Source organism: Chelonoidis abingdonii, chromosome 22 (genome assembly GCF_003597395.2).
Source record: "Chelonoidis abingdonii isolate Lonesome George chromosome 22, CheloAbing_2.0, whole genome shotgun sequence".
NCBI classification, from domain to species: Eukaryota; Metazoa; Chordata; order Testudines; family Testudinidae; genus Chelonoidis; species Chelonoidis abingdonii.
In genome coordinates, this window is record NC_133790.1 from 18990088 (window position 1) to 19194916 (window position 204829).

The following is a 204829-nucleotide window of genomic DNA, read 5'->3' on the forward strand; positions in this document are numbered from 1 at the left end:
TCAACTACGTGACTGGAAGTGACCTTTTAAGCTAATCCACCTTCTACATGGCAGGACTGTACTCATTATTCCTGACTGAATTCCCAGCAGTTGTTTATTGTGTCTAGCTTTAAATCTCTCTAATAATAATTCCACTAGTTTAGAATAGCTTCTTCTATTGTCAAATTGTCTTCGGTCAGGGCTTTTTCTTCTTAATTAGCCTAAACTTTCCTTGCATTCTTTTAAAACAGTTGCTTCTTGGCTCATCTCCATTTACAGCTAACAGTAACGGCTCCTCCCTCTTTAGATCCTTGCTTGAGGCATTTTTATTTAGGCATTCAGCTTCTACAGTGCATTTCTTAATCGCCCGAGGTGCAGGAGAGGAAAATGCACACACACAAGCAATAAAAATAGAACCAAAATTAGCTCAATCCCAGAACTCCTTGATCCTCTAAAAAAAAAAAAAGGAACTCCAAGTCTTTCGCTTGTCATTCCGGCTCCTCAGAAAAAGCCGGAACAAACAGATCTTGCTGCAAATGTCAAACTCCTCCTAGTCAATCAGAGGAAACAAACTGTAGCGGCTAGGTCTGTCAGTGGGAATGCTGTGCCTCAGCTCCAGGGTATGCTGATCTAAGGCCTGTCATCACCCAGCTGAATTTACTGTTGAGCTAAGCCAGGTAGACGTGTGTATTTTAAAATACCTGTCCCACGTAGCCCGTTGCAGATTCAAGCCAGCACCTTAAATTGCAAGATGTAGAGCACAGGCTTAGTGCTTTCCCGTGACGTAGCCTCATTTTGCATGAACTACAGCTTCTACATGGTCTTCAGCGGCTGCTCCACAGGGATTGTGCTGCAGCAATTCACAATAGGTAGCAAAGGCAAAGGTCACTGTGTCAAAGTCTTCAGCAGCAAGCGTACTAGCCAAGTAGAGATGGAGGCAAATGAAATAAAAGTCGGGACAACAATTGCTATCTGAAGCTCCAGGATCCCCAAAGTAAGCAAGTGTGACTTCAGTCAAAGATCAGATACCTCCTCCTTTTTGCCTAGCTGGAATGACCATAGCATCTGTCTTGGCTCCCAACCAAGACTGGATTGTGGCCAAGCACCAGGAAAGCCAAGCAACCACACCCTGCAGATCAGAGCAATGGTGATGGACAGCTGGCATGTGAACAGAACTTTTACTCAACACCAACTAAACTAGTATTGCCTGTGCCACACCCAAGTCCAACATCTGACTGAAGGAGATCTTAGGACTGTTTGATCTTCCTTTCTTGAAGGAGAATGTGGCAGAGACAGGGCAGTAATTGGGCAGACTGTCCACATCAAGAGACAGCCTACCAGTCATCAGTGTGATGCTGGCCCCTAGCCCTCATCAAGGGAGGCAAAGGTCAGCTCTACCAACCAGTGCTTCCCCCTCTCCACCATAAGATTTTATTAGCCAGATTGTAGGTCCAATATCTAAGCTCCTTGGGCCCTACCAAAATATCAGCAAGCAGCACATTGCTCTTGTCCTTAAAAGGTGTGAGCACACACAGGGAGGGCAAGATGTTGCTCAATACTAACACCTGCATTGGCTCGGTCACAACTGCAGTTTTGAATCAGTCAGAAATCCTAGCCCCTGACAATCTTAGGGGTTCGCCTTAGAACTGTTACAGCATTCTTCTGCTGGAGTGGGTAGTACTGATCATTATGAGCAATGTCCCTAATATGTCTCCTTCAAGTGAGACAAGCACAACTCAGTTAACATAACTTGATCCTTAAGGACAGCATTAGCAAGCCAGAGCATGAGCCACCTCCACAAACCACCGGTGGCTGTATGCCACCATAGAGTTTAACCACAGCCCTTGGATCCTTCCTGACATAACAGAAAGTGAAGGCTCCCCAAGGGAAAATAAGCCAAAATGCTTGAAAAGGCAATGCCTCAAAAAGATAGATTAGAAAAAGTATCAAGTGCTGATCATCTTTAATAAAGTTCCCCTGCAAACTCTGAGGAGAGATGTATGAGGAAGTGAGTGCGAATCCTAAACTATGATGGCCAAATTTTGAGCCCTACTCCAGTGGTGCAAAGAGGCCATAAAGCAAGCAAATTTGGTCCCCTGAAGACTCCTGGGCTACTGTACCATCATCAATACCATTCGCAGTGAAGTGAGTGGCGGGGTGCCCCAGCCCACAGCAACCTCTGGCTGTCAGAACGAGGCTATGGGTAGTAACACATACATGAGAGCAGCATTCAGTTTGAACCGGGGTCTGGATCAGGGGAGCGGACAGATGGCTGAAAGCCAGCTGTGGCCTTCTGAGTGAGATGTGCTTGGCAGGACTAAAGGATTCGGCTCAGTATCTTCAGTGAAGTAGGATGACAGGTAAATAATTCTCTCTTCTCAATAGGTACCATTTGTGCAGGTTTCTCACTGCTGCAAAGCTGGTCAATTCCAGGATCTCCTCAGACAAAAAAAGAACAAAAATAAAACTGCAGCTAGTGGAAAGAACAAGGTCTATGCCAAAAATGTGAACATGCTTTTTTTGTTTTTAAACAGGGGAAAGATGAGAGCTCCACAAAACACCATGGGTACAAACATGGCTGCAGTCATGAGACCCAACAGATGCAGCATGGTTTCAGCTTTCACCTGTTGGCCCTTGCATCCTCTTTCTGTCAGACTAGTGATGACCTGCACCCTGACCTTGACGTTTTAATTGAGTTACATGTAGCTGGGCTCCTGTGTACTCTCGTTGTCTGTTGGGACTCTGGGTATATTACCACAAACTCTGGTAATGCCAACACTCTGGTAAGAAGGTGGATTGTGCTTCTGACACCCTGCAGAGCAATGTCCTTGATCAGCCAATCATTCACCTAGGGGAATGGAGGACCACCAGCACTGCCAGCTTCTGAAGGTAGGCCTTAACTACCACCCAGACCTGACTCGGAAGCAGGAAGGGACACAGGTTGATCAGCTACTCAAGGCAGGACTGACCCTGAGCAAGCTGAAATGGGAGCTGTTTTGCTGAACTCAAAGGGGAGGTGAAGAATGGACCTACTGGAAGTTTCCATGGTCACAGTTAAGTTCTGTGGTAGCCATAGAGGAAAAGGGGTGACTGGTGAACAGATACTGTCAGAATGAGGACTTGCTGCTGCAACTGCCCAGTCTCTGGGCAGCCCATGAGCACAGCTGAGCCACAGCAGGGCCACTTGATTGACCACTCTGCTTGACTGCTTGAGGAAGTCAGCAACCCTGCTTTTAAGTCCAACAGCAATAACTGACCTCTGGCTGCTCAATGCTCTTTCCTGAAGCTACAATCTCACCAGTGCCTGCCTGTTCCTAGTCTTGCTTCAGGCCTGATCAGGCCTTGTTCTCAGCCATGCTACCATCCTGGTCAGCTCCTGAATCTTGTTATGACCCTTGGTTCTGACTTTTGGTACCAGACTCTTGCTCTGACCTTCAGCATTGTTCCTGGCCTGACTGCTGCTTCTCTGACTACTAAGCCTGACTGCCCACATCCTCGATGGATCATTTGATGATTACCTGTTCTGTTCATTCACTCTGAAGCACTTGGCATTGGCCACTGTCGACAGACAGGCTACTGGGCTAGACGGACCTTTGGTCTGACCCAGTATAGTCGTTCTTATGTCCTGGTTCATGACACATACTACTGCTGCCCTCGAGGAACAAAAATCCTTAAGCATATAGGGAGCTCTGCTTATGTCATTTTAGGGAGCTGAATCCAGGTGCGAGAACCCTGCACAGAAAATATCTTCATAGAAATAATAATCTACCATTTAAAAGTGAATATGCCCAAGGCTGAAAAAGGATTGAGATTGTAGGTATGTGGGAAAACCCCCCCAAGGAACATGAACAGTAGTCACTGTGTGAACTTGCAGAATGATGTGCTAGACCAAACCCAAGCAGCTTACAACCCTTGGATGAAAGTAGATTTCAAAGGATTTGTAATACAGGCACAATTAAGTCTAAGATCTTTATTACATTTTATAGATTAAATATATCTTCAGTAGAGTTTTATTTTTTTTTAAAACACACAAAAGGGAAAAAAATACATTCTTCATGTACATATGAAATACTGACCATGTAGCAGGGACCATAGACAGTGCAAAGTCTTAACACAGATGCAGAGACATCACCACCTTGGATGATTATCATTACTTTTCTACAGTATAATTAGAGCAAATCAACAATTCTTCATTGCTCCAAAGAGAACTTCAAACCCTTCACTTTCAGGGGATTCTACTGGGTGGAGTGTTAAGGATTTTTAAACTCACTATAAAATCCTTGCATTGCACAAAAACTCCCGTACTTCTGAGCTTTACCTCTGAGGATTTACACATTCATAACCAGAAGGGGATGTTCATTTATGATTGCAGCCAACTCCAAGAAAACCACAGAAAAAGTGTATATCCCAGTAGAAAGAGAAACTAATTGGATTTGTTGATTGTTGCTGGGTCCAGTAAAATGTGTACATGCACACGAGACACTGGAGACAGTGAAGCGCGAATGAACAGTTCCTATTACTAGTCTGGAGAAAAGGCATTGGGATGTGACGAGTATCATTTTCCCCAGACTAATTCTCCTCGTCTCTCAGTACGGAATATCATTCTGGTAGTACTGGATCATGTCATATGTCCTACTCCTACAAAACAACAGAAGAATCATGGGTGAATGAGAGGCTATAGAAATGCATCAGGAGATCAACTGCAAACATGAAATCCCAAAGAAACTCAAGATACATGGACGATAACCTCTAATTAAACTTAGACCTCCACATTGAAGGCACTGTGAAAGCAGCATCATGATGAGTAACGCATAACAGTCTTCTCCAGTTCAGACTAGCAGAGCTCATTTGGCACTGATGCCAGTCAGCTGAGAGTACATAGAGAAATCATTCAATAATGTCATGATTAAATCAGCAGGTCCTTTGTTTAAAAAAAGAAAATACTACTTCCCTCTCCACTTAATCCTGAGCTGAATCCCATTAAGTGGAAACTATGCTACAGTACTACATTACAGCTGGGCATGTTAGTGACTACAAGGCTAACCTGAGAGACGCTTTGTCACTGACACTAGGACTGGTGCAGCAACATCAAAAGGAGAGACTGACTTATAACATAGTAAGAGTTACAGCCTCACTAACTGGACTGGCTACGCATAGCTCTGACTAGCCTTCCAACATTGCGAGGCCAAAGAGAAGAACTTCTTTGCACGTTACTAAGGCAAGAAAAAAGGGACAAAGTTGCAATTGTTTTACTAGTTTATGCAATACCAGCAAACAAACTTTCAGTGCTTAGACTTGCAAGAGGCACTTTAGGCAGATTAGATAGGGGAAAGAAATACATAATTCACTTAAGTAGTATTCAGAGTACTGCACAGGGGCAGGGTCACATAAAAATCCAAGTAACCTAAAACAGAATAGGAACAATAACAATGGAAATAGAAGTGATCAGAGTAGCAATAGTGGAAATATTAACAAGGAAACCTAAATATTACTTTTATGTTTGTGACAAAGATGAATCTGACATGATCTTGTATCTTATGCCAAAGTAGGAGTAGAGGCAGCCAACATCAGCTTTTACAATAGGAGCTAAACCTAATATTTAAAATATATGTTTTACATTTAATTTCATTTTCTCTTTAAATCTTTCATAGGATAGCGTAAAACTATTTATGTACCAGGAGGCATGCACACAGGTACCACTGGGTAATGAGTTAACGAGGTTTTGGGGGGTTTATTGTGAAGCCAATGCGGTGCTTGATTCTATTCAGTACAGTAAATACCATATCCCAAGAGAACAAAGTGCACCCAGACTGGCTTGGGTGAGCCAAGCTGCCAAACTGTTGTCTTTGCTCCCCAAGGTGCTGTTCTCTTTCTGAACCATTGTGCATTATTAAACGTCATGTCGAGTAGTCGGATGACTAATGCATCGATGTGATACACAGGTATGAAAAGAAGTTTGATTGGAAAAACAGGAACAGTTATTATCACAGAGAAGGGTAGGTTATACTTTTCTCCACAAATAATAATTTAGCACTTATATAGTGCTTTACATCTTCAAATTGCTGTACCGACAGCAGGTACTACTCTCCTTGTTTTACAGAGATTAAGTGACTGGGCAAGGCAACACAGCAAATTGGTTGCAAAAATTATTTTAAATCCCAGCATTCCTGTCTGTAGGCCTCATGCTCAGTCCAGTAGGCTGTACATGCTGCTTCCTCTGCATATAGACTCCCAGCTTTCTAAAAGGCAACGAGCACGCAGGTCACAATCTCTCTTCATACAGAAAAGCAGGTAAGAGATCCCTGTTGCCAGCCAATACCACTCTTTGGCAACGTTATCCCTGCAAAGATCAGAAAGGATTCCCAACCCTCAAACAGCATGGCACAATTAGCTAAGTGCAATATTAGGGCTGGGGTGCTTGGCTGCCTTGTGAAGCCATCAGGCATAAGTCACTGCTGGAGGCAAACTGCTGAACTTGATTAAGCTATTGTCTGCTATGGTACAGAAAATCCCATGTTCTTTAGACCAGCCAACAGAAACTGCTGCAGACCAGCCTCAGCTTAGCACTACTCTACTCTCACAATAGGGAATATATGGTAAGGTACAGTATGGTCACAAGCTAGGACCGCTATCTTGCATTACCATGAGGTCAACGATTACCGAGCTTTATGCCCCCTATGGTTCAGTAGTTCAACAAAATCTTTAACCCCCTCAGAGGCTAACCAACTAGTGTCCAGTCTAGGGAAGAGACCGGGAGAAGACAGACAGAAGATGCCAGACCTGTTACTGAGGAAGCAGCTCTGAATGATCTTAATGATGAAGTTTGCTGCCTCCCGCTCCGTCATGTTGGGGCTGAACCTATGCCTGTATGGGGGGGGAGGGGGGAAAAGAACGCATTAGCTGTGCTCCTCTGGTTCTTACAGGGGGAAAAAAACAAACAGTTGGGTATTAGTTCTGTACAGATTTTCTCCTGTAGTTATTATTAGCACCCAGTATATTCCACAGACACTGACACTTGAAGAATCACCTTAGTGTTGGTACTCATAAGAGAAGAGACCATTACTATAAAACTGTGGCTGGATTTCCAGAGAACTCTAAGAAAAGGAGAGATCTAACCAAACTCCTTCTCTCTCCCTCTTGCAGCTCCTGCCCTTCAAACATCTATACTTTGGAGACAGTGTAAGATGGGGCTCAGACGGTCTCCTCCCCACTACATGGAATGAACAAATAGCTGTAGGAAACGGTGACTGCAGAGCTAATGCTAGAGTCAGAAGGTTGTGGGTTTGATTTAAGTCCCACGCTAGGAGCTGGACGTACACCAAACTACTGATGTTGTAATGCCGTATTCGGGGAGTGCTGTACTCTAAGAATAACATTTAGATCCTTGGTGCCTGTCCTGGTAAACGTTAAAGATCTCAGCGGCATTTGAGAGAGTGCAGGGGATCATCTTAGATTCTGGACAACATCCCCCTTCTTCAAAGAGGTTCTCTCCTCTGTGGTTACGTGTTTGCTAATGCTGAGCAGTGGAAGCGTTGACTTTCTAACTTCCCCAGGGGTGCTCGACCCCAGCCTACCACCCGAGGCCCACCGCCACTCCACACCTTCTCCCACGAACCCATCCCCCAGCACATCCCACTCTTGCTTTGCCTCTTCCTGCCCCTTCCCCAGCCCCCCCAGCCTCATGCACACAGCTGAACAGCTGATCACCAGCAGGTGGGAGGTGCTAGAGGGGAGGGGAGTAGCTGATTGCTGGGGCCTGCCAGCAGGCAGGAAGCACTGCGGTAGGGGTGGGGGAGGTGCTGATCAGCAAGGCCACCAATGGCTGCTGAGCTCACACTATTTTTTTCCCCATGGGTGCTCCAGCCCAGGAGCACCCACAGAGTCGGCGCCTATGCTGAGCAGTTAAAAGCCACTCTATTTACCTGCACAACCACAGCACTAGTTGAATTTAACTCAGTTTGTGCACAGTGCTTTGAAATCCCTATTGCATGAGAGATGTTATAGAACCATCAAATTCTCCTTGAAAATGCTTATTAGGCCATGTTTGGCTAGGGTAAAACTACACCTGCTCCTACGTTAAGACAAACAGTAGAGGCAATGCTCCTATGGTGAAAAAATAATGAAAGGGTTAACAGACAGCTGCATGACTTACTTCAACAACTTGATCGTCTGCCCTCGGAAACAGGGGAGCCCTGTATCCAACATCAGGGTAACCAGAGAGACGACAGCATCCATGTACGGTCTAGAGAGAGACGGCAAAAAGCAATTAGAGTTCTCAAACTTTTCCTGCCTTTGCTGGGTACAGAGCATAAGCCGAGGAATTCAGCTGGGAACTGGATCACACCTTTTACTGTAATTAAATCTACACAGTTTAATCCTTTTATGTTTGCTGATGGAGCTGTACCGCTGTTCACAGTCTGTCACCCTAATTAAATTACTGCGACAAAGGCAATTTCGCTCCCCTGTGTTTGGCAGCCAGATAAGCAAAATGGTGCAAGATGGATAACAACCTCGGGGAGAATGGTACTAAACAGTATTTGGGTGAAGTAATATTCTTTCGGCAATAATAAAAATGTAATCAGCTGGATCCAACAGCGCACGGCTCTTAAGCCAACAGTGTGGGAAATCCATTAGCATGGTACTATTGCCTAACGCCTCTATCTAGCCCTGCATTACTTACCCCCCACCATTAGGTTTGCCAGTTTTGGTTGGATGTATTCCTGGAGGTTTCATCATACGACATAATCTTTAATTAAAGATTAATCTTTAATTCCTGGAGACTCCAGGACAATCCTGGAGGGCTGGCAACCCTACCCACCATCTACTATGTGAATACTCCCAACATTCAGATGATATTTTTGCCTCAATTCCCAGGCCTGCCAAAATTAACACACTGAACTCGGCTGACATGACAAGTGCTCCCAGACAGACCCAGGTTGGGCTACTAACTGAGGAAGCTTTGATTTTTTAAGTTAGCATCAATAATACTTAGCACTTACAGAGTACATCTTCACTGCACAGTTAACTTGGGCTATTTTACTTGGGTGTTGCCCCTAACCCTTCTCCTGTCCACACATGAAACACTCTCACCCAAGTGGGGTGGTGCTTTCAAACCAGGCTAGCTGGCTCCCCTGGGACTACCGACTAATGCTCGGGCTGGCTTTCACTTTGGCTGGTAACCTTCCCACTTTTCAGTTAGGACGCAGGTTAAATCACTCAAGTGCTGATGATCCTCCAGTTCCTTCCCCCAATTCCTCTAATGTGCCTAGAAGGCAGACAAGTTCTCTCACAATTCAAGGAATAAGAATTGGCTCCACTTAGTGCAGCACAGAAAACAACAGGATATGCTGTCAGAAATCCTAGCAACACACAGTGCCTGTGAGGACACTGACTTGGCAAGGGCTTTGCAGTGCAGCTGCTCAGACCTGGGATAGGCTAACCAGTGCCAATACCCAGAGTAAACTCAGCATCGAAGACATATCCACAGAGAGCTTCCCACAGAAGCATCTCAAACGCGTTCTACAAAAGGTGGGAAATATCAGCCACAGTTTAGACAGAAAAAAATCTGATAGAGAGAGAGATTAAAGGGTAAATTTTCATGAGGGTGGCCCTCAACCTGTCTGAAAATGTACCTTTAATGAATAACCCGAAAGATACACAGTGAGGGCTGGTCTATACTAAAGCTGTAAGTCAACCTAAGTTATGCTACTTCAGTTACCTACGTTACATAACTGAAGTCGACGTAACTTAGGAAACACTCTTCCACCGACTTCACCTCCCCAAGAAGTGGAAGGCGAGTACAGACATCAATGGGAGAGTGCTCTGCCATTGATGTAGCTTGTCTTCACCAGACCCATTAAATCGACACTGCTGCATCGACTGCAGGAGTGCCGATTTAGCTGTAAGTACAGACAAGCCCTGAGATAGTGGCAGAAGGGGGAACAGAATCTAGCTCTCTTAACCACCAATGCCCCATGCCCTATTCAGTAGGCAATATTGCCTCCCTTGCTCAAGTTAGATGGTGCTGGACTGGTGCTAGCACCGAAGTAAAGATTTAAGAAATCTTCATTGTGACTGGCTGGCTGCAAGTTGGACAGCTGGGCTCACCCAACTGTTAACGTGCTTTACAATGGACGTTCTGGCCCCACCTGATACACATCACATCAGCTGGAGCTAAATGTGGTTGTCCTATTAGTGCTGGTGGCAGAGGTTCCAAAGGAATTCAGATTTCTCCATACCCCAGATTATTAACACCATACACACTAAGTCCCACAAAGCAAGGAAAGGGCCACACTTAAAGATCAGCATGGCAGGAATTCCCCCATATGACGTACAAGTATGAAATGAACAAGAAACCAGGAAGCTCAATCAGAATGAGAAGTCAATGCAAACTTTGTAAGAAGCCACCTTGCCACACACTCTGGCATTGTTAGCGAAGAGGAATGCATGTTGGGACAGGCTCAAGCCCATGACAGAGTACTTCCTTTCCCAGATTTTAGATCATATCCATTATCTGCTGAATACAGGCTGATTCCTTACGGCAAGGGCAGAGTTTTCATAGTTCTTCATAGTTCAAAGCAAGGTCTCAGATTTTGGAGTCATGTCTATTATCTAAGGGAAGATTACCACTCTTTTGGGGAGCAATGATTCCATCTGCACAGGACGTGGCCTTCGGATAAGCATGAGATTCAAATGCACTAGGCAGTAAAGAAAGCTAATTGCTGCTTAGCCACTGAATTAGACGTGGAAGCACTCCTGGCTGTGAGCAAATGAGGAGAGATGCAAAGCCTTCTCACCTGACTGCTAGGTACCCCCTGACACACATCTCCATGAACCACTTGAAAGGGGTGGCCTCCATTTTTCCTCCCATTATCATGACCATCTCATCCGTCAGCTTGATGTCTGGTTCCCAGCCCAGATTTCCACCAGGTGAACTTTCAAACATGAAACCAAAATCTGCACACACACACACAAACACATATAATAAACCAGTGAATGTACTGTATAGGTTAATAGGGCACTGATCACTGTAGAAACTAAATGCTTAATTACATCCAAAGAGAACCAGGAATCCATGTGGAGACTTGACCGTAAAACGGAGTCAGCCTATCATGGCTCACCCCCTAAAGAAGGGCTGTCTGTCTTCTGTACAGGCTGGAGTTTCTTTGTGGTTTCAAGCCTTATGTGACAATAGCCTAGCCCGTGGTGACAGTTCGTGTCCCTTTCGTTAGCCATATTTGACCAGAGACTGTGACCATTCCTCTCCCATGCAGACCTCAAATCACTTCCATCCCTGTGTCAGCTCCAGGCTAGATGTAATGCACGCCTTTAAGGGCTACCTTCAAGATCTCCCAGAATCTCTAATTAGTGCAAAATTCCCCTCAATGTCCCACCTTTCCCAGAAATACTCTTTATCCTTCCTGGTACTGTCCCCAAAGTATGGCACAAAAGTCCATGGTTTCTCTGCACATGAGGATACCAGTCATGGAGCTGCTCCAATCTGGCTCCCCTAACAGTGGGGTTAACAGCTGAAAGAGATAATAGAGGTGGGCCCAAGACCTCACATTATGACTACATGTTGTACGCACTCCTATTGCCCTCCTCTGAAGTGTATCTGCAGATGAACTTGGAGTGCATGAATACAAAAGTAAAGATAAAACTTAATGTGAGGTGTTTCACAACTCAGTTCATAAGTAAGCTTCTCATTGACACATTAGTGGAGTTCCATAAACACAAATTCTGTGCAGAGGTTACATAGCCTTGGTTATGTAAACTTACCAGCTAAAGCACAAAATCTAAAAATTACCCATACAGTGATGAAAGAAATCAAATGATACTTCACTAGCATATCTAAAATTTAAAAGCCAACAAGTATTTGCTTAAGGCTGGTAGAAATTTGCAAGTCTGCATTACAAAGCAGCACATACTGTATAGAAATGCACACTTCTTTCAGACATCAGGAAATCTTCCCATCCTTTTGATAATCATGAAATCACTGAACAGAGAATGACTTCAAAAGAGGAGAATTCATTTTTTTAAACAATATCTTGCAGCAGAATGAAAAGGCAGAGACATACAGAGGGCCAAGAGGACACAACTGACCAATATGAATGATGTGCCCCTTTTTGTCCAGCATGATGTTGCCATTGTGTCTGTCTTTAATCTGTAGCAGAAACAGTAGGAGGCTATAGGCAGCCATACTGCGGATGAAATTATATCGAGCCTGTATAAATGAGAAATTAGAACAAATTCAGAAGGGGAGAGCTAGTGTGCTACACCATCCCAAGAGCAGATATAATCTGATAAAGAATTTCTTCCATTTATGGTTACACTATTTTAAATGAATGACATTCTCCAGTACTACAACAGCTTCTGTGCATAGCCTGCTCACAGTTGAGAAGCGGATTATCTGCATCTGACACCATGTACAGTATTATGGTAATAATTATACAATATAGCATCATGGTATTTCTTATAGCCAGAATGCTTCTCAAGTCAACATTTTGCTATGTCTGGCCAGTTGGTATGTTACCTTTTGGAAAGCAAGGGTTGATTCGTCTCCATATTGTCTTGTAAAGTAATCATACATTCCGAAGTCTGTCTGCCTGCCCAGCTGGTCACGGGAGGTGCAGTCAGGAATGCATTCAATAACACCACACTGAAGGGGAAGACAAACAAGGCTGCAAAGCACGTTCCCAACATACATTTCTCATGGCTGATGGCAGCTATACAGATCCCATGGGACACATGGGTAAAAATTTATAGAACACTGAATATACATTTCCCATTTATTCATAAAAAACAATGTCTTGAACTTTCCACCTTTCCTATAACCAACTGACGAGGAGATTCATGACTGCTTCCCAGAGGTACTTCTCTCTGGTGCTCATATAACATATTCTCAAGGGAGAGAGGGTAGGGGTGTCAGAGGCACCAGGAGCCCAGTTAGAAGCTTAGGAGAAGGTGATTTGGGGATAAAAATTCCCTGCTCTAGAGGAATATGGGCTGAAAGAGAGATGCCCCTTTTAACCATGCTTAATTCTGTTCACACTCTGAATAGTTAATCGTCCACTTACCCCTGGGGCTGTGGCCACCACTCTATAGGGGAAGACAAACAGGTCCAGGCCTACCAGCTGAAATATATTCTTGAAGAGATCAATGATTTGTAAAGCTAACATGTCCTGTTTAACAACAAAAGGAGGCATAAATATTAGAGAGGTCATGCAACAAGATCCAACTGGTTATGAAAGTGGTCTGAAGAACAACAGAGCAAAAAAACACTCCACAGAAAGCAAGCAGATGTGTAATTAGTGCTACACTCACTATATCTGTAGAGGAAAAAAGCAAGAGAGGAAAATGCAGTTTGGGTGGGCAGGAAGTCAATGTACACAGATGTCATTAAGGGCTGCTCTACACTACAGGGGAAAATCGATCTTAGATACGCAATTTTAGCTACGTGAATAATGTAGCTGAAGTCGAAGTATCTAAGATCGAATTACTCACCATCCTCATGGCGCGGGATCGATGTCCGCGGCTCCCCCTGTCGATTCCGCAACTCCGTTCGGGTTGGTGGAGTTCCGGAATCGATATAAGCGTGTTCGGGGATCGATATATCGTCTCTAGATGAGATGCGATATATCGATCCCCGAGCAATCGATTGCTACCCGCCACTACGGCGGGTAGTGAAGACGTAGCCTAAGATATGGTATTAACACTGGAGACTTATCTGCTTGCCTCAGATGGGTATTAAAATCCCTGGCATTCCTTGAGAAGAGGAGTAGGAGTAACTCCAACACAGTAGCCAATATTCCCCCTCTCAGTTAAAAAGAAACAGGTTTGAATACATAACACACATCACTTTGGAAGCCACTGCTGCACTACCATTATCTACACTTTTAAATCAAGTTTGCTGTTTGGAGTGTGAGGCTTTAATGGGCATTTTTGGCACCGGATAAAGCTGTATCTTGAACGTATGAGATTTTCTTTCCACCATTTTTCCAGGATGGGGTAATACAGTTCTCCCTCTTCACTATTATGTCTCTGTAATAAACTAAACATTGACTCTAAGAGCCCCAAGGAGAAGTGTACTCACCTGTGATTCTTACTCCCTTTTAAAACACAATTGCTGTCAATCAATTTTCGATTACTATAGAAGCTTTTTACCTGTCTGCAGTCATCGCCCACTTTAAAGATAGCTGCCTGCCAACAGATTTTCTTACTGTCAACCCCTTCTTCTCCACTTTCGTCTATGGAGTCAGAGCGACAACGCAGACCTGCAAACAGAGCACAAAGTAAAATCTGAACATGGAGCTTAATTAGCAGCCTTGAATCACAATAAATGACAGTACTGAAAGCTTAACACTTCACTTGTCTACAGGAGATTTTCTGCATTGCAGGGTGAATTGTACCGAGGAACACTGAATTCCTGAAGACGTTATGTATTCTGCAGTACAGGTGGAATTTATACATACAAATTATATTCCAAAATAGCCCTCATGGTCTGCCTGAAAAGTGCATGTACAAGTCAAGCCCAGGAGATAAAAATCCTTCTGAAATTTCCGATTTTAAAAGGATTGCACAGCCAAATTAACCTGAGTTTCCTTGTTTTCTAAACTACCCAAAGACACTTAATTTACATGCTGGACTTAAAGTCACTGGCAAAATTTCTTTAGTACACAAATATCTGCCCTGTTTTCACAAGATCTGGTTTGCCTCTTGAAACTCAAGCAACAAGCTTATTCCCCCCTGACAATTTACAGAATTCAGTTGAATTGAACCCAGTTTTACTGGAATGATACCATCCACCAAAAGCATGAAATTCCAATGAGTCACTGACTGTTAACTAGTAGTATAAATGGTTAAGAACTATATTACTGACCTTCTTTTTCAAGTTCACTGACTCCACACCATTTAACCTTGAACTTGGCCAAGTATGGTGCTTTTGCAGCACTGAAAGTACAAACACACACATAAGGAAGTTGAGTTCGATGTATCCAACCAACAAAATGTCCTAGAAAAGACCTAAATATTGTAACTAAGATTATCCGAGGGACAAAACATGATGTTGCCTCTGCACGTGAAAGAGACAAGGGAGGTGAGGTAGTATCTTTTATTGGACCAACTTCTGTTGGTGGTAGGTACAAGCATGAGCTACTCCTCTAACACACTGCTTCCTTTCCCAGACCAGAAAAAGAGCTGTGTGTAGCTTGAAAGCTGTACCCTCCACCAGCAAAAGAGTTGGTCCCGTAAAAGATATTACCTCACATACCTTGTCTCTTTCATATCTTGGGAACACTACAACACCACTACAAATTACCTCTGCATAGGAGTTCCGGACTTGTAGTCAATATCCAAAACAATCGCTTCAGGATTGCTGGGCAAGTAACAGCCTACAAAAGGGGAGAAGAGAAATTGATAGACATGAAGTAAATTCACCAGCTACCGTGACAGAGTAAAGTTATACAAGTTTGCTAATACATTGATTTCATGTAGTTTTAAAATCTATATTGAAGTTAGTAATGTATCCATTTCTATCTACCACCATAGGATAGTCTAGAGGCTGTAGCCTGCAGTCTTGTAAAGGACACAAGATACCTTTTAGATTGGTCATTAATTGACAGATAAAACTTATCCCTCAGAAAATCCCTCTTAAGTACTGATATGGTGAGGGCCCCGGTAATGGACACAGGGTACAGAAATAAGCATGGGTTAGAGAGGTTTCCTTCTAAAAGTTTTAAAGGTGAGATTCAGAGGGAAAAAATGTGTCTTGGAGCAGTAGAGACTTTCAAAGTATAGGATATGTATAGAAGGGATAGAGGGCAGGGAGAGGGAAGGGCAGTTAGATGGATGTTTCTCATCCCTGAAAACTTATTTCTTCACATGCATAGCCTGCCACCCATCATCTACTAGGGACACGTGACACAAAGCAAAAGGTTTTCTTAACCTCGCTCTTCAATTGCACTGCTCCCTTCATGTCTGTCCTTCATGCTCTTTGGGGCAGGGATCTTCATATCTGGATTGTGACATGCCATGCACACTGTTGGTACTATACAAATATTTGTGCTACCATGTTCATGCTTAGCTTGACAAGAAACAATAGAACAAGTCACTTCTTAGCCCCAGGCAGCAAAAATATTAAAAGAGGCAGAGAAGAGACCAATTGTTATGAAATTCTCATGAATCACTCCTATAAAACACAGTATTCATGCTAAATGCAAAAGGAACAGACAATACAATTAGACCACTTCTTACCAGGCTGCACTTTCACCTCAGACAGAGCACTCAAACAAGCTTTCTTTCTTTCATCTCCTTTAGGGAATGGCCTGGGAAGAGAGAGAATTTATTTTACTTGCTGAAGTCTGCTGTTATTCTAGGAAGAAACATTTGTTTTGTTTGTTTAAATGTGAAATAATCTCTTACTGCACTGCTGCAGCTTTATACACACTAATTCAGTATCAATTCTGAACCTTTTCCTATACTAATACTTTTAAAGCCTTTTCCTTTTAAAAAAAATTCTTCTTTTACCTCTGTGCAGAACACTGGCTAGGAAAGGTAGTAACATACTGTATAGTAGCTGGCAACAAGCCTTAGTAGTCTATTTCCCTTCTCTCCCCAGTTGAAAGGCCACCTGGGAGTATAATTTTAATTTTCCAAGTGTGTGTGGGTGGGTGAAGCTAGCACCCTAGCAATCTGGTGGCAAATGGGCTGCATGTTTTCCAAGCATAAGATATAAAACAGATCCTTAAATGGCTGAGCTACATGCCCACAATACATGATCACAGGAAGAGGAGTTTCTCATATGCGCAGGCTCCAAGTCCTTTTCAGAACTGGCCAGGAAATCCTTGGGTTCAAAGCCCTCTCAAAGGCCTGCAGCCCTTATCAGTGCTTGTAGTTTACAGAGTACCCAACTGTGTGCAATCATAAATGGCTTTTCCTTGGCAGTCATAGAAAAGCTCTACAGAACAACTTAACATGATTAACGTGAAGCTGCCCAGACAAAATAGGAAATCTGCCTGTATGCCACATAATGCACTCTAAACCACGGGTTCTCAAACTGGGGGTTGGGACCCTTCAGGGGGTCATGAGATTATTACATGGGGAGTCGTGAGCTGTCAGCCTCCACCCCAAACCCCGCTTTGCCTCCAGCATTTATAATAGTATTAAATATATAAAAAAGGGTTTTTAATTTATTGGGGGGGGGGGCGCACACAGAGTCTTGCTATGTGAAGGGGTCACCAATACAAAAGTTTCAGAACCACCGCTCTAAACCAAGATCCTTGAATTCTCAATCCGGGCTCCCATCCAGCACAAAGGGAAATGAGTGCTTTGCAACACTTAACAGCCACTCTGGTTGATTAAACAATTAATTTATAAGCTCCAGAGTTCTGTTCAGCCAAGGATGATCATGGTTGTGACCTGCCGGCAAAAGTCTCTGACTCAAGTGCACAGGGTGTAGATACACCTGCAGTGGAAGGCATGTGTGTGCAATCCCTTGAAGGAGAAAAGGGTGTTTTATTGGTATAGCTTACTCTATAAATGTACTAGAATAAGATATACCCAGCATAAGCACCTTCTTACCACTGCACTAGGGGACTGCAGTGCTTTATCTATATTGGTGTCTAAACCAGGATCAATAAAGTGATACAAAACCTGTGTGTTGACAGGTCGTAAGCCATGTAAATAGCAAAATAGCATCAAAGGCCTGAATTAAACAAGTTCAGGCTTGTCTATACAGGGAAATTTACCAGTATAATTATACCCCTTATAGTTCAACCACTATAACTCCCGTTATGGGCATTTATTCCTGAATAAGAGCATCTTTTTCTGGTTTAGTTTAGACCACTTTCAAAGCGACAGACAGGCAAAATGTCTGTGTAATTAGTTTTCTAATTTGTTCATGCACTTACCAACACTGCAGGTGAAAATTGGATAACTGGAAACATAAATTATAAATTAGCATGTAAATTTCCCAATTTGCACATGCAGTCATGGCAAATGTCTGTGGATATTAGGCACGCAATTGCACACTTACAATGATGTGCAAGTCAAGTATCTGAAAGGCGTTCTTTATGGTATGCAGCTAGGTGGTACAGTGGGTTACTGCACCACTTCTCCTTTCTGGAGACCAGAGTATAGCACTTAGGACATTCAATCATGCTAGGTCATATCTTCATTCACATTTGTGCCCTTTACAAACACCCCACATGATCCATCACATTATCTGAACTCTTTGCTTAAGAGGTGCCTGGAATGGAGTAGAAGATGGAAATGCCTGCAAAATGCCTACCTGGTTAAAGCCAGTGCTATTAAGCTATTTACTCATAACTTTAAAACAATAAAAATGAGTGGGACATTTACTCAGGCACCAATGCTTTCAGGAGCTAAGGCAGAAATGGCCCCTTTAAGCCCATCCTAACGTATCCAACCTTTCAACACACATAAAAAAGTCTCCTCATGTCTGGTGACTCCTGCGACAGTTGTACCACTTGGTCTGATCTTCCTGTATTAATAAATGTTAATGTTAATTAACAGTTAGCAAAATTTCAATTTAAAAAGTAAAACCAATTTGTTTTTACAGGGAAGATATTCTGCATTACTTTCAGCTACTTTCCATGTCAGAGAATGTTTTAAAATGTTTAACAAAAGCGCACACTTAGGTTATGAGCTTGTGTGCTAAGCCACTGCCATCCTCTGGCAAACTTTAAAAAAAGTTACATTATGTACTTTCACTGCACTTCCTTTCTATTATTACTGTTGGTTTCCAGAACCTCTGTGAACAGAAGCTTCATGTTCATTAAGTGATAACAAAATCCAGTGCGAGACATCACAATCTACCTCCATTAAAGCTGGTCTGCTGCTCCAGAAACAACATATAAACAGCACTTTATGAATAAGACAGAACACTGCTACGTATGCAGGATAAATCTTCTTTTACCGTACACACAGAAATGTCTTTGTGAAGAGGAGATTTTAGTAAAATATAACATGTATCATTTGCTGGAGCACATCTGTGGTTCTTTAAATCCAAAACAAAATGCTTCCAGCAAGCTGTAATTTGCAAAAATAATGGAAAACCCTGACATACCTACATACTTCAGTGCTGCTTTTCCTGCGTGAAGCAAGCTTTCCTAACTTTCCAGGAGAATGCCTCTAACCTAGCCAAATGCCCATTTTAATGAGGCAGATGACACTAACTAGGCCTGTGGGATTTGTTCTACTGGCGCAAAAGCATCAGTTGTTTTACCATTTTCATTCCTGCCTAGCTGTACTTTCCTACTCAACGTCATTCCACCAACACTGAACTCCCAATGCCTGCTTGCAAAACAAAGATAAATCAGATTAATTTAAAAACCAAAGTTCAATCTATCACCATTTCTTTATGGACCAAACTGCAATGCATATTTCAGATGGTGGGGCTATAAAAACAGTCACTGCTTACTTATAGTTTACCCAGGTCTGACCAGATACTAATCAATAGAAATATAAAGCAAAACAAGCTTTTGTATCTTACTAGCACAGATCCATAAGCTGCTGGGAAAATTTATTTAACTTTTGATACACCAGTATTTTTTTTTTTTTTCAAATCTTTCTGGGAATTCATGGTCTCAGATCCCACCCAAAGCAAAGCTTCCTATTCAGGACAACAGTTATTTGCAGAATAGGGAGCTATACAACAGCTCAATCTCCCAAACTCCCACACTTACTTGATGATGGCTGAAACATTGGTGATTTTATTAAAGAAATCAAATTCCCGTTGATAGAACTCCTTGGCCGGCCCAGATAATGAACTGGTTATCTCTTCTACTAGCTGCTCCAGCAGTTCCCCGATGTCAGCTGCATATGTAACCAAAAGAAGCAAGCCTGAGTAAAATCTGTGACACGTACCCAGAAAGACATAACTAATAGAGGGGAAAAAGGAGATTTTCCTTTGAATCACAAACACAAGCATGCATGCACCTACTTCATTGAATTCCACAAGAAAAAAAACCTTCAACAAAATGGGTCTTATCTGCACAAATAGAAGTTCATAACTCCCGAGAAAAAAAAGATGGGGGAGATTCAGTCCATGAAATAAGGAATAGGAGAGATTAGGCCCAAGCATACAGTACTCACGATCTTTCTGGTGTCCCTCTTCATCCAGGAAGATATTGGTTTTCATGTTCCAGATAAACTGGTGAGCCAAAAGCTGGGATTTGGCAGCCGCCCACAGGATGTATTCCCTAACATAGCCCATCTGCGACAGTACAAATTCACAGTCACCCAGAAAACTAGTGCCACAACTTAATCCCCTCAGCATCATCTAACCTTCACATCTGAATATATTTAAAGACTGGAAAGAGAAGACAATGGCGATGTCTTTGAGTGCTTTTCTAGGAACATGAAGGTGGCACTGTGATCCGGTGGACAGGGCACTGTACTAGGAGCCAGGAGGCCTAGATTCTATTCTCGGCTCTGTCACTGACCTGTTTTTTTTGGGAAGAGTCACTTCAATCTTTGTGCCTGTTTCCCTTCCTTCGTTCAAGAAAGGGGTTAACACGTTCAGGGCAACTAAGTCCTTTCTAAAGTGCTTTCTGTGGCTAAAGTCTTATGACTCCACGGGGCAAGATTTCCTGATATGATGCATTAATGCAATGCACAGCATAATCAACGACAGTAGGACATCTGGATCCACTGGCACTAAACTTAAAGAAAAACTACACATGGTCACCTACACTACTGGTTTAAGGACATTGCATGGACCAAAATATAAATACTTTGTGGGTGAATGGGAATGCTTGTATATCTGAGAACCAATTCCTGTGGGTCTACTATAGAGCCAGTTTTGCCCCAGGCTCCAACATGAACAGGATATAACCTGGTATCTATGTAGTACATCTGTGTAGGTATCACTTTGCATTTTTAAACCTCTAGCTCCTCTCTGTTGTTAGTAATAGCTATTGCCAACTACATGCCGGGGTACAGAAAGCTTGCTCATGCAGACTCCTCTGATTCTATGATGGGTTATCGATACAGGGAACTTCACTTCTATTGAAGGCTACTTATAAGTTTAATATACATGGGCTATGCAGATTAAACAGGTGCCTTTGAAACACACCTGTCTCTAAACACCATCACTTTTGTTACAGATACTGGATATGAAGCAGCATCATTCTAATCCTAAATTGTGGCTATTCTGCTTCTCTTAATTCAGAGCTATTAAAACGTCTTTTGAAAACGCTCTGAACAAAACGTCTGAATCATGCAGTATTTATATACTCTCACCTTATCGTAGCGAAGGGCTTGCACAATCTGTGGAATGTAGAATAAAATGGCATCCTAAAAAAAGAAAAAAAAAAACAGAAATCAGTTAGTTTTTTGCTACTGTCAAGGTAAAAATGTTTTTTTTAAAAAAAATGCATGGACATCAGGAATTTCATTCTTCATTCAACTGAAAGTGCATGCCCATTTCCTTCTGCCCACACAGCCCCAGCAGAAACGCTATTAACAGGGCTGATGAACACGTAGTATTTTACAGACCCTTGTAACTATTCTGACAAGTATTTAAAAACCCCAGCTTTCCACAGTTCCAGAGAGAACACCTTTCACTGAAGGAAAGCAACTTTACTCATAGGAACAGTTTGAGACACACGCAGTCTTTAAAGATACAGACCAAGTACTACAGCACAGAACAATGACTGACTGCAAACACACTACAAAACAACTGAACCAAGATTATATAGGACAATCAATGCTGATTCCCAAATGCAGCTTCATCTACTTTATCTTCCCACTATAATGAGTCAATTTAACAGATTTCTTTTATTTCTTCAGACTAATGAAATTATGCATAAAACCCAAAAGTCCTAATTGAACATGAACAGGTTCTCTCCAGATCTCTCCTGGAACATAGTCTCTTACCGGAGGGAAGGACCGCAGGACTTTAACTCCATACTGAGCTGTTAGAGGATGAGGTGGGTACATGCTTGAAAAATATGAAAGGCCAGTAGGTGGATCTGTTGGTGCCCAGCACAGAACATGGCTAAGCTCAGGGGCATCTGCATCAATTGTGTGCCATGTAACCAGGTACTGTAAGCAGAACAAGGAGCCGTATGAATTTACAGGCCCAAGATAATTTTTGGTGCAATACACACCAGGGATAAATTTGGCTCACAATGTCTAATTATAAAACTATAACCTATTCTGCTACGATAGAGAAAAAAGTGATGCATGAATCAATTTTTGCAAATTAAATGTTCTGCATCTTTAGGTGCAGTATTAAATAGTAAAAGGCATTTAATTTTCAAGCACAAACATGGTACCATTTAACCACTAACTGGTCTCAGGTTGAAAAATCACCAGGTACAGTAATTTACACATATTGAACTGGAGATCAGGTCAACAAAAACAGGGATACAGCTGTTGAATCAAATCTTCCTCCACCCCAGAGCTGGTCCACTGGCTATATTATTTATGAATGAATTTTAGTGTATTGTGGGAAGTTTCATATACTTTGGGGAACATACTTTGTAACAAGATGTGAGCACAACTCAGCAACCACATAACCTTGTTTGTGTAACCCTCATCTGCACATCTTATTTCCCTACCTATGGCTGCAGCTCTCACTTGCTGAGTCACATTTACAATTACAACGTGAGTTTTTCAGAGTAAGGATTGTGTGTTTCTGTATGTCTGTGCAGCTCTTAGCAGAATTTGGGCACTGTTATAATACAAATGACTGTTAAAATTAATTACCTTTATTGCTTCAGGTACATCACTAACAGCTCCTGGGTCCAACCGAACCAGGCGGGTCACTTCTGTTCCAATAGCTTCAGTGTTTTTAAATCTAAGCGTAACCAGGAATGTGTATGTGTTAGTAGGTCACGGTGAGCTAAAATTCTCACTTCTACTTTAGTGAAGAGAACAGTTAGAAACAGGAACACGCATACTTTAACAACAGAAATGCCCCATATAAAATCCATGTGCAATAAGGGACAAACATGCTGGCAAAACTTACAAGTTGGTCAGAAACATCTAACCTCCTTTTGCTCATGTTTATCTTCACACCACTAGTTGGCTCAGCCAGTCACAAACTTCCTGGCTGAAGAATTCTCTCTGGAACTCTATGGAAGCCTGTCTCCACAACTCTGCTTGTGTTGCAAGAGACAAAGTATTTCCTTTCCCTTCAGGGGTTAAGCAAGTTACTTCTGTTGTCTTACTTGTTTTAAGGCTCAAACCAATTTAAGGCTAAAAACACTCTGAAAAGAGATTTCTAATTCAGTTTCAACTCTGTGCCCACTGGTTGATGAAACAGTGTGAAGTTGGTTTAGCTGGAATGGTCTTCAAACATTACATCTGGGCTTTATGGTAAAAGAATTGAACTCAGGCTCCATTAAAGCCTCCTAATTACTATTGAAATGGGTTAGGATCTTCAGTAGACTAAATCTTATTGTTTAATGGTCTCAGCCAGGAGTGCAGGGATGTAAGAGGGGTAAGGAGGTGGTAAATGTGAATGCTTGCCTTGAGTATTTACTATGCAGCTGAGGGAATTATATTGTTTTGAGTTGCATCTCACCTGGTAGGCAGTTGCACAGCAAGATGAGGGGAAATGCTCCAAGCCAAATTCACATTATCCTTCCACTGTTTCTCAGTTAGAGTGATGTATTTAGATCTCCAGTTTGCCACGGTGTTCTCTGCAGTTTGATCCAACTCCAGTTCAGGGGAGGAGAGTGGGTTGTACCAGGTGATCAAACGCTCAATCTCAGTAGCCTGAGGACAACACAAAAACAAATTGCTTTCTGGATGTAGAGAAAACATTCCAGGTTTTTCTCAAATGCTAGTTTAGTCTATTTGTGCTACAACAACTACAAGAAGTTAGAAATCCATTTCACACCCATGCGCTTGTGAAACAAACCATCGCCTACCAGCAATGAGAGCAGCAGTGTCCTCCGTTTCATGTAGTATTTGTGGAGCTGGGTACCTCTGTTAGTCTTCTTAGACATCCCTTGAGAAAAGAGGGAGAAAATATATTGAGTCGCTTTTCTACAACTACATTAAATGCAGCTTTCAAATTGTCCCTTACTGGCAGTCTCAGCAGACAGGAGGAGGACTGAAATGGCATGGAACGCTCCTAAGCTGGGACTGAGTACACTGGCAGGGTGATAGGAAGAAGCCTGCACTGCAGCTGCATGTAGTGTTCTTGTTCTATGAATATGCCAAGTCTACAAGGCTATCAATCTGGCACCTTCACCAGCATTACGTCCACTTTAATAAACTTATAAAAATAATAACCAGCAGCTTGCAACTGTACAAATGTACATTCAGGCACCTGACAAGCTCACATCCACTTGGCTGTCCAAGGCCTCTGGCACACTGATGAACAATAAGCAATTTCCTCTCAGGAATTTAAGCTACCGTAGCCTCTGGTCTTAAATTATCTGCATTATACAACTGAATGGTCTGGAGAAAAAAAATTGCTAGTTTCAAAACTTTGGTCTTTGCTCTCAGTGAGGCACACCTTTCCTCAGCTTTTTGCAATAACAGTCAAGTCACTTGACTCAAGTGTAACATCAGTAAAACCTGAGCCAAAATGTTAAATGCAAATATTGGCCTTAAATGACATTGAATGGAAGTGTACTCTATGGTTAGATAAGTAGCTAGTGACAATTAAAGAGACCTGATTTTTTGGAGATGGTCGACATGCCACTGGACAATGGGTAAGTATTTATCCATCCCTGTGTGGCCTGCTGCCGAGATCCAACGGTGATATCCAGGTTACTCCGGTTGTCTTGATTATCTAAAATAAAACAAACTGTTTACACACAGAACCAAATAATCAAAGAAGCAAAAAGGGTTTGACACTGCACATAAGGAACTCACCAGGAGGCACCAGCTGGCTGGCTGTTAAATACTTCTTATCAGAGAACATGGCAGTCCAAAACTTGATCAATATGCTGATATCTTCACGTAGCCTCTTCTCCCCTTGTGTGGGGAACTTTGGGGGATAACTTAAAAATATATATAGATGTAAATGATTATAATGCAAGACACTAAAAAAAGCTTTATGTTTTTTCTTCAGACCGGGGGCAACGAGTGAGCACAGATTAAGTCTCATTGTGTTTTACTCTTACACCTTGAATCTATCGCACTGGGATGTGCAACCTTCCTATAAACTTCTGAAGGGTGAAAAAGCAGCCTCTTGAGCTCTATGAATAACATAGAATTAAAAACTTTGACATACTTCTTGCCATCCTACCACTGTCACATGCTGCTGTCACTTATATTATTTTAGATTGCACCCATGCCAGATACTAAAAAGGAACATTTGTCCACATATTGTATAGGGGTACATTTTCAAATGGGAGTATAAATTTCAGTAGCACGCTCTCAATGGCTTTCATGGGAATTCCATGTCTAAAATCCTTTGAAACCCTGAAAATGTATCCCAGTAGTGTCTGTAATCTTCAAAACTAAACAGATTAAAAGAAATTTGGATTTTCCCTAACCATTAATTACTTTATGACTTCTTGAGTATACATAATGAACAGTGTAGAAGCACAGGTGTCATGGAAAACGGCTTTTTTGTATTAATAGATAAATATAGAAAAGAGTTAAGTCAAATATCAGAATAAAAACAGCTCCTATTATGAAGTATTCTTAGAGGTTTTAAAAAAAACAACAAAAAAACTAATCACACCTTTCTTGCAGAATTGGTGAAAAGAAAATAAATAGTACCTGAAGTAATCAAAGGCAGTAGAATAAATCTTCTCTCTTAAGACATTGCGAATGGTTGCATTTGGAACGACATCAGCATGCAGCAGAAACAACCCGAGTGTCAGCAACCTAAAGTTCAATATATACAGAGCATGTGAAGACAACTCTTGCACTCTAAATTGCTAAGAACATAAGAACAGCCATACTGGGTCAGACCAAAGGTCCATCTAGCCCCGTATCCGGTCTTCTGATAGTGGCCAATGCTAGGTGCCCCAGAGGGAATGAACAGAACAGGTAATCATCAAGTGAGCCATCCAGTCGCCCATTCTCAGCTTCTGGCAAACAGAGACTAGGAACACCATCCCTGCCCATCCTGGCTAATAGGCTCCATGGACCCATCCCTCCATGAATTGATGTAGTTCTTTTTAAAATCCTGTTATAGCCTTGGCCTTCACAACATCCTCTGGCAAGGAGTTCCACAGGTTGACTATGTGGTGTGAAAAAAATACTTCCTTTTGTTTGTTTTAAATCTGCTGTCTATTAACTACATTTGGTGACCCATAGTTCTTGTGTTATGAGGAGGAGTAAAAACACTTCCTTATTTACTTTCTCCACACCGGTCATGATTTTATAGACCTCTATCATATCCCCTCTTAGTCGTCTCTTTTCCAAGCTGAAAAGTCCCAGTCTTATTAATCTCTCCTCATATGGCCGCCATTCCACACCTCCATTATTTTTGTTGCCCTTTTCTGAACCTTTTTCAGTTCCGATATATCTTTTTTGAGACGGGGCAACCAAATCTGCATGCTGTATTCAAGATGTGGGCGTACCATGGATTTATACAGAGGCAATAAGAGATTTTCTGTCTTATTATTTATCCCTTTCTTAATGATTCCCAATATTCTGTTTGCTTTTTTGACTGCCGCTGCACATTGAGTGGATGTCAGACCATACTAAGAACTATGGCACTGCCCAAGCGTGAACGGACTTCTTTAAGCAAAAGATGAACTATTTCAAGACAAAACGTAAAATAAAACTACATATCATGGACTGAACAGAAATCTGGTGTATGTGGGTGCAACTCAATTCTCTTCAGAGCTGAGTTCCTTCTACCAGGTCTAGGGACAGTTAAATATGTAATGTATGAATTTGGCTTTGTGTGTCGAGTACTTCAGAGTAATGCAAATGTGAACTAAAAGAGAGGGAAAAAATCCTTTTTTTAAAAAAAGCAGAAAACAAAATCATGAAACATTTTCACCCTGCTAAGTACCGCACTTCATGGCCAAGGCATGTGACATACATTTTACATAAAGGCTGCCCGTTTGTTTTGTTGGAATGAAGGCAGCACTAGTCAAAAATAGGACTTTACTGCGTCATCTTTTTATTGTGGTGATGCAGGATGAATTATCTGAAGAGATTCAATGGAGCCAGATCTCTCTCTCACAATCTGGGCAAACCGCATTTCCTTCACCATCAACCTGTTCCTGAAACTACGGCTGGAAGACAATTGGACATGAAAATATTCAAGCTAGTAATCCAGAAAAATGGATACAATAGTTCTGCCAAATGATCTCTGGGGTGATGCATGAATTACACCAGAGACTGATGCAAAACGCCCGGTATTTGGGGTTAAAAAAAAAAAAAACAAAACACTTTCAGAAGTGCCTAGAATGACTTAAGAAGCTAAGTCAAACTGACTTTTAATGGACTTAGCCTCCTGTGTGCCTGAGTCACTTCTGAAAATGGGACTTAGTCTACTATGTCATTCTAAGCACTTCAGAAAGTTTTATTCTTTGAAATAAAGGACAAGTCCTATACTCGGCATTTAGTTCTTCGTCATCGTACTCCACACTCCTTCTAAGAGAATAAACATCACTCACTTGAAACGGGGTCCAATAGCTGCCACGTGTCGGTTCAAACTGCTCTCTGCCCCTCCAATATTCAGAGATAGGGATCGCTGCAACAGGCTGGAGAAGATCTCAACCTGATCAGAACTGCAGTACTTGGCTATTTCAAATCTCTGCACCAGAAACTGAGGAAACAAAAAACAAACGAAAAATGTAGCTCAACAAAACCAGAACCCACCCTGCATTCCTCCCACTCTTATGCACCTCTGCAAACATGAAAATGTTGCCCCACACTAGGCACAAAAGTACTACAACCATGAACAGTGCTACTGGTCCAAAGGCACAGAGCAGCTCATTCTTGGTGCCTGGTGCCTGCATCCTCCCATCTCATCATTATCCGAAGTGTAACACTGCAGAAAGGGGGTACTTGCATCTATCCAGATGTAATGTGGTGTGACCTCTGGAGGGCAAGGCCGTGGCTGACTCTCTTCTGAAGCAGCTAATGGATCTGCTTCTTTCTGCTCAGCGGAAAACAGGCCAAATTTCTGCTCCACTGTCATTTGCCAGGCTCCTGCCATTTCTCGCATGAACTGTGAAAACAAAGATTAGTGTTTACTGCTCTGAGTGTGTTTACTTGTTTGCAGGACCTAACCTCCTTCTTTGCATTAGCATGGAGCACACTAGATCTGAACACCCCACAACATCTGAAACTTTGAAACTCATTAGAAAGGTATGGGGCTGATAATAGCTCCCTGCACATATTGGGAACTTCTTCCTAAATTACCTGAGAAAAATGCCGGTTCTCAGTCATTGTAGCTGTTTTGACATGCAGTGGTTTCAGCATTTCACTGGCTGCCACTACACTGAGGAGTTACCACACCATTACTGCTAGATTTAGTCACATTTCAAGAAGTACAGCTGTTTAGCCCGTTACAGGAAAATAATAGCTCTAAAAAACATATCCTGTCATTCAGGGTATTAATGCCAGAAACAAAATGGCATTGCTAGCCAAGTTCCTTTCACTCCTCAGAAGAGGTGTTAGGGCAAAGCAAGAGAAAGGAAAACTCAAGCCTGGTTTATGTACAAAAGTTGCATCAGTTTCTTAAATCGGTGCAAAACAGTTGTAGAGACGACACACTTATTTCAGTTTAAACCAGATTTATTTAAGATAAACTGAAATCAGATACTTTGAAACCAAAATAAGAGTGTTCATACTGGAGTTTGCAACAGTTTAATTACATTGGTTTAAAAACCTAATTAAGTTAAACTGGTGCAATTTCTGTGTGCAGATAAGACATGAGCCTGAAGGTACATATCTAGAGTCCGTAATTAATGCTATATTGCCAGCACATCAAGCTTAATCATCCACATATTCTGAAAGTGAAAAAGCTTCTCAGCTGAACTGGCTGAAAGTACAGCAAGTGATGTGTAAATAAAATCCACCTCCAGCAGTACATCCGGAGAGTGAGATTATCCACGATAACATCAACTCATTAGCACACTGGGAAATCTTGACTCAAGAAATCAGTTGTATTTAACATGCCTATTTTGCACAGATTTATTTTAAATGAGATTTTACTCCTCTCTTTTTTCTTGAAGAAAAACCTAAATCACTGAATGAAGTTCCCTACCGGTACTTCTATTCCATTCTTAGCAGCAAGTAGCCACTCCCAGCAAGCAATTGCTGTTTCCATGCCATGTTCAGTAAACATTCGCAGGGGGCCCCAGCACAAGTGATGCAGGAGCTGAGGGTCACAGTCTGAAAACAAACATTCATACAGATTTCTTTGACAGAGAAAATAGGAAATAGTTTTCAAGTCAGCAGGAAATTGGTCTGCACAATTTGTGACAATCAACTCCAAACAAATAAAGTCTAGCTGTGACTTCAAGAGGTTTTCCCTGAATTAAATTTACTGGATAGAACACTGTTCTGCTTCAGTTTATACTCATTGGGTTTGTGTACAGTAATCCTCACTTAAAGTCATTCCGCTTAACATTGTTTCGTTGTTACATTGCTGATCAATTAGGGAGCATACTCATTTAAAAAGTTGTGCAATAATCCACTCTTACATTGTTTGGCTGCCCACTTTCTCCACAGCTGGCTTGCAGAGTTTTGGAGGCAGAAGGGAGGGGGGATGAGCAACGACTTGGTGCGTAGGCTTCCTCTCCCTCCCCTGACTCCCGGCAGCAAGGCAGCTGATTGCCCTGGGCAGAAGGGAGGGAGAGAAGCGAGGAGGTGCGCCTTCCTCCTCCCTCCCCTACCGGGCAATCAGCTGGCTTGGCATTTAGAAGGGAGGAGAAGGAGAGGGGAGGAGCCAGGACACAGCGAACAAAGTAAAGGGGGAGGAGGTGTGGGAGGAGAAGAGGCGGGTCAAGGGTGGGGGCTTGGGGTAAGGAGTGGAGTGGGCAGGCTGAAGGTTGAACCCCCAGCCTCTGGAACCTAACCCCCCCATTTACATTAACTCTTATGGGGAAACTGGATTCGCTTACATCATTTCACTTAAAGTCGCATTTTTCAGGAACATAACTACAATATTAAGTGAGGAGTTACTGGATATTGTATCTATAATTGTAGTTTAGCGCTAAGAGGATCAGCACTCAGAAGTAGAAAATAAAGTTCCATTTGTTTTATTACCTTTGCTACTTATTAGCATTGCAGTCAACATAAACATGGCCTGAGTGTAGCGTTCAGGCTGGCTTGGTTCTAGTGCATCATTTAGCTGCTTGATCATCAGTTTATTCAGGTCAGATACCCGACCTGTAGCATTTGAGAAATGAATCATTCCAGCCACCTGTAAAACATATTGCTTTGGTCAATGGTGATGAGAAAAATCTCTACATGGCTGACGTTGTTTTTTACTGTTTGGTACATGCTGGAATCTAGGTATATTCACAACTCAGCATGGAGATCCAATGCAGGCCTTGATTTTACATTTTGCTAACATTACTGAGTACACACAAAGAGGAGCGAGGGCTTTATTTACAATTGAAATATCAAAAAATCTTTACAAAACCAGAAGTGAAATGATGTCCTCAATGAGCTATATGTATTATGCCCTAAACCTAGAAAAGATGATTTCATCACAGTCCTTGTTTAGACATACAAGATGAAGCTTTCAAATGGAAGATTAAGTAGAATACAGCTATAACAGCAAAGAGGCAAGTACATGTTAGAAAAGCAACATGCCCACTTGGGGAACTCCATGAGTTCAGGAAAAATTCTATAGTTACCTCTCCGGCATAGCGATTGCGCAAGTTAAGAGAAGACATAAAGTTGGAGTAATCTTTCTTCACACAGGCTGGTCTCTCAGTTAGCTGGGTTGCCTGTAAACAACAGTTGTAATTGGTATCAACTGTTAATATACAAAAACTGTGTTATCCATATACGCTGTCTGGACTTCTAAACAGATCATCCATTCAGTGTCAAAAACTGAGAACACTAACAACTGGAATATTACCATGGCTACCAGAACACTATCAAAGAGCATATAGGTTGATCTCCCTAATACTGCATTACGCTGGCGTTAATGAACAAATAAATGAATCAGTGGTGACAAAGCTCCTTCCCCAACATTTGTCGCCACACAGGGCTTTGCTGGATCAGGAGTTCAGGTATAGGCTCTACCAAATTCACAGCCATGAAAAAACACATCAGGGAACATGAAATCTGGTCTCCCCCCCATGAAGTCTGTTTTTTTGTATGCTTTTACCCTATACTATACAGATTTCATACCATGCCACCCTTCTTCTGCACTGCTGCCTTCAACGCTGTGCAGCCCTACAGTGGTGGCTGCTGACTGAGGGCCCAGCTATGCATGCAGCAGCTGCCACTCTCTATCCGCCCTGGTCTGAAGATAGCACCACAAGCTGCAGCAGCAGCGTAGAAGTAAGGGTAGCAGTACCACACACACACCCCCCCACACACACACAATAACCTTGTGACACCCCCCCCACAACTCCTTTTGGGGTCAGGACCCCTACAATTACAACACCGTGAAATTTCAGATTTTAACAGCTAAAATCATGAAATTTACGATTTTTAAAATCCTATGACCATGAAATAGACCAAAATGGACTGTGAATTTGGCAGGGCCGTAGGTATATGGAAGAGCAGCATCCATGACGCTGTGACTCCTCTTCTGATGAAGAGTGGAAGTGTGGGAAAGGGGCAAGGAGCATGCAGAACCGTGGCTCAGCCCTCCTCGTATGCCAGCTTGCAGAGCTGTGCAAAGGAGGGAGCATTCTGCCTCTGACAATAGAATGTCATGTACTTACCGTCCCCCTACCTCTTTGCATAACACAAGGGCTCCTGAGAAACACGACTGAGTCACTACTCTGTTTGGGATCTCCTGTGGGAGCTCATTTGAGCCTCAACTCAGGACAAGTCTTGATACAGCCAAAATTTCAGAACTACAGTACTTGGTATTGCAATTTCAAAACAAATAAGCAAAAATATAATTACATCTCTATATTCCCCTTCTCAAAAGGGCCAAAATTCCTATGGATTACAAATCAGTGGGATTAGCTAGATGAAATCAGGCAAGGATCATTTAATTTCTATTTTAAAATCACCATCCTGATATTGAGTCTTAACAGAAAATCCACATGGCTCAGCAAGAACACTGAAAATCCAGCATTCAGCTAATAACACTCTTCTGCTGTCCTGCCTCGTGGCTTGCTTGGTTCACTGACAGGTAGATTAACTTGTGACAACTATTACATGCTTCGAATGTCATGCCTGTGTAATAACCAAGCAGTGAACCAAGGTCCAAAGTAATAAAACAAGAGATGAGGAAAAGATCATAAGCCTCTCTGATTAACAATGAAGTGGTTTTATTTTTATTTTGATATACTTAGATCATCATTAAAGGAAGAATTTCATGTATTGATTTGAAAAAGTATACCGTCAGAGTATAAACATCTAATGCAGCTTAACAGTACACGTGAAGAAGTGTAATGTAACAAAGTCCACATACGTATACGCACATGGGCAGTACCTGTCATCAATGGAAAACACGCAGTAAAAAAACATGTTTTGGGGTGGAAATGTAACATTCATTCAATGGGACTTGGCCAACCTTGTGCTGTTATTCTGGGAAGCATCATCATTTGCCTTTTCAGACATACAACCACAAGTAATCATATTAATGGAAATACTCTATCATTTAAAAATGACATATGTAATACTAAACCCTTGCGAAAAGTACATCAAAGACTTTAATATAGAGTTTTGTACTTAAAAGACAAGATTTACAGTTTAACTTGTTGTATCTCTTACCTCCCAACCATTCAAAGGAGGAAGAATACGGTTAGAAGACACAATCCCCTTCATTTCAAATCAAGGGATGTTCCAGAGTTGGCACCTGGTATGTTATTTGTGATATGCATGACTTAACGGCATATAGGATTACTTCGTTGATGTCTGATACTCACCCCCAGGGTGGTGTTTTGTCTGTTGTAGCCTGCAAAGTGCAGAATGCTTTCTGTAGCCATAGCCAGCCCGGTGTGCTGAGACAAGCCTGACACCCAATTCTGATGTTTGTTTAGGTATTCCTAAGAGACAAGGAATTAGATTCTTCTGAAGAGGACTGTAATTTTCAAGAGCAGCTAGCTCATTTCAAGTGTTACACATATTGAATTACCAAAAGATTTATTATACACACATCTGACAATCTATTTAGTTAGGTTTAGCCCTTGTTTTCCTTTCCAAATATTGCTCCCTCAGCACCAGGAAAGCAGGACTTTTGTTCCTAAGACATTAGGCCTTTTGAAAAATCTCATCCCAGAAACCTAAAATAAAAAGAGATTTTTCTTTCTTTTGTACAGGGGATAACGCAAATCTAATAGGGATCTAAAGTTTGAAGAAAAGATCATAATTTTGAAAACCAAGCACAAATGTTCTGCAAGAAGATGAATTTTAGACTCCATGTAAGATGAAGTGAGGTGGAAACACTAACTGTCTTGATCTGCTAGAAATGAGTGGACACTATTTTTTCAATCTTCTTCTTTTACAGGAGGGAATACAAATGTCACAGGTAGATCTGGAGTACTATAGACTATTCTTGAGCCTCTCCAGAAACTGCCACATCAGTGCTGAGGGAGGAAGAGAGGTAGCAGGAAGCAGGTTACTCTAGAAACTCTAACTTGCACTAAAGATTAACCCCTACCTCCCAGCACAGGGTTAACAGACATGTTATTTGGCTCCCGTGCTACCATGACTTCTTTTTGATTTTATCAAATATACCACAGCACATTTACTGGTACCCTACAAATGATAAATAATTAAAACTAAACTGTAATTGAGTAAATAAAGTACATTTCGTGACACATTCTCTGATTTGTGCAAACACATTCTGCAGCGCTCAACAAAGTCCTTACTTGCTAAGTCACAAAATTCAGTAGTTTACCAGTCTTGTAAGTTAGTATGATTCTACTGTATTTGAAAGAGAATTAAAAATCTGAGAAAACCTTCTCTCTCTAATAGCAAAGCAACAAAGATCTTGTGTTCTGATCACCAGCTGAGAATTTTAAAATACATGAACTTTTATGCACATTAGTCAGAACTTATCACTCTCATAACACTGAATCAGAGAGTAATTAAACCTACACAACATTCTCCATTCTTAACATAGAATCAAAGGTGAACAGAATGGTTGACATACTGAACATTAATTTGAATAACTTAGCAAAGATATTGTTTCAAGATTACTTTAGAAACAAAATTAAAATGATACTGATTTTAATGATGCTTCCATTATTGGGGGAAGGGGAGGGAAATATGAATCAGAATAGCCAAAAAGTTACAAAATAAGTATAAATGCATTTAGTCGAATGATACTGTTATTTCAAGGTATGTGAACTTTGTATTTTTCTGAGGATCATAAATTATTTCTTCACAAATTCAAGTTAGTTACCTGAAGGTGGGATTTTGTGACAGAAGGAGCCCATTTCATTGCTTCTTGAAGAATCATCCCACAGCGTGCAGCAAAGTCCTTCACTATACTCTAGGAAAAGTGCATTGACACACCAGTCAGCCAGCCAAGAATTCACAAACAGCATTGTGCTTACTGGCATAGCAAGCAACATTAAGGGCACCAGCAAGAGACAGTTCAAGAGACTTTTAATAACATTATGATACTGAAGGCTATTTACAAAATGTGTTCTGGGAGGCAGAGAACTGTTATGCTTAGTAAGGTGCAATTCTGAAGTAAGGTGAATTCAGAATGAACTTCAAATGTCTGGTAGCTAAATTACAGCCCACGAGCCTTACCTTAGAAGGCACCTTCAAAACAAGACTGTTCTGAGTGGCTGACTGAGACAAGTCAATTAAACTACTTTTTGCCACCAAATCAAGAGACACCACTTACCTCTCTGGATTCATATGTATCAGGGACAGTGATTCTGTACGGGGTGTCTGGAATGTCATAGTATGGTTGGTCCTTGTGAATGTCCTAAAATAAAGTAAGTTAAAGTCTCAATAAAAAGCAATTCACCCATGTCTGATGGACTTGTTCACTACAGGCTACGCTTTTTGCTTTGTTAAGTCAGTTTGCTAATGACACTATGTGATGGAGTAGGGGCTGTGTGTGTGGGGAACGGGAAAGCAGGGGATGTCTGTAGGTGAGGGACAGGTAGTCAGGTTGTAATGTGAGCCGGCAGGGGGGAGGGGGAGCTGCTGGGCGGAGGAGAAGGAAACAAAAGGGTTTTTTTCGGCCGGAGGAGGAGAGGCAGGACAGTTTGGGTTTGGGCTATGGGGAGGAATTCAGGGGATCCTAGCTGGGATCCAAGCACCCTGAATCCCCAGAAGGACTCAGTGGAGGGGTCCAGACTGTGCCTGCAAGCTCTGCTGTAACCTGTGTTCCTGCTGTCCAATAAACCTTCTGTTTTACTGGCTGGATAAAAGTCACTGTGGGTCCCAGGAAGAGGGGTGCAGGGCCAGACTCCGTGACACACTATCCATCCCATAAAGCAGATTCTTGCATTTTGGGTTTGTTTTCAACATGACCATAACTATAAACTATGTTATGGTTTAAAAAGAAACATGAGAAAATAAATAAAATAATACTTCTATAGCACTTTTCCTTCTTCAAAACACTTTACATACAATAATGCATTAATCCTAAATTAAAATAATCAAACAAGACTGCACACTTCTCACCTCACATAGGAATTCTGAGTTTGATTAATAATGTTTGAATCATATTTATGATCTTTGGATTTAAGGTGATTTCAGAAATGTAAGTTATTATGAAAGGTGTTTTTTCTTGGATATTACTGAGCAACTTGAAACTCTAAATAAGCAGATCTTCAGGCAAAACCATTATTGTGAAATGAATAATTTAACTCAAAGAAAAAAAAAGGGAGAACACTACACCACTTAGCCACTTCATTGCTGAATGATGTATAAGATATGTTTTGCAAACATACACCTTCAGTTATATCTGGTATCTCTGTTCCACTGTTATGAAAACTTTGGTCGATATACATGCCCTTTCTATCAGCAATAAAAGGGTTAATTAGAAAGTACTCACCGCACTAAGAGAGAGTGACAGTGTCTGGAGGATATCTAACATGGTCTTCAGCACAGTTCCACTCCACAGTAAATGAGGGAACCTAAAATAAAAGAAGTTCACACTGAATAGACAGAGGTGAAAAAAATTATGCCTTCACCAAAAGGCGCAGAAGATACACAAAAAGCAACGTATCTACGTGTAAACCTATACCGAACATAAGGAATTAAGCTGATCACGGCTCACAGCACATTGGAGTTGTCCAAAGCTCTCTTTGAAGGCAGACTCTAAGAGGGGAGATTTCCAAGGGCCTAGAGGCAATCGGGTACAGAACTCCCACTGAAAGTCAAGGCAATAACGTCAGGCTAGACTACTTCAGCTCTGTATCACCCAAGTGTGCCAAGGAGGAAAGGAAAGGGAACTAAAGAGCAGATTGCCATTTTAACCTACATTTTGTTTAGTTCTTGATTTTCGGTATTTTCTGTCACCACACATACTAACAGGTTTCAGAGTAGCAGCCGTGTTAGTCTGTATCCACAAAAAGAACAGGAGTACTTGTGGCACCTTAGAGACTATGCTGAAATAAATGTGTTAGGGCTGGTCTACACTACGGGGTAAAATCGATTTTAGATACGCAATTTCAGCTATGTGAATAACGTAGCTGAAGTCGAATATCTAAAATCGATTTACTCACTCGTCCTTACCGCGCGGGATCAATGTCCGCGGCTCGCCATGTCGATTCCGGAACTCCGTTGGGGTTGGTGGAGTTCCGGAATCGATATAAGCGCGCTCAGGGATCGATATATCCAGTCTAGATTAGACGCGATATATCGATCCCTGAGCAATCGATTTTAACGTGCCGATACGGCGCGTAGTCTAGACGTGGCTTTAGTCTCTAAGGTGCCACAAGTACTCCTGTTCTTTTCACACATACTAAATGCACTATACACTACTGGCCAGCAGAGGGCACTGATGGCTTTGTAGAATTACAGTATGATAAAGCAGAGTATATTTTTGCATTTATTTAATTTCTGCGACATGATCATCTTGCATGGATACTAGAAAGAGGATTGCAATAGTAACTAAGCAAGGATTTCAGAACCAGGATAACATTTTCATAGCCCTCTAGACCTTTTTTATTCATCAGAAATTTTCATCTTTGCTATACACGAAATGACTGTTCAACAGAACTGGCAGTCATGACATCTAAATGAATGCCCTAGTCAATTGCTTTCTTCTTCTTCATAACCCAGTAGTCAGGGTGAAAAAGGTAATATTGCAGGGATGTCTATACTCACTTATCTACAAGACCAGATAAGTATTTGTCTGCAACCCTCCTGATTCTCTTGTGAATGTGGTTAAAATTCACTAGTAGAAAGTGAGCATGTCTCTCCAGCTCCTCTTCATTCTCTTTAGTTTTGGCCTAGATGTTCCAACGAGAAGCATGACACATTTGTGTTTTTAAAAAGATTTTCACAAAATGAACACACACTTTACACTGTCGTTCTCCTTCCCACATAGCTTACTTTATCAGCCATCATTGTAAGGAAAGCGTCAAACACCTTATCTGCAACAGCTATCACACACTGCATCATCCCTGGAGAAGAATCAAGAGAAATGTTGTGCTCTGTTATAAGAAATAAATTTTCCTTGGATACTGCACCATTAACAGTTAAACATGTTTATTTGGACTCAGCCAACACTGAATCAAGCTGCTTTACCATTCTAAATAGTATCAGCGGGTGGCCATGTTAGTCTGATTTCACAAAAACAACAAGGAGTCTAGTGGCACCTTAAAGACTAACAGATTTATTTGGGCATAAGCTTTTGTGGGTAAAAAACCACTTCTTCAGATGCATGGAGTGAAAATTACAGATGCAGGCATTATATAGTGACACATGAAGAGAAGGGAGTTACCTCACAAGTGGAGAGCCACTTATTCTAAACAGTGTTCATTCCAGCAAGAGCAAGGTTTTTTTTTTAAAGCTGAAAATAAGCCATCACCAGTTGAAAGTAGCATTTCAGTTCTTATATGCCATAGCTCTGCAGAATAGTCACTTTGTTTATCAATAGAATATCTCAAATTAAAACATGAATAGTTTAGCTATTTGGTAAAAGTGATTTCTACGGGTTATACTGTAATTTAATAGGGGGCATTTATACTCAAGGGACTCTTCCTACATATTTACTACCTTACACTTGCTGCAGTTCTATGTAATCCAGATGAAATGACAGGTACATTTCTCAGTGGGGGCTGGGGAGGAAGCGTAATTGCAATCACATTTGCATACTAAATTAGAGCTATTAATAATCCCACAACAAAGTGTTGATGGGACTAAGTATCAACTTCAGGAGTTTCTGAAAAAAGCACTTGGGCAGAGTTGCCGCAAAACCTCACTCTGAATACAAATGTTTGGCAATGGTTTTGATTCAATGGGCTACCTAAAACAAGCTGAGAACCAGAGAATAGTTCCATAAACTGCAATCAAACCTCTTTATGCATATAGTGACAAGTGACCATAATGCTGTTTCATCAGTGAAATGTTCATGGAGAAGACTGTCCTATCTGATTTAGTCCTCTTCCCCTCATGGTTTTCAGCTAGTATCAGCTGCTCGCATAAACTTTAAGCAAATAAAAAAATATCCAACACAATTTGTAGGAAATTTGACTGAAACACTGAGTATACCTACTCCATATGGCTATATTTACCAGGACGTATCCCCCTGAGTATGCACATACTGCACTGACTCAAGTAAAAACTTAATGACCAAACTACTCTAAACAAAGGTGACTAGAAATTCTCTAAGGCTTTGTCTATCCTGGCAACTGAACAATGATGCAGGTTCACTTAAAACTGACCTAATTCCGTTAATTTTGTTCTAAAAGATACTAGCCAAACAAATTTTACTTTCTCAGGTAGCATATAGCCTAGGTAAGCTTACCAGATTTGTCTTTTTGAATAGCTTTATCCTCAAAATAGCAAAACATCACTTGGAAGCGATCTTGGTCTGTTGAACGTAATACCCTAGGAGGATAATAATTTAACACATCTCACAAAACTAAACATGCCTCATCCCTACAATGCAGCAATTCTCAAACTTTACCAACCCAAGGACCCCCATTTTGATTTAAAATTTTTCAGGGACCCCCAAGCCTCCCTGCTCAGCCCTTGCCCTGCCCCCTTCCCCGAGTTCCCACTTGAGCCGCAACCTCTCTCTGAGGCCTCGTCCCCGCTCACCCCATTCTCCCTCCTTCCATTACTCACTCTCCCACGCCCTCATTCACTTTCACCAGGCTTGGGCAGGGAGTTTTGGTGCTGGAGGGGATGCAGGCTCTGGAGGGAGTTCGGGTGTGGGCTCTGAGAGGGAGTTTGGGTGGAAGAGGGAGTCTGATGTGGGCTCTGGGCTGGGATGTGGGGTGCTCCCGGCCAATAGGAGCTGTGGAGTTGGTGCTCAGGGTGAGGCAGCACACGGATACCCCCTGCCCCCACCCGTGGCTGCAGGGATGTGTCAGTGGCTTCCGGGCGTGGTGTGGAGCCATGGCAATTAGGAAGCCTGCCTTAGCCCTGCTGAGCCACCAGATTTTTAGTGTTCAGGAAGCACTGGGAGGAAGCGGGGAGGAATTGAGGGAGAGAGGGGGAGGAGTCAATCAGCAGGGCCCACAGACACCTTGGGATACCCTTGGGGACCCCAGTTTAAGAAACATTGCTATAATATATATCCACACATCAAGAAACTAAATTACAGTAAGATTTAACACCTGAGCATTTGGGTCTGTTTTCAGTTAACAAGGGTTTAGGGAAAACATTTTTTGCTACTAGGTAAAAAATTCGCATTGCTGTTAAAAGTGGAAAAACTTGCATAAAGTTCACCAATTTAGTGAGTTATTTCTGGTGTATTTCTACAAACAAACAGTGACCCCACTCTTCTTTACTTGCTGCATTTGCTCAATATGGCAATGCCTACCAGTATTTAAAAGACTACTTACAATACGTCTGAAAGGCTTTTGTGACTAAAAATATTTGTCTTTATTGTTTAATGCCAAACAGGCATACAACTTAGCGGTTGTTCCCACCTTCTCCAGTAAGAGCCCTCTTTAGCTCTCACCCACACTCATTCTTTGATAGCAGTCATTAGGAATTTTGTATCAATTTTGCCAGTGTCCATTCCTGTATATTTTTATTTGCAATGCCGAAATGCACCAGTCAAGAGCAACAATTGTATATTGCATCTACTGATTCCACAACCATGATAACTATGAAGCATCATGGATGAGATTCTGTGATATGCCTCCAAGAGGTTTAGCACAGGACTCATAGTTCAGCGAAGAGGGAGCTGAGGATGTTTCAAACTTGCAAGAGGTTCCTCGAAAAACAGCATTATGGCTGTCTTCATTGTTCCTGCACCAGGAGTTTGGGGCTTTGGGGATCGCTTTATGTCACTGCAGACCTTTGGCCTGCCATAAAGGGGCCTGGGCAGAGATAAAGATTACACTCCATGGGTGAAATCCTGGCCCCACTAAAGTCAATTACAAAACTCCCATTGACTCAAACAGAATCAGAATTTCACCCTATGTTGTCCAAGTCTGACTGAAGAGTTCATGAAATGCCAAAAACCAAAGATTACAAAACCAACCTGCAGTAATAAAAATATACCTCATGTACTCTAGACGGTAAACAGACAGTAGATAGGTAGACATGGCGAAGTCCAGCTTATTGATCAGAGCAGACACTTCTGGAGGAGGATCCAAGAGATTTATGATGGTGCTCCGTAACTCATTCAGTTCAGCCTAAATATAAGCAACTTTAGAATAAGAAGAGATAGCCAACGTGGTGGCACTGTCTTTATTTGCATTCTGAAAAGGTTTAATTTAGGTTACACTACGGATTATACCATGCCCTTAAAAAGAAAAAGCCTTCACACTGTCATTTGCATCCAAGTAAAGAAGAGAGAAAAAAGGCACATAACACTTATTTGTCGCACAGTGAAGTACTGGAATAGTGCATACGATGCATTAGTGTGGCAGCAAGAAACATCAGTGCTCTTACTCAGAAGAGGTCAAGTTCAAGAAATACAGCTCACAGTTCATTAAAAGTGAGGGATAAACTGTCTGCTGGAGTAACGAATTAAGTTATATCAGCAAAGAATTTGGCTCTCAGTTTTACATTTGTCATTCATCCTTGACTTTATCATCTTACATTGTAAACCTGGGGGCCCCGCTCAGCCTGTTGTCTGCCTGGATGGACGGAACCCTGGGCCGGCAGCAGGGCTGGTGGCCAGAACGCCAGACAGGCAGCAGGCTGAGTTGCTCAGCCCACTGCCAGTCTGGGGTTCCAGCCACCCATCTGCACATCCCGCTGCCAGTCTGGGGTTCCAGCCGCCGGCTCCTGTAAATGTAAAATGTATTACTGGCATGCGAAACCTTAAATTACCGCGAATAAATGAAGACTTGGCACACCACTTCTGAAAGGTTGCCAACCCCGGTTGTAAACAATAACACACGTTTTTCTGTTACAGTCTATCATGAAAATACAGGGAGAGAAAAGTGGACAAGTACCAAGCCATAGGAAATCGCAAAAGATGAAGGCTCAGCTGGGAGCCACTTTAATAGAGAGAACTACAGAATGTCATTTTATTCCAAAACCAAATTCATCCCATCATTGTTCTGCAGATTTCATCTGCCAGACACAAAAGGAGAAAACACAAAATTATCATTAGGTTTCCCTTCCCACAAAGACCTGATTTCTGTATTTAGCCAATAGAGGATTGTTGCTGCTAACAAAAACACACTTGTACTTCTTAATACTCTTGCTTTTTGTTCTGTTAAGTCATGCACAGCTTACAGGATGCAGCAGTGCATTTGAAGAGCTGTTATTTAATGAAGGGAGTCAGTGAAAACATTATATTGCTGTTCTAAACAGCATATACTGGTTACTATCCAATATATTATTTAAAGCCTGAAGGAGCATAATGGAAGAAACTGTTTCTTACAGAAGTCACAGTGTCATTTTTCATGGCAGAGTTGTACTGAAGGACAGATCGAAGAGGTTCTTTGCTGGGAAACGTAAGTAGTGGAGACTTAGTGGCTATCTCACATACCCCTTCATACCATTCTTCTGGCCAAAGACCTGTAGTAGAAATTTGGAGGGGCATGGAGGGAAGAGAAAGACAAACCATGTATAGGAGAAACATCCTAATATACTCCCATTATATTGTGTCAACTGATCTGGCTACTACAGAAACCTAACATTAGTTTAGTGATTTATCTACTGATCCTCAGCTGGTTATCGCCAACCTATATTAAGATTCAATCCGCGAAAATAAGTATCACCAAGTTTTGTGCTACCTCTTTAAACCATCTTCTCACACATTCAGGTATGTACATTCAAACTAATGGCCCACTTTCCAAGCACGTAACAAACCTGTTCAGACTGCTGCAGATGAAGCCTCTCAATGTATAAGCAGTTTCTACTTTGCCTGTGTGTCATCCCTGACCCTCCCATGCTAGATTACAGCCATCACACACTTATATTTTCACATAGAGTCCATTTGTGAACTGAGGATGTAAACAATAATAAATTGTACATTTCTGTAGTCTAGTACTCGGCAAAGTACAGCACTTTGGACACAATGCAATCTGTCATCAGAAGAGTGCCTGGTAAGACACCTGCCTTGTGGTCCATTCCCAGTTACCCCTGGTCCTTTCTAGATCTCTACAGTCTGTGCTAAACAGCTGATTTGCAAACTAAATAAACCTAAGTCTACCGGAACATCAATACATCTTTCCCACTGGACGTTTTACTACCTGATCCCTCTACAGCAAATCCCATAAGCACCGAATACAGCCAAAAGTCACGGAAGAGCTTCTGTAACCTGGGTTTGGCCTCCTTGATGGGCGGCAAACGTCTGGTGAGCTAACATGAGAAGGAGAAAATAATTAGGGGATTTCAATATTTAATCACTTATTAAGAATCACTCAATACAGCCTCATATTCTGATGTTATTTTAGCATTTCAGAATTTAGTTTCTCCATCTGTTTCAATATATTAATAAAAATCATGTAGTTACTGTTAAAAATACTGAGATTGTAAGAATAGTCATTTGATTGTGTTGCACTGCCTTAGCAATACTAATTTTCAAAGCTGATTAAATAACATCTCACTTTCTGCTACAGACGAAATACTGTAGCGCTATAGACTAACTATAAAACAAAATATAATTTGGAGTTGCAGAACATGTGACCTGAGGATTAAATGCAGATTCTGATCACCACCTCCTGTAAGCTGTAAGGTGAGGACAATGCTGTTCAACTTACTTTATTGCTGATTAACTTGAACAAGCAGCGATTTCTATTCATCTATCAAAGTATTACTAAAATTGTTTATCATTATTTGTTTTGTAGTAGTAGCTAGGAGACCCAATCAGGGATCAAGCACTACACACATTCCCACAGTCCCCCCAAAAATGGTCCTTGCCTCAGGGAACTTACAATCTAAGAAGAGACAAGACCAACAGGTGGATACAACAAACAGATAGAGAGAAGAAAGTCACCATGAAAATTATGACCAGTGTAATGAACAGCAGTCACTTTTGAGTGACTGACTTTGAAACCTTAATCATATTATTTTAACTTTGTTTTGTGTGTGTCATATGTATATATACAGTGCACAGCTACAGAAAGAACTACCTAGTTACATCATCCAAAAGTATACACATTCTTGCACACAATTTTTGAGGAAAATCTTTCACATCCTGCAAGCCCACCGACACAGAGCAAAAGCAAGAAAGCACTCCACAAAACCATAAAAACCTCAACAAATCACTTGGCAGAGACTACTAAGCAAGTAGAGGGGTTTTGGCTGACAAGACAAATTGAGCAGTGTTTGATTTAGAGCCTGTTTACTTTGGGAGATATACAATTTACTAGCATCAAAGTTCAGATTTAAACTCAGCAATTCGCTTTATTCTAGCTATTCAACGTATTCCTCTCTACACAGTGGCTTGGAGGTAAGGAACATTACTATCATTTCAGCTGGATTTGAAATTTTAAAAATATATATTTCAGTAGTGGGGGAGAATGCTTTGCCCATTATAAAATGAGGGTAAACAATACATTAGTCTATGGAAAAGGTGAGAATATAAAACTAGGAACCACAGACAGCATTGTCTTTCATTAGTGATTATTGCACAGAAGTGGTTTGCCAGAGAAGTACCTTAATCTCTAACAAGTACGGAACAAAAACGTAGCAGCCAGTCACTTTAAAAATAATGATAATAAAAAGGTGAGCGATTAGGACAACGATATTTCACTCACTATTTAGCACAGGTTTTGGTACTGTTCTGTTACAAGTCCTTAAGGATCAAATAATGTTCGGTTTCAATCTAGAATATTCATCTCAAATGGTTTTAAGGTTCCCAATGCAAAGATAATTAATTTTCATTCTTCATGTACATCAACAGACAGGAAAAGGAGAGACTGATATATTACCTGGATGCTACAAAAAATGTTAGAATATTTCTCTTCCCACCTCCCTCTTAGTTCTCTATTTCATTGTTTAAGAACAGCTTTACATTCTCTTAGAAAACTTCTTCCAAGGGTTCCCCCCACCCCCACTCCTTGTTTTGTTTTTTAAACATTTTGTCTGTTTTAGATAAGGGTCTTTGAAAGTCAAACTCAGGATTTCTAAACCAGTTTCCCATGGTTACACAAATTACCTCAGATTTTGTTAAAATTAATTCTCTCTCTTGTTCCAGTTAGGATTTCTTTTAGTTAAAGGTAAATGTTTAGAACCTGCAGTGTAGGACAGTACCATTGAATGCCACTATTTCAAACTGCTTTCACTCCTTACTGTCATAGAATAGCATATTATCAAATCCTTGCATTCCATCCTTAGTTGATATCACAGCAGTGAATTACAGCTTTTGCATGTATTTTAGATCACTAACCAAGACAATCAATATGATCATGTGCTTAAATATCTAGAGACTGTTTCTGGGAGCTGTGGGTACCCAGCATCTTCACAAGCCAGGTCTCTAGTCTCTTCACACAATATGTAAGCCCAGCTCTTGATTTTAAAGCCATAAGGCCAAATTCTACCCTTTGCGACATTCATGCTACTCAGTGGGATCAACAGGAGTTGCATGCGTATAACCGAGGAACAATCCTCCATAAGAAAAACAGGTTCTACAAAAGCACCTTCCCTGAGGAAGTAACTGAGGCTACTTTCATTTCAATTTGACCCTAAACCCTTCTTTCTAAGAAAAACACTGGCAATTCTAGTAATTACAAAAGCTATTGCTGCTCTAGTTTTAATTAGAGATCCCACCTTTGGAAAAGGAGCATCATATATTGTATAATCCTACACAAAAATCAAATAAATAATAGATACAATGCCCAGAAAACCAAAAATTAAAACCAAACAATTCCCTCAAAAATCTAGGCAAAAAAAAAAAAAAAAAAAAAAAAAAAAAAAAAAAAAAAAAAAAAAAAAAGGTAAATGATTAAGTAGACTGGAACCGAAAAGCCTACACAATTAAGGAACCAAGCACCTCAATATGGCCCTGACTGGGCAGAGTCACACGCATGTCCCAAGTATACGAATCTCAGTAAATAAAGTGCATGTGTCTTGTGGGATTGTGCTATATCCATAGATCTCCTTCATTCCAGCCTCATTCAATTTCATCCTTTCAAAGAAACTGCTCGTAAAAATTGCATTTGGTTTATGTTTAAAGTATGTTTTACAAATATAAAGCATTTGTCTGTCTGTCTTTTCTTTGCATCTCTCTGATGTGCTCTAAACTAATGATTTCCTACTAAATTCAAGCATTTGGAAACTTTTGTCCATCAGACTTCAGCCTTTTTAATGGTTTTTTAAATACACATACTCTTACAGCTTAAAGCTTTATAAAATACAAGAGACCTGGGCATTTTAGTAGATGGCTAAGTGTGTGTAAAACAAGTTGGAAAGCAATAACACTTTCTCCAGTGACAGAAATCAACTGCTGTTTAACTAAACTTGAAGGTCTCAGACCAGGATAGGTCCAGGCTTGAGATATTATATGAGCATGAATTCATTATACTAGGCATCACTAAAATGGAAAGGCTATCACACACCAAAAAAATCATTGTAGGAGCCAGCCAACTGTTCAATGTAGGACTCAACATTAAATTAAACAACCTACTGAAGAAAAGGGCAACCTCTTAAAAAACTCAGGTACTATATGGTTTCTCACTATGATATATTGTGTCTTCCAGCTTCTGACCTGTCACAATGAAGCTCCTATTTCATTTGTTTGTTCTCTCTTTCATCATAAGATCTGCATTTTGTGGGATCAAAGACTTTAATAAGCACTTTGAAAGTGTTAATCAAGCTGTAAATCCTCATGCGCCCCATGAAAATGAAACCCATGATATGCCTAATTTTCCACCAGAGTTCCATAAGGAAAATACTATAACCAATGACTTGATTGCTGAGGAAGAAGAGGAGGAAGACTATCTAGACTGGGAAAAGATACTTGATGAGGATTATTATGGTGACATAATTGATGCTTCTCCATATCCCTATACGGTTGCTGAAATTCCGCAAGGAAATATTCTTGAGCTATTCCATGGTAAAACCAGAATCCAGCGTCTCAACATCCTCAATGCAAACTTTGGCTTCAACCTTTATCGGAGTCTGAAGGACAGAGCCAATTCTTCAGATAACATTCTGATGGCTCCTGTTGGTATTTCCACTGCAATGGCTATGATTTCATTAGGGCTGAAGGGACAAACACACCAGGAAGTATTCTCTGTTCTAGGCTTCAGAGACTTCATTAACGCCAGTTCCAAGTATGAGATTATGACAATTCACAACCTCTTCCGTAAACTAACTCACCGGCTCTTCAGACGCAATTTTGGTTACACACTGCGATCGGTGAATGATCTTTATATTCGGAAGCAATTTTCTATTATGGACGATTTCAGAAACAACACGAAAAATTATTACTTTGCTGAGGCTCAGTCATCTGACTTCTCAGATCCTGCCTTCATCACTAAAACCAACGAGCACATCTCGAAACTGACCAAAGGATTAATAAAAGAAGCTCTGGTGAACATCAACCCCACAACACTGATGATGATTCTCAACTGTATTTACTTTAAAGGTAAAAAAAAATCATAATTTCACTTTTCAGCAATGGGTTAATTTATGTTTTACAGCACATATCAACCTGAGGAACCAAGAATGGTTCCTAGACCCTAGACCAGTGCTTCTCAAAGCTGATCTGCCGCTTGTTCAGGGAAAGCCCCTGGTGATCTGGGCCAGTTTGTTTAACTGCCGCGTCCGCAGGTTCAGCTGATCACGGCTCTCACTGGCCGCGGTTCGCCGTCCCAGGCCAATGGGGGCTATGGGAAGCGGCACAGGCCGAGGGACATGCTGGCCGCTCCTTCCCACAGACCCCACTGGCCTGGAACGGCGAACTGCAGCCAGTGGGAGCCGCGATCAGCTGAACCTGCGGATGCGGCAGGTAAACAAACTGGCCTGGACTGCCAGGGGCTTTCCCTGAACCAGCGGCGGACCAGCTTTGAGAAGCATTGCCCTAGACTACAACTTAGGCCACAATAATTGATTTTATTTCATAGTCCCACTGGGTACTAAGAATTTGTTACTACTACAATGGATCATGATCCCACTGCGTTAGGCACTTTACAAACACAGAACAAAAAGACGGTCCCTGCCCCAAGGAGCTTACAATCCAAATACAATACAAAGAGACAATCGATGGATACAAACAATAACCTCAGGAAAAACAGTCACAGCTGAGGGACTCTATGCAAAATTATTCTTGCAGGAAGGATCACTGCAGTGTGTGTTATAAGGAAACGGTCAAATTCATTCCTACTGTAAGAAGGTGCAATTCCACTAACTTCAGAGGAGATACAGCTGGGTTGAATTCAGTCCAACACATTTATAAAGAGGTTTAAAGTATTCAGAATCTAGAGAATCAGCCAAGGTCAAAGACTCTGAGCTTAACATATACACAGCGTGATCGGTACCCAGAGTCTATTCAAGGGCCTGACAACAGTTATTAGCTTAACAAAAGTGGTCTTCTAATAAAAAGGTAGAGCAGAACAGCATTCATAACAGCATTCGTTCGACTGGGATACTTTGGGTGAACAAGTGGGTGTGGTTTTGTAAGGTGGTCTCTTGTAAGGTTTTTAATTATGGGTAGAGCTGGTAGTGCTGCCTGGAGTTAAACTGCCTGAAACATCACATTATAAGACATTGTTTTCAGTTTCTGATAACTTTCAGCCCAAACAGTTAAAGTCTGGCAAATATGCCGATTTGCCCATGTTAAAAATACTGGGACTGATGCAGGGGAGGGGCAGAGAAGGAAGAGAATGGTATGAAGAACCTGGGAAGAGGGTCTGGGAATGGGTGGGAAAGACTAAGATTAGATGGGGAGGAGGGAAGGGAGGAAGAGACTGGGGTAAATGGCCAGCGGGGAAAGAGACAGGAATGAGGCAAGGAGTCAGTGGAGACAGACAGGACTTATCACTCCCATCCTACTCTCTTTACATGGGTGCCTATATAGTGGGAAACTGACTAAGTTGCTACACAGCTGGTTTTTAAACCCCTTTAGAAGGTGTAGCAGAAGTCTGGGGCTATTTCTGAGACCTCTTTCTTAAGCCCTATGCTGAAGTGTGTGCATTCACACTCCAGCCCTTTAGCGAACCCACCATCCTGTATTAGGTCAGCAAGTTATCAAGCCTTTGCTAGAATGAGTCTTAGGGTACGTCTACACTGCACGATTATTTCGAATTAGCTTAAACCGATATTACAAAACAGATCTAATAAAATCGGTTTAGCGCGTCCACAGTGGGATCCCGAAATCGATTGTTTGCGTCCATGGTCCAAAGCTACCATCGATTTCAGGAGCGGTGCACTGTGGGTAGCTGTTCCTCAGCTATCCCATAGTTCCCACTTCCGTGTTGAGAGCACAGTGCCTGATGGGGCAGAAAACACTGCCCCGGGTGGTGCTGGGTACAGCCTCACCCCTCCCTTTGTGAAGGCAGCAGACAACCCTTTGGCGCCTTTTTCGCGGAGTGCATTGAGCAAACGCCATAGCACAGCAATCTTTCCCTTTTTTTTTTCACGTGGTGGTGGGGGGAAATAAACTGAGGAGCTGTTCCCTGAACCACGCCAGACACTGTGTTTGAACCTACAGACATTGGGAGCTCAGCCAAGAATGCAAATAATTTTCAGAGACTGCTGTGGACTGTGGGATAGCTGGAGTCCTCAGTACCCCCTCCCTCCCTTCATGAGCGTCCATTTGAGTCTCTGGCTTCCCGTTACGCTTGTCACACAGCGCTGTGTATCCTGGAGTTTTTTATTCAAACGCTTTGGCATTTCGTGTTCTGTAACGGAGCTGGATACAACAGATTTGTCTCCCCATACAGCGATCAGACCTAGTATCTCCCGTACGGTCTATGCTGGAGCTCTTTTTCGATTTCAAACTGCATCGCCAGCCGTGCTGATCAGAGCTCCACGCTGGGCAAGCAGGAAATGTAATTCAAAAGTTCGCGGGGCTTTTCCTGTTTACCTGCCCGCTGCATCCGAGTTCAGATTGCTGTCCAGAGCGGTCAGTGCTGCACTCTGGGATGCCGCCCGGAGGCCAATAACGTCGATTTCCGTCCACATGAACCCTAATCCGAGTTATCACTATCGAATTTAGCGCTACTCCTCTCGTTTGGGAGGAGTTCCGAAATCGATTTAAGGAGCCGTTTAACTCGATATTAATGACGACGTCGTGTGAACGGATACAGCGTTAAATCGGTATATCGGCCATTAAACCGATTTAAAGTCGCAGTGTAGACCTGGCCTTAGGGTTAGCACACTACTTCCCTTTGACATCCCCTCATCCTTTAAAAAATAATCTGAAAAAAAATCTTCATCCTCCCAAAAGGTGATTTTTTATTTTAAATCTAACTCCTACTGGCTCAATACTTCCTGTTTCTTCCCCTCTGAGACCCATCCACCTCAAGGACATTTTTTTTTTTTAATTGAACTGTATTGCAGCTTCTTTCATACAATTTTTGTTGTCTTAAAATATTCCAAAACGTTAGACATTCTATAACTATGGTACAAACCCACACATGGGGAGGAGCTACAGAAAAAGGTTTTAGTATAAATATTAGAACACAAAACTTAAATAATGACGCCTGTTGCGCAATGCATTATTACTCTGCAGATAAAAATTAAGCATGCAGTCCTAGGTTCTCTCTGGCACATGACTACACACTTTGGGATGAAACGTGAGGCATCTGATCCTCTCCACATTACTAGCCAACCAAAAGCCATCACAATGGCAGATTTATCCAAGCCTTTCTAGGTGAAGATCAAAGGTGACAGACAGACTTTCTTAATCAAATGGGACGCATGTTATAGAAAATGTGTTTAGCGTGCAGAATTGCAGGAATGAAATTAAGATACCAAATTCCTAACGCTGCCCACAATTACAGGGTTATTAAAAAGGTTATACAGTCCTCCATGCACTTACTGTTGCGCTCTACACTCATTTGCTCACTTACATCTAATATCCCTGATTTTAAAAGGAAATGCCAACAGCCAAAATAAAATAAACATAATATATAAAATTCTAACTGTGCACGTCCATCTACAAAGAAATAAGGCTAACTCCTTCCAGAGCCATCATTATGAACACATTACATTAAAAAGGCAGATAATCAACTACATTCTTTTAATGTAGCATCTTCACTGGACTATTAATGCATACTTGACACCCTTAGAGTGTCTTCACGCAGCCCTGATCCAAATCCCATGAACCTCAATAGAAAGACTTCCTCTGACTTTAACGGGAGTTGGATCAGGTCCTTTGGGTCTGATCCTGCCAGTGCTGAACTTCCTCAGCTTCACTAGAGTCAAGAGTGAGCAGCACCTCACAGAACTGGGTAGTCTACTCCCAGCGATGGTCCGGGCAGTGGGAGATTTGTTTAAACGTTTTCAGTTGAATGAAGTCAAAGCTTTGATATACAAAACATAAATGTTTTGTTTCACATGGAAATTAAAATTTAGCTGTATTTAGTTACGCTGATGAGACAGCATAATATAAGATGAATTTTAAATTTGAGCAGAATTACACTGATCTGCAAACATCAACAGCAGATCTTTTAAATCTTGTAATCTGCACAACTCCTCAGAGAATTATGTTTTCTCACAGGTATCTTTGAAATGATTTCCACTTTATATTTTAGAGTGATTTATGAGACCAGCATGTGCATTAGAACTCCTTTAAATGTGTACAGCAAAGTCAGACAAACATCTAACTGGTCATGTACACACACTTGCAAATCATGTGCTTACATTTTTAAGTGTTTATGTTTTGAAAAACAGCCCTTTACATCTAAGTTGCCACAATGAATTCCCTCTTAATCCAGCCACAACTTAAAATGTTCGCCAGGCTACATTTTGCAATGATATTTGCAAACAAGTCTTCATCACTAAAATTATATTTTAACATCTTTCATTTACAAACTATAATTATCTATAGAAATAAGGATGAGGTCTTCTGCTATATTAACAGGAACTTGGGAAAACAAGTTTCCAGTGGAAATGACAAACAAACGGACCTTCCGACTGAATGAAAAAGAAACAATAAAGGTTCCTATGATGCAGACCAAAGGAAACTTCCTGGCTGCTGCAGACCATGAGCTAGACTGTGGTGTGCTCCGGCTGCCGTACGTGGGGAACATCAGCATGCTGATTGTGCTTCCAAACAAACTATCTGGCATGAAAGCACTGGAGAAGCAACTGACTCCTCAGGTGGTGGAGAAATGGCAAAACAGCATGACAAACAGGTAAAATAAATCTTGTCAAACAAGCTTGATATAGTTTCTTAAATTGACAAAAGTAACAGTGTTGACATAATAGATTTCCGGAAAATATTTAACTTAGTACTGCACTACATTTAGGTTTAAAAAACTTAGCACTATTCAAAATCAATGCCATCTATATTAAATAGATTAAAACCTGGTTAAATGTCAGATCTCAAAGAATAATTGTAAGGGGGAAAATCATCCAGGGGGAGAATTCCCAGTGGGATCCCACAAGGATCTGTTCTTGACCCAATGCTATTCAATCTCTTTATCAGTGATCCGGAAGAAAACAAAATAGTAGATGACAGAGTTTACAAATTACATAAGAATTGGTGTGTGATAAATAATACCGACAAATGTATTCTACAGAATTATCTGGTTCACACACTAAGCTGGGTTCACTTGAACAATATGCATTTTACTATAATTAAATGCAAGGTTATACATCTAGCAACCAACAATGTAGGTCATAGTTACAGGAAGGGGGGACTATTTTCGAAAGCAGTGACCTAGAAAATGACTTGGGAGTCATAACAGATAAGCCACTGAACATAAATTTGTAGTGCTTTGTGGTGGGTAAGAAAGCAAGTATGATACTTCGATGTATAAGCAGGGGAATGTAGAGTAGAGCTGAGCTTGTACAGTATGTTACCACCATATAAAACATTAGTGAGACCATTACCGGAACATTGTGTCCATTTTTGGTGTTGACGCTTCATAAAGATGTTGACAAAATGGAAAGCATTCGGAAGGGACACAAGAATGACCTGCCCTACAAGAAACTCAATCTGTTTAGCTTAAAGAGAAGGTCAAGAAGTGATCTGATTGCAGTCTATAGCTACCTATATGGAGAGGTTTCCGATTGCAGACAGCTCTTCAATCTAGTGGACAAAGGCATATATGAGATTCAGTGGTGGAGAGCTCAAACTGGACAAGTTCAGAGTAGAAAAGAGGCACATTTTTTCCACAATGAGGGTAATTAATCATTGGAACAACCTACCTAGAGATGTGGTGGATTCTACATCGCTTGATGTCTTTAAAGCAAGACTAGATGTCTTTCTAAAAGATACTGTCTAGCTCAGAGGTTCTCAAACTTCACCATGACCCTCTTCTGACAATAAAAATGACTACATGACCCCAAGAGGTGCGACTGAAGCCTGAGCCTGCCATAGCCTCACCACTCCAGGGAGGGGGGGGGAAGACCAAGACCCACTGCCCTCTAGCTTTGGCTTCAGCCTCAGGTGCAGGGGCTCGGGCTTTGGCCCTGCGCCCCAGCAAGTCTAAGCCAGTCCCCCGACCTTGGAGTCCCAACCCACAGTTTGGGAACCACTAGTCTAGCTCATCCATAAGTAACGGGCTTGATGCAGGAATAACTTGGCAAAACTCTATGTTCTGTGTTATGTGGGAGGTCAGACTAGATGATCACAATGTTTCCTTCTGGCCTTATAATCTATGAATAAACAATGAACTCTATCTTTTTTAAAAAACAAATACCTCTGTTGTATGTATTTGGCAAACCTCTAATCTATTGTGCCAGGCAGTTCCATAACAGATAGGTATTATAAGCATATGCAACTATGTCATCTGAACAGGACTATGTACTGTAGAAATACAATTGATGTTAAGCCTTTTAAGTATTATAAGCATGTAATACATTAATAGTTTTTTTTACCTTAGATTTAGAGAAAACTGTTTAAACAGACCTTTTAGAAAGTTAAGCCTGGGAGAACAGAGAGCAGGGCTCCTGTATATGTCAGTGTCATGCCTGCTTGATAAGAAGGGAATTGACATGCATATTTAAGGGATGGGATGTATATTTCTCTAAGACCTTTAATGTTTCTGCTTCTTACTAGAACAAGAGAGGTAGTTCTGCCTAAATTTAAGCTGGAGAAGAGCTATGACCTGACTGATTATTTGAAATCCATGGGAATAGAGACACTGTTTGACAACAATGGCGACTATTCTGGAATATCAGATGATAAAGTCATCATTGATATGGTAATTTTCCCCCTTGTACACTCATTTTTCCTACTTATTAATTCCTGTCACCTGAAGTGTGTCAACAAAGCACAACAATTCACAGCTTAGTCACGCAAGTATCAATATTCCTGCCTCTCCTGGAACATAGGGGGTCTGTTTTTCCATACATAGGGAAAGACCAGTGGCTCTCAATCTTCCCAGACTATTGTACCCCTTTCAGGAGTCAAATTTGCCTTGAATACACCCCAAGTTTCACCTCACTTAAAAACTACTTGCATACAAAATCAGACATAAGAATACAAAAGTGTCAGAGCACACTGTTACTGAAAAAATGCTTCCTTTCTCATTTTTACCATATTATTATAAAATGAATCAATTGGAATATAAATAGTGTACTTACATTTCAGTGTATAGTATATAGAGTAGTACAAACAAGTCAGTCTGTGTGAAATTTTAGTTTGTACTGACTTCGATAGTGCTTTTTACGTAGCCTATAGTAAAACTAGACAAAATACCTAGATGAGCTGAGGTAGCACCTGGAAGACTTGTGTGTACCCCTGCGGGTAAACATGCCCCTGGTTGAGAACCAGTGGTGGTAGACTATATACATTATGAAGGTTATGCCTTTAAATCTCTGGCAGGGGTTAAGTCATGACCAGTCAGGAAAGGGTATTTGCCAAAGTCAGGAGGACTGATGCAACATAGGAACTATCAGTGAAAACACAAGAAAGCCATGTGCAGGATAGAAAAGATGTGATGCTGTAATTAAAGTTCACCATTCTTTCAGCAAATTAATTCTAGTGCAATTCAGTTAAGACAAAATACTTTAAGATTTCAAAAAGTCTAACCAAAGGGATTCTGCATTTTCTGTCCCATTTTTTACAGTTCAATCACCAAGGCAAAATTACTGTGAACGAGGAAGGTACAGAAGCTGCAGCTGTGACCACGGTAGGGTTCATGCCCCTTTCCACCCAGATTCGTTTCGTCGTTGACCGCCCCTTTCTGTTTCTCATCTACGAGCATCGCACCAACTGCCTGCTGTTCATGGGCAGAGTAGCCAACCCCAGCAAGTTTTAAAAACAGAGGAGTGCTCTCATATCCAGGTTGTATGATTACATTTTAGTATAGCTATTTCTGAAAGGAAGTTTTTACTTATCACATTAGTCAGAGGTTACTGTCATTACACATGACTCACCATTTATCAGTGGAAAATGCAATATATACAAGACTATTCATGTATATATATATCTATATATATATGAATGGACTCACAGCAGTAGATGATTTGACTGCAATTTATAAAGATTAATGCCAGGCACTGATATATCTGTATTAAAATCTCATAAAGTAACCTACACAGTGTTATATTCAATGTATTGAACTTAACCAGCAAATAAAACATTAGACCAGGATTTTTAAAAGCGGATGTCTACAGTTAATTTCTTAAATCTGTATTTAGACACTTACAAACAGGCAGGCCTAAGAAAGTGCTGAACGCCTTGCAGTTCTGGTACCTAAACATAGAATTAGAGATCTAACTTGAGGTACCCGTTTTGAAAAACTTGCCCTCAGAGCCTGATTCTGCCCTCTGATATCTCATAGGCCAAATTCAGCCTAGAGAAAACTGGCACAATTCCCAGGGAAGTCCCAGTCAAACCCAGCAGCAATCTAAATGGAGGTATAAATAGTGAAGTAGAGAAACTTGTACTGATTTCACATTCAACAGGTTTATAAAACATGAAACTCACAAACCAAAGAGGCAGAAAAGAGGGACTGTAGGAAAAGTAAGGTACCATTAAGTCTGGTTTTGATTTCATACCAGTTCTACATTGGCAGGGCGCCAATGATTTCAATACAGTCACACCTGATTTCCAGTGTGAAGTCAGAGTCAGGCCAAATGGGTAATTTATACCACTGTAAACTGTCACCAAATTTAGCCAATTGTGTATAGACACACATCTGTGGGGGGTATAAGGTCCATAACACAGCTTATATACAAAAAGGCTTTTATATAAATAAGTAGACAGGGAAAAACTCCCTCCCCTACATACCCTCAATACCTGAAGTCTTACATTTTCTAACACATTTTATTTTCTCCATTTTTTTTTTATATAGAAAAGGTTTACATAAACAAAGCATTTAGGCAGAAAATAGGGGCTCTAAAGCTAACCTCATGCTCAGTCTAATGCACTTTAGTGTGAAAAACTTGATAAAAATAATTAACTACTGGTAACTTTTTCAGGTTTTACAGTAGGAACATAAACACTGTCTAATTATTCTCATCATCCACGTAGACACAATGTACTTCCATGCTAAAATGCTACTGTTTGACAGGAGGAACAAATTTACACTTTTTCTATGAACTGTCAAGATAAGTACACTGACAACACATGTATTCACATTTCAAACCTTCCCTTTTCTCTGTGCCTTCTAAAGAATTCATATTGCAGTCTCACAAGTTTACTGCATTATTTGGAATATCTAATATTATACAAAATCTAAATGTTTTCAATATTAAACTTGCCTTTGCATATTTTCTTTGGCAGCATAAGAGAAAAAACAAACAATAGTACTTTCATGGATTTACAAGTCTTTAATGAAGTCTTTAAAATGCAATTTGGAGTTGATCCTGTTTTGCTTTTATACAGTATGTGTCATTTTCAATTTTGTGCCCAACCATAAATGAAGCTGTTTAAACATTCAAGTAAATGAAACATACCTATTGTATAGGAAATAGCATGGTGAAGAGCTGATATCAAATAATTATTCAACTTAATAAATAGTTTTTCCTTTTTCAATATTCCTACTTCATATACAGCCCTTGTTGAAGAGGTTTTTTTGCACACCCATATTTTCTGAGTGTTAAAAAGCTTTGCCACAGAAAACCATCTTATTCTTCACAAATGTGGAACACATATTTAAGAAAATCAAATTAAGAAGCTAAAAGAAACCTTTGGCAATCAAGAATGAGTTTATCAAAGACTACGTTAGTTGGAAACAAAGTTCTAAACGTTATTTTTGAGGCCAAGACCAATTCCTGTAACCAGGGAAAGAGGACAAATAGAAAAGCAAATGTAGCTGCAGCTCAGAACTCATGATCTTTATGCATTGTGCAAGAAAATCAAATATTTGCTTCTGCACCCAAAATGTAACCATTAACTCTTGCTACAGCTTCTGACACTATTTATTTTACTCCATGTAAAGGTCACATTCGTTAAGAAAAATGCAGTATATATCAAGTACTCAAATCAAATGCATTTTATCAACCAACATGTGAAATAGAAAACAGCCCCTTGCAGTATGTCACAAATGAAAGAGACCATTTTCGTACTTTTTTAAAAGCCTGATCTTACTCCCTTTGAAGTCAATGCCAAAATTTCCATTGATTTCAAAAGGAGATGAAGCAGGACCTGAAAGGGCAAAGCAACACAGCAGTCACCACCGGATTACAGGCCTCAAATAGGACTACAATTAGTCCATTTAAAAGTTGCTCCGTTTCTGAGCAAGCTACCTTTTGTAGCAATAGCTTCCAAATTAGTAGGGGCCCAAAATATTTATGTAAATGTTCCAGTAACCTCCGGATCTAGCCTTTATAATTATGAATGAATTCAGTGCGAGCTGATGTTGGGTGCGCAGCACTTTTGAAAGGCAGGCAGGTGCTGAAAGACAGATTTAGGAGCCTAATTTTAGGCTCTTATTTTTGGAAATCTGAGCTAAGAAGTTTGTAAAGCCAGATAGGGTTGCCAGGCATCCAGTCTTCAACCAGAACGCTTGGTCGAAAAGGGACCGTGGAGGCTCCGGTCGGCGGTGCATGGGGGCCTGGGACTAAGGCAGGCTCCCTGCCTTCCCTGGCTCCGCGCTGCTCCCGGAAACGTCTGCCAGGTCCCTGCAGCCCCTCGGCACATTGGCGGCCAGGGAAGCTCCACTTGCTGTCTCCACCCCGAGTGTCTGCTCCACAGCTCCCATTGGCCAGGAACCGCAACCAACAGGAGCTGTCGGGCCAGCACCTGCAGGCGCAAGGGCGGTGCGTGGAGCCTCTGGGCCTGGTCTACACTACGCATTTAAACCGATTTTAGCAACGTTAAACCGATTTAATGCTGTACTCGTCCATACAACAAGGCTCTTTATATCGATAAAAAGGGCTCTTTAAACTGGTTTCTGTACTCTTCCCCAATGAGAGGAGTAGCGCTAAAATCGGTATTACCATATCGGATTAGGGTTAGTGTGGCCGCAAATCGACAGTATTGACCTCCGGGCGGTATACCACAGTGCACCATTGTGAAGAAGAGATCAATCGGTAGGTCAACCATTGCGCTGCAAGGGAATAGCTCGTCAAGGACCGGCCCTCCTCCCCCCGTGAAAGAAAAGGAAAAATCGTTTCTGACTTTCAATGTACCCTAGACGAATTCGCTGGTAGACGCATGCTTGCGGCAGTGAAGAGCATACCGCTCTTCTCCTCCCTGGGCAGATGGACAGATATGACCTGCACCGTCGTATCAATGGCAGCGCGCGAGCCCGGGATGCTCCTGCGCTCAGTGAGCCTGCCGGGCACTGGGTAAAAATAGAAGATCCATGCATTCCCATAATGGACAAAATGGCGGTAACCATCCCACATAGCAACGGGCTGAGCTCCATCACCCCTCCGTCATGTAAAGAAAAGATCACTGCCTGACATCATACAGGATGCGCTTGCTCTCCCCCACCGCTTAATGTTCCCGGACTACAAGCAGCTGAGCTGCCCTCCCCCTCATATTTCACACAAACAAGTCACTGTCTAGCCTGCACTTTATTACTTCATCACACAAAGGGGGGGGGGACACGCACGTAGCCCAGAAGTAAGGAGAGAACAACGGGTGGGTGTGCAGGACACTCCCTAGAATGCATCAGCCAAATTTCTGCGGGATCTGGACACGGAGCGCTTGCTCCGGTCCGATACGCTGTTCCTAGTACAACGCATATCTAGGCAACGACATAGATACATAAAAGAAGGGATGACTCAGAGTCATCCCTTTGTCTGCGCCCCATGGCCGACCCAGCAGGGGGACTCATACAGCACAGACGACGAATGACAGATAACCGTCATCTCATTCCAATTTACAATGGCGCCAGCCAAACGTACAGAACACTGAATAACCATCCTGCTCAGCAAAGGCAAAGAATGCTGCTGTGAGCGCTGGAGGATCGCCTCTGTCACGCATCCAGTACACATACGCAAACAGTGAAAAAAAAAAAAAAAAAGCGAATGGTCTCCATGGTGCCTCTAAGGCACGCCAGGCAATCAGGAAAAAGCCGCGAAATATTGTCGCCGTGATCCCGGAAGAGAGGAATGACTGACGACATTTACACAGAACAACCCGCAAACAGATTTTGCCCCATCAGCCACTGGGATCTCAACCCAGAATCTAAGGGGAGGGAGACGCGGGAACTATGGGATAGCTACCCACAGGCGGCACGCTCCAGAAATCCACACTAGCTCTCGGACCCATGAACGCACAACCACCAAAAATGTGCTAGGTGGCCGGGGCCGCGTGCACTCGACTTTATACAATCTGTTTTACAAAACCAGTTTATGTAAAATTGGAATAATCCCGTAGTGTAGACATACCCTCTCTGACCGCCCACGTGCCTAGGGCCGAAAGGACCTCATGGCTGCTTCCTGTGAGCCGTAGTAAATGCCACCGGGATCCCACACCCTGAACCCCCTCCCTCACCCGAACCCCTAGTCCCAGCCAAGTCCCCTCCTGCACTCCAAACCCCTCATCCCTGGCCTCATCCCTGAGCCCACACCCCGACCCCCTGCCGCAGCCAGGAGCCCTCTCCTGCATCCTGAACCCCTCATTTCTGGCTCCATCCGGAGCCTGCACCCCCCAGCCCAGAGACTTCACCACCCTGCACCCCAACCCCCTGCCGCAGCCCAGTGAAAATGAGTGAGGGTGGGAGAGAGTGAGCGACGGAGGGAGGGAAGATGGAGCAAGTGGGGTGGGGGCAGGACCTCAGGGGCATGGCAAGGGTGTTTGGTTTTGTGCAATTAGAAAGTTGGGAACCCTAATGCCAAGACAATAGCAAATGTGTCCTAATGTGTTAGAGCTGCAACAAATTAGTCGTAGCAGTACCATTCTCCAAATATTTGACACGGTTCCCCTTTTTTCTCACTAACTATATAAGCTTTCCACAGAGAATTCAACAACAGGAGAGTGGAAGGCAATCACAACCATTTCTGGTACTCCCTTGAATCTGCCCATTAGTGTATTAAGGCTCAGATTTTGAGTTAGGCACCCAACTCCTCCCACTGCTGTTCAATCCCAGCCTAGACTATTACATTTCATAGACTCATAGAATATCACGGCTGGAAGGGACCTCAGGAGGTCATCTAGTCCAACCCCCTGCTCAAAGAAGGACCTAATCCCCAACTAAACCAAATTTGCTGCTGTTCACCTAGAAAAGCCACAAATCAGTTCTGTCTTTGGATGGACTACTTGTTGGACTTGTTTAGAAGCTGCTCTGGCTCAGAAAATCCTCTCAGTCTAAGGGGGCAAACCGTATATACACACGCCTATTTTGCATTAGTTTAGTCTTTTGTTTAGAATTCTCTTCAAACCTCAGCACACTTGAACATTTCATAAAATGCATATATCACAAAAGCTAAATTAATATCCACAGAAGATATGGAGTCTTTCCTCTCTCCTTTATTATAATTAATCTGCTTTACAGACTCTGTTATGCTGCCTTCTGGAATTTATTTTTAACTCATTTTTCTAATAATCTTTGTTTTTCAGTCCTCTCCCCAGGCAATGTTTTTTTCCAGTTACATAGCTCTTACTACATTGGCTGCCAAGTATTAGTCAGTATAATATCCCCTGTGGTATTATTTGGATCACAAATCTTGTCCACTCATGACTAACAATAGAACCTCTCTCTGAATAAGAAAAGATTAGCTGCTTTAAGAGAGATGTCATTATCAAACAAATGCCCATTTGTTTTTAACTTCTAGCAAGTAAGACGTTTAACATTTATTTGTCTTTCATAGCTACTTACCAGTCCCATCTGCAGCCCCTCCCCTCCCCGCCCCCGCACAGATACTTGAGCTTTTGGGGAAATTATCATCATTCAGCTTGCAAATGCCCTGTCTATGAACACTCACCACAGCAATAACAGGAATAAGTACTCCCAGGTTCCCTGCACTACTGGAGGCCTGAAAAAGAAGAGAGGTTTTAAAAGATGTGAAAATGTCAAAGAAACGCAAAGCAATCTGAAGTAATATTTACTACAAAGCTCACTTCCACTGGCTTACGTTCTTTAGCTACTTGTATCCGTATTGATGCATATGTACATCGCAGACCACAGCCCTGAGCCTACAAAACCACCGTGTCACCCAGCCCGAGCATCACTGAAACCAGTGGGCTGTGCATAGGCACAGGACTCGGGTCTACATGAATCCCTTATGGGGTTCTAAACAGGGACAAAGTCTGCCCACATGGATCCAGCAGCAGGATCAGGCTCTAGAACTTACCGGTATGCACCACTTTTTCCCCTCCGGGTGTTAGTGTTATTAACAAACACACTATTTTTAATCAAACGGATGAGCTGAGGGGCCTTCTTCCATAGACACAGCACTGTTATAACTGCCAATCAAACATCACTCTTTCAGTTTGGGAAAACATACCTACATTAATCATCATCTCTATTCCAAAACATCCAGAAACTGAAAAGTCTCCTATTACTCTACACGCCCAAAGCTAGCTGGATAAAGAATTTAGGGGACTCACTCCAACAGAAAACACTGCCCAGCCAACTTAATCAAAACAAGTTAATTTCCTTTTCTAACACAAAACAAATTTTGCCTGGCTGCAAAATCTGCTGACAACTAGTTAATTTTGAAATTAAGCAAAAAGAATCAATTCAAAGTGGTTTAACAGACAGGTAAACAGATCTGGAATAATAACAGGCCTGTTAAGAAGCACAGTAGACTTGACAAACAACAAAACATTAAAGCCTTGTCAATGCTATTAAAAAAGTGAGACTTCTGCTTTTAAAACCACTGCTAAATATAGAATGGACAGGGACTAATTTAGTATAAATTACTTTTTAAAACATTCAAGGGTAAGAAGTTACAGTCTTAAGAATGATTTTCAGAATCATTTTAAGCAGATTATTCCCTGAACACTGGGGTCAAGATTGTACTAGAACCCAAACCATTTAATATTTTTAAAATAAAGGAACATTGTTTTCTAGCACAGATGAAGCTTAAAAGTGGATTTGCCAGGGGTGTGAATTCAGCTCAGACATTAGTTCCTGGGAGGTTTAACATGGGGGAGAGACAGAAATTGCTAGGTTATCACTGAGATGGGGATGATGAAATCCAGTATAAAGGTGTTGTTTTAGAACAGAGTTATATTTATAAGCATCACAGTCACTTATCTGTGAGACCAGAATCTAAAAATCCTGGACACAGGCAGGATTTTCCATGATGGCATTCACTGGGTTTGCTGAAACAATAAACAAACTGTGAATTCATCTTGTTTCCCTCATAAGAGCTGAGCTGGCACCCCAGATTAGAGACTCTTATCCTTATGAAACAAGTAACCCAGCAGCTTTACTGAGTTGGTCAGTGACATAAAAGGCATTTACTGGTTACAGATGCAGTTTATCTTCAAAGCAAACAGAGCTTCTATTCATTTCAAAGAGATTTGCCAAGAGAGTTCACCAATCCCATAAATGGATAAGAAAGGAACTTTGCACTATTAAAATTTGAAGCATGTGTGTGGGAGGTGGGTGGGTGTTGTGTTGGGGATGTTAAAAAGAGAAAAACAACTCTTACTGTAGTGCTAGCACAGCTTTAGGTATAATTTTAGTCACAAACATTGCACTAATTTAAATGGAATATAGACATACACACACCCAGTACTGAAAGAAATTCAACTTTTCACAGTAATTTTTCCTTTTTTTTATTACAAAACATCTAGGAGGTTTGAGTGTCTGGAATAGCCATATGAAATCACAAATGGTGAAGTGTTAGTTCATCCTCGATAAGCAAAATGTTTAATTAACTTCACTCTTCATTCTTGAGCCGTGAATGTGATTGCCTATAATCGAAAGCAGGATTTCTCCCTCCTTTCCCCCCCACCTCGAAAATAAAGGTGTTGCAGCCAAACCAAATTTACAACTTGTAATATATTTGTATATCCTTCCATTCATTTGAAGAGAAACACTGTTCTCATTTATTGTTCCTTGTTTTCACACTTAAAGGTATAAGTTACCATGGTAAATAGCACCTCGCTGTCATATCAATAAACTCTTAATATGTCAATAAGTGCCTGATCCTGAGTGGTGTCAGTTTGATTTCAGTGGAACTTACTGGAGAACAGCACTTTAGGAACAGGCTACAAGCGATGTAAATTGTATTCACCTCACCTTTGGAACTCGATCCTGTAAATACTAGATGAGATTGTAACACAATCAGGAAAGAAGTTTTGTTACAGTAGAGTATTCAAACAAAATTGAATTTATATATGTTTAAAAACATCTGTTTTAAGGTCTTTAGGAACTACTCCTAAATTAAAATATTGCAGCTATTTAATAAGAGTCAGCTGCTGAACTGACTTACAGTTTACAATCCTTTTGTATCATAACAGAGATTTAATACATGATAGGCCCAATCTTGTATTCTTTGCACTACCAGAACTCACTGAAGTAAATGAGAGTTCTGGAGCAATAAAACACAGACTATGGGCTGCTACAGCAGAAAAATGTCAAAGAAAACAGCAGGGAAAAGTAATTCAAATGGCTTATTGGGTTCCTCTTCTTTTTAGGAAAATGTACATTTTTCAGGGTGGAAAACCGTCCAGCTGGACTAAAAGGAAGCGAATCCACTAGAAATTGAAAATTAAGAAATTAGGGAATATTAATATTGAGAAGAACAGAATGAAAGGAAGGCCCACATTTCTAGTGCTTTAGGAACGAAAGCAAAATATGATTCCAAGGGATAAAACGGATTTAGACTGCACACAGGCCAAGGCTAACAACTTGTCTCTGGATGTTTTAGAGGAAGGGAGGGATTGGGGGAAAAGGTTTGTTGTTTTTAAAAAGAGTTTTAGTACAGCAAATACTGAAGACATTTATAAAGCCACAGGAAAAATACTAATATGAAAATAAAGCAAAAAAAAAGCACAATTATAAGAATAAACTGGAGAACTACAAAAGCACAACAGCTTATAGGGGGAAAAAATAGCCCAGCTCTACTGTGCAAGGGGCTCTACAACAACCATTCAGGCACATTTAAGTTAGCATCTATTTAAAGGGACTCCATTTCTAGACCTTTGCATGTATTTCTTTAAGGATTAGTTTACATTTTACAGGCAATTGATCACAAAAATCTGGAAGCAGTCTACATGCAGGCTTGCAGTAGTTTATTTAAGGTGTGATTTTAAACCAATTCAGTTAGATCAGTGCAAAAGTCTGTGTACACACTTTAATTTCAATTTAATCCAGGCTTATTTTGATTTAGCTACTCCTGAGGGCAGCCTGCACCAAAAAAATAAAAATTCTGTGCACAATATTTTAAAATTCTGCAAATTTTATTTGTCAAATAAATGTGGAGGTTCTGGCATGGCATTGGGGAGCACAGGCCACTGGCTGCACAGAGGTGGGAGATCACTGTGCAGCTTTCCCCCACCCACACCTCCCCGGGTCATGGACTCAGCAGTGAGGCTGCACCCAACCCTGACACAGTGCAAGGACCAGACCTGTCCCAGAAACACCCCAAGGCCCTGCCCCTTCTTGCCAGGTGCATCAAGTGTGGAGGGGCTTAGTGTGGGGGGAACCAGGTGTGGGTTGAGAGAGTTCTGTGTGGGGCAATCTGGGTGCGGGCGGCTGAGTGCAGGATCTGGGTGTGAGGGAGATCTGGATGCACAAGGGCTTGGGGGTAGGGGTCTGGGTGCAACAGTAATGGGACTCTGCAGGGAGGTCCAGGTGAAGGCGGTTGGGGCTCAGCAGGGGTGTGCGTGTCTGGGTTTCAGGGGAATAGAGCTGAGCAAGGGGGTCTGGGTGGCACAGTGCGGGGGTCAAATGCTGAGGGAGTGGGGTGGGGATCCAGGTACAGCTGGTTGGAGCTCAGTGGAGCGGGGATCCGGGTGCAGGTGGGTTTGTCAGGGTGATTAGGTGCAGGAGGAGTGGGGCTCACTGGGGCAGTTCTAGGTGTGGGGGGTGAGGTTCAGCAGGAGGGTCTGGGTATGAGGGGATCTGGATGCACAGTGGTTGGACAGATGGGGGAGCAGTTCCTTGTATGGGGATCCCCCCGCCCCCCGCAGCTGAGGAGGAGCAATGGGTGCATGAAAGTTGCATGAGAGCTCTTGTGGCTTCCCTATCAGAAAATCATTTTTCTGCAAGGAAGCAAAGAAATCAGCGGGAGACATAAATTCTGTGAATGCACAGTGGTGCAGAATTCTCCCAGGAGTAATTTAGCTTAAATCACTTAGCTTAAACTTGTGCCTATCCCTAAAAAAGAGGCTCTTAAACCAAAATAAAAGTGTGTCCACACACTGATTTGCACCAATTTAACTTAACCGGTTTGAGGATAACAGGTAGTTTGTGCATAGACAAGATCTTAAAATACAACAGAGCACTTACTTGAAAACTGGAGATCCGGATTCTAACATAAGCATTAAACCTCTCATTTTAATTTTACTAGCAATACAAGTAATGCCTCCTGGAAAACAGCTCACTGAACTTTTTCACATTCATTCTCAACACCAAAGAAAACTAGCACTCTCACTCTGCTTTTCTGTTAGAGATCACTGACACCGCCAGTCAATTAATATTTCTGATTTCCCAACAACATCCAACACTTCTTTTCCTGTGTCACCTTGCACTCTCAGAATGTAAATCAGGTGTGCTGATTTGCTACCTACCTCTTCCTCTATTCCCTCCCCCCCTCCCACACCAAGTCCCACACAGAGTAGGGTAACATACTAGTGTAATTCCCATAACAGAGAGAACGCAGTGATCACAAGGATTTGTAGATATGAACACATACAGCTGGAGATTACATTTAACAAGGTAAGAATTTGTATTGCACATGTCAGAACTGCTCAGTTTTGCTTTGCAGTTCTTACACTTGCAATGCATACAAGATTGCACTTCTAAACAGCAAAACATTATGGTTTCTCTATCATTCATGTGAGAACATCCCTGTAAGTTTCTCTTTAACAACCAATTCCAATTAATGCTTATTCAGTCAGGGTAACCTGAACTGATCTCACTACATCTATAATTCACACCATGCTATTCCATTCTATGTAGTCTATTGTAAATTTAGTTATGTAGGCCTCTATCAACTCTAATATTGAAAAATCCATGTGTGTAATCACAACAGTAGTTATTCAGGATAAGTCAATATATGAGGTAGCTGAGATTAAAACTGCAAGTTTATAACACTTCACTATTTCTTAGGAAGTGGTAATAGCAGGAGCTCAGAAGTCAGAACTTCCTGTTTCTGTTTCCAGCTCTGTCACCAGCTTGCTGTGTACCTTAGATAATTCACTTAATATCTACCATGTCTGTGGGTACGTCTTCACTACCTGCTGGATCAGCGGGCAGCGATCGATCCAGCGGCGAGTGATTTAACGCCTCTAGTCTAGCGACCCCCAAGCGCTCTGTCGACTCCTGTATTCCAGCTTGGCAAGAGGTGCAGGCAGAGTCAACAGGGGAGCGGCAGCAATCAACTGATTGTGGTGAAGACACCACAGTACGTCGAGCTAAGTACGTTATTTGCATAGCTGAAGTTGCATAACTTAGATCGATTCCCCCCCCCCACCCAGTGTAGACCAGAGTTCAATTAACCTATCTGAAAAATGGGTATACTGCTACTAATTACCTAAGCTTAAGATATTATGTGAGGTTTAATTGATACTGAAAGGTTATGTAGGCTCTATATTAATAGGCACCAAAACACACGTCCATTTCTGATTTGTTTCAGTAGTTAAACATGCAATTTTTAAGTATATACATTTGGTTCAAAGGAGATCAGAATAAGTAGTTTCCATTAGCCATATCAATGCAAAGAGGTACTGAATTAAACACCATACATTTTATACCATTCCTTACCTTTAGTGCTGGCCCCTTTTCACTTGCTCTCTCACTGGCTCTCTTTCCTTCCAGTCCAAGCTGTACAAACAGTTCCAGCAAATTCATTAGTAATTCATCCACAAGGTGTTCTCCCTGAATGTTAGCAGCTATGTTAGCCAAGGCATTAATGACAGCTAAGGAACAGTGTCTGACAAGAAAGAGAGAGAGAAGTTAGAAACAATCAACTCTTTGATTAAAAGGTTTGTATTTATTTTATAACTGTTTCTCACTAACGCTGTTCAACAGCAAATCTGCGTAATATTGACAGTGACAGGCACATTTTGTACATCGAGGATTTAGTGAGAATGGATGGCACACTGGGTTAATGCATTAGCGTTCCAATTCAAAAAGCCAATTAAATATTGCTTAATCATAATTAAAATGCATTTAGTGGTCTCAACAACAGAGAGCAGATGGAAGCAGTACCAAAGACAAAGGAATGAAGTAAGCTAGTTGCCACCCTGTGCACCAACATTGGTGTGTAAAAATGAAATGTAATGTAATTAGTGGTCTCAATTTCATCTCTAGGAATGTTTTGTCTGTGCTGCTACTATCACCAATTCACCAGGACTGACCATTTTTGGTATGGAAAACTTAAACCAAAACAAGATATTGTATTTCTGGACTGGAAAAATTGTAGGGAGGCAGAGAAATTCAAACTAAGAGCTGCAATTAATTACTGGCATGCACTGGGCAGGACAGCATGTGTAAGCCTGTATAATTAACATGTGACAATAAGCTCGTTTGTAGTTATTGTCAATCCCTCACCCTCAGTAGAATTGAAATCAAGTATTTTTTTTTAAAGATTAAAATTATAATGCAACGTAACTCTGATACAAATGACCATTTCACATTCCTGAATACTTCAAAAAAAAAAATTAACTCCTCATATGACATGATGAATACAGCAGGAATTCTGTGCTATGCAGTTTTATACTTCAATTTCTCATTCAAATAGGGCCTGATCCAACTCCCAGTGAAGTCATTGGAATATTTTTTATTAGTTGTAACAGAAATTGGATGGAGTGCCTAGTTATTAAGCATTCTTTGATAAATTATTCTTAAGGAATTCAGTACTTCTTGAGTACTGGGCCCAATCCAAAACCTAATTAAGCAAATGAAAATTTTTACTTCATTGGTCTGTGGATCAGGTCTATTAACAGGATAGCTTGCAACTACAGCTAATGCATTAGAAGTTTTTGACATCAACTAGAATTTACCAATCAATCAATCTTTCAGAGAAACAAGGGAGAGGGGTAACATCTTTTACAAGCTTACGGAGAGCTCGTCTTCAGTCTGGGATGTTTACTGAGAGTGTCAGAGCTAAATACAAAATGGTACAGATTGCTTAGCACAAGCAATTAACATGTATTTAAAGGAACTATTCAAGGTGAAATGGCCCCTTCTCACCTATTCAGTTATAGGGAAGAAAGGACGGGGAAATGGGGAGGAAGCTGCTGTGGGAGGTTTGTTAGTGGATTACAGATTCTTGTAATAAATGATAAATTTAGGTTTCAGAGTAGCAGCCGTGTTAGTCTGTATACGCCAAAAAGAACAAGAGTACTTGTGGCACCTTAGAGACTAACACATTTATTTCAGCATGAGCTTTCGTGAGCTTCAGCTCACTTCTTCAGATGCACAGAGTGGAACACACAGACAGGAGATATTTATACATACAGAGAACATGAAAAGGTGGAAGTATGCATACCAACAGAAAGAGTCTAATCAATTGAGATGAGCTATCATCAGCAGAAGAAAAAAAACTTTTGAAGTGATAAGTAAGATGACCCATAGAATTCCCTATGTTAAGTTCTCCTCACACCTTCTATGGGTCATCTTAATTATCATTTCAAAAGTTTTTTTTTCTCCTGCTGATGATAGCTCATCTCAATTGATTAGACTCTTCCTGTTGGTATGCATACTTCCACCTTTTCATGTTCTCTGTATGTATAAAATATCTCCTGTCTGTGTGTTCTACTCTGTGCATCCGAAGAAGTGAGCTGTAGCTCACAAAAGCTAATGCTGAAATAAATGTGTTAGTCTCTAAGGTGCCACAAGTACTCCTGTTCTTTTTGCGGATAAATTTAGGATCTCTGTTCAGTCCATGATTTTTAGTGTTTAAAAAAGTGTTATGATGTTACGCTCCCAGGCTCATCTTTTCAAAGTGTTTGATAGGTCATATATAGAATGATCACTTTGTGAAAAGTGTTCCCCCACAGGTGATGTGATGTTTTGTCTTATCAGTTTCCTGTGAGAGTTCATTCGGGAGCATAGTGATTGACTGGTTGCACGCACATAGTTGCGATTGTAGCGTTTAGCGCACAGGAGGAGGTATACCACATGTTGTGGTATGCATGTGTAGGACCCATGGATCTTGAAAGGTGTGTTGATCATTGTAGCAGTGGAGATATAGCTAAAGGTTTTGCATCTGTTTTTCTGGCAAGGTCTGGGGCTGTTTTGAGTTGGTGTCCTGGTCTGTGGGGGGCTTGCTTCTAAAGATGAGTGTGGTGAGGTTGGAGCATTGTTTGAAGGCCAGAAAAGGGGATTCAGAAAAGATTTATTTCAGGATGGGGTCCCCATCAAGTATGGAATGGTAGGTGACAAATAGGGATTTGCAGTGTGTGCGCACAGGTGTGGGTAGGGTGGTTGGGGTTATTTCTGTATTGAAACAGGTTTTCTCAGGGTATCTCGCTGGCTGTTCCATGATGTGATCCATTTTTCTGGTGGAATGTCCTTGTTTGTTGAAGGAGATTTTGAGTGTGTTAAGGTATATTATCCTGACTTTTTCCTTGGAATGGTCCCTTGATATATGCATTAGCTAGTCATGCTAAACAATTTGTTCCATCTTGGATTTAGCTGTGACGCTCATTAAATCTCACATCTGAAGAAGAGCTGTGTTTAAGCATAAAAGCTTGTCTCAGTCACCAACAGAAGCTGGTCCAATAAAAGATATTACCTAACTCACCTTGTCTCTAATATCCTGGGACTGATAAGGCTACAAATGTTTTGTGACAGAAGTTGGTACTGCCTGATGCTAACAGTTTCTGAAAGAAATATAGGTGTTTCCACTATCATTCAGTGCCAACATGTCTTTGGGCTAAGACATCATTGCATCACTGTGAATAAATAATTGCCAGCTGCTCATCAAGAGAAAAATAAAATCACAAGTACATTGTTCATTCTTAAATCCAACTAATGGAAGTGAGAGACACACACACCAGTTGCTTTTAAATATTAAAAATGTTACTTTAAACAATACAGGAATAGGAGACTGAGATCTGCATATATTCAAAACACCCACCCTCTCAGAAATGGACAATTAACATTAACAAACCTCTGGAATACAACAAAGATTGAAAGAAATAAAGCTGTAATGTCTGTTGAAAAAAAGTGAAAGTACATAACAATGCATAAAGGAAGATGTTTGATTTAAATCGTCATGAATTCTAAGGAGGCAGTTATATCTATGTTACCTGTATCCATGATCCTTATGATCTTTAGTGGCAGAGTAAACAACTGAGCTTGCTTTTACACTGATTTGCTGGAATAGATTCCATACCTCCTGGTAAATATATTGCTGTAAGAAAAACAAACAAAGTGGAGTATGTTGAATACAATACCTGTTAAAGGAATAAACCCGTAAAAATAAAATTCTATCCAACCAAATAAACAGCTTATATTGTATGCTTAAGTATCTTTTAAAATCTGGGCCTAAGTGACTTCGGAGCCTAAATCCCATTTTTAAAAAGGATTTAGGTTCCTCAGGCCTAATTAGGACCTGGATATCCTAAGTCACTTAGGAGCTTTTGAAAGTGTTACCTTCATATTTTTCCTCTATATTAATTGTTTTAGTATATATCTGTGGGAACTAAGATTTGCCGGAGAGGCTTGGCTTTGCTAGTTACTAATGACGCTGTACAAAAAGGTACATGCAAACAAACGATTGTATAAGTGTGTGTATGTTATGAAGACAGGATAAATGCTGCATTTAAGGAAACACTTTTCGGGCTTAAACAAAGTTGACAGCACTACTTTAACTGAAGGAAATAAATAGACAACTGTAATTTAGGGGTCTTTATAGTCTGGTTTGTTCTCTTGGACAGCTCTTCTCTCCTTACGTTTCCAGTGATAACTAAGCAGCCCAGCTGGTCAATGATGAGTACGTCAAGTGGAGATGGTGGTTGGCAGAACTTCTGCTGCAGGATCTGCAGGATCGGTTCCATCACTTTGGGAGTGTCCCTAAGTGCCACTGCAATGTGCCCCAGAGCTCGAATTGTATGGTCAGGAATCAAATGGGCTTCCCTAACAAAAACCAACCAAACAAGCCACATTCATATAAACATCTAGAAACAATTACACACCTAGCTCTACAAGTCAAACTACAATTTGCCTGAGAAACAATGTACACTGATGCACCCAGTAAACTGTAATATCACTTAATTTCATTTTAACCCTTTAATTCTGTTTTTCCCTTCTATTATAATCAAAAGCATACTTACTACAGGAAGCAAAACAATTGCTTTTGTAGTACCAACACTGATCTGTTAACCATTCACTATAGTAGAAATCAGTAGAAAAAGATAAAAGGCTTGTCTGGAATGACTATCAATTTTTTTTTAAAAGAACAGTCATGGTACAGTGGGTTAAATGTAGTTGGAGTTTCCCTTGGAGATGCCTTGTCAATTATCTTAGCTTTGACTTGGCAGATGAACCTCTCAGTAGGAGAGGGGCAATTCAGAGTCTACAAGCAGGAATCAATTGTGCCAAACATTAAGCGACTGGCTTGTACGGCCCACTGAAGACTTAGCAGCGACAACCTCATTTCACTCAGTACTTCAAATAGACTAATACTCACTGTAGACATGAAAACAGTATTTTTATCCTGTTAAGTACATAGGCCCGTCACTATTAAAATAAAGGCCCAATCCCACAAAGAAAGCTACACGAACTGATCCATATTCCCACATGTAATCTTACTGATGTCCGTGGCATTTCACACAGGAGAAAAGTTCCTCATGCTTGGATGTCTTAACAGGAGTGGGTCTTAAGTTAAACTGACTGAAGACAGAAAAAGATTGGCATTATGCCTAACAACTGACTTGTCACTCTCCTGTGAGATGTACAGACGGTTAGACAAACTGGCTAGGAAAGCCTCAACGATCACCGGGTCTATAGTCAGGCCAGCTTTCAAGCACCTACAGAACATTAAACACAAAAACTTGTCAGGACAGCCAAACAGCAAGAGTTATATTTTCACAGCTCACTTTAGGTGAGAGTAAGAATCCAATATCAAAACCACTACACATAAAACGGATACAATCTGAATGGTGTTCAGTCAGAAAATTATTCTTATGAAAGAATATATTCACATTAACACATTCGACATCTCTTAAAACATTCATGAGACCCTGACATTCAGCAGATGCTGTTCAATTATTTCATGAGTTCAGGATTCTTTATATGTTCATGCTTATTTACATATGAAATACAAGCAGGGTGATTTTTTATTTAAATTAAATACATTTTTATTTTCAAAATAAACCTATTTAAAATTAAAATTGAAATTATGACAAGCTACATTAAAGCCTAAATTTAATATAATCTATTCAAAACATTTAAATAAAAAATAATATTTAACCAGTACATTTGCTGCCAAAGTTTTAAAGAAAATCAAATGGCTGGACTGGTGGCTAAGCACCTGGAACCTCAGTCGGTTGAAATGCTAAAGCAGTTTTTGACGGCAGTAGCCTCTTTGGCAGGTACAAAGAAAATATTTTCAGTTTATTCAGCTAGTTCAGTTCAATGACTAGTTCATTCAAAGTTAAGAAACCAACTGGAAGTTGAAAAAGCAAGAAAGCAAGTTTTCCTGTTCGAAGCTATATCTAAAAAAAAAACCACAAGGCGAAGAGGGTGAGATCTACTAATATTAAAATCTGGAAGGACATGGTGACCAGAAACAATTAGCTCAATTCACTAATTACAGATAACACTTCCTTTGTCAATTAGTTTTACAAGTAAAACAAGTTTTGATAAACTAAATCTTTTTCCTATGTATCCAGCATGTCTACAGTTGTTTTATTCAACTAATAAAAAACAACTTTAAAATGGTGTTTTTGTTCATTTTGTGCAATTTCCATCCAAACACAACTTAATACAAATCATGAGTAAAAACTAATCATCTTCTAGTAAATAAAGTGTCATTCATCATTTTCTAACAAAATAAAAAATGTAAACACTAAGAGCTGAATAAATGTATGTTAAGATACATAATTGCTTAAATAAATTTGAATAGACATTGTGCACCAAAGTAAGCGTAAATGTTCTATTTATTTAAAATATGTTGATCTGCAATGGTTACCTACCAATGAGAATCAATTTATTTTTAAAAAGAAAAGAAAAAAGTACAAATGCAGAACAAAATTGAAATCAGTTATTTCAATCAAGCTTTCCTACTTGCCAATTTAAATCATGTTTAAAATACAAGTGACAACGAACACTTCTCTGACACTCCTGTAGTTTGCAGCTAATTCCCTGCCCCTCCAGTGTTTGTATCTGCAGAGCTGGAATTACCTCAACCCTGTTTCTTCTAGATAGAGGCAAAAAGGACTGAGGAAGGTTGTGTGCTGTGTACCTTCATGGCATTTTAAATATCCTTGACAGGTTGGCCCAGCTCACTGTCCTCCCAAGCACCAGATGGTGGTTGGGGAGGGAGGTAAACAAGCTCTTTTATAAACACCCAACAGGGTTCAGGATAAATATCTTTTAGAAAGAGAATAGGATTAGGCTGTCCTGCTCCTGCTGAAGCCTTCCTCTCTCCCTCCATCCAAACAGCAGCTACTCCAGACTGCAGGGGCAGATGATCTAGTGTGGTTTAGAAAAATGGGAAGGTGGTGACTTTCCATTGCCTGAGGTTACAAGCATTCACCAGTGCATCTGCTCCAAGAGAGCTTACTGTGCCAACCTCAGGAGGCAACAGAAGCCTACTGAGCACTCTGGAGGTCACTAGGTGGAGTTAAAAGGTATGTAAAGTGGCCCAGTGACTAGACAAATACTTTCCAGCTGTACAAAAGGAAGCAGGGACCATCTAACACACTCTGTGTACACAGCTTCTCTGTTTAATTGATCATAATGTTTGTCCACTTCAGTGAAAGAAGTGCCCGTGTCTTCAAACTGATATAAGTTAGTCCTTCAGTGTTTCTAAGCACAATTCTTACCTGCAGATGTTGTCTATGGCAATGTCTCGAAGCTGTTCATACATGGATGGTTGACTTTTCTTGCCAGGCATGACATTTAGAGTGGACTCTGAATGCTCATTTGTTACGCTGATTTTGATGTCATTGCCACCTACTAAGAACAGAGATGGAGCATAAGAGACAGTGTCTTTTGCTATATCTTTCCTTGAGTTATGTATACGTAAGTAGAGAAATACCTGGCAAGTGAATGCAAAACAGACTTGGACACAGGTGAGAGAGAGTGGTGCTCTGAAGATCTTTGGTACCATGTGAAGCATGGATACCAACATGAGCTATAAATTTATTTCATTATTCAATTCACTTTCAGAAATCTCCACCCTTCTCACTTTCCATGGTGTTGAATATTGCTTTAGTATTAGCTAAAATCATTTAACTGGCAGTCTCAAAGCAGAATACTCAAACTTAACATCAGGATTTTTCAAATCAAATCTGCTGGATATGAATAATCAGTAAACAATTTATTAAACCGATTTTACATTGCCTTACTTTTAATATTTGCATCTACCTTAGTATCTCTAACACTCTGAAATACCTTGAGCCAGATTCATTCCTGGTGCACCTCTGAAGTAAACAAAGCTTTAGGAGGGATTAATTTCCCTTTGTGTGTTTTAAAGCATGGTTATAACCTAAAAGAACTATTGGGTAAAAATGAAGTCTCCTACTCAACATATCGGCTCCCTGTTCGCCTTGAAGTCCATGTTACTTATTTTTCTTGACAAAACAAGTTTTCACTCCTGTGAATACTGCATAGACAATAAGGCTATGGAAAAGCAAGCTATTTTACCTTGGGCATGATTAACAAAATAGCCATCTAAATTTTAGCTGCAGACTCTTTACTAGTTGTGGCACTGTAAGAGGCAGAAGGAGCACAGATTCATATTCAGATGCAGCGATATTCTGCAGAACTGGCAGTTAGGAAAAAAAATCAACATTCAATTTGTAACTGAAAACTTCAGTATGAAAATCCTGAAGAACAAATAAAAATGGAACTCCATGTCGTCAGTGAGTCACTTTTCAGAAAGTAATCATAGTAATATCCAATATGTTAAAAAAAAAAAAAAATTATGATTAAATTTTTGGTGGTCAGGGGACTTATAAGTCATAACACTGGCTCACTCGTCCATACGCCAAATGGTCAAAGTGTGTCTTTAAATACACTAGCATGCAGCAATGAGCATACACTTCTGCTTTCCAACTAAACTATCTGATTTGTGGTTTTCATCCTCCCAAACCAACTTACTCATCTGTTTCATCCACCTAACAAAGACTGAAAGCAGCCTAAGGCTGCTGGCTGGCAACTCATGCTGCACACATATTGCATATAAGCAGTGGTGGGATTTGCTGGGCGGAGCGGGGGGGAGGGCGGGGAGGAGGCGACCATCAGTCTTCCTGGGTATGAAACAGAGGATGGATGGATGAACACAATTCTTTAGTTACACTTCAAACTATGGACTAACAGATGAAATTTGTAACCAAGATGTCACAGTAATTTTCAAGAACAGGCTTAACATCTTTAGATATGACACAAAAATTAGACCATTTAGAATAACCAACCAAAAAAATTAGAGAAACTAGGTTATTTGACCAATATGAACACACATTTGTTGTGCCTTCTATTACAATCTTGCTAGTTTCAAAAGTCATACTTTTCTGCCGATATATTTGTTCATAGATATACAGTAACTTCTCACTTAATGTTGTAGTTATGTTCCTGAAAAATGTGACTTTAAGCGAAACAATGTTAAGTGAATCCAATTTCCCCATAAGAATTAATGTAAATGGGGGGGAAGGGTTAGGTTCCACGGAAATATTTTTCACCAGACCAAAAAAACCCATATACATACACATATACATACATACATACACACACTATACGTTTTAAACAAACGGTTTAATACTGTTCACAGCTATGATGATTGTGAAGCTTGGTTGAGGTGGTGAAGTTAGAGGGTAGGATATTTCCCAGGGAAAGCCTTGCTGCTAAATTAGTGGTTCTCAAACTTTTGTACTGGTGACCCCTTTCACATAGCAAGCCTCTGAGTATGACCCCCCCATATAAATTAAAAACACTTTTATATATTTAATACCATTGTAAATGTTGGAGGCAAATCAGGGTTTGGGATGGAGGCTGACAACTCACGACCCCACCTCCCACAGGTAATAACCTGGTGACCCCCTAAGGGGTCCCGACCTCCAGTTTGAGAACTCCTTGTGCTAAATGATGAACTAGCACTAGCTGAGCCCTCAAGGGTTAACACGTTGTTGTTAATGTAGCCTCTACAAGGCAGCAGGAACGGAGAGGAGGGTAGATAGCATAGCAGACAGAGACAGACACACCCCTTGTGTGTGGGAGAGAGAGAGAAATGCACACAGCCCCTTTAAGTAAGCTGACCCACGCTTAAATGCTTTGTCTTTTTAAGTGGATTAGGAAGTTGAGACAACAGCTGCTGCCCCAGGCTCTCTCTGTCTCTCTCCACCCCTGTCCCCACCCTGCTCTATATGGAGAAGAAGGGGTAAGCGGGGTGTAAGAGCAGAGGGGAGGGGGACACCCTGACATTAGCACCCCCTACACACACACACACACACACCCCCAAACAGGAGGCTTGGGGAGGAGCTCCAAGGCAGAGGGCAGGAGCAGCACATGGCAGTGGGACGAGGGATAGCTACAATTGCTAGCCTGATGGCAGCTGCTGCACAGAGAACTTAGGGGAGTGGGGAGCTGATGGAGGGCTGTCGGTCCACCCTGGTTCCAAGCCCCCACCAGCTGGCTGCAACAGGCTGCTCTTCCTGCAAGCAGTGGACAAAGCCAGCAGCTGCCCACGTTAGAAGGGAGCATTGCACAACTTTAAACAAGCACGTTCCCTAATTGATCAGCAAGGTAACAATGAAACAACTTTAACTGAGACACTTTAAGTGAGGATTTACTGTATATACTCACCCACACACACGCTACAAATTTAACACCTTGATACCACTGTGGGTCAGAGGGGACACTAACTGTTTTAAGAGAATGAAAGTTACTGAAATTATGACAGAATTAAGCAAAACTGACTTTGCAGGGTTGAGAGAGTAGGATGCAACAGACTTGGTTATTTCTGTATGGTTATTGCTAGCTCTATGACATCAGGGTGTATTTTTGCATGATTTGATTTTTTTTTTTTTTTTTTGCATTCCCTCTCTTCCTCCAAGAGGAAACAAATAAACCCAACCCACAAATAAATAACTTGGTAGAAAATGAAAAAACCTTTAAGTAAGTTGTAATAATAAAAGGAAATTTAAGAGCAAATTAGTGTTGTTTGTGGACCACCACATGACTGGACCATAGACGGAGTTAATATTGCTTTCATTTACCTGTGTGATACTGGCTGTGGTACTTGTAAAGTTTCACTAGCACTGGGGAAGGAATAACGAGGAAGTCCCTCAAAGACGGAGTGACAGAATGAACCACAACAGGGAACCTCTCACACAAACGACCTAGACCCTAGAAGAAAAGAATTCACGCATTAGAACTTCTAACTTTCTTGCTGTATAATTTAAACTGTGCGCTCACGGCTTTTCTTAAAAAAAAAATCACTGCTGAGGGACTTGTACTCCAGTGAAAGAAGGTTCCAAACTTCTGATCTAAAGGATCACTCTGACAGCATGACAAGTAAGCAATTTCTTGCTCTTTTCTTCCCAGGGGTTTTGCAGAAGATAGCATCTAGTATAGCAAATGAACAGGCTTCCCTGGAAGCGGAGTTATGGGATAAACGCATTTTAAAGAGCCCTGAAGAGTAACATGTCTTTCCTATTCTGGTTCTGATTACAGAAAGACAACTGTGGACTGGTTTTGCAAAGTGGGTAAGCTTCCAACTAGAATGAGGCTGGTAACACCATATTCCTTTTTCCCTTTTAAAAATGATTTTTCTACTCCAGGATAATACCACATTGATAATCCTAAAGGATCATGTACATTTATCAACAGATCATGTGCAAGTTTCTGCACACTAACCTGCCAATATAAATCAACCCTGACCTGAAAAGAGATCACCACAGCAATGAGAAGGCAGATCAATCTCCAGGACTTTTTCCATAGTGCCCTCTGCACAGACTGCCAACAAAGAGGTTAATTAGTTCCAAATGCGGCAGGGCCTTTGTGAATGGGACACCTCACCTTCTAGGCTGGTTTGCATCCTATTTAATTAATTCCACACAGGATACTGAAGCATCATCAGATGGTCTCAGGTTTTGACCATTACCAACCTGTGTTGGATTTCAACTGGTAAACAAGAGGTGAAAGGTTTCGTATCTTAACTAATCCCAGGAAACACCCAATCCCACTACATTTTTTTTAATTGGTCAGGTAAAGCAAAGTATGAACCCAGGGTTGACAGAAATAAATGGCTGGTACAATAACCTGTTGACTGCACCTCACAAAGAAAATCTGAGCTAAGTAGATTCTGGGAAGCACCACTTCACTGTGGTTTCAAGCCCCTAAAATGAAGGTGTAGAGGACACTGGAAGTAGTAATATAACCAGATGATGAGAAAACTGTTAAATTAGTCTGTAAACCCCCAAGCAATTTTACTAAATGATTGCTGAAAACAAAATACTCCTTTTCAATCCTTTAAAGACAGACCTGCAAGCAGCAGATCAGCAGTGGCAAGTGAGCAATGATGACTTTGCTGGAGGTCTTGGACTGCAGCTTTTCCGACAGCTTGATGCACAGGTTTTCTGCACCTTTGTTCCAAAAGAAGGAAATCAATAACAGATCTGAAGAATGTATGTGAATTTATTAGCCTAGCTAGTATCATGGGCTTACTGAAGACCATAGAACAGGTAGGGAATTTGCTGGATCCACCTATTCCAGAGTGCAGAGATGCCAAATAATTTGAGTTTTACAGAATGTTATCCATGGTGTTTCAATTTGGTTGGCTTGAATGGTTTAGGAGTCTTTAAAACTTGGTTGGTAACATTTTGGTGAAAAGTCTGGGAATCTTATTAATATCTGCAATAGACAGTTCTTTCAGATATTCTGAACTAAGATAGCTACAGGTCTCAGACAGCTTGAGTTTTGTTTGTTTTTTTATTTGATAGCCACCTACAGGTATTTAAAATATTTAAACATTTAATAGATCAGTGAGTAGAAGTTTAAATTTAAAAAAAGGAGGAAAATGTAGGTAAATATCAGGACAAGCTTCCCGACAACGATATCTACGAAAAAGCGGAAGCATCTTTTTGAGACATTCGTGGACTGGATGAACTAATGGGCCTTTTCCACATGATTACTATCAGTAATTTTGCAAGATTTTTAGACGATCTTGCATGTCCATGCCTATATTTCTGATACTGTAAAGTTATATTTAAAGCAATATATGCAGGATGTATGAGATTTAATGCAAATATCACTTTTAGGGGGATCTTTTCACTCAAGTCAGAGTATCTCACTTAACATAAACATAGTATGACCTTAGTCAGGAAAACATCCCTATTCAGGAAAACACTTTCCTACTTTAAAAGCACATGGTTAGGTGGTTTCCTGAACAAGGTCTATATTAAAGAGATATTCAGAATGATTTATAGCAACTACAATTAACAGATTCTGCATTATGGAGATGTCAAAGCCTCTCTGTAGGCAAGGATGAATTTAGATTTGCACTTCATGGTGCAACAACATAGTGCATTCTCCCCAAATTTACAGAACTTATTCTCCTAATTCAGAAATTTCTCAGAAAATCCTTTAAGTCAGTTAACCAGCTTATGAGTTACAAGCATTTTAAAATGACCCTTGCATTTTTCTGGCAAGGTTGAATTTCTTTGGCTTTCTCTAGCAAAAAAAATTCCTGAAGATTATCATTAAATGTATTTTATGGCAAGCATCATGTAATAGAAATTATCCTTCACCAAATATTGATAATGGAGAATGAGTTGTACAAAACACTTCTGCAAGACAAAAGACATTCTGACAAGACAGAAGCATGTATTTTTCACCTTGCTCATCTTTCACAGCCCACACCATGAGATCCACACAGGCTGCACTAGCCTGGCAACGCAATTTCAGAGGGCTCAGTTCATTGTGTAGCCGATCTACATCATGCAGGATTTTCTGAAGCTCTAACTGGCTGCTGTTGAACTGTTCCAGCACAAAATCATGGATTTCCTTAACAAATGAGTTTGGAAGATCTGCAGGAATAAGAGGGAAAATATATTCTAGCAGAAAGAAAGTAACTGTGCATATACATGAGATCAATCCATTTTTATATTAAATATAAAACGTTCATAAAAGAGTTCTTTCCAAATGAGAAGTAAAATAATTTCATAGCAAAGACCACTGGGAAATTAACAAGTTGCATGCTGATGGTCCCCTCCTCTGGCAGATGTCTACAACAGATTAAATAATTACATTTTATAGGGCAACTTTTATACCAAAGTGCTTCACAAACTGTATAGCATACATTCAGCACCCATGAAACACGGCACCCTTCCCAGCCATTTGGAGCACAGCATTCAATGCACACAGTGCTTTATATTCTCCCCCATCATATTACTTAGTAGAAAGTTATATTAATATAAGTACCGTACCTTTCATGTAGTATAACGTGTCTCTTAACATTTTAAACTGGGCAAGGTAAAGAGGGTCACTGAATGTTTTATAATAGGGATCTGCATTAGGACTTATCTGTAAAGATAAAAAACAGCTGTAAGTTTCAAAAGGAAACGAAACAATGTTTTCCTGTGAAATAGTAACCTCAAGAACAAATAAAACCTCTTATTCAGATCAGGTAACTGTCAGGGCTGGTCTACACTGGGGGGGGAAATCGATCTAAGATACACAGCTTCAGCTACGTGAATAGCGTAGCTGAAGTCGAAGTATCTTAGATCGAGTGAGTTACCTACCGTCCTCACGGCGCAGGATCAACGTCCGCAGCTCCCCCTGTTGACTCCGCTACTGCCATTCGCGTTGGAGGAGTTCCGGAGTCGACAGGAGCTCGTTTGGGGATCGATATATCACGTCTAGATGAGACGCGATATATCGATCCCCAAGAAATCGATTGCTACCCGCCGATATGGGCGGTAGTGAAGACGTACCCTAATTTTCTATATTAGAGATGTAACTGTGATAACTGGTACTGTTTATATTATAATCACACACCACACGGAAAGGGTTTTGGTTTTTTTGGCTTCACAGTGAATCAGGATGCCAGCTATACCTGTTCAATGCATTAAATAGTACTTAGCTATCCCATCTATTTAAACACCACATACTGTAACAAAATTCTCCATCTAATGAGAGAATCCAAAATCATTTTTAATTGGAAAAGCAGGAACGGAGACCATAGTTGTTTCCATCAAAACCTACGTTTTGCACTAGCAAGAAAGGCTGTTGACAAGAGCATAGTTCTTTTCCACAGATGAAAAAATACGAGTCTGCTATAGCTCTGAATATACACTCAGCTCAGAACAGCTCTATGTCTAAAATTTCTGAGACCACTAGAGGTGATGTTGATAGAGGATGTTGGGCAATTGTAAACAGTGTGGGCAATCATCTAGCCCCATAAAGACTTGTATTCCATGCAAAATATGTTCATTGAAAGTAGTCATTCACTGGGTCAGAAGCAGCTAAACTTGAAGGAGGACATCTTGAAAAACACAATAATCAAAAACTTCCAAGCCGAAAACAGTGAAGAGCAAACGAAGGGCAACACATTTTTGTTTTGTTTGGGAACTGAGAATGAAATACTCAATGGGAATTAAATTAAAGGCCTTTACCTAAATTATACCTTAAAAAAAAAAAAAAAAAAGAAGCTTTTAATTTACTCTATTTAGGAAGCATTAACAGGCTTACACATCCTTTCCATGTAAACAAAGCAGAAACAAAGCAATAATTACAATGGTGAAGTTTTTTTTTTAAAGAGACATTATAAAGTATTATAATCGGCAGCTCTCTCTATTTAACAGGGTATTACTATATTATAGGATGAGCGTGATTACTGCAACTATGACATAATTTCTAGTGATTTTATTAAACTTGAATGACATAACTGATTATGTATAATCTGACATCCGCCAAATGTTAATAAAACAAAAAAATGGACAGGTGTGCTGGAATTTCCTCCCCCGCCCTCAGATGAAAATACTTTGCCTGGGTACTGAATAAATGATATCCAAATATCTAAGTATCTTAGTCTGTTTTGCTGGGTACATAATTGTTGCATTAATTATTCCATTACTATCATCTCCCATATTTGTTAACCATTCTTCTACAGGTGGACTACTTTTCTTTTTCAAGTGAGAAGCTATGAGCAGCCTAGCAGCTACTAGCAGATGGGAGATTAATAATTTGTTTTCTTTTGTGTGACCACTTCAACTGCAAAGCCCCAGGAGGATTAACAAGGGATCATTTGGTAATACATATCCAACAATTTGTGATATGTGGTTACAAAATGCATCTCAATACTCTCTAATGACTGGACAAGTCCACCACATATGCATAAAATCTCTTTCCAAAGAATTTTAATAACTAGCTTCATATTCTCCATGCTGAAGTACTTAGGATGCCAATGCTGCAGGGGAATGTGTGTTTAAAAACAAATATATCCACAGATTTCTCATAAGTTAAGGGAAATATTTCTACTGGTCTTAGGCTCTGAAAAAACTAAATTCTTATCAATCAAAAGCAGAAACCAAATATTAGCTGAGTGTCCCATATCACGTCCCTTATTTTTATTCATTTTATTTTTAGTCATCTCTTACCTTTGATTTCACAATAGTTAGGACTTTAAAAACCACGTGGGATTCTTTCTAAACATTTCAAATGGTAAATTAAATTAAGACATACCTCTGCAACTTCATCTACAACTGCATCTAAATTTTTGAGAACAGAATCCCCAACAATCTGTTTCACCTACACAGAAAATAGGAGTTTGGTGTTATCATTGGCATTATCTTGGTAGAGAGTTTGTTTTACAGTAACAATTTAGGCTGGCCAAAGAAAGCACTCAATCATTTGAATATTAAACATCAGACTAAATTAAAGCAGCAAAAAGTTATATAGTAATTTCTATTATCATCCTCTGTATTATCATGGTGCACAAAGGCCCTGAGCAATTACACAGGATGTGCCCAGAAGAGCCACCAGTTTCTGTCATCAGATGTAGTCCCAATAAACCATCCCCACTAGAAAATGGCACTGTTCTCAAGTTACATCAGATTCATTTGCCTGTGAGGTGCAAACAAGATGGCTTTGCCAATTCCAAACATTTCAATACTAACTTTATTACTTTAAATTACTAACATTCATGAGCAATATTAATCAACAATATTAATCATTAAGCCCTGATGTTAATAATAGCATAGAAAAAATATCCTTCTATTTATATGCTAAGGTAAACACAACATGGACACAACTTGTATATATACACATTTTTTATATTATATATATATACACACACACACACACCTTACATTGCCTAATTACACAAGGCACCTCCTCTTATACACCCGAAAGCTGCTCACTCTGCAGCTTACACAAAATACCCTCAACTGCTGTGTCTAAAATGAGCACATAGAACCCAGACCTTAATGTAATCTTTAAATCAGCTCATACTGTACCATGAGCAGCAGCTGGCGGAGCATTTCCAGTGGAATATCAAATTCCTTGTTACTAATACCATTAAAGAGAGGAGAAACTGAGAAGCTAGAGCTGATTGTAGAGAAGTAATAATCAGGGTCCAATGCACTCCCATCAGGTAGGTAGGACCCTGCAGACAAGAACACAACAACATTCAGTGATTCAAAATGTTGATTGTGTTCTTTGTTAAATGTGAAGGAAGACTTTGGGGCAAACTATGAAAAAAAAAAGGGTATTTTGATCTTAACTTTCAATACGATAACGGTCTATCCCTGATAAACCAAGAAGGGCTTAATCCAGTTCCCACTGAAGATGGATATCAATTATTATAGTTGTTATAGATTACATTACATTATAGATGAATCAAACTAGACCAACAGATTCAGACATTTGATACATACAAGGTTAGAGAAGAAATTCTGTTAAAAATATTTGCATTCATTTTGTAAATAGCATTGAGTAGGACTTTTGCTCAACTTCTGCAGTATGTTTACTTCAAAAAACCCTCTGTGCACATGATTTTGGAAGGAAATGTAGAAATACTGGCTAACAAATTAATGAGAAAATCTTGCAAAGCTACTTAAGTTTAAAGTTACACTATACCTTCCATCTTACATAGAAACCAAGATACTGTTACAATTTGAAGGTACAAGAGAAATCAATATATAGTTTTAATACTAGAGTACGTTGGTCATCAAGAAGCCACGTATGAACTTTTGGCACTCCATTTCCTTTCTGGCATCACAATCTTGCTTTTTGTAACTCCTCAGCTGTGTGAGTTAATAGAGTGCTTTTCTTGTGATTAACAGACCTTCAAAATGTATTATTTACTGATGAACTAAAAGTAATTTTTGTCCAACTCCTGTGTCTTGGATAGAATAAAAACAAAGGCTATCAATTCTCTTGCATCAGAAAGTAAGACTATTACAAACTCGGGTCAGAAAAAACACAAGCAAGTGTGTAATTGTCCAGGTGCATTATGGGGGATAATGTAAGGTTTATCTGCCTTTGAAGCATTTGACAGAAGCTAGTGCTGAAAGCAAAATACCTAAGTAGAGGGATTATTGGTCTGTTCCAGTATTTTAGTTCCTGTGGTTCAGAAAGGGAGCCCCTAAGAAATTCCACATACATATAGCCCAAACCACAGTGTGCCCCATTCATCTACATTTTTCATTAACAGCATAAGAGAAGAATTCTCTTACTCCCCCTTTCTTTTTTTTTTTTTTTTTTCAGTCCAAACGTGAATACCTGAGCTGAAGAGGTGTAGGTGGGTATGATGGGTTGTACAGCCTGACCTAAGACAGGAAGGAAATAAATGAACTGCCCCGTGACCAGGTAATTAGACCAGCCTTCCCCTGAAACCCCTGTCTAAACTACTGATCCTGAAGGGAGAGTCCTCCAGAAATAATTAATAGGAAGGATAGATAGGAAATAAAAGGGAGAAGACAAACTTAAGCCCCAGTTGCCCAGGAAAGGGAGATCATCATTCAGTCAAAGGCTGGGAACAGCCCAAGCAATAAGGTCCCCAAAAGGGCTAAACAAAGACAAAAGACAAAGACAGACCCAATAAGTACAGAGCTCACTCTCCTCCTGCTTCATCAAGGGTATCAATTTCTTTTTCAGCTCTCCAAGTGGCCCACTCACCTCATTCACAGCTGGAATTTTACCACTTGATTTCAGTATCCATAGCAATGAGTACATACATGAGTCAATGAGTCAGTATAGACTTTCAAGATCTCCCTTTTGTGAGTTTTAACTTTGACTTTTCCATGACAGTTCACAATTTTGGCACACCAAAAGTAAGACTTCCTATAACCTACACATACTACATTTATTTCAAGTATGGTGCGTTACTTTGGGCTTAGACAACTTGCCATCAAGCAGGATTCAAGATTCCAATCCTCAGTCTGCCATTTTAGCTGTACAGTGAAGTACAATATAAAACATTTGTTATGTAAAGTTATTCTGCCTAATCTTCTAAACTATGTTTTGCCCCAGTGTGATTAAGCTCTCTAGGACTAGGCATAGACTGCTTAGCAGTCAGAAAATGTGTCTCTTGGAAGCTAGACAAAAAAAAATTGTTGTTGGAAACCACTATTGCTGGAAATAAAGATTATCCAATAACTTGTTAATGCAAAATGTATCAGAACTCTACCACATACATGCCAAAGAATTACTACCAGCAACCCTGAAGACAGAGAATGCACAGATGTTTGAGTTCCCTAGCCTTCCTATTGGTAAAAAGAGTGACAAAAAACACACTGCTCTTTGGCAAAATAGTAAAGACTGGAAGCTGAAGGTTTACCTTCAAAGTAATGAATGGCAGATCCTCCAGGGGAGCTGGGAGGGGGAATTCCACGTTCAGGACTGACCTGAAAAAACAAGACAATAGTTGCATTTTATTATTAAAGGCCAGTGAAGCCTTGAGAAATTAAGATTATATGGACTCAAATATATTTTCTCTTTTAAAAAATGCATATTATCATTAACATAACCAGAAAGACGCTGATGAGCTCCAAACTCTTACTGAAGTCAATGGGAGTTTTGAGTGTTTAGTAATTCTCAAGATCAGGCTTGAGTCAGGCCACAACTTCAGATACAAAGGGGCACTGATGAAGAAGAGAGTGAGTGTCCTGGTTAATGGAATGCAGTAGTTATCAAATTCCTGGGGTATATGCCCAACTCTGCTAATACCTCATTCTGTGATTCTGGGCAGGTCATCCGGAGGGGGTGCACACTTACAACTCCTACTGAAGCCAAAGGGCATTGTCAATGCTCATCACCTCTAAAAACTCAAGCTGTTAACTTCTCTGCCTAACTTTCCCATCTGTTAAACAGGTATGCATTATACCTGCTGCACAGAGATAGTGTGAGGCTTAATGATTGCAAGTTCTTTGAGATCTTTTAAGTAAAAACTATTAATATGGAGATAGCTAGCTTAACTGTCATCAATTATTCTGTATATCAGGGAGAGCTGAACAACTGAAAAAGAGAGAAAGCTTTGAATCTGTTCAAGCACAGCACTGAATGACTGTCAGTGGACATAATTTTGAGCATCTTTTAATTCCACCAAAGAACAGAAAAGGGCTTAAGCACTGTCTTCATTGTAAAGGTGGCCACACAAACCTGTGAGATGCTGGACACACTGCTGGTCTTTCTCTTTAAGGATCCTTCTTGACAGACAGTGAGCAGAGAGCTGGGAAGAATTGATCTAAAATCATTAAAAGAACGTCTGCGAATTCCTTCAAGTTCTTCCGGGACTCTCAGGGAATGTGGAGGAGCTTTAGGGAAAAGCTTTGAGAGGAGAGACTCTTCTGAATTGCTGTAGCGACCAAATGCTCGTGAAATTCCAATCAGGCACGGGACTGCATATTTGCACAAGTATTCTGGAAAACAAAATTAGGTCATGTATCTTTCTTACTACAGTATACTACTAGCAGCTTATGACTTCCTCTTGCCACCTTTGCTACAAGCTCACTAAAAGCACTGCAGCACAATATACATCACAAAGCCAGACTTGCATTATTAGAGGAAGAAAAGCAAATTTATATCATAAGTCAACATGTATTTTCAGCTTAGCTCAAAATTTACCAAACAGCATACAAACAAAAGACAGAATGCTCTCACCAATTATGGACATTCTGTCATCAATTACAGGATAAATGATGAATGCTAGTTATATAATACACCTTTTAAAAAGAATGGTGGTGAAGGTTAGAGAGCAAGTGAAGTTCAGATGATGCTAAAATAAAGATGCAACATCAATTAAAAAAACTGTTCCAATACCTTTCTCCTGGTTTTGTGGGGACTGGCACATTCCCAGCAGGAACTGCATCACCTGCAGAATTGCCTCTAAAACCTACAACAACCAAGGAAGACAAAAACATTCTTCAGTGAACACTTTAAAATCAGCACATGCCAGATCATTACAGTAAGTCAAATGAAACTTTCAAACATTAATTTTGAACATCACATATTTTAAATTGAATGGGTTTTTGATACTGTATGAAACAAAGATATGTTTCTAACTCATTTAACGAAAGAAGCCTCCTTAACTAAAGTAATATCCTAAATAAACTCGTAAGCATTAGCATTTTGAGAAAGCAATATTTCCAACTCTGGGATAAACACATTAATTGTAAGCCACGTGACATTGTTATGGGCAATGTTTTTGGGCTCAAACCTCAAAAGATATGTGTGAGTAACTTTTGAGCACCAAAGGACTATTCACAGAAGTAAAATTACTCAGCTGCAGTGCTTATGTGATCGCATCCTTTGTGAAGAAAAGCAGCCATGGTATTCTTTATTTTAAACCCTTTTTGAGATAGTTACTTAAGCAACAGACATCTAAGAGTGCACATTGAAAAATTTCAGTGAACTCTACCTGTTCTCTAAGAGTGGCATCCCTATAGGCAACATCTGACAACAAAGTCACCAAGCAGAAGCTGAAGTTTTCTGCAACTGGAAGCATGCCTACAGAAGCGGGGAGGGAAAGGATGGAGAGAGGAGAGATAACATTACAATAGTACATGGGTCAGCCATTTGAAAATAAGAAGTCATATTTTATTATTGTCACAAGAAGTCATAAGGCATCCTTTCAGCAATGCCCATGGCACAGCTAAATCAAGCAAGTCAATGGATGACATACAATTGACATACAAATGAAGATTTAAATCATACCCTTTAGCCAGTAATTAGTGAAAAACAAGAGAAAAATGTTGCTTTAGAGGGAATAATAAATATTCCTTGTTTCATATACAAGCCATGGTAGAAGACAAAGACTGAAAATAAAGTAATCATTTGGCATCAACATTCAGACAATGAACAAATTCCAGTGTTGAAAGAAAGCGAGAAAGAAAGGCATACTGATTCCAAGTCTGAGAACTAATGAGAGATGCAATAAAGAAAAAGGAGTAAGCGCAACAGAAGCAGAAAGATTTGCTAATATGGAATAGTCACTACTGCAGCAACCTATAAAGCTAGCATATCTGTTTCAGAAAAACCAGTGTCTTCCCAACATGCGGGAGAAACCCTATTGTTTAATAACCATAAGGGCTGCAGGATCAAGCCCTAGGACAGGACTGACATAGGCTGCAAGGAAGGATATGCTGATGAGTAACAACTTAACTACCACATTATACCCTGACAGGTTATCCACTGGTGACAGTAATGGACTGGAGCGCAGACAAGACAACAGCATCATTGTCCAGGAGAGCTGGCTGTATTTTAAAGAATCCTTATTGAGGTTGCAGGAACAAACCATCCAGATGTGTAGAAAGAATAGTAAATATGGCAGGCGACCACCTTGGCTTAAAAGTGAAATTCTTCTGATCTTAAACACAAAAAAGCAGCTTATAAGAAGTGGAAGCTTGGACAAATGACCAGGGAGGAGTATAAAAATATTGTTCAGGCATGCAGGAATGAAATCAGGAAGGTCAAATCACAACTGGATGTTAAGAGTAACAAGAAGGGTTTCTACAGGTATGTTAGCAACGAAGTGGTGGTCAGGGAAAGTGTGGGCGCCTTACTGAATGGGGGAGGCAACCAAGTGACAAAGGATGTGGAAAAAGCTAATGTACTCAATGCTTTTTTGGCCCCTTCTTCACGAACAAGGTCAGCTCCCAGACTGCTGCACTGGGCAGCACAGCATGAGGAGGAGGTGACCAGCCCTCTGTGGAGAAAGAAGTGGTTCACGACTATTTAGAAAAGCTGGATGAGCACAAGTCCATGGGGCCGGATGCACTGCATCCAAGAGTGGTAAAGGAGTTGGCGGATGTGACTGCAGAGCCACTGGCCATTATCTCTGAAAACTCATGGCGATCAGGGGAGGTCCCGGATGACTGGAAAAAGGCTAATGTAGAGCCCATCTTTAAAAAAGGGAAGAAGGAGGATCCAGGGAACTACAGGCCAGTCAGCCTCACTTCAGTCCCTTGAAAAATCAAGGAATCAAATTCTGAAGCACTTTTGAGGAGAGGAAAGTGATCAGGAACAGTCAGCATGGATTCACCAAGGGCAAGTCATGCCTGACTAACTGCCTTCTATGATGAGATATCTGGCTCTGCAGATGAAAGGAAAGCAGTGGATGTGTTATTCCTTGACTTTAGCAAAGCTTTTGATATGGTCTCCCACAGTATTCTTGCCAGCAAGTTAAACTAGTATAGGCTGGATGAAGGGACTATAAGGTGGATAGAAAGCTGGCTAGATTGTCAGGCTCAACGGGCAGTGATCAATGGCTCCATGTCTAGTTGGCAGCTGGTATCAAGTGGAGTGCCCCAAGGGTCAGTTTTGTTCAATATCTTCATTAATGATCTGCAAGATGGTGTGCATTGTACCCTCAGCAAGTTTGCACATGACACTAAACTTGGAGGAGCGGTAGATACGCTGGAGGGTGGGGACAGGATACAGAGAGACCTAGACAAATCAGAGGACTGGGCCAAAAGAAATCTGATGAGGTTCAACAAGGACAAGTGCAGAGTCCTGCACTTAGGACGAAAGAATCCCATGCACTGCTACAGACTAGGGACTAAGTAACTAGGCAGCAGTTCTGCAGAAAAGGACCTAGGGGTTACAGTGGACGAGAAGCTGGATATGAGTAGACAACATGCCCTTGTTGCCAAGAAGGTTAACAGCATTTTGGGCTGTACAAGTAGGAGCATTGCCAGCAGTTCGAGGGACATGATCATTCCCCTCTATTTGGCATTGGTGAGGCCTCATCTGGAGTACTGTGTCCAGTTTTGGGCCCCACATTGCAAGAAAGATGTGGAAAAATTGGAGAGTCTAGCGGAGGGCAACAAAAATGATTGGGGGCTGGAGCACATGGTTCACGAGGAGAGGCTGAGGGAACTGGGGTTATTTAGTCTGCAGAAGAGAAGAATGGGAGTGGGGAGGTTTATAGCTGCTTTCAACTACCCAAAAGGGAGTTCCAAAGAGGATGGATCTAGACTGTTCTCAGTGGTACCTGATGACAGAATAAGAAGTAAGGGTCTCAAGTTGCAGTGGGGAGGTTTAGATTAGATATTAGGAAAAACTTTTTCACTACGAGGGTGGTGAAGCACTGGAATGGGTTACCTAGGGAGGTGGTGGAATCTCCTTCCTTAGAGGCTTTTAAGGTCTGGCTTGACAAACCTCTGGCTGGGATGATTTAGTTGGAGATTGGTCCTGCTTTGAGCAGGAGGTTGGACTAGACCACCTCCTGAGGTCCCTTCCAACTCTGATATTCCATGATCATTTGAATCTCTTGGACAAAAAAAAAAAACTAACAGCGTTTGAGTAAATGTGACTTTCAGGTGGCAAAGATTTTAATAAAGCACCCCTACCAATCCTTGCTGAAACTAAGTCGAATCTGAAAAGAACCTGAGTAACTCATTCTAAGAGGATTTAAACAGAGAAGGCTAGACATTCTCAGTAGGAGAGGAAAGTACAAAAAGCAGCTGATGTCAGAAAGTTGCAAACTATGAAGTTCAGAGTTGTTCCCTGGTAGGAAAGTGAGATTTGAGAGGAGAGAGAAATCCCTTAAGAAGAACATATCAGACAGGTGGGCTTAGTCTTTCCAGAAGAATGGAAAAATAGGAGTTTCCAGTTTCTATAGCTTTGCTGTGAAAAGGGAAAATCCTAAATATGTCAAGCATAATTTAATACAAACACACAAACACACAAAACAGCTTGCACTCTAATTAGGAGCTTTTTGGAATTTTAAAATACTTTTACAAACATTAGCAAACTAAACCTTACATACCCCCCTACATGGTAGAAAAGTAGTCTCTCTACCATTTTAAAGATAGGTAAGTTAAGACTCCAAGAAGTTAAGTCTTTTACCCAAGTTTGAACAACAAGCCAGTGGCAAAGCTGGGAATAGCACCCAATAATCTTGACCATCACTCTCCGCTCTAGTCATTATACTGTCTCCTAACAACTTAGCCCTGAAGATGTGACTGACTGGTATCAAATTATCTGGAAAGCAGCTAAGCTAACATCAGGAAAGGTGTGAGCAATTCAACTTCCTTTCTGGCCTCTCAAGAAGAATCAATTTTACTGCTGTATCTTTCCAGTACAGGCAGTTATATCAACAGCTAAAAGCACAAGGGAGCTGATCACTTCCCTTCAAACTAAGTTCTGGACTGTGTACAATTTCCCAAGCACATACTCTGAAGAGTAAAACTTAAAACCACCTCTGCCTTTTCGTGCAGTGCTTTCTTCTATCCATTGTACTTTGGGAAGACCTCTCAGAAGCCGGAGAAGATAAGGAACCACACTATCTTTGTGCTGAAAGAGAAAATATTTGTTTGAAATGGAGGATAAAAATTGAGTAACAGTTTCAATGCACATTAGTCATGCAGAGGAAGGGTAAAGTGACTATATATAGAGAACTCAAGCCATCTAACGATTACTTACAGGCTGCCTAAATATCGCATAACGGACTTAATACAGATCAAGTAAATCATGTAACTAGTCCAATGCTATAGATAAAATTGTTCCATCCTTTCAATTACTAAATGAGACAGGTCTATCATGCAATTTGGGGCTGATTATGTGTCTTGATTTTTTGTCTCTAGTATGTTGATTTGAGTCTAACAAGATGCAGAAAATCATTTTTCTAGATTGCTAAAACAGTGGAAACTCCCAAATTCTAATGCCAGCCCTGCCTCTGTTGCATTCCATAGCCTTGAGCAAATCACTTAACCTCTCAGTACAGGTGCTCAGTTTCTTCATGTATAAATTGGGGACAGTACTAACTTCCCTCACAAGGGTGGATTAACACTTGTTTCAATGCTTTGAATACATAAAGCATCATATAAATGCCAAGTTCCATTACAAGTGATGCGGTTTGCCCAATTCTTAGTATTGAGTTCACATCACAAAATTAAAAAACAAAAAAAAAACAGCAAAGCTGTTAATAATATCACATTCATCTAGATCAACCAAGGGGGAGACTAAAACAGAAGTGGCTTATGGCCTGATCCAAAACCCACTGAAGTCAATGAAAAGATTCACATTGAGTTCAATGGATTTTGGATCAGGCACTTAAGGCATCACATCTCCCTCCCTCTAGAGATGACACCACCTTTAGGGCAGACCAAAGCCTTCGCATCAGCTCTCAGAAACATCACGGTTGCCCGTCTCAGAGAGGCCAGACATTTAAGATGAATTTTAGTGAACAACATAAACAGCGTTATATATATAGGTTTTCATCCTAATCCCTCTCATGCATAAAAAGGAAATTATGGGCCTGATTTTCAGGTGTAGATACATGTTCAAACATAATGTGTGTGAAAATTTAAGCAAGCAATTGCACATTACATTTTTGTGCGAACTCTTCTAAATATCAAGTCTAGATAGAGACTATGTCTTATTTCAAGCAAGTAACTGTCATACCTACATTTCATTCACCAACCAACCCCATTTAGAGATTTATTCAAAAGTATTTCAGCTAAAGAAAGTTAAAATGAGGGAGAAAGTTGTACCTGAAGGTCAGACTCAATGAGAAAAATTCCCAAAGCAATCACAGCATCTCTGCGGCGCTCATCTAGTTGGAAAATCCCATGGAAATCCACTGGACACATACATAGTAGCTTCTGTACCTGCAAAAAGAGGGGGGGAAAAAAGGAACATTAGAACACCACATTGAGGAACACATAACGCACACATTAAAACTACGACTGCCAATACTCACAAGTGATCCTATGGCTATCTACACTATGAACTAGCTCACATACACAGACTCGCACTAGTTCAATGAGAAAGCAGAGCCATGGTAGTATGGGCAGCAACAGCAGAGGCATAGCTGAGACGTGCAAAGTACAAACTCACCTGAAACTGCTTCCATTGCCACTGCCCATGCTACCGAAGCTACACTACTATTTATACTTCTGCAAGCTCTCACTGAACTACTTTGAGTATGCAGTGGCCACCACAGGAATGAGACCCCTCGTTTATAATGTAGATATAGCCTAAGAAAACCAAATTAAAAGCCCTGAGTTTTCATTCTTAGAAATCAGAGATGCAAGAGACCTAAAAGGTCATTGTGCCATTCCCCTGCCAAAGTAGCATTCTTCCATACAGTACATTCTCTCATTTTTTAAACATACCAGGCAATGGGGCTTCCACAATTTCCTCTGGGTAACCCCCAGTGCCATCACTAATGTTTTTCAGGGCAGAACACTGTAGTTTACTGCATTAAGTCAATTCAAAGAGTCAATTCCACACCAAATGCCCTTTATTATTCAGCCTTTTAATGAAAATAACCAGGTTCCAGTGGAAGTGAAGAATGATGTTTAGTAAGAAAGGAAAGAATGGATACCAACTGTTCATTTTTACACTTAGTGTAAATTAACAATTTTCTTCTACAAGTGTATAGTCTTTAGGTCTCCAAGAAGTCTTTCCGGAAATCTTGAAACTTTGCATAAACATCATAAAGTATATGAGAGGTCCCAATCCTGCATTCTTTGTGCACTGAAAACTCCGTTCCACTGAATTCACTGGGTTTCTGGATGTACAAGAAATGCACAATAGGTCTATATATTATTATATTTGCTCACCTCCCTTGAATACAGAAATCTTTTCTTAACCATGGGTGGAAGCAGATGTTGTCATTGCTACGGCGATGCTTTCTTCACACACAGTATTTTTAAAGCAAGCAGTATTGTCTAGCTGGGTGGGACAGATTGTTCAAACCCTTGTAACCACGTAACAGAACAAGCTGCCAGAGCTAAGTATTATTCTACCATTACTTTGCCTACTACTGTAGAATCTGCTTTCATATCTACTGAATACACAAGCACAGAATACATCAAATCTCACAGATGTCTGCTTTACACACCGAAAATGGACATTATTTAAAAGGAGAAACATATAAAGGTAAGTCATCATAATGGCCTGACTTTCAAAGGTGCTGAGCACCCACAGATCCTACTGAGGTCAACAGATGCTAGCGAAAAGGGGTGCTCAGTACCTTTGTCTGTCAGGTCACTTCTTACTTAAGTGCCTAACTTTAGGCAGTCAGGTTGAAAAAATGTTGACCAAGTATTTTAATATCCGAAAAGGGGTATTTTCTACTGTAAAAACAGAAAGGAAAGAAGTTATTTTTATTATGAACTATTATATAAGAGTACTCAATATGTCTTACTGGATAAGTGTCTTTGCATTTGCAATTCAGATTTTCAAATCACTGTATCTCATGGTTCTCTGATCCAAACTTCTCTAACACAGAACAGTTTTTAAAAAGGTTCCCAAACAATATGCATTAATTTATAATACAGAAGCATAAAAGCAGTGTCCCCCCAGAATCTTGTGTTGTTCAACATATTGATAAAAAATCTAAAAAAAAAAAAAAAAAAAAAAGGGTGAACAGTGAGGTGGCAAATTTGCAGACGATACAAAATTACTCAAGATCGCAGTCCACTTTGGATTTAGGTAAGACTTACAAAGGGATCTCACAAAACTGGTTGACTGGGTGACAAAATAGCAAATGAAATTCAGTGTTGATAAGTGCAAAGTAATGCACACTGGAAAACACAATCCCAACTATACATATAAAATGATGGGGTCTAAATTTGCCGTTATCAATCCAGAAATATATTGGAGTCATCGTCGATAGTTCTCCGGTAAAATCTGCTCAATGTGCAGTGGCCACCATAAAAGCTTTCTCCACAGCACTCAGGTGTGATGGTTAAGGCTGAGCATTGCTTACTGTTAAAATATTTTACCATATCACATAAATGACATCGTTTTGACTGATGTTATTGAAAGAACACCATAGGTTATTATGTGAAATAAAAAAAAATCCAGTTTATTTTTATGCTCTTTGTTTACTTTTTGCATTTCCCACAATTTAAGGACAACAGAAAATAAATCATTTTCACACACACCCCCCGCCACACACACTGAATTTCACTTTAAGGTTCTTTAGTTGTTATAGTTCTGTTCTCAAGCACTTTGGGGAAATATTTATTTTTATGAAATTTATTTTGGGTCAAAATCGAAGGTGACATTGTCCGGTAAGCACCATCAGTGTAAAGAAAACTGGGGAGGCATGGAATTTACTCCACTGGGCTTGCCGTCTAAGAGCCTGTTCCTGCCAACAGTTAATACCAAGCATATTGCTTAATATTCTGAGTAGTTTACTTAAATGAGAAGTAAGCATTCACATTAGTAAGCTCTGTGCCTGGTAGTCTCAGTATGTTTGGTCTTCTGCATAGAACTATATTGTATGCCGGGGCTCCGATTTATCTTAAGACTTCATAATCACTGATAGGGCCATAGTTTCCGCATGCGCGTGTCAGAAGTGGACAGTTGTATAGAAAGTAGGTATAAATGTAAATTTTTGTTATATTAACAAAGTGCCTGCATTTTAAATAGTATTTTTAAAAGAAGTTAGGCATTGTGTCTTATGACTTCCACCTGGGACTTGTTGTTCATTGTAACAAAATAAGAACGGCCATACTGGGTCAGGCTAATGAATGATTCATTTACCCGTCTCCTGTCTTCCAACAGTGGCCAATGACAAATTCTTCAGAGGGAATGAACAGAACTTGGCAATTTTCCAGTGATCCATCCCCTATCATCCAGTCCCAGTTTCTGGAAGTCAGAAGTTTAGGGAAACTCAAAGCATGAGGTTGCATCCCTGACCATCTTGTCTAATAGCCATTAATGGATCTAATTCCGGGAACCTTAACCATCACAGTACTGCCGATGATCCTACGAACACATCCTATCTACTAACTACATTATTCATAGCATACTGACAATTAATCTTCTGCATCGCATAAAATTGTTCAAACAGTAAAAAAAAGTCGTTATTTTCCTTTATTTTTAGTAATCTTGGGTAGTTAACAACACAACAAATTTATTTACTGATAAATAATCTGACAGCATCTCTTAAAATCAAATAATAATCCTAACCCAGGTTCCCATAAAACACTCTAAATACTGGTGAATCTGCAATGAGAGAACTTTATTTTTAGTTGACTACCACATCAGAGATAGACGTCTTGGTGGTCCGTCAAACAAAATTAATTCTAAAAATGTACAAGAATTGGCTAAGGACAAGTCAGATACTGTTGTTTACATTAATGCAGAATTTTCATTTTGGAAAACTCAACTACCCATTAATTTATGTTTTAGTTCAAACGATTTTATATGCAATAATAATCCAGTAAATTATAACTTCTCATTTTATCATTGTTATGTAGTACAAAACAAAGAGAGCTCCTACGAGCCAACTGTTCTTTGTGAGCAATAAACACCTGCGTTAATGACCTATTCCAGGCCTAACATTCATATATTTAGGCTTTGCTCTCATAGGCTTGCTTTCACTAGACCTTTTTAAACTGATTGCCAATTAACTCAAGGTAAGAAGCCTAACTCAGGCTACGTCTTCACTACCCGCCATATCGGCGGGTAGCAACTGATTACTCGGGGATCGATATATCGCATCTCATCTAGACACGATATATCGATCCCTGAACGCGCTTATATCGATTCCGGAACTCCACCAAGCCCAACGGAGTTGCGGAATCGACAGAGGGAGCCGCGGACATCGATCCCGCGCCGTGAGGATGGTGAGTAATTCGATCTTAGATACTTCGACTTCAGCTATGTTATTCACGTAGCTGAAGTTGCGTATCTAAGATCGATTTTCCCCTGTAGTGTAGACCAGCCCAAAGACATATCCATAGGTCTAAAGTCCTAGACCAAACTGATGCTCCACAGGTACCATGTCCTACTCAGTACCCTTGGGAGACTTCCTATGCCTAGTCTAACTATGCTAAAAAAACCTTTTGCAACAGCACACTTGCCATCAACCTAGCCTTATACATTCCTAGTTCCGCTACATACCAATACCAGGCATTAAAGACACTTTTTTTATAAATTTGACACCATTATAAATGCTGGAAGGAAAGCATGGTTTCGACTGGAGGCTGACAGCTTGTGACCCCTCCCATGTCAGAACCTCATGACGCCCTGTGGGGTTCCGACCCCCAGTTTGAGAACCCCTGTGCTAATTCCCCTTAAAAAACTACGTTCCTTGGGTATCTGGGGAAAACTCTCTCTCAACAAGTCCTCTTCAAAAACAAAACCACTGGGATATTTTGAAAATCTTACTGAACATTCATCAACGTTCATAACCTGCAACCAATTTCTGTCAAGCTCTTCTTAGCTTGGTTTCCCTATAGGTGAGCCACATGAATATTATGCATAGATTCAGCATCCACATAGAAACCCTGATACACTGCCCTTCACCACACACTGACTACATCCCCAAGCATGACACCCAGCTCGTCGCAGAAGAGACACATGCTGCCTCACATGACATACATCCCCCCACCATCCCAACATGTATGACACACGCAGCACCCCCAGACATAAAACCCTATTCTCTCCATGCATGACATCTACCACAGGACGCGCACCGACCGCCATGCATGACACGTCCCCGCCCCCCGCGGGACACACGTTGCCCCACATACATGACATACAACTCACATACGTGACACTCCCTGGCGCCCCACATACATGACACCTGCCACCCCAAGAGGGGTGGGAGGAGCAAAGGGAGGAGCCGACCCTCCAGTTACCTTCTCCAGGGGAGCGGGTCTCTGCACGGCCAGCGAGCGGGACAGCGACAGCACCGTGTTGAAATAAAAGCCCCGTGAAGAGCCAGAACCAGAGCTGGAGCCGGGGCCGCTTCCCCTACATGCAAACCCGGCAGCAGCCGCCACCGCCAGGGCCGACATATTGCGGGCCAGCCGCAGGGCGGAGCGCACCCTACGATGTTATCCGCTCCCTCGCCACTCCTCTCGCGAGCATCCCCCACTTCCCGCGGGAGCTGCGGGCTCCAATCAGGTAACACATATGGCGGCGCCTACGTTGACTTCACTTCCGGACTGGAAACCCATCCACTCACGGGCAATGGATTATCCCAACTCTCAAACCACACCCCCCACTCCAGTGCTAGAAATGGATTATCCTAGTCCCAGCCGGAAGGTTCCCGCTGCCCCAGGCTGGAAGGGTTTCACACACACCCCCACCCGCGGGTAGCGATAGTTTGTTCCAGCCGCTTCCCCTACGCAGGGCAGCGATGGTTTAAGCCAGGAGTCACGGGGTGGAGGAGACCAGCAGGTGCTGGCGCCGCCCGGGCGGGAGTCGGGGTCGCTGGCGGTGGCGGTAGCAGCGGGTGCGTGAGGGCCGGTGTAGAGAACTGACGGCCCGGCTCGGCCCGGCCCCTCACCACGGGAGCGAGGCCAGGAGGTGATCTCGGTCACAGGCCTTTCGGGGGAAGCGGCTCCCTGGCCCCTGCGAGGGGCGGTGTCTCGGCTCCGAGGGGTTGGGGCCCGGAGCGCCGGGAGTGGGGGCGTCTCGCAGACGGAAGGGGCGTGGGGCTCCCCGATGGGCGGCGTGGGGGCGGTATAAGACGGGGGCTGGGGGGAAGGGACCGCGCTGCCGCTTCTGTCTGGGGTTCCCCAGCTGTGTGGGGCGATGATACACGCCACGTACCCCGGGGTGGTGCTGGCGGGGGGGTCCGTGCGTTAGGCTTCCCCCCCCCCCTCCGGCCGGGTCCCCAGGTGTGTGGGGCGATGATACACGCCACGTACCCTAGGGTGGTGCTGGCGGGGGGGGGGTCCGTGCGTTAGGATTCCCGCACACACACACCCCAGCCGGGTCCCCAGCTGTGTGGGGCGATGATACACTCCACGTACCCCGGGGTGATGCTGGCCGGGTGGTCCGTGCATTAGGATCGCGCCCTCCGGCCACAACTGCAGAGTAATCCCTGAGAGCTTCCCAGGCAGCGGCCTACAGCGGGGCAGAGCTGGGGATCTGAGCCGAGACAGGGAAAAGCCCCGTCCCTGGAGGAGCTGCCGAGGCTCTCCCATCTGCCGTGTGACAGGTCCGGGAGGAGAAGGCAAGAGCTAGCTAGCAGGAGGCTCCATGAGAGAGAGGGTTTAGCTGTCCCGTGGTATCTGTTAAAACAGGGTGAATGCCAGTGCAACTGCAGTAGTTTTGTGTCTGGAATTACTTTAATGATTGTCAAAGGGTAATGCTAGGTTTCAGAGTAGCAGCCATGTTAGGCTGTGTCCGCAAAAAGAACAGGAGTACTTGTGGCACCTTAGGGGATGAGAGTTGTGTTTAAGCACAAACTAAAATCTACTGCAAGCTGAACTCCTTTCCTAGCTTTCATAGAAAATGCTTTACACTGTCCGCTGCTAAAGAACATAAACGTTAACAATGTGAAGAGAGCAGTGCTGTGTTTTGTAATACAGTGATGAAACTCTTGCTGACTAACAAATTTATTTGAGCATAAGCTTTTGTGGGCTACAGCCCACTTCTTCGGATGCATAGAATGGAACATATAGTAAAAAGATATATATCTATACATACAGAGAACATGAAAAGGTGAGAGTAGATACATCTACTGTGACTTGTTTAGTCTATTCCTCTTCCCCATTTTACATCGCAAAGGAGAGAGAAGTCTACTGTGATTTGTTTAGTTTGTTCTCTACAGGTTTTTCTACTGCCTCCTCAGCATAGTATCTGAGCACCTTCTAGTAGCGAACTGAGCAACGTGACTAATATCTGTCGTGTGACTAATATCTGTCGTGTGGCTCGTTCTTTCTCTCATCCTCTTCCCCAGGGGAAAATTTAACGTGCAGTGTAATGTTTTGTTTCATAAATTATATGTACACTATGCTATGAGTAAGTATTAGCAAAAGCAATGTTAGATAAGTATCTGTTATGCTTGAAACAGAAGGTCGCACAATCTATGATGGCTTGTAGATCCTGTGGGAATCTGTTCTGCAGTCTTGAACCAGCCCCTGAGAATTTGCAGTTTCCTGCACAGATTAGTTTTACCTTGCAATGGAGAGATCCATTGTGCCCCAGAAGCGGAGTTTGTTATACTGGGGGAAGGAACTGAAATACCAAGATACATTATATATCTAGGTGGGAAATTGCATTTGCTCCTCTTTCCCTTACGTATCTTCCGTGGCTCATATCACAACTTATATTTTTATACTTTTGTGGACGCTTTTTCTTAACTCAGTCTTCTAAAGATAAATAACTGTTTCCTTTACAGATAAAGATTTTTCATCCCATTGAGGTTCAATCCCTCTGAAACAAAGCAGTTGCTGTATGCCCTGGGAATGCCAGAGTGACTTCAACCTCACTTATCTCTAGTTTCACTCAAACTATAGCAAAGGGAGAGAACAAGAACTGTCATTATGTCATCTTACACAAAAAACTATAATCCCTTTGATGATGATGATGAAGATGAAGATTCGAAGCCAGTGAAGTGGAACAATGGAAATGACATCTTTGATGACCCTACTGAAAGGCAAGGTAGGGAGGCTACAAATAAACAGAGGTATCTTCAGCAGGAAGTTCTGAGGCGGGCTCAGGCCACAGAGGACAGCACTAATAGATCTCTTTCCCTCATTTATGAATCTGAGCAAATTGGAGTAGTCACATCAGAGGTGAGTTCTTAATGACAGTAATGTTGATTTTATACATGATGTAAATAAAAACTTTATGTAAGTTCTCTTCTGGTTTATTTAGTCACATATATTAGACCCATTCAGCAATATTAACACTAAAGATAAAGAGACCAGTCAGGCCCACTTCTTTGTAAACATTTAAGCATGTGTGTGACTTTCCTCAGTAGAGTAGCATGGGGCTAAATGAGTGCAGGATCAGGAGACAAGTTTGATTGTGACAATATATTCATGCTGAGGGCTTCAGCTTTTAACTAACCATATCAAAAAGGTCCGTATTGGCCTACTGGTCTTATTAAATGTCTGTTACTCTACACAAACTTCAAAAACACCTGAAACCAGGGGGAAAAAAAAAACTAGTTCAATACCTTAAAAAGCCTTAACTGCGAATATTTTGCTTGCTGTCATGGTGAACTGCTTTATGAACTGTATTTAAAGTGAAAACTTTATAGGTCTTTTATCAAATACTCATTAGTATCTCTTGGTAATCTGTAGAGATTGTTCATTGTTGCCAGGGCTGGGAGGTGATGATAATGGCAATGAAACTGTTAGTTAGATATATCTCCATATATATCTCTCTCACAGAGCTGGAAAGGACCCTGAAAGTCATCAAGTCCAGCCCCCTGCCTTCACCAGCAGCACCAAGTACTGATTTTGCCCTAGATCCCTAAGTGGCCCACTCAAGGATTGAACTTGCAGTCTTGGGTTTAGCAGGCCATTGTTCAAACCACTGAGTTTGTTTGTTTGTTTGTATCCAAGTTGCAGGTTCCTTGGCTTCTTTAAAGTCTTAAGGAGAGCGAACCTGAGTTCTGTCAATGAAGCTTTCCTTTATAGGGTCTGATTAAGACTCTGATAAGATTAGTCTGATGTGTAACTGTATTTTGATAAAAATGCCAATTAAAAATTAGCAAAACCTGTATAGGTATTCTGTTACCCCAATTGTTTGTTGAAAATGATTGTTCTACCTGTGTAAAGTCTGATAGACCTTCTTTTTCCTGTTAAGTTGTGACCTGTAAACTAATATAGCACACAATGCAATGTGCTTAGACTCATCCCTGTTAATTATTTCCCTTAGTCTGATGGGGATGTTTCAGAATAAGTGATGATGATGATACCTATTCCAAGTATTTTGAGTCACTAATTTTGGTCTTCTGGGCTGCATCATCTGTTGAGCGAGGATGTTTGCTCACATGGTAGCAATGTTTGCATATACTAGTCTGAGGGAATACATATATTCAAATCATATAATTGTTTATAATAACTTGCATGAGTAACTTGATTAAAGATAGTGAACTCTCCAATATGCACACTTTGAGAAAAATTCTCTAAGAGTGGAAGGAAAAATCCAACCCTTATCACAAAACAGTTTGCTCTGTTACTGAAAATCTGAAAGAAATTTGCAATGTAAGCCTGATTTAGTGTTAATGGTAGAGTCTGAATGGCACAGAAGTGATTGCTGGAGTGGGGAAACATAAAGTAAAAAGACACTATAAAACTGCTCATCTAAAATTTGGTAAATCTAGGAGAGAATATGGACAGCAGTTCTGTTTTTCATTAAAGCAACTGCAAGCAGATGGATTCTGGGCTGCATATCGTTAAGCCATTGAAATATCAAACTGAATACCTGTGTGCTTTAGAATTTTAAAAGCATAGGCTGTAGGAATCAGTTAATGCGGAAAAAACTCATAGAAAAATGTTAGTGTTGTTTTCTTACATCAATGGATCCTTTCTGAATGACCTAGTGCAGACTATTAGTGTGAAAATGGTTCCCTTTGTTAGTGAAAATATCAACCAGGAATTGAAATAATTCTAACAGCATTACTTGCCTCACTAGCGTAGATTCTGCATTAGTAATCTCTTTTCTGCTCTGTACTTCCATGGTCCAATGTAACATACCTAAGCAAGGGCAGATAAAGGTGTTAGGACCTGATAAAAATTGTGACTATAACAAGTTTCTAGATCTTGTTCACAGTAGGTGGCAGGAAGTTGGCATTTCTTAAGAGCTGTAGAGCTAATGAAGGCTACAGTTACCTTGAGCCGGAGTTGGCAGTTCTTGATTTTAGTGCCACAGGGCTAGACGCCTTAGAAATACGTCAGGGAGAAAGAGGTGCTTTTTTGTTCAAGCATGTCTGTTTTCTTCTGTCTACATTTTTTGGTTTCTCTTTTATTGGTTATCCTCCTCTTCTTGGAAGCTTTTAGTCATCATTTTTCACAATTGTCACCACCCTGAAATGTAATTGTCAAGTTTTTGTCACTTTTGTTTGCATGCATCTAATGCTGAAGACAGAATTAAATTAATAAGGAATCTTGTTGTTTCCACTTTTCTACTGAGCTTGTACGAAGGAATAGGAAAGTGAAACTAATTCTGCTGCTTCACTTTCGTGTAAGCAGTAAGAAGCAGTCCCTTTGGGTGGCAGGCCAGAGAGCTTAGCAAGATGCTGGTTTGTTTCCTGATCATAGCCTGCCTACAACTGCAGAGTAAAGATTTACAAACATTTGTACTAGCAGGCAGAGTGGTTCAGATCTGGACCATTTCTATTTGTCACTTTCATCATCCACATTAGGAATTGCTGCATGCATAATTAAATATGAAATGAGGCAGTATGGTCTAGTGCAGTGGTCCCCAGCCTTTTTGTGGCCAGTAGCACATTCATGTTTTCAGAAGAGTGTGGCGGGTGGCAACAATTTTTCAAGGCTTATTTTGTATTTGTACATTAAATAATATGAAAAATATCATATTTAATATACATAATATGTGAATCTATAAGATAAAAAGGGTAATTTTTACATGTAAAAGGTGGTATTTTAATTATCTGGCAATTACTGTTTCACCTTACCATGTGAATTTGCTCTTTTTTATCTACCTGTAAGAAAAATTAAGGAGTTTTTACAAAATAAATATCATAAACAGTTTTCATCTTACTTACTTTAAAAAAGTTAAACATTGTTGAACTGCTGGTCCAAATATATTTATTATTCTTACTTTAACATAGGATGAAGCCTGCTGACCCAGAGTTCTCTGTCCCGTGGTTGGTGCGGGGCCACGGCTTCTCTCTGGCTTCGAAGCCGGAGAGAAGCCGCAGCCCAACGCCTGCCACGAACAGAGAACACCGGTACCTGCAGCCCTGGAGAAGCAGGAGAGAAGCCACAGCCCCACACCTGCCAGGGACAGAGAACGACGGTGCCCGCAGACTGCAGCCCCAGAGTTCTCTGTCCCCGGCAGGCGTGGGGCCGCGGTTTCTCTCCAGCTTAAGCCGTGTCCCCGTGCCTGCCAGGGACCGAGAACACTAGCGCCCGCAGCCTACAGCCCCAGAGTTCTCTGTCCCCAGCAGAGGCCGGCCATGGCTTCAAAGCAGGAGAGAAGCCGTGGCCCGGCGCCTGCCGGGGACAGAGAACGCTGGCGCCTGCAGCTCCAGAGAAGCCGCAGCCCTGTGTCTGCCAGGGACAGAGAATACCAGCACCTGCAGCCCTGGAGTTCTCTGTCCCTGGCAGGCGTGGAGCCGCAGCTTCTCTTCCCTGCTGGGCACTAGGCGGGTGCACATAAATGCCCCGGTGGGCGCCATGGCGCCTGCAGGCATCGCGTTGGGGACCACTGGTCTAGTGGCTGTAGCACTAGGCTGGGACCTAGGAGAGCCCTGTTCTGTTCTTGGCTCTGCCAGTGACCTGCTGTATGACCTTGCCCAAGTCACTTCTTTCTGTGCCACTGTTCCCCATCCACCCTTTGTCTGTCTCTTTAGACTGTAAACTCTTCAGGGACTTCAAACAGCGCCTCGTGCAGTGGGTCCCAAGGTCAGCTGAGGCCTCTAGGCACCAGCATAATACAAATAATAAATAACAATCACATAGGGGAAAGTTAGAGCCTGGAGAACAGTGGGTTTAAAATGTAAGAAAACTTGCACTATATTTATCTTTTTGATTCTTGTGAGAATCTCCCATTGACATTAATGAAAATTCTGCAGGTAGAATGAGAATAGAATAGCTTCTTAAATCTACATGTACACCTCTACCTCGATATAACGCTGTCCTCAGGAGCCAAAAAATCTTACTGCTTTATAGGTGAAACTGCATTTTATCAAACTTGCTTTGATCCACCAGAGTGTGCAGCGCTTCCCCTCCCTCGCCCTGCCCCGGAGCGCTGCTTTACTGCGTTACATCCAAATTCGTTTGTATCGGGTTGCGTTATATCGGGGTAGCGGTGTATTTCACAAAGCTGTGGTATATAGGGTGTTTAGGGTTATTGATGGGCCAGGAGATTGAAATTTTATAGATGATTTCCACATATATAATTAGAGGAGGAAAAAAGATAAGGTTACAAAATATTGGAAGTAGCATTTCATGGATGGGGATGAATATAACTTGTCGAGTAGTCTAGACATATGTAAGCAAGGAGGGCTTAACGCAAATTTCAGGAAGGATTCAGTATTCTGGCTTCCTGTTTCCATCTAACTGGCTCTCCTGAGTAAGAACAGTATCTTAAAGCTGTGACACTTTAAATGCATGTATGATAAACGAAGAGGATCTCTTACATGCTAAGGAGATGTACAGCAATTCTATATAATTATCCATAAAAGCCTGGTAGACTGAAAAGGGGAAATGCAGTTCTTGAAAGCTTATTCTTAAATGTTAAATCATTGACATCACAATCTATCCCTTGACTTAACTAACTTCCGTTTTTCTATTTCCCTTTAGGAACTTGTACGTCAGGGTGAGGCACTAAAGCGCACTGAACGAATGGTGGATAAAATGGAGCAGGATTTAAAGATTAGTCAGAGACACATAAACAGCATTAAGAGTGTCTTTGGTGGTTTTGTAAACTACTTCAAATCGAAACCTCCAGAGACCAAGCCTGAGCAGAATGGAGCCCCTGAGTACCAAGGAAACAGCAGGTGAGTAGAATGAGAATTTTAAGTATGGTAGTGGTCAGCTGGAGTTGGCAGTAGAGGCGACACATAGGTGGGGCATGTGGGGTTTTATTCATCCTTTTTCACAGTTGCCATTGCCCTAGATTGGCCTGCGGAGGAGGGAGAAGGGCTCTCTTCTCCCACTGCACCTGCCCCCCAGCATGCTTGGGTCTCTGTCCCCAGCAGCTCCCACATGTAATATGGGGTGGGGAGAGCACCCAGGCTGGGGGAGGGGGCTGTCACTGGGCAAAGGAGACATGCAAGGTAGTAATGTGTCCTCCTCTTTAGATTGTGCCCACCTCCCCCTCAGTATGGGGATGCATGAGTCATCTATAGTTGGCAGGGAGTCCTGCCTCTTAGTAGAGAAGTCTTAAACTGATTCTGTGCACTGCAGTATGTAGACTAAAAGAACACTACTCCATCATGTCACCCCTATGGCTGGAATAGATTTCTTGAGATGGTCTGCAGGGTCACTATCCCCTTCTCTATTCGGATCCCTTCTTAAAATCTACTTCTTGCACAATTTAGAAGTAGCCAACACATTTTAGTTTAAATAACATAACCTCCATTCTCCTTTATTCCATGCTGCGTACTAGCCTGAGTAATAGTCATCTTACTCTGTTGTGCTGTGTCTGATATTGAACCCCAGTTCTGCGCTAGAGTATGCATAGGCATCAGTCAGCACAGACCAAACTGCAGTATTGAGGCTTTACTTTGTAAGCTCTTTAGGTCAATGACCAAGTTTTTCATCTGTATTGTGATCTCCTAGCACATACGTCGGTACTCTATACTAATAAATATAAGCCTCTGGAATTTTGGTCAAACCAGCATGCTTTTCTGCCCACTAAACATGAAAAGTCTTTGATACTTAAATGGTCAATCAAATATTGCAAAAAATATTCGTTATATGTTAACGACAGCTAAATCTGTAATTTTCTAACTTGATTTCAAAATTTGGAAGAAAAAAGAATGTTTTTAAGCCTTAGTTGTGGAAATTATATTGCTGTGAGTTTGTAGTGGTACATGCAGATATATTTCATGGGGTAATAAGAAAGTTGACTATTTAAAGCATTTGAAGACAAAAGCGCTGTATGGGTGCTAAGTGTTTTTCATGATCTCTAGAGAAAATCAGTATCATCACAGAATAGTAAGAAACTATATTAAATATGGCTGATCCAAAATTGAATAATTTTTATTTTAGTTACAGAATTTGCCTTACAGTAGTTCTGAAATGTTCCAATTTTCCAGTGACTAGTAATGTGGATCAGGTTCTTTCAATTGTATGTTGTAAATTAGCAAGATGGTGACTGTTTTCTTCTCTGATGCTTTTGCTAAAAAGGTTTTTTTGGTACTTGTGGTAAGAATAATTTCATATTATCTAGAAAGTTCCTTTAATGGGAACTCTGTAGAGGTTTGTGGTTGTTCAGCCTTGTAAACTTGCGTACCAGTTTAAAAAGGAAAAAAAAGTAGGAAATCCAGAGCTGGACCCCTGCCATAATCAAGCATACTGAAAAACTCCATCTTAAATATCATGTGGTCTTGTACTATTTCTCTTTCCAGTTTACTAACAACTCCTGAATAAAAACAAACAAAAAAGTTAAGCTAACTGACTTCTTAGAGCAGAAGCATGGGATATTCACCTTCAGTGCAGCAGCAATGTGTGAATAACACAGCAACATTGTACCTGTATTGTTGTTTCAGGGGCGGGGGGCAGGTTAGTGTATGGTCTTTGGCTATATGTCTTGGCGAGTGCATCCACTGGTAAAGACTGATGGCTTGATTCTGTTCCCACAGAAGTTTATAGGAATTTTTCTGTTGTCTTCAGTGGGGGCATGATTGAGCCACGTAAGATTAAAAATGAATGTCAAGAGAAGGGGAACTGGTTCTAAGTAAGAAGCAGTTGGCTATTCTTAAAGGAATTTGGAGCCTAATTCTATTCAGTTGGTACAAAATTCAACCAGAGGGCACCAAGAATATTTCATCTTTATTTTTTCTCTCACCAGATTAAAAGAAGCCATGGTCTTTAGTAAAGAACAGGAGTCAAAGTACCAGGAGAGTCATCCAAATTTAAGGAAGCTGCGTAATTCTGGTTTGTTAAATTATTTGATGTTGCCTGTCACTTTGGGTGTACTTTACATAGCTTAGAGCTGGGTCTATTTAGCCTTCCTGGAAAGAGTATCATCACATATAGACGCTAACAATAAAGAGGATTAGAAGCTTGCAAGATTCAGCACTGTTCCTTCCTCCTGCAGATGCAACCTAAGCGGTGTACAAGAACCTACCTAGTCTGTTCAAGTATAGCCATATCCTGTCCATCAAATGGTTAAAAAATGGTTCAGAAGGAGCATATTTCAACCATGTGTTACCACAGCTTTCAAATGTGGCTGACTCCTTTATCAGTACGGATGTAGCTAACCCTAGTCCAGGAGACACGTCTTATTCATACAAAATAGCATGTAGGCTTTTGTTCTGTTCCTTGCTCTTGTACTAAGCAAACTTCAGCTAATGTCTGGTGCTGAATGGCCATAGCCTGCTTTAAATAAGGGCCCATGTTGTAGCTAGTTTTCTGTATTTGTGAGGGTTAGAAAATACTGAAGTCTTTGAAATAGATCTAAAAATAAAGCAACACTGTACCTTACTGATCTAATGCACACTGAAAATGTAACAATTGTGTGAACTTGGTCTTTAGCACTAATTTCACCACTTAGCATTAACCCTGTTATGACACTTCTGGCTCTATATTGTTTGTCTGCCAACGTATAGAGAGCTTCGCTCTGAAGATAGCAAAGCATTAATTTACAACAGAAGGCTAGAAGCCTTTCAATTAATTAAAAAACAAACACACAACTTGGGATTTCTTGTGTTTAAAACATGTAAATAGATCTCCAACATATGAAAGCTGACTACAAGAGTTTCCTAGTGACTTGCCCTTGAAGGGTACTGTTTGGCTTTTGTGGCTTTGGTCCAGTTTTTTTCCCAGCTAAGTAACAGAACTGCAGAAAGCAACACAGAGGACTTTAGTTACTGCTTTAATTTACAACCGGGAAATCCACTTGCAAACTTGTATCTCTGCATATCATAAAGCTAGACCTACTGATAGTGATGTTGCGTTGAATCTATTAGGTCTCACTGAGAAAGTCAGATGACAAAAAGCCAGCTGTCAGTCAGCTAGAGCAATTCTTAATAGTTCTGAACCATTTCTTTGTTTATGTGGACTAGAAATGTCTTGTGTTGTTAATAGAGTATGATTTCAGTGGAACCAATTCAGAACCTTCTGTCCAATCTGATGTTTATCCAAAGAATCAACATCTCCGAGCTTACCACCAGAAAATTGACAGCAACTTAGGTGAGTTACTAATGCAAGCTCTGTGACTTGACTTGATTTCCATATCTTGCTATTTAAAGCCTGAGAGAATTCAGAGCAGTCTATTCCCAGCTAGCTCTGTCCTTAAAACTTTGTGTTTAGTTTACACACAGACCTTGATCATACAAGATCCTCTGTGTATGCAGTTTCAATTTCAAAAGCTTCTGCCTGATAGATCTGCTACATGCTTTAGGCCAGTCTTCACAATTAAGTCCCATCATGTTTCGCACATACTATGAATTTAGTGGTCTGCTTCTTGTCCAAAATGGATTTTGACCAGATGGCAGACTGTTGTAGGACAGATGGCACAGGTTAGTAATAGATCTGAGTTAAAAATGCTTTTAACGTAAAACCAGTTATAGATTGAAACTGGCTAGGATTATTGCAATAATAGAAATATGTATGGCAACTAACATCTGTAATGGGGTATCCCTGCTGGGGTCTCAGGATTTTCTGTTTTCTGTGCGCCTATGGCTTTTATTTCAGTATTGGACTTCACTCAGACAAAAACAATTATTCAAAGATGGTTTGGTTACTGAACTGCTGAACAATAATCCAGTCCCACATGCATCTTCCCCATGGACCCGTCAGGATTCGGTATGTGGAAACACACACACCCCTAACTGGTCCAAATGCTTGAAAGCCACACTAGTCATCCCAAAACTTTTTAACCTGATACCAATTGCTACTTTGCGTAATTTAAAAATATCTTCCCTTTGACTACGTCAAAATAATATCTGCTGTATGTTTAACCAGTCGCTGTGCAGACATTCCTATGCAACATCTCTTCAAATGAATGGAACAGGGCCAAGCAGGTTCATCTGGCTATGCTGAAAAAGCACATTAGCTGGGTATTACTGATAAGAATACCAGTAAGGAAATACTCATGTTAGCATTTAAATACCAAAAATATGAATACCATAGTCTCCTGTAATATAGAATGTACCATTTATTTTGCATAGTATGTTTGAGTTTATATGAATGTCAGTGACACATCAGTTTGGATTCTGAAGCCTTCATAAGCAAATGCTTAAAACTTTCTTTTAATGAGCTTAAAATTCTGGAGAAAATGGAAAAAATTGGAAGGAATTAAATTCTTAATGTGTGGATTTGATTATCTTTCTGCATATATTAGTATCTCTGAAGAAAGTACAATCGTAAATGTTTTATTCTGTATAAAATGTCTCTGTAGTTGTCTGCTCTGGAAAGAGTGATATGGAAGAAAACAAATATATGAAAAATCAGGATGCTGAGCCATAAGCGTTAGGATAGATATTTCTGTTCTACTCTCACCCTGGTTTGAATTCGTTAGTTTCCAAAACATTTATGCCAGCCAATTGTGCAGGAGATGTCTTTTCTGTAGCTGAGTACTTCAGAGAACACATTCTAGGGTATGGGAACAAGTAAACCTGCTCATTCACATTAAACAAACTTGTACTTTATGGAAGGAAATGCTCTAAAAATCAGTGTACAGGAAGTGGGTGTTCTGCAAGGATTGGGGCTTTATAGAATTAACCATTTTTATGCCTGTGTATTTTGATCTTTTTTTTACAATAAATACCAGTTTAAAGAACTAACTGTGAGAGACTGCTCATGTTAGGGTGTCAGATGTACAGAGGAAAGGGGAAAAAATCTATCCTTAAAGTAAAGGGAGAAAGTTTACTTTTAAATATACACCTCTACCTCGATATAACGCTGCCTTCGGGAGCCAAAAAATCTTGCCACGTTATAGGTGAAACCGTGTTATATCGAACTTGCTTTGATCCACCAGAGTGTGCAGCCCTGCCCCTCCGGAGCACTGCTTTACTGTGTTATATCGAGTTGCATTATATTGGGATAGGGGTGTATTTTAGACACAACAAATACCTTAGTTTATAAAGATCAAAATTAGTTTTCACCATTTGTGTCTTTTAGTTTACATCGTACTTACTTTGAGTAATGAAAATAGATTAGTCACTTTTCTGGTACTAATGTGCTACCAGTGTTGTAACATTTGTGTTGCAAATATTGTAGGGGAATAGTTAAGCAGCTTTCACTGACACTTGGTTTAATTTAAGGTTTTGGGGGAAATGTGAATTTTGACTGCACCCATTTAAATGGCACCCTATATCATGTAATTCCTGTTGTTTGAACCTTCATACTCCCTCTCTCCATTGGCAGATGACATGTCCTCTGGGCTGGGTCGTCTGAAAAACCTGGCTCTGGGTCTGCAGACAGAAATTGATGAGCAGGATGACATTCTTGACCGTCTAACTGGAAAAGTAGACAAAATGGATGTCAATATTGCAAGCACTGAAAGAAAAATCCGACAACTTTAAAGACTTCTCAGAAATTCTTTCCTTCAGTGTAAGATCATCTTGGATGTTTATCTTGCTGGGGGGTTTCTTTGTTTTTGTTTGTTTGTTTTTTTTGCTTTAAATCTTGGGCAATATCCCTTTCTTACTTTGTCAGTGGCTTAGCTATCATTAAAATTGCAGAATCTTGAATGCAACATAAGATCTTAAAATACTTCTTAATATATACATATGTGTACATTAGACTGCACATCTTTCTGCATCGGGTTACAATCCTTCACTCTGGATACCTGCTCACTTGTCTTATGATGTGCCATGTGCATATAGGAATTTTCAGTCTACATGTTTCAGTGCCCTTACTCTTAGAACTGTGGCAAAGAAAATAACTACATTTTGCACCTGTTCTGCAAGGAATTAAGAATTTAAAAATAGCTATATGTAAACATACAGATTACCAGCTGTAAAAATAATTCTGAATGATGTCCCCTAGCATTTCTGTGTTTGATCCTAAGGCATCTCAGAGGTCTCCAAATAGCTGGAATAGTTGTCAAATGTGGCATGCAATGATGCTGATACTAACACTGTGCCTAGGGGGAATTGATTCTGCACGCTCAAAAATCCTCCACTGATGGTGGTAGTTGTCCTTTATGTGCTGCTTTCCGCCAGCCTACTGAGTAGGTGGCTATTTGAACAGCAGCATCTCTCTTGAAAATGGAGATTTGGACTAGTACTTCAATTTTAAACATTTTAATTTTTTCAAATAGGAAAAGTGGAGTGGGGGGAGTTCATGCCATAGTCTTATGTGATGACTGTTTCTTCCACCGCCATTACCACTGTTCAGAGATTAAACTTGCACATATACCTACATGCTCTCCAGCTCTCTGGCACTGCAATTTTTAGTTCCTGCAGATGACAAATGTTTTAATTACTTCTAGTTTTCAAAATCCAAAATGGAATCCACCTGCTGGGTTTATTTTCCCCTTATGCCTTTGTAAATAACACCTGTTAAACAAAAATCATTTTAATTCTACAGCTGTGGGAAAGTAACAACCAAGTGATCATCATCTACCTACCTGATTGGTGATGTCCCTAAAATGAGCAGATAATATCGATTCAGATCTTATTGGACAAGTGTCCATATTGCAAAATTCACCACCACATTTGACAGTAAGAACCTGGTTGGCAGTCCCAGCAGAGAGGCCAGCAAATTAAAACGCTGTTCACTGCACCTCGTCCCTCCAGGTTGTCATGGCACATCGATTGACACTGTGGAGAAACTTGCATTGTATACAGTTGCCTGTGCTTCATGTTGTGTTGATAAATGGAAATCTTTGGTATCTAGGTCTATTGATTCAGTACCTTTCATAATCACTAAATTAACACATTTTTCCCGTTTAAAAAAAGACTTGTTCAAATCCCATCTTCTGCCTTGGTGTGAACATACTCCCTCTAGCGCATAAAGGACTTAGAGAATTTTCAACCCTCTTGTTCTATACAGTCTGTGTAGGAAAGTAAAGCATTAAACCATCTGAACTTCCTTGCGATTGGGGGGCAATGGTACTGGAAAATAACTCCTCTAGTGCTCCTGATAATTACATTTCTCTGATGTGAAACCATTTGAAAACTAGTTTATGCTGCACTCTGCCCTGCTGGTGTCACAAATATCACTTTGCAAAGGAAGTGGCTGCCACCAGCCGGAAACACACAGGTGCCAGTTATAAGAGTATTCTGCTATATATCTTTCATCACCTTTTTTTAATTTTCTTTTCATCTCCCATTTGGAAGTTTTGAGAGAGCCTGTTACTACCTACTCATCTTCTGTCCTTGTGTATACATACCACTACTAGTGCTTCCCCCATTGCCAGGATATTCACGAGTGATTAGCTGTCTCCTCTTAATGTTAAGCGATTTATTTAGGAAGTAACAGATATCATTAACTTGTAAAAAGCTGAAAGCATGTGAGGGGAAGGAAGATTCAAATGTTTGTCCTGCCTACCTTTGATGGCTTATTTAAGTACTCGTCAGAAAAAATTGTGTGTATGGGGTGGGGGGGGAGGGGAGGTTGTGTTTTCTTGCTATAGAACTTCCAGAACACAGTGCTGATTGACAGAGGCATCATTCTTTCTTTTATGCGTCCAAGCTGTGTGTATATGTATTCTATCCCGAGTTTAAATTTGTGGAAAATTCCACTATTAGTTAATAACACTGTTACCTTATTTGAAATCTGCCTTCACGTGTATATGTTTACCCCAAAACTAGACTTTTCCTAAAGCAAGACCTTGGTAATCAGTGTGCAGGCTGAATAGTTTTCTCCTTTGAGTTCCAGCTACATTTCTTCTCCATTAGCTACAAGATCCAGCTACGTGTTCGTGTATAATGAAAAATGAGAGGAAGATGGGGCTTGGATATGAATAGTAATGGCATTAGATTTGTTAGTTTAACAGGGATGCCTTTCTGACATAATTTATTTTAAGAAGAAATATAATTTATTGACAAAACAGGACTTTTTTTTAATAATGTAGTTTTATCAACCTTACTAAAAGCTGCTTGTGTCCTTGGGGGAAGACCTTTGCTATACGAAATCTACTTTGGCTTTTAGAACATTTTGATCATTACACATTTCAAACTGGAACTCAGAATTACGCGGGATTTCTGCAAAGGCCTAATTTCTCATCTCTTTACTCAACCCCATTCACCCTTGCCAGTTGGTGACATCTGCTATTTCCTTATTGTTTACGGTCTTCCTGCTCTACTAACGTCTATGGTCCCATTTTAAAGGGTTGCTTTCCACATTAGGGCTCTTTTGTGGGGATGAGAGTTATGTTTAAGCATAAACTAAGATCTACTGCAAGCTGAACTCCTTTCCTAGCTTTCATAGAAAATGCTTTACACTGTCTGCTGCTAAAGAACATAAACGTTAACAATGTGAAGAGAGCAGTGCTGTGTTTTGTAATACAGTGATGAAACTCTTGCTGACTAAAAACTATTTTTCAAAAAGAGGAAATAACTGAAAAGCTGACTTTTTTTTCTTTCCTAGAAATTTCTGCCTTCCCATGCTGCTGAAGGCTTAATTTCTATAACTAGTCTTTTAGATCCTAAAATACCATTTCATCTTTCTGTCAGATACCATTGAGAAACTTTCCCTCTTATGTTGGCCTAAGCTTTTTAAAAATGATTCTGCAAGCTTACCCTTGAGTGCCAGTTCAACCAACTATTCTGCTTAAGTGTGCCTGTTAGCAGGGTAGCTCCCTTTTTTTTACAGCAGAACTTCAAAACAGACTCCAATGAGAAACTGCTGAATTGGAATTATTTGCAAACTGGGCATCATTAAATTAGGCTTGAATAAAGGCTGGGAGTGGAGGTGTCATTACACAAAGTAAAACTATTTTCCCATGCTAATTTTTTTCCTCTACTGTTGTCACACCTTCTTGTCAACTGTTGGAAATGGGCCATCCTGATTATTACTACAAAAGTTTTTTGTTTTTTTTTTCCTTTCCTGCTGATAATAGCCCACCTTAATTGATTAGTCTCTTTATAGCTGGTATGGCAATACCAATTTTTTCATGTTCTCTGTATATATATCTTCCTACTGTATTTCCCACTGCATGCATCTGATGAAGTGGGTTTTAGCCCACAAAAGCTTATGCCCAAATAAATGTGATAGTTTCTAAGGTGCCACAAGTACTTTTTCTTTTTACTAGTAATACTATAGACTAGGCAACGTTTATTGGCTTGAGTGGCAGTGTTAAATATCAAAATAAGGTTGCAAAAACTTCTGTGCGGGTATCTTTATAAAGTGAGACTGGCTCCCTTGTAGGAAGATTTATTTCTTTAAATGAGGTTAGGGATATTACAATTTATTCAGAATTTTTATCTATCTGAGCATAGATTTGACAATAAGCAGTCCTCTTTTCAGAAATTAAATCTGGCCATTGGTTTGTAATAAATTGTATCTATAAAACTGTTCTTGAGCATTGAACCAAAACTGCACTAAATCTAGAGTAGCCAAGATGTAGGCTCTAAGGCCCTGTTCTTGCACTGGGAACTGCACAAGCTGAGTCTGAAATCATTGGGGCACTGCCTGGGCACACGGGTCTGCCTGCATGGTACTCAGTGCAGGATCATGGCCTATGACTTTGTGTGTGCATACAAAATGTCTAGAAGAAACGCTTTCTTTTGCTGTATTGAGGCTACTGTAATTAGATTGTATGCAAACAATACTCTGAAAATATAGCTTGTTTATGTCTAAAATTTCAGTTTTTTACATGATTGAAATGTAAAATATTTTGCTGCCTAATAGCTTTTGTGAATGTTCAGCTTATGTAAAACTAGGAAATAGAAAATACTTTTTCTAGCTGTTCAGCCTTCAGAACAAACTGACTTTTGTTGTTCCTTTTACATGAATAAGTCCATAGAAAAGAGAATGTTTTGGGCTTTGAAATGTGTGTGACATCAGTATTACAGGTAGTGATTATTTGACTACAGCCCTGGCCTTTATTTTAATAGTAACATAATTATACACCACACAGATTTAATTTTTTATGCAAGCAAAATCGAAGTCTTTCTCTTTCTTTCTTAATGAAAGATTTAAAATGGATTATAATTCAGCAATTTTAAGATGTCAAATGGAATCTATATGGAATGGTGAGATGCTCAATAAAGGTGCTTATTGTACATGAAGACTTGTTGCATTTTATTTCCAGGATGAACATATTGTTTCCAGATGCTGGACACCATCAGAGTATATTGATTGAATTTTTTTCCATAAAAGGATATTCTTTGAGGATATTTCCATTATAAATAACATTCTGTCCACTCCCAAAAGCTGCTCTAGTGTGGTGTCATTCTTAGGAACTATAACTCTGGAAGGAGATGCTTTAGCAAATCTTGTAATTTCACCAGTCATTTCCTGCTGAACGACAACCCTTAATACTATATAGGAAAACTAGGATTTCCAATGCATGGGCCTATTGGGATTGCTGTGCTTGGTAGCAGATGCTTTTGAGAGTGGGGTGAATTTCTGCCTGACTCTGTGGTGATCACTCTAGTACCTGAATCTTGGGGTTTGGCATGCCCTCAATTAACATTCATACCTTTCAATTGTTGGTAATAAAATGTAGACTTTATTTAAAAACATCAAAATCCTGCCACAGTATTTGAGTCTAGCAGTGAATATCACAGGTTGGCTACATTCTGTGTAAGGGGCAGCCCTTAGGGAATAAGGCAATCAAATTATATAGTGTGTTGCAAGCAGGAATGTAGTTTTGGGCATGGTCCCGAGTCTGGTCATACCAGTGTTTTCAAAGGTGCCTGTAACAATGGTGATGATGGTACTTGTATTTGGGGAGTGTAGTGTGGATTTTGGAAACCTCTGTATGGTAGGGATTTAAATTCCTCAGCGTCAGTTAGTGCCACAGGAAAGAGCCTTTGAAGATCTTATTGCAAGAAATTCTCAGTAGAAATGAGGAGCTAGTTCTTAAACGAATCAGAATGGTCCTTAGAATTGAAGTATCTACTACAATTCTAGTGCCACTTGTGTCCCTCAGCATGGATCTCCTACAAATAGGAGTTGAGAACCCCTCTGTCCTCCTACCTTGCAAATGTGGCAGACAAATCCTAGAGTACAGCAGAGATGTTGGAGAGAAGTTAGAACTGTGTACACTAGTCTCTTCTGGGTCTCAGCTCACCGTACTTATGTGCAGACTTAATTCTAGCAGTTGTGGAAGAAATCTGTCTGGCTTCATGTGAAGATATGGGGGTGTTTTATTTATGGCTGGCCAGGTATTTTCTCCCTTTTATGCTCTCTTAATGGGTTTCCTTGACCATAACTGAATCCTTGGCTTTCTTGGAAGTGAGAAAATGAAAGGGAGGTGAAGGAGAGATGCTCATGCAGTTATGTAGGCAAAAAATGGAACGATTGTCCTTTTGGAAGAAACGGATACCCTAACCTCAGCTGTGTTTCTTTTCCTCCCCCAGCTCCTTCTTCTTTCTCATCATCATCCTCAACTCCCCTCCCTTCCTCCACCACACAAATCTCCAGGAAAGAGAGAATTCTCCCATTTTTCATTTCCTTCAGTGTGCCTTTTCCCCAGGGGAACATAAGATTTATAGAATCCTGGGGCTGAAAGAAAGGTGGAGTTGACCCCAGAATAAGATGGCTGCCAAACTGTCATTAGGAAGCTGTCTGGGATGTCTTACTAGGGGTAGGGGTTTGTAAATACAATAACTTGGTAGCTCTGCAGCAGCTATAAACGGCCTAGTTGGAAAACTATCAGGCTGTGACTACACTGTAGACAGAGTGGAGGTCCCTAACAAACAGATTCCCATTGCTGTGCATTGATGCCTTGTGGGAGAACGGACCTCCTTGACATCCTAATTCTGTTTTTCTTGGTTTGTATAGCTTTCTTAATTAGTTTGTTGGTAAATATGATTTTCCTGTTTATGGAAAATCAGTTCTATCCAAAGATGAGCCCAACACTCTATAAGCAGGTTACATGCTGCCTCCAACAGTGTTTGGTCTTGTCAGTACACCTGACATCCTTCTGTTTTTCACAGCATTTGGAGCAACAGAGATGTGAAATGTGCTACTGAGACACTCTGGGTTTCTTTTTCCTTCATCATGGCAAGGAAGGGAGAGGAGAGGGGTTGGCATTTATAAATAATGTAACCAAAATGTTCGTTGTCCCTAGAATGTGCTGGACATTGCCCTTAAGAGTTTATAATCTAAATAGACAACATGCATGCACATAGCAGTGGGTGAAAGAGAGGATGTTGTATGAGATGTTTTTAATCTCTCATTTTTAAAATGTTTATCATTTTGCCTTTATTTATGTAAAGCTGTAACCAGACTTATCAGATGTGTTTAAAGTAAAACAGACAAGGATTAATCTTTATGTATTTTGTTTTTATGTTTGTTTCACAAATACCAGTCTATTTACTCATTGGTTTTAATCCTTTCTTATGGTCATTTTAATTCTGCTTTCTGCTCCTCTAACTTAACCCTGTCCCTATACCTCAGTTTCCTTTCCCCTGTATCTCTGCACTGTGACCCTTAGCATTCCCCCCAGCTTCCTCTCTATTCCTCCATCCCACTATTTATCTCCTTCCCTTCATTAGACCTACTCCTCTTACCCCAATGGAAAGGAAAGGGGTTCTGCTGATGTTGATAAGTAGACCTCTTTTCCCTTTGTCCCTCCATTGAGTCCAAATTCTTCTCAGCCCAGGTAACGGGGGAATTCAGGAGACATGGGGTTCAGATCCTGGTTCTGTCAGTTTCCTTGTGTAACCTTGGGCAAATCCTTCTGTGCCTTAATTCCCTGTCTGTAAAATGGGGATTGTAATATTCCCCTATTTCACCAGGGTAGTGTCAAGTTAAATTAACCCATGATCAGGAGCTGCTTGCATGCTATTGTGATGGGGGCCATAGTTAACTAGCTAGAAGGCTGTCCGTGCTAGATGCTGATCTGTTATTGGCTGGATCCCTTCTAGATGAGGCCTGTACTGTTTTAGCTCATTGAACAGTTAGTTAGTGGTTGGGTTGTGATGTCTGGGGGGAAAAGTTCTTCAGCCACAATCACGGCCTAGCTCATCTTTTGAGGAGACCAATACTGTAGTTGGGCTTTCATCACAGAAGCTGAAAGCAAAGGAGATGAAGATGATTCACAGGTGCATAGTACATTGGCCAAACCAGAAAGTCTCTACGCAAAAGAATAAATGGGCACAAATCAGACGTCAAGAATTGTAACATTCAAAAACCAGTTGGAGAACACTTCATCCTCCCTGGACACTCAATAACAGACTTAAAAGTGGCAATTTTTCAACAAAAACTTCAAAAACAGACTCCGAGAAACTGCAGAACTGGAATTAATTTGCAAACGGGACACTGTCAAATTAGGTCTGAATAAAGACTGGGAGTGGATGGGTCATTACTAAGCTAAAAGCTAATTTCCCCATGCTAATTTTTCCCACTAGTGTTACTCACCCCTTCTTGTCAACTATTTGAAACGGGCCACCCTGATTGCCACTACAAAAATGATTTTTATTTTTTTTTTCCTCCTGCTGATAATAGCCCACTTTAATTGAATTGTCTCAAGAACTCCTCATTGTTCTGGCTACACTGGCTTTCTTAGCATTTCTAGGTTAGAATTTCTGGAAAGGCATTTTCTTTCAACAATCTCTGTAAGCTAAATAAACAATTTTTTTTTTAAATGTTTGTTTTACTGATCTGCATCTGGACTGTACTATTTCCCACTCCAGCTACTGTGCTCCAGTGCTGGATTTACATTGGCAAGCTCTCAGGAGCCTGAAGGCTTCATATGTGTGCGAGGGAGGTGAGCATAACCCCTCCCCATGTGTATCACATGGTTTCAGCTAAATCTTTTGGCTTTTACCAGGCAGTAACAAAGGTCATTCTGGTTAAGATGGAATAATGCTATTTTCTGGACTGTGCCCTGTTAACAGAGATGAAGGAGGCAGCAACCTGTCACCATAATTCAGCAAGGCATGTGCCTAACTTTCACCATGTGGATAGTACAATACACATCAGTGGGGGTTATTCGCATCCTTAGTCAGACACATGGTTACATACTTGCTGAGTCACTCAGGGCCTGTTATTTGGTATCTTGGAGCATCTTCAATAATCTCTAAGGAAACTTCTTTCGCCCCCAGGCTTGGTGAGTGTCAGTACTGTGGGGACAGTTCTCATGAGAACATTTTTGTTGTTTTTTGACCTTTTGTGGTTCTCTTTCAACTTTTACTCCTGGGAGTAATGGCATATAATAGAATTTGAACAGTTCAAAGATTTGGACTGAAATTTGGTAAGCTTTGTGAAGTTGAGGATGTATATAAAATGAGATGTCTTAGCAAAGAAAAGAAATTCATTGAGATATTTTCTTACCCTTTTTGCAATGATTTTTAAACTATTCAGTTAGCCATTGGCCATGTACTATAACAGCCCTACCTGACTTTTATTTTGAATTTCATCAACTGCTTTCCCATTTTGATACCTCTTTCTGCAGTATATCATGACTGGAGTGTTGTCAAATAATGAAGGAGCTGGGAGAAAACAGCCAGGAGGGATAACTTGAAAATCTGCTGACAAGAAGCAATTAAAGGCAATGTTGGGATATAGTAAAAGATGGAAAATATTGAAACTCGCCAGAAATATCAAAATAAACATCAGCAACGATCATGTCTCTGAAGTGAATTTCTCTGGTGCTTTGCACAGCTATCATCAAAAGAAAACAGATGGACTGTGAAATGTGTGAGCAGACTGACAAATTGGAGTCTGATCTTCAGGAGCTTGGCCATATTGATGTTCATAATATTATTTCCCTAAAATAAGGCGATAAATAGCTTCTATGCACTATCATATTTTTATAATACAGAGAATAGCTGGAAAGTTAATCTCAATGTAGGTCAAATGTAACTGAAAGCAATTTTGCTTGTATTTTGTGAGGGTGAGTAGATATGAGCAGACAATCACTTCAGTACATACGAGCTTATTTCTTCTTAACCCGGTAAGTGAAAGCATAACATTCCCATGAGGTTAGTCAACTGAGGGCCACATTGGCAATTTGTCAGGATCATGAGGGCCCAGCAAGCTGTGCAGAATAGATCATACTGCATCTGCCTCATTTTTAAGACGTTGTTTATGGTTGGTCAGGATGGAGCAGAGCATTCTGGGATTTGTAGCCTTGATTGACCACCCTCATTTGTAATACAAGGATACATTCAGGCTCTGTTGTAAGTCTGTGGGCTATATTTGGCCATCCCTGTTTTAATCCAAGGGTATAATGGGTTTAAAAGCGCAATAAACTTCTCCTCCCCAATTCCTAGAGAATTACCTATGTTCTTTCTCTTTGTGAATGAGTATGGTCAATCACAGCCCAGGCTTTGCTCACTTCATTATATAATCAAGGCTTACCAATATGTAGTAACTAAAAGTAGCAATCAAACTGTCAGGAGCCACATCTTAAGCTGGGCCATTCATGTTCAGAGTTGCTAGAAGATGATCTGTATGTTATTGAGGCATCTTTGGGAGGACCCATGAAAATAATTTATTTTAAAAATAACTATTCATGTCAAAATTAATTTCCTTCTTTCACTCACCCCTTCTCCTCTTCAAAGGCAACCAAAAATCAGTTTAAGGACTGAAGCTCCCTATTAGAATAGGAAGAATTGTTTATTACTAACAGTTAAATTTCAGCCTTCATAAAATGAAAATAGGCAGAGCCTGACACAAAAGGAGTGATTCATTTCTGACACTGGCTACACAATTTCGCTTGATGCAGGGTTTTTTAATATGCTCACTTTAGGATATTGTTGAATCAGAGAGTGATGTGTGGATGGTCACAAAAGAACAGATGGAATTCTGAAAGGTCAAAGTAGGACTCAAGAACATTTTCTCCCCATGTTCCTTTTCCTCTTGAGTATGGTACTGCTCAATGCTGGCAGATGGTGGCTCAGCTGCAAGCCGCTTCACCAGAGGACCTTACTAAAATCTTTAGGGCTGTCGATTAATCTCATTTAGCTCTTGCGATTAACTCAAAAATTATTTGTAGTTAAAAGTTAATTGCAATTAATTGCAGTTTTAATTGTACTGTTAAACAGTTGAAATATATTAAATATTTTGGATGGTTTTTCTACATTTCCAGTGTTCACTTTATATTATTATTTTTTGATTAATATTTGTACTCTGAAAATGATAAAAGAAATAGTATTTCTCACTGCACTACAGTACATGTATGAGGTGAAATCTTTCTTGTGAAAGTGCAACTTACAAATGTAGATTTTTTTTGTTACATAACTGCGCTTCAGAACAAAACAATGTAAAACTTTAGAGCCTACAAGTCCACTCAGTCCTACTTCTCATTCAGACAGTCACTAAGATTAACAAGTTTGTTTACATTTATGGACATAATGCTGTCTGCTTATTATTTGCAATGTCACCTGAAAGGGAGAACAGGTTTGCATGGCACTTTTGTAGCTGGCATTGGAAGGTATTTATTTGCCAGATATGCTAAATATTCATATGCACCTTCATGTTTTGGCCACCATTCCAGACACATGCTTCTATGCTAATGATGCTTGTTTTAAAAAAAAAAAGTTAGTTAAATTTGTGAACTCTTTGGGAGAGAATTGTATGTCTCCTGCTCTGTTTTACCTGCATTCTAGAATATATTTCATGTTATAGCAATCTTGGATGATGACCTAGCACGTTTGTTTTTAAGAACACTTTCACTGCAGATCTGACAAAATGCAAGGAAGGTACCAATGTGAGATTTCTAAAGATAGCTATGGCACTTGATTCAAGGTTTAAGGATCTGATTAGCCTTCTAAAATCAGAAGGATGAGGTGTGGAGCATGCTTTCAGAAGTCTTAAGAGCAACACTTCAATACAGACACTACAGAACCTGAACCACCAAAAAAGGAAAACTGCCTACTGGGTGGCATCTGACTCAGATGATGAAAATGAACATGCATTGGTCTGCACTGCTTTGGATTGTTATTGAGCAGAACAGATACATGTCCTTTGGCATGGTGGTTGAACCATAAAGGGACACTTTTTTTATTTATATGGAGATATACCTATCTCATAGAGCTAGTAGGTCATTGAGTCCAGCCCCTTGCTTTCACTAGCAGGACTGAGTACTGATTTTTGCCCTAGATCCCTAAGTGGCCCCTTCAAGGCTTGAGCTCACAACCCTGGGTTTAGCAGGCCAATGATCAAACCACTGAGCTATCCTTCCCCCCTGTGAATCTTTAGTGCAGCTGGCATGTAAATATCTTGTAACACCAGCTACACTAGCGCCATGTGAGTGCCTATTCTCTTTCAGGTGACATTGTAAACAAGAAGCCGCCAGCATTATCTCCTGCAAATGTAAACAAACTTCTTAACAAGAAGTAGGACTGAGTGGACTTGGCAGCTCTAAAGTTTTACATTGTGTTATTTTTGAATGCAGGTTTTTTTAACATAATTCTACATTTGTAATTTCAACTTTAATGATAGAGATTGCACTATAGTACTTGTTAAGTGAATTGAAAAATACTGTTTTGTTTTATACAGTGCAAATATTTGTAATAAAAAACAAATATAAACTGAGCACTGTACACTTTGTATTGTGTTGTAAATAATATCAACGTATTTGAAAAAGGTAGAAAACATCCAAAAATCTTTAAATGGTATTCTATTATTAACAGTGAAATTCATCTCAATTAATTTTTTTTTAATCGCTTGACAGCCCTAAAAATCTTTTGAAACAAATAATTCTCAGATCCATCTTCCATGAGGGAGAGTAGAAATAAGCATGAAACCCTGGCCTTGTAGCCACCTACCTGGACATCTTGAGTGGGAGAGTTGGAAAAGTAAGGATGAGCTAGCTCATGCAACAGCCAAACCCACATCCTTAAAGGTGAACTATAAAACAAAAATGAAGACTCACGTAAGTACAGATTTCTGTACAGCTCCATTCACCAGGTTTTGGAACATATTCATCAAATAAATGTTTTAACTAGCCTTTTAAAAATGTTTTCCCCTTTCTGAAATTAGCATTCCACATCCTCGCTTGCTGAAGCCCTGCCCATTCTGAAACATGCCAGATACCGAGGTTTTCAATAAGACTTCTTGCATGTCTGATGTCACAGAATGATACCTTCTGTGATTTCTTCAAAAAGCAGGAACTGCCAAGAACTCTTTTAGAAGGGAAAAATATTTTTAAAGAGATTTCTGTAGCAAATTGCCCCAATAGCTGGGTTAGGCTGTGTCTGCACTAAATATTTTCTTTGTGCCACTGCTACCAGCAATGTTAATAATACTGAAAACACTAGCATCAATAGGGACAGTTTAATCACAGTCATCTATATGGGCTCAAAGCAGCTCTAGATGCACAGTAGCTAAAACACTTATGCCTTGTCCACTGTACCTCTATCAGTGGTGTGAGAATCACTGGGGCTCTTTTTTAAAGAGTGCATAGGCCAGACCTGTGTGTGGAGGTTTATCACACATCTGTGCGTAACTCAATTTTGTTCTTGCTTGGCAGTTTGGCTTGAAACTTCTTCAAAATCAAAACTCAGTAACAGTTTCCTAGCTGCTGAGTCTCCTTGAGAATAATCTGCGTGAGAGGTACTTGTCCTGAGAATCCCAGCTCGGAGCTAAGATCTAGAAAAGAGATTCCGTATTATAGACAGTGTGTTTCATTAAGATGCATGGTATGGAGGAGGTATAGTGAGAAGTGACACTGAATGCTATTCCACAAATGAAGAAAGGGAAAATAAATGTGGACTCCAGTTATGGTAAGGTCTTGTTTCATCCAATTAGCTTGGAGGGTTCCATCCTGTTTGGAGACATGGCAAAATGTAGAAGTCACCCAGGTTTTTTTACCCATCACAGTTTTCTATGTATCTTATAATGGAAGATAGAAGATGTACTTGTGACCTTCCAGAGTGCAATCCAGAACAGTGAGGTGCTGTCACCATGTGCCCTGCAACGCGGGGTACCTTACGATGCCTTGCTGTTTGCAGCTCTCCCCTGAATTGCTCTCAAACAGCCTGCTGGCACGTAATTCACTCCTCGAGAGTCTGTGTGCAGCCACTGCCCTGGTCCAGAACCTCTGATCCCAACATCCTGTTACCAAACACCAGCCATGCTCAGGCTCCCACGACCCGAACTCCTAATATATATTATTTCACAAATCATCTATTTATCAATAGTAGAAAACAGTGACTCCCTCAATGCACACTTCCCCTTTTTTTCCTGAACTGTATTTAACTGTTCAGCCTTTTGCTGGCTCTTCACCAAGTCTGTTATAACTGTAGCTGGCATTCTGTCATTCCAGATCTAGAAGAATTAGCTAGAGATGCATGCTTGAGATATATTAGTTACTTCATATTTTTTCATTAGTTATATTTTCAAAGGCCAGGTTTAACATCTATCCTTTACTCTGGAGGAATCCAGTTTCTAAAAGGATTGACGTAGTGAGCGGCCATGACCCATCTGTTGTGATTTTGAACACAGACGTTGACTCCCATGCGTGCCCTTCACTGTTTTGCATCACTGTTCAGTAGACCTCTGTTTTATAAGGCCAGGACAGAGAAGCTGCAATTTCAGCAGCCTAATATGCAGTCATGCAAGTAATTCAGGATCTGTACTGCAAGCCCTCGAGAATGTAAATAGTTTAGTGTCTAGTGACAAATTACCAAACTATAGTGCAAATACTATAGAGGGCCTGCATTTCAGTGAATTGTACAAAGCAGGACGACGATGTGCTCATTAAGTGGTAATGCTTCTGGGAGAAAAGTCAGGGATATTGCTTGCAAGTCATGAGTGAATTACATACCATCATGGAGCCAGCTCTGTGGGGGATGCTTGCATAGCTGCTGCCTGCTTTGTGACTGACTCTAGAGATATGGCTATTTGCTTAGACTTTAAATGCCATCAAAGTTTGTCAAATAGGACAGTGATAGTTATGAACATTTTTGAGCTGGAGCTTTGCCTGACTGACCAAAGAGTGCACCTGAAAAAATGTAATAGTATCAATTCATAAAGTGAGCGGTATCAATTTATTATGTTTGGAATTAAATTTAAAGAGCAAGCATACTAGCATATGTTTGTAATTTATTTCTTTAAACGTGTGTGTGTATATGTATGACAGAGAGAGAGAGAGAATGCATGTCTGTTTTTATCCTATCAGAGTATCTTTAATTCCCAAATTGTTTTTAGAGCATTAAACTAACAGTTAGTTATCACGATTGTGCACAAAGCTTTCTAGAAACCTCAGAAGAGACCCTCACAGGCTCCTGAAATCCCTTACAGGTCTCCAGAGCCATGGCTTGAGTATTACTACCTTCAAGGGTAAGACAAAATTATAGCACTCAATAATAGTAACAAATGAGAGCAGAGAAGGAGAGAAGTAGAAACAAGGGAGAAAAATAAGTTTCCAGTGGAGGTTTGCAATTAATTGGAGAGCCAATAAGGGGAAAAAATAGGCAAGAAGTTTCTAGATAGCAGGAGATATACAGAGGAGAAAGTTCTTGAACCAGCAATAATGAGTTTCTGGAGAACGAGTGAGAAGAGGCAAATGCTAGACAAGCGGATTAAAATGGGAGGGCTGCCAAGTCTCTAGGACATAGGCTGGAAATAAGTCTCTGCAGAGAGGGGGGTGATTTTAAGAACAAGCAAGGCAATTTTGAACTGGATCCTGAAAGCAATGGTGGACCTCTTTAAGTGGGACAGGGTATCATGTTTCTTGCCTGTGAATTGGAACTTTGGCACTATTATGATGTTATTGAGTCTTGCTGCATCATAACCTGTGAGTACCATTGAAGCAGTGGCACACTTACTTTCCTGAGATTTTGATGTTTCTGTTTGTTAAAATCCTGACAATCATATCAACTCCAAAAGGTCAGTTATAATGTGAATGGAAACAGATCCATAGTCACCAAAGATTCATTAGTCCTCACTGTACCGCATGCTGCAGTTTCCTAGAACTTTGTGCTCATAAGCAGAGAGAGTATGTAGGATCCTCAGCTTCTGAAGTGTAGTCTCCTACCACTTGAGTCAGTATTAGGACTTCACACTCAAGGAAGTCTAACATTCTGTCCAGTAGAAGGCACTGATGATCATACACTACCTAGGACATTTATGAGTGCTATATATGTCATTAAACTAGCAAAGGGGACTAGAGATCTGCAGATTAAACAGTTTCTAGCTACAAAGCGACCCTAAAGAGTTATGGTAAAGTGGGGACTCAGGAAGGAGCACTTTAAAGGGGTATATGAATCTTCTGAAGAGAGACTTAGATGGCTTATTTTTTGGGAAGGAGAGCGAGGTGTTTTGTAGTGCTATTAGCTTCTCCATTTAAATAAAAGCTCTTCCAGGGCATAAATGCTGTTCTTCTAAGGGCTGTGAAAGATTGGCACCAACAGGCCAAAGAACAAGCAGCATCTGAAGGAGAGAAGATGTCCCAAAACTGAGGGGGAAGCAGTTTGGTGAATGATAGGCAAGACCACCCCATTGCATTGTAGTAAATGGAAAGTCTCCCACAAACTTCAGTAGACTTTGGATCATGCCAATAATGCCTTTCTCCTAAATTACATACACACAAGTATCGCTGTCCCTATCTCTGAAATGCCACCATCTCTGGAGTGGAAGGGCACTAGGCAGACCACCACCACAGCAGCATAATCCACAGGGGTTGGAAGGACGGGAAATTCTAGCCAGAGACACCAGGGTAAATCCTTACCATTATAAAAAGTAGCACAGGATCTCTAATGTCCACAAAGAGCAGATCGGACCTCAATTTGCAAAGTCTTATCTAAAATGCCCATATACAGTAGACTGTGTGGAACTCAATATATCTACCTGAGAAAAGTCCAGGAAGTTGAAAAATTTGGGGAAAAAATCACAAAGAGTCAAGATTATTTTTTGTTTAGTTTTGTTAAAATTTCAGAAACTTTCAAACAGTTCTACCTGGAAGGAAGAAGAGCTGGGTTAGTTCTGTCAAGGATCAAATCCCTGTAGCTAGAGTGTCTATGTATTTAAAAAATCAGATGCTTAGACTATTACATACCCCCAACAAAGCAGTAACCCAGTAGGAAAAGTAGTAGACTCACAGAGAGATGTGCAACAGAGACCACATGAAGAAAGATGTTTTTTCTCTTCACTATTAAACACTGAGCACAATGTTTTGGGTGGTGTCCATTTAACAAGAAAAATAATGGAATGTTGGAATCAGGAGGACTTGGCTAATTAGGCAAGACCATCACTATTGGGCATTAGGTAATTGCTGGATTGGAGAGCAGAAAGAGACTAAAAGAGCCCATTTATTTTAAGAGTCTTTGTCATTAAACATGTAAATATTTGTTTATTTGTAATCTTTGCTAATAAAGTTATTTCTGCCTGTAAAGTTTGAGATTCTGTATCCTTCCAGTACTTTGAGCTTCCCCAAATTTTTGAGCCCCTGATCTCCATTCCCTATATCAGTCCTCAGGAGTCATAGCTTCATAATCAGGGTTGGGTATAGTATGCAGTTTTAAAAGTAGACTCTAGAAAAAAATTATATTAATGCATATTTTGGACTTGTTTGCATTTTGGAGAGTATTTATAAAGCTTCCAAAGACAAACTTCATCAAGTTTGTCTTTGTTACTAGTTTCTTTAAAATGTAACATTTAAAATGGCTGATTTTGCAAGCCTATGATTCCACCCCGGAAGATTTCAAATATTGTTCTCTGTAAATGATAAATCATAGACCCCTTGATTCCATTAAGATTTGCGGTACATTCAGGGAGTCCAAAAGAAATCAAACTTGCTGATCATGCAGCAGCCATGACTGTGCCACACTTTAGTGAACTAAAGAATTCCTATTTAAAAAAAACATTTTTTACCAGAGCTGGCTAGCTTCAAATTTAGTGGACAGGAGTGGGTACCCTCCAAAATTGCCATGCAGGAGGTGGGAGCACAAGCTCTTAGATTTTGGCAATCACCATCATCAGTTTGAATGTGCAGGACCTGGTCAGACAGATACAAGTAGGAATATATGATTTATGTGACTCAATAGACTATGTCCTGCATGTGGATTTGTCTACACACAGTTTTTGGATCAATTTAACTGCATCAGTTTAGAACCCTTAAGTGATCAGCGTTCATCCCAAAGCATAATAGATTATTGCAATTGACATGAATACTACAACTATCAACATTATTATTCACCTCTCTACCCAGTAATGATAATCCACCAACTAAGGGAGAGAGGGAAAGAAAAAGGAAATACTTATGCACCCAGTGCTTAACATAAATAACAATTGGTCATAAAACTATTGAGCCACATTTTTAATGCAGTATCATTATTTGGCATAGCATGTTACAAATATAATTACTCTGCCCCAAGATAGGTTGGGGTCACCAGGGATTCCAACTATGACTCAACCTCTAATTTTAATAGCCAAAGCCACTACTAGCTCTGTTAGCTAATGCTGTGCCAAGCTCGTAAAACATTGTTCGTGGCCTAGCAACCACAAAAAGGGAACACTGTGCCACACTGAATGGGATACACCCAGTTTTTGGCATGATTTTCACAGACATTAAGAGCCATTAGGACACATTGACTTCAATCAGAGTTGGGGTCAGCATCTTTGAAAAACAAGCTGTTTGCTTGAATTCTGAAACAAATAGGGCCTGGTAGAAACTAACAGTTTGCTGGCAGGGATTTTTGTTTTGGCCTTGTAATGCACAGAATGTAGATATTGTGAGAAAGATTTATGGGGTAGCGGAGGGAATTCTGCTTATGAACAATTTAATCACCCACTCCATAGAATTTGATTGGGATGGGGGCACGTTTTGCCAACCCCAAGCTTTTCCTTTCTTTTTGGCAGTGGGGGTATGTGTGAAATTAATTGCCTTAGTATTAAATCACAAGGGAAACCCTCTTGCTGCTGCTGACAGATCAGCTTTGACAATAAAGGAGATTTAAAGAGAAAGGTGCCAGTAAGATTTTAAAGGTCTCCATGAAATACACAGGGATGGAGTGGGACAGGGAGAGGGGCAGCTTCTGAAAACTGCCTTACAATAAAGGCAAATGCTATCTGAGCTCTCCCATAGAGGTAATCAGTGGGAAAGAAGGGAGCCTCTCTACCCCCGAAACGACGGAGCCTTGGCAGCTCTGCTAGAGTGAGAGCTCTGCCCCGGCCAGCATCCCTGAGCCTGGTCCCACTGCAGGGATCCTGGACCAGCTAGGTGGAGGACGAACGGGTGGGGGGTCAAGTCACGTGATACCTTGGGGCAGGACCGGAGCCAGGCTCTTGCGGAAGGATACCTAGGTCTTGTCAAGTGACTCTGTCTCTCTTCTGGGTTGTGCATCTCTTTAGAGGATGAAGCCCCTCGAGAGTCCCGTTATGAACGCGGTGATGCCTTCTCCCCCCTCCAGTGGGAATGGGAGATGGAGGGAGAAAGATGGCGGAGGTGTGAGGCTAGTGAAGGGACTATTTGTTTGGAGACCCCGGCAGGCTGAGGAGCGGAGTGATTCTGAATAGGGTGAGTGGGCCCGAGGTCTGAGCTAGAAAAGGAGGTGAGGGAGCTGCGGACAGGATCCTTCACCGCCGTTCTGCGCCTGCGCTGCCCCTCTTCGCCTCCTCCCTGTCTGTGTGCGTGCGGGATACAGCAGCGCCTGCCCCTCTGCCTACCGCGGCCAGGTCCTGCGCATCTGCCCGGGGCACCCTGCACGGGCTGCGCGCAGCCATGGCCCAGATCCTGCCCATTCGCTTCCAGGAGCACTTCCAGGTGAGCGGCGGGGCCTGCGGGGCTTGGGTTGGGAGCGCCCGAGCTGCCTCTGCCCGGCGCCCCGGGTGGGGGCTGCGGGCCGCGGGCCGGAGAGGTGGGGTGGCGGCCGAGGCTGCTCTCGGGGGTCAGGGCTGTGCGAAGCCTGTATCGGGGAGCAAATACGGCTGGGGCTGTGTGTGTGTGTGGGGGGAGGAATGGGGAGCGGAGACTGCCCTTCATGGAGGGGCCAGTGTAGGAGGGGGAAGAAATGGGGAGCGGAGCCCCCCCCCCGTGGAGGGGCCAGTGTAGCGGGGGAGTGGGGAGCGGAGCCCCCCTCCGGTGGAGGGGCCGGGGGGGGAGGAAATGGGGAGCAGCGATCCCCCGGAGGGGCCCGCAGCTGTTAGGGTGTGCGTGGGGTGGCCTCTCTGCCATTCTCTCAGGCTCCCCCTCTGCAGGAGGGACCATGTGGAGGATACACACAGAATGTGCTTGCCTCTTGGCTTGAGTTTCCCACGTCGTTGCACAAATATCCCTGCTTTAGACTAATGCAGGGGAGGGCTTGGGTTGGAGCTCGCTTGTGGGGAGTGGGAATCGAGTCAGCTTCAGGTGCAGAGTCTAGAACTGGCCCCCTCATTCATTGCTAGTTCTCTTTTTGTTGCAGCCTGTGCTATTTGTGCAGAGTCACTCCCTGCCTGAGTGACTCTCTTTTTAGGGCTGAAGGGGGAGGTCTCAGAGCTGCTTGTCGGGCTTTACTCCAGCAATGGAGAGTATGGGAAACAGGGATTGGCATTATTTGTTTCTGGGGCTGTGGGTGGGAGCTTTAGTTTAGGTGAGCTCCCTAATTTTACACTGCTGTGTTTCATAAATACCTGTCAGTCTCCAGATTGCAGGGATTCCTGGGGGACCTTGCAGCCTGTGCTGCGAATTGGGAGGGATTTTGCAAGACAAAAAATCTGGACTTGGAAGCTGCCCACCTTCCTACAAAGAACATTAAAACCCTCCCTAAAAATGATCTGTAGCTATTCTACATTTTCCTGTGTAAGGAATAATGGGAGCATTGGAAAATATCCATGAATAACAAGGCAAACATGCTTGAATGATGGAAATAAACTACAGCAGTGATGTATAGACTAACATTTTTCTATGATTTGGTGATTGGGGAGGATGGTGTTTGTAAACTAAAAGTGAGGGGAAATAGCTGCTTCTGAACAGGCAATTCAAGGCAGGAATTAAATGAATTCACTAAATGAATGAGAGAGCAGGAAATGGACTTGGCAAGTGCTCTTGTTTTTGCACTGTCTCTGTCAAATTAGCATCAATTTCAAAATGTCAGTTGTCTGTCACAGTGCAGGTTTATTTACTTTAAATGTTCTCTGTGGCATCTTTTGACTTTATTACATGCCACTCAGTGTCTACTTGCGTTGAAACTTGCATTTTGTTTCCCCTTACTGAGCTCTAGAAGCTCTATTTATTTACTATTAATATTGTGCCTTCTTTTGAGATGGTGTTTGTTAAAATGGGAAGGATGGGTCAGAAACTGACAAACTTCATTCAGATGCTTTCTCTTTTCCTTCCTGTTTAACATTAAGGGAGCAAACATCTTCTATCCTGATCAGCTCCTCAAGGTTTATGTTCATGAACACTTGAACATAATACTGAGGCAAGAAGTGGGAACAGGCTGGTATGGACAAAAATTATGATTAAACATGACTTTCCCTAAATTAGGGACATTAATAAGTGTCCCTCTATATGTAGCATCTTGTCTGCTGCTAACTACTTGTGAGCAAGCTAAACTAGAAGGTCCCCCTGAATGGCTTACTTTTTTTAGTTCAGGAGGAAAGTGTTTAAAATTTGTGTGCAAGCACGCTTGTCTCAAATTACCTCTCCTTCCTGTCTGACTCTGGCTCCCTTTCTATTACCAGCCCTTTTTAGATAACCTATGGTTCCTGTGGGATAGGATTGAGTGCAAACAATATTAAACTGTTTCTGAATATTCAATCATTTAAACTTTGAAGTACATTGTAGGTGTAACTTCATATATGGTTTATAAAGGGGAAGGGGTTGTTAAAGAGATGTTAGTTTGAAAGTCAGAGCTTACTGAGTAGCATTTTAAATATTTGAAGTAAAATTGGCTATTAATAAAAGGGTCAGTTTCACTGGAGAAAATGAAGCCTCTGCTCCTATTTTGTTACCTGGACTCCAAAACTGGATTTAAATCCTTTTGTCAAGTTTGATCCTGACCATGCATAAATTTACAAATTCTGGAGAAAAGTGAGGGGAGTTAGTCAATTCACTAACTGTCCCCTAATGCCAAAACAAAATGTGTGAAAGACTTGTGGCAGTGGATATTATGACATTGAATTTGTTTTAATTATAGAGGGTTGTTGTATAGTACTGAACTTTCTTCCAGTCTATCATAAAAAAACCCGCTATCTGTAATTATACATTTTACTTTGCATTATTGCTAGGTGTTTCTGACTTCTTATACTTGGCCATTTAAATGATTAATATAGCACTTCAGGCATGAGTGATTCTAAAAGATGACTAAACCATACTTAATGTTAGCAAAACATAGCTTTAACTTGCCTCAGTGCATTTCTAATACTGTATGGGGTTAGTCTATATAACTGTAATCCTGCTTAAAGAGAACCTTTTTCTTGAGCAGTGATGAAATATAGGTGAAAAGATCTCTTTAGAGAAACTTAAAATATTACCAGCTGTAAGAGGTAGTGTAAACTAGCTAATCAAAATTAATGAAAACATTGAAAAGGGAATTGTATGCAGCTAGAAATGGGTAAATAGGCCAAGTCAAAAATAATTCAACAATATGTCTGCTGCGTTAGGAGGGTGAGGGAGAAAGACAGACTGACCAGAAGACCACCTAGACTTTTGAACATGTGCAGCAGCAGATTCAAATGGCTGTGATGTAGCCATGGTGATGTCTTGAGTGGACTTCTATATTGAACAGTACCTTGCATGTCATCTTCCTTCAAGAATTGGTGGGGAAGGCTTCATAAATCCCTCAAAATAACATCTTCCAACCTCATTTGTGATATGCCTCCTGAACTGCTTTCTTCAACTTAGGCCTATAAAACTTTCTGTAAAAGCATATCTACTACCTTTTGCACATGGGACATGACCTCACCATGGTGATTGTCTTGTTCTCAACTGGTGTAAAACTGCAACTTGTTGGATTGTTGAAGTATCTTCTCACTTGCAATTGAAATCAAATTTATCAGATTTCTGTAACTTTTGACACTGAACTGTTCAGTTTCTTCTCCTGAGCTGTTAAATTGCCATGTTTCTGCTCCATGTAAGTTGTCATCACTACTGCATTGAACATTCAAATCTTAGTTGTCACATAGATATCCTACTGCCCAAACAGGCTTCTGAAGATGCGAAAATGCCTTTGATCCAATAATCTGCTGTGTGACATCTTTGACAGCAGGAGGTTAGGTATCCCATTACCCATATGCATCGTATACATATAATAGATACACCTAAATCAATCTAATGGAGGATTCTAGTGATCATTCAGACAATAGTTAATATTACTTGACAGCCTACATTAGTCTAAAACCCCATGCGAATGCTGAACTACCAACACAATGCAAACTAAATGTGAAAGATATCTATAGTTCACAAGTTTAGTTCCCACAATGTAGTATAAACTGACACGGAATCATGAGGGAGTGAATGCAATGAAGAAAATAATCAATATTTAGTGAATTAATGGTAGGATCAGTGCTGTAAAAAAAAACAGACTTGAGCTCTGTTTCAAGGCATTAACTGTCTGAACAAATTAACTGATCATCCTATAAACTTGTTTTGAATGTAAAGTCATTTTTAATAGATAGTGAAAACTGGCGAAGGTTGTCGCATAACAACCTTCTAAGCAAATCGGCAGCACTTCAGAGTTTGCTCCCCATGATCATCTGGTTTAGCCCTCTGTTATTCTGCAGCAGAATACTGTGCTCCATTCTGGCTTCGTTATCACGTCAAGTTTGGCACACAACTGTTCTTAACCATATGCGTTGTAACTGGGGTGATTCAACCCACACCAGTACATGGCTCCATGTGTTAAGCGGCATCACTCCTCCACACATCTGTTGTGAGGCTGCTACAGCCAGAATGGTTGAGAAGATCAGGCCCCAAGCTTACTACTGTACACAGACCTCTTTGCCCTACCCAGTTCTCTGTGCAACATAGATGTGCCATGAAGAATGGTTTGCAGCTGGTGTCAGAAACCTCCTTTTATAGCTGACCCAGCCATGCATATACCCATCTTTGATTTGCCATGCTGCTCCTGGACCCTTCAGTTTTGAAGGGGGCAGGGTCAATGTGCAGCAGGCCTTCACACCTGAGGCCAGTGAGAGGATCCCATATGTAAGTGTGGACAAAGATCTCAGAGGGTGGTTGTCAGTGTGCAAATTTGATGGTGGTGTGAGAGCTCTGTATTTAGGTGATGAGGCTGCCGCAAATTGGCTTGGCAAGCTGAGTGTCTGCTAAGGAAGGAGTAGATAGTAGCTTAAGTTTAACTTTAGATCTGTCAACCTATTGACTAGTAACAAATCTTTCTACTAGAGAATTGAACCTAATCTTATACAGCTTTGTGGGACTCTTATGCTGTAGCATCTTGACACATACCATTATAAGAGTCTGAAGTTCCCCTGTTCTCATTATAAAACAGAATAGTGCACCAACATGCCTGCACACTTTTCTAAACAAATAGGCTGAAAATTACAATTTTATATTGTCTGACCAGAGCCTCTGTCTGCAAGCTCTCTGCAGGAATTACTGTCAGTTGTGCAACAGGCCTGTGACTCAAGATGAACAGTAGTGGCACTAGACTGAGCAAGGGTTTCATGAATCTACTGCAGCTAAATATTTGACCTCTGAGGAAAGTATTCATAGAATATTTGCAAGTTGTAAATCAATGTTTCTTGAAAACATGACAACTTAACTAAATGTTACTGTATCCTAAACTTTTGTAAATGTAGTTCTGACTTTCATACTTGTGATCTTAAGCACTTTGAGCTGTCCAGGAGGTCATGATTGCTCTGAGTGACTTTTTCTGTAGTGGATAGAAAAGTATGAAGCATAATAAAGAGAACTTATCTTTCAAGTAAACAGATTCATTTTTCTGACATAAACATTGGGTTTCAGTTCAGTCTCCTCTCCTATGCAATTGTCACTTAACACTGAGCAATGATAAATGTACAAAGATTTTGATTCAGAAATCAGGAGGCAGCATTCTTAACTATTTGGTGATGGTTCATAGGGCTGTTGCCTTAAGCTGTCAGAGCACAGCATGATGGAGTCTGACAGTTTTGTATAGCTTCTGTTTTTGAGGCTAGAGGGTGGGGATGGACTTAAGCTTCTATTGTAATTAGTCTCATGTTGTATGCAAACAGTAGTAAACATTTACAGTGTCTACATCTCTGTAGAACTGCTGTTTAGAGCTAGCTACCATCATTGTCCAAATACTTAAGGGTTTTAGAATCTTGAATCACCATACTGTAAGTTTTATGCCTACAGAGGAGGTACTTTACTGTATTCAAAATTTCTTGGACCAGTCTCACCTAAAACTCCAATATTTATGGATTTAGGGGGAGGGGAGGAAATAAGCAAGTATATAGAGTGCAGCCTGTCAAACTAAACTGGTCACTTTGTACCCCTTCACTATATCTAAAGGCTATAATTGAAATGTTTGTAGGCTCTTAGGTTAGTATCACCACTGCACCACGGTATTGTTTTCTGACCCTCCACTCAAGTAGACCATTTGGCAATAACCTGATAAAACTTTAAGGCTGTAGACATTCAGATTTAGCTGACTATTAGTTTCTTGGGGAAAGTATTAGTCCTATCATTTCCCCAGACAATGTTTAAATCTAAATTGAAGTGTCCTGATCAGGACGAGCCAACAGAATAGGAAGTAGTGTCCAGTAATTTTTCTGCACTTCATACTGACTGCTTTGGTTCTATGGCATACAATAACTTTATAATGAAATGGAATGAAGTTAACAAAATGGGTTTGTCAATGCTAAGGACTGAAAGTTTTTTGAATACTGCTTACAAAAGAGTGCACTCATACTGTGCCTTCACCCAACTCTGTAACAACATACACCTCTCACATTAAAGTGTAGTGCAAAAGATGTGGAAGTAGAACTAAATAGTTCATGGCACTTGCATAGTCCTCCAAGTAACCCACAAGTTTGCAAGACTTTCCTTTTGGGACCTAACACAGTTGCATTTTTGTCTCTAGTTGACAGACTAATCTGATCTACATATAGTGCTATTGTGTGGTTGGTCTCAGCTTTGCCAATAAGGGACCTCAATCCACATTATCAAACTCAATGACTATTAAAAGTAATGTTTGGCAGAACACATAATGACCTAGGTGTGAAATTACAGGTGTTTCGCAAGTCAGATGCAATATTAACTAGGTATTGGGTAAACTTGATAAATATTTTTGACACCATGATGAGACTATTTAAACAGATAAGGATGGGAAAAGCATAGTCAAGCACTCCAGTGTAACGTTGTTGCTTTTAGGAACTAATTCTTATTTTTTGCCTACAGTGAAGGTAATATACTAGCTAGTTTAGCTCAAATATCTTACATATATCAAATTAAGCAAGAATAGACTCAACAGATCTAGTCGAAGATGGAGTTTTCCCCTGTCTCTATACTTCATAGCTAAATATCATGTAAGACATCATGTCGTGCTGTGTCATGAAGTTAGGTTATGACTTTTTTTTGGGATAAATGTGATTTGTTACTAAACTGTCCATCCTGTTTTAGCATAATAGAGGGGAAGTAATATTGAATAAAGGTACTTAGATGATACAAAAACAACTTTCAGGGCTGTCACTGTAAGAGGCAGTGAAAAGCTGAAGTAATAACTTAGCAGGTGAGTTCTTCAAACTTAACATCTCACTACACAAAACAAACTGCATAATTTCTCAAATTATTCAGTTTACAATGAAACTCTAGCCATTCGTCTGTAGTTATATCACATACTAAGACCTAATAGCTGTCTACAGAAACTTAGTGCAGGGTATAGACTTAACCCAGAATTTGACTCTCAACCCCAGGTAACTTGGTTCACAATTGGCAAGATGGACCATTAAGAGCCTAATCTAGGGTCTGGATTACTTTATGGCATTTATGAAGTCTACCAAGTGGTGCCTTTTGTGGCCTTTTAGCCATGTCAGTTCTGAGTAATTTTTTTAATGCATGCTGCCTTATTTTGTAAATGGAATTGTCATTGGGGAAGCAAGTATTAGAGGAAGCTTACCAGGTGGAGGAGTAGTGCAAATCACTCTCGAGAGGAGGGGAGCTAACTTTGTAACTTAAATGCAGAAACTGCCACTATTTGACTGGTATGTAATCAGCCTTTTCTTGTCTATATTAATGTACTTTTCTACAAAATAGGAAACTGTGTTCTTTACATATAGCAGCTAAACATCTTCTGATGGTCATTACCTCACTAACTTCACCTGAAACTAAAAATGCTATGATCAACTTGAGAGGTACACTATAAAAGATACTCTGTATCTATGCTGGGGATGGAGATGGAAGGCTTACATTTAAAAAGCTGTAGAATGTAACTGACTCCAGCATGAGCTGATCTTAAGGCTTGTTGCATGTTGACTATCACTTCTGAAGATGCTGAATTTTGCTGTTCTAAAAGAAAGCAATGGAGAATAATCCTAGTGTTATCTAGAATAATAATTCTGTCCTGCAAGAACTCCTGCAAAAAAGACATGCTCTTCGTTAATCAGAGGACCAGTTCTGTTCTGACTACTTCAGTATCCCTGAAATGTACATCTGAGTTTGTTTGCTGGTGAAATAAGATTTGTTAGATCAAAATATTGATATTTAGAGAATTAGATTTGGGTGTCCCATGGAAGAACTGGGCTCTGCTGAATAAAGCTTACCCTTGCTTCTTGCAGCATTATATGGCAAAAGATCCCACTTGACCCAAGTGAAGTAAAGCAGCAAACTTGGTACTAGCAGGTAGAAGTTCTTGCATCAATTTATAACAAGTATTGCATTTCAGTAGACTAGTTGTTTTACAGAAGAGGTTTGGGATTGAATATATAGTGGATTGGAGCCAATGGCAGAATAATGTAGGCTGGCTTGCATTGGGTTTGTTGGCACTATGTAAAGGCTGCTCAAATATTCCCAAGCCTATTTTAAAAAAACTCCTTTTCCTTCTGCAAAATAGCTTCAGGTTAGGAGTTTCCTTCCAATTTGAATAGATATGGAAGCTCTTCTAATTTCAGAATTGAGATGATTATACCAATCATAACTTGTGTATTTGTCTCATAACAAGTTTGTTAAGAGATTACTGTCATCACTCCAAAACCAGAACTTCATATAAAAGTTTCACTGCTAATTTTCGACCAGAATACTGTCCAAAAGGATAAAGACAACTTCAGGAAATAGCACACAAGTGTAACTTTTTGTGGAGAGTTGACCTGTGCTTCAGTGTAGCATAATTCTGCATTCAAACTAGCAATTAATGGTAATGGTGTCTACTTTTTCCAGAGGTGCGTGCTCAAACAGATATTGATGTACTTTAATACATCACCTTGTCAAGATGTGACATACAAACATAATCTGTTGCTCTTTTTTTTTTTTTTTTTTCAGTGGGCCTTGCTGTCCACTGAGGGCTAATCCTAATTTTAAAATAGGATATGTTAGGACTGCTGTCAAGACTTAACAATCATAACAATGTATTAAAGTCCTAATATTAAATACCTCAAATCTCTGGCCATTCCTATTTGGGTCAATTATGTGCAATTGCAGACTTGATTAGCTGATGCTTGCTCCTAGGCTACAATGAGAACAATGTACTTCATCTCTGAGGAGCCAAATGAGCCTACTGTGCTATCTTGCCTCTTAGTTAATGTAGTAATTGTTTAATCCATGCTTTATCTTGGGACTCCAGATTTACTTCCGATGGCAGGTAAAAGTGAACTGCAAAGGCTGAACTCTTCTTTACAAATCCAAAAAAGGATTGCTTATTAACTGCGACTTGTACAGTATTTACCACTGGAGGCACTTGCCACTGCCACCACCATCACCACAAGATCTTAGAAAACTGAACTGCAAATTTGTGAAGTTATTCTAGCAGAGGAGCCAACAAATAGTATAAACAAAGAGGGTAAAGGGTTTCTATGTGGGGACAGTTCAGCAGTTTAATGATACTGGTATAATCCCTGTGTAAACACACTTATTCTAGTACAATAATTGAGTGTAGTTTAAATCCAAACCCTTTTTATACTGAAATAAGGGCCTCTACAGAGAGAGAATGGCTTAAATTCACACCTTTTTAGGTTAGACTTTTTTCTCCTGTGAAGACAAGACCTGAGAATAGAAATGTAGAACAGAATGGTAGTTTTGATAGCTCTCTGAACTGTAGGTTCTTGCTGGCTTCTCTCCCAAACTTACCCAGCTCTGAAGGAGGCAACATTAAAATGCTAGTGTTCTAAAAATAACTACTTATACTCTGCATGTTACATACAAATTTTAACTGTTCAATTGGCATTGTGGACAGCACATAGGGTCAGTTACGACAGGTAGCTTTTGGTGAGTTAGCTGTTCTTCCCATGGGATATAGTTTAGCTAGCTAGAGAACAATGTGGTAGTCTTGCGTGGGTGGGATGCTAGTGAAGAGTCCTAACAGAACGTAGTCTCTGCTCTAAGCTTTTTGTATCAGCTCTTAGGTATAGTAGAACCTCAGTTATTACCACCTCAGGAATGGAGGTTTAACATTGAAAAAAAGATTCTGTTTGGTCAAAAGTTGACAAAGTAACATTTCAAAGCTTTATTACACAGAAGAAGAATGCTGCTTATAACACTTGAATTTAAATGAAACAAGCAGTTTCCTTACCTTGTCCAATTTTTTTAAGCTTTCTTTTTTTAGTATTTTAACACAGTATTGTACTTGCTTTTTTGTTTCTACTGTCTAATTGCATATTTCCGGTACCAAATGAGGGGTGTGGTTGACCAGTCAGTTTGTACCTAAGATTCTACTGTAGTACTGCAGGTGTTAGAGAGATGCAGCTGCCCCATTAGGCTCTCACACTACACTGGATGAAGGAGGAAAAGGCTGTAGAAGTACCAAGGTCATACTCTAGAACAAGGGTCGGCAACCTTTCAGAAGCAGTGTGCCGAGTCTTCATTTATTCACTCTAATTTAAGGTTTCACATGCCGGTAATACATTTTAATGTTTTTTTAGAAGGTCTCTCTACAAGTCTGTATATAATATAACAAACTAGTGTTGTGTTGTGTTGTATTGTAAAATAAAGTTTTCAAGATGTTTAAGAAGCTTCATTTTAAAATTTTAAATGGGGTGTGTGGGGGTGCAGGACTCAGGGCAGAGGGCTGGGTGACTGCCCCCCAGAATCCCCAACCCCCCACTGCTCCTTGTCCCAACTACCCCCTCCTGGGACCCCACCCGCTATCTAAGCCTCCCTGCCCCTTGTCCCCTGACTACCCCAACCCTTATCCACACCCCTGCACCCAGACAAACCCCCTTTACTCCCATGCCTATCTAACCACTCCCTGCCCCCGACAGGACCCCCAGAAATCTGGACCCATCCAACCCCTCTCCACAACCCTGCCTCCCGACAGCCCCCCCAGGACTCCTGACTCATCCAGCCCCCCCAGCTCCTTGTCCCCTGACCCCATTCCACCCCCCAAACAGACCCTGGGACTCCCATGGCCCATCCAACCCCCTGCCTGCTCCCTGACTGCCCCCCTCAAGAGACCCCGGCCCCTAACCACCCCTCTCCCTGGGATTCCCCCACCCCATCCAACCCACCCTGCTCCCTGTCTCTTGACTGCCTCTGTCCCCGGCCCCCCTCTCCATGAGGCTCCCCACTCATCTGGAGCTGTGCCGCCACCGCACGCGCAGCCCAGTCCCGCCCCACCCCTCGGAACGATGTGTGCACAACAGCAGGGCTCTGGATGAGCAGGGAGCGTCTTTACCTCTTCACAGAGCCAAATGCTGCCCCGCGGGAGCACGCAACCCCAGCCCCCAGAGCGCTGCGCGCGTGGCGGCAGGGCTCTGGGGGAAGGCAGGAGAGGGGCCAGTGGTTTGCTGCGCTCGGCCGGTGCTCTGGCCCAAGAGGATTTTTAATGGCATGCGAAGTCCCAGCAGGCAGCCGTGTGCTATTAAAAATTGGCTTGCGTGCCATAGGTTGCCGACCCCTACTTAGAAAATACTTTGACAGCTGTCTAGCATACCTAAAGAAACAGCTTTCCACTCTACCTTGGATAATGGAAGATTACTTCCACAGTTCTTCCTATGGGTGGGTTGGGGACATGAGGGTTATGTTCCTAAATGTAATCCTCAGAAGAATGGTTTAGACTCCCTTGGGCAGCTAAAGCGAGAAAATATATGGAAGAGTATTCAAATGAGAACCTTTGGGAAAAGTTCTGGCTTAAACAACTTTATTTATGTTGTGCTTAAAATGATAGACTGGTCAGGGTCACTACAAGGCTCCTTAGCATTAAGAAGGTTTGTCTAAGTTTTTTGATTTCCAGAGGATTTTAACTGTCTTGATCAGTATGGCAGGGGGCAGAAGCTGAAACAAACTTCCGAAAACTGTTTCTAGAGTTGGATGCAGAATAACTTGACTTTATAGGTCAACTAAACAATACTTTATAAAATGGGAAAACTGAGTTGGACAGTCCCAAGCAACCTAATAGCAGAGTGAGCATCAGTTAATCTGACCATGAAACTATTGAAATAATGGGACACCAGCACATGGAACAGGGAGAACATGCCTCTGAGTTTCAAATGAAAAGTGATATGGTGTTGGGGGGAGATCTGGACATCAGAAAGCTGACTTTGAAAAAGTAAGCAAAGTTTTCAGGAGTCTTTATCCTATATCTGAAACAACACTAATGAGTGATTGAGAAGCTATGTAAATGACATCATTGAAGTCTAATCGGGGAGAAGGGTGACATGCTAAAGAAACGTAAGTCAGGAGGGACTCGCCCTCTTCTAGCGTATAAGTGGAGTAAATAGCTTTTGGGTTTTTTCTCTACTTCTAATTGAATAGTCTCTCAACAAATTCTTGGTAAGACTAAAATGAAAACTGGCCTGCTAAAATACCTAGGAAGTAGACTATCCTGGGTAAATAAAGGGACAGATCTAGCTGTAGTTCACTGCTATCCCTACTGTAAAGGGGATGCTGGTCAGAAGAGGCTGTTCCTTATTGCTCAGTAGTAAGTGTGTATATATAAAGAGTAGATATACAATGGACAGAATACCAGATAAGGGCCACCTGGCCTCTTTTGAGAAGAGTAGACATCTTATATTTAAGTTCTAAAACCTCAATTGGATTCCTGAGCACTGTAAAATATCAATGACTTGATGTATAAGTGAACAGTAATTTCACAGGCTGCAAAGCAAAGCAAATATCAAGAGGATGGGAAGAAGGGGATTATAGGGGACATGAAGTTCAGTGCTGGTTTACTACTACAGTGAACATTGTAGAACTAAGAAATGAAGTCCAAGCAAAACAGGTTCTTCCCCTCCTTTTTAAAGCTGACACCTGGCTTGGCCTAAACCCTTCTGGTATGGCTCACTATGGAGGCTTGAGGTAGAATGCCCAGGAGAATATACACTATTTCTTCCAAATAAGCATGTGTCTTGGAGATTCTCTGTATGAAACTATTTGTACATAATCTATATGATGGCTAAACTATAAATGAGGGAAGTGTTTAACTGGATATTTATGTAGAATGACAAAATGATTCCTTCCCTCCTACTCCTTATACACTAGGAGAGCACAGCCCCAAGTCAGAGCATGTGACTAGGAGCAGAACTCCTGAGTCCGAATCCCTGCCTTGTGTTCACTTGTGGCCTTAGGTACGTTATGTAACTTCACTGTTTGTTAAAGGATGGTAATACTTTACACTCCATGTACTTCAAACACCAATAACCCTTTGAAGTATTATGTGAATTGGAAATATAAAATTCAGATAGTTAATGCTATAAATATCTACTACAGGTAGCAAATGGCCTTGACATATTACACTGGAGGCTTATTGTAAATGGCAGTCTTGTACTTGGCAAAGTATACTGACTGCATACACAGTTAGAACTCTTATCAAAACTTATCATTCAGAATCCTGAAATCTGACTTTAATGAATACATAAATTTTATGCTAAAGTATCTACTTTCACAGCTCTTAACTTCCAAAACACCATAGTGAAGAGGCTTCCAGTGCTTAAACACGGCATGAACACCTTTTTGAATGAATGACCCACAGTGCACATGTTAGCTTGTTACCTGGACATATTTAGATATTATGCTTTCATGTACAGCATGGGATGTGGGAGGGTCCTCCCTTGAATTGCCACTAGTACCATTTTGTCTCAGTGACTTCCCAGATGTCTTCACACCTGTTTGCTTTCTGCTTTACATTTTCAGTCTTTTTTTTGAAGCAAACATGGGTCTGTCAGGACTAGCCCAGAATTACAGCAGTGCATTTCAGCATTGCATTAGTAACAATTTGATAATAGGGAGTACAGAAGTACCACAACTTTGAGGACTTCAATAATTCAGTCATGGGTTAGGAGTTGTTATAAAAGTGGATGGGTAGGGTTCTGTGGCCTGCTTTGTGCAGGAGGTCAGACTAGATGATCATATTGGTCCCTTCTGACCGATGAGTCTATGATCCCTGAGGCGTCTTTAGAGATCTCAGCTAAGAGGACTGGACCATCAATAACAAATGTAATATGTTATCAATTACATACCTAATGTAGGCTTAGCGAGTCTCATTTCAGTTGTAGCCAGCTCTGATCAACCTGATAAAAACATATTTAGTAGCATGTGCATGACACCAATAGTATGACCTGTTCTTTGCCTTGGTGACTTTAGTCTTACCTTTATTCCAATCCATTCTATCAGTGCTTTTAATGTCAGTTGTGATGTCCCTGGTGTTTTGGCTCTAGGGGAGTTTTTATTCGCTTCTTGTACAATCAGAATGGGGTGTTAGTGTCACTCTCAGTCAGAAAGGGAATCGTTGCTAATCTCTTAAAAGCATCAACTAAACTACTATAAGATTCAAAAACTCCATAAGCGAAGCTACTAGTTGAGACAGTGAGGCTTGCAGTTCGCTACACATGGAAGCCTTTGGCTCTGTATCTGAATTTGATTATTTACTTATTTATGAAAATTAGAATATCCTTAAGGCTACCTCTCCCAAAAAATGGCCTCTGAAGTTTAAAAACAAACAAACAAAAAAAAAAAAACCCCAAAAGGAATCAAATTCTAAACTAATCCTAAAGGGCTAAAATCTACAGGAGATGTTTCAAGTTTATAGTAATCAGAGTCATTAGACTGAACCATAAAAAGAATATTAAATATAGTATCAAAATGGCTCTTTTCCACCATGACTGGTGAACATTATTTCTAGGTGGTGCTTTCTGCTCTGCTTGGACAACTGCTGAAATTAGAATTTCTTTAACCAAGCCATCACTAGTTCTTGGCTCCCAGCCTCTAGGTTCAACTTTTTAAGTAGAAGATAGGTTGTCTATCTAGAGATGACAGAAGATCTTAAGTTATGTACTTTACTTGAGTGATAGGAGACTAAGTAGCATGGTGACCAATTAGTATGTAAATTGAGTAATTGACCAGAATGACTGACTGCAGTTTTTGCTTTTCTGGATTTGATTCTTTCCCCAGTGGAGGTTTTTATGGATGTTCTCAAACTAAACCAGAGCTGGGCATAACTGAATTTCAGTGACACAAGCAGTTGTCACTTGTGTTTAGCAACTTTGCTTCAGAGCCTGGCTAATATTTGCCTAAAAATTAATGCGGGGGGGGGGAGGGAGTGCAGCGGGAGTGAGCAGCTGTTCCTTTCTTCAGACTTAGGGTATGTCTACACTACACTACCTGGTGGGCAGTGATTGATCCTGCGGGGGTTGATTTATCGCATCTAGTCTAGATGCGATAAATCCAATACACACACACACACACACACCCCGCACTCTCCTGTCGACTCCTGTACTCCTCCACTGCGAGAGGTGCAGGCAGAGTCAACAGGGAAGGGCAGCAGTCGATTCACCACAGTGAAGACACGGCAGTGCATAGGTCTTAGTACGTCGACTTCAGCTATGTTGTTCGTGTAGCTAAAGTTGCATAACTTAAATCAGTTCCCCCCTGCAGTGTAGACCAGGCCTTAGACTAGGATTTTCCTGAAGCACACAGGTCTTGCCTCAGACACAGTCCATTGATTGACAGTTATTCAGTCTTGGCCAGATACAGTGCAGTTCCAAGTGCATTATTCAGTCTAGGTTGAAATAGAAGTGCTGAGACTTCTAATTCCCTTAGATTCATCAGTGATGGGGCAGAAATTTGAGTGATCTCTGACTCCAGTTGAAACTTCCCTTTGGCTTTATCCTGTTCTTGTACTACCTTGTGTCTTTACCACTCTAAAGTTCCACTTTGAATATTCAGTACTTTGTATTATCTCCTTTGCTTGTTGAGAAGTCTCTCTCTCTCTCTGTCTCTCCCTCCCTCCCCCTCCAATTCATCTTCTGTTGCTCTTCTCAGCACCTTCATATTTGTCATTCTGGTAACAAGGAGCCTAGTACCAAAGCTACATGACGGCTCTCTGCTAGTAGAAACTTTACTTGTCATACTAATGTTACTTCCTCGATATGGGCCAGTCCCCAAAATCTAGTCAAGAATGAACCTTCTGTACACAAGAGTATTGCACTAGTAGCTCTGTTATCAAGCTGCTAGTAGACGGTCTCCATTAACTAGGCTGTGTCCTACTTTAATGCCTATAGCTTATAAGTGAGACTGCATCATCTTAACTAGCATTTTATCCCAGTTTCTAAATCATGAACTAAGATCATGCAACTTGACACCCAATGTAGCTGCTTTTGTTGGAGTTGCTCTGTTTTGGATTTTGATAGGTATATAATACTGTATAAATAAGAGAATGAGACAAGGTAGGTGGAGTTATCTTTTATTGGGCCAGCTTCTGTTGGTGGAATTACAAGCTTTTGAGCTAAACAGAGCTCTTTAGGTCTAGGGAAGGAAGTAGTGTGTCTGAGTATTGTATTGGAGAATGTCAGACATGATACACTGACATTACCTATTGCACAATCATAGTCCAATTAAAAATACTGAGCTATTACTACCAAACATCTGGTGCCTTGGTTCATATTATCCAATAGAACTGTTCATAAAACAATGTCTCAGAAAATCCCAGCATCTCAATCTTTTTATCTCAAGTTGGGATGGAAAAAATCAAAATAGCAAAAACAGAAACAAATTTAGACTGCTCATATTTTAAAAAATCCTTTTGAAGTGGGGTTTGATCAATCTTTTTTTCCAGTGGAAGACTAACAAAACCACACTTTGTACTGGGGATGCTCTTCAACCTGCTATATCCAGTGTTCTGTTTAGTTTGTGCTTGCATTCAGATTCTTTGAGTAAGGAGAAATGCCTCACTTCCAGAGAAGCTTATACAAGCCATCAACTTATTAAACAAGGACTTGTCAAAGCATAAACAACTTTCTTTTTGTTTAGCTCCAAAACCTGGGAATTAACCCAGCGAACATTGGATTCAGCACCCTAACAATGGAATCTGATAAATTCATCTGCATCAGAGAGAAAGTAGGGGAACAAGCACAGGTTGTGATAATTGACATGAGTGATCCAACTACACCTATCAGACGTCCAATTTCTGCAGAAAGTGCAATAATGAATCCTGCTTCTAAAGTCATTGCTCTGAAAGGTGAGTTGATGCCTGTTTTCAGTAATATCTAACATGCAACCAAACATATATGGCAACATTCAGCCAAAAGGCAGCTCTGAGTCTGTAGTGAAACTTACTTTTACGCAGGACTTGAGTTTCCCGTAAGTTTCTTGACTGTATGGTCTTGGTTATAGTATCCACTCTTTCTTTTGGATTTAAGAGGTTGAGCTAAGCTTGTGTACAGAGTGGTAGTAAGCCAAACCCCTATAGAAATGCATGACTGCATTCCATCCTGAAACTGGGAGGGCATTGGACATGGGGAGTCCATAAACTTTAGACTCTCCTATTTAAACAAATTTGCTGAAAAGGTCTTTGAAAAGACTTCAGTGCTAAGATCAGCGTGCTGAGTGAACTTCTCAGAACATGTGTAGAGAACACATCAGACTACAGTTGCAGGGTAATAAATGCGAGAATGAAGGCCACTGTACAGCTTCTTAAAATGTAATGTAAGTCTAAATAGAAGATACTTAAAATGTGTCTGGAAAGATGTTAATGTTAAAGTCACATAAGGACAGCCATTAGCTTATTGTAAGCTGAAATATTTGTCTAAATAGACATTTTATACTTAAGTTGACAGAAGTCACAAGACTTAAAGTGGAAATTGTCTCTGGTGCTAAAACTTTTTTTTGAAAGCAGCATATAATAAACACTTGGAAAAGGGGGTGGTTTGTGGTAACTTTTTTAAGCTAGTTAAGTTGCTTTTGGCTTTCTGGGTACCATTTCATGAGCTACCTGAGCACCATGGAATAAAGGCTTCCCAGCATTTCAGAAAAGCGGAATAACTTGCAAGCTAGTTGGTGTTTAATCTTGAAAGAAATGCTTCACGCTTACTGACTGTGTACTTTTCTTCCTGCATTCTTGTCTTAAACAGATGGTGAGTTAACTTGTCCTGACATTTCATGTTTTAGTGGTACAAAATGGTCTAATCTCATAAAAAGTACTGAAATGTTTACAAATAGCCATTTGCTATCCTTTTTTACTTTACAGCTAATTGGGAATTTGAATCCTGAACTTAGTAACTGTCGTGGGAAGAAAACCTTCTCCCTTAAATGATATGTCATTGACCATTTGGTTGCTTTTGACTATTGACTGTACCAACTAATAATGATATTAATATGTAATTATAGTACAGTTGATAGGCAAAACTGAGTTGCAATACTTTTATGAGAGACCTTTGCTAGCATGATGTCTTGTGTGCCAGTCATTTCTGCCTAAATGTGCTATTTAGTCTGAAAAGTCATGGTAATATTATCTAGGGGTCCAAGAAATCTGTCTAAAATCCAGTTTAGAAAACATAGAACCTATTCCAGTTTTCAGTCAGCCTAGACTTGAGGTCAAGGCTTTTTTAGTAAATAGTCAATGTTTTGATTCCAACTCAAATTGTATTTCAGCTGTTGCATGCATTTCCTTCTGACTACTATGAACAGCCTCCATGTATGAGAGGTGGGCAGAGGTGCTGAACAGTACACTTAATCTCTTAATTGGTATTCCCTTGAGGTTCAGTACCACAGTGATTGGCATCCACTCTCCTTAATCTTAGTCTTGGACCCCCTGTAAAGCAACCTGTTGGCAAGGAAAGTGCATCCTGTGTACTAGTAAAACTTCATCCAGCACTTAAATGGAAAACTGTTAGTCTGCCCTGATCTGAAACTAACCTACTAACTAGAAAATGGGTTTAGTGTCATCCAGCTTCTGACAATCTAGCTTTATTTTTACCAACATTAGATTTAGTCAAAAGCAATATTGTCCTGCTACTGCAGTGTGAATGAGCTAATGTAGTCTTCCCAGAGATGTCATGTCAGTGTACTAAATAAAAATGTTTGTCAAGGTCCCACAAACCTGTGGGGTGACACAGGAGATGCAGTATCTCCAGAATGGATGTGAGTAAAAGAGGAGACAAGGGATGTTTAAAGACGAGGGACACTGTCACTTGATTAGCTGTCCTTGGACAATGGTACATAAATTATGGATACAACTATGACTTTTTCATAAAAATCCAGTTTCCCAAAAATGTTGACTAGATCAGACTCTCTAGCATTTAATACTTGGCTGCCTGGCTAAAGGGTGGAGCAAGCCAAACTTTCCCTGCTGATGGATTGTGAAGACAGCAGTGTAAGCTGTTACATACTGTGCCTTTTTTATAAAAGTATGCACCATGACTGAGTTGCTCACTAATGCTCAAATTATGAGCAACAGAATGTACAATCTCAATCTCCAGTGGGAAATATTTCTAAGATTAACTATTATGGGGTGTGGTATACATGCATAAAAATTGCATTTCTGGATTGCATGTAGCATTCCCCTAGTCTCCCAGGTATGACACTGTTTTTGTCCTTGTACCCATGTATTTATTTCTCTTGCTATGTTCTGTACCACAAAAGCACAAAGCAAGTGAGGAATGCAGTGTGTTCAGACCACATTTCCGTACATTAATCATGGGAATGTAAAAATGCAATTTCATACTCTAGTCTTAAAGAAATTTTACGTTCTTCCACCTCTAGTAGAGAGCACTTTTCCTATAAGTAGACTAAGGAAATTCAGACTTGCATTGAAAGTGCAACTGAATTCCAGTGTGGTGGTGGCTTTTTTGTTTTTTAAATTGCTTAATGTTTAAAACTTGAGTTTGGGCCTAATCCTTTTGAAGATACTGTCCATTGCAAGTCTTAGAAAAGTAAGCTAATGGGATATTGAGGTAGAAGATCAAAAATCTTGTGATGACACTTGCCTCTACCCTAACTCCTTATAGCAGAACATTAACCATTCCAATAAATGTTACTTGGCTAATAGATGAAAACTATAATACCATACTACAACCTGCCGCTTAATGCAGTGCTAGACGTGAGAGAAGGCTCTCCTAAACAAGTTTGTTACCCGGTAATTAGGGTCTGTGAAAGAACTATATACTGTAGGTCTGAATTTTATTTTAAGAAATACCATGCTTGCCACTGCTCATTTTGTCCATCAGAGCCAGGGATCAATTAGCTGAGTAGTCTGCACTTCTAAAACAAGTACTGTTCCAAATGTTAGAGCACAGTAGTTAGAATTGCTTCTAGAAGTAGACATTAAATATACACTTTAGGCATAGCTGATCTAGATCCTCCATTCTGAAATAGTGATGCCAGGATGACTTGAGCTGGAAACTTAAAAGCCCGGATGGCAGTCTGGGTGTCTTTCCTTTATACACATGATACATAAAGACTCTATGATCAAAAGTAGCTTGCCTTAATCCTGCTAATAGCTTCAGTTGAGGCTATGGCTACAGAGGTTTGAGTTACACTCCTAAATGTGAAACTAAAATTTCCAGAGGGGGCTGGTAAGAGTAGGATGCTTTCATAATCACTTAGCAGCTTCTGCCGGGGAGGTTTCTAACATACATATACAGAAGATAATGTAGCAGTGTCCTGCTTCTTGAAGTCTGTAATCGTATGGCTTCTGATATCTTCAGTGATATAGTTACTTAAGCTAACTCCATCTTAGTGTCATGTGTAGGGCTTTTAGTATGTAGCTATGCAGAAGACTTTGAAACAAATCTTCAAGCTTTGTAGTGTAAAATTGGGGCAAGTATTTCTGGGTAATGCCTTGTTTGACAATATTCTTTCAAATTCCTTCCCTTCTAGATGGTTGGGGTGCTTTGTCAATTATAAGCTGCCATTTGTTTAATGTGTTTTCTGCAATCTTCTGTTGAGTATCTGCTTCATTAAAGGGAAGTCCACTTTACCCTTTTTGGGAAAAATAACTCAACCAGTTATAGTTTTAAATAACTGTTAGTTTCTGGATAGTCCTACCTGATATTCTGTTCCCAAGAGACCCACACTCATGCAGTAGTCATATCTTAGACAATGCTGTCTTGGCTCCAGGATGCAGTTGACTTTTTCCCAACCCACACATAAAAGGAAAATCTCTACTTAAGTGACTGTTTAATTGCTGCCTACTAGCTAATATCATAGTTAAATATTACTAACCCACTTATTGGAATGGGATTCAGCTTGCAGCTCCATAATCTTATCTAACCACTTCAAGTCAGGCTAGGCCACTAGGAATTAAAACAAGGTGAAAATTCTCATCTGGCTATCCTTGGATGAAAGGAATAAAGTTAAAACTAAGCTTACAGGGCTTCTGCATGGAAGGTAGCAAGGCATTTTCATAAAAATCAAAGCCCCTCACCATCTATTCAGCATGGTAGATTTATATCTGGAAATGTTGTTGTCCCCTAAACTGGCAATTTTATTTTTTTTTGTTCTTGCTTGGTGGAAGCTAAAATATTTGCACTCTAAACTGCTAATTGCAGCCCATCCAACTATTGTGCTCTCTAAGGCCTAGTCTACACTGGGGGATCGATCTAAGTTACTCAACTTCAGCTACATGAATAACATAGCTGAAGCCGATGTACTTATATCTACTTACCAGTGTCTTCACTGTGGTAGGTCTCTCCCTTATGCTCCCCTGTTTACTCCACCTATGCGCTTCTCCCCCCCCCCCCCCCCACTCCAGTGGAGTACTGGAGGCGAGGGGAGAGTGCTCAGTGGTCAGTTTATCGCATCTTCACTAGACGTGGTAAATTGACCCCTGGAGTGATCAGTTGCTTCAGAGGTAGATGTAGACATGCCCTTATAAACAACAGATACTTTTGCAGAGGCAGCTCTGCTCCGTAAACAAGGGATGGTGTAAGTGACTACAGAACCTGTAACTTCTCCTTTTAAGTGGGAATATGGACAGACACTAGTGTAGTATCTAAATTAGACCATTTAAACAGCACGTGGAGAGCCAGTCTAGCTTGTCTTAAAGTAAGAGTCCTTTGAAGCAGATGTTGGGTTCTGACACTACTGTAAACTTTGAACTTCCAAAGGTCAGCTAACAAATACCAAAATAAGCAGAGGCATGCTGATTAGAATGCTGTACATACTTTCACTAGAGATTATGAAGTATGACCTATATCTTTTGATCTGTAATTTTACTACTGAACCACTTATCAAGATAGTCAGTTTGATATGCCAGTGCTACTTGCTCACTGATTATACTACACTCAAAAGGAAATATGCACACACAAAGGGGTGTAACTTAATCTGTGTAGCTGTAGGCGCTTGACTATAGTTTAATCTTGATGAGGCAGTTACTTGTGACTTGGAGTAAAGTGTTATCTGATCAGCCCAGTCTTACCTCATAAGTCAGGACTTGTCTCTCTCCATTGACTCCCTTTTCTAGGACCCAATAAAGAAGAAACTTTTATATTTAATGCATGTTACATAGTGCAAAACATGTTGCCATAAAGTGTTTGTTATCTGTGCAGAAATTAATGTTAAATCGGTGTGGTACAGCATCTGTTTTACAAGGTCATTGAATTGGCCTAAACTATAGCTGAAGTCATTCTGTTAAGTTGCTGTAGTTTTGCCCTGTCTTTGTTCTACTCATCTTTATTGGAATGTTTAAACTGGAAAACTATCTTATTGCAGCTAAACATTCTAAGCATGCCTCCCAATACATGCAAATTATAGGACCGAGTATAATTTAATGTCCAGAGGTCTGTGATTCTTCTGTATCTCCCACACCAGCAGGGAAGACACTTCAGATCTTTAACATTGAGATGAAAAGCAAAATGAAAGCCCATACTATGGCAGAGGAAGTGATCTTCTGGAAGTGGATATCGGTAAACACAGTTGCCTTGGTGACAGAGACAGCAGTCTTTCATTGGAGCATGGAGGGAGAATCTCAGCCTCAAAAGATGTTTGACAGGCATGCTAGTCTTGCAGGCTGCCAAATCATCAACTACAGGACAGATGAACACCAAAAGTGGCTACTCCTAATAGGAATTTCAGCCCAGGTAAGGGACTCTTCAGAATAGTATACAGGAGAAGTGCATTCATAATGCAGGTATAAATCTGAGGACAGTGCAGGAAAATAGGACAAAGCACTTGTTGGAACAAGCACTTGTTTTCATTTCATACTAACTGTAGTTCCTTCTGTTTAACAAAACTTAACCCTTATTTCAAGAGTGTTCTGCAGTAGCTGGGAGACTTTTTTTTTTTCCTAAGAATGTTTGTTTTTTCTACCCTTTCAGAAGGATGTACAGCATAGTAAATATTGATTTTGCTTCTCTGTTCTGAAAGTTAGTGGTTCAGTTCCTATGCTTGTGATGCATATGCAACTCTTAAATACTTGGAGAAGTCAGCTTAAACTTTTTTTTTCTCCCTCTTCCCCTCTGCCCATATCACTAGCAAAATCGTGTGGTTGGTGCAATGCAATTGTACTCAGTTGATAGGAAGGTTTCCCAACCTATAGAAGGTCATGCAGCAGCCTTTGCAGAATTCAAAATTGAAGGGAACTCCAAGCCTTCCACGCTCTTCTGTTTCGCTGTACGGAGCCCTGCAGGAGGCAAGGTAAAATCTATAAACCATACTGACCACTTTGAAGCTAATGTAAATTATCAGTAACCTTAAATCTTTTTGTTAACACTAGAAGCTTTACAAATTAAGACCAGTTATTAAATACTTCTTCTTGTCTCAATTTAATGCAATTGACTTCAGTAGGGTTGCACTGATGGGGTCAACTTTGTTTGATTTCTTGTTTTTTGAGGAATGGTGGCTTTAAAAAAGTGGGTGCTGTTTTGTTCAGTCAAGGCTTTGTTTTACTGTGAAGTAATCTTCCGCCTTTTCTAAGGAACTTCATAAAATTAATGTAAATAAATATTGAAGGCAGTGAAATACCTGAGTCTAAAGGTGCCTTGACTCTCAATCTGAATAAAGCTCTATTACGTCTTGTAGCATGGTTCTCACTGAACAAGCTCACTCTGCCTCTTGTAGGCCTTAAATTGATGGCAATTATAATATAGCAGCCTTGTGGAAAAGTTAAAGCCTAACTGAGTCTTAAGTATTGACTCTGAAGAAGTTATATTCTTGTACCTTAAATTTTAAAAGTTGATGGAGTTCTGAACTAAAAGATCACAAAATACAATAGATGTGCCACACTTGCTAAGCTGCCCTGTAGTGTAGAGAATAACTACTTGGTTTTAATGGGTTGAATAATATTTCAATAGCTTCTTACAAGATGCAACATCCTTGGAAAGACAAATTGTTTGGACTAAAATCTTGACAACTTGTCCATGGCAAACCTTTTTGCTCTTATGTTGAACTGTTCAAGATTGACTACATCTGGAAACTGCCTAATCCAAGAGATAGCAGCGATGTTGTTTTAGAACAAGGCTAGTGCACTAAAAAAAAAAAATGTCTGGGCAGTGCTTTATGACTAATGATTTGGAAAGTAAGATTGTTTTATCAAAAGCAGAGGTTCTCTCCCTCTTTAAAAGCTTTCATTAAAACAAGCATCTTGGGCAACTCTAGAGTTCTAGAATCATGAATATTGGCTGAAAATCTTCATGGTTAAGTTGCATAAAAGGTGTTGAAACAGTTAATTGCCTGGTCTGTAGCCTTTTTGGGAAGCATTGGTTGGATAGGGGATCAACTTGTTTCTTAACAGAATTTTGCTTACAAACTTTATCTTGGTGACATGCAATTCCTTCTTCCCAGCTTCATATAATAGAAGTAGGTCAACCTGCTACTGGAAACCAGCCCTTTGTAAAGAAAGCTGTTGATGTGTTTTTCCCTCCGGAGGCTCAGACAGACTTCCCTGTGGCAATGCAGGTAAGGTATACAAGAGTGCAACTAAACCCATGTCAAGCTGCTCATGAACTGGCCAATGTAGGCATGTATAATATTTCACATACTCTATGTGGTGGAGGATATGTGGATATAATATGTATATGGCACATCTCTGAATAGAATCCTAGAATAAGTGACCTCTGTTCTTATTCCTGGTCCAAGAAGGGGCATTCACTTCAGGCCATGTTTTCAGTGGTGATAGCCACTTTTTTATGTAGACTTGCACATAGAGACAGTTGACTAAAAATACCAACACTCTGAATTTCCCATGGAGCTGGGGGAGGAAGAGTTTGGGGCATTTGAAAGTCAGAACTGTCTCCTGAAAACAGGAGAATTTTTGGACCAAAATGAGAACTGACTTTGACCAAACACTCTTATCAAGATTTTTTTTGGCTGAAATTTCAGTGTAGAAAATCTAATTCTCCATTTTATGAACTGAGTTCTTTAGGAATCACAAACCTCACTTAACTGAGTTAAATAGTATCAGTCGGAGCCTTCCCTGTAAAGAGTGACTTCACCATTGCTTCGTAGATGTTGCTGTCAAATCAGCCATGTATTTTCTTCTTCCATAACTCAGCCCATGCTGGAAGCATAGCTCACTGTAAAGGCAGAGATGTCCAAAGTGCAGCACAGGGAAGACCACCCCATATAGGTCATACTACTCAAATTTAGTACTCCAAAACTGCTTCCAACCCACTTCTGTAAAAATTGAACTAGCAATAAAAAGTATCTCACTGGATACAAAAACTCAAGTTGCTGTTACACATGAGCATTCTATTTCAGAAATTCTCCTATCTGCCCAAATACAAACATACTATTAAAGTCTGTTGAAATGAGCTGTAGTTTTGTGACTTAGGGATAGAGCTGGGAATAAGAGCTGCAGAAGCCTAATTCTGGCTCTGACAGACTTTCTCCTTGGTCAAGCCATGTCTCCCCATGTTGATTTGAGAACTTGCATAAGAAGAGTCAGTCATCTTGTAACTGATCAGATTTGCAAAGTGTAGTGGAAAACTACTGTGTTCAGAGGCAAAAGTGCTAAAATAACATCTTTGGCTGTCCATAGATGTGAAATTGCTAGCTAGTATAGTAGTCCAATTTTAGCAGAAGAAGGTGCCTGTTTAATTTGAGGTGATGAGCAATTTTGGCTCTATGACCTTGGGTAACAATAGACAGCTGCCTCTTGACCTAATAGTATCAGTGGATTGAAAAATTTCACGAGCAGTTGTATACTGGTGACTTTACTTCCAGTTGAGGCTTCTGTCATAAAGCCATCTCTCAACACCCCTGCTTAACATGTTTCAGTTGAATTTATGTCTAAAAGTGAGACTTGCATAATTTTACAACTACATTGACACTTTTAGGTTAGTTGATGGACTTCTCTAGCTATTCAAATCTGGCTGGCTTTCCTAGAAAAGAACAGTGGGAGTGTACCACTAGTTTTCACACTAACAGCTTCAGTTAATGCAGGTATTATAGCTTGTATAATCAACATCCTAGCTTAGCCATGCATGGGATATGTTAACTTTTCTACTCTGGAGACCAATATCTTCTACCTGCCACTAGTATGGAATTGCAGCTCTGTAAGTGACCAACAGGATTGTTGCACTCCTTGCAACCTGAGAGCTTACAGCTGCATCATCACCTCTTTGCCAACTAAATAGTGTAGTGAGAATATTCTCCTGCTACACAGCGCTGCCTTAAGTTTCTAGTAGCCTGTATTTTGACAGCTCACTTAAACTATACTGAAATATTCCTAATTGTCTTTCCCTTTTGGCAGATTGGAACTAAGCATGGTGTTATCTACCTGATCACGAAGTATGGGTACATTCATATGTATGACTTGGAATCTGGAGTGTGTATTTACATGAACCGTATTAGTGCTGACACAATCTTTGTAACTGCTCCTCATGAACCTTCCTCCGGCATTATTGGAGTGAATAAAAAAGGACAGGTAAATTGAGTCCTGTCTGCTCTTGAGCCTCTGACTGAGCATAGGAATACCCTAGTGACTTCTGTGCAGAACAACTAAAGGCATAGTCAGTACCATTATCTAATCAAGAGTACTATACTACTTTAGATAACAATATGCCAAAGATTAGTTAAGATCTCAGACCATTGATTTACACTTCCACAACTGTACAGGGAAAAGTGTGCAGTGATGTCTTTTAGTGTAAGGAGGAACACGCAGGAGAACATTCTGTTCCCACAATTCCTTACTGAACTTGGGTAAACTGCCCTCCTAGTTTTGAGCAAAAGTGTTTTTAAAAGGCAACTATAGTGCATGTGGCAGGCAGCTCAGAGTTGTCGTGGTTTGTTCATTGTTTAGTGAATGCAATGACTGTCTTCCCTGTATTCGGCCACTTATTTCTTGTAGTGGTGTGACAATAACTACTCAGCCTTCCTCTCCTTTTAGTCTGATGGGGAAATGGCAAGGAAACTTGCCGTGACTTCAGTTGACTGTATTTAGACCATGTGTAATGCATGTAGAAAATCGTTATCACAATCCAAGACACTTAGCTGGCAAGACGCAAGACTAGCATCTACTTGGAATGGAAAAGTTCCTTTGTGCAAAAGGTGTGCCATGAATAGCGCTTAGAGAACATGCATCTCCAGATTTAAGATGTAAACTTTTTTTTTAATTAAATCTTATTGGAAATCTAGCACCTGAAATGGTTTTAACACTTATTTGCCACTATAATGTTGCTGATTGCTGGCATATCTTAATATATCCAATATTTTAATACCTCAAAGTGAGCCATTAGGCACTCAGCAAACTTCAGATTAGCATTACATACTGCAGTGTGTAATACTAGAGGCCTCAGCCCAGTTGTGATGGGCACTGTACAAACAACAAAGATGGCCCTTTCCTCAGAGAGCTTATATAGCCTTAAAAGGCATACAAAGCTTTAGAATAGTAGGGAGAAACAATGTGATGTGATTGTCCTCATAGGTTTCACTGGCTAAACAGTGGGTAGACTGACAAGCTGAGTTCTAAGACCCAAAACAACAGCAATAGAAGAACTATAGCTTTATCTACTTTATTGATGAGCTTCTTGGACTCTTAATTTCTTTGCTCTAATTCTTTGAGCACTGTTTTCAGCAGGATGCTCCTGTTAAGGCTTTTTTATCCTTTTTCAGGTGCTTTCGGTTTGTGTTGAAGAAGATAACATTGTGAACTATGCTACAAACGTTCTCCAGAATCCAGACCTGGGTCTGCGTATGGCTGTCCGCAGTAACCTGGCTGGGGCAGAGGAGCTGTTTGCCAGAAAGTTCAATACACTCTTTGCACAAGGAAGCTATGCAGAAGCTGCTAAAGTGGCAGCATCTGCACCAAAGGTGAGTGCTTTCAAAGATGAGGACTAAGGATTAAAGGGGTTGCTTATTCTAACACCCTAAATACACAACTAACTCTGCCACTTGGCAGTTACTGCACTTTCAGTCAAATGTCTTTATCTTAACTCAAAGATGATGATTTGGTTAAACTTGATGTACAAAGAATAAACTGGTAAAGATAAGTTTCTGGTAGAAGAATCTAGCTTGTTGTGGAGCCTGCAAAAGAGAAATAGCTTTTCACTAACAGTTGCATTCTAGGTTGGGCATAGTATACAGAGAGGGGCATAATTAAAAGCTGCTCTTGTTGTGTATTTTTAATTTGCAATCAGTTTTGATCCAACAAGACATCAGCATGTTTTGAGTTGGCTACTACATGAATAGTTCAGGTACAGAAAAAAGCAAGGATTATTCAAATGGATGTAACTGAAACCCTTTTTTAAATCTTGGGTCTCTTCCCCTTCCTGGTATCTTTCAGGGAATCCTGCGTACCAGTGATACTATCAGGAAGTTCCAGAGTGTACCAGCCCAGCCTGGGCAGGCCTCTCCCTTGCTGCAGTATTTTGGTATCTTGCTTGATCAAGGACAGCTTAACAAATTTGAGTCTTTAGAACTCTGTCGTCCTGTCTTGCAACAAGGACGCAAGCAGCTCCTGGAGAAATGGCTGAAGGAAGATAAGGTAGGCAAATGTTTTGGTTAAACTTAATGCTGTAGTATGTCTTGTGCCAGTAGATTGCTACACATTTATGTACTTAGTGGAGATGAACCAACTATCTATCTCTTCTCTGTTCTGCCTGATCATCAAATGCTACTTCTGCTTTCAGCTGGAGTGCTCTGAGGAGCTAGGAGACCTGGTGAAGACAGCTGATCCAACCCTTGCACTCAGCGTTTACCTTCGTGCTAATGTGCCAAACAAAGTCATTCAGTGCTTTGCAGAAACGGGTCAATTCCAGAAAATAGTGCTCTATGCCAAAAAGGTAAATGTTTTTGTTAAAGGTGTAAGATGGTGTAATACCTCTCTACTAGGAGTCCAGCAGTACACATCTGTGTGCAGTACTCTAACCTGTACATACTCTGGATATCTTCCATGAGATAAGACAAGGCCTTAAATTCCAGAGTCTGTAAAGCTGGTAATCAGTTGAAAGCTGGCTTGCTCAATTTTTCATGTCATGACACTCATTTCTAAATGAACCATGATGCAGTTTTGTCCTGTAGCAGAACTAAGCCTCAGCTTAGCCCATAAAGAATCTGAACTCGCAAAACTCTCAATTTTGGAACACTGGAGAACATGGTCTTAGACCAGCCATGTAATGGAGACTGAACTCGAAAGATAATATCTGCAGTTTCATTTGTGTGATCACAAATACAGTAACTTGCTTGTCCTTTGTCTCCTCACCTTAAACTTTGGACAGCAGTTGGTCTAAAGCATTCCCCATAAACTAGTCTTCAAGTGTAGACACAGATACTTAGTTTCTTCCCTGGCTGGAAAAATAACCGTGTAGAATAGCCCTAGATCTTAAACTATCAGTGTGTACGGATGCTTTTTTTTTTTAAACTCACCATTTTCACAGCTTGGGATGGGATAGTCTTGTGTGAGTAGGTTGCATTGTGCTGGGAATAAACGCGTCTGCAGCAGGTTTCACTGAACTACAGTATGAACTTGTGAGCAAAATTCTTGTAAATTCCTAAGCATTTCCAGGGAGCTTTGACTGCTAAGATTGTGTAATTGTTCTAGGTTGGCTATACACCAGACTGGATCTTCTTATTGAGAAGCGTGATGAGAGTCAGCCCAGAACAGGGACTACAGTTCTCTCAGATGTTGGTGCAGGATGAGGAGCCCCTGGCTAATATTAACCAGGTAAAAACTTGCAACTGGTAAGGACATGGTTTAATGGACATGTAGTCCCAGCTGAAACTAATGTTGTGTTTTGTAAAATAAAGTCCAATCCAGTGAACTTTGCTATACTCCTAGTATTTGAATTACCTTGATTGGGCTGTCCCATGGCCATACAGTGTCTCAGTAATACTTCCTGTAATCTGGTATGCTGTTGATCTGCTAACCCAACTACCAATTCTGAAGTTAGAGTTCTGCAGATCTTCTTGACTTTCACAAGGAGAACAGCACCACCTACATAGTAAGTTTGCGGCTTGGCAGTCTCCGTCAGCATAACAGAGTCAGGAAGGCTGCTGCTGTTAGCCCTAATTGTGGGGGAGAACAGGGAAAGACTTCCATTCAGTGGGTAAACTAGTCCCCAAAGACTGATCTAGATTATAACTTTAGGTTTTTATTGTAAAACAAATGGGCACTTGATATTGAAATCCTTTTTCTCTAGGGAAATAGATTTACGTACAAGTTAGTCTGTTTATGAAGTAGAATACTATCAGTCTTGCTTCACTTACTGGTTACTAAATAGTTGTCTGACACATGAGCCAAAATGACCTCTGTCATCAAATTCAGACACTAAAAGTAAAAGTCTGAAATCTCCCTGATACCTTAATGTGTTTATTCACTATAAGTCAGTTTGAGAACACACTCTCAAAAGGTAAAATGTAAGTAGAAACACTCGTACTGTAGTACGATGCTGGAAGCTTTAATATAACTTAACAAGGGGGTTACAAAGAGGCGCTGCATATGTTGTGAAATGGCTCCCTTGAGGATTGGCTGCAATACTCCTGATTTTATACTGAAAATTGTGTAAGAATTTGTGGGTTAGTGACCGATTTGATTACTGTCCACTTCAGATCGTAGATGTATTCATGGAGAACAGTCTCATTCAGCAGTGCACTTCCTTCTTGTTGGATGCTTTGAAGAACAATCGCCCTACTGAAGGACACCTTCAGACACGTCTGTTGGAAATGAATCTGATTCATGCACCACAAGTAAGATTCCTCAATCTAGTCTCCTTAAAATAGTCTCATTAACCATTTCCTTCATCTCTTCTTGAAAAAACAAGCAAACTTTTAGAACTCCAGCCATTTAGAAAACAATACTTCTGATGGTAGCAGTCTCCAGTTACAGGCACAGTTGAGACAAAGCATTACTGTGGAGAGTGAAAGGGTGGATGTGCAGATACCTATTGTAGGGGTGTTGGAAAGTGATATTTTTAGAATAAATCTCTGTAGAAGTGCAGTGTAACTGACTTTAATTGTAACACAATGTGGTCTGTGTTCCCAGAAACTCTCCTTTTATATGTAGTTTCCTTGCATGATAAAGGTACATCTTGACTGTGGGTGGAAACTGGAAGCTTGAAGCTTAAAGTTCAACAACAAATTGTATCCTCTTAGGTTGCAGATGCCATCCTTGGAAACCAGATGTTTACGCTCTATGATCGTGCTCACATTGCTCAGTTATGTGAAAAGGCAGGCTTGCTGCAGAGAGCATTGGAGCACTACACTGATCTCTATGATATAAAACGAGCTGTAGTTCACACTCACCTCTTAAACCCTGAGGTAAGACTAGTTTCAGCTGAATTTTACTTTGTGGGTTAAGCGACAGCAGGAGAAATTTAGTTACATTTACTTATCCATAAACTAATTCCCTTTTCAGGGGAAAAGCTTAAAGTAATACACTAAGCATTGCAGGCAAGTGTAACAAAATCCTCTAGCCCCATAGTTCTATCTCCAGGGATACATGTACCCCTGGTTGAGGTCTTCCACAAGGTACAGCAACTCACCTAGATATTTGCCTAGTATTATAACAGACTACACAAAATAATAGCTATGTCAGTACAAATTAAAATTTCATACAGACAATGGCTTGTTTATACTGCTCTATATACTACAAACTGAAATGTAAGTACAATATTTATATTCCAATCAATTTTATAATTACATGGTAAAATGATTCAGCAATTTTTCAGTAATAGTGTGTGATACTTTTTATCTTTTTTTTTTTTTTTTTTTTTTTTTTTTTTTTGGTAAGCAAGTAGCTTTAAAGTGAGGTGAAACTTGAGGTGTGCAAGACAAATCAGACTCCTGAAAGGGGCACAGTAGTCTGGAAAGGTTGAGAGCTGCTGCCCTAGACCAGCTCACAGAGTATTTAACTTAATGAACTCTGAGGTCATATGTAGCAAAGTCCTTAATTTTTTAAACAGATAGCACTATTGTCATTCTCAAATTCTTCCAAGTACACATTCCTTCCTGTTGCACTTCTGGGACATGTACATATGTTTCCACCTGCCAACCATGCAGAATGTAATTTACTGCTTCCCCTGCTGAACTTCAGCGAGGTGTATACAACTACTAAAACCATTTTAACTTCTTTTTTAGTGGCTTGTAAACTTCTTTGGCTCTCTGTCTGTTGAGGACTCTGTGGAATGTCTGCGTGCTATGCTATCAGCCAACATCCGACAAAACCTACAGCTCTGTGTGCAAGTAGCTTCTAAATACCATGAGCAGCTTGGCACCCAGTCTCTTGTGGAGCTTTTTGAATCTTTTAAAAGTTACGAAGGTGAGGTGCCCTTTATGTTCTGAGGGAGGTACTTGCTTTCAATCTGTTTTTTGAGATGGTAGGAGAGTTGAGTGGCGTACTAGTGCTCAGCCTTTCAGTTTGAACCGAGCATTAGATTTACTGTAGTCTGGTGCTTGCAACTCTTTTTTATAGAAGACACCTAGTTACTATGTGTGTCACCAGGAGAGCATCCTATCTGGGTGGAAGAAGGCAACCATATGTGTCTGAGTGTTCCTGTTGGCAGCTTTCCTTGGAGACTATATTGTGGGGCTACTTAAACTCACCTGTCCTGTCTCTCCACTTATCAGTGACTTCCTTCCTTATTTATGCTAAATTATCAAAGCATATAACTCCTTATCTAGATGATGAACTCTAAATGTTCATAGCTATAAGTAGGTAACCTCTGCTTCTTTCTAGGATTGTTTTATTTTCTGGGTTCTATTGTGAACTTCAGCCAGGATCCAGATGTCCACTTCAAATATATCCAGGCAGCTTGTAAGACGGGTCAAATTAAGGAGGTAGAAAGGATCTGCCGTGAAAGTAACTGCTATAACCCTGAACGAGTGAAGAATTTTCTCAAGGTAACTTTACTCACTGTTGGCTAAAACAGGTAATAGTAGAAAAGTAACCTTTCCTCATAAGTCCAGGTTTTCTAGACCTACTGACTATATAGTTTTGCTTTCCCCTGTACTCTCTCTGATTTGTCCACCTTTCCTAAAGTTCAGTGTCCAATTTTGGGCACTGTCCTCCAGCCTAGGCTTCACCAGTGCCAAATACAGCAGGACAAATATCTCCATGTCTTACATGCCACTCTCCTGTCATTACACCCAAGAATGGCATTGCATCAAGTTAACTCATATTCAATTTGTGATTCCACTATAACCCACAGATCCTTTTTAGCAGAACTCGAGGATGTTTGCTATGTTATGCTTGCCCAAGTTTCAGGGGAAACTTACCCAACTCTGGGTGTGGGGAGGCAAGCATTCCTTCCAGTGACTCACCTTATTAATCAAATCAGGCTTTTTACTGGTCATTCTACAAGGTGGGGGGAGGGGGGATTATTCAGCTGGGCCAAGGTGCATGTTCGTTCTTGCGTGAACTTTTTTGGCTTCCAGATTCTTAACCCTGGTTTAAGTGATTCTGGGTGTCCAACCTGAGACTCCTTTTAAGGGGCCTGAGTCTCAAAGTGCTGAGCATCCACTCTCAGCCAAGACCTCTAAAGGTAGATATCTAAGTGCATCCAGGATTTGCTAGTCACTACTTCAAACAAAAAAAACAAAACCTTGCCCTTTTAAAGTAAAGTGCACCTCATTTGGCTGTCTATGATGGGCTTTTTAATATTTGTATCAAAGAATCAGACTGCAGTCAATTTAGAGTCAGCATTTTTCTGAATGGTAACCTTTTGCCAGTCCTAAACTAGGAAAACAGTTAAGGCTCTCTGCTCACATCCTGGCATAATTTGTAAAGTGATTTTTTTTTTTTCTGTTTTTTGTCTTACTTTTCAACTCCTTTCCATTTCCCTCCCCCAAACATACAGGAGGCCAAGCTCACAGACCAGCTTCCTCTGATCATTGTTTGTGACAGATTTGACTTTGTTCATGACTTGGTTCTCTACTTATACCGCAACAACCTGCAGAAGTACATAGAGATCTATGTTCAGAAGGTAAAGTACAATCTCTTCTAAAGAATAAACTCGGAGAGAGGCTCCAGCCTGTATACTGGGAGCTTTGGTTTACCTGAGGCTCTGTAGTTCAGAAGTAGTTCAGCCCCATAAGGCTTAAACCTTCTTATTGGCTAATAGAGCAGAATGAAACACCAAGTTTTCAATGAAGTGTTGCTTAAATGAGCTCCCCTGCCCTCCCCCCTCCACTTCTGTATTGCTATAGCAATTTAGGCTTATTGATCACTCTGTATGAAACCAAGGAATGCTACTTCCCCAGCATGTAAGCTGGGGAAGCTTGTCACTAAAGTATGTTCCTGATTAGATTTTGCGGGGAGAAGGGGTCAGTCTCAAGGAACTATGACTATTTTGGTGGCCTTTGTAGAATATTGCTGGTTAATGCTACTTTAGTGATTAACTTGTACTTGCTAAGTCTCACTTCGGGCAACTAATTAAAGTAGTCCTGTTTCCTACATTTCTAAACACTAAAGAATTCTTTTTAAGTCCCTCCAGTTATGGCACAGTCCAGAAACCATTCTTATGGTGGTTTATTCTAGGTGAATCCAAGCCGTATACCAGCAGTAATTGGAGGGCTTCTTGATGTAGATTGTTCTGAAGATGTTATTAAGAACTTGATCATGGTGGTTCGAGGCCAGTTCTCAACTGATGAGCTGGTGGCTGAAGTGGAAAAAAGAAATAGGTAAGAATAGAATATAAAAGTACTTAGTATAAACAGTCATTCCATTTTGCTCCAGTAAAAGGTTTCCCCCTTGGTATACAGGAGTTGCATCCGTTGCTCTAAGTCAACCCCATTTTGAAAGATAGAAGTAAAAATCATGAAAGGAATTAATATGGAGCTTGCTAATGTGAGGCAGTTCTCTTGAGTAAGAAAAGGAATTCTGTATGTGGCATTTCAAAGACGCATGAGTAGAGCATGTACGAGGCTGTCACAGCATCACATTCATTGATAATGCAGACCCTGTATGGTAGTCTTCAAAACTGAGAATAGCTCACTTTTTTTTTTTGTCCCATTCATGAATATGGGAACAGGAAGATCACTCAGCCTTGTGTAATGGGAGAAAAGAAACAGCCCTATGTCTAGACTTGAGTTTTGAGACAGTGCTTGACTAGAACAAACAGTAGCTATTATATGGAAGTATACATCAGGAGAATGCATGAGGTAAAAATACACAATGACTCTGATCAGCTTAGTAGAACAGGAATGGAGAAGGGGCAAGATGTTGAAAATGTTGGAACAATGTGGTTCCTCTGTGCCACTTTCTCAAATTCAGGGAAGAAAAGAAATAAAACTTTCTAACAGAAAAGCCTAAAAAGCCATCACAGAGCATTCTGTCAGCTGAAGGACTTGGTTTTGCTGCATTTTTTTCCTGTAAGTAGTGGGATCAGAAAACTAATGTCATACAGGGTGCACTAGCTATAAAAAAGTGTCCACTGGGCTCAAATCCTAATCACAAGCAAGAATTTGCTAAATCATCTGCTGAAAACTTCCATACTTCTAGTATTGTAGAAATCCATGAAGTATCCTTTTACTGTATCATTTAAACTTAAAGCCTAAATCACTCTCTTCTCTCCTAATAAACCTTGCCATTCTTAACACTTGCAAAATTCATTTTGTTACCCTACTGAAAATATCTGTGGTCTGGCTAAATCTGTCCTTAACCTAAGCAGAAGTCATTAACCCAAAAGTCAGTTACTAAAGCTCTTTTCCTACTGCTCTTAATTTTTTTTCCTACCGCCAAGTTTTTGCTCTCGCTTCCCTTAGTTTAAACTTTGGGTTTAAACTATTGTGATGTACTTGTGTTCATCTACCCTTGCTGCTTCCTGCATTATCAATCCTTTCCTGACTGTGTCTTCTCACAGTACAGCTGCTTTAACATTAAACTTTGCTTGCAACAGTTTCCCAGTTGATGTATAGCATGTTCATATGCCCTACTCTGAACTTGTTAAATGAGTACTGTATTTTTAAAGTGAACTCTCCTCCTGAGGGACTTAATGTCCACAGATCACCTGTCTACTGACACTGCTTTAATTAGTTAGACCTTACTTTAAACAAGCATTTTTGAAGCACCTATGGCTTCAGGAGAACTATCTTTATTTGAACTATGACTAGGTTTCTTCCAATCTCTCCCCTGTCCTGCCTATCAAGATTTTTTTCCTTTAAAAGGATCAGAAACTCCAAAGAGTCTATATGCATGTCCTTCAACAATGAAAAGCTTAGGGGCATTTTGAATCTTAAATGGGTTGTTTTGTAGATCAGTCAAGGTTAAAATGATTTGATCCAGAAAACCAATATACTGGGACCATAGCCTTTCTGGGGAAGAACCTTGACCTTGAAGTTTGCTGGCACTCCTCTCAAGTTAAGGAATAGAATTGAAAACTTTTTAATAGTACTTTTGGTCTGCAAACTTAAACTTTATTTTCCCCAAAAGGCTCAAGTTGCTGCTGCCATGGCTGGAATCTAGAATTCATGAAGGCTGTGAAGAACCTGCCACCCACAATGCTCTGGCTAAAATTTACATTGACAGTAACAATAATCCTGAGCGGTTTCTCCGGGAGAACCCATACTATGACAGCTGTGTTGTTGGCAAATACTGTGAAAAAAGGGACCCTCATTTGGCCTGTGTTGCTTATGAGAGAGGACAGTGTGACCTTGAACTCATCAAGGTTAGCAAAACTTGCTTTTGTATTTAAAAATATGCTGTAGTCTAATGTTAAGAGGTTTTGAGTGGTGATGGGTTTTCAAATGTCAATATTGATGTAACCAATGTTCTGATTAGATTAACCATGAGTCTTTCTAACGCTGGCCAAGTCCTATGTATCTTAGCTAAATCTTACTAGTTTCAATGGGATTTTAAGTTGTGTAATGTTAACTCCCACCTCAGCCATTCCTTAACTTACGTTTAAGTAGCCCTAAATAAAAACCCTATTACAGTAGTCTTAGGGTCCACAGTAGAAAGAAGGTACCAGGTGCAATTGGAAAAGGGTCCCTGAACACCATTAATTCTAGTATTAGTAGTCTTGGTTTCCAGAGTCCCAGGTGGGAATGGACTCCCTCTACCATGCATCTCTTGCCAGCTCTTCCCATTGCTTCTTCCAACTAGTCAATATAAGCCTCAACAAACTCAACTTCATCAACAGTTGATCACTTGTTCCAGTGCACAAGCCAAGTCTGTGGTGGAAACAGCTGAGTAGTATCAGCATATGGAGCACCCTCTAGTCCACACTTTTATAACGTGCTAGCCTGGAATCACTGCCTGCCGGAATGTGGTGTGGTTCCTTAAGGGATTTCTCTTCCTTTAGGTGTTACACTGCACTAATTTAATGATTCAATATGAAAAGCTTGGCTGTGTCCACTATGCAGCAGTTGAGTCCAGTTTTTATATGCTGTCTTATGGAAGTGTGAAAGGGAGAATATAGCCACAAGTGGTGGTCTTAATAGATTAATTCAATATCTGAACCAGGAGTAGTTTACTGTGAAGTTTTTATTTAGAAACAGTTTTCCACATTCAGCTCTTGAAAGTGGACAGACATGGATTGTGACTGTTCCATGCTCCCTTCTTGGGCTGTGAATTCTCTGGTACACTTGCTTTCTCCTAACCAAGGTACTCTGCAAAGGGTGTTTTTTGTCTTCCAGCAGCCAAATTTTCTACTACAGAAACTGATTCTCTCTTCACTCCCCTGCCCCCCACCCCAAAAAGAGAGAATCAAAGGCTCTCCTCTGAGCATAGGCCCTTTCCTAGGGTGAACTGGGAATCTCTTTGGCCACCTGTTACCTGTGCAGCTCATTGCTATGAGAACTGTATAGAAATGAAATATAACCTCTAACTTCTGTGTGCATATCCTCTTGATCAGAGGGGAGTTTACCAGGCTCTATCTGCACTTACATGACTTGAGACCAGCTCTGGTCAGACTTCAGTCACAGAACCATTTTAATTACCACATAAAGTCAGGAAGTGCTAACCTTGGTACCCAGCCTAATCTTAAGCAGTAATGGAAGGAAGGATTGGACTCTAGGCTCCTATTAAAATGGCTTGAAAAACAAAACATACCTTGCTGTCCATTGAAGCCGGTGCTGATAAAATGTAACCAAATTACATTGAGTCACAGGATACAAACACTGCAATTAGAATCAGTAGAAAAATACAAAACCATTGTGAGAATTTACTTCCTCTGCTGTATCATTGATATACTTCTGCACATTGTTTCCATTAGGTAAAACTGTAGCCCACAAACAGTTACTTAGAAGCTTAGTTGTGAAAACATTCTGTGAAATTCAAAAGATTTTACAAAATAGAAACATTCTGGTGCTGCTTGACGATGAAGCTGAGTGAAGGCTTCAGATAAAATAAAACTGACCTAAACTTCCTCCACTCCAAAATAAATCCCTTCTAGGTCTGAAATTTGTCAGAAGCCTGTGTAGTTCATGGCTTCAGACAGCAGTTGAAATATTACCATGAGAAGTTGTCCAATAGAAATTGGACAAAAGCAAGAAAAGCTCATAACTTTGCAAGAGATCTTGTCTGTTGAGAGCCTTTTAGATGAGAGGCTAGTTAAGAATCCAAACTTGAGTCTGTGTGACACTTAGTGATTCTGAATACAACTAGTTGTTGGCAAACTATGGCCCGTTGAGTGTGGCTCATTATTAATGTCAAAAAGCCAAACTTTTGTGTTTTGGGTGGGATCTCATTGTAAGTGTTCCCTTAACTATACATATGTTCATGATTTTTCTCTTTCAGGTTTGCAATGAGAACTCCTTGTTCAAAAGTGAGGCTCGCTATTTGGTACGCAGAAAGGATCCAGAACTTTGGGCAAATGTCCTTGAAGAAAACAGTCCATTCAGACGACAGCTCATCGATCAGGTACAGTAAAGTAACTGGTTCTACAATTAGAAATGAAAGCTGTTATCCAGTATCTTCTGACTTCAGAATGACTCCAGAATCCCTTGCTCACATCCCTCCTCCAATACTTGTGCTAATCCTATCAGCCTGTCTACTTCAGTGTTGACTTTATCTTCTATCCAAGTGGTGGGCAATAACTTTTTCACTAGGCCGGGGGGGGCTGTTGTGGGAGCAGCAGTGATCTGTATGCTCTGTAGAACCTGTATGTTCAAAAGGTCTTACATCTCCCTTAACCCTCCCCCATCCAAACCTGTGAAGTGGCTTTCCCCCTTGCTTGTGGAATTGATGGGCTGCTTGAACAGCTGGGAGACCAGAAGAGCTCCCAGGTAGACAAGTTGTCTGTGACTTGAGTGACCCTCTTTCCCTTCTTTTGAGCTTACCTATCGGTACAATAAATGTGTTTGCTTTCTGCCAAACTCTGGTGGGTCATTAGTCCTCCCTAAGCTTACTAGCTGGCCCAATTTCAGGTGAGTTATCACAGGTCACACATTTCTACTATATTAATGGAGGGGGTGCAGGTTCTGAGAGGGAGTGTGGGTGCAGGAGGGGGTTCTGACCTGGGGCAGGGGATTGGGGTGCAAAGTACAGGCTCTGGCCAGGAGTGCTTACCTCTCGCAGCTCAGTGAGGCACTCAGGCAGGCTACCTGCCATCACCCCACACGTCTCCTGGAAGCAGCTGGCTGCTGGCACCATAGCACATCTCTACATACCCCTTGTGGGGAGGGGGGCAATGGGTCTCCATGTGCTGCCTGCACCTGCAAGCACCACCCCCACTGTGAGAACAGTGCTGGGGGCAGGCAGCACATGGAGTGGTCTTCCCTTTCTCCTCCCCCCTGCCAGGGGTGTGCAGAGACATGCTGGCAGCAGCCAGCCAGGAGCACCTTGCCGTGCTGCAGGACTTGGGCTGCTATCTGTGGACCAGACAAATGTTAGGCAGGCCATATTTTGCCCACCCTGTTCTATTCAGTGTCCAAATTGTTTCATCACGGACAGGGGCCAGTATAACTAGCACTTGTCTGGTGTCTTTAATGTAATACTATCTGTAAAAGTAATTGAATCTCATCTGGGATAGTTAAAACTAACGGACACTGCTCATACTGTAAGGCTAGTGCAGTGGTATGATTTATCAAATCACTGTGAAATGCCCAGTATCATTCACTAATACTGGTGAATCAATATTTGAAAGCCATCTACATGACAAATTGAAAGGAATCTTTGATAGCCAGAATCTTCTGACAAGAAGTTGCAGTGTTTGTTCAGCTTGATGTTTCAGAACCTTGTGAGGTTCCTGACTTAATGTGTCCTACTTCAGTGGGCTGATAATTTAGGTTCATAAACAGGGTTAAGACTAGGAAAAGCCCTCTCAACTACTCCTTGCAAATGTGTGGTTTTTGGTTTTTTGTTTTTGTTTTCAAAATTAGGTTGTCCAGACAGCCTTATCTGAAACACAGGATCCTGAAGAGGTTTCTGTTACCGTGAAAGCTTTCATGACTGCTGATCTGCCCAATGAACTAATTGAACTTCTTGAGAAGATTGTCTTGGACAACTCTGTGTTCAGCGAGCATAGGTAGGTGGAAGGTGATATCCCTTCTGTTGGAAGAAATGTGTTTTGTGGTGATCTAGGTTGTACCCTAAACTTTTGAAATTCCTGACTGCTCTGCACTCTATATGATCTTTAAATGGATATCCTCTTTTTGGCTGCGCAAAATTTGATCTAGCGGCATTAGGTGATGTATGCTACTAGAGAAGGTGAGCAGCCACTGAAGTGATTAGATGGTGGTATTTTAACTTTTTTTTTTTTAATACAACTGAAGTAGTGCAGCCAGTGTACCAATACAAAGGAATGCTGACTCTTCTTTTCTTTATTAGAAAGTGAATTGATAATGTAACAGATAACTAAATCTTATTGTACTTCTCTCCATTTTTGTTAGCAAACTGACTAGCCCATTTTTATATTGCAGGAGGAACAGTGTCTAAAGCCATTTAATCTACTAGACTTCTGTAAAACTCATTTTAAAACCTTAATTTTGGACTTCACTGCCTCACAGTGGCATTTTTAGGCCAAATAATGGGTAGCACCTAATGCCTCCTTTTTATAGACCATTTTCGTCCTGCTTATCCCATTTACAGGAACCTGCAGAATCTTCTGATCCTGACTGCCATTAAAGCTGATCGCACTCGCGTAATGGAGTATATCAATCGTCTAGATAACTATGATGCCCCAGATATTGCAAACATAGCCATCAGTAATGAGCTATATGAAGAAGCCTTTGCTATCTTCAGGAAATTTGATGTTAATACTTCTGCAATACAGGTGAGGTGCAGTTATGGCTACCAGTTCATGTTTCCTACTAAGGATATACAGTTCATAGGAACAGGTAGAAAAAGCAAGTAAATAACTCTAGAGTGGCCAATAAACTTTTCTGGGAAAGTCATACTGTACATGTAGATAAAACTACAGTCAACATACCACCAGTACAATGTTATAAATATTCTGTGGAAAAAGCTGCTTCTCGAGCACTCGAAAGTTGAGAATGGGGCAGGGGGTAAGACAAATCATGAATCTGAATGTAGGTAACATAATTACTTCATTTGGATGCTGAACAATTCAGACACCAGTCTCTTGGAAGTTTACATGAGTTTAAATTTAACTAGTCAGTGTCTTTTTTTTCCCCAAGGAGATTCTTCCTCTTACTAAGAGGAAGACATTCCAACCCTGAAACAACCATTTATAGATGAACTTGAAAGGGTTGCTTTAAATCCAGAATGTGGTTTGCATGCTTTCATATCACTTATGGGATACTTTTGCTGCTTATCCTCTGGTATGGGGAAGAGCTCTTTAGTTTCAAATGCTTAAGACTAGAATGTCACACTTGAAAACTTATCTTTTTAATATCATAGGTGCTGATAGAGCACATTGGCAACCTGGACCGTGCCTATGAATTTGCAGAGAGGTGTAATGAACCAGCTGTATGGAGCCAACTGGCCAGAGCACAGCTTCAAAAGGACTTGGTGAAGGAAGCCATTGACTCCTATATCAAGGCTGATGATCCCTCTGCTTACATGGAAGTTGTTCAAGCAGCTAGTAGAAACAGTAAGCTAAGTCCTTATCGGTTCTCATTTAACAAGCCATGCTTAACTACAGAACATAATCTGGCTCAGTCCTCCTAACAAAGGAGTTCAAAGTGAATACATATAACAGTACTGATTAGTGTCCCCAATGACTAATATGAAGTCTTCAGATCCAGCATTTCAGCATGGGATCTATTTTAAAGTGCTTCTACTGACTTAAATTCTCAAATCTCTACATAAAATGAGAACTATAAATGCTAACGGCACACAACTCCTTCTCGAGTAATCATGATCCAGAAGAGATGTATGGATGTTAAGAGTCGATCAGCTCAAGGAATGGTACCTAGTGCATTTTGTTTGGATGTGGGGTCAGCTAGTTCCAGCTGGGCAGTATGGCTCTTCTGTGTGTCAGTTTTTGCAGAGTAGCTCATTCCTTAACTGACTGGTCTCTTGAACATAGTTTAGAAAATGGGAAATAATGCAGAATGAAAGGAGTGGAATAGGAAACTGTCTTTTTCTCTATTTAAGGTAACTGGGAGGATCTGGTTAAATTCTTGCAAATGGCCAGAAAAAAGGCCAGAGAGTCCTATATAGAGACAGAACTTATCTTTGCTTTGGCAAAAACCAACCGCCTCTCAGAGCTGGAAGAGTTTGTGAGTGGCCCTAACAATGCCCACATTCAGCAGGTATGTATTTATGTTCCTAATAAAAAGCCTTGTCCGGTTGGAAATTTCCTGACACTCTCAAAGAACACAGGACAAGCTTTGAAAGTTTGCTCATTACCCTTTCCTGCCCCCATCAGTTTATCCTGGTTTTTTTCTAGGTTGGAGATCGCTGCTATGAGGAGAGAATGTATGATGCAGCAAAGCTGCTCTACAACAATGTATCTAACTTTGCCCGCCTGGCATCTACCTTGGTGCATCTTGGAGAGTACCAGGCAGCAGTAGACAGTGGCCGCAAAGCCAACAGCACCAGGACCTGGAAGGAGGTAGTTCATCTTGCCTTATCTTTAACACTGTCTGTAGAATCCCTTTTAGTATGTGCTGCTGCTTATAGAAAATGTGCTCCTTCTCCCAGGTGTCACATTCATATTAGCTTGAAATGGTATCTTATTCCTAAACAAATCTATGGGCTACTAGTCTTCAGAGCACTTGCGGGTCATGTAATGTTGGCTTGCCATGCTTCCAGCTGCTAGATCAGAGATTCTCAGACTAGGGGTCAGGACCCCTCAGGGGGTTGCAAGGTTATTCCCCAGGGTAGGGGTCGCAAGCTGTCAGTCTCCACCCCAACCTCACCTTGCCTCCAGCATTTATAATGGTGTTATAAAATGGCCATTGAGGCTCTGACTTCCAAAGTGTGGACCATGTCTTGTACATATTGCTCTTGTGAAACCTCATCTCCTGCTCGTGACTGCATAACATAGCAACTAAGAAATTGCTCATATGGAAGAGTAATATTAAAGAAACCATGATTAGTTGCTATGTTATGCAGTCACGAGCAGGAGATGAGGTTTCACAAGAGCAATATGTACAAGATATGGTCCACACTTTGGAAGTCAGAGCCTCAATGGCCATTTTAGAACCTTTGTCTTAAGTGGGATAATTTTTACTCCTAATGGAGCATGAGGAATTCTAATTGATACTGCTTCCAGTCTATACTTCCAAGCACCTTGATTATCAGATGTACGACAAATAGTGTCTTTGATCTAGTGTATAGAAGAAACTCTCTTTTTAGTCTTGCAGTTATCCAATTCATTTTGGGTAATGTGGTGTACTAGCCTGGGTGTCTAACATCAGTTTGACTAAAGTCTTTTGTTACAGGTGTGCTTTGCCTGTGTGGATGGGAAGGAGTTCCGCCTAGCACAGATCTGCGGCTTGCACATAGTAATACATGCGGATGAACTTGAAGAGCTAATTAGCTATTATCAGGTTAGATTGTTTTAATGATCTAAGGGAATAATTGTCTGCTCCCTATCTGCAGGATTTGTTAATAGTGATCTTTAAAATCTGAGATGGCAGCAACTAGGCTACCCGTCAGTGCCATGGTAACAGTTGGCATTCCCAGAACTTTTAATACCTCTCTTTTTGAGGATTTTTAAACCACTAGTGAAACAAGCTCATTTTAAACAAGGAACTGTTCTTAAACTGGAAAGCATCTTCACTGTGCAATGGAATAAATAAAAGGGCCAGTACTCAAACCTCAACCTCGAAACCCCTGTCTCAGACTTAACACTTCAAATCTGTGTTACTGCTATTTTGTCCCCTACTGTGCTGATAAGGGAACTTAAAACATAATCCCTTTTCAGTCAGTAACCTTGGCCATCTTCATCTTAGGATCGTGGCTACTTTGAAGAACTGATTGCCCTTTTAGAAGCTGCTTTGGGCCTGGAGCGTGCTCACATGGGAATGTTCACGGAACTTGCCATCTTGTACTCCAAATTCAAACCTCAGAAGATGAGGGAACATCTGGAACTCTTCTGGTCCAGAGTCAACATTCCAAAGGTAGGTATCTTGCTGCATTAAACTGTTACACAGCTAGGCAAGTGATGAGCAACATGCAGCTCCTGATATTTATCCTTTTTCCTATCCCTAGGTGCTCAGAGCTGCAGAACAAGCTCACCTCTGGGGAGAGCTGGTCTTCCTTTATGACAAGTATGAAGAGTATGACAATGCAATAATTACAATGATGAATCATCCTACTGATGCCTGGAAAGAAGGGCAGTTCAAAGACATAATTGCAAAGGTAAATAGCTGTGATCTAATTACTGGACCCAGCTAGCTTTGTGAAAATTGTTACTAAGCAAAAATTGAAGTTATTGAGCTTTATCTTACAGCTACAAAGTTCAAGTACCTGTTCAAACTTCTGAAATAAACAGGAAGCTACTGGAATTTTTTTCCTCTCCCTCCTCTGGGCTTCCTGTGCCTAGCTTCCCTTCCTTCCTTCCCCCTCATCCCCTCCCCACTAACTCAAGGCTGTAGCAGTGCTAGTAAAATTTTGTACAGTCAGGTTGGGATCTGAATCTTGTACAGATTCCTGGAATCAGGCAGAGCAGGAAGCTGACAAGTACTAGCCATCTATTTGAGAAGTTGAATTTCAAATTGCAGCTGTGTACATAGGAAGCACTCAAACAGAAATCTGACATGTAGACTTTTTTTTTAAAAAAAGTCAACTCTGCAAAAATCTGGTGGTATACTTCACTTTCCCAGCAATATATAAACTTTCAGATGCAAAGGCAGCGTTTGATCTAATCAGTGTTTCCTGTGTTCAGGTGGCCAATGTGGAGCTGTATTACAAAGCCCTGCAGTTCTATTTGGACTACAAACCTCTGTTGATCAATGATCTTCTGCTGGTATTGTCTCTACGGCTAGATCATACCAGGACAGTCAGCTTTTTCTCAAAGGTGAGCAATAGTCAGTATAAATGAATCGGGTATAGAAACTGAACTCTGTTCCTCAGGATTTTTAGTGCATTCTTGGCCTTGCCCTCTGAGATGAAGTCTTTGGGGTCTAGAAGATCTCTGCCTCTTGCAGTAGCAAGCATGCTGGTAGTGCTCATCACATGGTGATGGGAAATAGGTCCAAATATCATCTTCTATAAATTTAAATCCTGATGGTCTATCCTTTAATTGCTGGCATAAGAGCTAATTTTTTCCTAAATATCTGAGCTGCTGGTGGCTATAATAGACATTTTGGGGCTGGTTTAAAAATGACTAAGTCTATAGTGCTAAACTGGAGAGCCTGCTTCTCTAGATGCTTTAATTTCTTTCAAAGCCATACTCTTAATCTAACATCCTTATTGCTATTCTGCTTCCAGGTTAATCAGCTGCCTCTAGTTAAGCCTTACCTGCGTTCAGTCCAGAACCACAACAACAAAGGAGTCAATGAGGCTCTAAACAATCTCCTGACAGAGGAGGAGGATTATCAGGTGAGTCTCCCATACAGTTGCATTACAGCATGCCTACAAAATCTGAGTAGAGCAGACACACTTGCCCTGGCACACTGGTGTGCCAATGTACTCTCCCTTCGCTTCACATGCCTGCTATTTGTTAATCAGCCACACTCATGCATTGTAAGAATTATTCACTTGGTCTCAAATTGACTGAAAAGTATTGGCTGGAACGTAAAGGTGGGGTGGAGATAAATCTACCTCTTCTAGAGGAATAGCAGCTATGACTAAAGACTTCAAAGGTCAGGATAAAGTAATGATAGGTATGTGTGATATTTAGAAATACCCTAAAGCACCCTGCACATAAATTGCAGATTCCTTCTAAAGTTGTTTTTCTAGACAGCATTAGAATACAGAGTAGTTATATCTTGGCACACTGTGTGCTGCTGTATGGGAGTCTCTTTAAAAATAAAATGCCTTGTATATGTAAGAAGTTGCAGGCTTCTGTGTCAAGTGGATTAAGGATGCAAACAGACCAGTTACTTCAAGTTTGCATAACTTGTCCACTGCTAATGGGACAGTTAGTGCTTGTATCAATGTTTCTGTGCTTCAGTAATTCCTCTAGGCAAAGCCAGCATCATGGCTTTCTTTAAGTGTAGGGGACTGGCTCCTTCAGAGCAAACACCTTTCTTCTGAATTTTCTAATTGGAGCAGCTAGAAAGCAGCCACATCCATACTGCAGTAGCCTAGAACTGGCAGCCCCATAAACCAAAGTTAATTCATGCTAGCCATACTTCTCTATAGCCTTGTTTCTCCAGTGGTGTTTAGAAACTTACTTGCTGTCCTGATAGCTAACAGAATTTTTCCTAAATAGGGCTTGAGAGCATCTATTGATGCCTATGATAACTTTGATAACATCACACTAGCTCAGCGATTGGAGAAACATGAATTGATTGAATTTAGGCGTATCGCAGCCTACTTGTACAAAGGCAATAATCGCTGGAAACAGAGTGTGGAGCTCTGCAAGAAGGATCGTCTCTACAAGGTCAGTTTAATGTTGAACTTTTACCTTTTTTGGTATGGAAGAGGCAATTCTAAAGGCCTCTCCAGAACAAACTGCAATGAGCTTTCTGCTCTGTCACTGCAGTGTGGATTGCACTTGCCTTCACACAACCGCTACAAATTTAGGATTAGAACTAATCTAAGAGGCAGTGTCATTAAAAGTAAATTTCTTTTTCACATGTATCCCTTTTTTCCCCATAGGTTGTCTTATGGTCACTTGACAGGAGTCTCTCTCTTTCTGTGCGGTTTTTAAAAAAAACAAAAATACTTGTAAAATTAAGGCACATTCCATCATACTTCAGATGGGGAGCCCTGATGCAGCCAAATCAGTGTGCCACTACTGAGGCTCTAGCACTTCATTAAAACTGAAGTGCAAAACAGTACATGATGTGGATAGCTATATATTTAGTGGCGGTACAACACAAGCACTATATATAACTTAAGCAAAAAACACTACTTTGTCTCATACACAAGTCTAAACACAGCTTTGTCTTGAGACTTGAACCAAAGATGCAACTAATGGTTACACCTTCGCCAATTTCTTTGGGGCAGAACATTCTAGAAGGAGGCACTTGAAGGCCCTGTAAATCTACCAACCTTAATGATAGACTAGCCTAAGCCCCTTCTGGTTTTGTGTTGAAGACTCTCGATATTAGTGACTCTGCATATTGGAGTCATACCTGTTTTTTAAAATGTGAGTACAGAGGCTGCAGTGAGATGCTAGAAACTAAAGCTTACTGCTTTTTTTTTTTTTCTTTAAAACACCTTACTCATGCCCAAATACAATCTGTTCTGGACAGAGACTTCATTTGTAGTTCTTGGATGAAGTCTTTTAATATCATCTGACTGGCTTCCTTTAATGCCAGCAACTGGTATTGCTTATAAATCCCATTAACTGAATGGTCAAGTTGACAAACCAAATCCAATTTTAAAATTGACACTGATTAGCTAGAGTTATTGTCTATAAATGCATTCTATGATCCTATGCTAGGTAGAATGGAGCATCTCCATGACACGCTAATGCTTTTGTATAGTTATGGGACGTGCAGAAGCTGTGCTGGCCATCCTTGGCTTTTCCTGTAAATGCTTTAGTTCCCTGATTCTCAACCGGGGTACATGTAACCATGGGGGTATGCAGCAGTCTTCTGGGGTACATCAACTCATCTGGATATTTCTGCCTTATTTTGCAACAGGCTACATAAAAAGCACTAGACAAGTCAGTACAAACTAAAATTTCATACAGGAAATGGCTTGTTTATGCTGCTTTATATACTATACTCTGAAAAGTAAGTTCAGTATATAGTCCAATCATTTTTATCATAAAAATGAGTGAGCAATTTTTCAGTAAGTGTGCTGTGACACTTGTATTTGTGGGTGCGGTGGTTTTTTAGCAAGTACTTAAGTGAAGTCTTGCATACCCTCATGTTTCACAAAATAGCCTCCTGAAAGGAGTACAGTAGTCTGGAAAGGTGGAGCCACTGCTTTAGTTTAACTGACATTATCTGATGATAGATACTTACTGCAGGTGTTATGACCACTAGTGCACAGAACCAATGGCCTCAATTTAAAGATACGCACTTGGAAACCAATTACATTTGGCTTTGCAGCATTTGGTGGTGTTACCTTAGGATCAGCCAAACTACCTCACGAGGGGGAGACCTGTCTGCAGAACTTGCTAAGGGGGAAAAATAAATAGTTTGAAGGTGGTAATGCTTAAAGTATGTGGCATTTCACTTGTAGGATGCCATGCAGTATGCTGCAGAATCCAAAGATGCAGAGCTGGCAGAGAAACTACTCCAGTGGTTCCTGGAGGAAGGCAAACAGGAGTGTTTTGCAGCATCTCTCTTTGCGTGCTATGACTTGCTGCATCCAGATGTCGTCCTTGAGCTGGCATGGAGGCATAACATCATGGACTTTGCAATGCCTTATTTCATCCAGGTGATGAGGGAGTACCTTACCAAAGTGAGTATTGCTTCTGTTAAAAGACTTGCTACTTTGTACTAGATTCTTGCACGTGTTTAGCATTGTCCACACTGAGCTAGGTAAGACAGTGCTCATGGATTGTTGAGATACTGAACCTCAGTTCCAGAAACACGAGTTTGAGGTGGAGGTACATAAACTTCAGCACATCTCAGTGATCATGTTATATAGTACATAACAATGAACCAATCACAGTTAAACCTGATGCTTTGAGGCTATAACTGTTAATTGATGAAAAGACTGAACTGAACTGTTTCTCTAACTATCTGTTCTTCTGAGAACTGTGAATCTAGACTCCAAGCAAAAAGGGCTAATACTGTGCATTCTGCTTTCTTGAATACAAGGGTGGTCTATTCCTCTATAGTATTCTAACCATTTGAGTCCTTCAGTAACTCAGTCATGTTTTTGTCTTCCAGTTTATACATTAAAAAAAAAAAAGCACTTCTCCCCTCCCCCAAAACTTGGGCTCATGAGTTTTCAGAATGTGGTGTTTCTTACCATTCCTCTGCCTTTTTACAATTTAATTTTAGGAGACCACAGTCATCTTGCCTGAGACATAAGTAGCTCTCTTCATGGGACTAGCAGGGGTAGTACTTTGTGAAGCAGCTAGCTGCTGATGTGGAAGGACTTCAGAAGGCTATGGGAATACACAGGAGTAGACTCCATAGCTGTAGATCTGTGGGACTACAGAACCTTTGTCAGGCTAATATATACAGTGAATTCATATTTTAAATGTTTCATTGCCAATCTTTTTTTAAGCTTTCTGTATTTTGCTGAAACTTTAGCATTGGTGTTACTGAGACATTCAGTAGTTCAGGTCATGTTTGTGTGACCAATGTCAGGAGGGGGAATGTTAACATGAATGCAACTTCAGGCTTTATCTCCTTAGGGCAAGATCCTCAGCTGATGTAAATCATAGTTTCACCACTTCAATAGAACTATTCTGACTTACACAAGCTTGGGGGGTGGGGGGTTCTTGTCCATAGTTGTCTTAACCATCTGTCCGCAAATCTGGAGCTGCCAGATCCCACAGTATCAAACCAAACTGACTTATCACAAATGTAAAGCTAGAAGAAAAGTGCTACTTTCCTGTAGATACAAAGGAGATGCATGCCTCCAGATCAGTCACAACAAGGTGGAAGTCACTTTTTTCTACCTCCTTTAACTTGGGTAACTATTTACTTTACAGTGCACAAATATGCAAATACTGTCCATGCATAGAAATTCATGATTTAAATACATGGCGAATACTGTGTACTGGTGGAGGGGTTGCATTTATCATGTAAATGGCATGTCTTAAACCATAGCAGCTTATATATGGTACATCTGTATATGCTGTTTAATTACCACGTAATCTGCCAAAATTAGCGTCTACAATTCTAAGCTGTAATGTCTAATCACGTACATAACTTGTGCACCGTAAAATAGTGACCAAATCATTTGATCTTAGCACTAAATCTACAAAAATCTCTTGCCTTTATTGTCCCAATGTTTTGATGTGGTTTTCTGCTTCAGATTTGTTTTTTGAATAGTCACTTGAGTATTCCCTTCTGAACTTTCTTGCAGGTTGATGGGCTGTTTAATAAGGTGACAGTCTCTGATTTTAAACTTTTGTGTTCATTTGTGTCCCTTAATATATCCTAGGATTCAGTTACTAGAACCTAGTTGTAGCTGCCACCAGAAGAGCAGTATAACCTAGCTTTTTGTCTAACTCGGTTTCCTATTAACGTCTAATGCTGTAGAAAGACAGCTTCTCACACACAACTTGAGAATCCAGCCAGACTTTGCTCACTTCCAGCTGGGGAAAACTGTTCACTGAACATTGGCAACAAGCATTTGGACTAATGATTCAAAAAAGAGATGCAGTTTTATCATCCGTAATTCCTGTCTGATATACTACATGCTCCCCTTTTTTTGCATGGTACCAGATAACCCATTATCAGAACCTTGAAGCATAGTAAATCACAGGATCAGTTGTGAAGAGGGAGGAAATCTCTAGATAACTGATATTCCAAGTGTTCTGCCTTACCCACTGTCTACATGTAAACAAGTCTAGCAGCTTACATACAAAGTAGTATGATGTCTTTAGAGATATGAGGACCCCTGACCTGTCAGGATAAAGTTGCCCAGCAGAGACTTGCCTGCATGCTCAGAAGCTGCTTTGGACTGATCTTGTATGCAGAATCTTCAGAATTTCAGCACAATAGCTTCAAATAAATCTAAGTCTAAGCCACTTGCATATAAAGTGGGGCAGTGGATTTCTCAAATAAAAAATGAGGTTTAGATAGTAACTTTAAACTGCTGGCTGGATTTACAGGTTACAATTATCTACTAAATACTAGACATTTTCCTAAAGTGAAATATGCATGATGAGTCTGATGTGCAGTGAAACTACTTTAGTCTGTGGAATTAGAAAATGGGCTTCCTTTACTTTAAATTTATGTTCTGTACATCCTGTCATGTAGGCAGAATACTGTTGTTGCTTCCCTGTAGAGGGAGTAGTATCCCCTGTTTCTGAATAGATGTTGGTTATGCTATGGACTACACTAAAGCTGTAACCATCTATCTTTTTTAACAAAGGTCCTTTTTCAGTCCAGAGAGTTGGAAACTCTGAAGGTGTGATACTTCAGTAGGGGGGGCATGGGTGCTAACTGATCATGCCATTTCAGACATGCTTCCTGTGTCATAGATTCATTTACATGCACTATCAGGTAAAAAGGAGTTCCAGAGCAAAGGAACTCCTCTTTCTGCGTGCCACTCCCCCCATCTCCAGAATTCATAGCTAGGGATTTTAGTGCTAGCAGTTGTATTGTGGTGATAAGTAGTGGCTGTCTAAGATATCAAAGACTAAACTAGGTATGTATAGAGCAAAATAAACACTTCGTACTGTACCCTTAGCTTCAGCCAGTTCCCCCATAGGACCACGTCAAACTGTCTTCCCATTGAAGTCCCAGGAACTTGTGTTGCTATCTAGTAGAAAATAAACTTGTATTACTTCTAAAGTGGAAAATATTTTAAAGCAATATACCTATAGTACTGGCTCTGTAGCGTATTCCTAAAAGTTAGCTGACCTTATCTGGTGTGCCAGTGAGAGTGAACAGAGCTACTATTTGCTGTACTAGAGCCATTCATTTTTACATAGGATACAACATTGATTTAGTCAAACCACGTTTCATGCTGTCTGGTATGCATGGTTTCCAGAGTCCAACATACTGTAGGCATGTGTTTTCAGAATTTCTTATTGAAGATGTGATTAGGTAGTAGCTGTCTGCCAAACAGTTCTTCATGCAGACTTGACCCTGAAGCTCTGAAATGGAAATTGGCAGCTTGTGTTGCAGGACATAATGTTTCCAATGGATGGAGAGCAAGTATTACACTTGTACTTCAGGGAGTGGACCTCTTTGTATCCTGCTAAGCAGAAATTGATTCTTATTTCAGAATTAGTCTCCCCTCTCCTTTTGGGTTTTGGATAACTTGGAACATACTTGTGTGTTCTGTAGCTTAAAAACCAGACTTGCAAGGGCAACACTTCAATACTTGAAGCATTTGGTATGAGACATACCACTAAGAGGACAAGACTTAGGCAAGGCCTTCATATGCTTCTCCTGTTCGCTTTATAACATAGGTGGATAAACTTGATGCTTCTGAAAGCCTAAGGAAAGAAGAGGAACAAGTAGCTGAACCCACTCCAATAGTATTTGGTAGGTGAAAGACTTTGGTGTATTTTTTTTTTTTTTTTTTATTGCTAGCAAGATGTTCTTACCAGTTAAGGCTCACCATGTTCAGGCACAGAAAGTAACTATTTAAAGCCCATCTGTAGTATGGATATCCTTCACCTCCAGTCACTTGAAGCAGTTTGTCTTCTCCCAGCTAGTGATCAGTACTTAGACTTATCCAGGATAAGGGCTCCCATTTATACTTATTAATATGCTTGAAAGTTTTTTTTGTGCAACACTTAAATTTTAAACATTTGAATGTGTAGCAGTACTTTAGCTGAAACAATCCAACTTGGCTTATTCCTCCCTTTACTGTACCACTCCCTTAGGAAAAAGCATAAATCCCAAGTCTTTCAGGGGGAGGGAAGGGGAGGAGAATGAGCGATTTTGGGTGAATGCAAATGCACATGGCTTTTGGGTTCCCAGAGTCCCAGATGAAACACATTCCTCCTTGTACTTCCTGTCTGATACCTTGCTACCTTTCAAAGATTGGAAGTCTGTCTTTCCACTTAACAAATCAAGCAGAATGGATTTTTTTTTTAGTGGCCTGTCCTAGAAAGACCTTGTATTGAGCAGGTAAATTGAAGGTCTCTTTCACAATGGACTCTGCAGGAGGCTGCTTCACAGATTTTTGTGACAAGGCAGATTCTGCTCACTAGCATGTCTTCCAGCAGCTCTGAGGCAGAGAAATACATGACTCTGTGGTCCACTCTCTAACGAAAAGGTTATCCCTAAGTTGATTGTTTGTCTGTCCTGTCTGAGGCATGTTTGCTATTGGTGTTCAAAAGATGCATTTGCAATCTGGAGTTGTTACATGTATGCAAGCTGCTGAAAATTCAATAGCTTGAATTGCTTTGGTCAAAATTGTGACCATGTATGCGTCCTAACCATATCAATTGTTTAACACTGATTCCTTGAAACCAAACAATCTGTATTATTTGGAGGCTGTGTAGCTGTCTCAAGCTCAATGAATCCTTTTTTTCATCCACACTTTCTACCTCGTCTTGGCAGATAGTGGATTCTTTTTCATTATGTTGGCAGTTTCAAAAACCCAAAATTCTTTTCAGGTCTAACACTTTGACCCAAAACAAGATGCTTTATTCTGATTTTGAGCACTTTTTTATTTCATTTTAAAAAGCAAATTTTGAAACTTGGTTTTTCTGTTTTTAAACATTTCCTTAAATGTTGAAACAACTTGTGTTTTTTGGAATTCTTGTAGACTTTTTTTCTAAATGAACAAATGGACACATTCATGAAATGTTTTAGTGTCATTAAGGTTTTTTGGGGGTGGGGGGGGTGGGTGTGTGTGTGTGGTGGCGGGGAAGTTTTGATTAAAATTTCACTCGGCTCTCCATACTTTGAGTTGCTCTTAAATCTGTCTGGCAACAAAAGCTAGATGGCCTGTTTTGTTCGCATCATTGTGTCCTCTCTCCTCAGTGGAGGAGGTGGACTGAAAGGTATAGTTTAGGTTCTCCCATCTGTTTATGTTAAAATACAAACATGCTTGTTAACCAGCTAGATAGCCGTTCTAAATGCTGGCAGTTTAACACTGCCTCATCACTTTATTTCAGGCATTTGCGAAGCTTTGTTTAAACAAACTCCTTCTTCCCTTTCCAGGCCAGCAGCTAATGTTAACAGCAGGCCCCAGCGCAGTACCTCCCCAGGCCAACTTCCCGTATGGATACACAGCTCCAGGATTCACCCAGCCGCCTGTTTATGGTTTCAATATGTAACTAGCTCTTTGACAGATCTACAATCTGATTTTTTTTTTTTTTTTTTTTTTTTTTCCCCTCCCTTCCTGTCCTGCAACTTCTTGGAGAAGTTTACAATGGTCCTAAAGGCACAGATGACCCCTCAGTTGGTTGAATACTTGCTGTCCCACTCAGTGAGGAGATTTCCAGAGGATACCTGTTACCATTATTTATTGCTATTGTCTGGTTACATTTCAACCTCAAAGGCAGCTTTTGTTAATTATATTGCAAGACTCTTGACTAAGGTTGAGGCACTATTTATCTAAAACTCAGAATATAGCAATAACTGCTTGAGGCCAGGAGGAAGAGGGAGCGCATATTCCTTGCCGCAAACCCATTGCCGGCAGTGGTTGTGCTGGGGGGAATCACCTGGCACCAAGTCGTTAAAGCTTTAAAGTACTGTAGCTGAGGCTACTAAGTAGGTAGCATGGATGCTCAGAATTGAGTTCAGTATCTTCTTATTGGTGGACTGTTAGAAGTTTGCTTAAATCTGACTACCCCATTTTATTTGCAACTTTGTATGCAAAAAGGAGGATGGTCTTTCAAATTTTTCTTCAATTTGCAGAGTCCTTTGAGAACTATTGGGGAAATTTTTTGCAGAAAGATATTGGAGCAGATTGAGCCTGTGCTGTGCCTTCTGGAGTAGGTTTGAGACTTGATTACTGAACAAATAAATCTGATCAGACCAGAAAGCAAGAGAACTTCCCAGATGCCTTTTTGTTTAACAAGAGGGGAGAGCATGTTACTCACTGACATGAAATGGTACAAAAGGAAATCTCAGCTATGTGTATGGCAAGTCGAACATAGCAGGAATGTGTGTGCGTGGGCTGCCAAAGTACTATGAGCATATGCTAAGGTAACAATGATTCAGAGTGCAGTGGCAGGATTGGGGAGGGATATATTGCTGAAATATTTGAGGTAGTGGAGAGGGATACAATCCTGGTTTTGCACCTTTATTAATTCTGATGCTGGAGTGAAGGTTTTCTGCTCCACCATGTTGGACTGACTCAGATTCTTGACCCTGACTAGCAACTAGAGGCAGTGTCGTCTGATCTGACAGGGTTCAGTGACTCTTGGTTTTGCTGTGCTGTAGTAGTTTAAATGGCGCATCCACCGCACACCTTTTTCTTTGAGAATGCCAACAGGGCTGTATTACTTCGTGCCACTCTTCAAATACATATATCATTAACGTTTTATGTACTGAAATTAGATAACAATGTATAATTTATGGTTATGAACTTTGTGCTAATCATGAATATTATAAGTCCAAATATAAATGTAAAACTGGTGTACACTGTGGTTGTAGTCTTGAAATTTTTTGGCAGGGGGAGTTGTATCTACCAACAGTGATGATACCAAACTAGCAACTGTCAAAGCTAGACTAGGCATTTGATCACTGCCCTCCCCTCTACATTGCCTGCACTGTAGTAGGAATACTTACACTGTACCTTCCGACTATAGATGTGCTGAGGGATGAATGAGGAAAATACAGGTATCTGACAGTTCTTCCACCCCTTGCAGAATGTGTCTTGCAAGTCCCAGGTGACACTAACTTATGGTATGAACACAGTGCCTTAAACTTATTCCTCCGGTCTCTGCTATACAAATTTTAGATGCATTTGTTTGTCCATTCTCATCTTGGGAACAAACTTAGTCACAGGCTTCATGAAGTGCCCAGCCTAGGCTTGCGTCCTTTACTGTACTTCAGTTGTACTGTAAGAGGCAGCCTAGCTTAATACTGTGGTGTAGGCCTTGGCTACACTGGAATTGCAGTGCTGGTGGTGGGTTTACAGCGCTGCAGCTTACTCACCGTCCACACTTGCAAGGCACATACAGCGCTGCATCTCCCTGATTGCAGCGTCAGCTGTACTCCTGCTCTGCTTGGGGTATAAGGATTGCAGCGCTGGTGATGCAGCGCTGCTCCACAAGTGTGGCCACCAAAAGCGCTGTAATTGGCCTCCAAGGAATTCAGAGAGATCCCATAATGCCTGTTCAGCCACTCTGCTTATCAGTTCACACTCTACTGCCCTAGCCTCAGGTGATGTGCCCTTTAAATGCCCCAGGAATTTTAAAAATCCCCTTCCTGTTTGCTCAGCCAGGTGTAGAGTGCAATCAATGAATTGTTCCAGGTGACTATGCCTCCATGTGCCAAATGAGCCCCAGCATGGAGCAATGGTGAGTTGCTGGACCTCATCAGTGTTTGGGGTGAGGAAGCTGTGCAGTCACAGCTGCATTCCAGCCATAGGAATTACGATACCTATGGGCAGATCTCAAGGGCCATGCTGGAAAGGGGCTATGACCGGGACGTGGTGCAGTGCAGGGTTAAAGTAAAGGAGCTGTGGAGTGCCTATTTCAAAGCCGGTGAGGGAAACTGCTGCTCAGGTGCCCGCCCCACACCTGCCGTTTTTACAAGGAGCTGGACGCAAGGCGCGGTACTTGGGGTGGTGACCCCACTGCAATCCAACGACCATGATGGACACTCTGAGTGGGCGGGGAGGAGGTGCGTTAGAGGAGGGGAAGAAACAGAATGAGGGTACAGCGGTTAGGGGGAGACACCCAGGGAGATACAGCCAGGAGCTCTTCTCAAGCCAGAGGAAGATAGCCAGACAGCAGCTGGAACTAGTTGGTGAAGCGACAAGCGAGGAGCAGGTTTCCCGGTAGCAGCTTTTAGTTTCAGGATGCAAATGTTTTGAGAGGGAGGCGGGGTTAGGCCTGCATAGCGTGGCATGCCTTAGATGTGAATAGCCAGTTGATGTGTGCTATCATGTTTGTGGTAATCGCCTTGGTAATCTCTGCAAAAGTTCCTGCCAGAGCGTTGGGCATGCCTTGTGCGAGTTTATAGGAGAGCCACTTTGGTCCTTGTCCCGTCAGGACTAAAGTGTCCTGCTGCTGTGCTGTGAGGAGTGGGGGACCATTGCTGCATACAGGCAAGCTTGCATAAGGGGCCAGCGGTGGATCAGGCATTGCTTCTTTCCGCGTCAACCCTCCCTATTTCCCAGGTTGACCCACAGCAGCAGATCTTCCAGGATTAAACGCCTGTGGAAAATGTTTGCAGAGTGTTCAAGTGTAGGTGCCCCCCTGCAGCATTTTGCTTTCCGCTAACACCACACACAACAACCCTGCACTCTTGAAGCCTCATTCCCCCTTATTCACATTTCCTGCCTCCTATGCGTTAGGTTGTGCTCTGTTTGGTATGGAAAAGTATGCTAAAGTGAAGACTGCTAAACTCCTTCACTGTGTCGGGAATACTGTCTGGGTGATATAAACAACCAGCCTGTGTCTGTTTTTAACTTGTTGCCATTTTTGTCTTTCAACTGTCTTGAGTACTGGACTGCCCGTATCCTCCACTGGGAGAGGCCTACAAAACCTCAGGAAGAAGCTGCGAAAAAGCAAAGAGGACATGCTTAAAACAGTTATGGATCACTCTGCCAGAGAGAGTAGACTCCAGGACTGGAGACAAAGGAAGTAGGACTCCGCCAGAGATAACGCAGGGGCTAGGAAGAAAGAACAAAAGCAAGCTGATAGCATCTGGCTTGCCAAACAGTACTGTCCATCCAGTCACTCATAGCCGTATTGCAGGCAGGAGCACTACCATGCTGCCCCTCCTCCCCGTCCAGCTCTTTCCCTGTCCCCATGTTCAGCTCCAAACCCCTTCCCCAGATCAGGTTCCTTACCATCCACCAGACGACCCGAACACCTGTAACATTCACCAACCAGCTCTGAGAGCCTACAACCCCGTTACCCCTCTGCCACTCAACCCATCATCCATGCAGTATATTTTCCATACCCGAAGTGCCAGGCAGTCATTGCACAGGCACTCCAGCACAGGACAGCATGCAAACCTGTGCCTGTTACCAGTTTCACCACCCACCCCCTGCCCTTTTGGTTCCCAAAATGTTGTGGTGTCTGTCAAGTTATTTTCTTTTCAATAAACGATCTTGTCTTTGAAACAGTCTCTTTTATTATTGCAGAAAGTGAAAGATGCCATAGCGCCAGGAAAGAAACATGCACTGCAATCATTTTAGGAAAAACAGTATCCTACTACTGTAACCACTGCACTTCACTCCCGTGCAAGGCACGAACATTCATGTTGGTTTTCAGCCTCAAATTCCTTCCTCAAGGCATCCCTAATCGTGTAGCCCTGTGCCTGGGCCTCTCTAGGTAGCCCTGCTCTCTGGCTGTGCAATTAGCCTCCAGGCGTTGAACCTCAGAGGTCCATTCCTGACTGATGTTTCACCTTTCCCTTCACAATATTAATGGAGGGTACAGCACGCAGATATAACTGCAGGCTGCTGCTTTCCTCCAAGTCTAGCTTCCCATAACAGACTCCAGCGCCTTTTAAACGGCCCAAAGCACACTACACAGGCATTCTGCACTGCTCAGCCAGAGTTGAACTGGTCCTGGCTCCTGTCAACTCCCTGTATACAGTTTCATGAGCCAAGCATTAACAGTAAGCGGGGTCTCAAGGATCACAATGGCATTTGACATCCCCTACTGTTGATCTTCCGGTCTGGGAAAAAAGTACCTCTGCATCTTCCTGAACAGGTCATGTTCCAAAGATGCGTGCATCATGCACCTTTCCAGGCCGCCTGTGTTTAATGTCATGAAACACCCACGGTGATCCACAAGGCCTGCGAGAACCATAGAGAAATACCCTTCCGATAACGTAGAATATGCGTCCCACTATCGCGCCTCCACAGTTAGGGAAACCCATTGTGTGCAAAGCCATCCAGAATATCCTCACGTTACCCAGAGTCACAGTTGTTCTTAGCAGGATGCAATTAATGGCCCTGCAAACTGCATCAACATGTTCCAATGAATCAACTTTGCCCAACTCCCAAACTGTGTTCCACCGACCGATCGGTAGCTGTCTGCGTTGCCAGCTTCCATATTGTAATAGCCACCCGCTTCTCCACTGGCAGGGTAGCTCTCAATCTCGTGTCCTTGTGCTGCAGGGTGGGGGCGAGCTCCTCACACAGTCCCATGAAAGTGGCTTTTCTCATCCAAAAGTTCTGCAGCCACTGCTCGTCATCCCAGACTTCCAAAACGATGTGATCCCACCACTCAGTGCCTGTTTCCCAAGCCCAAAAGCGGCGTTCCACGGTGCTGAGCGTTTCTGTGAATGCCAGAAACAATTTAGTGTCACACGTGTCAGGCGACTTGATATCATCGTCAGACTCCTCACTGTCACTTTGGAGCTGAAGGAATAGCTGAACTGCCAAACGTAATGTGCTGGCGACAGTCATCAGCAAAGTCCTCAGCAGCTCGGGCTCCATTTCCTGCAGAAACCGTTGGGAGACTCACAATGGCACCAAATGTGGACGGAAAAACTGTGACTGCTGGGATGTGAAGCGATGCACCACAGGGCATTGCCACAGGAAGCGGAATGACCTGCACCCTTCCATCCCCTTCTCGCAACCCACAGCCCCAAAATGGGACAAGGTGCTCTGTGGGATACCTGCCCACAATGCAGCACTCCCAACAGCGCTGCAAATGTGGCCACACTGCAGCGCTGGTAGCTGTCAGTGTGGCCACACTGCAGCGGTTTCACTACACAGCTGTAAGTGTAGCCATGGCCGTAGTCTTTCATGGGGTCTTTTCCAAAAGTGAAGCTATGTAAACTAAGCAGAGCTAAGTGAAGGAGAAACTCAACCACTGGAAGCTACCTAAAGAACTAGCAGAACATCCTCTGCTGTAAGTCATTCAGTGTGTCTTGGAGCATTGCCTCCCCATCACTTCTACACACTAGTATTCAGGAACAGAACACAATGCACACACCTGCCTCCTTCAAAGCAGGAGCATGTTGGAACAGGAAAAGCCTACACCTGCAAGTGAAACTGCCAGCCATATGTGGGAAGGCTGAAGGGAATTGGCTTTAAGCATTCAAACCATCAATAGCAGCACTTCTGCTAAAAGGCCATTTAAGATGGTTAATAGTATAGGCAAGCTCAAATTCACAACCTTGCTGGTAACGGTACTATAGGTCTATCTTCCCCGTGCCCCCCTCCTCCCCACCCACTTCATCTATTCTAGCACTCAGAGCAGTGGTTGCACAACAGCTAACTTCTAGATCCTATTTACAGAAAAATCCTATAGGTTAAAAGCCTTTCTTAAGTTGTTCATCAGGAACTCTACATAAACATTTCCCATATACTCTCACGAGAGCTGTCCTCTAATGAACTTGAAGAGGAAACTATTAGAGCAGATGTTAACTTGGATACACTCTTCAATAAGTTACTATTCTAGAAGAATGTTACACTTCATACTACTGCACATGGAGTCTCAGCTTCACATACACAACCAAAGGGTTTCCTATAAGGAGAACAGTCTCTCAGATATTGATCCTAAATGAAAGCTAATAATTCTTAAATTCACTTTTATTTTAAGCTACTATCCTTTTAACAGATGTGGAAATAGCGCAGTCTTGCCATCAGCTGTTCCTAGACCAAATCTAGGGTGGTGGACAAATTAGATCTCACTTTGTAGTGAAAGCCATCACAAACACTGAATCCTAAAACTCAAGATTTTTTAGAAAATCAGATATCCCATAGAAGGAAATACACTACAATGTAAAGATGTTTTCTGTAGCTGTCCTGTCAGACCTGTTCCATATGTGACTTGGCTAGCTCAGGAGAGCAATGATACTGACTTCATCAGGATTACTTGTGTGAAGTAAGTTTTTAGAGTGGGAACCCAGGTTCATATGATGTATTGATTGACAACTGCTGCTTGCAAGATGTCATGGCTTTTGACCTGCTTAAGCAGTGAGAGGAAGGAAAGAGAGCTTGAAAACCAAATCTAGATAGTTGCTATAATCATACTTTGTGTTGGCTGCGACAGTTCCCATTAACTTACTATTGGCATAAATATCAGATGAAATGTAGGTAACTAATGTAGTTCATGGGGGAAGAGAGATGGAGAGAGAAGAATTCTATGTTTAAGCAAGTGCCAAAAACCAGTAAGATTTTAAACTAGTAACACAAAGGCTTAAAACTATACAAATTTGTTTTTATATACCTGTCAAGATCCAAATTAGGCTTTCTCTAGCAAGACCTATGATAGTTCAAGGAGCTGAAACAATTGCAGGGAACAAAACTCCTAACATGCTGCTATGGTGAAAATTCACAGTGCAAGTACCTGAACCAGAGAACCTCAATTTAAAGGGTCTGTAGATGTAAACGAAAAGGATTATTTGTAATCTCTTAAATGCAGTTCTGGCTAGTACTTGCTTTTAAATTACCAACAGGTGTTTAGGCATAGGAGGGACCAAACTGTCATATTTCTAGTATGGCCCAAGTGATGTGCTACTTTTCAGCATAAAACTGACAATCTAAGGCAGCTGATATAGAATGGGTTACTCTTCAAATCCAGCCACTCTAATTGTACTTCAGTGTAAATGTGACAACCCTGCTGCTATAAGGTTACTGTTTTACTACCTGCACCTCAAACTCCTCTGCAATAAAAATGCAGGTTTCTAAATGGCAGGGAAAATCAGTCTGCACCAGTAATAAAACAGATTAAACACAAGACTTTAAGTGTCATGCATACATGTTCCAATAGAATAGACTTCCCCCCATAAGCCCTAAAGAGGCTACACTACAGAAAATTGAACTGATTACGTGCTTTAGACTTAAAATCAAGTTTATTTGAAGGTAGGAAAGTGGAAACTAAGCCAGTCAGCCTTGTTCTCAGCTTTGCCTAACTTGTATTGGGGAAGAGTGCTCCATACTGAGGAAGTAATGCCTACTTCCCATGTGTCTCTTACACCAATTGCACCAAAACTGCTGTGATGTATAATGTTCCAGCAAAGGAGGGTGTGAAGTTCTCCACTCATCTAACAGGATAACAATCCTTGTTGCCCAAGACTCATCACCCATTTCATGTAACTTTAAGCAGCACATGAGCAGTTACTGCTGTAGGGGAATATCCATTCACATTAGGGTAATAAGTCATGGGCGGGGGAATGCTGTTTCAGGAAGGATATGAGAAAACAATGCATAATAGAGGGTGCTCATACGTGTCTGTCATCTTGTCCTTCCACCATCTGAGAATGGGCTTCTTTCTTTGCAGTTAGCCTTGGCTATACATCATCCACATGGTATCTGTTTCCCTCTCCACTTCACATGCTGTGGGAGAATGTTAAACCCTCCCTCCTCCCACTCAGCAGGGAAAGCCTAGTTCAAGGCATTTGGGATCCTGCAAGCATTGCAGCTTGGCTGTTAAGTGACTCACCAGGCTAGATGGAAATAGATGGCTTGCTTAACTCTCAAGCCTGTAAGGGACCTGTGCTGGTGCAAAGGTATGTGTACTGTTCCTTGTGCTCTTGATAGAAATCCTGGCCTGTGTTTGGGTGGGCTAGCTCAGCATCTACTTGCATAGAAGCTACCATCACTATCCTCTGCTCCCTCCCATGAAGGTTGGTTGACTGACTGGTTCCAAAAAGGTCACAAACTGATGCTCTGTCAAGTCTGGTTGTAGAGAGAAGTTGGAAGGATGCCTCTTGCACAGAAACAAAGTTGCTCCGGTCAGCTGGCTTTTCTAAGACCCAGCTCTCTGCTCTGGCATCAAACCCGTGGGCTGAGCCAGAAAACTCAGGAAGACCATTTCTCAACAGTAAGCTCTATTTTCTCAGCTGCACAGAAAAACTGTTTATTTCAGGAGCTGTTCTGCCTTACTTACCTTTTCTAGGGTTGTACAACTAGCAGCGTAGCTGACTATCAGTCATGCAGAAGCCCTGCCGTAATGCCCTAAGTGCTTCAGCCCCATTTATAGTGGAGAATGCAGAAAGTACCTACTAAAGAACTCCAGCCAGGCAAGATCTGTTTGATTTAGTGATATTGTTATGGCAGTGTTCCAAGTGCACATGGAATAAAATGGGAGTAATTACCCCCAGGTACCAGAGTTCATTTCAATCTGTTCAATATATTCTCTATAAAATGTCATCTTTAGCCACTGCAGTTCTAACACAAACAGCTGGTATTTAGCCCAATATGCAACTTTGTGCAAATAACCTTGCCAAAGAAGCTTGCTGTCTTTTCCTAGCCAATTGGCAACAGGCATTTTGTAAGGTATGTCAAAAACAGCTTGACAAACCCTTGACCTGTATCTGTTGTATCGAAAGGGGAAAAAAAATAGGAAAGAGTTGTTTATCATTTCTTATGTCCTCCGCTACTTATGGTGTCTCTTTTTATAAATGAGGCAGCTGAGTAAAGCCAGTTGGGAAAACTAAAATTACTACATAGCTAACCCTTATGTCTGACCATATCTGACTTGCTGATTAAGAGTGTTAGGAGCGCTAAAGCCACATTCCTAAAACAGAGTGCTTCAGTGAGTCCAAGTTGCATTGAAAAGGCTATCTGACCCAAAATGACAGGTTAGAAAACAACTGCATCTTGGAGGTTTTAGACCTGCTTGCGGCAGGTCACATACAACGCTCTGTTCCGAAGGTTACAGTGGAAGCAGTTAGGCAATGGAATGCCTGTCTCATTTATAACATTTGCTGCTATGCTCCTGTAATCTCAATATTCTGCTATATTTAGCTTGGCTCATCACTTTGCTCCCAATCGAAACATGCTTGTATGCTCACCCTAAAACACACCCCTGGAGAACGCTTGCTGGAATCCCATTAATTCCCACAGGGAGTGGAGTTTTAGGGCATTTTGAACCTGTTATAAAATGCTGTGAACTATATACGAGAGGTGGCTTTATCACGCTATGTGGGAATAATGGGAGTATTCTTTATAACACTGGAATAGATCTTTAAATTGTGTAACATGGAATGGCTTTGTACTTGCTATTGCAAGCTGCAGGGGCATCATTCTAGCAGAATGGATGGTAATTCTACCTACTGTCTCTTTTTCTGTTGGACCCTACCCTGCGGCAACTTTCAGCCTTCAAGAAAAGGTTTAAGTACAATGGATGAGAGGTAATGGTCTTATTTGTTAGTTTCTGTCATGCTCACACTGTGCTGTGAGGCAGACACGGATCCTGCCTCAATGAACGTACAAGCAAGATTTAAACTCTTCTGGACAGGACATCCCTACCCTGAACTTTCGTGCTGGAGCCTGTTAAATATCTGAATGAAGCCGGCAGGAATTGTGCTTTTTTGAAGCTAAGTATTAATAGTATTGCCAGCTGCAAACAGTCAAAAATCACAGGCCAGGCCCCAGAACACTGAGATTAGCTCAAACATCATGAGATTTTTGAAAACAAATGCACTTTGGATTCTCGTTGTCTCCTGATTTTTTATTTTTTATAGCTTTTTAGGGTTTGATTTTGTTTTTGTTTTTTTCCCCAAACTTTCCTCCACCAAGAGGCCTAGAATCTTATTCAATTAAAGGCAAAAGCCTCATCTAACTAAAACAAGGAGGAGTCCTTGTGGCGCCTTAGAGACTAACTAATTTATTCGGGCAGAAGCTTTCGTGGGCTAAAACTGATGAAGTGGGTTTTAGCCCACAAAAGCTTATGCCCAAATAAATGGGATAGTCTCTAAGGTGCCACAAAGCCCCCTCCTTGTTTTGTCTGATACAGACTAACACATCTACCCATTTGTCATCTGACTAAGACTCCTGCAGCTTCAAGAAAAATACCAAATAGCACAAGAGTCTTCATTAAAATTGGCAGACTTGCCGGTGGGAGGAATTGATGGTGGTGGTAAAAAGGATGTTCATAGCAAGATGACTTGACTTGAGTGCTGAAGTCCGCACAAAGAAAAGGCACATAACTGGTTTGTCAGCCCTAACTGCCTCTCTATGTGCTTCATTGTGTGTCCCGAATGTGGAAACAGACTTCATATTTTGGGGGGCAAGGGTGTGAGAGAAAGGAGCTGTACTATGGCTCTCCTTTCTGAACACGAAATTAGCTCTGAAGGCTGATGGGAAGTCACATGTGTATGACCTGATGAACTTGACAATACAATATGTCACATCAGCCACTTGTGTAGCACCCACCTAACTACCAGTATTCTAAGGGGCCATACGACATTCTGCAGATTCAGCCGCACAACAAAGTTCAAAGCCATAATATAAGAACATAGGACTCTTAAGTGTATATGATGCTTTCATAGTATTCCCTATAATCCTACCTAACATAGCTAGCTGCCAGCTCATCACAGAGCTACTGACTGACTTTGGCTTGGGGTCGTTACTGAAGATGGACATGCTGAGGATACTTCCCCAAAATACCTCGAAGAGCTGGTTTGAAAATATTTGTCTGGGATCCTGGGGAAAAGATGCCATGTATGTATAATTAACGAAGTGTCAGCTTACACTTAACAAGTTCAGGACTTTATTTTTAACATCTTAGCTGTTCGTTTTTTTAAAGTTCTGATAATTAAATTCAGAATGGATGAAGAAACAGCCCCCTTTAGTTTCACTTCTGTTTCTAGTTAGTTTCACTATCATTTTCCCACTAGCACCTAGGTGAGGTAGTTTGGGTTGCAAACTCTGCATTGGGAATGTTTAAAACCAAACAAAAGTTGTAATTGGATTTTTTACAAACAGCCAAAACAGGGCAAGGGAAATGTTTCCATAACATCTGTAAAATCTTGCTTCTTTAACAAACACTAATTTGGAGCCTAAAGTGGACACTTAAACTTTTTTTTTTCTTCAGAGAGGGAGGGAGGAAGAGGAAGGTGGAAAGGGCTAAATCTTAGCAAAAAAAGGCCACAAGTAGGAGCATGACTTTCTCCTGGCATATCCTTTCCCCAAATATGAAATGCAGACCAGCACAACAGTAAAATCTGATTTGAACTCCTACCTGTTGAAGCTCCTATTGTGAGGCTACCTCTATACTATGAACTAGGGCTGTGATTTGCCCTACTCACAGACTCATACCTGCAATAGCTCAAGGAGAGCCAGCACAAGTATAAATAGTGGTGTAGCCATGATAGCATTTTCAGTCACAGTGGTGGCACAGCTTAGCTGGACTGAGTACATATCCTCTCATTTCAGGACTGTTTGTACTTTGCACGGCTAAACCACGCTGCTGCTGCCCACATGACTGCAGTTACATAGCTATCTATACTTGCCTTAGCTCTCGTGTGTACATGAGCTCAGGAATCACACTCTTAGCTCATGATGTAGTTAGGCTTAGCAGCTTGTTCTTTAAACTGAACGGATCTGTTATCAGTCAAGTTCAAACTGATCAGTGCTGCATCCCGTGTTTTAGCTTTTGATCAGGGTTGGTGGAAGATAATCTCTTTGTGCCCAAGAGAATTAATGAAATTGAGGCGTTAGAAAAACAGTACCAAAATCTCAGTGAGATTACAGCTGGAATGAGAGATCCTGACCCATTTAAAGTACTGAACACTTCACCTTTAAGAACAAAGACCTTTGAAGTATTGGGCAATTGCAAGGAATAGAGCAGAAGAAAGCTTCCTTAACTTAAATTGGCAATTTAAAGGCACTGTATCAGCTGCTCTGCCCTGCCCTGCCCTGCCCCGCCCCAAGGCATAAAGATGCCATTGACTTCTTTTGGCGTTGTTGGTACTTGGAATTCCTGAAAATCAGGTTTGCATGCATTCGTGGCCTACCCTGCTCTTAAACAGATGCTTAAACCACTTGACCTAGAATTAATTTTGTAAAATATAGTGCCATTTTTCAAAAGCCTTATACCACTAGAAATGTTCCCATTCCATTTTTTAATTCTAAGATTTATCTATCAAACCTTCTCCTCTCGTGTTTCATTGACCCAGCTGAGAAATGTTTTGTGGACTCTTAATAAAGAGTCCATAAAACGAAGAAGTGGGTATTCACCCACGAAAGCTCATGCTCCAATACGTCTGTTAGTCTATAAGGTGCTACAGGACTTTGCTGCTTTTACAGATCTAGACTAACACGGCTACCCCTCTGATAATAAAGATTTAAAATCTCTTATCCTAAGGCAGTGTTTGTAACCTTTGTGGCAACCAGAAAGGACTAGCAGAGCCTCTGGCATGTACGTTATCCCAGTGGCAAGGTTCTGAAGCATTACAATGTATGATTGAAAAGAAATCCAAGATTCTGAATTCAGGGAGTATGTGGGAAGGTTGCCCATCTGAGAACTTGAGGGTTTTTAATCTTTTAGAAAGCTTTCATTTTGCAAGAGATTTCCCCACCCCATCCCTCTTCTGAGTCAGATGGTACAAATGGACACATTTAGGGTAAGTTCAATCCTGGGTTTGTCAACTTCAACAACTTCTTTTCTTTTAAAGCAACAACATCGATCATGCCATGGAGAATGCACTTACCATGCTCAGGTGGAGTGGTGATAACTTGTAATGTCCTATCTAGCAGATGTCACAGTTGTCTTCTCCTGGTTGGAGAGTCAGGCTTGCTTAAGCATGAAGATGGTAAGACCTTTATTCTAGCTCTGTTGCTAGGGGGGCCTGTCCCTTTTGGATCAGAAGCTGAGTTCTACCCCCACTTGAAGGTTACAAACCCCAGAAGGCCACAGCATACCTGGTAGTATGGGAAGAGAAATCCTTTCAGACTTAATGTTGCCTCACAATGGACTCTTGTTTGCAAATGCTGCACAAACTGGGGCCCTGTGAGACACTGTAGAACAGCGTCCTCAGAATCCTACTGGTTCCAGGAAACACCTAAAGGTGACTGCATGCACTGACTCAAAAGCCCTAACATGACATCTCTTCATCTTCAGTCTGCATGATCATGCGTAGCAGACTATAGACTTGATGTAAGGAGCCTGTTGGAATACTGGTGAACCATCACTGCTGGCCAGAGGAAATAGAGCTCACTGCCTCCTCATCACAGAATAAACTGGTGTATTTTTGTAGCAGGTTGGAGGAGCTTGTAACGGTAAATTTCTGGGTAGCATATCTTGACCAATTTGACTATTTAGGTAGTGCTTCACACTTTTCAGATTGCTGTATAATTAAAGTAACTGTGCTATACTGTGTGTGATAAGGCGATCGGCATGCTTTTGGTGCAATACTTCAACCACCTACAGGTTTCTGGTAAAACCACACCATTGGACATACTGTTTCTAGCTGAAAACAATGTTCAGTGTCTGCAAGAGGTGTCAGCAGTAATATTAATAATGTAAAATCCCTGTTCACTCATTGCTTGGAGTCACTGCATCCTGTGTTTTGGGACCGTCTTTAGATTGTAAATTTTTCAGGGTTAGGATTGTCTTCATTGTGTGTCTAACACAGAGGCAGATATGTTGTCAGCTTATCAAACAACATGATTTTATTTTTTTAAAGATCTTTATAGGGTAAGAGTAGGAGCGGAAAGCTCTCTTTCCATCTGAATGGCCCCAGACATGAGGGTTTTTTTGGGTCTATAGCCAATGCCTGTCAACCAGCCCTTGCAGTTTTCAGTTCCCACTCACTCCTCGAGATCAGAGTTCCCCAGGATCGACGGGATAAAACAAGGAAGGAGAGGGTTAAAGTTATTCTCGTACTCTGTCACAAACATGGTCATCGGACATTTGTTTCCATGACAGCAGAGGCAAGAACCCACCATCAGTAATGGAAATGGACCCTGGTTTTGCCAGATAGTTTGCTTCCATAGAAATTGTTGGACTGACAAAAATAGGAGACAGGACTTAAAATTCTACCTCTTAAAGTTAACTCTTCTTTTTATCTTTAATTTTGCCCATGTTCCAGCCCAGGATAATACTCCTGTAGGCTTCAGATGACAGCAGAAACTTGTATGTAAAAACCACCTATGGATTTTAAACATCTCATTTTACAGCCACTAGTACAACGGTCAGCTGTTCTCTACCAAGTACTCTTTTTTTTCCTCTGGTCTCTTGCTGGTGATGGGTATAATGATTTCTTGGAGGGCAATTTGTGTAACAACTTCTTCTAATCTGTGCTTGTGCTTCTTCGTTACTTTGCTGACCAGGGCAGGAGTTCATCACATGTTTAAAAGTCAAGCACTTGCTTATATCCCAGTGAGGTAAATGGGATTTAAATATGTGCATTAGGTTAAGAGTGCACTTAAGTACTTTGCTGAATAAGTTTTGAGATCATGCACGTTGCTTAACGGACTTGATGAGTTAGGACCTAAAAAAGCTAATATATTGCTTAATGAAGAGTTGGTGTGTACTGAGGATTGGGTAAAGCAAGTGACCTCACCTACAATAGCACTGGGTATGTTGTAGCATCTTCAGACACAATATACTATAGTGACATGAGAAGCAAGCGGGGAGCTGCGGAGATCCATCACAAGTTTATATCTCTTGCTGTTTTCAGACAGTTAACAATCTTTTTCTGCCATCCAAACAGTGCTGTTAACGTGAGTTCTAAACAGCTGCCCCAAATCTATGACTGCCTACATTCCTTCCTTCCTCTAAGTCAGGTAGGTGGGAGGAAAAGGACTGATAGTTAGTCATCCCACTCTTGTAGCAGATCCAAGCTGGAGAGAACCCTGAGAATGGCTTGAGTGGCACCTTTCACGTAGCTCCTGTAAACTCAAATGAGCTGGATATGGGAAGTCAGGGTGGAAGCTGCTCAGCAATGCACAAAGGCACAGGCACTGACTCCATGGCTGCTTGGGGCTGGAGCACCCATGGGGCAGCTCCTCAACCTGCCCCTCAGCCTCCGCTCTGCCTCCTCCCCTGAGCACGCTGCAGTATTCTGCTTCTCCCCCTCCCTCCTGGCCCTTGCTCCGTGAAACAGCTGTTTCATGCAGCAAGTGGTGGGAAAGAAGGGGGGAGGAGGAGGAGGAGGAATGTGGCGGGCTCAGGGAAGAGGCAGAGATTTGGGGAGGGGTCCAACAGGGGCAGGGAGGTGGTGGGACCAAGGGAGCGTGAGCACCCCAGTGCCAAGGAAAGTTGGTGTTTGTGCATGATGGAAAAAGCAAAGCAAGCTGAATAGTAGCTTAACAATCTCAGCAAATAAATGGCATAGCATTGTTCCTTCCTCTGCTGGGCTGGTAGGAAAATGGAAGATTTGGGTTCTGGGTGTCTAGCTTCCTACATAAGGACAAAAGGTTTGGACCATGAGTGGGCATGAGACATGAGCTGGATATTTCCACTGCTGCTTCTGTCTCTGCCTGGCCTCCCATGCCATAAATGCTCTTTTACTGCCAGTCTTATCCAGAAAGGGCTGGATTATACCACTCCTTACAGCTCTTCAGGTCTGGTCTCTGACTCCTAACCTCCTTTCTCATTAAAATTATAACCTATTCCAAACTTTCCAGCATCATCAGTTCCCCTGAATCTTGGCCTTTGTACTCTCTTACTTTGCCCCCACATACCTATGCATACTGCATTTATGGTATATTATACACTATATCAGTATGTATGTTTTAACATGCTGTGAGGCCACCGGTAATACCTCTTATACAAGTAAACAACTTCCGTATTTCACCTATTGTCATTCATCTCATTTTCCAAGAAGCTGCTGTGGATTGAATGTAATAATTCAGAAAAGGGGATAAAGGGATGAGCCCAAAGGACAGAGAAGGCCAAGGTGGATGCTGGTGCAAAAAACAGCCATTTTGAAAGCTGTAGGTCATCCTTCAGCTTTGTGCCATGGCAGTGGTGAGATACAGAATGAGGCACTCAGGAAACCACTTTAGCTCACGGCTCCAGGTAATATTACCAATAATCAGCATTTTGGAACGTACACTTGCTACTGGAACTGCAACTAGCGTATGTCGAGAGAGCTTGTAACGGACTGGATACTAATGAGAGAGGATGGGGCCTGACAGTGGAGTCAAAGTAAAAAGCGGACTCACACTCCTTATGGGATTTGGGTTGCAATCCAATGAACAGCTGACAGCCATTACTGTGGGAACCTGCACACTGAACAGTCGTGGAGCCAATCTGCACTGCACCCCTGCCTGCATAGAACCAAACTACTATGCCCCTCTGGATGAGAGGAGTGAAAAGCCCATTTCTCCTAGCCCTGATGCAGTCCATCTCTGAGACTGGCACCAGCCCTGAAACAGCACAACACACACTCATTGATGATGGATCTGAAATTCAATACAATCCCTTAACAGTAAAAGTATTGCAAGTCACATGAGTTCTGAGCAGGGAGCCTTATTGTGCCACAGCTGTTGATTTGAGAACCTAAGGCCAGGTATTGACTGCTCGCCACTGATGGCTGAGGCCAATATCAAGTATCTGAATCAATGATGAACATAGAGCCCGGCCCCTAATGCTCACTTGAGGCTTGACTAAATAAGAAAATTGACTGCTACCTCCTATGTCCTTTGGGCTGAATAATTACACTGCTATCGATATAACCCCCTGGGGGGTGGACATTTTGTTCTAGAATAAATAGGTCTTTACTACACTTTGGAAATAGAGCAAGCGATTACACTGGAATAAAGTCCTGTTTATTCTGGAACAGTGTGTTCACATAGTAAGTTGCACCAGCATAGCTACAGTGGAATAATTATTCTGATAGAGCCATACCAGTCAATTTTCCCAAGCACAAAATTAGATTCCGTCTGCTAACAGACTTCTCAAACTTGCTGGTGGGAAAGAACAACATGAAGGTGGACAGACCACAGGACTCAATGAGAGGTGCCTTGCATTTAGCAGAGCTAGCTGCAGTTGTTGGAAGGTACCTATGGAAGGTAAGATTAGTTAGCTTTGGAACAGACTAATTGCTTTGTTGTGGAGGGAAGTCTTCACAGGTAGACTTCTATGGATTATGGGTCTCCCTGCAAATTTTTAGAATTCTCTAGATCTTGTGCAGAAAACTGACTCTGAATCCTGATAACAAAATGGTCATTTAGATGGTCATTAGCTTTGGAATAGTTTAAACTTAGTCTGAATGTGCTGGATTTTGTTCTGCTTAAACTGGACTCAACCAGAACCTTAGATCCACAATCTTCCCCATCTTGGGAAAGTCAGTTTCTGATCCAATTATGAAGTGAACGCCTCTCAATATATTCACGTAGTAACCACCATTTCTACTACTTGCCTTGTGTTTAAAATACAGACAGAAGAGGACAAGTTGGTGAAGGGAACTCATGGTGAGGATATAGATATCTAAGCCACCAGTTCAAGTTCAGGTAAAGTTAACAGGGGCCAAAAATGTACTCTACTGGGAGAGCTATTTAGTGGCTGATGTGAAAATCTTTATAGTCTCTTACTATACTAGTGTGTTCTTTAACACTGTGTTGGCCCATCAGGGCTTATGTCCCTCTTACCTGAGAAAAAGCCCTTCTACCAGTGCAGCACTAACAGCTGACTTGAATCCAGTTCTTGGTAAAAGCCTCAGCCCCATAATCTTGGGTCACAGGAGAGTTCTTTTTAGCCAGGCCCTAGTAACTCACTGCTGTGTGTATATATAGCCTGTTAAGATTACCTCATGGTAGGTTCACAGTGTATGACGTTGACTTTTTCATAGTTTGTTGGGGGAAAGGGAGCTTCCTGTTTAGAAATCATCATTTTACAGCTTCTGAAGGTTGAAGAGGGGCACAAATGTGTTGCTGGTGGTGTTTTTTATGGCCTTGAAAACAGCTATAATTAAAAAAAAATGCTGAGGTGCTTTACTTCAATCAGTCACCGCTAGCACTAACAAACCAGCCTGTCTCCAACAGCCAGGCAGGAACAGTCACTAGGGACCAGGACTTAATTTTTAAGCTTCTATGAGGTTGTTTACAAGTAGCAGTAAGAAAAACAACTGACAAAAAAAAATGCCTGGGTCCTTGCAGGTGCCTCTTTTGTATAATTTACAGACAAATATAACTCACTGCAGTATTCATCAAGGAGCTCTAGTGCTGACATTAAACCCCATGAGCTAAGTTGAGTGGCTTAACAACAACCCTGACCTAGAATTAAACTGCTCTCAGACTTCCATAAATGAAACTGGTAACATACTGGTAGAAAAGGTTAGAGAGAGGAAGATGACATGCTCCCTTGCAGAGGCAGGGTATGTGCCTATGAGGTAGCTGTACATACCTCCAATGTCCTAATCCTCCAGCTACTTACGCCAGTACTTAACTTGAACCATGTTCTTTGGGATGAAAGTTGCAATATAAATCAATTATAGATAAGATGCCTGCGTCTCCATTACCAAACAACTTCATGCAACAGCGTCATGGCCACAGAGCCCCTCAAAACGCTGTCTCATCTATTGTCCTTGGCAGCTGGCATCTTAATAAAGTTGCAAAAGCCTGGATCAGCCTGCCCTAGGTGTCTATTTCTAATAATTATTTACAGTGCTTTACAGAGGAAGTTGCTGTCATTATCCGCATTTCCTAGCTGGAGAAATGGGGGGATAAAGGGACTTGCTAAGTAGCAGAAGCAGGGATTCTTGAGTCCTAGGGCCCTGTTCGACCTACTCGGCCACGCTACCCTCCTGTTAGTGCAGGGATGTTACCGGGCTCATGGCTGCTTCCCTGAGGGCAGCGATTGGGTTCATCCCCGCCACCCCCGCATATGATGCCACAGTTGGGAAGCAGTGGGCGCTGAGCC

The 204829-nt window shown here is 41.0% G+C and overlaps 4 protein-coding genes across 10 annotated transcripts; 3 read left to right on the top strand and 1 right to left on the bottom strand.

Annotated features, from left to right (window-relative positions):
* Positions 1 to 3934: 3934 nt before the first annotated feature.
* Positions 3935 to 98676, bottom strand: PI4KA (phosphatidylinositol 4-kinase alpha). Of its 3 annotated transcripts, none has more exons than XM_032764720.2 (55): positions 98441 to 98676; positions 93329 to 93445; positions 92036 to 92129; positions 88252 to 88340; positions 87654 to 87726; positions 86994 to 87253; positions 86173 to 86239; positions 83849 to 83997; positions 83076 to 83141; positions 80819 to 80915; positions 80228 to 80419; positions 78876 to 78976; positions 77609 to 77738; positions 74219 to 74348; positions 72104 to 72199; positions 71123 to 71306; positions 70478 to 70581; positions 66984 to 67152; positions 61024 to 61074; positions 42831 to 42939; positions 42017 to 42153; positions 40681 to 40814; positions 38969 to 39051; positions 37552 to 37622; positions 37324 to 37448; positions 36047 to 36128; positions 34883 to 34966; positions 34430 to 34519; positions 32949 to 33068; positions 30747 to 30839; positions 30151 to 30307; positions 29147 to 29274; positions 27947 to 28105; positions 27549 to 27700; positions 25690 to 25797; positions 24835 to 24962; positions 24632 to 24751; positions 23880 to 23959; positions 23531 to 23724; positions 22711 to 22801; positions 21877 to 22044; positions 21241 to 21294; positions 20092 to 20212; positions 19683 to 19812; positions 16231 to 16301; positions 15296 to 15368; positions 14858 to 14928; positions 14143 to 14252; positions 13056 to 13160; positions 12512 to 12637; positions 12082 to 12202; positions 10776 to 10935; positions 8132 to 8221; positions 6760 to 6843; positions 3935 to 4617 (listed from the first exon to the last, which is right to left on the bottom strand). In XM_032764720.2, exons 1-55 carry the CDS (start codon positions 98597 to 98599, stop codon positions 4566 to 4568), a joined length of 6309 nt encoding a protein of 2102 aa, XP_032620611.1. In that variant the 5' UTR covers positions 98600 to 98676; the 3' UTR covers positions 3935 to 4565. The 3 variants fall into 3 exon arrangements, with proteins under 3 accessions (XP_032620611.1, XP_032620610.1, XP_032620612.1); XM_032764719.2 differs by having other exon boundaries at positions 74219 to 74351; XM_032764721.2 differs by lacking the exons at positions 88252 to 88340; positions 93329 to 93445; positions 98441 to 98676 and having other exon boundaries at positions 74219 to 74351; positions 92036 to 92113.
* Positions 42946 to 55996, top strand: SERPIND1 (serpin family D member 1). Of its 2 annotated transcripts, XM_032764722.2 has the most exons (5): positions 42946 to 44032; positions 46281 to 47170; positions 51611 to 51884; positions 53756 to 53900; positions 54768 to 55996. In XM_032764722.2, the coding sequence occupies exons 2-5, from the start codon at positions 46297 to 46299 to the stop codon at positions 54957 to 54959; spliced, it is 1485 nt and encodes a 494-aa protein (XP_032620613.1). In that variant the 5' UTR covers positions 42946 to 44032; positions 46281 to 46296; the 3' UTR covers positions 54960 to 55996. The 2 variants fall into 2 exon arrangements, with proteins under 2 accessions (XP_032620613.1, XP_074916028.1); XM_075059927.1 differs by lacking the exon at positions 42946 to 44032 and having other exon boundaries at positions 46228 to 47170.
* A 131-nt stretch (positions 98677 to 98807) lies between the features above and the next one.
* On the top strand, positions 98808 to 121103 carry SNAP29 (synaptosome associated protein 29). Of its 3 annotated transcripts, none has more exons than XM_032764695.2 (7): positions 98808 to 99113; positions 100936 to 101332; positions 106040 to 106236; positions 108255 to 108340; positions 109493 to 109597; positions 111776 to 111961; positions 120927 to 121103. In XM_032764695.2, exons 2-6 carry the CDS (start codon positions 101081 to 101083, stop codon positions 111931 to 111933), a joined length of 798 nt encoding a protein of 265 aa, XP_032620586.1. In that variant the 5' UTR covers positions 98808 to 99113; positions 100936 to 101080; the 3' UTR covers positions 111934 to 111961; positions 120927 to 121103. The 3 variants fall into 3 exon arrangements, with proteins under 3 accessions (XP_032620586.1, XP_074916079.1, XP_032620587.1); XM_032764696.2 differs by lacking the exon at positions 120927 to 121103 and adding an exon at positions 114947 to 115034 and having other exon boundaries at positions 98956 to 99113; XM_075059978.1 differs by lacking the exon at positions 120927 to 121103 and having other exon boundaries at positions 98819 to 99113; positions 111776 to 116583.
* Positions 121104 to 130967: 9864 nt separating this feature from the next.
* LOC116815918 (clathrin heavy chain 1-like) lies at positions 130968 to 186737 on the top strand. Of its 2 annotated transcripts, none has more exons than XM_032764707.2 (32): positions 130968 to 131183; positions 147738 to 147945; positions 153516 to 153784; positions 154179 to 154340; positions 155487 to 155600; positions 157396 to 157569; positions 158757 to 158954; positions 159427 to 159627; positions 159773 to 159925; positions 160684 to 160806; positions 161691 to 161828; positions 162234 to 162398; positions 163218 to 163398; positions 163816 to 163979; positions 164936 to 165061; positions 165616 to 165758; positions 167509 to 167743; positions 169816 to 169938; positions 171399 to 171544; positions 172108 to 172291; positions 172879 to 173071; positions 173578 to 173735; positions 173873 to 174037; positions 174870 to 174977; positions 175383 to 175550; positions 175642 to 175791; positions 176318 to 176449; positions 176863 to 176973; positions 177809 to 177979; positions 179737 to 179958; positions 183602 to 183677; positions 185310 to 186737. In XM_032764707.2, the coding sequence occupies exons 1-32, from the start codon at positions 131142 to 131144 to the stop codon at positions 185423 to 185425; spliced, it is 5019 nt and encodes a 1672-aa protein (XP_032620598.1). In that variant the 5' UTR covers positions 130968 to 131141; the 3' UTR covers positions 185426 to 186737. The 2 variants fall into 2 exon arrangements, with proteins under 2 accessions (XP_032620598.1, XP_074916264.1); XM_075060163.1 differs by having other exon boundaries at positions 131048 to 131183; positions 153519 to 153784.
* The last annotated feature ends 18092 nt before the right edge of the window (positions 186738 to 204829 follow it).

Coding starts and splice junctions, on each gene's coding strand:
- PI4KA (XM_032764719.2), bottom strand. CDS start 98,599: ATGTCGGCCCTGGCGGTGGCGGCTGCTGCCGGGTTTGCATGTAGGGGA. Junction 92,130..93,328: donor TCATTGAGTCTGACCTTCAG/GTACAACTTTCT, acceptor TTTCTCTTTCAG/CACAAAGATAGTGTGGTTCC. Junction 67,153..70,477: donor CATAAGGATCATGGATACAG/GTAACATAGATA, acceptor CTTTCTTGTCAG/ACACTGTTCCTTAGCTGTCA.
- SERPIND1 (XM_032764722.2), top strand. CDS start 46,297: ATGAAGCTCCTATTTCATTTGTTTGTTCTCTCTTTCATCATAAGATCT. Junction 47,171..51,610: donor CAACTGTATTTACTTTAAAG/GTAAAAAAAAAT, acceptor CTATATTAACAG/GAACTTGGGAAAACAAGTTT. Junction 53,901..54,767: donor ATAAAGTCATCATTGATATG/GTAATTTTCCCC, acceptor CATTTTTTACAG/TTCAATCACCAAGGCAAAAT.
- LOC116815918 (XM_032764707.2), top strand. CDS start 131,142: ATGGCCCAGATCCTGCCCATTCGCTTCCAGGAGCACTTCCAG. Junction 131,184..147,737: donor GCTTCCAGGAGCACTTCCAG/GTGAGCGGCGGG, acceptor CTTTTTGTTTAG/CTCCAAAACCTGGGAATTAA. Junction 160,807..161,690: donor CCCTGGCTAATATTAACCAG/GTAAAAACTTGC, acceptor TGTCCACTTCAG/ATCGTAGATGTATTCATGGA.
- SNAP29 (XM_032764695.2), top strand. CDS start 101,081: ATGTCATCTTACACAAAAAACTATAATCCCTTTGATGATGATGATGAA. Junction 101,333..106,039: donor TTGGAGTAGTCACATCAGAG/GTGAGTTCTTAA, acceptor ATTTCCCTTTAG/GAACTTGTACGTCAGGGTGA. Junction 108,341..109,492: donor AAGGAAGCTGCGTAATTCTG/GTTTGTTAAATT, acceptor TGTTGTTAATAG/AGTATGATTTCAGTGGAACC.